The 288,358-nt window shown below is 43.0% G+C and overlaps 2 protein-coding genes across 4 annotated transcripts in view; one reads left to right on the top strand and one right to left on the bottom strand.

Annotated features, from left to right (window-relative positions):
• RPUSD1 (RNA pseudouridine synthase domain containing 1) overlaps nucleotides 1-58,085 on the top strand; it is a 59,849-nt gene extending 1,764 nt beyond the window's left edge. Inside the window, exons 1-6 of one of the 3 annotated variants that reach the window (XM_086940530.1) lie at nucleotides 31,759-31,813; nucleotides 37,175-37,365; nucleotides 41,653-41,776; nucleotides 46,799-46,901; nucleotides 52,373-52,474; nucleotides 57,090-58,072. In XM_086940530.1, the coding sequence (XP_086796656.1) occupies nucleotides 31,790-31,813; nucleotides 37,175-37,365; nucleotides 41,653-41,776; nucleotides 46,799-46,901; nucleotides 52,373-52,474; nucleotides 57,090-57,484 (939 nt within the window). In that variant the 5' untranslated portion in view covers nucleotides 31,759-31,789 and the 3' untranslated portion in view covers nucleotides 57,485-58,072. Of the gene's footprint in view, nucleotides 1-31,758; nucleotides 31,814-37,174; nucleotides 37,366-41,652; nucleotides 41,777-46,798; nucleotides 46,902-52,372; nucleotides 52,475-57,089 lie in introns of those variants that run through there. The other 2 variants (XM_086940531.1, XM_086940532.1) reach the window with 2 other exon arrangements.
• Nucleotides 58,086-79,924: 21,839 nt separating this feature from the next.
• LOC147684693 (uncharacterized) lies at nucleotides 79,925-287,264 on the bottom strand. The gene is made up of 33 exons (XM_086940529.1): nucleotides 287,042-287,264; nucleotides 225,775-225,859; nucleotides 223,042-223,085; nucleotides 215,529-215,550; nucleotides 211,303-211,330; nucleotides 191,521-191,605; nucleotides 188,559-188,720; nucleotides 181,161-181,363; nucleotides 179,495-179,598; nucleotides 177,260-177,375; nucleotides 175,868-176,029; nucleotides 172,089-172,291; nucleotides 159,965-160,059; nucleotides 156,583-156,713; nucleotides 152,335-152,456; nucleotides 142,389-142,560; nucleotides 140,287-140,499; nucleotides 138,436-138,597; nucleotides 137,919-138,065; nucleotides 137,415-137,464; nucleotides 136,916-137,036; nucleotides 136,727-136,812; nucleotides 136,325-136,454; nucleotides 134,204-134,394; nucleotides 131,998-132,088; nucleotides 124,848-124,962; nucleotides 115,272-115,456; nucleotides 107,408-107,554; nucleotides 103,906-104,039; nucleotides 98,381-98,514; nucleotides 95,350-95,444; nucleotides 90,064-90,355; nucleotides 79,925-83,167 (listed from the first exon to the last, which is right to left on the bottom strand). Exons 1-33 carry the CDS (start codon nucleotides 287,177-287,179, stop codon nucleotides 83,097-83,099), a joined length of 4,236 nt encoding a protein of 1,411 aa, XP_086796655.1. The 5' UTR covers nucleotides 287,180-287,264; the 3' UTR covers nucleotides 79,925-83,096.
• Between the last annotated feature and the right edge of the window lie 1,094 nt (nucleotides 287,265-288,358).

The raw sequence follows: 288,358 nt of genomic DNA, 5'->3' as shown, positions 1-288,358 counted from the left end.
CATATTCCGGCACAGCGGCCTCCACTCACGACTGGTCAGGGGAGAGTTTGGGGAAGGACACCTACTTGGTAAGTACACTTTGTCGACAATGTCACATTGCTATTAAGTAACTGCGCAGCACAGCCAATCACCATCTGCTCCTCTCATTCAGGTGACAGTGGCTACACCCTCCATGAATACCTCCTGACCCCTTACCTCAACCCTGCCACACCCCAGCAACGGCGCTACAATGTTGCACACATACGGACAAGGAATTGCATAGAAAGGACATTTGGCCTGCTCAAGAGCAGGTTCCGCATACTGCACAAGACAGGTGGGTCCATGTATTACAGTCCAGCAGTGTGCTGCCGCATTGTGGCTGTCTGCGCAATACTACATAACATGGCAACCAAGCGCCGGATACCTGTCGACATCTCTGGCAGTGAATCTGAAGGGGACGACCGGCCACCTCCACATGTACGTCATGCCCGCGGACAAGATCCTGCGGAAGGACACAGGCGCCGCAACAACATTGCTACAAACTGTTTCTAGTGCACACATACAACTATCACAACACTGCACCCATGCATGACGAATGAAATAATGACATGAGTGTGTATGAAGTTTGACCTTTCTTCTTTAATGTTACATCACAATAAATTGGCCTTCAAGTATCAAATTGTCTGATGGGGAGTGTATTGCTCCATACCTCCCCATGCTGGGGTAGGGGGTTTGTAGGGGTCGACTGCATGGCCTCCCTCATAGTTTTACAGTCCTCAGCGATGTTGACGACGAGACGCCCCAAGTCGTCTCTCCGCATCCTGAGGGACGGTGTTGGCCCTACTTCCTGAAGTTGGCCTGCTGCTGCGGCGAGGTGCAGGCAACGGTGGTAAGGAGGCACTGCTGTTGGTCGACGCAGCCTCACTTGCGTCGTCACCCCCCTCTGCTTCTTCCTGGCCAGTGGCCTGTCTGCCAAGCACAGCTGCAGTGAGTAGGTCGAGTGGCCTGGCCACATCCTGGCAACACTGCACCATTTGGCCCTGCATGGCAAGTGACCGTCGTGCCAGCTGAGATGTGGCGTGGCCAACAACATGATTTGATCTAGTGTAGGCCAATAGGCGGGCCAGTAGTTGGCGGTGGCGTCGACGGGTCATGTCCTGCTGGGTTACAAGCAGCTGGTTGTTTTGTCTCACAGCTGCTGTCATCTGGGCAATATGTTGTCCGTTTGCCTGCATCTGTGCAAGCATTGCTGCCATGTGGCGTGCCTGCGTGCGATGCACCGCCAGCATGCGGCGTTCAATGACCAGGCCTGGGTCTGGTGTTTCTAGTGCCCTGCCGGTGCCTGCTGGGCCCTGGCGCTGCTGGCGCCTCAGTGCGCTGGTCTGTGACCTGGCACCAGGTGTGTGCCTCGTCTGCCTCCGAGGCGCTGGTGGTGGAGCCTGTACCACTGCTGTGGCGGCACGGGGTGGTGGTTGTGTTGGTGGTGGTGGCTGCACTGCAGTGGCTGCAGGGGTGGCCCTGTCGGCACGGGGTGGTGGTTGTGTTGGTGGTGGTGGCGGTACTGCAGTGGCTGCAGGGGTGGCCCTGTCGGCACGGGGTGGTGGTGCTGTAGGTGGTGCTGGCTGCACTGCTGGTTGCTGTGATGTGCCAGGTTGTTGGGAGGACTGTCCCTCACCCTCAGTGTCCTCCTGGCTCTCAGCGATGTGTAGCGCATCGCTGTCCGTGCTGGCTTGATCACCTGCACCTGTAATGTGAAAGGGTAAATGATTAATGTGATGTGTCTAGCGCAGGCAATGTTGACACATGCACGCAGCCTTGCTTTCCCTGACTGGGTTTTGGTTAGACTTAGCAATGAGTGCTCTGGCACTGTTGGGCTGACTGCGGGCTCATGATTACACTACAAGTACCACAATGCAATTGGGCTTTTTTGGTGAGCTTCGTCTGCATTTTTGGGGATGTCATGTTGCTAGTTCAGGACTTAAGGGCATTGTTAGGGGACTGGGTCGCAGTCGCATGGCACTTACCTTCACTTCGTTGTTGGCTGGGTCGAGAGGAGTCCAGCTGAACGACCCCCACGCAGGCTGCTGGCGCTATGGTGTCCTCGATCAGGTTCTCCAATGGGGTGTTAGGTGTGGCTAAAGCTTCCCCTCCACCGGTGCCCAATTGGTCCCCAAGCCTCACAGCAATCCGCTCCTTGGAACGTCCTCTCAGGTCGTACCAGCGCTTTTTGATGTCGTCAATGGAGCGCTGGGTGACACCGACAGAATTGACCTTGGCGCGGATGCGCTAGCAGATCCTGCGCTTCTCGGGCTCTGGCACCCTCCGAGAGTCTTTCCCAAACAGCTTGCCATAGTCCTTGCACACCCCCTCAATTACGTGCTCCAATTCAGCTTCAGAAAATTTCATTTTCCTCTTCCTCTCCTGCCCACTGCTCCCTGCTGCATCCTGGGACATGTTTGTAAACTTTCCTTCAGGCTGGGGTGCTGCAGGGTCTTGCTTTTGGAACTCCTCACTTTCCTGCTGCCACTCCCTGGCTCTGTGTTCCGTTTGTGGGTGTGGTGAGCCTACTTCCTGATTGTGATGTCGTCAGTGGGCTCGATATGCGACTTCCCGTTTTTGCGATCTCGCAGTTAGCGAGATCGCAATTTGCGATATCGCAATTTGCGATATCGCAATTTCGGCATGGGAAAATGCCGAAAATGCGATTATTTAGCAATTGCGGCTAGATCGCAATCGCCAATTGCGATCGATTTGCGAATCGCTATTTTTCCTCGCATTTTATCATGAATGTCATTCTGCGACTCTCAAAAAGCAAATCACTATTTTTCGCTATTTGCTAATCGCAAAATGGTAGCTTCATGAATCTGGCTGATGGTCTAACTCAAGATAATTAGCATTGTGTGCTTAAGAAAATCCCCTCCAATTATCCTACCTTCGGAAAACACTCTCTTTAAAGGATTTTTCTTCCTCCTACAACACGGCTCACCTTGCATGAAGTCTCCACTTCTCAGTAGTGAGCAAAATGAGCATGCGCACATCGATGTGCATGCTATCACTGCAGTTAAAAAAAAAAACTGAAAACGGGCTACCTTTGCGAGGCCCGAAAACAGAGCCCGATAGAGACCCCTGAAAATAACTGCTGGTGCTCAGACCGACCCACTTAAAGCCCTGCATCCATCCATCCATCCTAAGCACTGCGCCATCCAACCATCTTTCAATCCATCCATACATTCCTACCTACATACATACATCTGTCCCAGCACCTATCCTAAGCATCTATCAGCCCACCGCCTATCCTAAGTAATGATCCATCCATCCATCCATCCATCCATCCATCCAGCCAGCAATTCATTCATTCATTCATTCATTCAGCCATTCATTCAGCCATCCATAAATCCATACAAGTGTCCCTGGACCTAGAGGGGCGCTAGAGGGCGCACAAGCTGAATGGCCGCACCTTCGTGAGGCTCCAGCAGCCTGGCATAAAAATCCGACATTGATCCTCTTTCCCCTGCTCCCACCCGCCCGAAAATCCCCACGGAGGGGCAACAAGTGCCACTGCACACTCGGTGCGACTTTGAGGGCTCTACCCCCTTGGGCTCAGAAGTTACAGCCAGCGGAGCCCCCCGGCCGACGTGTGTCCTGACGCGTCGGAGCCTGCACTCGGCTCCTGGGACTACGCGAGCCCGAGGCTCGCCACGAGGCCAGCAGGCCGGCCGAGCTGGACGGGCGGCGCAGCCAGTACTGGTAGAGGGAGCGACATTGGCACACCGTCCGAGAATCCGCGGAGGAGACCCGCAAGGCAAGTGCTGCATAAGACGCGGGGATAGAGGTGGTGCGGTGCTCCCGCTGGTTCGCCCTGTTAACCGCACCTCTGCTGTTGCAATAGGCGCGCTCTTCCAACGCCATATTAGACTGCCGGCGCGTACCTGCAGTGTGGCCGGGACTTACAACGGCTCGATCCTACCCTTGCTGCGCACAGACTGAATAACCTATTTTTGCCGCAACTCCAAATTGGCTGAACGCTCCAACAGCTTGGTGCTCCTAGATGTAATCTCGAGGCGCTACATTTTGGCTGGTGCTCTTGCGCCTTTGACCGCGATACCATCACACGCCCGAGCTGCGCTCCACCTCACAGTGGGCCGCCCTGAAGACACCCGCCACGCTTCCCCCTCTGCCTAGCGACACGTTTGGGGCAGGGGCACCACTGCACTACGCTGAGTCGAGGGGAGGTGTTATCCCTCAACTCACTCCTCTCCAGCTGAAGTGGGGATAGCGCCGAGACGCGGCAGCTCTGTACTTCCCATTGCCGACATGGGGAAGCCGGACAGTCGCCAACCCAGGCTACAGTTTGAACCCACGTCGCAGAAAAAGGCGACACGACACACGGGGGACGCAACACAACCCCGGAGCCCGGTAACGGAGGCCTCAACGTCAACCCCTCCGGCCCCAGATATAGCCACCATGCTGCAAGAGATGCGCCAGGGCTTTGCAACGGTGGTTGACAAAGTGGATAGACTTTCCTCTAGAATGGATGGTATAGTCCAGAAGATGGATATACACGAAGAGCGCATAACTGAGGTGGAGCGCCGGATATCAGAAAACGACGACACCACGGCGGCGCATAACTCCCGACTTGCTAGAATGGACAATGTGTTAAGGGTGATTGCCGCCAAAAATGAGGAGTTGGAAGCGAGGAGTCGGCGGAACAACATTCGCGTCACGGGCATTCCAGAATCGACCAACACGGGGAAGATGGAGTTGTACATAGAGAAGCTACTTACTGCAGCAGTGGGGGCAGAGGCTCTTTCGAACCAATTTATTGTGGAGCGCGCTCATCGCTCCGTTGGACCTCAGCCCAAACCTGGAGCCCCGCCACGACCCATAATTGCGCGCCTACTCAACTATCAAGACCGCGATGCGGCGCTGCGAGCAGCCCGGGCGAACCAAAACCTTACGTATGATGGAGTACCTTTCTCCATATACCCTGACTTTACCCCGGTGGTTCAAGAACAACGGCGTAAGTTCCTTGTGGTCAAGAGGAAGCTTCGGGACCTGAACATTGATTATGCCCTTTTGTACCCGGCCAAACTGCGAGTCACCCACCAGGGCACGCAACACTTCTTTCTCAACCCCCAACAGGTTGAGGACTACCTTAAGACTTTGCCTAAACGACATAGACGACCTGCGGAAGCTGAAGACTTACATGCATCTGGTCCCGAATAATCGACGGATGGCTTTGTGTTATTCTTGATCCCGCACTCGACTGGATCGTCCTCAATCCCTCACTGCACAGGGGGTCCCATCCTTCTCTGCAGTGGCTACGACTGCCCCTGGGATGCCATGGACGGGTGCTGGACTGCAGGTGGTAATGTATGCCAGGCCCCCACCCCCTTACTCCCTCTCTACTCGGGATGGAGACACTGAGGGTGGACTTGCACGGAGTGGGAGGACTGGGGGTGGTAGAATGTGCACCTCGGATGGCCCCTACTGGGTGTTCCCCAATAACATTGACTCTTGTTTACTTTTGTTGGTTGTTTCTTTGCTTTGTTTTGGTATATGGGTGGGGGGTGGGCCTGGGGTACTGGCGAGATGGGGAAGCTTCAGTGGGTGGGGGTGGTGGACTTGTGGCCTGGCGAGACGAGAATGCAATGGGCAGGATATGGCTCCCTTTAGCAGAGCCGGGAAGGTTTGTCCTACATGGTTGGTTGCTGGGGAATGTTTTTCTTTCTACAGGTCCTGTCCTTTTGTTGGGACTCTCTGGGGGGAGGCGGGTGAGGGGTCGAGTTGGGGGTACTGTTGGGGTTCAGTTTATAACATGTGCATTAGGTATCTTGAACTCACTGCTCCGCCTTGTGGGGGGCAACTTGGTTATGGCCGGGAGATGAGGGGGCGGGATGTGTGTGGTGTGCAGTGTCCGTGGCTGGGACGTGACACATGTAGTGAGGGTGCTCCCTCAGTGTTTAGACTCCTGCTCCCTCTAGGTGTCACCGGGCGGGTGCGATTTGGCGATGGCCTGTTTATCGCTGATGATGACGGGGCCGTTATACACACTTTAATCCTGCACACATTTATTCAAGACTATACATGGGTGACACACGCTTAAATGTGATTACTTGGAATGTGAGAGGGTTGGGGGATCATAGGAAAAGGAGACAAGTATTGAGCTACCTTGATCGCCACAAAATTCACATTGCTTTCCTACAGGAAACGCATTTTGCGCCCCACAGATCGAACGCCTTTGGACGTAGATTGGCTTCATACACGGTCTTCGCTAATTACTCCTCATATGCGCGGGGTACGGCCATTCTGATTAAGAAGACTACACCTTTTCAGCTGGCTGCCTCCAGGGCTGACCCTCAGGGGAGGTATTGCTTACTGTGGGGTAGGCTGGGGCGTATGGCAGTGACGCTAGCATGTTGTTATGGGCCTAACATAGATGACCCACAGTACTTTACTGCTTTATGGGCTGCGATAGTGGAGACGGGACCGCAACACCTCATATGGGGAGGAGATTTCAATACAACCTTGCACCCCCCCCTGGATAGGTCACACCCCGCCCCCCACCATTACACTAACGGGCGAGAGGTCCTTAAAGCAACTGTTGCCAGTAATAATCTTATAGACGCCTGGCGTTCACACTGCGGGACTAGGGTACACATTTCACAGCGCAGGCTAAGTCATGGGCACGGCTCGACTATTTCCTCCTGACCTCACACCTTTACACGACACTGGTTCACGTGTCACACCTCCCCAGAACATATTCCGACCACTCCCCCGTCTTTATTACATTGACCGGCTCTGAACTGGGGCCCCCAGTGACGGCGTGGCGTATGCAACCCTCTATGTTGTTAGACTCGGAATTCCAGGAGGGGCTCCGGGAGGAATGTTGGGATTTCTTTAAACATAATAAGGACTCTGTCCAGGACGTTGAGACCATATGGGACGCCTTTAAGGCCACGCTCCAAGGTCTCTGTATTTCGAAAGGCTCCGGGGTACTCAAGAGCATACTGAATAGATTACGCACTCTGGAGTCTGACCTGCAGAGTGCAGAGGAAAGCCTCAGAGCAAAGCCTGAAAATTCAACCCTCGCTGCCATACGGGAAAAGCTGTCGGAATACTCAGAGGAGGCTGCTCGAGAGGTGAAGTTTAGGAACAAGTACTGGGTGGCCAGACGATATGGGGAGGGTGAGAGACCTGGGAAGGCCCTGGCGGCAACGGTTAAGCTCATGCGCTCGCCAACCGTTATACTGGAACTGGAGATTGCTGAAGGGCTAGTACTCAGAGACACCACGCAAATCCTGAATGAGTTTGTGCGACACTATGGTGCGCTGTACTCCTCTAGCAGGACTAGTGAACTTACACTGGACGATTATCTGGCGGATGTGTCCTTGGGGTGGCTGAGCGACGCACAGAAAGCCTTTTTGAGCGCCCCGTTTGAACTAGATGAGGTCAGAGAGGCTATCATGCATATGAAGTCGGGTAAGGCCACCGGGCTGGATGGCATCCCTATTTTATTTTACAAAACGTATATTGACTTCATGGCGCCAGTGCTGCGGGAAGTCTATGAAGACGCGCTGGAGGTGGGCCACCTCCCTGCCTCCATGAGAATTGCACTTATCACGTCCCTACTCAAGCCAGGTAAATCCGCTACAAGCTGCGACTCCTATAGAACTTTATCCTTGTTAAATTGCGACGTGAAAATTCTTGCCAAATTGATTGCAGCGCGCATCAGCCTCCTACTTCCTGATCTGATACTTCCAGACCAGGCCGGATTTGTCCCTGGAAGGGCGACGTCGCACAATCTCCGTACCTTTTTCTCGGTCTATGACTCAGTCCACGAAGACCTCCCAATGGGAGCCATTTTTTTAGACGCCACCAAGGCGTTTGACTCGCTCGAGTGGGATTATGTGTTCAAAGTTCTTGAGCGAATGGGCTTTCCGCTTATATTTATCTCCTGGATTCGATTATTATACACACATCCAGTGGCCAGGGTCCTCATCAATGGAAAACTGTCTCCGGAATTCCCGATCTCCAGGGGGACTAGGCAGGGCTGCCCCCTTTCCCCACTCCTGTTTGCTATAGCCACTGAACACCTAGCTGCTAAACTACGTCAGCATCATCGAGATAGTGCACTACGCTGTTTTCAGAGACAGATACTTATCTCTATGTATGCTGATGACATCACTCTTTATGTTCGCCACCCAGGCGACAACCTGCATCCAATACTCAGGGAATTTATACGGTTTGGTGCCCTTTCGGGAGTCCAAATTAACTGGAATAAGTCGTGCATCTTCCTGCTTACTGCCTCGACACACCAGTTTCCGCTTGAGTTCCCGCTTGCTTGGTGTGAAGGTGATTTTAAGTACTTGGGTATACATGTGGAGAAAGATAGAGAGGCGTTGATTCGTGCCAATTATGGCACAGTGATGGATAAGATAAGTGACAATATCTCCAGGTGGATCACACTCCCCCTTTCCATGGCCGGGAGGGCCTCATTAGTTAAAATGGTAATACTCCCTCAGCTTTTGTATCTCTTCCTGAACATACAGTTTCATCCCGGACCCTATTTCTTTCCGCTGCTACGCTCGGAATTGCTCCGACTGGTGTGGGGTGGGAAGACACCCAGGCTCAAGTGGGAGGTCATGGTTCGACCATACTCACAAGGGGGCTTTGGTGTTCCGGATTTCGAACTTTATTATCGGACTGCTCAGGCCCACTATGCATACTTCTGGGTGCGTCAGCAGAGATATATGCCTCAACTGGCGGCTGAACACTGGTTGGCCCACCGACCCCCATTGAAGGCGCGTTCTATTCCCGGATTGAAGGCAGAGACAAGACTCCTAACACGGTGTCTAGTACTGTGACGGCGTGGAACTCCATCACTTTGCGTCTCGACCTACACTTCCTGTATGCTCCACTGTTACCACTGACCTACCACCCACAGCTCCCACTCCTACAGGAGGCTGGCTTTCAAAAATTGCTGAAAAAAATCCATGTCACTACATGGGGGGACCTGTATCGTAATGGCACCTTTCGTACCAAGGACCAGCTATATGAGGGCATACAACCGACACCTCTAGACCTGTTTTACTATATCAGGCTCAGGCACGGGCTGCAGGCCATCACACCTGCCTTCCCACACGAGCCCCCAGTGCTTTTTCCCCTACAGAACCTACTACTTCACAACAATCCCAATAAACTGGTGTCCACACTCTATAAATCTGTCCGTGCCAACATGACTTACGCTGCTCTACCTGCTAGGGACAAATGGGAACAAGATCTGGCCATGACCCTTACGGACAAACAATGGGAATTCTGCTTACAACAGACCGAGCGCATTTCCTCTAACAGCCGTTATAGGATAATTCACTATAAATTCCTACACAGACTATACCACACACCGGCGCGCCTACACAGATTCCAGCTGAGGCCAACAGACACATGCGACAAGTGTGGGGCTCCTGGGGCTGACTTCCTTCACCTTGCGTGGGGGTGTGCCGAGGTGAGCCACTACTGGATCCAGGTATTTCAAGCACTGTCCAAAATGATACACATGACGGTGGACCCGTCCCCATTGGTGGCTCTGCTGGGGTATGTTGAGCCTCTCCAGGCGGCTCACCGCAAATATGTGGCACTGGCTATGCTTCTGGCTAAACGCAGGATGGCCTGTAGGTGGGGGAGGGGAAGGGCACCCACGTTTAAAGATTAGATGAGTGATATGGTGTACTGTCAAGAACAATTGCATACTTATTCCGAACTGCTGCCACCTACTTCTAGGCCTACTGACATTTGGGCCCCATTGCAATGTTATTTGATAACTGACCCCCTGGAGGGTGACAGCGCTTGAGGTTAAGATGATGAAACGTTACAGTATTGTTTTTTGGTCCTGAGTTGAAGGTCCCGGGCTGACCTTATGCGGTCTGGAATGATGTATTTATTGTCTCCCCCCCCCCCCCCATTTCTATAATGTCTGTGGATTGCTCGTACTCCCACGATATTTCCCGGGCGTCTCCCGGCCTAATACCTTCGGTGATGGGACACACCATTACTACGTTTGTGGACTCATGGCTGTGCCGACTGCATGCCTCACACGGACTGTTGTGACTTCTCCAGCGCCTGGCTTGCGCGCCCCCCCCCCTGGGTTCACCGAGATACTGCACATGTTAATGTTGACCAAAAATAACAAAAAATGCAAGACACATTGATTTAGCTATGTTGACGCTGCACTTGTCACTTGGATGATACTGGTTTGCGCGATTCTGTTCGCACTGATATACTTCTGTCACTGCTTGTCCTGTATATATGCATTGATAGCGGCCTGCCTCCGGGTTGTTGGCGTGACGCTGTGTGATCCTGACAATGCTCAATAAATGTTTTGCACCAAAAAAAAAAAAAAAAGTGTCCCTGGACCTATCCTAAGCATCTATCAGCCCACATGCTTATCCTAAGCACTGTGCCATCCATCAATCCATACGCCCATACATCCATTTTCCCAGAACCTATCCTAAGCGTCTATCAGCCCACCCGCCTATCCTAAGTACTGGTCCATGCATCCATTCCTCCTTCCATCCAGCCATCCATTCATCCATCTGGCCATCCATCCACTTGACCTTTATTCACCTATCCGTCCTTCTTTCCGTGCACCCTCCGCCCCGATCCTAAACACCCCATATTATACTCATCCACCCACCCTCTTAATGGGCCGAAAAGGCTGGTGATAATCATGACAGGCAGATGTTTCTGATAAAGAACAAGAAAGCTTTCAAGTTGTTTTTTGTGGACCATAGTTCACCACCCTTCTCCATGGTGATTTAAACAAAGGTTGATCTCGCGAAAAAAATGTAAACCAGCATTTCAGTGCAAGAGCCTAATTCAGAAACATAACCTTTTGTCCATTTCTATATAGGAACATTGCTTTAAATTGTCCGTAACTGATAGATACTGAATGCCTGTAGTTCTTACATTTGAGAGAGTATACAAAAGCGCTAATTTGGGGAGGTGAGAACCTGCCCTTCTATATTTCCATGTGAAGCACAGTATAGGAATAGAAAGGTAATTCCAAAGCTACTATCTTCATATTAAATAGTGGGTGTGAGAACTAAGTGAGCCAGGCTAAGCGTGTGTTTTTGTAGCACTAAAACAAAACACTGTGAAAAGTCAGATCAGGGTCGTGCTGGAGTTGGCTGCCTGTGGTCGTCTCCAGAGGCACAACTAGATCCAAATTTCGGGGAGGCTAATTCTTCCAGGAATAGGCAGAGTGGGGATGCAGGGGCTCTAAAAAGGGGTGCAAAAGCACAGAGGCTCATTTACAAGCAAATTGTCTTTTAAAAACCTGTGAAGTACTCTGGTGCGGCTGTGTGTGTGCTCCCGGGAAGCTGTCTCAGCCCGGGGCAATGGGCGTTGCGCGCCTGGGGGTCTCTCTCCTAATCATCCCACGATGATATTGCTCCTGCGCTGCAAAAAGAGAAGGGAAATCCTAAGAGAAAATGGCTCTCTTTAAAGGATTTCCCTTCCCCTACAACGCGGTTCACCTAGCATGACTTCTCCACTTTTCAGTAGTGAGCGATGTGCATGTTCTCACTGCAGTCAAATAAAAAAAAGAAAACAGACTACCTTTGCGAGGCCTGAAAATAGAGCCTGATAGAGACCCGTGTTGAGGCCCCCTAAAAGTAACTGCCGATGCTCAGACCCGGACCACTTAAAGCCCTGACCTCCAGTTTTGTGGTTGTTTAAATTAATAGGAGTTTGGTTTCATTATTATTTGGGGAGGAGGGCGGCGTATGTCAATTCATGCAGATGGTAAGTAAGTCATTTTATTTCATATAGTTAATTAAAACTGTTACAAATTGTGATAAAAAAGCATTGATTTGTCAAAAACCATGAGAAAAGAAAAATAAAATTTGGGGAAAGCCCGTTTTACAAGATTCAACGTTGTTCAGCAATACTCTTTGAATAAATGAGTTCTCTGTTTAGTCCATCTTTTTACGTATGTCTTAAATCGTGTGCTAAAATCATAGGCAGTATTGTGACATCACAATGCAATACTGTCGCTCGTTTTGGCAGTCATCCACTTTCTTTGTAGAGACAGTGTGATAAAAGTGCCAATGCGCGGGGTTCCTCTATAGCGTTGCTAGAATCATGTATTTGTCAGAGGTGCTAAGTGTGCCGAAGTCATCAAATATTCAACTGAAATTATGTTCAAAAGGCAAATGTGGCCTGCATGTTACAACCTCCTGTTATTGGTCTTCTGTTACAGGGTTTGAAGGTTTTGTGCAAATAGCTGGTGTGGTTAAAGTCGTATACGAGTGACATGTATACTTGTCGTTACTTGTAGTTATGCTACTGCAGTGTACCTGTGAGCACTATGAGTTTGGTTTTAATAAAAGTTGGTTGACTTTCTGCAGAAATCTGGCTGCCCTGCATGAGATCTGCAATGACAGGCTGTTTAATAGTAGCATTAAGGCCGATCGACAAGCTCTAACTTGGGAGGAGCGGAGTGCATGAAGTAGGTAATGCCTTCTCGAATGGTTCACAACTGGGCAGATGCAAACCAGGTGTAAAAGGCATTACCTCCTCGTCCTGGTCTCCCCGTCCCATTCCTGATACATGAGCAGCTAGTCTGCTCCACAGAAACCCCTACCTAGCTGAGCTGTTTGCACTTCCCCCTAGGATGACGTCACCATCACGTGACTATAAAGGGGGAAGTGCATCCATTAATCATCCTGTTCTTTTTTTTCTGCGAACGCAGTTGCCTGTTACCTGGCTGTGCTGGAGGTTTGCCTTCTTGTGGGTAAGTTTCTTTTGGCTTTTCTGTTGTTTTTCGGTGGCCTGCTTTAGCGGCCGCCCTTTGTGTCTTTTATGCTATTCCCCCCCCACCCCCCCCCCCCCGCGCTGCCTGGTATTTCATTGCCAGTGGTCTGTGCTTTTGAATGCGCGGCTCGCGTTAGCGGCCGTTTCTGCCTCTCCTCGCTCACCTTGTTTGCTGGGCCTGCTTCAGCGGCTGTTTCCTTGGTGTTGGCAGTCCCCGATAGGCCCTGCTTTAGCGGGCGGGGGTTTCTGCTTGTGGAGGTTGTGGTGCACTGGATTTTCTGTGCTTTTGGGGGGGGACGGGTTTGGCGTTTGGCTGGGTTTTTATTATTCTGGCCTCCTTTTTCCTGCACTCGTGTGAGTCCAGGTCCTCGGGACTTTGCGTCCTTTGAATGAGGTCCTTCCTGGCTGCAATTTGGTCCTTGCTTCTGCCTGCTTTTAGTGTTTGAGCCTGGACTGGTTGCTGTCGTGGATTCAGGGGCTTCTTCCTCTGCTACCCCTCTTGTTGCCCTGCGCCTCCTTATTGATGTGGCTGTGGCTGCTGTTTTCCTGGCTTGGGTCGCGGCTGGACCTCCTCCCGGGGTGCCTCGTGTCTCTTTGATTCCGCAGGCTGCTGCTGAGGATGTCCATGGTCCTGTTGATGAGGGGGGTGTACGTGGTTTGTTCAGGGTGCTGAGCTCGCTGGACTGTTCACCCATGTGCGGTCCTATTTGGGCTTTTTCTCCTCCGGCGGAGACTGTCTTTTTTACGCAGTGTGTCCTGCCTGCTCCTGACTTTTTTCCTTTGCTCGAGGCGGTACGCTATGTGCTGTCTCGCGTTTGGAAGGAGGTGGTCATGCCTTCTTTTCCTCATTTCCTGTCCCGGCATTGCCTTCTTGGGGGTTTTTGCTACTGAGTTCCCTCAGGCTGTGCAGGTTGTGGATTTGATGGCTGGCCTTTCCTCTCAGGGTTTAGTAGTTTCTATGTACGCCCTTCCTGCGGATGCTATGGATATGCGTGTTGATGGGGCAAGGTGGCATTCCTATGCTGCTTCTATAGTTTCTGTCCGGGCGGATACGTATTCTTCCTATGTGGTTCAGTCGCTCCTTATGGATTTCCTGTCCCTGTCTGTTTTGCTGAAATGTCGGCGAGGTTACCGCGCCTCTTTTGTCTCTGATGGAGTTGCAGGTGCATTACCTGTGCATTACCTGTCGGACTGCTTCTGGCGCTTCCATCGTTGCCAGTCGTCGTATTTGGATGCATTCCTGGTAGGGGGATTCTTCCCTTGTGTCGGTCCTCCTTTTGTTTCCCTTTGTGGGCTCCAGGGTGTTCGGTCCTCAGCTGGAGGGTATGGTCGATCAGTCTGCTGGGATCCGCAGGCTCTTGGCTCCGGTCCGCCCTCCTTCTCGGGGTCGTGGGTTTGGTTACCATCACGTTTTGGGCGTCCTTTCGGGCTGGGATCGGGCCAGGGGGCCCCTGGAAGTGCCAAGCCCCGCTCCACTGCCGGTGTTGCCACCCCCGCTTCCTCCTCTTCTCGGTGACTGTCTGCCTTTGCCGGTTGGTGGTCGCCTCCAGTCCTTCCGCGCCCAGTGGTTATCGGTTCCGGTTGCCTGGGCGGTTCGGCCTGTTTTGGGGGTTGCCGGTTTGAGTTTTCCTCTCCTTCTCCTCCGGGTTTTGTACGGACTCCCCTGCCCCGTCTTCCTCTGCGTAGAGTTGTTTGTTGGCAGGTGTGCGACTCCTGTTGGTGAAGGGGGCTGTTGTGTGGGTTCCTCCGCTGGGGTGGGGCTTGGGTTACTACTCAATCCTCTTTCTGGTTTCCAGGAGGTGCACTTCGGTTCTTCGTCCTGTTCTGGATCTGAAGTGGGTCATTTGCTTCGTCTTCCGTCGTCCATTCTGGATGGTGTCCCTCCGGTCCGTCCTGCCTCTGGTCCTTCCGGGTGGCTTCCTGCTATCCCTGGTTCTGAGGGATGCATATCTGCACGTTCCTGTCCATCCGGTTGGCCAGCGTTTTCTGCATTTTGCTGTGGGGACCCTTCGCTCTCAGTTCTGTGTGCTGCCTTTCGGCCTGTCTTCGGCGCCCAGGGTTTTCGCCTTGCTCCTGGCCCCTCTGGCTCTGTCGGTTGTGGCCCGGGTGTGTCTTCTGCTGGGTTCATTCTCAGCCACCGGTAGTCCTCCCTGGCGCCCTCTCTGTCCCTGTTGTTCCTGGGGACTCTCTTCCGGATGGACCTGGGCATGGTGTTCCTCTCCCAGGGGCGCCGGTTGACTTTGTTTCATCTCCTTTCCTGGCTTCTTTCCCAGTCCCGGGTGTCTGCCCTTCTCTGGTTGCGGTGTCTGGGGGAGCTGGCGTCCGCTCTGCAACTCCCTCCTTGGGCCGGGCTGCGTCTGTACCCCCTGTTGCATCATGTCCTGTCCCATTGGGATCCCGCCTCCTTGGACTACGAGACTCTGATCCCTGTCACTCTGGGGATTCGGGCGGTTCTACAGTGGTGGTTGTCTCCTCTCTCCCTCTCTGGGGGGTTCGATCTCCTTCCCCCTCAGTCTGTGGTCGTGTTGTCCACGGATGCGAGTGCATTGGGTTGGGGGGCTGTTCTGGGTTCTTCCAAGGGTCAGGGTCGGTGGTCCCGATTCGAGTCCCTACAGTCCTCGAACTGGAAGTAGTTGCGAGCGGTCTGGCTTGCTCTCCTTTGGTTCGCTCCTCTCCTTCGGGGTCGGGCGGTCTCGGTGCAGACAGACAATCAGGTGGTTCGCTCCTATGTGAATCACCTGGGGGGCATGTGTCATTCTCTCTTTCTCCTGTCCCGGGAGATCGGCCTTTGGGCCGAGTCGAATCTGTTGTCTCTGACAGCCGTCTATCTTCCGGGGAAGGAGAATGGGCCTGCGGATGCTTTGAGCAGGGTGTTCCCCTCCTCGGTGTCCCTCTGTCTGTCCCCGGATCTGTTCGGGCAGATTGTCCTTCGGTTCCACCTTCCTTGGATGGATCTTTTTGCCTCGGGTGATTCCGCCCTTCTTCCTCTGTTTTGCAGCATCATTCCGTCTCCAATAGCTTGGGCGACCGATGCTTTATCGATTCCTTGGTCGGGGGGTCTGCTGTTTGCCTTCCCTCCCTTTGCCTTGATTCCGGGGGTCCTCCGGAAGATTCGTTTGGATCGGGCGGAGGTTCTCCTGGTGGTTCCGGAGTGGTCTCGGCGGTCTTGGTTTCCCCTGCTGCTGACTTTTGCCGTTTGCCCTCATTGGAGGTTTCCCCTGTCTCCCTCCCCCCTGCGGGCTCCTCTTCTCAGTCTTGCCTCCCTGCGTCGCCTCCGGCTGGGGGTTTGGCACTTGAGAGGTTGAGTTTGCTGGGTCTGGGTTGCTCATTGGAGGTTGCCCAGTGTCTTCAGCTTTCCCGGCGTCCGTCCACCTTGAAGTCTTATGCCCGTCACTGGAAGAATTTTTCCACCTGGTGTCATGGGAGGGATCTCTCTCCTGTCTCCTGTGAGGCAGTGCGGGTGGTGGACTTTTTACGGGATGGTTTTGTCTTGGGACTGGCTGTTTCTTCCCTGCGGGCGCAGTGGGCTGCCGTTCTTGCCTTTCGGGGTTCCTCTGTTTCATCTGTGTCCCCGTTGGTGGATCGCCTTCTGAGGAGTTTCTTGCTTCAACGTCCTGTCTCCCGTTCCCCTGTGCCTCCTTGGGATCTGCCCTTGGTTCTACGGGCTTTGACGGGTCCCCCGTTTGAGCCTTTGGACTCCGTGGCCCTGTAATTCCTTTCTGCCAAAGTTATCTTCCTGGTGGCCATTACCTCTGGGCGTAGGGTTGGTGAGATTGGTGCGCTGATGGCTTCCCCCCCCTTCTTGCGCTTCTGCGCTGACAAGGTCGTTCTCCGACCGAGTCAGTTTTTTCTCCCTAAAGTGATTTCCACTTTTCACTGTCTGGAGGATTTTGTTCTCCCTGTATTTTTTCCTGCTCCTGCCTCTCCTGAGGAGGAGCTCCTCCATTCTTTGGATGTGTTGAGGGCTCTCCACATCTACTTGGAGCGTACGGCTGGTTTCCGTAAGGTTGACTCCCTGTTCTTCCCCTACGGCCTGTCTGGTCTAGGGCTTCGTCCTTCTTTGTCCTCCTTGTCTCGTTGGGTCAAGGGCGCAGTGGTTTCTGCTTATGGTTCTGTCCAATGTCCCCTGCCTTCTACTGTTCAGGGTCGGTCGACTCGGAGCGTTTCGTCCTCCTGGGCCATGTTCAGGGGTGCCTCTTTGCGAGACATTTGCAATGCTGCTACGTGGGCTTCTCCCCACACTTTTGTTGCCCATTATCGTCTGGTGTTGGGGATGGCGGCCTCCGCTGCCTTTGGGACTAGTGTCCTGTCTGCAGTGCTTGATTTATGATTTGTACTGTTTGATTTGATTAAAATGGACCTGTTTTTCTGGCATACTTCTGGTCTGTTTTCTTCTTACAATCACCATGTGCTTGGGTATGGGCTCATGTATCAGGAATGGGACGGGGAGACCAGGACGAGGAGGTAATGCCCGGTTACTCACCGGTAATACCCATTACTCCGAGTCCTGGTCTCCCCGTCCCATTCCTGAGCCCTTCCCTCCCTCCCTGTTTTGGGTTTTCTGTGGGTGATTGTATGTGTTTCGTTCTGTTGTCTTTGGTATTTTCAGGATGATTAATGGATGCACTTCCCCCTTTATAGTCACGTGATGGTGACGTCATCCTAGGGGGAAGTGCAAACAGCTCAGCTAGGTAGGGGTTTCTGTGGAGCAGACTAGCTGCTCATGTATCAGGAATGGGACGGGGAGACCAGGACTCGGAGTAATGGGTATTACCGGTGAGTAACCGGGCATTCTTCCGCATGTCCACAAAGTCTGCAAAGCACGGTTGGCCATGATTGTTTCCACGTGGGAACCGGGTCTTTTGATGTAAATGCTCCCAGTCTGACCAAGAGTAGCTGATGTTGGATTGATGGGATTATATGATGGACAAGATCCGACTGGGGCGATTGAGTCTCATATGTCGATAAAATCAACCAGCCATGTTTTTTCTTTGTTAGAGCAGCTTTGTCCATTATCCAAGCCTTTTGTTTTGCGGCATTATTGGCTATTTTTTTTAATGCGGCGAAGCTGTAGTCCGTGTTCCAGGCGTCGTGCATGTCTAGTGTTGTTAGCAAGGAATCCTCTTCTGCTGCTTTTAATTTCCAGCACATGTTTATTATCGCTGCTTGTCTGACAGGATGTTGATTTAAAACCCGAATTCTAAGCAAACTTGGGCTTATGACGTGAACTGCGGCATCCGGAAAATTTGTTTGAATAAACCTGACTGTTGGTGATTCAGGAAGCTGGCATCTTGTCCTTTGAATAATTCTGAGCCATAAGTAACGGTCAGGAGAAACGTGGTTGCAATGACTTTTAATAGGTGGGAATTTGAAGGACATTGTAGTTTCTGTTTTAACATATTTAGTGCAAAACAAAGTTTGTTTGCTTGTGCTTGTCTGAGGTTTAGGTGTTCTTTGAGGGTGAACCTTTTGTCGACCACTACTCCCAGATAGTTATAGGAGTCACAGTGCTCTATTCTGTTTCCTGATGCATTCCAACGGTATTTTTTTCTAGTTGGCGCTGTCAAGGCCGAGAAACTCATAACCTTAGTTTTGTTCAGGTTCAAGGACAAACCATGGTCTTCGCGTATATTCGACCAGCTTGATGATGTCATCTGCATAGTGCAGGCTTCTTATTTTACAGTGAGCGATTTTCGGGGGGGGGGGGGTCACTTTGTACTTCTGAAAGTCTCTTGTCCAGCTATGAAGTGAAAACATTGAAAAGGTTGGGAGCCAGCACGCATCCCTGCTTTAGGCTAATGTGTGTGGGGATCCTTGCTGTAGTACATTCTCCGTTACCCAGTTTTATCTGTACCTATGTAGATGTATACAAGTTGACAATGGCCCATAGTAGTGGCGGTGGAACGCCCCAATTGGCCATCTTTTGCCACAGCTGTTGTCTAGGTACCATGTTAAAAGCTGCTTTTAGGTCAATAAAGCAGGTGCAGTTTGGCGGATTTTCGCTTAGCTTTTTCTACCAAAAGATTCAGTGCAAGCAGGTTACACATTGTGTTTGTGTAAGGTCTGAAGCCTTTTCGTGTGACTGGAATGATCTTGCTAGAACTGACCCAATCATCTAAAGCTGTGAAAAGGTTTGATGCATACAATTTTGCTTCTACATCTATCAAAGCAATTAATCCTAAATTCGCTGGGTCCGACCTTGCACCTGCTTTGAAAATTGGATGCAGAATGCTGCCTCTCCATGATTCTGGCACAGTGGTGGTTTGAAAGGCATGATTAAACAGAGGTGTAAAATAATATGCCAAGAATTATCTATTTTGTTTTAATAGTCCATTCGGTAGGCCGTTTGGACCTGGTGCTGCGTTTAAACTTAGGTTTTTTGTGGTCATTTCAATTTGGTTAGATCGAATCCAGTTTTCCTCAAACTGATTTTCTTTGTTGTCCTCTTTTGGTTGGTGTAACGTATTGTTATCTGTAGGATAGTCTTGGTAATTGGTGTTCTTGTTTATGTTGTTTTTGGTTAGGTGAGCTATCCAGTCTGCCTCTAAGATATTTGCGTTATGTTGGCAGAAGGATCCATTTACAATGCTGTTTATTTCAGCGCAATTATTTTTATTATTTGATTTGGGGAGGAGGGGGGCGTATGTGAATTCATGCAGATGGTTAACTGATGCGCTAGAAGAGATTATACATTGTTAAGTTTCAGGGACATGCCTTTTAAAGAAGGAGCAGTAGTTGTGATCAGTTTTGGGCAATAACAAAAAATACATTTAAAAAGATTGAAGCAACGTGCATGTGAGTCAGAGAAGGTTGCGCTCAGAGAGAGAGGAGGCATGAAAGAGATGGGGGTGGGGAGAAGGAGAAGAGTGCCATTTGAAAGACATAGGAAAGGTGGCAATCAGAATTTTGGAGTAGTTGCCCGATCTCATGAGTTTAGAAAATATAGACAATGCTTTTTGAGGTAGCATTCCTCCCAGGAGTGCAAATCCAGGACGCTCAGGCCAATCCTGATGCTGCTCTCATGCATGAAGGAAATTCTTAGCCACGTTAGAATTATGATGGGATACGCCTTGCAGCCCAACCCAGCGGCAGTGATCCTCAGCGTCAGACCATCTGAGAATAAATGCTTACCGAAACAGGACTAGACATTGATTTCGAACATGACTTTGCCAGCATAGCAAACTATAGCGCTCAAGTCAAAGTCTCCTTTTATTCCAACAATGCAAGAATGGGTGGGGAAACTTTGGATGTTGCTAGCTAGGAAGAAATTGCCCTGGGGTCTTCTAGAAATGAGGCATAAATATGAAGAGATGTAGGCAATCCTGGTGCACTACCTCTCAGAAAAAGACTTTGTATATGGTTGTCACGAGTCACTGCGATCTCTATGCCTTGCTTCTTGAATAAGGGAACATTGTGTTGCATGTACTAAGCTCAAGTAGTGATGCCATTGGTTTAGTCTTTAAAAAAAGTGAACTACTGAGGCCATATATGTTGGAATTTAACTCGAGAAGACTGTGGCGGTGGGGGAGGGGTGTGACCTGAATTGATGTTTTATGTACAGTTGGTGGTCACTTGCACTGTTTTTTCTTTATTTCTGAAAAGCAATAACCTTTCATTGAGAAAAAAATCGTCTGCTTCATGTCCATTAAAGCTAGGTGGGCTGTGAAAGTTTTTCATTCTAAAAATAGGGATGTGGTGCAAAAAATCTAGGAACCACTGAGTTAACTGATTCAATAAACATTAATTACGTTTCTAAACATTTATTAGACAGTAGAAGTCACCTTACATTAGGCAGATACAACTTTAATTTAATTTAGCAAAATATTAACATTAAAAGGCCAGTGAGGGTGGATTTATTTTGTTTACAAATTAATATTTATAAAATTAATGTACATATTTAAATTATTTAATAATCAATTGTTTTGAAGTTTATGTGCCCTAACATTTTATTTTTATTAATTATAGGGTACAAAAAAATTCATAAAAAAATGTTAAGATATTTATTTCAAAGAAAAACCAAAGGGGATGATGGACGGAGCGTTGACAATACAAACACTCACCCCCAGTCAACTGATCTGGGTTTAATCCAGTGGCAAAGTGAGCAAGGGACTCACGTCTGAGCATACCCTGCCAACTTAGGGCGAACAAAGAAAAACCAAAGGGGATGATGGACGGAGCGTTGACAATACAAACACTCGCCCCCAGTCAACTGATCTGGGTTTAATCCATCACCGTTCTTTAGCTCTCTCCGCCACCCCAGTTCAGACATGGCCATATGCAAATCAGTCTGACCCTGTGCCTCATGGGAACAGTCCAGCCCGAACTGCCAAGCCATGTCTTCCCTGGACCGGAATCAAGCTTCCCAGGACCGGTTTCTGGCATTATAGCCGTCTTCAGCCGGGCTAGCTTGAATCCAGTGGCAAAGTGAGCAAGGGACTCACGTCTGAGCATACCCTGCCAACTTAGGGCGAACAAAGAAAAACCAAAGGGGATGATGGACGGAGCGTTGACAATACAAACACTCACCCCCAGTCAACTGATCTGGGTTTAATCCATCACCGTTCTTTAGGTCACTCCGCCACCCCAGTTCAGACATGGCCATATGCAAGTCAGTCTGACCCTGTGCCTCATGGGAACAGTCCAGCCCGAACTGCCAAGCCATGTCTTCCCTGGACTGGAATCAAGCTTCCCAGGACCGGTTTCTGGCATTACAGCCGTCTTCAGCCGGGCTTGCTTGAATCGAGTGGCAAAGTGGGCAAGGGACTCACGTCTGAGCATACCCTGCCAACTTAGGGCGAACAAAGAAAAACCAAAGGGGATGATGGACGGAGCATTGACAATACAAACACTCACCCCCAGTCAACTGATCTGGGTTTAATCCATCACGTTCTTTAGCTCACTCCGCCACCCCAGTTCAGACATGGCCATATGCAAATCAGTTTGACCCTGTGCCTCATGGGAACAGTCCAGCCCGAACTGCCAAGCCATGTCTTCCCTGGACCGGAATCATGCAACAGTTATTCTACTACATTTGTCTGGAGCATCCGTAACAATTTTGGCGACGATCAGGGAACGGATCTACTATGTGTGCAGTTAAGGATTTATCCTGTGCTGTACATTGCTTTAACCTTGAGACCTTTATCTGTGAATTTTCGAGGACGTTTAAGTGGGGAACTGTGAGTACCCTCGGAGGAGCACGGGGGTAGGAACAATGATTTCTTTCTCTGGCAGAAATTAAACTGCGCAGAATACCCTTCGCCTGCAAACTCATGGGGCATTGATAACTATTGAGATAAAGACCACATCAGGTCGATTTTTTCTGCTTCGCCTGGGCCAACTCATGCCCTGAAGCCAAAACAGCCAACTTATTTTTGTTGGTTGTTTTTAGGACAGTAGGCACTACTTGTTAGAACTGAGTAAAAACAGTAGGGATCGTTTTCTGGTCCTGATGAGTAAGCAGTAGGGGACGGCTTACGAAACATGTCGACTAGGTAGTAGCTAATGCTCTACCACACAACCCCTTCTTAATGTTCCCAGCTAGAGAAGCTAATAAAATTGTTTTTTTCTACTAAGCCAGGGAATTTTTAAACCTTTTTCATTTTTCACTTTTTGCACACTCACTAGTGTTAGGTCCCTACACTTTCACTGACACCTATACACCTACACATAGCCTCTGTCACATCTTAGTGCTCCCGCGTATTTCGTTTGGTCGTAGCACGCCCCGTCCCGTTATAGGGGCGGGAAGACCCCTATGATGAAGCATGACTCTACCTGGTTTTTTAGAGTGTGAGGGGTATTTTAACAAGCACATTGTGCTCCCATCTTTCCATGTGTAAGAGAGAGCCTAGCACCCTGTTAGAAACGGTAAAAATTAAATTAAAAAATATCACTTGTTCACTTTTCTTGATAGAATCTCTGTGGTTAAAAAGAACTGTGAGTATCACCTTTGTTTGTCTTTTGAAAGGTCAGCACGTAGGGTTTTTGCCCTGTTCTATGTGCGCTTTGGATTGGATGTTTAAGCGCCTTCATAAGTCTGTGCGTGCAGTGCGGTAGAGTTTTCACTGTTAGTGGTACCATCCAAAGTGTGAAATTGTTCTTTCTTACTAATTTGGATGGATGGCAGTTCATGTGCATTTTAATTGAACTCTCTGTATAAGCTGTGTGCGCGAGGAACCCACGCGCGCTGAAGGTGGCAGTTGTTTATGTACTGTTCAAGACATCAGCGCTAGGCCCCCCCACATTACTGAACCTTCCTTCTGTTGTTTCCAGTGGCACACTAGGCTATGCCGGCACATTATATGTGCCTCCATTTTGAATTGGGAAGCGTGCACATTCTTGCATCGTATTCTCATCATATTCGTGAAATTTTGGTACGCATTTTAGTCAAGCTAGTAGCCTCTTCCTCTATTGATTTGGAAATCCATTTCTGCCTCGCGTGAGAAGTAGTTATGCCGCAGCGTGAGTTTAGTGAAGCGAATTCAAGACGGTGACAGGCACACCTCCAGAACACCTTCACCTTCAGAACACCCACCATCCACTGACACCAGCACCTGCTCCCACGAAGAAACTGGACCAAAATCACTGACGACCACCTCACCTCCTCACTCAGCAACTCCACCTCAACCATCGCAGAAGATGACGACCACAACCCGAACTCTGCACAGATAGATCTTCGACAGCGCCAACACCATAGCCCCCTTCAAGAAAAACAACAACACTCACACCAAGAAAACCAGATGGTTTACCACCGAACTTCAAGAGTCCAGACGCATGTGCCGCTGCCTTGAAAAGGCCTGGAGGAACTCCAAATCCACAGAGGCCCACAATGACTTCAGAGCCGCCACCAAGGCCTACCACCAACTCATCAGAAAAACAAGAGAAAAAAGCAATTGAAGACAGAATCTCAACACACGTGCACAACAGCAAAGAACTCTTCAGCATCATCAAGGAGTTCGCCCAACCCACCAGCGAGTCTACTGACATCCCTCCCTCACAAGACCTCTGCAACAAACTCCACCTTCCACCTCAAAATCAAAACAATTTACGACAACTTCAACGAAGACAGCCAACGCACTGAACCCTCACCAGCCACCCGACACCCTGAAGCCAACGATTGACAACTGGACAGCCCTCACCACCAAAGACACACTGAAGTCAATCCACTCTGGGGTCCCCACAGATCCCTACCCTCCCCACATCTTTAACAGAGGCGACGACACCATCGCACCCATGCTCTGCCACACCATCAACCGCTCCCTGACGAACGCTTCGTTCCCCGATGACTGGAAACACGCCAAGATTAACCCCCTCTTGAATAAGCCGTCAAACCCCACAGACCTCAAGAACTACAGACCCATCTCCCTGCTCCTGTTCCTAGCAAAAGTCATTGAGGAAGCCATCAACAGCCAACTCGCCACCTTCATCGAAGAGCACAACATCCTCGACTCCTCCCAGTCCTGCTTCAGAAAAAAACCACAGCACAGAAACCGCCCTCCTCTCCGCAACAGACAACATCCACTCCCTACTGGACAGAGGAGAAACAGTAACCCTCATCCTCCTCTACCTCTCAGCAGCGTTCAACACAGTCTCTCACCACACCCTAATATGCAGACTCCACGACGCAGGGATCCGGGACAAGGCCCTCGACTGGATCCACTCCTTCCTCTCCGTCAGAACGCAGCGGGTCAGACTCCTCCCCCCCTTTCCTCTCGACCCTACACCAACCACCTGCGGAGTCCCCCAGGGGTCCTCCCTAAGCATCGTGCTCTTCAACGTCTACATGGCTCAGCTCGCCCCCATCGTCAGAACCTACGGACTTAACATTGTGTCATACGCAGAGACGACACCCTACTCGTCCTCTCCTTATCCAACGAACCCAACACCGCCAGACGCAACTTTCAAGAAGGCATGGAAGCCGCGGCCAAATGGATGAAAAGCAGCTGCCTACTACTCAACACCGACAAAACAGAAGTACTCATTATGGGCCAAAACCCCGATGCCTGGAATGACACCTGGTGGCCCCCCGCACTAGGAAACCCACCCACCCGCACAGACCACATGCGCAACCATGAAATCTTCCTGGACGCGGAACTCAAAATGAACCGCCAGATCGACTCCGTCATATCCTCCTGCTACCACACCCTCCGCCTCCTACATAAGACCTTCAAATAGATCCCCTTCGAGCACAGAAAGTCCGTCACTCACACCCTCGTCACCAGCAGACTCAACTCCGTCAATGCACTCTACGCCAGAATAAACAAAAACCTCACCGCAAGCTACAAAACATCCAGAACACTGCCGAAAGACTGATCCTCAACCTGCCAAGACACTGCCACATCTCCCAGCACCTGCGCACACTCCACTAGCTCTGCATCGAGGCTAGAATCACCTTCAAGATTCTCACCCACGCACACAAGGCCCTCCACAACACCGGACCAGCATACCTGAACAGCTGACTCAAATTTCACGCACCCCAAAGGACCCTACGATCAGCCCAGCTCTCCTATTACCGTGGTTCCCCGCACCAGAAAGACCAGATCTGGAGGGGGCTCCTTCTCCTTCCTCGCGGCCAGAGCCTGGAACGCCCTTCCGCTCCACCTCAGACATACAATATAGCTCCCCATCTTTGCAAGAAACCTCAAAACCTGGCTCTTCGACAGACCACCTCCTTGATGGGCTGGAACCTGCACCGCCCCCCAGCGCCTTGAGACCCTTATGGGTGAGTAGTTGTGCTTAACAAACTGATGATTGATTGATTGATTGACACCTTGTGTCATGTGCAGTGTGGGTGTTCTGTTTATCGAGCCTAGTTGTCACAGTTTGCAGTGACAGTCACTACTTGCTTTATTGTACGTCAGCCTGTCATAGTTTATTGTGACAGGCACACCTTCAACAATAGTGTGGTGAGTGGTTTTACAGTGACAGGTACACCAAAGTACCTGCTTGTCATTCATTTCTTTGATTGGCACATCCCCTTTTTCTGCATGTTGAAGCTGTTACAATGTGTGCTTCTCAAACATTCTCCTTGACATCTCCTCAAACCTTCTTGGCTACCACTGGTGAACCTCTAATAAAATGGCAAAAATGAAGAGAGTATTTTTTAAATTATATTGATACTATAGAGGAAACGGATGAAGAATTGTCTCATGTACTTAAAAAGAAGGCCCTTTTAAATTCCTTGGAAAAAAAGATTTGACCAGCTAGAGATCCTGATGTGTTCCTTCATGGGTTAGAAGACTTGGATATTTATTATTCTACTTTAGTACGCATTGCCATTGACCGTCACAATTATTTTAGCATGAAGCAAGGAAAATATGAGCTTATTAAGGAGTTTGTATCTGACTTAAAAAGGTTAACGATCATGTGTAGTTTTGGGACACTGCATGATGAGTTGGTTCGCGACCAAATCATCATGCATGTCAACAATGAACATATATAGGAACGATTGTGGGTGCATAGGGAAGCACAATTATCTGAGGTGGTGGCGTTGGTTAAGAAGGCAGAGAATTCGAACAAGTGTGCAAGAGCGGTTGCAGGTGTTACTAAGGATGATGGGAATTATATTTTGAGCAAAGTAAAACATAGGGTGAAATATAATGTAAATGATCAGAAGGAATGCAAGAAAGAGGAGTATAAACTACGGAAAAAAAAATGTTATAGATGTGGGAGTAAGAATCACCTTGCTTATAGCAGATGGTATCCAGCTGAGAACCAAAAAGGTGGAGAAAGGGGTATAATTGGCCACTTTGCTAAAGTTCATAGAAGAGGCAAAAGTAATATTAAGAACATTTCCATGGTTACTTGTGAGAATGATGATTCGGACTCCGATACATATAATAGGCAAGGCACATCCAGGGTTGGGTGTGTGTTTTAGGTATTACTGATGATCAGGTTACTCATCGTAATGTACAATGTAGAAACAATAATCAAAAAAGAGGGAGGAAAGAGGCTAAGGCTAGGTTCCGCCTCTTAGTTCTTAACTATCACAAAGTAATCCATAGTTAATGGATTGTAAGAAGCTAGCCTGTCAGTATAACAGGTCTTCCCAATTTGGTATGCCTGTTTGGAAAAGAAAATTCCTAGGTACTGAGAAGCCGGAGGGATGCCGAGCCAATGGTCTACAGGCCCCTCCACCCAGGCGGACCATGGGTCACAATATTGCTAAAACTCAAATACTACAGATTCAACACTAAAGCGTATGTATATAAGATAGATACACACATTAGGTGTGTCTTTCAAATCAATTGTTAACCTCATTTCTAGGTTCACAACCGGAGTGGCAAACATGGGGCTGGTCCCCATGTGGTCCTGAATAAAAGGTGTAGGGGACACCTTGAAACATGTCGACAAGATAACTAGGCTTTTTGACCACATTCATGATCTAAATCCTATATCTAACCCCTTTCTGGCATACCAACTAAAGGCATGAATAAATGTGTTGGCTTACTAGCTATGTATTTTTAACTCGCACTAATCACCACTCCACCTCACACCGCACTACACATAGTTTCAAATAAAAGTTCTTCTACGTATTCTTCGCAACTCGCAGCATGCCCCAAGCAGTAGATGCTTGGGAAGCCCCCAATGATGAAGCATGTCACCTAAGGGCAACCTCTGGTGAGTGAGGGGATTAAAGAAAATAATTTTCTTTTCCAAACAGGCATACCAAATTGGGAAGACCTGTTATACTGACAGGCTAGCTTCTTACAATCCATTGACTATGGATTACTTTGCAATGTAGAAACAAACCTGTGTGTTCTATGCATTTGGGAGGAATTGAAATGCTCATTGAGGCAGATTCTAGTTCTCCCTATACAATTATTGACAAGGTTCAATTAGAAAGGAAATTTGTAGGAACTTTAGGTCCGTCTATTACCTCGAGATGTAGCACCTGAAAGCTTTACTGGAGAAAAAAATTCTCTTATGGGTTATAGAGAAAACATTTTTAATTTCAAAGGAAGATCAGATACTGTAAATTATATGTTGCAATTGAGAGACCATCAGTCTTCAGGATAGATAGACCAGGGAAAATTGAACATTATTCTGGACCCCAACAGTCTGGAGCAAGTCGTAGTGTTGAGGGATAGTGATCAGTATGGTCAACAGTTTAAAAGAGTTTCCTGAAGTCTTTTCTGGCAAAATTGGCAGTTTTGATGGGTATGTGCCCAAAATGTTTTTTGAAAAGAATGCCAAACCTAAAGCTCACAAGTCAAGAGACATACCATGGGTCCTAAGAGAGGAACATTAGAAGGGTCTAGCTAACTTACTAAAAGGAGGGATTATAGAAAAAGTAGATGCCTCTGAGTGGATTGCATCTTTGGTTATAGCACGTACGGCGAATGGCAAAATCCTCTTGCGCATGGATTTGAGAAGTTCGAATGGCAACATTGTAGTGGTGATATTTCCCCTTCCAAAGATTAATGAGTTGATGGCAACGACGAAAAACATGAAGTGGTTTTCGGTGATAGACTTGTCATCAGCTTATCAGCAAGTAAAGTTACATGAAGACAGCAAAAGCTTAACGACCTTTATGACACCTCAAGGTTGTTACCCCTTTCTGCATATGCCCATTGGCAGCAGTAGTTTTTCAGAAAGTTATACATAGACTTTTTGTGGGGTTACCTGGTGTAATTGTTTTCAAAAAGACATTGTAGTCATGGGTGAATCGAAAAATTATCGTGATAGTGTAGAGTGTAACATTCTTGAGAAGTTGAGGAAAAGTGGCTTGACTGCAGAGATTTTGAAGTGCCAGTTTGGTGTTCAATCGCTAGATTATCTAGGGCACGAAATCTCTGCTAAAGGGATAAAACTAAAAAAAGAAATTACTGAATGCCATAAAGAATTCTCCTGCTTTTCAGAACAAAGATGAGTTGAGATCATTTTTAACCTTAATAGAATTCTATAGCAAATTTCTACAGAGTTTCTCAGAAAACTTTTACCATTTGAGGCATTTACTAAAGAACGAATCCACATTTTTATGGACTGAATGCTTGTAAACTGAATTTGAACATGTGAAAGACGAACTGTGTGAGGCAAAAAAATGTTGTGGATCGACCCTACTCTTTTATGTATAATCACTACGGATGCAAGTAATAAGGGTTTAGGAGCTGTGTTGACTCAGAAAAATGGAGCTGGGAAAGAAGACACAGTTGCTTACGCCTCCAGAGAGCTTTGTCCAACAGAGGAACGTTATTTAGCTATTGAAAGGGAAGCTATTGCTGTTGTATCGGCGTTGGAACTCTGTAGAAGTTTCATTTGGAGACTTCATGTGCAGATAAGATGTGACAGTAAACCACTTGTCAAAGTGTTGTTGACTGCGGGTTTTTTGAAAGCTACACCAAGAATAGCGAGGATCTCCGTGAGGTTACTTGCTTACAGCTATTCTGTGTGTTTCATACCTGGTGTAAAAAATCAAGTATCCGATTGCCTGGGTAGGATGCCTCTACCCATAGAGGAAAATCCTGAAATGTGGGTTGATTTAAGTGTAGCTTGGTGGATGAAAAGTTAAGGAACAATGCTATTAATGCTAAAGAATATAATGAAGCCTGCACTAAGGATGCTATTTTAACTAGTATAAGAACTTTTGTTGTGCAAGGATGGCCAGAAAAAAGGACACTAAGAGGGAAACTCGAGCACTTTTGGGAGGTGCATAATTAATTACCTGTGTTGGAGGATGTGTTAAGAGGTGAGCGAGTTCCTCCCCCCCAAGGGTCTTGGAGAGAAGTTAATAAACGTATGTCGTGAGGGACACCTAGGCATAGTAAAAGCAAAAGGATAGTGAAAGATATGTATTGGTGTCCCAGGTTGGATGTTGAGGTAGAGAGGGTTGTGAAACATTGTAATTTGTGTTTGAATGCTGACAAATCACAGGCATCTGTTTATCTCCCTTTGTCACCCGTTCCGTGTCCTGATATGGCCTAGGAAACTTTGGGGTTTGTTTCAATGGGTCCCATTATTGATCCTCGTGAGAATTGGTTTATTACAGTAGCGTTTCCCTATTTTTCAAAATGGCCCGAAGTTAAATTTGTGGAGAAAGCTGACTCCGAAAGTGTGATTTTATTCAAGGAGGATTTGTGCCAAAGGAAAGGTTTACCTAAAAAGGTAATTACTGACAATGGTGTTCAGTTTAAGAGTAATAGTATGGAACACTTTTTAAAACGTAGTGGGATTGAACACAGGTGACATCAGTTTATCATCCCCGTGGCAATGTTGAAGTAGAACACTTTATTTGTGTGATTAAAGATTCATTACAGTTAGCTAAACGTAAAAATCCGGAATGGAGTTCTTTCATATCATTTGGGCATGCCCCTAAATTCAGCAATACTTGGCAGGAGTAGCTGGGGTAATGTCCGAGGTAGCTGGTTTACACATACAACTAGACGCGCGTTGGCAGCTGTTGTGAGTCATGGGAGAGGTCAAATGGCCTCACATACTAAAATCTGGCTCATGTTGCCCTCAGGGTTGGTGAAACGAAACGTAGCAGGGTCACGGGGGACACTGGCCCTGCAGAGACTTATCAACTGGAAACAGGATTAAGATTGCTACTGACAGGCAAAGAGAGTTGTGTATAAAAGTAGAGGCTGCCCCAAACTATTGGAAAAAATCTGGAGTCCTTTAGAGAAGTACAGGACCTGATTGGGTGTGGGAGGTGGGGGGGGCGCGGTGGTGAAGGAAGATCACAGAGAAAGTGATTCATGTTGCTTTGGATGTTGTATACGCAACCCGGACATATATTATGAAATATTGTATACGTTGCTCCTGTAAATGCCAAAGCAGGTTTGCTTGTCGTTTACTGACTGTAATGATGGACCAAATATATGTTTCAATAAAAGGAATTAAAATAAAAATCTAGATTGGAAACTGAGAATTAAAAAAAATGGTGGGAATGTATCCCACTGCACCTACTGTGACGGGTTACAGCCCCTTTACCATAATGAGGTGTAGAGTACCCTTTACCAAGGATAATCAGTGTTGGTTGAAAGATTTAAAACTTAGTCTGTGGTCTCCAGTTGAAGTGAAAAAAACCATTATGTTGTATCAGGAAAAGTATAAAGGTTATTGTGACCTAAAGCGTAATGCAAAGGAGATTGTCCTCAAGAAGGAGGACATAGTGTGCATAAAGTTACCTTTTCGTGTAACAAAAGGTGAGAGCAAGTTTTATGTACCGTTGGAAGTTGTGGAAGTATTTACTAACTCAAAGAAGTTGGGTGATGGAAAAGTGTGGCATATGAGGAAAGAGAAGTGGGTTTATAACCAAGAAGAAAAAAATGATCAGTGGCTTGGTTCGCAATAAAGTGACAGTCAAGTTCCAATTGATCAAGAATTGGGTGAGAGTTTGTGTGACACACATCAGTTTATTGAACAGGTTGGTAATGGTGTGTTGTTACCCAGTGTGAATCAGTCACAATGGGATACTATACCAATGAACTTAATTACGGAAAGGGCTTTTAGCAGTAAATTTGGAAGAGAAATTAGATGACCAAATTATCTTCAAGATTATGTCACATAATTGCCTTAAGCCCCTTGTTTTAACGTCTGGTATTTGACTTAAACTTGTATTTTTGTTTTTGTTATTTTGTAGGCTTTTATTCTGTTATCGATAGCTACTTTTACTTGTCCATGTATTTTCTTGTTTCTTGTTTAGCACTGAAGATGTGTTGTGTTTATGCTGAAGCCAGATGGAATGTTTGCAATGTCATTGGTGGGTCATACACTGATAGAATGTGGTGATTGGCAGTTGAAGATTCGCCTTCAGCTGTACCAGACGTATTGTTCTTCCAAGGATACATCTTGAGAATAAACTGAGTTATTCTACTTCATTTGTCTGGAGCATACTTAACAGTGCTATGCTCTATCTGCCCTTTCTTTTTAACCCTGTAACCACTGGCCAGCAATACAAGATTGTGATTTGCACATGGATTCACTCTGGAGTGCCCACAAACCTGCCGCAAGGGGCAGATTTGCTCCCATTTCAAATTACAGTATTGGCGGAATTCCCATGCGAGCAAATACATACATGAAGGTAAACTCTATATTGTTTGATTTGGAAGTCCTTTTTGATCTCGTAAATGCCTGCAGTTCGGCATCTATTCACTTAGGTGTCCAAGTGCCTTTCAGAACACGACCCGGATCTGATCAATCTGTAAACATATCAGATCAGCAGTTTCTTGAGACCCATGATCCTGTTTTGTGTAACTCCATTGACAGTATCTACATGATTACAAGTGACCATTGTCTTTGGATCTTATAACATTGTAACTTTTTTAGTACGGTTGCCATTTTTCTTACCATATACTTTTACAGAATGGCACTTCTCCCTGGCATGATAGTAATACATCTCTGTAAAGATCCCTTGAACCCTTCTGGGGGGGAGGGTAGTTGAGGGAATTCATGTTATTTATTATGTCTGTGCTATCCTACGCCGGTGGGACTGTTAGAATTAAAAATGCTAAGTTTATTTGTTTTATTATTAAAAACAGATTCTGTCATCTAACTTAATAAAGAAATTGAAACATAAAGATCATTTGAAGTGGTTTGTTGTGATTTCAGTGATGTGATGGACAGTTTTCCCGCATGTGTATGACAGGGCAGTCCTCTTTGGAGGAAGTCCTTTGGGTGATACCCAGTAGAAGGTACTACCAAGAAGTGTGGTGAGGAATTCAAGGAGGTGATTTCCCTTGCGCAAGTTGTCATCCTTGTATGTGGAGATTCTGAATTGTGTGTGATGCTGCAGAAGCGGCAACAGTTTTCTTGGTGCAGGGGATCTGAATGCAGGTATGACCCTTGCAAGCTTTGAGGAGTTGGCTGTACCAGAGTTGCAGAATATGTGGAGATTCTTTGTCATCACGTGTTTCTGCTGCAAGCAAGATCGTACTTTTTATGGTACATTGTACTCTGAATGGCAGGCCTAAACTTCTTTCAAGTGTGGTGGTAATGGAGGATACCAGTGTCTGAATGTTTAAAGATTTAGTTGGTTTGTGCCATTGCAGGGGGGGAGCTGTTTTTATGGAACACGGTCATGTGAGTACATAAACTGACCTGCCTAGATTTGAGGCATTGAAAGGGGATGCAAGTATTCTACTGGTGAAGCACTGTGGCTCAGAGGAAGGATTGCAAGCTTTGGCATTTGGGTCTCTCCTGATTTGGGAATAATGGAATGTGCTGTGGTCCTTTTGGTAGCTAATGATTAGACAACACTGGGGTTTCGTAGCAAAGAGACACGTGGACTAGAGCATATTGAGGAATCCGTAGTGTTTAGCTTGGTGCAGTATCCCTTTTCTGAGTTCAGTGTTGCTCTTAAGAGGGAGGTGACAATAAGTAAATACACAGAGGTTGTGTCCTTGTTTTCCAAGAGGGCTAAGCTATTAAGTGGGGCAGGACATTACTGGTGAAAAGATTGATATTCCAAATGAATGTTGCATGTTAGGAAGGCGTAAGAGGATATGTAGGAGAATTGTGTTTCCAGTCGAGCAATGGTGCCCTACATGCAGATGCACTGGTTTGAAGCTGCGGGTGACGGTTTTGAGCGAGGAAAGGACTCTCAGACAAGAGATGTGCTTGTGAAGAGGAGACATGTAAAATCATAGTATCTCTGACTGTAGACTGCTGAGCATGTGGGTGGTTGTGGCCTTACCATAGGTAGGCAGGTAAAGATTGTGTACAAAAGTATGTTTTTTACCCAACATGCTGCGAGGAGTAGTGAACTTCCATTGGTGACAGAGTTAGTCTGTGAACGGTTCTTTGGCGAAGTCTGATGGTCATGTCCTTTTTCTGGTGGTTGTATGATGTTATTCTGTGTATGAAATGCCTTGACTTTCAACTCTGTTTTATGCCTTACCTCTGTGGTTATGTGTCTGTGCCAGTTAAGGGTGGAAAGAGTGCATTTGTGCGCCATTCTGTTTCTGTTCCACCTGTCCCATCCATGTCTGATATGCGCCTTTATGTGACACCTACCCCCTTAACGGCTTTATGATATATTTTAAAGTATGGCATAAGGGAGTATCAGTTATAGACTGCAGCTGCCTGCTGCTAAACCATGGGGTTGCTCTATGTAGGGGCAAATAAAGCAGTGGGATTGAATGAACCATGGTTGAGGAATTTAAATTTAGCAGAAAACTGAATTTAAGACAACGTAGTCGAGTGTTGCTCTGTAAGGGCTCATCTAAAGAACATGTACACAGATCTGCATTATTTGATATTAGTGGGTTATTTGGTATATGAGTGGGTTATGCACAATTATCTGAAGTAGAGAATCAACCCCAGCATGCAATGTAACTTCCTTTACTTAACCAGTGGGTTGATTGATACACGAAAGTGACTCAGCAAGACAAGAAATCTCTCCCAAACAAGTGGAATGCTTACAGTAGAAGAAACACCGGTGCTTGAAAACATCCTATGGGCCGTCACGGACGAGTGTTTGCAAACATAAAAGAAATTAAGAGGTCCTATGCAGTTTCGAAATGTAATCTGCTAAGTCCTTTTTAAGCTTGTTTGAGTGACATAAACTTCTCAGGTAGTGCTTTTGTCTGTACCTATATTGGTTAAGTAAACAACCTAACTCCTTATTAAGCTTGGTTCAGTGACATAAACTTCTCAGGTAGTGCTTTTGTCTGTACCTATACTGGTTACTTAAAAAAACCTAACTCCTTATTAAGCTTGTTTCAGTGACCTAAACTTCTCAGGTAGTGCTTTTGTCTGTACCTATACTGGTTACTTAAAAAAACCTAACTCCTTATTAAGCTTGGTTCAGTGACATAAACTTCTCAGGTAGTGCTTTTGTATTTACCTATATTGGTTACTTAATAAAACCTTACTCCTTATTAAGGTTGTTTCAGTGACATAAACTTCTCAGGTAGTGCTTTTGTCTGTACCTATATTGGTTACGTAAAAAAACTAACTCCTTATTAAGCTTGTTTCAGAGACATTAACTTCTCAGGTCGTGCTTTTGTGTGTACCTATATTGGCTACTTAATAAAACCTTACTCCTTATTAAGCTTGTTTCAGTGACATAAACTTCTCAGGTAGTGCTTTTGTGTGTACCAGTATTGGTTACTTAAAAAACCTTACTCCTTATTAAGCTTGTTTCAGTGACATAAACGTCTCAGATAGTGCTTTTGTCTGTACCTATATTGGGTATTTAAAAAAAACTAACTCCTTATTAAGCTTGTTTCAGTGACATAAACGTCTCAGGTAGTGCTTTTGTCTGTACCTATATTGGGTATTTAAAAAACCTAACTCCTTATTAAGCTTGTTTCAGTGACATAAACTTCTCAGGTAGTGCTTTTGTCTGTACCTATATTGGGTATTTAAAAAACCGAACTCCTTATTAAGCTTGTTTCAGTGACATAAACGTCTCAGGTAGTGATTTTGTCTGTACCTATATTGATTAAGTAAAAATCCTTATTAAGCTTGTTTCAGTGACATAAACTTCTCAGGTAGTGCTTTTGTCTGTACCTATATTGGGTATTTAAAAAAACCTAACTCCTTATTAAGCTTGTCTCAGTGACATAAACTTCTCAGGTAGTGCTTTTGTCTGTACCTATATTGGTTAAGTAAAAATCCTTATTAAGCTTGGTTCAGTGACATAAACTTCTCAGGTAGTGTTTTTGTCTGTACCTATATTGGGTATTTAAAAAAACCTAACTCCTTATTAAGCTTGTTTCAGTGACATAAACTTCTCAGGTAGTGCTTTTTTCTGTACCTATATTGGTTAAGTAAAAAACCTAACTCCTTATTAGGCTTGTTTCAGTGACATAAACTTCTTAGGTAGTACTTTTGTCTGTGCCTGTATTGGTTACTCCAAAAACTTTTTGTAAGTTGTCCATGACCTGTCTAAACAAAGACATTAATCTTTAGTCAATTGTTAACATGAATTTACGCTTGTAAAGACATTATTTGCCTCTTATGTAAAAACCTTTGTGAACCAGGCCATCTGTGTGTTATTGAATAAGAAGAATAGGATTTGTGTCACATTTAAGAGTGTTTGGCTATATTGACTGAAATTCTTCTAAAAGTGGGAATGGAGGAGAGTTTTATTGAGAGGTCCTGCAAGTGTCTTCCCCAAGCAAAATCGAATCAAAAAAAAAATGAATTGAGTGTGCTGTTCCGCCAATCCGCAAGGTCCTTTTTACGATGTTTGTCGAATGAGCGTCCGACCGACAGTGTAGTGAAAACATACCACCCGACAAGAAGTCGGCAGTTCCGCTTCCACAATTAGGATGCAAACACCTTCATGGCGATCGCAAAGTGTATATTTTCTATTGAGACTTGTGCTGTGGGTTGCCGCACCAGCCTCAATAGAAAATAAACATTTTTATCTCTGACCGCCGATATTGTAATACGGCAGTCGGAGGGAAACCATTGATGTTGGGTGGAAAGCCTTCGACAAGCTATGAGATAGCTTTCCGCCCAACTTCGAAATCGGGCTCTGAGTCTCATCTTAAGACAGTGGGGTCAGAAAAGCGAGGTCAATAGGGGTATCCTTTGGGTATTGGAGCCACCACCCGCGATGAGCAATGCTAGATGATAAAGCGTTGCCACTGTTTTGGGTGAGAGCTGTTGCATCCTGGAAAGGATACCCCTCTTGACCTCACTTTTGCGATCCCACTCTCTTAAGTTGAGACTTGGTGGTTTGATGGAACAGCACACTCCTTTCACTTTTTTCATTTTATATTGACTCAACTATAGGACTCTCCGAAGAGTCAAAATGCCCTGATTTATCTGCTTCTGCTTTGACATACATCTCTTTTGACGGCTGCTATTAATCCAGACGACATCAGATCTCTGAGCATGAAATTGCATAGACTCACTCAGACCTCAGGTCTGATAATACTCAGAATCCTGCAGAGCTCTGCTCCTGATAATACACAGATTCACCCAGAGAGCTGCTCTTGATCACCTACAGACCTACTCTGAGCTCTTGTCCTGGTAACGCATAAATCCTAAAGAAAACACTCCACTCTGCTACTGGTGCTATGCAGACCTGCTTAGAGCTGTGCTCTGGAAAATAACCCACTCCATGCCAAACTCTGCTCTGCTCCTAATAATACTCATCTCTGCTCCCAATGATGCTCAGCTCTGTTCTTGATAATGCACAGATGTATGCAGGGCTCTACCCCGATAATGCTCATCTACACTCCTTAAAGCTCTCCGCTCTGTTCCTAGCAATACACAGACTTGCTCAGAGCTCTGTTCATTTTAGTGCTCCATGTTATTTTTGGGTGATTGGAAATGCAATAAAGACATGAAATAAGGTTTAAGATGCCCTCTGTCTTTCTCCCTTACTGATAATGCCCCTTCCTCTACTTTTGCAGTATTTCTAGTACACATCAGTAGGTTTAACAACCTGAATTCTTAGGTATTTGTTGTTCTTGCTTGGTTTCAGAGTAATTTAATGGAGCCATCCAGTGTGGAGAACCTCTCTGTCCTCTACCAGAGCTCCAATTTCATTGTGCTGGACAAGCACTGGGACATTCGAATCGACAGTAAGATGTGGTACGAGAAGGTGACGGTCCAGAGTCAGCTGAAGCACAGGTTCCCAGAACTGGCTGATCCCGAAACATACTATGGCTTTCGGTGAGTGCAGGAAAGGTCATTCTTCAGAATCCTAGCTGATCATCTTGAATTTAAAGTTCATCCACACCCGTTTTACTGTCTCTGTGATGTATAAATAGGTAATAAAGTTAGTTGAAATACATAGTCAGCCTGGCAGCGAAAAAGTTTTCAATCCTAAACGTACTTATTTTCTATAAAAGTGATGTCTTTTCTGCATGCTTCTGGGAATCCCGCATTATGAAGACAAAAAGTACTCCTCTTTTATAGCGTCTCTGTTTATTCATTTGAACAGAGCTAGGATTTCATATTTTGTGAAAATGCACCCCCTGCTTTAAACAGGTAGCACCTGAACTTAAAACCTGAAATAAAACACCACTGGGAAACTAAATCCTACAACGAAATACCTTAAAGCAAAGTTAATTTCATAATAAAGTATGTCAGAATTAAAATAAGTGGATACTTAAAACTAAAAAAGCCAAAATAAGTAAGATAAAGTAAATTAGTGCTACAAACCCAAGGGGACAAACGCAAAGAAACATACTGCCACATAGTAACTAACAAAGATTATTGCTTCCGCTAATTATGTTTTTAACAGTTCTTCCCTTGAGGTAATCCTCCTATAGGTTTCAAGTTAAGTAAAAACTCCTTTCAGATAGCTCCACAACTATCAAACTAGCACATGCATAGCTAATAGGTTTGAAAATTGTACAACATGCATATCTGATGTGTGCACACCATACATACTTCAAACTCACTGACTTTGCCAATGCTTGTTTGGTTGGGAGGGGTCAAGTGCAGACAAAAATGGATGTTACAGAAAAAAGTGCTAATTTCATTTGTGGCATAAATTATCTGATAGTTATGTAAGCATTCGGTGCTAGAGGGCCAGAAATCGACTGATTTCAGTTGAGTTTGAAATCCAATCCCAAACAGCCAATAGAAAAGCAAGGCAAATAAAACATTCATGTGAACTGATTCAAGATGTGGCTGATAATGTCTTTAGCCGATGACTGAAAGTTCTGGAGCAAAAAAAACAAAGGCTTGAGAAGCCCAACTCAAGACTCCTTAAAGTAAGCACCTAAATCCTAAAAAGAACAGATATAATGTGATAGAGATACCTCTAAAAAAAATCCATCTTCAATTCAAGTTTTTTTTAAATGAAAGGAGCGAAAAAACTGTGTAGGAAGAACTACTATTTGAGAAAATTGATGCCAACAATAATATCAGTTCGTTGGATTTGATATAAAAAAATGTAAGAAGCATACTTTCAGGATTATATTTTTAATATTTTTTATTGTTGTAATCTTGTTAATATTTTTAGCATTTTAGTTTAGCTAGTTAAATTACTTACTGGTTTATACATCCTCTATTATTATTCTTAAGAAGAACGGATTTTATTATTTTTTTTTTTATTCGACAGCCTCATTAGGTGACAAAATACCACAGAAAGTCATTAGTTTCATATGCCTACTCAGCTGGGTTATCTGGGCTTTTTCATTGAACATTGAAATTATTTGCCTGCTAAATCTAACCAGTCAAGAACAAGCATGGTCAGCTCGAAGAAATAGATCAGAATACAAACTAAGCAAGCCAAATGAGATGATTGCAAAGTTGGGGATTAAAGTACATAGAGCATCAGTCATAAGGTAACATCCACTCCAGCAGTGCTGAAATTCATCCAACATGGGCTAAAGTCAAGTAATATGGATAATCCATAAGAAAAATTGTATTATTAGTTGTATGTCTGGAGAAGGTAAAGAACAAACTGGCTCAAATGTGCACGTTCATGGGGAAGCCTTGCAAATTTGAGGCTGGCGTGACCTTTCTGGCTCCCTTGTGACCTGGATGCTTGTCATTTGCAGGGAAACCAGATTGAATGTGTGTAACTTTAAGCCTGTACTCAACAAATAGAAAAACTCAGTAGGGGGAAAGAAAGCAAAAGTCTCCACCCCAATGGAAAAGTTTAGAAAACATATTTTTTCTTAGAAAACCCTCACCCACTAGGGTCGCCCCTTGATGGCATGCTTCATCATTGGGGTTCATCCCAATCCGCTGCGGATCGAGGCGTGCTACAACCAAACGTATAAGCTGGAGCACTTAGAAATAACGTCTATGATAAAGACTGTAATTGGTGAGGGAAGTGGGAAGTTAGAGCAAACAGGTTAAAAATACCTGACTAGTAGGGCCCTTACTTTATTCCTGCCTCTAGCCAGTATGGTTAAAATCAGGGGGTTCTGTTTGAAGCGGTAGTCTACAATGATGTTAACTCATCAAAGTGGTCACCATGTTTCGAGCCTATCCCCTATTGGGTCTTCGTCAGCACCTATAGGAAACCAGTTCCTCCGCTGCGGATCGAGGCGTGCTACAACCAAACGTATAAGCGAGAGCACTTAGAAATAACGTCTATGATAAATACTGTAATTGGTGAGGTGGAGTGGGAAGTTAGAGCTAACAGGTTAAAAATACCTGACTTGTAGGACCCTTACTTTGTTCCTGCCTCTAGCCAGTATGGTTAAAATCAAGGGGTTCTGTTTGAAAAGGTAGTCTACAATGATGTTAACTCTTCAAAGTGGTCAACATGTTTCGAGCCCATCCCCTAATCGCTCTTCCTCAGCACCTATAGGAAACAAGTTCCTATTGGTACCACTCCGTTCTGTCCTGTAATAGGAACACAATAAATAGCATGCCATCCGCAATTCACATAACATACATATGATTTATAGAACCTGTAACGTCATTCCATATCCTTAACAAGAAAAAACTGTGGAGAGTTTAAAACAACTTGTCAGCCCTAGGCTGATATATCTTGATTTCCAAGTGAACACCAAGCTGTGAAGGTGCTTTAGAAATATGTAAATTAAGTGATCACACTGTGTGTAAAAACCATGCTTGGTCCACCGCTTATGATTTCATACCATGGCAGAGAAAAACGCCTATACTCAAATTGTGGCGGAACAATACATGACAAAACAAACACTGATACAAAATTATATACATTTAAGGCGCCATACTAGTGCATCATGGTCTTGCCGGGGAGGAGGTGGCCTGTATTTGCACACTACAACAGGGAGAATTGAAACATCTTGTCTTTAGTATTAGATCAAAAATGGGGCAAAGTCCATTTCCAATGTGACGAAAGGGGACCTTCCCGTTTAGCAGTAAACCAAAAAGGTGTAAAGCACCCGAACCGCTGACTTACTTTTTCAAGGCTGTCCTCGGCCTTTGTGCCTAATTCGATCCCCGGAGACCGCATGTTTCCGGTGTGTGTCATAGGCTTGCTATTTCAATGAGATATGTAGCAGATGACTTCCGCATTCGTCTCGCAAGCTGAACACTAGACCGCTCAGGTTTTCCAAAATGGCCGACCATTGTGGAACTCTAACTGGCCATAAGAGTATTCTTGTTTATATTTACACATAACTGGACAGTAATCTGTTGTCTCATCAGGAGTATTTTTAGAAACATATTTAGTAAGATATTTCAAAATAACGAACACGGGATTGTCCACTGAAAATAGACTATTATATCCATTGTAGCAGAGTTGTTCTTTTATGTCCATTCAGGAATAAATATATATTGTAAGCAAAAGGGATTTTACATTCATACCTATTTCAGTGTGGATAACAAGCATTGGTATTGTTAAAGAATCTCACTAGTGGGTTGATGGTTACCTCCAGTGTATTCATTTACTTAAGATGGTTATATTTTATAGGTCCATCAATCCATAGCTATCCTCAGAATTGAGGGCCTTCCAAAAAGGTATGTGGCGGTGTGAGTATAAAATAAAATAAAACAACACACACATGCCCCCATCTCAGAGAAAAAGACCCCACGGGATATTGTCATTGAGGCCCTGGGTGTCAGTTTTGAGGTTGAAAATCTTTATCTCTGCTCCTTCTCGAAAAGCCTTCCTTCTGAATTTTCTGTTTTGAAGTGTGGTTAAATTAAAAAAAATGGGATGAGAAGATTACAACATGACTGGAAGAAATCCAGGTTATAACACCGACAGGGACTGTTCAGACTCAGGATCAGATAGCTCAGATTCTCATACCAAGAGGAGACGCTACCAAAGAAACAGGAGGAACTACAACAAAAGAACAGGACTCTCACTCAGGCAAGGCAGAGGATGGCCCACATTTAATGTCCCACCACCAAATGCATTTTAAAGACATGCAAGCATAACCCAGCCTCGATAATGCAATGTACTACTGAATTAAAAACAAAACACAAGATAAACAATAGTACATGCATTCATTTAGGATTTTTTAATTACTAGGGTTTTCTTTCACCCTTTATTTCTCTTTCTAGATTTTGTCACCAGCTGGACTTCTCAACCAGTGGCGCTCTCTGTGCCGCTCTCAGTAAAGTGGCAGCTGCCAAGGCCTACGCCTGCTTCAAACAGCGGACTGTCACCAAGGCTTACTTGGCATTGGTAAGTTCAACCACCATTTTATTCCTTGGGGTGACTTATTAAATGCTGGTCTGCCTGGCCAAACAAGATAATTCACCTCATGGTTGTTGCTAGTAATGAATGATCTGGGGGTGAACCTCAAAAAGTCACTAATCGGTCAAACCATACCTGCAAAAACTCAAAAAAGGATCCTCTACAAGGAAGTGGTGTAATGGTGAACAGCTTGAAAAATGGTCTAACTTATCTCTATTTATGCTTGAAGTATAGTGACTCAATATACATTCTTACATCACTCTGTACTTAAAGGACCCTTCAAATCTAAACGAGCATTGTCAAGGCCAATAGATTTCGCCTACATGAGTATCTATTGACTTTGTCAATGTCCGATGGGTGGACAGTAAGACACAGAGGGGATCTGGAAAGAAAGATGCATGGGAGCAAGAGGCAGAAGTTTCGGGACCAGGGGCGAGGGTGCCAGGAAGTGGGAGGCAAAAGGTAAGAGACGGAGGAGTAGAGTAGGAAGCAAGAGACAGGAGTACTCAGTAAGAGACGGATGTAGGGAGCAAGAGACAGAAGGGCAGGAAACAGGAGGGATAGTGGGTGCCAAGAGTCAGGTTGGTAGGGAGGAAAAGAGAGCGGGATATAGAGCAAGAGAGAGAAGTGTGAGGAGCAAAGGATCAAGGGGGAAGAGGCAGAGGAGCAGAGAGCAAGGTAGAGTGCAAGAGACAGATGGGTACAGAACAGAAGAGGGAGGGACACGAATCAAGAGACAGTGGGGTAGGTCGCAAGAGACTGGGGTAGACAGCAGGAGACAGAGGGATATGGGGATAAGAGGCCGTCTTTGGATAAGAAGAGTTAGAAATCAAGAGACTGGGTACAAAGAAAGAAATGAGGGTAGAGAGCGTGAGACAGATGGGTAAGAATGGCTAGACTGAGTGTTGTTGAGCCAGAGACAGTGTGTTAGGGAACAGCAGTGAGACACTGAGGGATGGGCTGATGTCTGGAACCTAAGAGTAGATAGAGAGGAAGAGGGAGGAAGATGGGCAGGCAGCAAGAGACAGGCATGTCTTTCTAGCAAGAACTGTTGGTTACGGAACATTAGATATGTAGGGAGAGAGAGCGTAAGGATGTGGATCAAGGGACAGGTCTGTGGCGCAGGAGACAAGAAGGAAGACGCAGAGCATTAGAGAGCAAGTTATTAGGGTGGAGAGGCGCACGTACAGTGCAATAGGTCCCCAAGGCACACTGGCTGTGGCTTCATCACTCAACTCAGCCAGTGGTGGAGGAGGGGAGGGGGAAGAGAGGGAAAAGAAAAACATAATGTTTATGAAAACATTCAAGTCGTGCTGGAGCCACCCCAGTCTACTGCGCCATGCACCAAAGATTTTGGCTCCATTACTGACGAGGTCATTTGGGAGATATTTTATCATTTGATTTTTATCATGAACAGGGCAATCTTCAAGCGGTGGCTCTGCTTGATTAATTTTAACAATGATTTTCTTCCTGGAACATCAGAGACTAATTAACAGGGCCTTAGGATGCCTCGCTCGCAGGGCAATGTTTCACAAGGAGAGTAACGGGGGGCTACTCCTGTTCCCAGAATCTGGAGCGACTCTCACCTAGTCCTCCTCCGTCACATCAATAAAAGCTGGGACACTCATGACGCTGTCACTTCAGGGGCTGCTTAAAAGCATGCCTCCACTGCAAAGAGCAAAGCGGAAAAGATGGCAGACCGGCTCTACGGTATTTACTTCCGGGTCATAGCTCCAGTGCCTTACTCTGCTGTGTCAGGCACAGCATATAATATGCTTTCAATGTAGACTAGAATTGACTTCGACATAAACAATGGACTCATTTTTTATAAATGCAGTCCCACAAAGTAGTCAATTTACAAAGGCTTTGAACCCCGTGCACTGCCATGTACAAAAACAGGAACGCGCTCAAGAGAACTATTATAGGTTGTGGTAAAATATCGTACTTACATTTAAGTCTACCTGGATGGTGTCGCAAATCTTCGGGCTTCATGGGAGTCTTCAGGAGTCCGCTTTATAACAAGGGAGTGTTGGAAACAAATGTGGGAAGTGAGGAGGTGATATGGAGCAGTGGCAAGATGGAACACATGCATTCATATGGAGTGTGGGCATGGAATGAAAACAAGCGCAGTTGAAATGTGTGCAGGCAAAACGTAAAATAAAGTTCCACAAAAGCGAATGAAAAGGACTATTTGGGCCATGGGACACTGATAAGAAAAACACACGAAGAACAACGGGAAATAGTTTTCCACTACCAATAGAAACAGGGGAAAGGTAAGTGGCAAGCTCACAAACAAATGAAAAGTAAGGGTGGAATGTAAGCCCCTTTTAAGATTTATATTAAATACAATACATTTCACAAGCACAGTGCAAGCGATGTGCAGGCGAAACCTAAAAAGCACCCTACATGCTTTACAGCAATTGGTACATTATTACACTTGACATGGCAGTGTCCCAAAGTGCACTTGTCCTGGACCTGTAGTGTTCATCAAGCAAGCTAAACCCACAGACAAGCAAGATATACATTTTAATTAATAAACTCAAATCAGGTTAGTGTTTATGTGCAAGATCTCCTGGCATGTTATAAGAGATCATTAATCTCCTTTAAGCTTACCTAAATTATTGTAATTCTCTGACATCAGAAGACACCTTTATTAAGAAAGTGACTACTCTCTTGTAATGGTTTATTGCTAGTTAGCTATGCTATCATGTATGTTATGCTTACAGTGGTCCAGACCAGACATCAACCGACCTCTAGAAATTGTGGTGCTGGTCCATGGACACATTCATTCTGCATCTGAAACTGAGCAACGAAAACCACCCCTACATGTTCCCAGAGCACTTGTACACAGTCTCCCTCTCATAATCTTTATCTGCCCACTGCCTCTGATCAATGGCATTAACAGTAGCTGTGTTGACTTGAACATCATTCAAACATCAGGCACCTTGTCCAATGTTTCCCATATCTATACACCCTATACCTGCCAAACAGCACTTCCGCCCATGCTCACCAGTGGGTACACAGGGAGACAGTAAAGTCTCAGTCTTTCACAACTATCCTGGTGGTATGAATTGTTTATTTACATAACACAATTGGAGCATCCAAAAATGACTTTAGGCTTCACAAGGGTGTTTCCTCTGTCATAGCTGTTAGTCCTCATATTGTATGAGGTCTGCGGCACAGTTCTCGGAGGATACACAGCAGGTGCGTATGTGATGTGAAGGTATATGGTGTTTGACAGAGGCTCATTATAAGTGATGGCATGTCAGTGGGGTCTGTGAGTGCTGGTGGATGGCCCGTAGGGACTGGTTGGAGCAGTTTAATTCAGGTCACCTTAAAGACCCACTAGGTTTTTAGGTTTAATGAGGGAGTGTGCTGGGATTGCTGGGTTTCTTTTAGCAATTTCCCTTGGAGACTTTAAAGATTGGTCAAGAAATGATTGGTTTCTGTTGATTTTGGTGCATGAAGCTATTTGGACTTTGCGTACCTGTCTGGTGCCCGGCCTGCCTCCCTTCTCAGGTTCATTGTTGTCCCCCTTGTATTCACTAGCGCATTCTCCCATCAGGAAACCTAGATGCCACGTTACTCTTCATGAGTCTATGGCTCATTCACCTTGTTCAATTCGCCATGGTAATTGGTGATTTCCAGATGGTTAAGCAGCAGTGCACCCCGACTGAAAGGGCAACAGAGGCGCATACACGAGCTGTTATTGCCCCTTTAGGCAGCCACCAACTAACAGTAGGTCTGTGGATGCTTGCTGTGGGCCTGAGGTCAATTGAGAGTGGAATATGGGATGTTAGTGAAGCAAGGTAAAGTTGGTTGGGCACATGGTCTGAGAGGAAATCTGTTGAGAGAGGTTGAGTAAATTCAGTGGGATCATGCTAGGCCTACCTGTGCATTATTGCTACGATGAAACCTACATCATATGCCCTTTCCTCATGGACACATCACTTTTTATACCACCCGATTTCAATGGCTGTTCCTCATCCGGTCTCATGTAATCAGTCTCCTATCAAACTAAACAACCACTTACGCTTCTGAAACCTGGACTATTTTATAGTACTGGCCTTAACATATATAAGGAGCTCTGCACCATAGATTCTATAGCTTCCCTGCTCTGTACAGTTTCTATGCCACAAGGAGAACCCAACTTTCATTAGGCTTCACTCAACATAAATGCACCACATGCAATCAAGGCTGCTCCTGTTTGGCAAATTGCAGCTACCATTAAGAGGCAAACATTTGCCAAATCCAATTTCCAACTCCTAATCGGTTCAGCATAGAAAGATCTTACTACACAGACTACAAATGCGCCTTAATCTGTTATCATTGGTCACCCAGTAGCACTCTGGATACACTGATACCTACTACAGAACAAATCCCCAATTACATGTAGAATTTGCCTTATCCAAACAGCACCCAGAAGACTCCTGAAACCATCACATGCACAATATGTTCCCAACCCACATGGATGGCAAAGCGGAGGTAATTCAACAGCACTTTTCTGCACCACGCCAACGTACATTTTTACAAACTCAAATATTGTTAGCCTACACTTCTCACACCCTCACACATGTAACATTCCATTATTCCTATACAGTTGGCTATTAAAACCTGTCCAGTTAAAATTCTGGACAGGCCGGGCAGTAGATAGCTGACTACCCAGCTAACCAATAAACCGCAACATTCTTCTGCACTCCTATCCCTACGCATAATACACTGCTAACATATTTATTTAGAACAAACCCATTTACTTCCACATTGCATGATATCAACATTAGTAAGGTTTAGGTTTAACTATACATAATCATACGAAATTAATTGATAGGCACCCCTGACAAAGGGTACCCAAATCAGTGGTAGATAATGTGGATAGCATAGAAGTTGCATGAGAAGAGTACCCATGTTATTGTAGCGTAGTAGTCGCAGTTCTAGTTGTAGTAGTCCCATTGTAAGTTTCTCTGTGCTTTAAATTTGATCGGTGTTCATGGAACTTTCCTCTTCCTGCAGGTACGTGGCAATGTGATCAAAGAGCAGCTGACCATCACACATCCAATTGGGAAGAACACAGTAGAGGGAATGACCCACATGATGTGTACAGAACAAACTGAAGGTGAGCGGTCCAGAGTGTAACAAACCTAGGAGTCCGGTCAAGCGACGAGGCAGAGTGAGTAACAGAAAGTAGATAATTTATTTAATAGAGGGTACCCCAGTGAGCTTAATAAGCACACTTGGCTTATATCAGTATTTAGTTTTAAGTGACTCTGCTTAAACTCAGATAGGTATGGCACAAGCAGGAAGGAGTTCACCAGGGAACTGTGCTAAGTGTAAACCATACCATGCAGCATTAAAGGTAAGAACAACATGCAATTCTCAAACCAATGTATTCAAGTAATAAAAATGTAATCAGCAAAAAGACACAATATTGGAAAATGGGAATGGGAGATGCCGTTTTTTAAAGACTGAGGCAAAAGCATTGAGAAAACAAAAAGCACCATTTAAACTGATCCTGCCGCAATTTCAGGTCAACCTAATGGCACGAGGAAAGTGTAAGCCACTTCTACTTGCCATGTGTCACTGCAATGGTTCACTCTGCCGCTGTCTCTGAGAAGGAACACTAATCTGTTGGCCTTCAGGAAAGATCTTAAATCGTGGCTTTTTGTTCAGTAGTTCTGTCATCCACTGCCTTCACCTTTTCTGCCTTCGGTTTGAAGCGCCGGGACACTCCTAGGAGTAGCTGAGCGCTATATAAATCCTATTTTAACATAACATAACAAATCTGCTGAACAGCCAAAGCACAATGATGTTTCCTCCTGGAGCCATACACTTTAGCGAAATATGTTGGTAGTGTAAAGGTCTGCTACAGCCCACATAGGACGTATAACTTTCAGACTATTCGTTAATTTCTAACGCCATATTGTCCCAAATCAATTGAATTTACTTGGTGTCAAAGTGCATGTTTAGGGATGGAACACAAACACGGTGAGCCTGAAAACACAGTGACCCTGAACATCAGTGTCACCGTGAACAGGGAATATTACACTGGAAATGGTGAATTGGTCCTTTGAATTTATTTAAGCTCATGAGACTGCCCATGTCTTAGAATACAGTCAGCTCATCCTTTGCCTCAGAATATTTAGAACCTTTTAGAACACTAGGATATGAATGCCAGACTCACTGGGCCTTCCTCTGTTCCCACAGTACTTGGTTATATTTTCATATATGTATGTCAGATTGGAAAGCAGAGATACCCCTCTATTCACAGATGAGCCATACCATTCACTGAAAATACCAGCTCTCCATGTCTTGTTACTCAGTGAGCTACTGCTAGACGGTGATATCTTCTGATCACTGCCCTCAAGGTTCAGATTGAAACCTTCCATTTGGAGACATTGCAAGGGTTGTACCTTAAAATAGATCACAACAAGCCAAAATGTGAATCTATAATGTTGCTTTGAGATTCTTACTGGCAGGATCCTAAGTGATAATGTATTGTGCAGTGAGGCCTATCAGATGTTCATTGACTCCAGAATGTGACAAAGTGTCACTCCTCTGGAGAATTCAGAGTCCTTGACAGCTGGCCCCTAGACACCAGCCTGTACCCTATACGCCAGCCTGCACCCTATACGCCAGCCTGCACCCTATACCCTGAGATGAAATTCCACATGTGATCATTGTGATCCGATGCCTATGTGCCATCAGTATTCAAATAGCGTGAGTTCATGATACTCCCTGTAGTTATCAGTATATGTATTTATTTGAGTTGTCTATTGCACTAGGTGTCACCTCTTGGTTTCTATAGAGGATTCATGAAATTCCATCTGAAATGAAAATCTGTGTTCCCATTCAGCGTTCGAATCGCCATTACCTAAGCCTTAGCCAAGTTGCTTTGTGAGATGTACCAATAGGATTGAGGGTAGGTGCCTACTAAGCTAGAGCTGCAGTGGCCGTCTATAGACCTGCCAGCTACATAGACCCATAAGATTCTGTGCTAATCTCCAGACGCCCTTCATTCGAGTGGATAGCTTTTCTCTACAGCAGTCGGCTCACAGAAAGGGACTGAACCAAGGTGCAAAACTACCCGGATAGACCCGTGGAGTAGGCCCCTTTGCCATCCAATGTTCAAGTAGACCTAGACTTTAGCAGAGCTCGCTTACTAGTGAGCTAGGTTTCTTCTCCTGTGAAATGAGAAAATTTCCTCTCTGTAAGGTTCTCCCATCAGTACTGCTGAGCATGAGACTTCTATTCAGTTCTCATCCATGTCCAATCACATGGGTGTCTATCGGGCTGGCCCAAGAATACAACATAACAAAATAAATTGGAACCAATGACAAGCTGCATATTGGAGTGTTTATTTTTACTGAACGTATAACACATTTAGTATTCATATCTGCAACTAGAGTGTCTCATTCTTGAAAAGGAGCAATATGCCATGGATTATGAAGAACATTGGTGGCGATGGTGTGGCCATGTATTAAAAAGAATACAATGATGTGTGTAATTTCATTGATTCTTAGAATATTGCAAGTCACCTCGGAGTTCTGTGGCGTTATGAAGGAAACTCAACCTTCAACCTCTTCCTTATAGGGTCACAGAACTGACTCAAGACTGGCAGTAGTCTTATAATCAATGATAGTGCGTACTTTGTGCCATATATTAGTCAGCTTTCTGATTTGATGTCACTGTCGCATGTGTTGCCTCACATCCACTTCAGAGTTCTTTGTTCATGAATATATGCTGCTGTTTTAGACTTTACAGACAGATTTTTGCTTCTTGTAGTACAAGGTGTCACCATTGTGTGATCTAGAGTATAGGGTGTTGGGTGCCTATTTTTCTTGAATGTCACAGTATCTTGCAGAAGTGGTGAATGTCTTGATTTGGACAGCACATTTTTCAAAAATGTACAAAGTTCTGGCAGTGCAGTGGCTATGGTCTTAAGGATTTGGAGAACCTGAAAGTATGAGTTCTTGTACTTTCTTTTGGGCTTCAAATGAGCATTATAAAGCTCCAAAATTATCTATCTCGTCTTTGGCATGACTCAAAGCTAAACAAAATCCTCAAAAAGGGACCCCCTCTAGAAGACGTGTGAGATCAGGGAGTAAGAGGGTAATGAATATCAAAACAACTCGAATAAGAGTGCTCCCTCTGACCTAAATTTCTTTACCAATGATTAAATCTAGTATGGGTATAAATACATATACATAATTACATAGTTACAAGATACAATATACAATATACACATATTAACTTGTAATTTTTATTTGTATTATTTTTATCCTTTATTAACCAATGCGTTGAATGACAATTTTTTGATAAAAGTGAGAGAATCTTTTCCTTTATTATATAAACATCATTCCAGTTTTTCATACAAAAATATGTATAAACATTTTAACCCCCAATTAAATAATCAGTCTTATATCAAACTCATTCATTCATCACAATCGTTCACAGTCATACAAGACACATGTACACATCCGGGATTATGGGAAACGCAGAGATGTAAAACGTTTCCAAGTACACAATAAGTAACCAAAACAATAAGGTCTGGACACACGAGGTCGACGCGCGTTTCGGTGGCTTGACACACAACGTGAACCCCCTTCATCAGAACCTTGCCCAAATAGAATAAAGTGTCACACAGGTAAATGAAAGGGGGTACACATTTCCTGTGGGAATGTTCCCACTTCTCAAGCAATGCACAGGTTTGAATAGAGAAGATCAGGGGACTTTTGGACGAGGGGCAAACGGTTGCTCTTGTCTTACTTGATCTAAGTGCGGCCTTCGACACCATCTCACACAACAGACTGCTTGCTAGGCTGAGTGATGATGGTGTCGGAGGGAAAGCGCTGGACTGGATCGCGTCTTACTTGAGCAACCGGACGTTTCAGATCTCGTCCTCGCAAGCTCAGTCAGACACCTTTTTCTCACCCCATGGCGTGCCTCAGGGCTCAATTTTGAGTCCGTTATTTTTTAACCTGTATCTCCGCCCTCTCGCCGATTTAGCAGAGCGAGTAGGTCTAGAACTCATGACATATGCGGATGATTCGCAGATTATTTTTTCTATTACCAACTCAAAGCCTTCATCCCCCTCTGCGCTGAAATTAGGTCTTCACGAAGTCTTCAGCTGGATGTCAACAAATCAGCTGAAGCTCAACGGGGAGAAGACGGAGATTCTTCTCCTAGGTAAAAAGAGAGATCTGTGGCAGGATACCCATTGGCCGCCATCCTTGGGTGCTTTTCCCAGCCCGGCTACCCAGGTCAGAAACTTAGGGGTATGCATCGATGATTCTTTATCGATGAAACAGCAGGTCAATAAAGTAGCTGGTACGTGCTTCACTATCCTCAAATGGCTGCGGAAGATCATCTGGATGCTGCCTGTGGATACCCAGAAGACCGTAGTCAATGCACTGATTACATCTAGGCTTGACTACGGTAACATCTTATATCTGGGTTCCAATTTAGCTGTGATTAGGCGGCTTCAACTGGTCCAGAACTCCGCAGCCAGGCTGCTATGTAAGATCCCTAGGACAGCTAGGATCTCGAAGCACCTAAAGGACCTGCACTGGCTTAGAGTTGAGAACCGGGTTCGGTTCAAAGCGTTGACCTACATGTTTAAGATCAAGGCAGGAACCGCACCAAAGTACCTGCAAAAACTGGTTAGGCCCTACGTTCCTGCACGCAACCTCCGCTCTTTAAATGGAGCAAACTTTGTGGTTCCTAGATTTAAACTGGCCCGTATGGGGGGAAAGTCCTTTTCCCATCTGGGACCAGTCCTTTGGAACTCCCTTCCCTTAGCCCTGCGTAAGGAGGAAAATCTCGCCAGCTTTAAGAAAGGCGTTAAAACTTGGCTCTTTGATAAATAATCGCGGTCTTTGACCGGGTTGCTTTCTGCGCTTTCTGTGTTTTCAGCCTCCCAATCTTGGCGCCGGGAAACCCTTTTTGGGTATCTGCGCGCATTATAAGTGCAAAAAATAAATAAATAAATAAATAGAACTTATGGCAGCAGTGCCTATTTCACAAGTGGCTGTCAGTCCACTTCACCTTTGATATACATCTTATCCATATAGGTGCAGGACCATGGCAGAGAAATATTAATATATTATGAATGCATATACATAAGGGATTGCCTCTGTATACTAAACAAGCTTAAAAGTAGGGAGCGTTCTCAATCGCAGTTTAGAAATATGTTCCCACGCTGTTGCAAATCAACTGAGCATGCCTTCAATGGATGTGCCTATATTTGCAAGAGTGTCCCTCTGAAAGCTCTGCGTCCATCAAGTTCTAAAAGTAAAGAAATATAGGTCAAAGGGGAGCACTTTTATGCTAGTCAAAGCTAAGCAAATCCTTCCATGGATCGACTATACAAGGATGTTAGAAAAGAAAGGGTGCAACTGTCTTGAGATTGGTCAGTGTTCAGAACCTGGATCCGCTGGGATGTCGCAAGAAGAACCTGACTGTCTGACGTGATTGTTGCTGAGTGTGATGCTGGTGTTTTGGCAAAACTGCCCTTTTCAATTACATGGACTGCTTTGCCACCATTTTGTCTTTACTGTTTAGTCAGTTTCATGCTTTTGTTGTACACAGGCTGTGAAAATGCCAAACCCTGTCAGACAGCGCTAACGGTCCTGGAGCGTGGGGTGTACAATGGAGATCCGGTCACTAAAGTCCTTCTTCAGCCTCACACAGGTATGTCTTCTCTGACCACCTTTCTTTATTGCACTGTACCCAAAAGTACCCTCTATCATGGTTGTTATGGTAATTGAACAGTTATTGATCAATTTACGTATATTTCGGAGCACTTCCTGAAATTAGGGACATTAAATTTAGCTGTAGTAAGATTCATCATGCCAAGCACATTACCTCCATTTCTCCATGAGAAAATAATGTTTACTGGAGAAACCTGTACCACAAGACCATAACCCATTATCAAACAAATAATGCAGCCAACCAACCATTCAACTCCTAAGAGGTAAAACCTTCGCCATCACTAGTCGAAGAATCCTGACACTTTCCATCCCTCAAGACTGTCGCTTAGGTCTAAAGAATCCATCTCTTCAAGGAACATACACTAAAGAATAAATAAATCTTAAGGAAGATGGATGTGAAAAAATTAAAACGTCTATCAATGCAAACGCAATTGTAAAATCATACGATGGACTGAGAATGCAAATATACTTAAAAGATGCCTTAAATAGGGAATGCAGTAATTGAATTCTTTGAAGAACCTTCTGGTTCGCCCATTGTATGAGCTTAGAGGCGATAGGAAAGCCATGCCTTCTAGAAATAATTGCAGGTTTTGCGAATACAGACGAGAATCCCTGTTACATCTGCGTTGCTGCTCCCCAAATTTTCATCATGTGGCACTGTGTTAAAATCACAGTTTTTAAAAAAAGGTATCCCAACCTGCAAAGAAGCCATGGACTACTGTCTGAGAACCAGTGTTCCAATGGATTTTGCCCAATTTGGCAAATACCTAAACATAATATTTAACTCCATTAAAACATGAAAATTCCAGATGCTCAACAGGCCTTAAGTCTTAAAACAAATGTTTATACGGGACATTGTTAACAATGAAAATATATGTTTTTAAAAATGTAATCTTCTAATACCTTCTTTCTCTTGACTTTTGGATCTTAGACTTTTTTTGTTTTCAGAACTATTTTGATGTAAATTAACTTATTTTTCGGTGTTTATGTAATTGTATTCATTTCAAGTAATTGAAACAATAAACATATTTTCTCTTATTCACTAAATCAATCAATCAATCAATCCCTTCTCTGTTGTGCTGTATCCTAATTAATTCACTTTGTTTGTTGTAAAGTGTACAGTAGACTAATACCCTTTGGTTAGGTCTGCACTGTAAAATCTACTTGGGGCCCGATTACAAGTCTAGCGGTCCGAGGACCGCCAGGCTCGTGGTGGTGCAGCAATGACAGTCTTGTGACCGCCACATTAGGAACCTAGTGGTCATGCCGCCCTGGGACTGCCGACTCCACCAGGGAACCGCCGTTCCCTGGCAGTGGTGCGGCGGTCCAGAGGTATCTACATGCTTGGGGGGACCGCTGTGGTCACACCAAGCATATAACGACTTTCATCACTGCCACTGACTTCATGGAGATCTTTCCTGCATGAAAACAGTGGCGCCGAGGAAAGAAAGGGGGCCCTGCATGGGGCCTTGTGCCACACGCCTCGTGGAGGCACAAGGGGGGGGGGGGGCAAAACATGTGCCCCCCCTGTGTGCATGCACAGAATTTCCAGCACAGCAAGGACTTTTCAGCCTCTAGGATTCTGCCTTATCTAGTTTTGCATTTAAAAAAATATATGTATATATATATATATATATATATATATATATATATATATATATATATATATACAATCAAACACTCCGTTTTTTTCGCATTCACGAACGACAGAGAAACGGACACTTGCGTTTCTTCCAGAAGCAGGTATTTATTTTATAAATTTTCTTGTGAACTGCCATGTGCTATATCCAGAAGCGTTCCGGCGAGCACAGTCGCCTTGCTCACTGGCTATATATATATGTGTGTATATCATTTTAGACTTTCTTTTAAATTACATGGTAAAGTCCAGAACTATGGGGCCTCAAGTGGAAAACTGGACCGTCCGCGAGCTGTGCGGCGGTCCCGCACTGCATATTAGGATGCGCCCACCACAGTGGCGGGCGCATCCTGCACAAAATGCATCATGCTAAAAATGCATATATGCATTTGCATACACAAAGCGCAGGCACCGCGCGGTGCCTGCCGCATTGTGAATGCAAATGCAGGGGGGTACCACAGGTACCACCCATGTGCACCCCCCTTCACCATGAGGGCCGAAGTAAAGACCGCATGCCTTTCCGTGGCGGCATTGCCGCCACGGAAAGCATCTGTTTAAGCCCATTGTAATATGACTGGCGGTGTCTGATAGACACTGCCACCATATTAAACCTTTCCCGCCCCGGTCGCAAGGCGACGGGGCTGAAAAGCGTTTTTCTGCGGAAAAGCTTATATGCTTATTTTTATTTCCATTTAGACGTGTTATCTACTCACTTAATACTCTGTGCCAAGGACTGTGTATGTTGTTTCAATAGTATTCGTATTAAAAAGACCTTACCACTTACCTAGGTTTTATTTTGACATTTAACAACATATTTAATTGAGGTTATACAATTCTATAAACTTGACGGTAAAGGTTAACAATAACTGCACAAACACTTGAGCACAAGAAGTCCCCTGAATGCTATAGATGTTTTATTAATATTATTATTATTATTATTGACTCATTTTTAATTTGGGGATCTTATTTTAGGAATACTGTTTTGATCCTACTAGAAAGGAACGCTTGTCATGTCAACACATGAAAACCATGAAAATCAATATAAACAAGCACTAGCAAAGCCTGTGTTTCAGGTTTGAATATTAAGTCCTTACTAAAACATTAAAAAGCACAGTTAAGTAACAAAAGCAAAACAAAAAATGTGTGATGATTCAGTGTACTTTTGAGATCTGAAGTAGTTCCTCCAGCATTGCACTCCATATGAGACGAAAGCATACACCAAACAGGCAATAGCATGAGGTTAGAGAGGCATGCTTCTTTGAGTGAACTACGGCCCACTCGAAGTTTCAAGTGATAGGAATACAAAGTGTGTTTGGACTATTCATAATGTCCTTGTCAAACGTCCAATTCATCCACTTTCTCCAGGATTGCTGAAGGTCCATGTGGTCACATCCCACCGAAGAATCTGTCTCCTGACAAAATGTGCTTGAGAAGTTAGAATAATTAGCAAATCATCGGTTTAATAGTATTTGTTATTTTGAGGTTTCCTTTTCTATTCATCCATATTCATTTTTTGTTAATTTTATCTGTATTTATTCAGTTTTATTGTAGGGTTTGTGAAAAAATGAAGTTGAAATTAGTATATTTACACATTTGCTTGACCAATAAAGTACATTCATACTTGAAAGCCTGACATGTTTCAATTATATGAACACTTATGGATGAATAATGAATGCACTTGTAAGAAAACATGCACATTTTAGCCTCAACCTTGTGCACATCTTGAGCTGTTTTTAACTCCGTTTCAAGTCAGTCTGCACAGCTATTGGGCTGGCAGTCATGACAGGCAGAATTTAAAATCACTCAAAAAAAGACCCTCATTTCCTTTCGGATCCTTTTTAAAAATAAGACAGTAAAATAATTTATGTACTGCCTATATTTATCTGTATACTTCAGTAACATGGAAAACAGAAAGCCTTAATCATAATCCTCCACAACCTTATATCGTTTGGAAGTGGAACAATTAAATATATATCTGTATCTGTTGGTTTGACACTCAGTAAGGCGTAAATACAACAGATGTATGCGGATATCTTGTATTGTTCGTTATAAATGTCAATAAAGATATATTCTCTCCTAAAAAAAAAAAAAGTATATCCCTGTATCGCCCCTGTATTATCCATGCAACACCGTCTCTGCAAGATTGTAGTAGCCATGTCCTCCTGCCCTGGGCAGTGGCCATTGGGTTGTGGTTCACAAACAATTCACACTATATGCGTCCAGTAACAAAGTAGGCGTTTACTTTATATAGAACTAAAACAGAAATTATGAAGCACATTAAAGCATGTTGGGACCTGAACACCGTACAGTTAGGTGAAATTAAAAGGTATAGGAGAAAGACTGGTGCCATGATTACGGTGCTAATGTGAGAAATCACAGGATACAGCTAAAATTATTACAATTTGTACTTGTCATGATATGGTGTTTGAAAAATGTTTTGGATAATTATGAAGAAAGAGAGACCTTTACCATTGGCAAGAATCCAATTTTGGGTTCCATGGTGGATTTTGTGTATGTTTCAAAATACCCCTGCTCAACCCAAAACAATTTTGTCCCATCGTAGAAGTTGAATAAATGTTGGTGCTGTAAAAATAAGCCATAAACTCGTTAGACATTTAGTTCGAGAAGCCAGCATAAGAGCTCTGGTGGGTGTGTGACAAGATATAGGGTGTGGGGATGTTGTATTTTAGTATAATGTTGGCCTCTCTACACTGTGCTAGCGCACACTGTTTCGATATGAAGAGCAGAAATGTTTCGGCCTTTATGGGGTACTTTCACACACCAGACAATGCAAGCCTGTGACCCATGGGGCATCCTTTGAGGCGAGAATTCTTGGGAGTCAATCTTGAATTGGAAGTTCAAGTTTTTCCCTCTGGCGAACTATATGTAGAGTGGCTTTATTGGTCCATACGTGAATGCCTTCTAATATGTACTGTGTCCTTCACTGGTCTTCTTACAGGGCGAACACACCAGCTCCGGGTTCACTGTAGTGCCATTGGTCACCCCATTGTGGGAGACTTCACATACAGCTTGAAGAAAGACAGTGGTCCCTACAGGATGATGCTCCATTCCTACTACCTTCGAATACCTGTTGAGGGAGAGCTGGTTGAAGTTACAGCCCCCGACCCTTTCACTTCGACAATCGACAGCAACTGGGTACCTGTCAGCATCGTACACTCACTTGAGGAGACCATCCAAGGAATAAAAGATCGGGCAGTGCAGGAGGCACAAGAGCGCCAAAGGACACTCCTGGAGAGCCGGACAAATAGGGCAAAAAGTGCACCAAAGACCACAGAGACAGAAGAGCAAAGGGCAGTGTGTGAGCAGTGGCTAGCAGAATGGGCAGTAGACTAGTAAATATTTTACTGTCATAAATAGCTCCTCATTGATGAACTCTACTGGATCTCCAGTTTTTCTTGATGTTCAAGAAACTCTAAAAGTTTAAAGTAAGCTCTTATGCAGGCAAGTTGCACTAGAGCATTTCACCTCTTGATATGGTGAAGCATTCTCTAGACCACACAGAAAAAGCTATTTAGCGCGTGCCTGTTGCCCTGTTGTTTTATCAAAACAGGAATCCCTCTTAAGCTACATATCAAGGTATGTTTTATTTTTTAGCGTCAGTAAGTTTTGAAACTGATTGTTTGCAGTTTAGATAAGAAAGAGTTCCTAATATGTTTTTAATGTTTATCGTTATGATAAATTGTGGTAACTCAGTCAAGTCCACCTAAAACCCTCTGTTCAATTAAACCCATTAAGATGAAACTACAAAACAAACTAATTTGCAGGCTGCTTCTGTATAATATGCTCATTGTATATGTATATTACTATTTAAAATGCTCATGTGAAATATTAAGCTACTGGTCAAAATGGACCTTAGAAATGTATGTGTCATCACAATTAAGTTTTTTAAAGACGTCTTTTAAAAAAGTAAAGAAATTAGAATTGTTGAAACTTTTCTTTTGTATTGTTTTGTATTTTATCTACAAGTACTAATATGAGCTTTATATATTGAAAAAGTTCACAATGTTGGAATGGCTGTGAGAAAAGGAACTTCTTGTATGTGTTTTCGGTTAAGTGCAGTATTCTAAATCCCTGATACTTTCTTTTAAAAGTGTCCGAAGAGTGCCAAAACACATATTTCAGTTTGAGCAATTACTGCAGCACATTGCCTCAGAAAAAACTAGTCCCAGCCCTAGATTTGCACCATGCAATTAAACTCTAGTTGTTACTTTGCCCAAAGCACAGCTCTCCCTTGCTGCTGCACCGCTCAGCTTTCTCCCCATTTTCCTGAGTCGTCCTTCTTTTCCCTTTTGTTTTGCTACTTTCTCCCCCCAGTTGTCTGAGTGCTTTCTCCTGCTTTTGCCTAGTTTTTTTTACTGCTTTCTCCTTCTTCTCCCTCGTTTCTCTTAGTGCTTTCTCCTGATTTTGCCTAATTTTTTGCTGTTTTCTCCTTCATTTATCCTGTTTTTGTAAGTGATTTCTCATTTTTCCCCTCGTTTTTTGCTGCCTTGTCCTTCCTCCCCACCCCATTTTTCTGAGTGCTTTTTCCTGCATTTTCCGTATTTTTCACTGCTTCTCTGAGTTTTTTCCTCATTTACTGCTCCCACCTGTGGCCCGTTTTCCCGCCTCCCGTCTAGCCCCGCCCACCGCCTCCCAGTGCCCATCCCTCCTCCCAGGACCTACTTAATGGAGGCCACAGACCCAGCTCTCCCGTTCTGCTGTACCACTCTTCTTCCTCCCCGTTTTTCTGAGTGCTTTCTCCTGCTTTTTCCTCATTTATTACTGCCTTCTCCTTCCTTTCTCCAGTTTTCTGAGTGCTTTCTCCTGCTTTTGCCTTGTTTTTTCTACTTTATCCTTCCTTTCCCCTGTTTTTCTGAGTGTTTTATCCTGCTTTTGACTTTTTTTTAACTGCGTTCTGCTTCCTCTCCTCCGTTTGTTTTATGTAGTAAATGGACCCAAGAAGCCAAGTAGAAGTCTGTAGCTTTATTGGGACAGACAGCTTGAACAACCACCTTCAGCAGGAGCCCAGTAGAGAATGGCTCATCAGTGCATAGAATGTTACAGTGGAAATGTAAGATAACAATTCTAACAGAGAATGCAGAACATGAATTACATGGATTACTACAATTTCTCCTATCTAGACCTCTCCCTACTTCCGTGTGTTTCTGCCTTAATCTCTTAATGTTTCTACACTGTCCATTTTTGTCTTTCTACACTGCACACTCTACACTCCCCTTCTTTTTTCTCTAAATTCTGCCCTCTTCATTCCATTTTTTGGTTGAGTGTATTCTTTGGTCTTGCTCTCATGTGCTAGTATTTCTTCCTTTTTGAGTTTGCCAGAAAGCCTTCATGTTTATTAAATCCATATACATGCCTATTGCCTAATGGCCTTGTCCAGTAGCTTCATCAGAGCACGACTGGTTTTCTCAAGAAGATGCAACAAAAAAATAAACTGGGCTCCCCAAAAACCGAGCTAACCAATGCAACAACCTTTATACTTTCCTTTCATTGTCTACAAATAATGCCTTTTATTAGATTAAAATAATAAACCATTGTTTCCCGAACTATGCCTCACTACAAAACAGTACTCTGGGCTTAGAAGCCCTAACATTAATCAATCCAGTGTCTCACTAGTTACTTTTGATATTTGTTTTTGAAGATATCATCCGTTTGAAAAACATTATGGTATTCATTCCCTACTATATCACGGGAGAAGAGTCTCTGATTTACAACATAAAAACAAATCTTAAGACAGTGTTATTCTTTTAGCATACAACCAGCTAATAAAGGTGGGGATTTCATTGTCAGACTTGCTAACTAAAAAACAAATTTCTCATGTGAGGATTTGGCGGGGCCTTGGGGGCGGGGGTGGGGGAGGACGTCAGGACTTCTTGCAGAGAAGTACCTAAGAAACACTATTGCCTCTTTCCACTACACAAAATCCCCTCCCTCATCCAAAACAAAAAGCTTGCATAGGCTAATGCCAATGTTATGAGATTTTCCACACCCCTTAATGGGCATTGTCTGTTCAAAGCCTTGGAAAATGAGCTGAAAATCCACCATCTATATTTAAAGTATATATACATTGTGTACGGAAATGCCACTTTCCCACAATTGCTGAGTTGGAAATATTCCATTTAGCTGCTGCACTGCTTAACAGGAGGTCGCATATGAAGAATTTCTAATTGGCACGTAACCAAAAACTTCTGAACTTTTTAGATCACCTGGTAGTTTCATACAGCATTTGTGTCACTCATACAGCATTTGTGTCACTCATACAGCATTTGTGTCACTTCAAGAAAGGTATACTAACAAGTACAATTTGATATGCACTTTTCTCCTTCTAGTATTAGACACCAAACCTGATGGAGATAGTTGCGGATTTTCAGAAAAACTGTTATTCATCCATTGTTTATCTTGGAGAGATGTGGATTTTGACCAAAGTTTGGGTAACACCTAACCTCAGTCTCAGCCAGTTTTCATGGTGTTTGATTACTAGCATTTGTGTCACTACTTCTAAAAATGTAAATTGTTGAGATGAAGATGTGAATTTTGACCAAAACCTGCCCTCAGTCTGTTAGTTTTCATAGTGTTTGATTACTAGCATTTGTGTTGCTACTACTAAAAATGTGAATTTATTAAGATGAAGATGTGAATTTTGACCAAAACCTGGGTACCACCTGCCCTCAGTATGTCAGTTTTCATAGTGTTTGATTGTTAGCATTTGTGTTACTACTTCTAAAAATTGAAAATCACCCCTGAGTGAATTATCAATCTGTCCACCTATAACTTTATTAAGGACTTTACTTATAATGTTAAAGCCATTGTATACCCACACAAAGAAACTGTAACTTCAAGCATGATTTGTATGTTTGTATATTTATAGGTCACAAATACAACCATAAAGCACTGGTGCGCTGTGCGTACTGCAGTTGAAGGTGAAGCAGTACAGCATGCATATTTAAGATTGTATTGTCATTCTTCATGTTTTGTTCCAAAATGGTGCAGAAGATCTCATTACTTATGCACAAGAGTGTTTTTGAATAGTTGTATCTTATTTCATAAGTGCTGAAGATCAGGGTGCATAGCAGGGAAAATCTTGTGCTCTAATCAACTTCTTTTTGCACCTCATGGTGATGCATGGCCAGCATGACTGATAGGGTGATATACTAAATATTATTACACCATTGAAGTTGACAGAGCGGACCTTTAAAATGATGCTTGTCGAAGGAAGAGGTAGGGAAGGTCTTGAGAGCTGGGGTTATGTGGTCTGATTTATTTTTTCATATCCTCAATGGGTGATGCAAATGCATTACAAAGGTTCATCTGATGAATATTGGAGGGTCCTGGTGAGTAAGGCAATGCAGTGTCCTTAGACTGATGGTTCTATTGCTTTTACATCCCTTCATAAGTTGGGTTGCGGGAGATATGTTGTAATTCTGCAAAAGATTGCCTTGATGTAGCTGTTGTGTACTTAATGATATGTGTTTTGCATGTGAGGGCACTGCCATTGTGGAATCCAAGGGATGTGGAGTGCATTCTTATAAATTAATTTCCTAAAGCCAGTCTTGAACATGTGCTAATCTGCTGCATTGGGGATTTCTGTAAACTGTTTTGACTGGGTTACGCTTCATTTGCACCTCAACAGCCACAATTTAATTGTACAGAAGTAATCCTTCAGGTTGACAGCAGGTTACACATCAAACTGTAGAGTAGATTTTATTAGTTTTCATATATCAAATACCATAGTCAGTTCAGTCATCATTTGTTTATTCAAATATACATGGGCAATATAGCAATCAATTCCTACCCCCCACCCCCTCCTTGAGTCGATACAGCATTTTAGAAATTGAGTAATGGCTTGTGCTTTGGAGAGTCCATCTCATCCAATGAAGCATGCAAAGGGCATATTGTTAGGCTCAGAAGGCTAAAAAAATTTGAGGTGGGCACACAATACAAGGCAAAGAGGTCGGTATTCCACTAAACAATATACATCAGCCTAGTCTAGGAGGTGACCCCTCAAGCATAGTAAGTTCCGGATTGGCCATGCTATCCACCAAAGAGCCCTAGGCTCTGGTCTCTTCCAAGTTTCTCATGCCTCTCTGGGCTTCCCGTAGTAGGATCCTCCCCTCACAGCCTGCCCATTTAATCAGTTCTCTTCTCCACATAGTGATCCGAGGGCCCTTCTTGGAATTCCAATTCCTCGCTAGTTCCCGTTTGGCAAGGATGAGTGCGAGGTCTTGAAATCTACTGGTGACTTTCGATTTAGTTGTATGCGGAAACTATCCCAGCAGGCAATGCCCCAGAGTGTGGGGATCTCCCAGTCTAGGACCTCCCCAAGTGTATGAACGATCCCTTCCCAGTATGCATCCAGTATGGGACAAGCTCAGAACATATGTTGTGAGCTCCTTCCTTCCCACATCTAGGGCATGCTGCATCAGTTACATGAGAGTATCTGTTCACTCTCTCGTGGGTTAGGCACAATCTGTGCACAATATAGTAGTTGATGAGTTGAAAGCGTGTTTTGCGAGAAACCTTAGGTTTTCTATCTAGTATGCAGTCTCCATCCTTCTCAGGAATAGCAATATTCAATTCATCTTCCCACCTGGAACGCTGCCTTTTGAGGGGTTGTTGTATTGCTCTATAGAGGCAGGACACTGTCTTAATTGTGCCCGCCAATAGGGCTATTTATTGGCAACTTTGCAATGTGGGAGGCGTAGTAGTTCCTGTGGTCCAATGTGTGCACACTGCTGCAGTGAGTGCCCTCTGTAACAAGAAATGCCCCTGAGGAAAATCGAACTACACACGGATCTTCTCAAACGGGAGCAGTTCTTTAACGCTAAAGAGATCGCCTACCTTTGCCGCCCCATCTCAATCCAAAGGTCTTTATCTCGCCAGTTGCCCCCATGAGGTAGGACCCCCAGGAAATCTAGGGGATGTTCAGGGGAATATGGGGTTTCAGTACGCATCCACTGGAGACCCCTGCCCCAGAATTTTGTCATCACTCTATGTTCTTGTGAGTCATTCTTAGGTGACCTCCTCACTCGAAGGAACACCCCAAGGAGATCGACAAGAGGTGGTACAAAGGGGCAAGGGTCTGGCCAGGATTCGAAAGTCTAGAGTTGATATGCCACACGTCGTTGACAACTGGTTACACAATGAAACTCTAGAGGAGATAAACCAAACGTCATAGCCCTGTATTCTGGTCTAGAACATTTCGGCTGCACTGGTTGATGTCTGATCCTGAGGTATGATGAAAACCACTGCTTGATGGCATACTAACAATAGGTTCAGATTCTAAAGCGGCAGGGCGCTCGCTCAACCCACTTGATTGGTGCCCAGCCAATTCGGTATGTGGGGTAATATAACAAGATTTGTAGGGAGCGTAAATTAAACAGTCATCCAAAATGACTTTTTTACTTAAGGTGTTTGTTCTAACTCACTGGTAGCAAATATTAACAGACAATGTTTTTATACTCAGAATTTTACAAATCAACACAATGTGTTCACATAAATTGTCTTTAACGTATCATTCTTCCACAGTATCGTTTCCTTGAATACAATACACAATCAATTCTACAAGTTGTTTGCTCACAATAACTTTGACATTATAATAAGTTCAGCATATAATTTTCAGCCAAATCAGAATCTGTTCATGCATGTGGTTTTTCAGCCCATTCTAGTTTCTGGGTTGTACACGCAGCTTCTTCAAGGCCTTTTTGAATGTTAAATAAAGAACGGACCATGTTCAACCCTGAAAAGTTGTCTTAATCATAATAAAATATATCCCTGAAAATATCTTGTTGAGTCGTAGCTACATCCAATCAATTCCTTCAGTCAATTATTTATAGGCATGAAGCCTAACCCAGGTAAGTTGTGAGTAGTTGTATTGATGGCGAAAAAAGGTTTTCCTGATTGCACCGTATAATACCGTAGTTCCATCCAGCACCATTTCTGCTTGGGTTTATCCAGATAAAGTTAATGAACGGTTTTCATTGTAACAAAACGTGTTATGTTACTCCAAGTCAAGTCAAGTCAAGTCAAACATTTATATAGCGCGCTACATACCCAGAGGGTCTCAAGGCGCTTGAGGAGGGGAAGGGAGTTACTTGTCGAATATCCAGGTTTTAAGTTGCTTTCTGAATGCTAGGTGGTTCTGTGTGAGACGTAGGTGGGTGGGGAGAGAGTTCCAGGTTTTAGCTGCGAGGTAGGAGAAGGATCTACCTCCCATGGTGGATTTATTGATGCGAGGAATGGTAGCAAGGTCTTGGTTGGAAGATCGAAGCTGGCGAGGGGGGGTGTAGAAGGAAAGTCGTGTGTTGAGGCATTCGGGTCCAAGTTCGTAGAGTGCTTTGTGTGCGTGGGTTAGGAGTCGGAAAGTAATCCTCTTATTGACGGGGAGCCAGTGGAGGTTTTTCAGGTGGCTAGAGATATGGTCTTTGCGTGGGATGTCTAGTATGAGTCTGGCTGATGCATTCTGGATGCGTTGGAGCTTTTTCTGGAGTTTTGCGGTGATACCCGCGTATAGGGTGTTTCCGTAGTCCAGGCGACTTGTAACCAGTGCATGGGTGACTGTCTTTCTGGTTTCGGTGGGGATCCAGCGAAATGTTTTTTTGAGCATGCGGAGGATGTTGAAGCATGAAGATGAGATTGCGTTGACTTGCCTGTTCATCGAGAGAGAGGAGTCCAGGATGACGCCCAGGTTTCGTGCATGGTCCGTCGGGATGGGTGCTTTTCCAAGGGCCTCTGGCCACCAAGAGTCGTCCCAAGCGGAGAGAGAAGTGCCTAAGATAAGGACTTCTGTTTTGTCTGAGTTCAGTTTCAGACGGCTGTGCTTCATCCACTCTGCTACTTCTTTCATGCCTTCATGTAGGTTGGTTTTGGCGGTGTTGGGGTCTTTGGTGAGTGATAGGATCAGTTGGGTGTCGTCTGCATAGGAGATGATGTTGAGGTTGTGTTGGCGAGCGATTGTTGCGAGGGGGCTCATGTATACGTTGAAGAGGGTGGGGCTGAGTGAGGAACCTTGGGGTACGCCGCAGATGACTTCAGTGGCCTCGGACTTGAATGGCGGGAGGCGGACTCTCTGGGTTCTTCCGGTGAGGAATGAGGTGATCCATTCCAGTGCTTTTCCTTGGATCCCGATGTTATTGAGGCGCTGTAGGAGAGTGCTATGGCAGACTGTGTCGAAGGCTGCGGAGAGGTCGAGGAGGATGAGGGCGACTGTGTCTCCGTTGTCTAGTAGAGTTCGAATGTCGTCTGTTGCTGCGATGAGAGCGGTCTCCGTGCTGTGTTTGGCACGGAAGCCGGATTGTGAGGAGTCGAGGGATTTGTTGGTTTCGAGGAATGCGGCTAGCTGGTTGTTGACCGCTTTTTCGATGACTTTGGCCGGGAATGGAAGGAGTGAGATAGGGCGGTAGTTTTTGAGTTCGGTGGGGTCAGCTGTGGGTTTCTTCAGGAGGGCGCTGAGTTCGGCATGTTTCCAGCTTTCCGGGAAGGTTGCGGAGTTGAGGGAGCAGTTGATGACGTCTCGGAGGTGTGGTGCTATGATGGAGTCTGCTTTGTTGAAAATGTGGTGAGGACATGGGTCTGTGGGGGATCCTGACTGGATGGAGTTCATCAGGCGGATGGTGTCCTCGGTGGAGATTGGGTTCCAGTCGTTAAGGATGTTCGAGGAGGGTGCAGGTACGGCAGAAGATTGGGTGGGATAGTTTCCGGGTTGGATGTCGAAGCTGTTGTGGATGTCTGCAATTTTGTTGTGGAAGAATGAGGCTAGGGAGTCTCAGAGGGCTTGCGAGGGGGTGATGTCGTTGGAGTTGGCTGAGGGGTTGGTGAATTCTTTGACGATGTTGAATAGTTCCTTGCTGTTGTGGGCGTTGTTGTCTAGTCGGTCTTTGAATGCGGCTTTCTTGGCAGTTCGGATCAGTTGGTGGTGTATGCGGGTGGCGTTTTTGAAGGCGTCCCTGGTGCTGGTGTTTGGGTCTTTTTTCCAGGCCTTCTCCAGGGAGCGACAGAGTTTCTTGGATTTCTTAAGATCATCATTGAACCAGGAGGCGTTTTTGCTGCCAATTTTGATTTGACGTTTTTTCGGCGGTGCTAGGATGTCGGCGCTGTTGGATAGCCATTGGGTGAGGTTAAATGCTGCTTGGTCGGGGTTTGAGGAGTGGGTAGGTGGGTTTTGAAGAAGCGAAGAGGAGATCTGGTCGATGGTGATTTTGTTCCAGTTTCTTCGTAGAGTAGGTTGAGGTCGGTTGTGAGTGGTGGTTTTATTGTAGAAAAAGTGTACGCAGCTGTGGTCCGTCCACTGGAGGGTGGTGGTGTGACTGAAGGAGACATGTTTGCTGGAGGTGAAGATGGGGTTGAGTGTGTGACCTGCGATGTGGGTGGGCGTAGAGACAAGTTGTTTGAGTCCGAGGTTCGCGAGGTTGTCCCGAAGGGAGGTGGTGTTGCTGTCGTTGCTCTTTTCCAGGTGAAAGTTGAGGTCTCCCAGTAGGATGTATTCCTCGGAGGGGAGGGTGTGTGGGGTGATGAAGTTGGTGATAACGTCGCAGAATTTTGTACGGGGTCCTGGAGGCCTGTAGAGGAGAGTGCCTCTGAGTGTGGTCTTGGGGTCGGTGTGGATCTGGAAGTGAAGGTGTTCGGCGTTAGCTAGGTTGACGTCTGAGCTGGTTGAGATGCGGATGGAGTTCTTGTGGACGATAGCGATGCCTCCTCCTGTTTGGTCGATGCGATCCTTACGGATGATCTTGTATCCTTCCTGGATGGCAATGGTGATGTCAGGGGCTGATGAGGCGTTCATCCATGTTTCTGTCAGGAAGGCGACGTCGGGAGAGATGGTGTCTAGTAGATTCCAAAGTTCGATGGCGTGTCTGTGGACTGAGCGGGTGTTGAGCAGGATGCATTTTAGGTGGTTGGTGTCGGGTCTCTGCTTGGTGTCGGTGGGTGAGGAGTTGGTTTTGGTGCCGTCGAACTTGCAGGAGTAGCAAGAGAAGGGTCCATGGGTGTGTCCAGGAGCGGCTTGGACGCAGTTGGGGGAACGGCCGGGGTTAAGGGCTAGGAGGGTGGAGGCGTCGTAAGTAATGCGGGAGGGCTGGGCATTGCGAGGACCAGGGGCTCTGGCGCAGGGCGCGGTCCAGGCGCGGACGGGCGTAGACGGGCTTACCTTTGGCGCACCTTCGGCGTGGCCGTAGCGCGTGGACGCTGCGCGTGGGGACATTGGCCATAAATGAATGGTGGAGGGGGCGGAGCGTGGGAGGGGCAGCAGTTGGGAGGCGGTAGCAGGGAGGAGGGGCGGGCCAGGGAACAAGTCAACAAGATGGAGGGTCAAAGGGAGACTAAGGCAGGGGCAGCAGATGCACCACGGCACCGGGGGTGCAAATCAGTTCCCAGCGTGATGTTAAATTAAATAAATAAATGCCAGCGCGACTTAAAATAAATAATTATATCACAGCGCGAGTCGAGATAAATAATTAATACACAGCGCGAGTCGAAATAAATAATTAATACACAGCGCGAGTCAAGTAAAATAAATAAGCAACAGCGCGAGGTGAATTAAATAAATTAAAGCAGTTGCAAATAAGCAGTCTCGGTCTCACCAGCAAGCCAGAACGTGAGCAGGAGCTGGGATCAGGGAGCGTGGGGGGAGCGACCGTGCTGGATCAGGTCCAGGTGGTCACAGCGCGTCAGAGGAGGTAGGGAGCCCTCTATTCGTGGGTGGGAGGGGCAGCAGTTGGGAGGCGGTAGCAGGGAGGAGGGGCGGGCCAGGGAACAAGTCAACAAGATGGAGGGTCAAAGGGAGACTAAGGCAGGGGCAGCAGATGCACCACGGCACCGGGGGTGCAAATCAGTTCCCAGCGTGATGTTAAATTAAATAAATAAATGCCAGCGCGACTCAAAATAAATAATTAATACACAGCGCGAGTCGAGATAAATAATTAATACACAGCGCGAGTCGAAATAAATAATTAATACACAGCGCGAGTCAAGTAAAATAAATAAGCAACAGCGCGAGGTGAATTAAATAAATTAAAGCAGTTGCAAATAAGCAGTCTCGGTCTCACCAGCAAGCCAGAACGTGAGCAGGAGCTGGGATCAGGGAGCGTGGGGGGAGCGACCGTGCTGGATCAGGTCCAGGTGGTCCACAGCTTGATGGTGTCATTGAAGCCTGGATATGCATAATGTTGAGCAAGTCTAAGTGGCTGACCTTGGCAAACACTGCTGAGAATCCTAGGAGAATGAAGAGACAGGGTTTAGTGGTTTAGTGTATCATTAACCTGCTGGATGGGTGCTGTCTTCATGCTGAAGTAGGGCATGGAGTCTGACTAGCACTCCTGCAGAAAGGACTGTTTTGATACTTTTGTGTAACTGGTGGCAGCGATTGTGTTGATGGTTTTTCCCCAGCAAAGGCAAGTAAGTAGTTGGCAAGGTTGTCTGGCTCAAGATTGGTCTTTTTCATCAGCTGATCTGTCCTTTCTTGATGGAGGCCAGAATATACCTTGAATGTGGAATACATTAATGAAGATGAGCAGGAGTTTTGACAGCTTCACCGGTGATGGCATGATATCATCCTCATAGGACATGCCATTAAAGGGTCAAGGAATCTTAAGAGGCCTTCGATCAGGGCGTGAAGCATATCCACTTGGGTGTGGTGTTCAGTTGCATAGTAGGAAGTGTGGCTGCTGTTTTGGCATTATCAGTGTAATTTCTGATCTTAGCATTTAAAAAAATAATAAGTTGATGATTACATTGCACTTCTATGGAGGACTGGTGTGAGGTTGATGCCCTGCTTAAAGATGTTGGAAAGAGTGTACGTCTGCAAGCTGTTGATGGTATGATGTCATCTTTGTATGACCATATTAAATGGTGTTATGCAGTCTTTTGAAGAATTGTCTTTTGGGTGTGTTGCGTCGTTGTATGGCGGAATGGTTGCTGGTGGTTTGGCATCATCGTAATTCATGATCTTATTAATTTTTTCGACAAAGAATTTGTTCCCATTGCATTTCTTCGTGGAGTTCTCAGTGAAGGTTCAGGTGTGAAAATAATTAATTGCTTAACAATGTTGGGAACTGCTGAACACCTGCAGATTGCTGAGTTTATATCCGTTCAATAAGGTGCTTTGTTTTCTGCGAAGAATCTTCGCTAGTTTGAGCAAAATAGGTTCAGGATTACAAGTAATTCTTGGAGTTTTGAGCGATGACAGTTCTTGTCCGTACATGCTATGCTTCCTTTTTAACACATTATGTAGTTCTATTGTTTTGAAGGCCTCGAATTTGATAAATGGATCTTCATTAGTACATGGGTGTCTAAATTGGTGCAATGCATAGGGTTGTGAGCATTAAGTTGAACATTAACATCTGTGTTGAGTTCTGAGTTGGTCGCAAGTTTTCTCAATCTTGCCGTAGAGCACCCTTGAAAAATCTGAATAGCTTCTTAGTGAGCTTCGGTTGGTCGTGGTGGACTGGGTTGGCATTTTAAAGATGTCAGGGAATGTCACTAAAGTCAGATAAGTAGGTGCCGTGAGGGACACCATGGAAAAGTGTGGAGAGGCAAGATGTTGCCTTTGATGTGACTAGGCAGTAGGATTTGTTGCTTTATATTTGCACAGGCAGCAGCTAGAGGAGTGTCTGGTTAATGGTTTTGGTAGTAGAGTGTACTAGAAGACTGAAGTTGCAGAGAATGATGATGTTGGAGTAGTTGTTTGTCATGGGTAGAAGGTTTGAGATTTTTGAAGTGACTATGGGTAAAGTTTGACGGTATAAGTTGCTAACAGTGGGAAGTAATGAATTGATTAACTTGACTGGAGATGATGCTCCACCGTGCAGGGCAATTGTATTGTAGGATTTACATAGTGTTTCATTCCCCTGTCTAAGCACTAAAGTGTCTTCTGAATCAGTGGGTACGTTTCTTCCCCATAAGGTATTAGTTTTGCATGGTCTGTAGAGGTTGGGTTTAGTAATGCCTGTATGAGGAGCTTTGGATGTCGTGCGTGAGGTTATGAGGTGACTTCCAATGGTATCATGACAAGCTTCTAGATGTGTTAAGGCATGAGGTCAGGCAAAATGGTGCTAGACATTTAGAGTTGAGCTTACAGATGCAAACAATTTTCTTCTTGACATGACGGTGATGAGAAGGATTATATGTTTTTGGGAAAAAAAGGTCTTTATCATTCATCATTTGAGATGGTTGTCGAGTGTCATTCTTTCCAGAAGAGATCTCGGCCATCTGTGAAGACATAGAACTGTTGCTTACGCAAGTTTATATAAATTATAAGATAGTCTGTAGCAAAGGAAGTCAAGATTGGAGTGTCTGTCCTTGGCTGTTAGTGTGAAGTTTAAAAGTAACTAGTATCTGGCTGTGCCTTTGAAGGCTTGTTGTGCAATGCACAGAGCTCTGAATCAAATACTTCTTGCATCTGGCTCCTTGTAGAACAGATTGATGTAGTGATACATATGTAGGAGTAGCTATCTAGTGGTTGTGTTCTGAATTCACTGGTGCAAAATGGGAATGGGAGGCACCTGGCTACAGACTCTTGTTAAATCAAGACACCAAAAGAACACAGTGGTCTGCACCCTGTGAATGAACTACAAGTCTGGAAAGATGCAGTGTGCACTTCACATAGTATAAAGAGCACCCTAGTAACTTAATTTGAAGTTATTTGGGATAAGAACTATGTTGTTGCACATCCACAGAGAGTGGCCTATATTTGTTGGTATGTCAAAATAGGTTAGCAACTAAAAATAATGTGTTTGTAAACCCTCCGTTTACAAGAGATTTTAAGATCATAATAGGGGTGTGTTATAACCACTGACACACATTACTACCCATAAGTATTACTCGAACAACGAAAAATAATTGTTCACAAATATGACACAGTTTAATAGAAGCGGGCCAAATTGTTACACATCACAAAGTAGCTCTTGAAGTCCGATCTTATTATGAGAAGTATTCCAGATCTTGGAATGGGATAGGAACTTCGTTATTGACAAAAATACAATCACAGTGTTTTCATATGGACATCTGTAGTAATAGAACAGCCAACATACACTCAGTCTTGAACGAGGACTTTCCCAAGGCAATCATAGATAGCGGTAAGCTGCTGACGTAATGTAAAGGGTGAACATCTCTTGAAGGCAGTACATCTGAGGATAACTGTTGTTGATGATTCTGCAGTTGTATACAGGTTATCAATGTGTGGGTAGGTACAGCTGAAGATAAATGAACAAGCAAGATATTGTGAGATCAGTCATCGAGATATGAAGAGATCCAATCCAGGACTGTACCTTGAATTCCGATGTCCCTAAGTCTCCGTAGCAGTGTGGAGTGATGTACTGTGTCAAAGGCGGAAGTGAGGTCTGATAGAAGGAGCGCATTAACTCCCTTTGTTCTAATAGCGGTCTTGAGATCATCATAGGTGGCAAACATAGAAGATTCACTAATTCTGACCGAGGGAAACTCTGGTCCTGGTTGGTGGTGAAAAGAAGGTTTTTTTTTCTTATAGGAAGCGATGTTGGTCTATGATCACAATGGGTGATTGATTGATTGATTTATATAGCACTTGTACACCTCCGTTGTGGTTTCATGCCGCTTAATTGTAAGACCGAATTAGTAAAATTTGTAAGAAAACGACCTAATTCAAGAATCGCCTACACACAATTCCAGCCTCCTAGCAGAACAAATAGTTCTTTAGGGGTTTCCTAAAAACAGTATAATCCTGAGTGGACGGGAAAAAAAATTCTGAACTGAGACCAAGGAGTCAAAGAGTCCAACCTACACGTAGAGAACATCTTATTCTTAATGTTTAGAGCAGAACCTCACATCAATATGACTATTCCCGATGTAAGGAGTGAACGTTGAGTCATAATGAAGCAGCCGTTATAGTCCGTAATAAGGAAGGCTCCATTTTTGTAAACCGTTCTAGGTAAAAACACTGTATCTGCAGCACTGTTCGTTGTTTCATGGGAAGGCAATGTAGAGACCTCTAGGCTTCCAAAACAACATGACATTTCTTAAGCTTGGTCACCACCCAACCTGCTAAATTTTGAATGCAATGAAGAGTGGACAAAACCCAAGTTGGAAGACACAAATAATGGCTGTTGATTTGAGCAAAAAGTGCTAGATGCAACCACTGTGACACAGTGTTTTCTGATTAGAATGGATGGTACCTTTTTCAAAAAGAAGTGTTGGACTCAATATGGCGAATGGGTTATCCTTCATGTTTGTGACAGACTAACCTGGTATGCTAAACTCAAAATCAGGCCCCAAGTTTTAATGCTTTACAGGGCTATCCTAATCCAGACCATCACCTAAGGACGTAAACCTGGATGCCAGCACCCAGGAAGCACCTGCCTATGACAAAACTGTTACAGCAAACAAATGATGGACGGAATGCTGACAATGCAAACATTCTCCCACAGTCAAAAGAGCTGGGTTAAATCCATCGTTTTTTTGCCCACTACGCCACCCCAGTTTGGACCCAGCCATATGCAAATCAGTCTTGACCCTGTGCCCCATGGGAACATTCCAGACCGAACTGCCAGGCCAGGTCATTCCTGGGCGGGAAAAATCGCATCCTGGGACCGGTTTCAGGGTATGTCACCCTTCTTCAGCCAGGCTAGCTTGAATCCAGTGGCACAGGGAGCACGGGACCAACGTCTGGGCATACCCAGCTATGACAAAAGTAAGCCATCCCACAAAGATCTATTTTATCAAATCGAGAGGAGCGCAGGCTTGTTCGACTTTAGCTTTAGAAATGTATAGCTCATCCATTGTTGAATGGTGAAGAGGTAGTGACTATTATTTGCAGCTGTTCCTCCTGCTGAATAGTAATCTCTGTGTTGCCTGAGTGAGGGAAGCTCAAGAGCACATAGACATGTTGAAAAGAATCAGGGAGCAATATAATCCCTGTGGAACACTATAAAACCCATAAAGAGCTCCAAGAGTGGAAAGGTGGCAGAGAAGGTGGATTATGGCGAGCTTTTAAAAAAGGTACAAACCAAGGAAAGAAAGCCAACAGTGGTTAGCCTTTCAGTCAAAACTGACTGATCGGTATCAGCACACATAGAAGAGAAATCTGAAAGGATCAAGTTGAGAAATCCACAGGGTTGAACCCCACCGACTTTCCAGAGTCCTGGATCATTCTAGCTTTGTCAGGCACTGCAGCAAGACCATTCTCCAGGTCCTTGACAGAGTAGAATATGTTCTGGTAAAGGGTCCAAACACTGAAGTTTTCCAAGCAATAAGTGAGTAGATCAGTTTCAAATTCTTCATTACTTTTTCCTACTGCTTGAAAGTGGGTGATAGCATGCTAATTATTCAGATACCTAGAGCTGAACTTTCTTTCTTAACATTGAGCACATCTTTCAGGGCAAGTGGTGTGTCTGTGGGCGAGTGAGAATGCATTTGTAATACTGAAAGAGGTGGCTGGGATGCACATGTTGACTACTGTGGTCTGATGTGGATGTTCCCGTAGCCTTGCTTATTGGCTGTGGTACTACAGTGTAGGAAAGGTCAGTTATTGCTTATTCCCAGCTGTTGTCATGTTTTTTGGTGTGCTGGGGTGGGTGGCAAGCATTTCAGTTTATTGGCTCATCTTGGTGACAGAAGAAGGAGGAGGGCTCTGATTAGCTTTAGGGCAGCTGGGCGGGGATTGTCTTTCACATGACCTGTCCCATGTAATTGACACATTGTCTGTTGTATATTATTGTTCTTGCGCCTTCACATATACAGGTGTGACTGTGCACATAGCCCTTACTAGCATAGGTGATTAACAAACTATTAACCAACACAAAGACATTGTGAAACCAATTGGTCATACTAGTCGCACAACATAGCCATATTTGTAATAATTCAAAATTGTATTTGGTCAATTAATACGTTTGCTGAAGGATAGAGGTCATGAGTTGAATCTCCAGAGAAAGTAGCAGTGTTATTAACCTTGTGGGTACAAAAGAATGATTTCAATGATCAAATCCAATGTACAATACATACAGTCAGCAGATTGATATGTACTAACCTAGCATGTTGGGAAGCCATTCTTATGCAACTCCTAATTCATTGTTTTCTCCAGAATCCAGTTACTGTCACTTTGGTCATAGATGATGTTGTTCCACCTAAATGCCAACTTCATTCAGCTTTGCTATCTTGGTTAGGCCAGGAATAGATATTTATTGACAAGGTTAAAAAAAAAATGTCATCTAATTATAATGTTTGAAAGGAAATATATGGCTTGTTCTACTTGTGCCAAAATTCCCTATTGGCAGTTTTGTTGAACGTTTTGTGATGCTGAGCTGCATTAACCATTATTCCACTGCGAGTGAATGGGACCCCATTCTCATTATTCACTCACAATAGTAGAAAAATATGTTGAAACTTTAAAAGACTATACAGTACATTTCCCCTATTAATTCATCCTCCATCAGCACACACAAAGCACTGCCTTGATTCTAGCTGCTCCCCTTGAGATAAGTATACGTTTGAAGCATTTAATAATGGTATGTGACAAGTTCTAACTGTTTTAGAACAAGGTCCTTCATTATGCAAATAAACTGATCTAGATGAGATATGGGAGAGACATGTATGGACAGTGTATTTAAAAACATTTAAATGCAGCCATTTTTGCTGCCAATTGGGGTTGTGCTGTTTATGTACTTTTAAATGGCGTTAGAAGCCGCAATGGAAGAGAGACTATCTTGGAAGAGAGACTATCTTGGAAGAGAGACTATCTGAAATGTTTTAGCTACAGTTACCTCCTTTAAAGTTCATGGGTCCCCAAGTGTTATCAATCTATTCAATAAGACTTTCCAGAACTAACCATTTCATTATTTGGTGCAAATGTGTCGTACAATATTAAAAATAAAACATTTCCACAAAGAGTTTTATACATCTACTCTAATAGTGAACCCTAAATAGGGTAAAGATGTGTTAAATTGCAAAGATTAACACATTATAAATAAGGTTTTGTCAAACAGACTGCCATGTAGTAGAGGGCTTTATCCCAAATATCAACCAAGGCTCATACTAAAAACCTGTAGCAGTAATCATGGATGGTTAGTGTTTGATAGTGTAGATATCATGAAACAATATGATTCATAAAATGTTACTGACTTCTGAGGCAGAAACACATTTGGCAATAAACATTGAGTTTTCTTGTCAGAAGGGCTGATGGAAGTTGTCTTGTTTGCTTTTACCTTAAAACTGTTAGCAGCAGCATTCAGATCTAGCAGTTAGGTTAAAAAGAAGTATGCAATATACAGACAATACAACTAACTAGATAGAGCACGTGCATACGGTAAAGAATACAAAGCATAAAGTGTGTGTTTCTAGAATGGTTCAGAGACTATCCCTGGCCTTCTTTCTTAATAGATATTTCATGGCTAGGTCACATAAATGAATCTCTGAGATCTAGTTTGCTAGAATATCCCCTGGAGACTGCCTGTCTGGAAATGTATCTTAATATTCTACACTTATCTTGCGGATGCCATAGTTGACAGCGTGTACATGGTCGCAAACCATTGCTGGTGAGAAATGCTCCATGATTGTTCAAGCAGCATCATATGTGTGATGTTCGGGAGTACTGAATACATGCAAATACTTGGACTGAGTAAAAACTAATAAAATATGAAAATACAAAACTTGGGTGTTTGAGTTGTGTCTGTATTTGCAGCTGTGGCTACTCAAAGGCCGCCCTGCTTTCCATCACTTCTCTGGCATTCCTAGACTTGCAAGACTTTAGTCTGATGAAAAAAAACATCTGATCAAGAAATTACATTTTCTAGACCCACATCCAAAGTAGGAAAGTCTGACAACCATTAATCGACTAAGGTTGTGGGTATTCTCCAGGAATTTTCCTGCCAAGAAAATAGCCGGAGATGTACTCTTATCATAGGTACGATAACTCTCTTTTCTGGGTGGGGTGGGAGGGGAAGGAAAAACCCCAAAGAAGGTGAAGGTGTAGGGGAAGGCGTTTGTCTAAAAAAGTCAGCAAGTTCACTTTGTGTAGTCCATGAAAGCAAGATATTTATACAAATCATAGTCATAGTCTTGAATGCATACATTTCTGTCTTCCAAGGTAGAATCTTGTGCATCAGGCCTTCAGTGATCAGATAAATCTCCTGGAAGTATCTAAAGAACAAGTGAGTTGCAAAATGTTGCACTGCATTTCCATAAATGAATTGCAGGTTCCTAAAATATTTCATTCGTAATGAAAAACTGTTATTTCTACGCCATGAAATGACATGAAATGTGTGTCATAGACCTTCATTTCTTCCTGTTTCTAGAGGTTGTGATGATTTCACTGAATGAAGATTCTCGTGTTGCCCTGAATAAAAACAAGCGTTTGCAATGCAATAGGTCTCGCATTTTAGAAACTTTGACTTATTGGTATTGTAAACGACAATGTCTTTTATTATTGCAGGTTTTTTAAAACATAAATAAAAAGCATTGTAATTTACAATGCCAGTAGCTCAAAATCTCGCAATTGCGAGACCTATTGAATTGCAAATGCTTGTTTAGTTTAGTTTCTACCACGGCCCGCCCCTGTCATTTGACAAAACACTGGACCACGTCAGTAGTAATCTAAAGGTATTTGTCAATCGGGCCCTGGCGTTGTCACATCCACGAGGGCAGCCTGCACCCTATAAACTACTCTCCCACACCAGCTCAGTTCTGGTCCAAACTGCTCCAATGGATAACTTTTGCTGGATGAGCCGCTAAAATTAGTCGAGTCCCTCACAAAGCTAAACAAGTAACTGATAGTTGATGCGCTATGTTAACAACCAGTAACATAGCGTAATAAAACCTTGCAACTGCTTCCAGTGCATAGAACCTCTTTGAATGTTCCTATGATATACAGTGTGCAATTTTGGATTGTGTATGCTTAGCCTGACAATGACAAAAGCAAATATATACACAAGTATTCTTTCTTGCTGCATGACAGACACCGGCACTAAATGTCATGTCACGCACGCACCCATCGCTGCAGCCTGGGTCAGGAGCTGCAGTGGATGACGTTCCAATCGAAATGCCTTTACAATCCCAGCCGTGCTTCGTGGCCTACAACCATCTCAGACTAGCAACACATCCCTGCACAACATGCTGGTTGCCTCTGCCTCCCCCCAGATCAAACGGAGAAGGAAATGGTCAATACTGCTGGGGTCGCCACCGCAAACAAGGTACCATGCTAAAATACAAGCCCCTTTAATGGGACCTGTAGATTACGCTCTCATCTTGTGCAGTCCAGGATGGAGCACTAGGCTCCACGGATTACATAAAAAGAAAGAATAAGGCTAATGACGTAAAACCGCTACCAAAATGCGCATTCTTTGAAGCTGGGGAACCAGGTTCGAGCCTCAGAGTCGGCTCAACATGGGTAATTCTGGGAAAATAACGTAATCTCCCCGTGCCTATCCAAAAATGAATGTGTCCATCTGTAACATAATTGGTGCTCTTTTAAACCGCTCCAATACCTTTGGGTCGAGTTTGCCCTATTTAAAATGACATAAAAAACCAACGCCTGACCTGCAATAGCCAGATGGTAGGATGGAAGAGAGGCCATCACACGCTGTACTGTGTCATGGCCAATTAAAATGTTCTCAGAGTAAAATTGCCAGAAAGAGAACTAAAGACACTAAGGAGGGACTTTGAAAGAAATGGACCTATAAGAAGCCAGCATTTCTGAATGCTGCAGCTAACAGCCAATGGCAATGGATGGGTTTGCCAAAACCACACACAGAGATACAACAGGTCATCGCTAATGCTTGACCTAAAAAGAGTGTCTGCCCCTTAATCTACCCCACACATTTTAAAACATTCTGGCTGTATGTTGGTTACATACCTTTAATAGCTTCAGTTTCAAATCGGCTGTCATTCAGTATGTTCAATTCCAAGGTTTCATTCTTTACAAGAGACTCATCTAACACTCACACAAATAGCATGGGTATGATTGCACAATTTAATTGTGGAATAAATACAATGTCAAAGTAGGGGGGTTTGTCCAGGTTACTATGCAAAAATTGTGTATTCGATGGGCTACCGAAAGCCCCTGTGAAGCCTGTTCTACATGCTGAGGCACAAATAGTCTTTGGAATCAAACAATTTGATCTCACAACTCCCTATGCTAATCTCACACCAGTGGCTACCAATAGAAGCTACCTACACATCTACGGAGGGATTTGCTTGGTGCAAACCATTTTAAATTCTGGCTTTCCCCACTCTTTGGAGCAGGAACTAAAATCTTTAGTGGGACTGTTATCTCTTTGGGTCACTATGACTCCCCTAGTTGGAGCCTCTGGCATTTAAACAAAAAATATATAGCAGGAGTCAATATTTCTCTGCTGCTGCACTCTTGAAATCTGGAACCACTATCCCACATACTCTATGAACAAATCCCTCCCCTTCTATGTTCAGGAAAGATTTCGACCTTTCCATTTAACCAGCATTTATAGTAATTCAAACTATAACATTTTGTGTCAACTACTCACGAGTGTCTTATCTTTACACAGGAGTTTCCGACATGCTTTTACCTGCTTGTTTACTCGATCCATTTATGTAGTCTTACCTCCAAAGTTAACTCTCCAACTGCTGATATTTGTAAATATTGCATCTTACACCTATACGTGATAAATTATTTATTGATTTTATTTTCCATATGTTGTATTTTAGTAATATGGTGTGCCTTCTATATTTTCTTTTGTAACACCATGTTTTATGGGTTTGTTTGTTTATGAAGTGATCTGTGGTACCCTAAAACAATAAAAGCATGTTCTGAAATTGTATAAACCCATTTTGACAAAGGTCCATTTTTCAAAATCCAAAAAAGGGCAGGTTACTTACAGATAATTATAAATACGAAAAAAAGCAGAGCAGTTGAGACCTACTCCAGGTAAGAGAGATACTACCTAATCAGTTGATGCCTGTTGGTGTCTTGAGTCCATAGAGTCCTGTTTCGTAAATAGAGCAGTCATGCGTCAAATAGTTTCCCTGAAGTCAGACAGAGTCGTAGATTGTACCATGGAAATGGATGGAGTACCAGCCTCATGTTTTTCATTGGTTGTTCTTTTTTTTCCAAAAACTAACACCAAGATTTTATTAACGCAGGTTTGCAAATGAGAATACTTTAGAAATTTTGCAGTTTCACACTTCCAGATGTTATGCTGCACTAGAAGCAAAATGGTTACTGTTTATTTAAAGAAAAAAAGTTATGTTGCCTATGAGATATCTAGCTGGTGCTTGAGTATTTGTGATCCATGTTGAGAAGGTAAAATCTTAGTCACATCATACATGTACCTAACCATGTTAACTGTATAGTAGGCTAGCAACCATCTTCAAACTCTCCTTTTACAGCTGAAAAATACTTTGGTCACATAAGACTGGTAAGGGTCTTCTGTTGAATAGTGTACCTCAAATCATGGCACAAATCCCTATCTCGGGACCTATGTCAGTACAATGCAAACATATGACAAAATGTTCACATTAGTGAAACATTAATAATTCACACATTTTTATTTCTTTACTGATATTGCTGAAATAGTATGGTAACATACCATATCAGTGAAGGCTGGTTTACACAGTTCTTGTTAATATATGGTTCACATATTTGCATGCAAGTACTACAGCTCTGTCTCTGTATTTCTTGATAAAGCCATGGATACTTGATAAGCACACTGTGAGCTCACCATCAGTCCAGCCTTTTTAATATGCATGATAACAATGTTTTAAAGGGACATTTACTGGTATGGTGTTACCATGCAACAAACAAAAACACAGATAGCAGATCTTCTGCACAGTGAGCCAATTCTCATGGAAAAATCAAAAACCTTTTATTTGGCACAAAGCTTAGACAGAAGTGAACACCAATCAACAGTGCAAGTGTCTAAAGGTACATCTTTTTGATTTTCTTGGGCATTAATTAATTCTCTGAGTAATTGACAAATTACAAAACTGCCAAGGTCAACGTGGAACAGCCTACAAATGCTAATCATCTTTTAACCATTTGTTCTATATTATCCACCCCACATGCACACAATGAACAAAGTTGAGAAGGAATTAGCATTTCTGCTGAACCACCCCATATCACACTTAGTTAGCAGCAAGAACTGAGAAAATGAGTGTAGGCTAAGGATACGTATCAGTGTTGGAGCCTAAAGCTATCATATCGTGGCAACCGTCTTTCTCCCTCTTCTTTTTGCATTAAAGTCAGATGGTGCTAGAGCCCTCTTGGGGTTGGGTGGTCTGATGTCCTTCCTATCTAAGGTATGGTTCAAAATCAGTCTTACTATCACGAGACAGTAGTTGCTGCTGCTTAGTTTGGTCGGCCAACTCAATTTCTACAGAATCTAAGGAGACTCCTTGAGTAGTAGCATCCCCTGCACCTTGTCAAGAATTATTGGTTCTGCTTTAGATATCTTATGTGGCAATGGGTACTTCTTTTTCTACCACTCTTGAGACCAAACCCAATTCAGCTCTACTGTGTCTATGCATTTTTTAATGTATGGATATAAAGACTGAGGTAATTCAGAAAGTATCAGAGGATCTTATATCACGTAGGCTTAAACAGGTTTTTTTTGTGGGTTCTGTCTGTTAAGAGTTAAAGTTTATTTAAAAAAAATAGGAATTCTATAAACCAGAAGAGAATACAAATAAAGTATTTCATGTACAGAATAAAAGTTTATTTGAAGTTTAAAAAAAAAAATACTAATATCCCTTAGACATTTTGAATTTCTTTTTTAAATGGATGGAGGTGCACATTCAACCCAACCCCCTTCTCTAAATATGTTCATAGAAGGTGACATGGTTTAGTCTGTAATGGCATTCACAAGATTGAATCGACGGCGTTTTGGTTCTTCCATTAGTTTAAACATATCTACTCTACTAGTCTTTTTCTGCTTGGAGTAGATGCACTATATATGTCAGGGTGGATCCAGCCAATATTTCCCCAATAAACACACTCCACTGTCATGTTGGTGTGTTATAAAGCCAACATAACACAACTCAATAAAAATAATGTAACCTAACCTAACCAATCGTTAACTTTTCATTGCAATCCGCTTTAAAAACTTTACAAGTCCCGCTTCCCCATTTCCCCCAGCAATCCAGTGCCAACAAACATCTGTGTAGGGATGGGTAGGAAGTGCAAATGTCTTGTGACATATGGCAGTGTAAAGTAAGACACCCTTACACAGTGCTTAGCTTTTTCTAGTTCCATCTATAAATTAAAAGGTTGCCACCCCATACAAGAGAAATATAAAAAGTCAGATTCCATGATTTAAAAAATAAATTATAAAATTCATGACACTGTATGCTAACTACATTCAATAATGTTATACCACAGTTTAAACCCCAGTACAAGACAGTGTTGGTTCTGAAAGCTCAATGTTTACAGCATCTTACATTTTTCAAATACCAGGTATAAAATATCAAGGGATCTCTTATTTCATGACGCATGATGGGTTAAGTTTAGTTTGCTTGCAGAGCAGATTACATTTTTGATAGCCTTTTTAAGACATAATTTAGTATTTACAACTATAATGACTGAGTTGGGGAAATTACCTTAGATAGTATTTATACTGGAGTGTATGCCTTTCTGGAACATGGTATGCTTGCTATTAGATGCGTCAAAAGAAGGCATTTAGTCCTTGACTTCAACTTAATTTGATCTACAAGCATGTGACAATTCGGTACCAAAGATGCTCATTTAGCATTAGCTCATGCCCCCAAGTATTATCACATGATGATTTGCTTTTCAACTCTCTCATATATTTCTAGCATAAACCTAACTCACACTAGCATTTTTTCCTGAGACTAGACTATAAAACATGGGCGTATTGTCCAAGACCCATCATGACCTGGGGCTTACCCGCTCGTGTAAATAATCACAACGTAGAGGTCATGAGGCAAAGATCAAAAGATAATGAGATAGAAGAGTTGAACATGAAGAAGAAAAGAACAAAAATAGAAGATGGAAAATGAAATATTGGAAAAATAAACAAGTAGATGAACTGCTTTTTATGCTCTATGTGTGAGGTTGCATCACATTACCTCTTGCAAACAAAAGTCTGCTGGCGGAATTACTATTAAAACTGATTAAACTGATGCCAATATTAACAGACTCCTACTCCTGATGGCAAGTAACCCATATTGAGGGCAGCAAGTTGGATGGAGGTGCAGTTTCAAGCAACAGAGATCAGAGTTCAAAGGGATGAGAAGACCGTGAACCCCTAAGAAGAATTTACCATTCAGTTTATTAGAGGAAATGTGCAAGGAATGCCCTGCTGAGCACATGCCCCTGAGGGTATCCTTTCATTCATGGGTAAGACACCGCCAATGGAGGATGAATTCAGCCATTGATATAGCATTTCAAAAGCACTGAAGATGGTTAATTTCTGAGATCCAACAGTGCAATCTCAGATTGGTTGCATGGTAAGGCTGAGGTCCCCTGGTACCAAATCCCTACAGTATGATTGGGGGAGGTAGACCTGAAGCAAAAAGAAGTCTTTGAAAGGCTAAGTAAAATCAACTCAGTATCAAGCAATTCTACAACATACTGGCCTATTATTATTCCTTGACATACCCATGCAGTTGTACACATATTCATCATTACAGAAGACAAGGACAATCACAGGGCAGGAAGCCCAATAGACTACTCAATAAAAATGAATCGCATCCCACTAAGTATGGCAGTACTTGTTCTGGACACATTTCTGATTGTTTGGCGCAATAGTGGCATCTCTTTGGTTGTTCAAGGATAAGCATGTTGTCGAGCAGCATTCAATGAATTCTGAATCTATGCAGAGAACTAAGAAGTGAACTAGCATGCTGTATACTGTTCGGCAAATCATGATGGAATTCCTAAGACAAACGTCACTTCCTGCAGGTATTTCTTTGTCTCCTGCAATGGGAAACAGTTCCAATTGTTTTTTCTCGAAAGAAAGTCCATTAGTGCAGTAGGTCTTCCCCGTTACAGTCTCTGAGTTTTCTACATCAAGAACATCAGGAGAGAGCTGATGAGCAGAACGTGCAGGAGTTGGAGACAGCCAGAAATTGATCCTGTAAAACCAGAGCACAGAGTACAGAGATGAGAATGTATCAACTACTGGTACTGTTTGTAGGCATTACCAATCATTGCAAGGACGAGGATGCAGTCTTATAGTTACCCCTCATGATTTGGAATCACTAGTTTCTGTTCTCCTCCTAATCCTAGTCCTTTTTATTATCAACATGTTCCCCCATCACTCTTTCAACGACTCCGTGATAATGCAGTACCACCATACCATGGTCTTTGAGGCCTGTTAGGTGACTGAATTGACATGAGGGCATCTACATTCAATCGCTTAAGTGAAACTATACGGTAATCAGAATCTATCTGTAGATTCTTAGTTCACCACAGGTTGAGGAGTAGAGCTCTATAACAATAAAGGTTTCCGTGGTTTTGATGTCACCATTGTGCAGCACATTTACTCATTCAATATTTGACATTTATCTAAAAAATATGTATGCAGTGAACGCACTAGAATTAGATCTCACATAAACATACATATTTACTCACAGGCTTGCAAACACAGATGACTATGCGCATGGAGACACATAAAGTCATGAAACTGTGATCAGGCATGGATATCATGTAACGGTCTGGTAGTTTCAGTGATATCCATTAATCCTTTAGTCATTTGTGGATTAAGACATCTGAAATCACAGATGGCCATTGCAATCAACTTTAAGGCCGGCAAAAAAGAACACTACAATACAGTGATGCCAGAGGTTGCTGAGGAAATTGGTCCAATAAAACTAAAAGGACAGACTAATAATAATCATGGTTTTCTAGAAACTATATACAGAGCCGAATATTCTAAAAGTGATAGAATGTTTTTGGTGCCAAACCCCCTCATCAGGGAATCCTAAACTTCTTTCAGAGAAGCACACGACTACAAAAACACATCTTCAAGACTAAAATGACTTTCGTCAGTACGGTGACCAACCGAGCAACAATTGCCCCAGGAAGCTTTTGAAGATTGCTAAAAGTTTACTAACTCTCCTCCATTTCCAGAGACTATTAATAATGAAAAGAATTGTACGAGATTCAAATGTTATTTGGATACCAATAATGAAAATACAGAGGCTGTGCTAGCTACGACAAATAAGCACATATTAAGACAGAAATATTATGTACTTCAAACCTCTAGGGATTTGGTCCTGATCTGTAATTACACAGATATTAGATATTTTACTAATCTATTCCTACCAAGATTGTGAAAGATCTCAGATCTTACTGGACCAATACGAGTAAATATCTCCCAGCTACAAGGTATAGTAGTTCTAAACTGCTTCAAAATTGGTCAGATAACTCCAGTACTCAAAAATCAGATGATGACACTGAAGATCTAAATAACTTCTGCCCAGTCACTAACTTCCTTTTCCTAGCAAAATCTCTGAAAGTTGTGCTGCAAAGCAGGTAAAATACTTCATTGGAGAAAATATTTTGGTGATTTCCAATAAGACATTTGATCAAGTTGCAGCATAGATTCTGCAATGCCACAAATAGGGGCTGGCATGATGCATATCCTAGCCCAAGATGAATCCTGCATACTCCTCCTTAAATACTTGTCAACAATGTTTGACACCGCTGACAATTGCTCCCTGCTGCATATCCTGTCATTTGCCACTTAAACAAAGAGTTCCTCAAGGCTCCATACTTCCTTCAACATTTTTTAGTTTGTACAAGGAGCTCCTAAGTTCCCTCCTGAGACCGTCAAACACATCCTTTCGTCTCTACTTTGCTGAAACCTAGCTACACCGGACAGTCTCCTCTCTGGAAGATATTGAGGACCTTGCAGAGACTTTAAGGGATCTGGAGTCTTGGATGCCATTACATCACCTCAAAATGAAGCAGAACAAAAAAACGAACTTCTTCTACCATGTCCTCCTTAATGCTCGATTCTGGTGCAGTCATAGCCAGGTGCAACAGACCTGTTAAACTGCAAGCCTTTTTGTAAACATGCCACAGCGACCAGTTCCCATTTTCATTCTTTTTTGGCCCCAGATAGCGCATAATCTCCGTAGATGCCTGGGAACACAGGGAGGGAGTTTGCTAGCTCCTCCCTAGCTATGCCCACCAGCTTAAATCAACAGAAGAATTTAAGAGGGTGATGCAGATTGGAATGGATTGGACTGGTTCCCAGCCCCTCTCCTTCCAATCCCCAGTACCTAAGTCGATTTAACATAACTCCTTCATTCCATAATGCTTCTCTGTTGAATAGAAGCACTGTGAAACTGCATCCGGCTTCTTTCCCAGGCACAGATATATGTCTGTGCCCAAGAGAGGAACCAGTTGCTCTTTTGATTTTCTGCTTAGCATTAGAAAACATCCAAAGAAAGTCTCACTCCTTGCTTGCACACAGACACACAGCTGTGACTCAGCAAGGACATGAACCCTGTTTAGATTTTTGTTTCGCCTAGGTAAAAAATCCTAACATTGTCTGCCTCCATGCGGAGGTACGAACACACACTTTGGTGCAAAAGCCAGAAACCAGAAGCTGCAAAAAGGTTTCTAGCATTGCTCTGGAAAGAAGCCAGAAACTGTTTGACTTTGTTTCTTACGCTAATAAAAAAACAATAAGTACCTGAATCCTTGCTGTTGCACAGAAATGTGTATTGCACACGTGTATAGTATTTGGTGTTGGTTCAAAAGCCCACAATTCTCAGAGCCAACAATCCAGCGGTGTTTTACAAAGTTTTTCCACCGCATACTGACCACGTATACTTTGATACTGGAAACTCTATTGAATGCAAATTTTTTGTGGATAAAAAGTATATATTGTATAATTGTCCCCAAGAATCTGAGACTGGGGATTGGGTGTATTTGAGCTGTTTCAAATTCTGGATTATCCTAGTTATTCTGAGGAAATTTATTGAATTTTTGTGGACACTATTTTACAATGCGAAGCACAAATATAGTGAAACTAAATAGATAATGGTAAGGTCCTAGATTTCTGTGCTCCCACACGTCTCTTAATTAAAGCAATACACCACTAATGTGAGATGGTCTATCATTTTGTACAAAAAAGGTCCAGAAATACAAAAAAGTGATGGATGGAATGCTTGCATTAATCTCAGGCACTGATAATTACTTGGACCGCATCCCGATCCATCATTATTTTGCACACCATGTCACCTCAGTATGGGCCCAGCCATTTGCAAATCATTCTTGACCCTGTCCCAGTCGGAACAGTTCAGCCCAAACTGCCAAGCCAGGTGCTCCCTGAACCAGACCACAAGCAACCCAGGACCTATTTCGCCCTGGTTATGGACTCAGCACAATGGGGAACCTGTTGTCAAACCGATTTTCCAGGGGGTGTAGCCCCTTTAGCAACTACACTTCTGGGTTGGGTTAGGGTTCTCTGAATGCCGAGAGAGGGGTTCTGCCATCTTGCGACTGAAGAAGGACTGCCCTGCTTCACCGTGGAACCGGCAAAAAGAGGCTGCACCGGCATGGACTTGCATCTGCTGAACCTGGTGGCTAGCACAGAAGAGGGACTGTGGCTGCAGTGTCCCCCTTGTGTAGAAGTCATCTCTAGAAACCAGGGGTTGGAATCTTCTGTTTACAACAGCTCAGGATCCTCCTGGGGCAAGTTGGTAGGCCAGAATCTTCGACTGCCACCATGTGCACCAGAGATTAGGACCTGACACTCAAAGTTGCACCTGAGTTTGCTGAGCCCGGGAGAGTCATTGCAGCCTGGTCACCCGCAGACGAGTTATCGCCCAAGGAGGGGTTTGGCTGTGACTGTGATACTGGGTGACTGATAGCTCAGTGGCAACTGGACTTCTAACAAAACCAAGAGGACTTTTAGGGGCATTGACCCTTAGACCAGGAGCATCGAGGGGTAGCTGCAGAAGGATCCCCATCAACTGCAATGCATTCACAGCATCCTTGAGCATATTCAGCATCCTTCATCCCTTGCATCAGTGCCACTTCCATTGGAAACCACTGTACCATAACAGATACAAGTGCCTGGAACTGACTGAGGACTGCTTCACCTGCCGAGGGAACTGTCTCGGAGGACCCTGCTGGCTCTTTGAATGGTTCCCTACTGAAGTTGGTCACCTACCGTGACTCCAAATTACCGCAATACAACTAGCCCAATTTTTTTATGAAAAAGGTGTCTAAATATCAAATTCATTGAATTTGCCAATACTTGTTCATGATTGAGTGAAATGCTTTGATTTTCTATATGTTGTACATTCTAAACCAATAGACCCCTCTGATGGATCTTTTTCATTGTGGTGTCTAAAAATACAGTCTATTTTTATTAATTGGTGTCTGATTTCTTGAGTGTCTCATTTCTGCTTCAGTGGCTTAGGGGCTGTTTAAATGCTTTGCACTTCTTCCTCTGTGTAAGCCTTGCTGCCTAAAGCCACAGCTACCCAGGGTGCAGCTGAAGGTTTGATAAATGGAACCTACTGGTCTTTAAGGGGTTAGTAATTGTATTACATTGGTAAGGTTGCACAACCAAATCATATAATACATCCCATTTCCTCACACTGTTTATCTCTACACTCCATTTTCAGGTGTTATACACCCTTTTCCTTTCACCTCTGTATACCATATTTGTATGGTATAGTGCTCTTCTACTCTAGAAGGTCTTGTTTGTTTTATATAAACCTACATATTAGTATACATATAAAAACATCTACCTATTTGTCCCTTCTAGTTAAAACAATGGAGAGGAACATGTTGCTTTCTTTCTTTGACTCCTGAGAAGGTAAGGGAGACAGAACTGCTACAAGTAAACTCCAACAAAAATGGGGATATGTGATTGAGCAGTTCTGGGATGGATGCTGGGCAGGAAATACCAGGGAATGGCCCTGCATGTGGGTACAGCAGTGACAGGGAAAGGAAGAGGTCGGGCTAAACTCCCAAATGAAAAAGGTGGTATAATCCCCCAAATATAATGGTAATGTAATGTCACCCATATGTATCACTTCTATACAAGGATTCCATTTGTTGGAGCAATTGCTACTCACTTGTTACAGCATGTAGATGGCGGGACTTCTAATTATTCTGCTGTGTAATCTCTAGAAAATCTTAGGTAAAAATCAACTGATTCTCCCTAGAGAAGGATACTCCCTCGAGAAGGAAGGAGATTTTCCGTGAAGGTTGCGACCCTTTGGAACTCACTCCCTTTAAGTTTGGGTTCTGAGCCATGCCTCTTGCGTTTTCGTAAACATCTGAAAACATTTCTTTTCTGTTAACCGCTGTCCCTCAACTCACATAAGCATTATTCTGTTTGGATAAGCGCTGGGATGCTCCAGGGTAACCACGCGCTATACAAGACCGCCTTAATAATAATAATAACTGTCCTCTAATGTGTGAATATTGGGGCCAGCCTCATAGGTTCATCTCAATTTTGCTCCAATACACACTCGCACTTCCTAAATTAAAGGCGGGAAATGTCATTAATGAACATTCCTTTCCACAGTGACTTGGTGTTAATTTGTGCAGGATCACACCGTCTACAATCTTCATTCCTCATACAAAACAGTAAACAGTATGGCAAAAATCATCTCCATTTGTGGTATTCTGCAATAACCAATTGGTCCTTGCGGTGGTAAACTTGCTTACCGTCTTCCAAGACTTACACCTACATTTCTCTCAGCTACCCCATTTCCTTCTTTGGTTTCTAATAATCATTGCATGTTTTGAGCCAATCCTCTGTATGAGTTTAAGTGCGGATTGCACTATAGTAAATTGATTTGTTTCCTGGCACTTCTTTTTTTAATCTATAACTCCTAGGTCAAGCAAACCAGAAGTAGAAACTAATAAAACACTTTGATACGAAATTACCATGCCACAACGGCAGAGTGGGGTCATAGGTTGACAAAGAAGCCAAGAATAGTGACAAAGAGAAAGGTAAATTATACACATGACAGGTGAGAGGTAAATTAAGAGAGAGAGCGAAAAGGAAGGAGAGTAGGCAAAATGCAAATAAGGAAAAAAGAAAGAAACAAAAAGGTAGCAAGATGGGAGACGATACAAAAGAGGAATGGGTAAAAGGAAAATAAAGGATGAAAAGAAGGGCTGAAAGATAAAAGATGGTAGGACAAAAGAAATGAAAAATGAAAAACGGTAGATGGAAAGAAGGAAAGCAAGAACATAAAGTTAAATAATGAAAAGAAGAAATGATTGATGGGAAGTAGAAAAGTAAGAATGAAATCAATATAAAAAAAGTGTGGAAAAAAGAAAGGCAGGGCAAGAGGATCATAAGTAGAAAGGGAGGAACATGCAAGTAATCTGAGAATGGGAAGCCAGAAATTTAAAAAAAAGGCAGAAGAAATATATAGTGGGACAGCTAGAAAGAAATAGATGGGCTGAAAGAAAACCGGACAGAAGGAAAGAAAGAAGGAATGAAAGTAGAAGGGAAAGAAGTATGTAAATAATGGAAAGAAAGAAGACAACAAAGGAAAGAAGAATAAAAGAAAGTAGATGAAAAGAATACATGAAATATGTCAGCAATGCTAAATACGTATTATTTATTTTCAAGTGATGCTGTAAAAAGCACCATTTTGCACTATTTTTCGCAGATTTCCTTGGAGGGATCATTTCCCACTTGCCTTTTTAGGGAAGATCAGGATCGCCCGATTTGCTGCCGCATGACTCAAAGTGGGAGGTATTTTATTTTCTGGCTACTCCCTTGGTTCCGACCATGCTGATCATGCTCTTTCCCACCCCAGTGGTCTTTTGGAGATTCCACCTGGAGGGTTTGTGACTACCCACAAAGCAATCCAGCACAGACCAAGATTTGTGTGCCTACCCGTGTATCTAGACTTAATGAAATAGCTGGAAGAATATATGGCTTCTGCTCAAGTTGGGAAATATGAACAAAAACAAATGTGAATGTAGCTCCTACCTGGGTGTGGTGAGACAACGGAGAAACCACCGCTTGTATTACCTTGATTATTTGTGCTTGTATTTCCTGTTGCTTTGGTCACATTCATTGTAATAGAAGAATTAGTAGGGGTAATAGTAGAATTATTATTAGTGGTAGTTGTATTAGATGTAGCAGTAGGCGAAGTGCTGGTCACAGTGTCTGGTATGCCTCCGTGGAGTCCGATATTCAGCTTGTCTAGGTCTGACTGCTTCTGTGCCAATAGCCAGTTGCTCACAACTGGATTATTTTGTGCATCCTTCAAATCACCAACGTTTGGGCCAAGTAAACTTTTCACATCATCAACGGTAAGATTCTAGAGGATACAAAATTATGTTTCAGTTTGGGATATTATGGAGTCCGCATATTACCACACTTTTTTAGTACACTGTAACTACAGTAACATTCTCTCGGTTTTAGAAATATTGCTATAGGAGCCACAATGCATAAGCTAACTTGTGTTGTTGGTGATTTCAGTTTTCATTTCGGTAATATAAATGACCTCAATACAATTGAAATGTTGACACATCTTTCAGACTACCTACATATCCTATGTGAGATTTGCACCCTGCCCAACACTTTCCACTCCCCTGAAATTATTCCTCTGGCTTGGACTGATGAATCTTCCTGGATCTTTCAGCTAAAGGACTCATGAAGGTAAAGGATATCCCTATACCTTCCTAAAGTTAGGAGAACAATGAATAACATAAATTTACAGCTCCTCAAAGATGCTCTCTCAAATCCTCCTGATTTAGCATCTACTAGATGCAGTTCCGCTGAATACTTAAGTGAACCTTCAAAATTGCTGACTCTGCCGCCACTCTCCATCTTTTAAGAAACAGCAAGCACATGTAGCACATTCAATGGTTCAACAGGTGGAACGGAAGTGATATTTTTGCTATGATTCCTAGTGTAAAATTATTTATAAGGAAAAAATGTGAACCTTCAAGAAGGCCAATACCGAAATTCAAAAACACAAAAACACAACTAATAAGATTGCACTAAAATACAACTAACAACCAGAGACTATTTCTACCAATCTTTCTGTGATAAACTACCTGAATTTTTTGAACCAACATGTTCCCTAATTTGCACCGTCATCTCATAAACTAGGTCGGTATCAAGTGTCGTCTCCCAAAGAAGATGTTAATATACAACACAGTTCAGAATTTAATATGAACAATATACGCTCTCCACCAACTCCTTAATTCAATTGTTTTAAATGTCCAACCATCAGCGAATTAGCTTGATATGTAAAATCGTGTAAGCCAGGTTCCGCAAGAGATGCTAATCCTACTAATATTCACCATAACTATGTTCCAAAATCAGCAAAACAATTTACAAGATTATTATTTTGTCACTACAATTTGGAATGGACTAAAAACCTAAAGCAAGGGATTGCCAAACTGTTACTTGGAAGTCTAGTTTTGATCTACAGACCACCCACAAACTATCATTCTATAACGTTTCTCATGACTGTTGCAAAATCCTTGATTAAAATAGAGGCTAATCAGCTCTGCAACTAATTAGAGATCAACTCACTTCTGGATGACTCACATTTAGGAAGACTTGGCATTTAACTTTATTATAAAGTGAAAATGAACATACACATCTCTTCAAAAGTGTCAACATGCTCCTTGCTTTAATATAAGCTCATCCTGCTTCTCCCACCATTATCAATTGATACTAGAAAAATCATGATGGCCACCACAATATGTTCTATTGTAACATGCTCAACATTGTCATCTCTAAACAGCAAGTAAGGAGACTTCAGTACATTCAAAAGCAGGCTGCTAGAGCCATCATTCAAACCTCATGACACACCAGTCAACCTTGTCCTTTATAAACCTTTCCAGTCAAGCATATACATTACAAAAGTTGTTAGTGATGGCCCATTACAAAGTAGCTTGCTGCTACTCATGTTTTTAACACTTAAAACCAAACGTAATGCTTCTCTTGTCCAGAAACTTGTGACCCTCATGAGATCACTTAAGCCCCCCCCCAGGGGGGCCCACCTCCAAGTTTGAAGACCTCTGATCTATTTTGTGGCTATCCACATTTTATTACAACCTATTTCCCTTATTCTCAAAGAGTTTAAATTGGTATCTGACTCTAAGGTTAAATCTTCGCATTGTGAATTAATGCAAGCGAGAAGTTTACTTCAGATTTTACTTCAGGCCAACTTTCAAAAATTCAGTGTGAAATATTTGTGACGCGAGTTTGTAAATCACTGGTTGAGACAAAGGTATCACTCTTCGGTTCAGTGCTATCAGAAGTGGAAACTTGATTTATAAAGTGAAATACATCACACTTGACCTTAATTCAGGGGATACGTGCTGGGTGCTGTTAATATCTGAATTATGACCCTCCAGTATGTCCCCTTCAGTTTTATCCAATGCGCTGTACCATTTCATCCTCTCCTGAGCCATTCTGTAATTGTTCAGCTTTTTTCCTAACTTTGCCTGGCCAGATGTTGAGTTTTCATTCTGTTCTACGCCAAGTTATCACATTGCTCATAATTTAATGTGTCGCTCTTAAGCTCATTTAACCTAGATTTTTAATATAAACTCTTTCTGATCCCGATAATTGGTCATCTAGTTTTCTGACCTCCTCCCTCTTGATCTGGTACCAGCCCCTCAGCCTCAGTGTCGATCTAGACACTGATCTATAAACTTCATTCACCTCCGCTCTTATGACACCGCTCGCTGTTCGTTCTCATCTACTGTTTGGGGCATTGGTCACTACGTGCTTTATTAAGTCTCCACTGCCGTTGGGACAATGGTCACTACAGGCTTAATTATGCTCCAACCTTAGGACACTAGTCCCTGGGTACGTCATTCTTCTCCACAACTAGGACAATGGTCACTCTATGCTTAATTATTCTCCACCCACAGGACTCTACTCACTGCATGCATCATTTTCATCCATTCTTATGACAACTTGGGGATACTGGTTACCTCAATTCGTGGGCCAGTAGTCACTGCATTTGCCATTGTCCTCCGCACTTATGAAACCGGTAACCCCTGCTTTAGTCTCTGGCGCCTGTGGAACCCTAGCCACTGCATTCTTCTTCATACTTGGGAGAATTGCCACAGCACGCAGTATAGTCCTGTACTCACTGTATCCTTCTTGTGCCTCCATTATTAGGACAGTGGTCACTGCTTGCTCAATACACCTCCACTCTTAAGGAGATTTTTGCTGCATTCTTATTAGTATTACTTCTGCCTCAGCACAGCGGTGAAAGCTTGTTTCATTCTCCTCTGCCCTTACAATAATGGGGCACTGCATGCTTCATTCTCCTCCACTCTTAAGACACTTGTCACTGCATGCAGTATTACCTGCCTCCTCACAGCGGTGAAAGCTTGTTTCATTCTCCTCTGCCCTTAGAGAAACGAGGCACTGCAAGCTTCATTCTCCTCCACTCTTAGGAAACTTGTCACTGCATGCAGTATTACTTCTACCTCAGCACGGCGGTGAAAGCTTGTTTCATTCTCCTCTGCCCTTACAATAATGGGGCACTGCATGTTTCATTCTCCTGCAGACTTAGGAAACTTGTCACTGCATGCAGTATTACTTCTGCCTCAGCACGGCGGTAAAAGCTTGTTTCATTCTCCTCTGCCCTTAGAGAAACGGGGCACTGCAAGCTTCATTCTCCTCCACTCTTAGGAAACTTGTCACTGCATGCAGTATTACTTCTGACTCAGCACACCGATGAAAGCTTGTTTCATTCTCCTCTGCCCTTAGAGAAACGGGGCACTGCAAGCTTCATTCTCCTCCACTCTTAGGAAACTTGTCACTGCATGCAGTATTACTTCTAACTCCGCACACTGGTGAAGGCTTGTTTCATTCTCCTCTTCCCTTAGAGAAACGGGGCACTGCAAGCTTCATTCTCCTCCACTCTTAGGAAACTTGTCACTGCATGCAGTATTACTTCTGACTCAGCACGGCGGTGAAAGCTTGTTTCATTCTCCTCTGCCCTTAGAGAAACGGGGCACTGAAGGCTTCATTCTCCTCCACTCTTAGGAAACTTGTCACTGCATGCAGTATTACTTCTAACTCCGCACACTGGTGAAGGCTTGTTTTATCCTCCTCTGCCCTTAGAGAAACGGGGCACTGCAAGCTTCATTCTCCTCCACTCTTAGGAAACTTGTTACTGCATGCATTATTACTTCTGACTTGGCACACCGATGAAAGCTTGTTTCATTCTCCTCTGCCCTTAGAGAAACGGGGCACTGCATGCTTCATTCTCCTCCACTCTTAGGAAACCTGTCACTGCATGCAGTATTACTTTGGTCTCCGGACACTGGCTACAGCATACTTCCTCTTCCTCTGCCCTTAGGACATGGGGGACTGCATGCTTCATTTCACTGCAGACTTAGGACACTTGTCACTGCATGCGTTATTACATCTGCCTCAGGACACTTGCCACAGCTTGTTTCATTCTCCTCTGTCCTTAGAATAATGGGGCACTGCATATTTCATTCTCCTCCTCTCTTAGGAAACTTGTCACTGCATGCATTATTACTTCTGCCTCAGGACACTGATTGAAGCATGTTTCATCCTTCTCTGCCCTCAGCACACAGAGCACTGTATGCTTCATTCTCCTGCAGACTTAGGAAACTTGTCACTGCATGCATTATCACTTCTGCCTCAGGACACTGGACACAGCATGCTTCATTCTCATCTGACCTTAAAATAAAAGGGCACTGCATGCTTCATTCTCCTGCAGACTTAGGAAACTTGTCACTGCATGCATTATCACTTCTGCCTCAGGACACTGGACACAGCATGCTTCATTCTCATCTGACCTTAAAATAAAAGGGCACTGCATGCTTCATTCTCCTGCAGACTTAGGAAACTTGTCACTGCATGCATTATCACTTCTGCCTCAGGACACTGGTGAATGGATGTTTAATCCTTTGCTGCACTTAGGACATGGGACACTGCATTCCTCATTCTCCTGCAGAAATTTGCCACTGCATGCATTATTACTTTTGCCTCAGGACACTGGCCACAGCATGTTTCATCCTCATCCTCTTCTACCCTTAGAGCAATGGGGCACTGCATGCTTCATTGGTCTTGCATTGGCCTTAGTACATGGTTTACTGCATTACTTCACTGCTCGCCTATATATGCTTCCTCTCGCTTAGTCTCTCATCACTGTTCACTGCCTTGTCCTGTTGACACTAACTACTAAACACTCGCCTCTTAGCAGAACGCAAGCACTGCGTATTCAAAAGTTACCAACTGTGAACAAGTCATCACTCCCAAAGCACCCAGCAAACTATCACTGCAAACCCCCTCTCCTACCATCACTGTGACAGGATGTAACGTTGTGAAGGTGTATATGTCCATGTTCACGTTTTGTAGGGCCAGGGCCTTTATGTCACCAGCAGGAGCACCACCTAAAAGTAATTATAGACGAAAAACACATATTACACACCTTCAAACATGTTATTAACTGACATATAACAAAATAAAATAGGGTGGTACTTCTAGAGTGCACCGTAGAATTGCACCGTCTCTAGCAACAAGGTTGCAAATCTAACATAAAAGAAATGTCTTAGCCCAGTGGTTCCCAAACTTTTGACTCCTAAGGACCCCCATTGAGTCACCACTGGAAGCCGGGGGCCCCCAAGCAATTTGTATAATTTAAATTTCAAACATTAAAACAGTATTACGAAAAAAAACATGCGTGCACACAAAACAAATACTCTAATTACTAGGGATTTTAGTATTTTATATTGGAAGAATTTGCAAAAAACAAAACATTTTCATGGGAATGTTGGGGCAGCATCTCCTTTACTAACTTTTAAATGGTTGGTTTTATTTTGCAGTACGAGGCTCCTGCTCCTGCCAGGGCCATACTGGAAACCCAAAGCAGCCCTGAAAAATGTTTTCAGATCAGTCGCCATACGGTGCACACCTAGGGCCCTATTAGGATGGCGGACGGACCTGCGTCCGTCCGCAACCCCGAGGTGGAGGGACCGTTCGCAGGGGCAGCGGCGTTCCCTCCCTCGGAATTAGGATGTGACCACCACCCTGGCGGTCACATCCAGTATAGTTAACATTGCGGCGGGTGCTGCTTGAAGCAGCACCCTCCGCAATGTTATATACGCATGTTTTCCCTTTGCATGCACAAAGCAGCAGGCACCATAGGTACCCCCCATGTGCACACCCCAGCCCCAACACCCCTGGGGGCCCGCAACAGGCCCCCAAACACAAAAGACCACATGCTTTTCCACGGCGGAAAAGCCGCCGCGGAAAAGCATGTTTTCTGCCCCATCCTAAAATGGTTGGCGGTGTCTGATAGACACCGCCACCATAGTGGAGCTTTTCTGCCACGGTCGGAAGGCGACCGCGGCGGAAAAGTGCCGTCCGCCGATTACCCCCCAGCCATCCTAATGTGGCGGGGAGTCTTTTAAGGCACCACAGCGGTGAATCCGCATCCTCCGGGCCGGCGGTGGCTTCCTCCGGCCCGGAGAATGCGGATTCACCGCAATCCTAATCGGCCCCCAAGTGCGGATAGGGAGCCGGACCACTACAAAGGGGGCTTTGGGAGGCTCTTCCCCTCAAGAAATTTTAGGAAACAATGGTGCATTCTACAACACATTCATCATTACATATTTTGTTGTATTAGCTTTTAAAGAATAGTAAATGATGACCTTACTATGCACCAGGATACACCAATATTTGTTGGGGTTCTTCAATGATTCCCTTACTATCACCCTCCAACAGTGCCTCTCATCTCCCCATTGCCCCTCTGTCACATGTATTATAGCATCTCTCATACCATTGTAGGATGTCAGAGCACTTTACATCACGCACATATAGAGACAATGAATTATACATGTAAATCAGTGTATAGAAAATGTTACATAAGGCAAAGGGGACTACAAGGTGTAGAATTCACATGCCATTCATACTGGTAGACATTTATAAAGAGTGCTTGGTCTGGAGAAGCACAAACTCAGGATTATGAACATAATACAGTGGTTAGCATTGACTTTAACAATAAAATGTATTTCCACCCAAATAAACCTTTTTAGCAGCATCAGGATAATGAAAGACTGAAAAAAAACTTAAGTTACTAACTTGTACCATGCAGTTTGCAACCAGCACTTTGATGACAGTTTATAGACCACTGTGCTAGATAACGATTGTCACTTATGAACTGCACAGTAACAAAAGAATCTCTGTGACAAAAGCAGTCACCTCTGAAACTCTGATTGAATTGCAAATATACGTTTCTAGGTAGAAAAGCTCCAGCCCCCGGCAATGGCCCGGCGAAACGGCAGTAGCAACAGAGCAACAGAGCTTTAGTAGCAAAATCTTAAAACCTGAGTTTGTTGTGAAACAAACCCATATCATTATCTGAGTGGAGCCTGTGTTTAGGCCAAGGGCATTTTAAATATACCCTCCTGACTGATAACCAGGGCATGCATCAATCTATCTATCTATCTATCTATCTATCTATCTATCTATCTATCTATCTATCTTGAGAGCAGCTAAAACTTTGCACCACAATGTTTATGATTGTAAAGGCACAGGAACTGCTGATAGAACGAGCAACAGGGCAAATGTTACTTCTGTTTCAATGTTCGCACTTACGGCCTGATTTAAAACTTGGCGGACGGGTTACTCCATACAATGGTGACGGATATCCAGTCCACAGAAATAATAATCCTGTTATATCCTACAGGATTTATATTTCAGCAGACACGAAATCCGGAGTAACCCGTCGCCAAGATCAAAATCAGGCCCTTAACCCCTTCATGCGCCGTGAATTCCGCCGCGGCGCGGGGGCTAGGGGGTGAGCGTGGCGCTTCCGTGCTCATGACGGAACCACGCCGTTATGAGTCACAGGCAGCGTGTGCTCATGACGGCGTGGTTCTGTCATGACCACGACCGCTCATCAATTCGCCCACACAGGCGGGGAATCAGTGGTGCATGGGCGGAGCGGCCACAGCATGATGGAATCACGCCGTCATGAGCACACGCCGCCCGTGGCTTATGACGGCGTGGTTCCGTCATGAGCACACAAGGGGTTAATTCACTCTTCGTATTCTAAGGCTGTGGAGTGATATGCCTTTTCTACATCTAGATAAAGTAGTATTTTATATTTGTTTGTTTGTTTGTTTATGCCTTTTTTTTTTTATCCTTCTTTTTATATTGATAGGATCAATTTATCAAGAGGTGTATTCATAATGCCTTAAGAATCAGGATTTGTTCCTGCCACACAGAGGTTGGCAGGTGGTTCCAACTCCTAGGGCCTATGACCGCTAACATTTTATAACACCAGGGGGCTTGACCCACTGAGTAATTGATGGTTGGTACTTACTGATGCTTGGTTTTATAAGATTATAGTAAGCTGGGTTCTGGCCCTTTGCCTCTTGAAATGCGGCTGCCGCTTTATTGTAAAGCACCATCTTCACAGTCTCATTGCAGGCGGAAGTGTCCAGATCCATGGCATACCTGTAACAAGACATGAGGGGGCCATGAGAGAAGGAATGGCAGAGAAATAATATTTCAGACTTGCACCTCCCTTCCTCGACTTACATCACCAAACCTCACTTAGGAACACAACCTTCCAAGCTACTACTGGAGACAATGAATCACTTACTCTCTCACACAGGTGGGAGGTCAAGGCACTGCCACAAGACACCCCAAAACAGCTTTCTGGAGGGATTTTCAGCAGAGGGTTTGTTTGCCACTACTGGACTCTGAGGGTTAATAAATGATACTATCATAGGACACAATGTTTGGATTGTCTACTGAATATTACCAGAAAACACAGAATTTTGAATTTATGCCAGCCCACCCTTAGCAGACGCTAATCTGACCATGAGCATTGTTGTACTATGGGAAGGCTTGACATTCTAGGTTTGCTCTTTATTTTGACTTATATAAAATTATTCATATAAGTGGTATGAGGTGAGGAAGAAACTAGTGTTTCAGTGGAGAGTGTGGAAATTAAAAAAAAGAGTCAGATATCCTAATTAGAAACAGTTATAGGGAAAACAGGCAGTAGGGAAAGGGAGAACAGTAATAAATATAAAGGAAAAAATGCTTTCCAGTGAACAACTTTTTAAAAATAAATTTTCACTCAGTGTTAAAGGGAATTGAAGGCAAAACTCCAGGTGAATTCATTTATTAAAGAATTAGGGGCCTGATGTAAGTCCCTTTCATTTAGCGCCTCACAATTTGCGACTCATTGCGAGTCCCAAATTGTGAGGTGCTAAATGAAATGTACAACAGTGTTTTACACTGTTTTGCTGCTCCCAATGGGGTCGCGAATGGCTAGGCTCATTAAAATGAATGAGCCTCTCGCAATTTACGAGCCCATAGGGAATGCCAGCCCTCCCAGGGATAGGCCTGCTGGCAGTAGCGGTCGGCAGTAGGTGTTTCTATAGGGCGGTGACGTGGGCAGGAGGAGGGGCAGGGTGGGGGGAAATAATGTATGGATTACGGAGTTTTACAGGTAAGTAAACATTTAAATACATAAAACGAATTTCGTTGCGCGCACTGCATCACATTTGGCGATGCAGTGTGCGCAACGAAATTCGTTTTATGTATTTAAATGTTTACTTACCTGTAAAACTCCGTAATCCATACATTATTTCCCCCCACCCTGCCCCTCCTCCTGCCCACGTCACCGCCCTATAGAAACACCTACTGCCGACCGCTACTGACTGCTGGGCTCAGCAGACGACTGTGTCTGGGACTGCTTTTTAATAAAGCAGCTTTTTTTTTTTAAATGCAGCACATTTTCCTTAAAGGAAAACGGGATGCATTAAAATAAAAAAAGAAACATTTTAGCTTCATTTTTAAAGGGCAGGCAGTGCCCTTAAAAAATATTTTTAGAGACAGTCACAAAGTGGAAGGGGTCCCCTGGGGACCCCTTCCAAATTCCGACTGCATTACCACCCACTTGAAGAGGGTGGTAATTTGCAAGTGTTTTGCGACCGCAATTGCAGTCACAAAATATTCACACATAGCATTGCAGACGCAATTAGGAAGGGAACACCTCTTCCTAATTGCGACTCGCAATTCCTAAATAGTGAGTCGCAAATAAATTGCGACTTACTATTTAGGAATTGTACACGGCCAACAGTGATTTTGCATGTGCAAAGAGGTACGCAAACCCGTTTGCGCGTGCAAAATCACATTGTACATCTGGCCAGAGATGTTTTCTATTAAGCAAATGTATAACGCATAGTTTTATTTAATGGCAGGGGAAAACTCTGATTTTCTGAACTTGCCTGGTCTTAAGGGAATAGGCGAACCGATGTCCTTTCTTATCATATATCAATGCATGGCAAAGTATGGTGCCATATGACATGGTATGGAAGATTTAACAGAAAGGGGTAACCCTGTGTCCCTCAGAACCTGGGTATATGTGATTAAAAAAAAATTGGTTCTGTCGGGTGGCTTAGCAAATTACTTTAAGTAAAGGCTATGTTAGATCTTAAGATATCGACAAGAATGATAATCAATTACATTCCATTGCACCTCTCTGAGAACAGATTTAGTTCAAGGTTTTTATGTATGAAAAAGTCACAATTGTAATACACTGGAATTTCTTCATTCCATTTCCAATTCAATAACTTTTAAAACATGTGAAGAGTGACTGTTGGTGAACAAAGTGAATAGTGAAACAAATTCAGTGACACTTATTTACAAATGTATACAGTATTGTACATGGGTAAAGGGGGGGGGAATGCAAAGTTTTTTGGTTTTGTTGGTCAGAGTTCTGAATGAATATTCCAAGGACACAGATGGTTACTACGCCCGTTCCCGGAGGTTTCTTGACCAATGTTATGCGTCGACGTTTCGACCCTTAAGTGCCCCAGTGGGTGGTCACGGCGGGTCTTTATCAAGACCGGGAAGGGGGGGGGAACATGGGGTCTGGGATCACAGGACGGAAGTTATCGCACCCTGGAGGGAAGCCTGAGGTCAATCCCTTGATGTGGAAGAACGGCGCTTTCTGTTGTAGAGCCGAGTACCGTCTGAAGCTGTGTGCAATCACTCGAACAGCGCCTGTCAGACCCCATGTCCCCCCCCCCCCCCCCTTCCCTGTCTTGATAAAGACCCACCGTGGCCACCAACTGGGGCACTTAAGGGTCGAAACGTCGACGCATAACATTGGTCAAGAAACCTCCGGGAACAGGCGTAATAACCATCTGTGTCCTTGGAATATTCATTCAGAACTCTGACCACCAAAACCAAAAAACTTTGCATTCCCCCCCTTTACCCATGTACAATACTGTATGAATTTGTAAATAAGTGTCACTGAATTTGTTTCACTATTCACTTTGTTCACCAACAGTCACTCTTCACATGTTTTTAACAGTTATTGAATTGGAAATGGAATGAAGAAATTCCAGTGTATTACAATTGTGACTTTTTCATACATAAAAACCTTGAACTAAATCTGTTCTCAGAGAGGTGCAATGGAATGTAATTGATTATCATTCTTGTCAATATCTTAAGAGCTAACATAGCCTTTACTTCAAGTAATTTGCTAAGCCACCCGACAGAACCAATGTTTGTTTAATCATTATGGTATGGAAGATGGCAGCTACATATCAGAGTATCAGAGTATCAAGGACAAAAATATTGTGAAATATTGTGGGGACACAATATCGAGGCCTAATTATTGAGAACCAAAATATCATGAAGGTAAGTGCATATTGGTGATAATAGTCTTTACTCATATACAGCACGAACCATATTAAGAGCTTTACTCGAAGACAGAAATCGAAAAAGGTTTAGACTTTAAAAATGAAATGCAGAATAAACTGATCTCAGTGACAGGTTTTAGCTGAAAAATATTTTTATTTCAAATGGGAGTCAATACCAACCCACAGACCTTCATTTTGTCACATGGAGTGGATATATTACAGAATTTGTACAGAGCGCAAATACCCGGGGGTGTGTCCTCGAGCTAAATCAACAGAAAACATCCATGCAGCCAAAGGTAAAAGCATACCCTCCCATTTGGCCCCACCATCCCATGATCAGAGTGCTGGAAATCAGTAAATAAAAGATTTATAAAGCCCAGCAAATCACCTGTGAGGATTTCAAGGTGCGGGACTTGCTAATTGCTTCGTGGTGAACTGTTCGATCAATGAAAATGTGGGTAAAGCAAGGAGAAGGCGCTCATAAACTGGGGAAGAAGCAAGGAGAAACCAGCGAAAGCAAGGCAAAAGCAAAGAGAAGGCACTCAAAAACAGGAGGAAAAAAGCAAGGAGAAAGCAGTGAAAAATAAGGTAAAACCAAGGAGTAAACACTCAGAATACAGGGAAGAAGCAAGGGGAAGTCATACCCAAGAGCGATGCAGCAGCACAGGGAGAGCTGGTTATGGAACCTGCTCAATGGGGTCGTGCTGCGGCCTCCACTAAGTAGGTGTTGGGAGGAGGGAGTGGCCCTGGAACACTGGATGGAGCTAGCTGGGAGGGAGGGAAACCGACAGCAAGCGGCAATGAAGGATAAACAAGCAGAAAGGAATGAAAACACAGGGACTAAAGAAGAAGACATTAAAAACTGTGAAGAATCGAGGAGAAAACAGTGACAACGAGGGAAAAGCAAGGAGAAAGAGGTGAACAAACAAGAAGAAAGCATTTAGAATAAGGGAAAAGCAAGGAGAAATCACTCGAGTTACAGATCCCATAAAGTAGGTCCTAGGAGGAGGGAGAGGCACTGAGAGGCAGTGGGCGGGGATGTAGCTTTCCCAGCAGGCCTCGTCCAATTCCAAGAATGAAGAATTACAGTAATTTAGACGACTAATTATAGTCCCCTGGTTCACCACCCAATGGTGAGGTTTTGGAAGGAATGGTAAGATTTTTTCTTAGCACCTTTAACAAGTAAAAAGCAAGTGGTTACAGCATGCATAACCTGACCGCACAGGAAAGTAAAGGTTTGAGATGAGACCTCATATTTTTAACCAACTTGGCTGGCTCAAACAAGGTTGGCCAAGTATAGGACCAAGTAGAAGTGTTGTACTTTTTGTATTGTTTTAATTTACCAGTTCACGATTGACGTCCACCATTTTGGAACAATAAATTACATATTTTAAAATGGCCACTGCTACATGATGCACACATTCATGTGTGGTGACATTGTATCCGTCGTAGCATCAAAATGCATTTTCGCTCATGCCTAATGAGGCAAGAGCAAATATGCATCATCTGATTTTGTTTTTCAAGCAGATGTTGTTTCATCTTGGCAAATAAGCATTTTTTTCTTTTTGCTGTTGTAGGACAGCATACGCATAAAGCATTGGCCAAGTCACAATATTGGGTAACACTGTTGAAACGCTAGATCAACTAGCTTTACTAATTCTTGCTCTAAATGTTACTACTTTTGACCCCAAACTCAATAGTGCTCAAAAGAGACTTCAGTGTTTTCACTTTTTTGATTCTCCAAAAAGAAATTTTGACAAATAAAAAGAGCAACAGAAATAGTTAATCCGCCAAGTAGTGCTGTACATAGAACTGACTTTGAAAGGTGGGAAGCCACCATTTTGAGAAGAAAAAGATTTCTTAGAAAATGAACAAGTTAGTAGTTTAGTAGAAGGGAAATTGTCCACTGTGTTTTATAAAGCACTTGGCTACTTCAGCTTTCTATAACTTGCCTCAGATAGTTGCTCTCAGCTTACTGGATGTAGTCCATTCATCGCTCTCCAACCTGATTCAACTAAATGCCAGATATTATCTGAATCTCACTGGGTAACCTCAAACACAGATGATTTTTTAACACTCTGACTAAGAGGGGACACACAATTTCATGCTGGCCACCACACTGTGAAAGGATTTCTAAAAATCATAAGTTTGAAATATGGGTACATAATATGACGCAACATACCTGATGGCATTGGGATTGATGCTGTTGAGTTGCGCATCATTCAGAAGACAGACATAATCAGTGCCAATCGCGTTCAGCTGGGATGAGTTCAATGGGTTTCCAGAACTAGTGTATTGATTAATAATTGCTGAAGCCTAAAAAAAAAACAACAGTGTCATTCTTCAGTTCCTTACACTTTCATGTACTTTCGAACACTGGAGGGTATTGTATTAAGCACAGTGTAAAATTAAATATATATAACTTCTGCAACTCCTGACAGATCTCTAGTGAGAGCTGTATGGCCGTGAATGTGAGGTTCTAAAGGTCTGTTTGGGCTGAATCTATTGAACCACGCTGTCTAGCCCAGAAACATTTGCTCCCAATCATGGGCCCAAAAAGCATGAGCAACCTTGTGAACCCCTCATTGGAAGCCTTTGGACCTGCCTCGCTGGCGAATATTTTGACGCAGACAAGTAACTGCGTTTGAGGTTAAATTTCCTCACCTGCTCTACTCCTATGTGCAATGTCAATCCTTGTTCAGTTTCTCCACTGTTCCACAGAGCAGTCCAATAAATGCACTTATAGATGGATTTTAGCACAATTTCTGAATATCCCAGATGTCTGCATTGGTTCCCAAAGCTGTAATAACAGTTGTCCCATTTGTCCTATGTTAAAAACTCTCTACCTTTATTGCGCCGTGCTCTTGGTTCCATGGCTTCCAGCCCTATTCTTGTTTTTGTACTGTGCCCAAAGCATAGCTTCTTTACCACTCCTTTGATAGGATGAGCTGTGTAGTTCCACTGCTGACATGAGGGAACTAACTTTTAATTTTTTGCACTTCATGGATGGACATTTCCTTTCTTTTTCTCTAGTTCCACTCTTTTCTTCTGCTTCTACGAGCTCGCCTCTCTCTCTTCATTCATGAGCCCTAAAGTCCTACTCTGGCCACCACCACTTTTCTTGCTTTTGGTTTTACCTAACTTTTTTCATAGTACCTTTGGAGAGCCTGGCAGCGGCGCACTAACAAACGGGTGCTTCCCCCACACTCACTCATTGCTCCCTCACCCACTCACCCATTGTTCCCCTGCCAGTCAATTCCTACCCTGCTTTTCACCCGCCTGCATTTTATATTCCCCCCAACTTTTTTATTATGTTTGCAAGGGCCCTGCAACTGCACAGTGCTACCGACTCCTTCCACCCTTTAGTTTGAGCAGCATTTCATGCAAACCTTGTTTTCTATTTACCATTCAAAAATGTCTCTCCGTCATGTTAGAATGGTAAATTACAGTCATAAATGTCACTGGTGCTTCAGAATGCATGTGCATAAGCAGTGATCATGAAATGTTTTCTCTTTCTATTCCATTCCAAACTTCTCAATCCAAAATTGCCAGGTATGCTTGTGTGAGTGCACTCATGCAAGGGCGTCCATCTTGAAAAGGTTTTGTATCATAAAGATAAAGCAATTCAATATTTCCGCTGATGTGTACACATGAGTTCACATGCTTAGGCAGTGATGACTGCTTTGCAATTCTATTATACAATGCAAGCAAGTATTGGCAAAACCTGTAGCTCTTACCTTACTTATAAAATGTTAAACCTGTTGACTTTTCCAATGTTTGTTAATGTCCATTAGATAATATGGGTATCAATGTTTTTATCAACTTAGCTAGGAGATTCTATTTTGTATAGCTGTACAGTTGTTTGTGTTGCTTACCCCTGTACGTCTCTAACCTTGTCCCACGTTTGGCAAGGGATGCGTTTTTATGAAATCTTTGGATTACCTTTTAGTTTCCTCAAGGCCATGGTCAACCTTATCCATCAATCTAAAAACGCCACAACAAACTAGGATTGTGTCTCAAGTTGCGTCACATTTGTGACGCACCCCCAACAAAACATCCATTTTGGCATTTACTAAGACACTCAATGTTGATTTGCGTGGTTTAGGAAATACAAAGAAATGCAGCGCATAGCGCTATCATGCATTACTTGGCGTTGGGTAGGTGTTACATGGCATTCCTAGGCATCCTCCCATGTATTTTGGCACAAATCCAGATTTACAGAGATTTGTAAACCGGGGATTGCACCAGATTGGGTGCGCCTGCCCGACAGGGGCGCAACGAGGAAAAATATATTTTTGTCTTCTCATTGCTTTCCGTTTGTATGTGTGATTCATTCTGCATTATGCATAGCAAGAGGAAGTTGCCTCTAAGGATTTTTTTGCGTAGGAAGCTGCTCCTACCTGCACAAAAACAATACTGCCTGCGGCATAGGTACTGCTGCACTGAGCAAGATTGCCTGGCTGGCACTAGGCAGCACACAGGATGCCAGCGATAGGAGAGAACACAAGTGCTCCATATTTTGGTGCATTTCTGCTCTCTCCCTTTGCCTACAATGCAACACAGCAAGTTGTCTTGCTGCGTTGCGTGAAATATTGGTAAATCTCCCCCACAGTTATTACACTGTCCTTCTACGAGGCGGATCTCTACAATTCGAACATTAGGCATGCTCCTCTGTTCTTTTGGGAGAGAGGACAGAAGCTCTGATTTGTGGTTGCACTGGGGTTGCTCCTTATTTACAGATTATCTACCTAATTGATTGCTCTTCTGATGAACAAGACAACATTGTAATGGCATATTACACCACTTTTAAGGGCACGCCCGTTCCATCACAACACTTTCACAAAATATTTTAGAGTTCTCCCAATCACAACTCACCACTTTTAGCAGTCTGTGTAGAGATATTAGTATCAGCTGGTGTAGGGGAAAAGTGGGGAGGGAGTATGGGGGTGGGGGAGGAGCAGTAACAAACCAAATCTTACCTGCTGCTCTTCTGCTCCTCTGGTCACTGGCTAGGGCTCCCTTACGGCCAATCCTGATCCTGTTCTCATGGTAGTAATAACCATGAGAGCCGCATTGGGATTGGTTGGAGTGGGCTGGGTTTGCCCTCCATTGGGGGCTGGGAGCCTTTGCCTGGTGTTGTTCCCCACCCAGAAATGCAGCCGGGTTGGAGAGATGCCAGTACACATGTTGGTTTGTCCATCCTTAAATGGCCGGCCAAACCAACATGCTCACTGACAGCAGTGCCCACCACTCCTTCGCCTCCGCACCCCAGCTGCTGTCGTCATGACGGCCCCGTCCCTAAGACCGAAGAAAGATAAAATGATAATAAAACTGTTTTATTATCATTTTATATTTTGTTTTCATCTGCGGGCAGGGGGCGGCGCTCTTCCGCCATAGCTGAGTATCCACTGCTGGAGATTGTTTAGTAACGTCTTACTGTGCTTATTGCTCTTTTCACAGTCCCTGTACACTGTCCGGGCATACATATTCTTCTCTACTTTTCCTTTCTCAGTCCTGAAATACCATTCCTACATCTACCCTGATACCATTGTTTTCTTAGTTCTTGTAGGAACAATCCAGTCACATTTTTTCACATCTACACATCTGAGCACAGAGAGTCTCCTGGAGAAAGTCTCCTGTGTTCTGCACACCTATTGTACATTTACACATTGAATAAAACTTACTACATTATCAGGAAGTTGAGTACTCAATAAACCTTCAAGTGTTTGCACCGATGTGATGTTCCACTTTTTGATGTCATTTTCATTGCACTGAGAGGTGATGCCTCCTAGGCTGGGCAGCAGGCTTTCGGGATATCCAGCAGGAAATTTCTGGAGGAGCATTAAAATAACACTTAGCATGTGTCATTTTTGATTATGTCAAAAATGTAATTCTTTATCCTATGCATGGCCCCAACACTATGGAAGCATCATTGTTCTACATAAATGTTTGTGCTGTTGTGTAGTTCCTACAAATCTATATAGGATCTGCGCATTTAGACATCATAAACTAATGGATTGGTGTCCAGACTGATTCCAGACACCCCTAAAGGATATGTTAGTCTGTAAACCAGCAAGCTCACATTGCCACTATAAGCCCCACAACCTTATCAAGGAGCAAATAGTTTCTGGCAACTATTGAACATGACAACCCTGACCGCTCAGGGATCGTGGAAACAGTGTACTATTTTTCCCTCAGTCACTCATGCTCACTTGTTCTGAGAGAGATATACAGAATAAACAGAGGGGAAGTTTTCAATAAACATTTATTGAACCACAGTCATTCTATTATAAAATACGTGTGCTACAACAACCATTAGACAGAAACAGATAGATACGATTATAAGCACCAACAGAGTAAATAAAAGGTAGAACTGTCCCATGGTGCTAAAACAGTGAGTATATGCAGGCATATAGATACATGGTAGCAATCATGAGTTTGCCTAAGATGCAAACCCTAACTAAATGTACCTAAGTGTACCTAGCATGTATGTAGGTGTATATCCAAGAATTCCCCTAAGAAAGAGCCAACCCCATTACCTGATGGGAAAGAATTAAGGACCCTGTCTTGGTCTAAAGTAGACACTCTGCAAGGGATGTCAGACCACTGAAGGCTGGAGTGTCTGCGTGCAGGGACTTCTGTGTCTCTCGTGTCGGCATGAAAGCTTCTCCTCTGTTTTGCCCAGCGAAGATGTGGTACTTATATACCCGAAAGGTACCCTCAGGGGTTCTACCTAGATGTGTCATGGTACTGGTGCTCTGCCGTCCAAGGATGACGCTTGTGGTGACTTTTGTCAGGGTTATCATACAGAAGATGGTAATCCTGCTGTGATGCTATGAATCCTAATGCATAATAAATTAGGCTAGTTTTCAAAGAAAACCACACAACATTTATTAGGCACATAACTAGGTAAAAGGTCAACGCCATAACCGTTATGTAGAGCAATGGAGGACAAATGTTGGTAAAAGGTCGTGTATCTACCTAGGCCTGTGTTGGGGCATATTGGGGCTCGTTACAGGGCAAAGAAAGGAAATTAGACATTGGACCTAAAGACCCAAATGAACAGGACAGTAGATTTGCAATCAATTTTTGCACTTAAATAAGTACAAAGGATTAGAAAAATACATAAACAAGTACCCTTAATATGTACACAATTTCAATTTCTCTGAAACTAAAATCGCTTTTTATGGTCTGGCTCAACAGCACAACTGTTGCCAGATGATTAAATGATCTTCACTAGAGAGGGGCTTTAGCTCCGCCCATATGTTGGGAGCCAGGAGTACATGCTTTGATTGGGCAAATGTGAGCTCCCACAAAAAAGTGCTTACCCACTACAAAGGTGTGATCATTTTGTTTATTTATCCAGCTGCTTAAGTTTGAAGTTTTACAGACATGCACATGAGATTTTAATATTTTTAAAGTGTCTTAGATAAGTAGATAATTGTTGTTGCTTTTTTTTATAGCAGCACAGATGGTCATTAATCTACATGGTCTAGCAACTGCAACCTGGCCTTTTAACCTACACCAATACTAGTCTACCATTCTTTGCATCTTCACAAATAAATATTTATTCCCATGTTATTTGCTAGTAATTCTTCACATTGCCATGCAACATTCCTTTAAAGCCAGACCTGTTAACTGTGCCAATGCTTGTTTGCTATGGTATATCCATTTTACATTAAATTGGAGAATTGCATAAAAATCTACAATTTGTTATCAAACACTAAGTGGTGCTTTCTGATTGTTTGCTTATTAACTAATAGATGAAGCTTACCAGCTGAACGTCTTTTTAAATCAATTAACCCTAAGTGATGGGAGGGTCGAGTGCTACAATCTATCCCTTCCCTTTCTAGACGGTGTTCAATGACTCCATTGAATTGGTTCTACATACAGATAAAGGCTCCCTAAACACAGCTCCACTTCTGCCACCGTCTCCACTGTCACTAATGAAAGTGACATGGCTGTTCATTTACATGAATATGATATGTTCTTATGTAGCAGTACCTATTAGCTGAACCTTCCTTTATGTTCATGTATGTGAGTTGTTGCTTGGTGTTCATTAGCGCTGTACCTAAAAATAAGCTGAGGAAACCTGAAAAGTATAAGTTGGGGCTGAACACTCGTTATGGCCGTGATGGAGCGGGTTAATGAACAATATTTTGTTCAGGCTTGTGAAGTCCAACTTCCATAATGTTTAATACAACTAATAGGTTTGCTGCATGTTATTAAATCAACCTAGAATAAACTGTGCAACATGAACACATGGGACTAACATTATGCTTATTTGTGCAAAATGCAAAAGAAATAATACAATAATTATTGTCTATTGTCTTTGTCATATACTAACTGCTGCTGTCAAAAATAATAGCATGTGCTTTTAAATGTGCTTTTGTCTTGTCTTTTCTGTGACAAATGCAGTTCCAGATCGGATTGGTATATCAAAGGTAATATATGCTGCTTAAATGTGCTTTTGCTAGGTAACATAATTAATGGGTTAACATTTAGCAAAGGGGGTGGGTAACAGAACAAATGTTAATTCTTTAATTAATTGATGTTTTATGTTTGTTTAAATAATAGTTTTCCAAATGAAGCTTAGAGTTGGCTGCAGAAAAAAAATGCATTCTGAAAAAGTGACGCAAGCAAAAGTGGCACAGAAAATTGACGCTTTCTGAAAAGAGGCCTGCTGATGTAAAGCCACAAGAGAAAACTTATTTTGAAAAGATGAGAAGCCTATAAATTTTTATTGTGAGAAGTTTTGAAAAGAACTGCTAAAGGCGACCCTGTGGAGAGGTTTGCTATTGTGCCACAGAAAGCTCAGAACGGACAGGCTCAAGGCCGGGATGTGAGTCGTGGCATTTTTTGTGCATCACATGAAGGTCTTTGCTACAAAACGTCATGATTCAGCTGCTCTGTTATTTTAATGGGCCTGGTACTGATTGGTAAGTTTGGTGGTAGATGGTGACATAATTTATGTAGAATTTTGGTAGGAGCGCTGGATCAGCCGCTTGAAAGGAAGCTCTGGGTTGACTCATCTTTTGGGACAACACAGGTGATGCTCGTTGTGAGAAATTGAGTTGTTGGTTGACTGGAGCATGAGCCCTGGCCAAGTAGCAGCCACACCCCCTTACAGGATGAATCACAAAAAGTCACTAAATTAACCTGTGCTTAACTCTGTCATGTAGTTCCTAAAAATGCATAGGATCTGCGCCTTTAGACAACATAAACTAAGGGATTGGTGTCTAGACTGATTCTGGACACCCCCAAAGGATATGTTACCCTTTAGACTAGCTGGCTCACAGTGCCACCATAAGCCGCCTAACCTTACCAATGAGCGAATAGGTTCTAGAAAATATCAAACATGGCAACCCTTGATCCTTCGGGGACCGTGGAAACAGTGCAATACTTTTCGCTCAGTCAATCGTACTCACTTAGTCTCAGAGAGAAACAGAATAAACAATAGGGACGTTTTCAATAAGCATTTATCGAACCAGCGTCATTCTAGTACAAAACATGTTTGCTGCGACAATCATTAGACAGAAGCAAATGCAAAAGATTACAAGCACCGAAAGAGTAAATAAAAGGTAGAATTCTCCCGTGGTGCTAAACCAGAGAATATAAGCAGGCATATAGACTTGACTGTAATGAAGCTCACTCCTACGATGCAACAGTACCTAAGTGTACATCCGTGTAAAGCCAAGAATCCCCTAGGATACAGCCAATCCCATTACCTGATGGGAGAGAATGAAGGACCCCATCTTGGTCTCCAGTTGTACACCCCACAAGGGATTTCAGACTACTGCGTGCTGGAGCTACTGCATGTAGGGAGCTCAGTATCAGCGTGGAAGCATCTCCTCTCTCTTTCTAATGAAAGTATGGTTGTTTTATGCCATAAAGATAGCCTCTGGGTTCCTACCACAATCGATATGTTGTGTGTACGATTATGTAAATGAGCCTAAATCAATACCTGCAATTATGCACAGTAGCTCTTTTGCTCTAGGATGAAGATGCCCATGACTTTTATACAGAGTATGTTAATCCTGTTATGTACGTAATGCACAGGGGACTTTTCCAAGAATTCCCATGCTTAATAAATAAGGCTAGTTTCAAGGAAGCAAATCAACATTTATTCAGCACTTAACGGGGTATAAGGTCAGGGCTAGAACCGTTATGCAGAGCAAGGTAGGACAAATGTAGGTGAAAAGTTGATTGCTATTTAGGCCTAGGTTGGGGTACATAACTGGTAGCTTAGCACAAAAAGCAGTCAGGCTTAACTTAGAGGCAACGTGTAACGTATTTATGCGGCACACAAACAGTAATCTAATTAGTAGAACCAGAGTTATGGATTTTTAAAGTTTTTAGTAAAAACTAGTGTCTAAAAGATCAATGAGCCAACCACAGATATCAAGTTGCACGAGCCCGGATCAAGGTCGAAAAATATGTCTGACTGTGATGGAACGCAGTTCAGATACAAGAGGTAGATTGGGCACGGTCAGCGCTTACCTTCGGAATGTGAAGAAATTCTGAGAAAAGGTGTCTGAGAAGGTACAGTGCAGTTGGGAAAGTCTCCAGAGATGTCCGAGGAGGTATCTTCATCATCGGATGACCTTGGATCAAAGTCATAGTGAAGATTTCTACGTTCTGACTTAATCATTGAAAAGGAAGTCAAAAATATCCAGTGGGACAAGGCAGAGGGCTGTACCCGAAGACAATTTCACAAAGTGCTATAGCCCTTTTGCGAAGGACTGCTCAAAAGGATTTGCTGTAGCTGAGAAGAACGTAGCGGGAGAAGCTGAAAAGTCAATTCGACCGGCGATGCACCTCAGGCAGATACGTGAGAAGGTTGGTCCCAGTCTCCATCTGGCTCTCAGAGCAGATTTTACCCAAAACGTTTCTAAGCCCCCACTTTTGGATTTTGGCTATCCGGGCACGTTTAGCACCGCTTCGAAGGGTCCAGTACAGAAGCTGCCCCACTTGGAGGGTCAGGACTCACTCAGGCTGGGACCAGATGCAGGTTCAATATGGAGGAGTATAAAAAAGATTCTTCCCTAGTGAACCTATGCGAGACTATAACTTATACTTAATGTAATTAACAGACCTAATTAAAGGACAGCTAATTAGGTCTGTTAATTACATTAAGTATAAGTTGTAGTCTCGCATAGGTTCACTAGGGAAGAATCTTTTTTATACTGTTAAAGTACCCTATTCCCTTGGTGTTCAAGGGGTCTCTCTCAAATTTCTACACACTCAATATGGAGGAGGCCTTTTGTGGCCCGGTGGCTCTGAACAGGAGGCCAGCATACTAGCCCTTGTGAGTCACTTTAGATGTCCTTGGACAGTTGAAGATCCAGGTCTTGTCCCTAGGTGGAAGGTAGCAGGGTAGCAGGACAACCAGGGAAGCAATCCACGTAGGTCAGAAGTCTTTTAGACAAGCAGTCTAGCAGAGTGGAAATTCTTCCAGCAGCACAGAAATCCTTCTTCCTGGTAGAGTATCCATAAGTGCATAAGTGAACTGAAAAGTTGGCGTCTGAGGCCATACTTTTATAACCTGGTGCCCTAGTTCTGGAAGGTGGGATAAGCTTTTAGACAGTGGCATTGAAGGGCATTGAATTTCCTGCCTTTCTTGCTCTGGCTCCAAGCGGGCTACAGTAACAATGTAGGGTTGTTGGATCCTTTCTGTGAAGGCAGAGCACAGGCTATTCAGTTGTAAGTGGGGCTGTGCTCAGCTCTGCCCCCAATCCCGCCAGCACCTAATCCCTCTATTGTGTGACTCTCTGGTCGTAATTCACACATTCTAACAGTGGATTACATCCAGCCATGTGACCCAGGCCAAGCTACAAGCAGATACGTTGCATTTTTAAAATTATGATCAAAACCTGACTTTCCCATTAATTAGGGTTTGCCACCACAATTTAAAAAAACACTAAACATAACATACAAACGCCCAACTAGAAATATTACTGCTTATTAAATGTAATAAGGAATCCCCAATGTTATTCTATAGGAGGCGTAGGCCTCACAGAAGTGAAAAACGAATATAGGAGTTTTTCACTACCAGGACATGTAAAACTTAAAAGTACATTTCCAACCTTTTAATTACTTAGCACCCTGCCCAATTGGCTACCTAAGACCTAACTTAGGGGTGACTTATATGTAATAAAAGGGGAGTTTGAGGCTTAGCAAGGGGGTTTAAACGCCAAGTCAGCATGGCAGTTTAAAATTGCAGTCAGACTGCAATAGCAGATCTGGGGCATGTTTTAAAGGGCTAAGTAAGTGGTTGGCACAATAATTGCTTTAGGCCCACAGATAGCATTTAATTTACAGGCCTGGGTATATGGTATACCACTCTACAAAGAACTTACAAGTAAATTAAATATGCCCATTGTGTCATAGCCAATTAAACCAAGTTTAGGGAAACAGCACAAGCACTTTAGCACTGGTTAGCAATAGTAAAGTGCACAGAGGCCTAACACCAACAAACACAAATTTGCAAAAAGTGGAGGAAAAAGGCTAAATGTTTGGCGGTAACCCTGCAGAGCTGGCTAGATCCAACAATCATAATCAGAATTCTTTATTATATTTTTTCATCAGACAAGACGTAAACATTATCTGGAGGGAAATAAAGCACCTTGAACTATTACTTGCAATTGGTGATCTTACCTTTCAGATTTGTATGTATGCTCTCACATGCTTGTTTTGATATAGAAAGCTCTGCTGGCACCTGCAGCAGATAATAGGTATTTGGGATTTATTTGTACAGTATTCTCTTGAGGGATACTGTTTCTTGTTTGGTTTTACTACCACGTGTTTGGTTCTCCATTGCTGTTGGTTGTGCTGCTGGTAATTCCCTGACATAGATGGTATTATTGTATAGTGATCAGCGATTGATGCATATTTAATGTATTGACTAGTAATGATTACAATGGCATCAAGAACTCTGTAGTAAGTGGGAATACTGTATAGCTTAGATTTGACCTTAACAGTTCATCATATAATTGATGTATATCATCATCATCATCAAATGTCTTTGATATTGGTATGTTTCTTGAAATAGGAATGGAAATGAAAAACAGTTTTGCCTATATGACTATCGCCTTGCCAAAACCCACTGTATGCCTGGATGAAATATATATTGGCTGTTTGAGAATAACATGGAAGAAAGTAAATCAGTGGCATATGTGCAACTACTATTTGACTTTGATTAGGTCCACTACTAGGGTGTGCATTTGGTGTTCATGATAATGAGAGTTAATGTAAGGATTAGGGTTAGGGTTAAGAATAGTGTTGAAGCATTTGAGGTAATGGTGTAAGTTGAGGTGACTGGTCAGTTTAGTGTAATGTTTAAGGAGCTGATGAGCTAGTAATTCAAGTTGAAAATTTCAATGTGAGAGTTGGTCGATCTAGTGGAAGTCAATGTAGTGAGATATGTCCTTAGAAGCATTTTGCTTCCTTCTTCCTTGTGTAAGTTTTACCCTACATTTGTGGACTTCATCCCAATGTCCATAGTAAAGATTGCATTTGTGTGGTGTGTAGGGCGAGAGCTGAGCTTACCTTATCTAGCTTTCCTTTCACAACTGTCCGTTGTTCATCTGTAAAGCTCATTCCAGTAAGGTCCGACAAGTAATTCTGCAAATTTGTATTGTCTAGGCAGATATCAAACTCTTGAGAGGTGTAGTGCGCCGGCAGGAATGGATCCTTCACGTTGTCTGCCGTGATCTTCTTGTCCTCAGGACACACTGTTGAAAATATGCCGGGGAGATATATGGTGTTGTAATACTTTTAAAACAGTAAACATACGTAAAGAGGTTTTTCAGTGTGCAATATTTTTGCAATTTTTGACAGAGTAGTACACCCACAGAACCTTTTGAACAATATGCATGTAGATATATAATAGAAAACTTAACCTTCAGTCTGAAGAAAACAGAGGTGCCTTGGAAAAGAATAAAATCTGTGACCAATTTGTTTCACAGTCCTCTTGAAGAGTAGGTACGAAAGTTCCAGATTTTGCTGGTCGCTCTTTTAGTTTATACTTGATCTACATGTTAAGGTTCTAATCCCTTATGGGCCAACCTAACATTTCATGCTTCTGAGGTTAATAAAGGAATCCCACCTAATTGTGTACCAATGACACCCACCACTCAAGTATCAAGAACATATTCACTTTGTGTTATATGCTATATAATTGGTCAATTCGATTAGAGTCAACTTTGCCTATTCACTTACGGAGGAATTCAGAGATGGAAGATCGAAGCAAGCAAATAAACACTCGCATTGATGTATACCTAAATACCTTCGTGGTCATCTAACCTAGCAACAATTGTCAACCTCCTGTTCTCCCAAAGCAATATTCATCTAGCACTTGCCATCAAACATCACATTATCGCATGTCAGTCTCCTGGACAGCATGTATAGGGACTCTATGGAGCACATCAACCCTACACAGTCTCCACTGAAACAGAAATCCATGAAGGGAAAACCATTCACCCTCTGTTACATAAAGTATTCAAATGCTGCAAAAAGAAACTTTGCAACAATAAACACTCTTGTGCAAATCCCAAGTCATCTCAGACCGACAAGCAAAAAGAAAATCACTCCAGCTTCTGCAGAAATTATGCAACACAAGCCACCAACCAAAACAAAGAACTTTTCAAACCTGCCGTGACTATGCGCGAACCCAATACTAGATTCCTCCACCCAATTCGCCAGAAAAACCTAGAACATTGAGCCAAGATCAGCAAAATGATATGCACCATTGCAAGACTGCCCAGCTTGCCAATATTCCTTCCAATCCACCTTGAAAACTCCCTGAATAAAACAGCTTCAGTCTGAAAACCGTTGAAATCATGCCGGGTGCTCTGACCGCTAAAAGAAACCCCCTACAAAGGCAACATTATCCCCACGTCTAAAGCCATATCCATTGAGAACCACTCATCCCTACTATTCATAATCAACACCTGCTTAGCTGCAGAACCGTTACCCTCTGGCATAAAAACAGATCCACCAAATACTGCTGTATCTCTAAATAGCCTCAATTCAACAAGGCTGATCTAACTGTGTCATTTAGAGGCTGGAAGATTCTGAATCTACTTCAGCCAACCTCATGCCTCCCTGTTCTTTCTGACATTAGAGCCTCTGCTGGCTCTCCAATTGGAAACCCTTGACCTGACGGACAGTCCGCAGGCTAGACTGACAGATCACAGTGGCATTCACCATCGCAAGTGTGTGGCTTGGTGGACCACACCAGGGGAAACTTACAATCACTCCCAGGTACAGGAAGAACAATTTCATGCACCTCAGGGCCATTGTTTTTTTTAATATTACACAGACTCTTGTCTGAGTAAAATAAAAAAGGAATGCTTAGCAGGTGGAAATAACACCACACCCACTCAACATTCAGCCCTGTCTTCAGTGTATCTGGAGCAACAGCGGAATCCCCGGATACATAAAATTATCTTAGAAGCAGACAGGGATCTCTAATTATGGCGGGCAGTCATCCGCCGGGGGAGTTAAGGCCGTAAACTCTGGTGATCGAACTGGCGGGTGGATCACCAAACAAAGATTAAATGAGGCTCTGAGAAACTATCGCTGCATCCTTCACCTTCTCTTCCTTAGCACAATAAATGAAAGAGCAGCAGTCACCTAATTCCAGGCTCATGTATACAAACACATTTTTTTACGTGAACACAAATCTGGCTTTAGACCTCAATGCCACATGGAGACTGCCCCTATCCAAGTGGTAATGTGCTTGGCAGTTTGACAGTCCACTTGTCCTGCTCGCCCTATCAGTGACCTTTTTTGCTTGCCCAAGGTATTTTCATCCCTCTCAAAAGGTATAGGAACAAGCCTTTAACTGGCTCTTCTCATTTCACATTTTGCATAAATGTACACATTAAGACTCCTTACATCCCTCCAAAAAACATCTCTGTGTTGGGGTCCCATGCTCACTTCTATCAGTCATCATGTCCAACTTACAGAGACACTGGGTGTCCTGCAACAAAAGTAATAATTTGTAACAGACAAGTGCATGGAAAGCACACATTTATACTTAAAGATGTCTTTTGAGAAATAGCATCCCCTAAGTGAAAACCTGCCCAAGTTTCATGAGAATATACTCCCCATTATTGTCCTCAAAGTAAACTCAACAAAACAGAATTTGTCCTTCCCACTACTGGTGGCTTCAATCTAAAGATACAATCATGGCTTAGTAACATGCAGCTGGAGGTTTCTCATCTTCCTTCATAACCTGCAAAACATCCAACAGCTTCCACATTGTCTCCCAATGCAACTGAAAAACACCCACTATTAAAGTGTTAAACCCCTAGTTTTTAGATGGATCTCCTATGGCTATTGAAGCCTTTCTAGACACAATTCGATTTGCAGGCTGCAGTACTCTTAAATATGATGTTTACTGAGCTTTCCTCCACCTAAGCTGGATTGGCAGATTCTCAATGGGTATCCTATCCCAGTCCTTATGCAATCCTGCCTATGAGAAAAGTCCATTTAGTGTTCCTTTTACAAGAAGGGATTGTGTCTTTCTTCAAATAGTGATGCTAGTTTAAAAATAATGAAAGGAAGGCACCTACAAATTCCACATTGCAAAGCCCTTGTAATGCATCTTAAGTTTCCAATTATGTTAGAGAGAAAACTACATCTTGGGAGGTGCCATCTGTTAACTCCACACCCCTGACTTGATGTTGAAAAGTGTGATTCACATGAAACAACAGGAGGTGTCCGACACCCTCAAGAACAATTGGTCAGTCAGTATTCTAAACAACAGAGGTTTGCTGTAAGGCAATTGTATTGTCAGTTGAATACTATTACATGGATGAATGAAAAGATATTTATTAAGCACCGAGATACGTAAAAAAAATGTCCTGGTGCTGCTAGGCAAAATTATGTGACATCGCTAAGCACAGGCTATTAAATTGTGACATTAAACAGGGTGGTCTTCAATTGTTTTCTGAAGCTACTGTGATTTGGCTGGGCACAGAGAAGCAACAGCATAGCATTCCACACTTGAAACACCAGAACTAAAAGAGAGCAGCCTCCAAACCTGGTTTATTTCCATTTCCTATATCTCAAATGTATATATAAGATACATGAAAACGTGCTCAGTGCATATGTAGATCCCACAGAGCGAATTTACAAAGTGCAAACATATGCATCGTAAAGGCTGGTTTCACTTTATAAAAGTCACGAAAAACTGCAGGAAGGAATTCTTTATCTGATGTATGAAAGCTAGGAAATGGTTATTGTGATCACCAGTGCTGTTGACAGAGTTTCAACCCACCCATGATTTTGAGGTACTGTGAGCATTAGGTTGACAAAAAGAGGTTGGAAATCATGAACTCAAGCATGGTAACTGATTTGGCAGAAAACCAGTAAATAAAGGTATGCCATGGAGGCACAACAAATTCTGTTACCCTAGTTGAAGACAACCACTCAAGGTCACCTTGTCCTGATGATGACCCTGAAATCATGACCGGATCGAAACATCAGCAACAACACACTTGATATTATAATAATGCATATCTTGTGTATAAAACTGATACCTAATTTTACTGAATTGACAATACAAGCATCATTACAGCAAACCTCTTGCTATCTGGCCTTTTCCTGTTTTTGCTTTTCACTTATTATACAGTCAGTGCTTAACAGCGTGCAGATGGAGATTTCCCTCTTTCCTTCCTCCTTTGGGCATAATCTTCGCTCTTCCACACCAACTATAGACTCCACTTTAAAACACACATTGTAAAAAGCATTAAACCTCAATGTTTTAAGTCACCCTACTATTTAAGGTCCAGTTGTACCCACAAGATTCAGATTTTCAAGCCAAAGGTCATGCCAAAGTTATACTGCAGTGTTTAGTGGACCGCATTTACCATTATGGAAGTGAGCAGCAAAAGCAAAATGTATGTGGAAGGGTTTTTTGTTCTAAAATGCGAAAACCAGGATGGCAAGGTGTCTTACATTTGAGAATTCATTTCACCAAGCTTCTTGTAAGCTCCATCAGGGCCTGGGTGCTCCTCAGTGTGCACATTCCCACACAAGTCAAGTAACAACCATTCTCAGATCCACAAGCTGCTGGAATCCACCTTTGTGGCATCATAGAATTTCTGAAACTCTCTCTGCTGTCCATGTCTTGTCATGTCAGTTCCTCAAGAAGAGTAACTCTTGCATTTTCTCTGTGTTTGATTCCACAAAATAGCACTTTATATACAAGAGGACATTTTGAAGTTGATTGAAAACATGTTGGGAGCCAGGAGTACATGTTTTGATTGGGCAGTATTTGTGTGCTTGCACAAAAAAGTGCTTGCCCTCCACCAGCTATGATCATTTTGTTCATTTATCCAGCTTCCTAAGTTTGAACTTTCGGGGGAACACACATGACATTGCAATGCTAATAAAGTGTCTTAGATAACTAGATAATTTATGTCGTTTTTTTACGGCAATAACACAGATGGGATGATGACAGTCATAAACCTTTATGGATTTTTAGGTTTGGCTTCACAGTGCAACTGTTTGAACTTTTAACCTACACCAATATTATTTCATAGTTCTTTGCTTCCGCACAAATGCATATCTATTCCCATGCTATTTACTTCACATTACCAAACATCATTTCTTTAAAGCCAGACCTATTGGCATTGCCAATGTTTATTGCTAACTTGTAGTACACGGCAGAGTGAGATGCGTTTTACAGTAAGGTACCTTTGTGAGATATAATTCAGTAAATATTGGAGGAGAATATATCAAAAGCTTGACTGAATACACTAAGTGACTTTCACCAATTACTGATAAGTTTACATATAAAAAAGTGCTAAAACGTTACTTTAAGGTGGGGGTGAAAACTGAACACAAAGAATAAAAATAAAAATGCTGTCTTCTTGCTGTAAAGAAATGTGTATCCATCTTATCCCAGAAGAAATGTATAACCATCTTAACCCTGAATGTCGGGACCTGAGAGCTGTTAGAGGGCATGAATGAACTAAGGGCCCGATGTAGGTGGCCCATTACCGGTCGTAAACCCGAAAATCTGTAAATTTCAAGTTTACCGACCGGTATTGAGCCATTTGCTATGTAGGGGAGATTCGGTAATCGATATTTACCGATTCTGTATTTACCGACTCATCATTTACCAATTCGGTATTTACCGAATCGGTAAATGACATGTAGGAAGCACTTTGAAGAGTGCTTCTGTGCTTTAACCCCTTCCATGCTAATGACAAGGTCAACTCGCCATGGGTTTTACCTGGGCTGTGCTTATGACGAGTTGACCTTGTCATGATCCCTGCCATTCTTCATTTTCCAGCGCACAGCGGGAAAACCCCTTAGCAGCCAAGGTGTTAAGGATGCGTTATTTCCCACCAACTATTAGTTGGTGGTAAATAATGAATACCTCTGTAAATGCAAATCTGTGCATTTACACCAGTACCATGTGGCAGACATACATGCCCTTAGGGCATGTATGTGTGCCACATGTGCACACAAGCACTATTCAGGGGTGCAACAGGGTGTCAATGTGACACCCTGCCACCCTTGACTCTTTCCCTATTTTACCGAATCGGTATTTACCGATTCGGTAATTCACATTAATTCCTAAGGGCCTCCAGGCCCATAGGAATGAATGTGAATTACCGAATCGGTAAATACCGATTCAGTAAATACCGAATATTAACGATTCAGTAATACTTACCAAATTTTCCCTACATAGCATTTACCAATTCTAAAATACCGAATCGGTAGAATTCTGTATTTTAGAATCGGTAAATGTACTTTACCTACATCTAGCCCTTAGCTCTTGCTTACTTATTCTTTTTAAATGACAATATCTGTAAAAAATATTGTATTTTAAACAAATTTCCAGGAGCATTGCTTTATTTCATTTCCAACCAATGCACTGCTACCCATAACAAAGATCTTTCAGAACCTTAGTCAGCAGTGTTTCATTTTAATTCCAGAGACAGCTTTCTCCTTCTGCTTTGAATGAATGAATGAAGTGACATTTGTAAAGTACTCCAATACCCTGAGGTGTCTAGGTGCTGCACCACGAAGAGAGAAGAATGGGAGAAAGTGAAGATAAAGGAGGATTAATGCTGAAAGAGCCAGGTCTTTAAGGCCTTCCTGAATTGTAGCGGATCAGAGAAATTTTTCAGTTCAAGAGGAAGGGAGTTTCAAAGATGAGAAGTGGTGGTAATGAAGCTCCTTCTGCCCAATTGTGACTTTTTTGAATCTGGGCACCACCAAGTTATAGGCGGAAGTAGAGCTTTCTGTTTGCTTTCGCATTCCTTAACTGTAATGTTGTTTTGGTGTTGCTGTTCATGTACTACATGATCTTTTCTCAGATGAAGGACTCGCCGCTTGTGCTATGGTTACCATGCCTGGTAATGCCTCAGAAGACCTCTTTACCTCTTAAGACTCGGATTACTTAGACTTTGTAGGGGCTTTGCACATCTCATATTTAGACTGTGGCCTCCCTCCACATTCCAGCTGCTGCAGGTGCATTTTCACCTCCAAAATCCAGAGGTGTGACCCTGATCAATACATTGGAAAGATCTAACGAACTGTTGCCCTCATACAATCCATGTCAAAACCTGACCTGTCTCTGTTTATACCCTTTTTGTTCATTTGTATTCATCTATGTAGTTATTTATTTTTTATTTATTTATTTTTTAAATTTATATGGTGCACAGCTACCCAAAAAGGGTTTCCCGGCGCAGATGACAGATCGGACAAAAGAAGAAGAAAATTGATAAATGAAAGAATTATTTGTGGAAGAGCCAGGTCTTCAGGTTCTTTCTAAATCTGGCATAGTTGTCTTCTTTTATCATTTATCAAGAGCCAACCTACAGCCTTTCAGATACTCTGGAGCAGCGGCGGTGGGGCGTGGCTGGGTGCAGCAGGGGGGGGGGGGACCAAACAAGGAAAGCTACTGCCTAGGATTCAAAATAACAAGGGCCCTACACTAGAGTCCCAAAATTGTCTATCGTTGGCTGAAGCTGACCCTGACAAAAAGATTATGTCATATGACCACACACAAGATAAGCAAAAATAACACTTTTGTTATTATTTCCATATTGTCAAGATAGGATAAAAAATCGACACATATATCATAAATACACATCATTAATGTCCAGAAATGTCCCACACATCACTTGGTTCATACTACCAATCTCATTCATACAGACATTCATCAATCATTAAACGTCACACTTCACTCAGCGTGGTATCGGTGGCAGCTGATGATAAGATAACAAAGAAGTCCCGTGGGTTCTCCCGCTGGTCAGAGAACACAATCCTGTGAACACGGGACCAACTTCAAAAGCCAACGCGCATTTCGGTGTATGGCCCACAGGAGAGCCACACCTTCATCAGGGTGAATTGAGGATATGTGCCGGACAACTAACACACCTAATGATAATCTTGGCTAGGATTCCCTACTAGGAAGTCATAACAGAGCAGCAAAGGATCTTCGTTCACAGGGGCGGGCGAAAATCATTCAATATTCCTCATCCAATGCTAATTGGATCTTTCAGAGGCCTTAGCGACAGGAAAGGCTGGCCAGCACCAACGTGGAGGCTAGGGTTTCCAATCCCGGGGGGATTATATGCACATCCTAGATAGCTCGGCTGGTAAGGCCAGAAGTCCAGTAAAGCGTCTTGATAACGGATCAACCCCAAATGGGGAGCCGGGTTACATTCCCAGGTACAGCGCAAATAGCGATATCTACATTCTTGGAAGAATCCGTTCAGGCAGCAAGTTCCAGCTCCTCACAGCGTGGTGAAGGGTATATCAGATCGCAGCAGGGGGGGAAGCCGATGGACTACGGAATAGGTATTATTTATTTATTTAATTATACCTATTCAGGTTTCCGTCGGCTTTCCCCTCCCTGCTGCGCCCTGCACTGCCCCACTGCCCCACCGGCTCACCACGCTTACCTGAGCGCCATGCAGTAAATTAGAACATAGATGTGTGGCATACAGTGTGCTAGCCACAAGCATCTAGTGAGCTTTACTACTGTCAGATTAATATAGTCAGGGGATGCAGTTGAAGCGCCTTAGGTTTTTGTTGTCTCCCTTGAGCCAGGGACCGCTGTAATGTAGCTGTAATGAGCATCAGCTTGAATGAATATTTCCACCAACTGTTTCTTTAGAATTTGCTACAAAAGCTGCATAGTCCTTAAAAATCGATGGATTTAGGCCCAGATCTTTATACTGGGGTGAATGTAAGACATTGTTCTGCATTCTGTCCATCAACTGTGTTTTTTGCAATTTTCACCCCGAGTGGGCTGGGTATGCTCAGACGTGAGTCCCAGGCTCTCCATATCACTGGAGTCAAGCTATCCAGGCTGAAGAAGGCTGATAGCCAGAAACCGGTCCTTGGATGTTTGATTCCGGTCTAGGAAAGACATGGCTTGGTAGTTCGGGCTGGACTGTTCCCATGAGGCACAGGGTCAAGGCTGATTTGCATATAGCCATTGTCTGACCTAGGGTGGTGTGGAGTGCAAAAAACGATGGATTTAGGCCCAGATCTTTGTACTGGGGTGAATGTAAGACATTGTTCTGCATTCTGTCCATCAACTGGGTTTTTTGCAATAGTCCTTAATTATAGCACCTACAGATTCAATTCCCCAAAATGAGATGGACTGTAGTATTGACATCACATTACCTTTGACCTCCAATGACATCAAAGGCTGTGACATAAAAGGGCCTTTGACACCATGGGTGGCTACTGTACAAGTTAGAAAATTATTTTATTGAAGGTCCGGGATTCATTAGGGACACAAACATCCAGATGCTAAAACTAGCAAAAGCTGATGCATGCTTGCAAACCCTATAAAGACCCAATGTCTGCTTGCATTCAATAGACATCATGAAATAATAATTATCATCTAAAATGTATCTGCGTTTGTGTGCCAAACGTGTACAGTAAGATGTTCTATAATGTTAATCATTTGTATGCTGCATTCCAGGAGTCCTGCAATTCTCTAGACATCTTAATGTTCTTTGAAAACAAATACAAATATTCACATGACAAGTTCACACAATCTCATCATTATGAAGATACAGTTTGGTACTCTCCTAAAAAATTCCCACATCAAGATCATTCATCTCAGGCCACACTTACCAGTACTGCTGCCAGGGGTGTTTGCAGGCGCAAGGCCCTGTATAATTACGGCCACCTGATCCTCCGATAGGTCTGAACTCTCTGCTGGATTTTTTAACCAAGAAATCAAGGTTGTCTGAAAATCAAGAGACAAGGAAACTCGAACGTTGATGGTTGTTAGCTGATACAACATTCACTCACTTTATTAATGATATGAACTCATCACCAATTTTGGGGTTCGGCCATCTCTTGTAACCCAGAAGACTGTTACTTTTCTTCTACCCTCAAACAATATCTGCAGAATGTGCTGGTGGAATGATTAAAAAAACGTAGGGCCTGATTCACAAAGGTAAGCTTACACTTTTTTGTACATTTACATTTTGTTTGGTATTCACAAACTACGAGTTAATAGTAAGTTTACAACTGCAGACAGGTCTGTCTTTTTCCTTATGTAAGTTACACCTACGTCTGCAGACTGTCTTGCATTTCTGTCCTTACCTCTGATCTAAGAATTATCATTAGCAGTTTTCACAATCAAACACAAATAAATGCAACAAAAAAGTGTTAGAAAACATTTTTATTTGCTCAAGATGCTACGTCTGTAGTTAGCAATAACCTTGTAACAAGGGGAGTGAACCCACATTTGTGATGAAACTCAAAAGAAGCCTGCCAGTGGCCTGTGGCGGGCTCAATCACTCATTATGAGGGGCTTAGTTTTCATCATCAGACTTTGAGCCAGAGTAAGAGAGGGAAAGATAGAAAAGGGAAAAAGAAGGAAGAAGAGAAAGACTGAAAACTTTGACAGAAAAAACAATAATGAACAAGAACCTGCAAGACTGAGACAAAGAGATACGAAGTGCAGAGTGATGGAAGAAAGAGGCATGTGGTGGAATCAAGGCTAGACATACACTTTTTATTTTTACAAAATAATCATTGTAAATAATGAATCTGCCTCAAACCATTTATTCGCGAATAAGCATTTATGTGTTGTGCTTGGAAAATAAAGCTGGAACTGTCCTATCCGCATTTAAATTCAGCCTAATATTCTCACGATATTATAATTTAGCTAAGCATTGCCAAATTAATTGACAATGCATAAAGAAGCATTTAAGAAAACAAATATTTAATCTCTAACACCTCTTTGGATTTTATTTAAACTAATTAAAGCAGAACATAAATGTACACTGCTAGTTAGCACATTATATTATTTGTAAATCTGCAATCAGTAGTATACACTAACTAAAGCTTGATCATTTTAGAAACATGTGTGATGTTTTCATTCATTTAATGGGGCAAGCAGTTGTTGTGAATAACATATTTTTAATGTATTTAATGATGGGGTCTACATAGTTTGTTTGTACTGGAAGTGCTAATTGTAGATTTATTAACTGGTTATCACTATTTCAACACTATCTTCTATCAAACGTGTTAATAGCTATTGATAATAAGATTATGAGTGACTCCACTTCACTTTCTGTAATTGCAGTCAAGTATGGTTGTTTTAGTGATTAAAATAAAAATTCAAGAAATGTTTATCAATGTGTTGTTTTGGACATGCCAAATTACTGAAAACAATGAATCACTGACTTTGTGTTATTTGTTTGTAGTGAAATTTACTATCAAAAACAGTAATTTCAGGAAACAAATCAGTGTACCTGTATTCTTTCTTTTAAAACCATTAGGTTTAATTATTATTCCATTAATTATATAATAACTCACTAGGGATCTAAATCATAAAACATTACCCCCTCATAGGACCTCATCGTTCTAGTCCTACCATAGGGCGTTGGTCCCACCTCCCACACAGACACTTTACACTCTAGTCCATCTTCTCTGTCTTTATTCTTAAAAGATCCTCCCTCCGTGCTCTAGACCTGTTTTGTCTCCTGTGAGAGACGGGTAAGTTACCCGCATTGTGTGCATACTTTATTATAAATATTTTAAATGTTGTACTGTTTTCTATGGCTGAACTCCCTGTCTACGTTCAAGGCAGGGGCGGGGAGAGTACTGTGCAAAAGGCATCTTGCTTTTATTCCGTGCTCCGTTCCCGACCGTGTTCCCCGTCAATGTGCAAGCCTGGGGCGGGTATTCGGTCTGTGAGAGGGCTGTAAGGGAAAGTAAGGCTACACAAAAGAGGAAAAATGTTGAGGTATTGGAACAAGATGATGCTTTACAATTACCTAGATCTGACCTTCAACATATGACTGATCAGGATGTGGATGAGGATCTCAATGATCCTCAAGCCAAGCACCAGAAATGTGACCTGGAAAATGACCAGGCGGTTCTTCTAAAGAGAAGTATATACAGGGGAAGGTATTTGAGTACATATTAGTTTATGTCCAGGGTGTGCTGGGATTTACACCATACCTTGCTGATGAGCAAGGTTGTTATGCTCAGTACAGTACATCGTTTGGGGGATGATCTTCCTTTACATGGCGTTAAAAGCATATTCTCCTTAAAGAGTATAAGGAAATTGACAAGCAAAGATTTCTGAACAAACGATACCTTATAGAACATTTTGAAGAACAGGTTCCACAGATCCCAAAGGTGAGCTCTATTTTAGCCTCCTTGGCATCTTCTTCCTCTTTGTCATCTGAAGTATCCAATCTGTCAGATGATGTAGACAAAAAGGTAGAATCTGCTTTAAAGCAGTCCTATGGGGCATCACATTTTGATCTGTGAGCTATTACTTATGGTGCTTATACATCCCACGTTTTGTTGAAAGACTTTGAAAAATTGTTCGACTGTCTGCAAGAGAAGGATGATCTCACACCAATCCTAGCACATATGGAAATTCTGTCTCAGCTCCTTTCTGATGTGACATTTGATAATTTGTGGGTAGCAGGTACAGCAGTGGTGGGACTCAGAACCCTATGGATAAAACCATAGAAAAGGAGGCACATCAAAATCTCTGGTTCAAAAACTCCCATTCTCAGGTGCCAAACTCTTCGTGAAGAGTTAAATGAGATGGTGTAGAGATCAGTGGATGAAAAGAAAATGTTCAAGCCCTTCAAGTTCTTTGAAGGGAAAAAGTATTTTTTTCAGAAGCAGAATTTCAAAGCTCAACAGAATTTCAGTTGTCTCTTTAGTGGTCGGGCTCGAGGTAGGGGTTTGGCAACAAAACCCGACCATAGTGACAATCTACTCAGGAATCAGCCGAGAAATGACTATAGGTGAGAGACAGACTTTAATTCTTCAACCATGAATGGTAACTGCATGTCACAGACCAGTGGGTTCTGTCAGTTATCCATCAGGGTTATCAAATTCCTTTTCTTCATTCACCTAAGTGATGCATTCAGTCCTACACTGTTATCAAGGGACAATGTGAAAGCAGATGCCACGTGGCTGGACTAAAAAAATGACTCTTAGGGAAACAGTGGTTCAAGTGCCTCCTCATCAAGAAAAGAAAGGTTTTTATTAAATATGTGTTTGTTTCGAAAGCCACATAGATCTTTTTGTCCGGTTCTGAACCTAAAATCCCTAAACAAAAATGTCAAGGAGGAACCATTTGGCATGATCATTCTTCAATCTAGTATCCTGCTGACCAAGAAAGATAACTTTTTGGTGACATTGGATCTAGAGGATGCATACTTTCATATTCTTGTACACCAAATATGTCAATAAGTCCTAAGGTTTGTGGTCTGGGAACAACATTTTCAGTTTCAAGTCCTTCAGCTTGTCAATAGCTCGGAGGACCTTTACTAAGGTATTGGCCCCAGTGGTAGCTATATTGCAACTTGAAGGTATTTCCATCTTTCCATACTTGAATGATTGGTTAATTTCCGCTACTTCTCTCCATCAGGCTCAAGCAGCAGTGACATCAACCACCAGTCTCCTCCAACAGATGGGTTTCAAGTTGAACCTCCAGAAGTCTCACCTGAAGCCTGTTCAACAGATTCAGTTTATAGGAGCAATCCTAATTACCAGGAAAGTTTTTTCCATCCACAGGACAGAATAAAGATATTACAGTGAGCCCTGCAATCTCTGTTGTCTCAGGTGGAAGTCCGTTCCAGGTTCTGGTTGAGAGTACAGGGTATGTGTCAGCAACAACTGCAGTAGTCCTATGGCTTGTCTACACCGCAAGCCATTAGTAAATTACCTTTTGAGACACTGGAATCCAATTTTGAAATTGTAGTCCCTGTGTCTTCTACAATTGTCCAAGAAATGCAATGGAGGCTGCATCTGCCCAACTTGGAGAATGGTATTCTGTTTTAGACACCCTTGCCTGTCCAACTAACAATGGATGCCAGCTTGTGGGGTTGGGGTGAAACACTGAGGGAGTTTAAATGCAAAAGACAATGGTCCCAGTAGGACAGGGTTCATTCCTTCAATTGGAGACAACTAGCAGCAGTATGCAAGGCAGTCCAGATTTTTTATCCCCAGCTGAATGGCAAGAATCTGGTAGTTCGAACAGACAATCGGATAGCAAGACATTATGTGAATTGACAGGGGGTATAAAGAATCCTCATGTAAATTATTCAGTGAATCAGATTTGTGATTGAACAGAGGAAAATTGTATTTAACTATAAGCAGTGTACATTCAGGGGGTGTCGATTTTTCATGCAGACAGTCTGAGCCACAACCTTCCTTCATCAGAGGGGTACCTTTCCTTCTCAGTCACTGTTTCTCCAGATTTGCCAAATATTCAGGAACCCTTGGATAGATGTGTTTGCCAATGTTACCATTTTTTGCACAGAAGTAAGTTGTGAACACATGTGGACAGTGGATTTCCTGTCAGTTCCTTGGGTCGGGGGGCTCTTGTATACCTTGTATGCTTCAGAAGATTCAGGAGGATTGGAGATCAATAATCTTAATAGTTTTTTCTGACTACTGTGCCAATGGTTTGCAGTTCTGTTGAGTCTACCTGAAGGCAGGTTTCTCAGACTTCCAACATGTCTCTCTTCTCCTGGTTCCCTCTTTTGCCATTGGCACAATTTCAGAATCTAAACCTGATGGCCTGGAATATGAAAGATTAGTCTTGAAGTATAAAGGGTGCTCTTCCCAGGTGGCAGAAGACATTCAACTTCCTAGGAAGCTAATCTACACTTTCTTCACCCAAAAAGAGATGGGATAGATTTTGATCCAGTGTTGGTGGATCCTTTTCAGATTCTTGAGTTTTTAGGAGAGGCTTTCCTCAAGAATATGTCTCCATCAACACTAGCAGCCCAGTGGCTGACTCTTAGCGCTATTAGAGGTTCTAAAGGGGGTTAGACACGATAACTCCATTAGCTTTTTCGATTACTGAAGAGGTTTTGTTTGCGCAAGCCAGTTACCCAACCCATACTTGCCACTTGGAATGGAACTACAGTACTAAGAGGTTTACAGCTTCCTCATTCTGATTCTTTAGAAGAAGCAGATATTGTTTTGGGTGTCAGTAAAAACTTTTTTTTTAATGGCAATAACATCAGCCAGACGCCCAGGTGAAATGTGCTCCCTGGTGGTCTCACATCAATATTTGCAAATTCTTCCGTATAAACTGGTGCTTAGACCTGATCCAAGATTTACTCCAAAAGTGCGATAAAATTTTTATTTGCAACAGGAGATAATTCTGCCCGTTTTTTAAATAGGAGATGATGAACTTCCTTCTTTACAGGATGTGAACTGATCCTTATTGATTTACTTACAACACACAAAGGAGTTCAGGTTGCCCAACTAAATATTTATTTATTTTGGAAGGTTAAATAAAGATAATAAGGTTACTCCTGCTACTCGAAGCAGATGAGTGCATCAGGCAATTTGCCAAGCTTACAAATCTCTTGGTGAGTCCCCCCTTCCAGTCTTCAAGGTTGCTCGACAAGATCAGTTTCCACTTCTTGGACAGAAGCAGGTGGGGTTCCTACTCAGGAGATATGTAAAGCAGCCATGTGGGTATCCCATCACATATTTGTTAATCACTATCTACTGGATAGGTTCTACCATGGAAATGTTTGGTTCTGTTGTAGTTAAGGCAGCAATGACGTGATAGTTGTGATTAATAAAAGATACACGAGCATATCATAAACAGTGGAAAATGTTGTCTTATTTCCTCAGTATACTAGGACTGGGACGAGGTTGTCCTTTGATGGGGTAATGAGATCATTACTTACCGGTAAACTCCCTCCCTTCCACTTTTAACACCTCTCTTGACTTGGTACTTAAGGTCTGGAGGAGGGAGGGAGGAGCCTTTAAAGGGACAGATAGAGAACTGGGACAAGCATGTAAAATGCCTAATCTTACTATGTTAGAACTGGAAAAAGAAGGACCTTAATCGGGGTAATGATATTTACCGGTAAGTAATGATCTTATTTTCAATCACTAGGTATGACATCCTCATGAAAATCCAGGAGTAAGTTAGGTGTAATAAAACCCTACTCACAGAAATATATTTGTGAATCATAACTACGATTTGTTCTTTTAGTTTCTAATGATTTTGTGTTCCTTTTTGGGGCATGATTACCCCAATGAGGCTATTTGCATCTTGGATGCAAACTCTTGTTTGCAGAATTCCAAATTCGGTGGTATTTGTTATTTGCCCATGTGAAAATTGTTGATTGTGGACCATGTCGAGTTTCCCCACTCTAAAGCATCCAAATTGCGATTTCTTGCCATTTGCCACCTTGATCCTCACCGGATGGCTAAATATTACCCAACATAAAATCTCGATTTAGGCACAAAGAGGAGTTAGTAACAAAAACCGATTAAGCATCATAGTTGTAATCAAGGTCATTTGTCTCTAATACAGCCAAGATATTATGGCTGATATGTGTTACTGTTAATCTAAAATGAATGTGACTATGTCCAAAATGTCTTAATCTGTTAAACCTCTGGTTTTAAAACACTGCTCTTAATATGCATATGCATGTGTGTACGATCAAACTAATATTATTATATTATCATAATGTAAGAGGGCATTTTGATAGATTTAGCAGCACATGTTTGTGCCAGCTTCTACTGCCAACATATATTATTTGCAATTAAAGAAAATCTAAAATCAAGACTTTTGACAATGCTTGCTAATAGTTACCTTTTAGAATGCCACACAGACAGCTTTACCAACCAACTGAGCTACTAGCCTAGTAGTAGACATGGCATACCCCAACAGCAAGTCATTAGTTCATAATCCTTCCCATCCAAAACTTTACAACATCCTCCACCAGGTGCAATGCAATGGTTAAAAGAGTAAGCGTTGTACCTTTGGGATTTGTTTGAGGGTATCCGGGCTGAGCAAGCTTACAAGACGCCCCAAATTCTGAAGCGTGGACGTCGACCATTGTGAAGGGGATCTGAAAGATAAAAGTAAAATCAGTGAACATGTCATCCAACAGATCCTACCACCTACAACATTTAACTAATTCAAATTTACATTTCTCAAATTCAGGGGACATTTTGTAAATTTTAAGGGGATTGTTCTTTTCACTGCTGTATTTAGAACCTATGTCCATCTCTAATCAAGAACCACCTAACTGAATGTAGTTTTAAATAGTGAATTTGAACATGCAAGATAAAGTAAAACAACCTTCTAATATAAAACGTATATTCATTAAATAATTTTTTCATTAAATGGGATACAACCTACCTTCCAAGAGTTATTCTGCCTGATTTCAAATCAAAGGGCCTGATTAAGAGTTTGTCAGACGGGTTACTCTGCGCAAACGTGTCAGACATCCCAATTGCTTTTTTCCAAGTGTATCATATCCAATGGCACTTGTAAAAAGGCAGACCCATTCATCAACTTCTAAATCAGGCCAAAGTTGTTTTATAATTTAACCCATTGTAAAATGAGATTATGCACACCTTTCAAGTGTTTCCGTCTGGTATTTTTTCTTGAATGGTTAACCATCATAAACGAAGTTCCCAACTTATGTGAATATATTGTTTCTTAATTCACCCTTAGCCCTTTAAAGTGAGCTTTGTCATACTTTCTGATAAGACTTTCCTGCATAGATAGTAATGTCCTCAATTCAAAATGGTGCAACATTTGTGGATGTCCTTTCCAGCAGTTAAAGCTGAGAAAATTCTATTTTTCAAGTGAAAGCAAGTTCTTGGCATTCCAGCCAATATGTTGCTTGTGCTATTAAACCAAGACATTGAAATTAGTCTATATCATGGGTAGACATGCAATTGTCCTAACTATATGCATTTATTAAGAAGGCGAGTAAGTATAAACTATATGAAATTGAGGAAAGCTAATAAGGTTAAAAAATCTACCTTTTATAATCTTCAGTAAGAAAAGTTCCCAAGATTAAAGGCATACCATAATACCCCATCCTATTATATCTAAGGCTCAAGTAGGAAGGTGTGAGTAAGCAATTTTTCCCCCAGATAATTGCATGTAACACAGCAATGGCTTATGCCTTTAGCTGTGGAGTGAACATCCGCAGTAAAGCATGGCATAGGGTTTAGCTAGAATGACCAAAAGCAATGTTTCTTTTTCTTTGTTTAATTTGAGAAACAGATGGTTGATATGTATTGTTCCAGGTGTCGGGATGAGACTGAATGAGAAGTATTGTTGAGTGCTAGAGTGACCTCAAAGTCATATCCAGGTGCTCGAGATGCAAAGCTCAACAACTTATGGAATAAGCGGCTGCAGAAAGCCAGGCCTCAACTTCTTCTGGGAACTGCAAATGTCAATGGGTGGTGTCATGTCAAAAAGGAGACCATTACAAGCTTTAGCAGTCAGAAATAGGAAAGATCTGCTAAAAAGTCTTCCTGATTTGATATAGGTTAGTCAAATTAGGTAGGCAAAGTGTGATCTTCACTTCTGAAAAGGGGTGTATTTAAAGATTCAAGAGGAACAGTGACATACAACGAGTATGAGTGACAGGTAAATGACAAATGAAGAGATAAAGAGTGAGTGATGCACAGAGAGAAAGTGAGTTTTTAAGAATGGTATCTATTATGTTAAAAGGATACATTTGTTTCCATAAAATGAAAGAGAAAATTAGCGAAATACAAATTTGTTGCATGGAAGTAGGTAAAATATAAAAATAAAAAGACATGAACAAACTAGGGTGATATAATGTGTGGAAATTGAACAATACAAATGATTATTCTACAGCTTTTTCTCGACTTCCTAATTTAAATATATAAAACTCATGAATATATCTCAACAGATAGGCAGCGAAATAAATAGAGCTCCTGTGAGTGAGAGTGAGAGCAGAGAGGAAAGGGGAGACAGTAGGTGAGACAAAGAGAAAGAAAGTACACACGTGAATGCACAAGCAGATATAACTACTCAACATTAGTGGTGCCAGAGACTATGTAAGTGTTATAGGTGGAATGAAACAAAGCATGAAGGAAGGAACCTCTTCCCACTTAGAATCTGGCATGTCTTCAGAAGAAGAGGAATGGTAATAAAGAATGTGCAATGAGTTCAATAAAGAAAGTACAATACCAACCCAAACTGTGTATTTCCTGAGCTGATCACTTGCTGAATAGCCATGCCTTGATCCTCTGTAAGGGATTTGCAGTTCTTTAACTCTGGCAGCAAACTCTGGCCAGAAGCTTCAATGTAGGATGCGTTGAGGCCACACACCAAACGACCAAGAACTTGAGCATTTTCCATTGTCACATTTGTGCTAGAGATGTTCTACAGTGAGGAGGGAATGCAGTTAGGGATAGGATAAGGAAATCATCTCTGTCCAATTTGCAACATTGTTCCCAGAGAGCATTAGACCCAACCCCTGATCCCTGACCTTGCAAGTGCAGGTTTTGACACACCTCTGCATTTTGCTACAGTAAAACAGGTGAAATGTCTCTCCCCCAACCCAGCAGAGCATCGGGAAATTCACAGAACACAGAGAACATGTTCCCATTCCAGATCTGGAGTAGAGTTACCATCTCCTTAATGGAAAGACTTGTTTTCTGTTCAAGTTTCTGGCTTGGGGGATGCCAGTTAGTGTGCCATAGGCAGCATATACATATTCTTGCTCCAAAACATTAGAAAGCTGTAATACTCTCAGAAAATCTCCCCCACTTTATTTTTTGGGGGGGGGGAGTTTTATATAGCGTGAACCATATCCGAAGGTATCAGAGCGCTTTACATGAGCACCAGTTGCTTACAGATGGACACATTCATTTCTTTGTTAGGCACTTGTAGTTTATATAGTCATTCATTTGAAATAGCAAATAAAGTGACTTTTACTGATGACCAGTGACCACCCCCCTTCGCATTGACCTTCTTGTAGGAAATACAGGCAGTACTTGTCTAACACGTTAAAGACTCAAAACGTACACATTACATAAAAATTCTATCCATTGGAAAATGTTATTCGAAAACCATTTCAAAGGAAATGTCAGCTTTTGATATACTTTGCCTTGAAATGCACATTTGATTGAAACCTATTTACCTGAGAAATTACTTTTTGATTGAGAAATTATGTTGTTATTCAATGAATCTATCCTAAGTTTGCAGTGATATTTTTTATGTGACCTTGACCTTAATCATTAGCTTCATCCTAACTCTCACCTTAACTTAGAGCCTTATTTAATAGCATTTACCAGATGTAAAAGTGCCCATCAGGATGACAGAGGACATTACCTCTGCCATCTGCCAAATTTAGAGATGACTACCAGCTTAGCTGTCATCTCTGTACATTAAAGGGAACCGCGGTCACGGCGGTTCTTTTCAGCATGCTAAAAATTGGAGGTTTTGACAGCCGTCCATCAAACTTCTAACTTTATTTTGTTTTCCAGAACCAAAAACCCCCAAACTAATGACCTCCACAAACTCAGAATTTTCTTCCAGAGTTTGGAGGTCACTATTGTTTTCCTCTCATTGCCAGGTTTTTCCAAGTGATAAAGTACAGGACAAAAGTCATTACATCACCCAATCTAAATAGAGCAGACGGTGTAATGTCTTTCCTCTGCCGGTCCCTACTCTGTTGGTCCATTGATGGAAGTTTCCAGCGATGGAGCCAATGGGGGGCTCCGTCAGGTGGACCAAGGGTTTGGTAGCAGGGCACTCCGTTACGTTTGCAACAGACTACCATGTCTGCCAAACTCTAAATTATGCCCTGTATCTCTTATTTTTAACCTTATCTAACATTAACCTGTTCCTAACCTTACCATGACCTGTCCCCTGACTCTAAAGTTTACACTAACCCTGCCACTAACTTTAATTGTGGGCCTATTATTCTATTTATTAATCTAGATTATATAGATTATTCCTGGGAGATTTTGCCAATAAAGTTGTTTTTCAGTGAAATGTTTTCATTGAAATGTGTATTCAATAAAACAAAATGTGATTAAATAACAAGAAACTAGGACATCACCTCCACATAGAGCAGTATGCCGTCATTTGACGCCATGTTAGAATTGTTCCTAACTAATGATGGTATTCTGATGGAATAAGAATTTGCCATCTTACCTTACATTTTAATAATACGTATGAAAAAGTCTTTCAATTCAGGTAAGTACAATTTCTCTGCTGGTCCTGCCATCCACTCTATATGGTGGTTGAGGTTGCGCTATAAACCCAAATCGTCCTGCTAAACACTGGATGACCGTCTTCTACTTACTAGGCACGTTAAGGCTTCAGACAGGAGGCGCTTGCGCTGATAAGACTCAGGACGCAGGATCTCAAAGTCGGCGGCACCAACTCTTTTGAAGTACTCTTTGCAGCCTCCAAATGCTGAATAATTTGAGGAGCTGCAGGCAGAAGACACAAAACCTTAAAGTGGCAATGAAGGATCACCAACTCCACAACTGATTGCTAATTTGGCTGTGTTATCTGAACACCTGCGTCCATAGGCCAAGAATGGGAAAGTCTGCTAAAATTAAATCAAGCCTAATTGCTGGAACCATGAGATGGTCATTAGTGGCTATGGACCTCTGAGGATTCAGTTGCCATTGTAATGCATGCCTTTTAAAACAAGCCACTTCTGGCTTAATATGCTTTAGCATAAACATGTGACTTTTACCTGAGAAAGAACAACATCTCTGGTGGATAATTTTCAAAATCATTGAGGTTTCCATTGCTGGCCAACTTTTTTGTTAAGCAAGACAGCTGAAATGAAATGAGGCAGGGCATTTTTATTGTCACCATTAAAGATGATCTAGTGGGTTGTGTGTGAGGTTGGAAAGAAAAAGCTATCTGTGACAAGACCAACCTGATCTTCATCTAATTGTGCCTTCGTATCCCTCATGGCTTTTGCCAGTTGCTGGCAGGTACTCAGGTTCATATCGTTGGATGCTGCGCAGGTGAAGCCTTGCAGGATATAAGGGGATAAACTGAAAATCAGAAGAGAATATTTTAGTTGAACGAAGTAAGACCTCATGTTTAAAATGTGGCAAGAGACAAACATAGAGAGCAATTGTTTCTTTCTATGCATTTATTAGGTCCTCTAGTCCTACCAAAGAACACTGGTATGATTTCCAGGAAAGGAACTAATTTGCATTAGAGAACATAAAAAATGTCATTGTTCTACTAATATGTTCACAGTTGTGGAAGCAACAGAATAGAACTTGTAGCCTATGATGTCCCACTCCGGGGGCTAGTCAATGTGCCAAAAAGAACCGCAGAAGAGTGGCCGTTGCTACATTTGAAGTGTTCTTGTTGGCCCACCCAGGTACTGATTTTGTAAGTGAACAGAAAGAGCAGTTCCTTACCTTTGAGGGTTAGCTCCTGATTTCATCACATCTGGAAAAAACATGGAAGCCTGAAGAAGAAAGCAAAGTAAAAACCAATAAATGTCACCTCCAGGGGTGACTTTGCCTGTTGCAGTGACTTTGACTTCTTGAGGTCTACAGATAAACCTCCTCGGCAGACTCAAGCTACCACTAAAGTCAGTTCATATCTTTCTTGAAATACTGTTGCCCATGCTGCACAAGCTCTCCCCCACACACAAAGTCCTAAAACCGTTCAATCTATGATCTAATCCAGAGACTCATCTATCAGTGTCATCTAGTCAAAACAAAATGTCTTATCCCATTGAGTCAAAATTATTTGCAACCATCATAAAGCTATCCATGTAGACAAAAGTTAGAAGCAGTGAATGATCTACAGCGACAAGCTTTGAGAGAACTACCCGTTCAGCTGTCCACTGATTCCCTCTTTGAGTTCTGATCTTATAGTCATGTACTCCTTTCTACACTCATGGTGATTGCACTTACTTGATCTTTACACCATTGTTTAGTGTTGAGATCCCCGACATTTGGTATTTCAGTTTTGAAGATTAAGCTCCCTTTCGGAATTATGCAAACAAGACTATTGTCGATTTTTCTGATCAAATCCCCCGGGCCGGAAGCAACAGATGCAATCTAAAATGGAAAGTGGTACACAAACATTGAAAACTATAATTCTGCCATTATTACCAAACACATTGAAGCACTGTTGAAAAATGTAGTTCAAGAATCAAATTTTGTGATATTTACATTTGGGGTTTATTGAGGGATTAAATTTAAGGTGAAGGAAAAATATTGATTTTAAAATGTTATCAAGAGATGGCTACCTTCAGATTAGAACTATTTAAAGAATGGACTTAAAGATGATTAACCCCCACAGCAAAACCTGGATTGCTTCTTGGTCCTAGGCTGAATTGGAATTACTGCCCAAATCAGACTGGAGCCATGACATCTTATTATTGCATTAAACATCATTATCTTTACTATGCCGAAAACCATATTTTACCTTTTGAACTATTGCATCCTGTACAGAGGGCGGTGCATAGGGCAACTGGCTTGTAACCAAAGGATTCTTCAAGTCCTCCACGAGGATGGCCGCAGGCAGTTCTTGCAGCTGGCTTATGGAAACACCACTCACAAGACTGCCCATTTCTCCCAGGTTGTTGAACTGAAATAGGAAATACAAGTAAAAGAAGACCGAGAGAGACAGAGAGAGTTCATGTATGAGTGTTTGTATGTGTTCAGAATGCATGCGTGTTTTTGGCGGTTGAGTGGGTGTCATTCCTTATGAACTACCTGCAGTAAGGAATGAAGACGTGTCAGAGCACGGAGCTCCTAGTAACACAGAAGTAAGAAGCATGACCGTCTACCGAACACTGAGGGCCGATTTACAAAGGGAAACTTACACTTTTGTGTAAGTTTACAATTGTTTGCTATTCACAAAGGTATTTTATGAGTAGTATCTTTACAACTGTGGAGTTTCCGCACATAAAAAGATAGGACTGTCCTATCTTTTTATGTGAGCAGACTCCATCTCATTACTGAGTCTTTAAAATGGACTGTCATCAGAAAATACCATAGTTTTGTTGTATCAGAAAATTATGTAATGAGCCTGGGAGACCCAAACTTTTTTATACATAAACTGCATATTAATAAAGATGTACCATGGTTTAAGAATGTATTCTTAACACGTCAGCGTTTTACCAGGGAGCCGTCGAACCTGACAAGCCAATGATCAACGTGCATTTATATTAAGGAACAAACTGAATATAGAACCGTATCTTTCGTATGTTTCGGTCTTGCTTAGTTCCTCTGTTAATAAAGAGGATTCATGAATTGTCAAAGAGTTTAGACATACCATAATGTTTCAACAGATTGAATCAGATCAGCTGACATGTTATGTGGTTGGCAGCTATCGTAGAGTCACTATTAATGGCTGTGATTCTTTATTGTTTTAAATCCATAATAGGTGTTTTATTGTTTTACATTTTTATGTATTTATGATACTTATTGTTTTTTTATTTAAAATCTATTTTAAAAATGGTATCCTTATTCGGTTTTGTTGTTAAACAAATAAAGAAATTCTTTGACTGATTGACTGTCATGCTTTGTGTGACCGCCATCATTAAAAAAAAAATTTTTTCAAAAGCATAAATTCTGAAAATAAGGTTTATCAGCGTTTTGGTATATTTTTGCCAAAAGGACCGATCCACAGAATCGGTGGTGCTGTTAGTATATCAGAATGGCACGCATATGCTGATGGACGGTTCCTCTTTGAACAATGAATGGATTTGTTCACTTTGGGTCTCACAGATCCATGGCCCAATAAAAAATGTATCTTCCGCGAGCAGCTGTGACTTACTCCTGGATATGCAAGACTAAGTTAAGATTAAGGCATACATAGTCACTGTAAATTGACCACCAAATGTATTTATTCATCATAAACTTGGAAGGAAAGTGTCTGCAAAAAAAGAGAAGCAGAACTTTGGGGCTCACAATAGCAACATTTCACATACAGAATGGAAGTTTGCAGAAAGAATGGGAGGGTCACAATAACACTAAAAGGGTGCTAAATTGAGAACAAAAATATGCTTTATTATTTTCCCGTAAAGCGTTGGGTAATAATGTGTTTTACATACCCAAAACATTCATATGATCATGGCCTAACTCTGATAAATTCTACTGGTACCCAGGAAAATAAGTTGTGTCTTCATATAAGCAGCGTATATGCAGTCTCAACATTACATTTTGAGAAACAGAGCTAAGTGCTAACAGAAACCGGGAGATGCCAATAGAATCAGGGTGTATATGTTTTTGAATGGGATACCAAAGGAAGAACATCTGCACGTCTTGTTACCTTGTGCCCAGCGTTGGCTAGTTTGCTCATAATCTCAGTTGATTGTCTGAGGCTCCAGCCTTGCACTTTGCTGAGGGTTGGTAGGCAAGCCTCCAGGTCTTTATTGCTGATGCCATCGATTTGGGATGGAGAGAGTCCCACAGCCACTGGCCCCAAAGCTGTGATGGTGTCTACGGAAATGTTGTTGAGTTTGTTCACCAGTGAAATGGCAATCTGAGAAGGGCCAGGCAAAAGAAGAAGACAGGTTATTGATGGTTAGCACCGGAGTTCCACATTTCAAAAATCAGAAGAAACCTCTGAAAGGTTTAGCAGCGTAGACAAGAAATATTTTGCATAGTTACTGCTTTTGACATCTCATACCTAACATAAATGTGTCTGAAGCAGTCCAATGAGATAACTCTTAGGCTGGCTTTGGAAGCATTCATGGCATTTGAACCAATTTCAGGAAAAAAAAATAAACAGTTTCCAATATCTTGGGCCATGTAATGCAAAACAAAGTAGCTTCTTTGGAGATGCCGCTATAGCTTAATTAGCCACACATCCTCATTTTTGTCATCCAGAGAAAAAAGCAAAATCTATGGGGCCGATTCACAGAACTAAGCTACGACAAAATCCTAACACAGAAGGCATTTATTAGTCCTAAATTAGGATTTTGTCTTAAATTAGGATTTTGTCTTAAATTAGGATTTTGTCTTTAATTAGGATTTTGTCCTAAATTAGGATTTTGTTTTAAATTAGGATTTTTTCTTAAATTAGGATTTTGTCCTAAATTAGGATTTTGTCTTAAATTAGGATTTTGTCTTAAATTAAACTTAAGACAAACTTAAGTTAAGCTTACGTTTAATTTAAGCCAAAATCCTAACTTAAGCCAAAATCCTAATTTAGGACAAAATCCTAATTTAAGACAAAATCCTAATTTAGGACAAAATCTTAATTTAAGACAAAATCCTAATTTAAGACAAAATCCTAGTTTAAAACAAAATCCTAATTTAGGACAAAATCCTAAATTAAGACGAAATCCTAATTTAACACAAAATCCTAATTTAAGACTACTAAATGCCTTCTGTGAATACCAAAAGTAGTACGTCTAGGATTTTGTTGTAAGTTAGTTCTGTGAATTGGGCCCACTGATATTAAATCAGTCCTCTATGTGACTTTTCTTGGTTCCACTCTCCTAGTTATCGATTCTTATCAGCTGTCCCACTTGTTCAGTCTCGTAACAGTTGGGTGTTCATAATCTCTGCTCTAGTGCCCTCTCTACTCCTTACTTACTGTTCCAGTAGCTCCTCTGCAATTGGAATCACTTTCCTTGTGGATGGAAATATGGACTTGTCCAGTCAACGGCCACTAATATCTCCCTTCAAACTATTGATTCTGATCCCTACTTCCTGAGATACAGCAAGCATCCTTAGAGCAAACCAATGAATAGATGTCAGGAAAAGCCACAGCAAATGGGGAGAGCAGCCTGCAAGAGGGAAAAATACTGGGACTGCAAACATCGCTTCTCTAGTGATGACTCTTTGGAGGAAGAGATAGTCACAAATATCACCTGGAATAACAGCTCATGTTAGCATGTATATCCCAAGACGGGTGAAAGATGCTCGTAGTAGAAGTATAGCAGAAGAACCACTGTTGCAGGAGGGGGAGGTCTTTCAAGGCTGATGGGAGATCCTTTTATCTAAATAGATTCCAATTCCAGGTTTTGTGATAGGATAAGCATTTACTTGACTTTAATGATTTTGATTCATTTTGATTCTTACTTACATTTCCTCATGCTTTAGATCTGATAACTTCATGTAATTTTTCTCCTTCTGAAGTGAATCAAACAAGAATCTGATATCCTTTTAATCTGAAGTCAATTGCATTCGTTTTTCTCTATATATTGATGAATCAAAATAATCAAAACACCATGCCTTATTGGCACAAAAGGCTGCAATAATAATGTAGGGTTTGTAGCAGATGACTTCACATCTCGAATGCTCCAACCAAACATTTATCAGTTTTGGGAATGGTACTCATCATCACTCTAAAATGTCTGCGATCTTTGAACATCTCAACCCAATCCCGCCTTCTGGAGCATGTTAGCACCACAAAAGAATTACCTGCATCACTTCTGGTGTCGGCAATGGTGCTGGTCCAGTCATGTTGGTGCTGGTGTTTCTCTGGCTTGACAGGCAGTTCTCACTCAGTCGCTGGGCCAGAAGTAGAGCTTCTTGTGCACTGACGTTCTTTAAGCTTGAGGGGCTGAGGAAGCACATGAACTTGCCAGGAACACTAGCATGTGGGAAGTATGCAAGGGGAATGGGTTAAGATTTATCTGCATACTCCACCTTTCTGTCAACATGCAAAAAATACAACAAATCACAGCTCATAACCATTGTCCTCAATTTAAGGCTGTTTATTGACCTATTCTTCAACAATAAAAATGGTAACACCAACACTAGTAATCCAAAAAAAGGGGGAGAGAATAAAAATGTGAGTAAAACTTTTAAAGCACTCACAACTGGTGACCCTAGGGCAGCACCGGTCCCCTTAGTACGCACAAAACCTGTACCATTAGCTCGTACTAAACCTGCAGTGGCGGTCACTGTGGGGCCCCCTAGTAAAAATATGGGTAGTGCAACACCAACACCAACACCAGAAGCTACTATTGCTAAACAGGGAACTACCCAAGGGCCCAAACAAACATGTTCACAGGGGCCTGCAGTAAGTAACGACAACGAGAGAGCACACAAAAGGAAACTACCAACTGTAAACTTGCCCCCAGACTCAGCCCCTTTTATGGTAATACTCACTGGAGTACCCCCAGTTTTGCCCAATAAAACGGAATCAATTCAGGAACTAAAAAACAAAATAATATACTGGCTTAACATTAACAGACCACTCCCTCCTGATTCCAAAACAAAAATACTTAGTGTGCGCAGAGTCCCCTGGGTGGGCCCAAGCGAGAAGGACCTAGAGGGGGACTGTATCCTGATCAACTTCAGTGATACCTGGGTAAAAAATATTATCTGCTGTAAACCGAGATTTGCTAGAGTTGGGGATATTCAATGTATAGGTCTAGAATACTTTTACCCAAATTTGAATTTTGCTCCCCCGACTTTGCTTTACAAGAACACTGGGCAGGCATTCAACAGTGAAACACACCCTGGGTGGGCCCGGAGAAATAGGGCTGTATGGCCAAATCAAAACAACTGGGGACCTCCGCAACAGAGTGATGGCTTCCATTGGGGATCAATTTATAACAATAATAACCCCTTGCAAACTTGGCACAACGACCTAAGACCAAGATATCAGGGGGAAGATTACCTAGGATGGTTCCCAAGCAATATCCCCTTAAGAAACCGTTTTGATCCACTTGCAGGTATGGAAGAGATAGATTGACCATCACAAAATCCTCCCTGTATTACTAATACCTTAACAATAGGTGAGCCCAGCCAGAGGGAGAAGGGAGAAAGTTGTAACGATAACTCACGGGAGAATGTTTCCGTTGGTGACGATCGTACTTCTAACGCCCAAGCCCCTGAGGCAGACCTTACTAAAGAAAGTGAACCAAGTTCAATCATCTTAAGGTATAATCTGGAAGTATTACCCGAACCAGTCAGAAAGAACCAAAATGAACTAAGGATGCGTCTAATTTCTTGGAACATTGCTGGGCTCGCCTCAAGGTTGGAGGATGAGGCATGGTTAGACTTTGTGGGTGACTCTGACATCTTGTGCCTTCAGGAAACATGGAGCCGATCCACCCAGAACATCGAGGGCTTCCAAGCCTTTAATACCCTAGCGATACCTTCACAAGTGGGTAGGGCAAAAGGTGGCCTAATGACAGCAACCTCCTTAAAACTATGTAAACTTGTAACTTCTATGATAGTTGACTCCCCATGGTTTCAAGTGTTGATGTTGGTTAATTTGTTTCCTGAACCATTGTTGCTGATTAACTGGTATTATAACATCTTTGACAACAATGAGACATTCGTAATGTCGAAATTGGAGGAGGCCATAGCCAGGGCAAGCCAAGAGCAACCCCTATTATTTGTCATCTGGGTGGGAGATTTCAACTGTTCATTATGCACCTATGGGGACTTGAAGGTGTGTGGCTTGAGAGACTCCCATGATCAACCCCTGTTACACTTCAAACATACACCCCAGGGGGACGTCTTAAACAACATCATTATTCTAAATGATTTATGCATAGCGGAGCCCTGGGTTGGCCTAAATTCTACTCCAATACCGACGTTTCAGGGTACCAGAGGTACGATGAGTTTTATTGACTTTGTAATTGTCTCCAGTGGGCACTTTTACTATGTTGATAAGTTGGAAGTAATTGCTAATGCTGCCAGTGACCATAACCCTCTAATCCTATCCCTGCTTTGTCCTATTAAACCCACACACCCTGTTTGGGAGCAACCTGTAAAGTATAGCAGGAACCAAGGCATTACTATTAAATGGGGTAAAATAGATGCAGTGGGTCTTGAGGCAGAGATCCTAAATGGATATAGCTCTGAATACGAGGCATGTCTAACACCTACAACTAACCCAGAAAAGGTCATAGGAAACTTTGAATCTTTATGTAGGCATGTAGCCGAACGCCTCACAAAACCAATTGGTAAAAACAAAAGGCTAGGCCCAAGATGGTTTGATGCTGCATGTTCGGCAACAAACAGATCCCTGAAAGCGGCATTAAAACAAAAACCTAGGGATATAGAACTGGTTAGAGCATCCAGATTGGCCTATAAAGAAGCCATAAAAACAAGAAAGTCGGATTTAAAAAATCAAGCCTGGGAAGATCTAGAAAAGGCCTCGGAACTGAAGGATAGCTGGCTTTTCTGGGAAGTCATCAATCGCCCCCTTTTTACAAATAATGGCAAGGACAATATTGTGATGCAGATAGCATGTGAAACATGGGAATCACATTTCTGGAACATTTTTAATCCCCATGGAACTTTACCCAACGAACTATCACCAGGAGATGCAAAGGAAACGGTGGTCTCTCAATCCTCCCTGTCCTTGAGCTCATCGCTCACCCTGCAAGAAGTGGAAGATGCTCTGTCGAAAGGCATACCATTAAAAGCACCTGGCCCTGATCTAGTGCCTTTGGACTTTTTTAAGCACAATGTTAAGGCTTGGGCCCCCGTGCTGTTAAACGTTTTTAGAGCAGTTGTCATTAGCTGCATTCCGGCATCATGGAAGGAGGCAGTAGTGGTGCCAATTTTTAAGAAGGGCGACAGATCAGACCCCCGATGCTATCGCCCAATCTCATTAATTGAGGCATCATGTAAGATTCTGGGTAGGGTCATTTTAGCCAGACTAGAATCATGGGCAGACTCTGTGGGCCTTATTGTGAATTCCCAATATGCATTCAGAAAAGGCAAAGGTACTGTCGAACAGTGCCTGAATCTGGCCCTGATCATAGGGAAATACATGAAGGCAAGGAAATCTTCAATTCATCTTGCCTTCATGGACCTCTCAAGTGCATTCGACACTGTGAGTCGGAGCAAGCTGTGGCAAATGATGGAGGTCATGGGTTTCGAGGAACCCTTGGTCACTTTGCTCCGTAGACTCCATGAATCTACTACTGTAGCCATAAGGTTTGGGCCAGGGGGAGAGAAAACTAAGTCTATCCTCTCAACTGAGGGTGTCCGACAAGGATGCATATTAGCTCCTTTTTTGTTTCTTGTATACACCAATGGTCTAGAAAAATATCTGTTGGACCACTGTCATGATTTCCCAAAGGTCAACGGCAGGAGCATTCCAATGCTTTCTTATGCCGACGACACGGTACTCATGACACTCACAGCAAATAGTATGCAGCATTGTCTTGATGCCTTCCACAAATTTATGTTGGACCTAGACCTCAAGGTAAACTTTGCCAAATCCTTTGTTATGGTCTGTGGCCCAAAGGGCACCAAAAGTAGAAAGTTTGTAGTAAGTAACTCCATTATTGAAAAGGTTTAAAATTTTAATTATCTGGGAAACCTTTTCAACAACAAACTAAGCTGGGCCCCGTTAATGAAGACACGAGTTCAGAGTGCTAGTCGCTCAATAGAGGGTCTGTTTCGTTTCTGTGGCAAATTAGGCCAAAAACCTGTCATACACCTAAAAACCTTGTACAAAGCTAAATGTTTGTCGGTTGCTACCTATGGGGCAGGGGTTTGGGGGACCGATAGCCCTGACACGATACAGATTATGGAGAATAAATTTTTAAAACGTGTATTGGCTATTCCATCAGGCTCTTAAAACAGATTTGCCCATAACGAAATAGGTCTAACCTATGTGAGGGACATCATTCGCCTTTCCCCTTTATTGTTATGGGGCAAAATATGGCTATCAGAGGACTTACAGCTTACCAGAGATATCCTCCGGGACTGCTTAGAACTGGCAAATATGAATCAGATCCCCTGGCTATCTTATGTAAAAGAAATGCTCCATAGAATAGGCTTGGGAGATATATTTGACAATCCCGAAAATATACAGGGAGATATCAAAACTGTAATTAAAACAAATTATTGGAAATCACCGCTTGCGAACTCCCTGGTTAGCCCTTATGTTCCTAAGGCCACTTTGCAGCACCAGTTTTATCTAACCTTCACAAATCATGTGCAATGGCGATTTTATTTGACAAGGTTTAGGTTACACACCCTGCACTTCCTTTATGCGTTTCCTAAACAGGGGGGCTGGTGCGAGAAACTGCCCCCCTGTCCTTGTAATAACAAAGACAGCCAAAGCACGATGCATATTGTTCTTTTCTGTTCTCTATACAAGGACCCGAGAATCAGGTTTATTAAGCCGATCCTCAAGGAAAAACAACCATGCCATTACAAAGAGGGTTATGATTATTTATTATCTTTGCCATCATCTGGTGTTTGTTGTGCAATGTTAAACTTTATACAAGTGTCACTCTTGATTAGAAAACGGTATGGCTAAATATGGCTCCAAGAAGCTGACCCTTTGATTATGTATATCGTATACTGTTGCATTGTGATTTTCTATTACTTATCTTACCTGCCCTCTAATATATACCCCGGTACGAAGAATTCATGAACCATCTGAATTAATTGAAAGTAAAACTATGGGCTTTATTTGTGACTATATTAACTAATGAATTTTTATAGTGTTATAACTGTAAGACTCTCTTTAAAAATGAATTTTAAATTATGTTTGTAAATGTAATTGTCAACTTTTATGATTCTTTTGTTTTGAATCGAATAAAGTTTTTGAAACTGAACTGACCTATTCTTCAGAGAGACACACTGCCGTAACCCAGTGCTTAATTTGAGCTGGTGGTTGCCAGTTGGGGATACCAGCACTTATTTTTGGGGAACAGGACTCATTTCCTGCATCAAATGTTTACTGAGTGCAAGAGAGGGAAAAACAGGCAGGTCAGAAAGACAGATGAAAAGAAAGACGGCTAACCGTCATGAAAGGAGAAAGCAGGAACATGCAAGAGCCAGAGAAAGGGGCAGGGAGTGTCTGAAGTGAATTAAAGGTTACCACCCTTGAGATTCCGCGTGCCAACGCTTAATTGCACTGGTCGCCGATCTCTGAGCAAAGCCTTGGGCATCAGCACTCTTTCTTTCACCAATTAAGCACTGCCCTAGTCCTATAGCAACACATTGATTCATGAGATAACACATGCATTCATAGGGTTACTCCAACATTTTCCACTAATACATCAATTCCGAAACAAAACATCTATGATGCCACTGAATCATCGAAAGAAAAAGAAACATTTCAAGGTAAAGGGATGTGGAAATCCAAAGAAGATGTTTTTTAACTGTAGGTGGAAAAAGAAAATGTGGCTGATGGACAAATAAGGCAACGAGTGGCATCGGCGGCACTTTGAAGCTGCTGAACCATTGTGTGAAAATAATAATAATGATGACAATAATTGTTGGACGCAAGGTCAACCCCAAACGTTTTGCCTTCTTCCTCCCCTTTAAACTGAATTCGTTTTTGTTAGCTTTTGGTCTCTGGGCACTTTACCACTGCTAACCAGTGCTCGAGTGTATGTGCTTGCTGCATAAAACATGGTAATATTGACTTATTCTCAAATGGCATATTTAATTTACCAATAAGTCCGTAGTAAAGTGCACTACACGTGCCCAGGGCCTTTAAATTAACTCACTTCAGTAGCCCTTTAAACATGTCTCAGGCCTGCCATTGCAGAGCCTTTGGGAGCAGTTTTAAATTGCAATGTCTACCTGGAAAGTTAACCCTTTTGCCAGGCCCATCCCTTTCTTTTTAATACATATAAATCAGTCGTAAGGCAGGCCCTTGACAGCCCCAAGGGCAGTGTGCAGTATACTTAAAAAGTTGGACAGTTACTTTTAAGTTTCACATGTGCTGTGTGACCAAATACCCACAGTTGGCGCTTTGCGGTTTTATGCGCTAGTTTCACCTAAATCTTTCAAATTGCATATCTCAGGATCTACTTTTTAAATGTTTGTCATTTTGGTCTTGTTTTAATCATACAATAATTGGCTTTTTTCTACACTGGCGTGGAGTCTTTGTGATGTATTCACTGTGTTTCTATAATTTAAGTGTTGCACAAATACTTTACACGTTGCCTCTTAAATTAAGCCTGACTGCTCTGTACCACGCTTCCAGGGGGTGAGCCCAGGTAAATTTAGGGTGTGCATCTGACATACCCTGACTAGGATTAGGGTCCCTACTCAGACAGAGTGCATGCTTCTGCCAATTAGAGACCCAATTTCTAATAATAATATTAAAATAATTTTGAATCAGGAGCAGGACGAGGAGCAGGGCAAGGAGCATTGGGGGCATGGATGTCATTTAGGGGACATCATTTAGGGGTCAGCAGTGGCCGCAGCTGTAACCCCAGGCGTTCCCTTTCCGACCCTTGGTGCCAGCATTGCGACCTCTGGCTCAAATATTGCATGGATGCATTGGGAAGGCAGTGTAACAGGGCTTACAAAGAGCCCTGTTTACTTTATACGGTTAAAGCAAACACAAGGAGATGATGGACGGAGCACTGAAACATTTCAGACACTCACCCCCAGTCACAGATCTGGGTTGAATCCATCATTGTTCTTTAGCCCACTTCGTCACCCCAGTTCATACCCAACCATATGAAAACCAGTCTTGTCTCTGTTCTCTGACACCATAAGTGACTGTTTAAAAATCTTGGAATTATTAAAAGGTCTTGAGATGTTGCCTTTAGTTATCTTGCAAGTACAAATGCAAAAGAGTATTTTGCATGACAATAGAATCCAAAGAGCAAATTGTCCCATGTTTCAGAATTGACATTTTGCATCTTATCCTCTAAACAATGAAATTGAGTGCAGTCTTGGAAGAGTATGGGCAAGATATGCAATACTCAGCAGCTTGGCTTCCATCCTTATAAATTAACTAGCATCCCGTCCCGACGTTGTCCGGGAGCAATCAGGCTTCAGGGCCCCCGCCCGCCCAGTCATTGTCCGTGGGAGCAATCAGGCTTCAGGGCCCCCGCCCGCCCCGACGTTGTCAGTGGGTCCCGCGGAGCGCACCCGCGGCTGCTTCACCTACCTCAGCTGCCGCTCCTCCCCGCGCTCCTGAGTTCACCGCTCCTCCCCGCCTGTCCGCCGCTCCTCGCCGCTCCTCGCCGCTCCTCACCGCTCCTCCCCGCCTGCCCGCCGCTCCTCACCACTCCTCCCCGCCTGTCCGCCGCTCCTCACCCCTCCTCCCCGCCTGTCCGCCGCTCCTCCCCGCGCTCATGTCCGCCGCTCCTCCTCGCGCTCCTTTACGTGGCTCCTCCCCGCGCTCCTGATGTCAGCACGCACGTCGCGGCCGGCGCTACTTCCAAGGGACTACTTTTTTTATCGTAAATTTTTTAAAGAACGTATATTTTTTTATTTTATATAGCCTATGTCCATCTGCAGACCCTGACAATTACAATGATGTATCGGGTATTTGGATTGGGGCTGTGGTTCCCGAGTTTACCCGCCTCAAAGGTTCCCAGTTCTCTCTTTATAATAGTAGTATAGATATAGATTTGGACTTTCCTTCAGGCTGTTCAGAAGATTACATGCCAACCCTACTCACGAAGCATTGCAATCCTCTTGGTGGGCTCCAATGATGACTTTTACTGCCTTTGCTCTATGTTCCTCCTCCAACAGAGCTTGGAATCTGTCTAATAATGTCAGATACTGATTATAGTTTCTGGGTGCATTATTTGTGTATTGTTTTATTGTTAATTGAGGGCCAACAGCCACTACCAACACTTTAGCCTTCTTGGTGGCAAGTACTGGACGTCTTTTCCTCAAAGAGGACTTTATTTGCTCATGAATTATGATATATGCTTATAGTTCCTGTTACCATCAACACTGTCTTAGTTAGGTTTAGCCAGATCCAGGCAGTTCTCATCCATCCTATCTGGTATTCCACTGTAAAGCTCAGCGAGGGTCTGGATAGCGAAGACACCGTTCCTACTAAGCAGAAACAAAGTTGAGCATCCCCTGCAATATTTCAGGTAAGGGCTATAAATAGCCCTGCCATTCACCACACAAGGAAATGCCACATTAGTGAGGAATTTAATGGATACTTTGAGTTTGAATGGGATGAACATCAATCCTACCTAGAAAGCACCCCTTAAGGAGCAGAAGGCATATTCTGTATAAGCATGTACCTGATTAACTGTTGCAAATAAATAAAGGTCCCTGGAACAACATTAGAACCTTCTGACTTAATTTTTAAGCACAATTTTTAGATCTGACTGCAGGCAGCTTTATCTATCTGGCATACCTCTTCTCATTAATACACAACACACACGCCACACAACACAACACACACACCACATAAACATACATGTAGCAAAAGAAGCTTTGGGTCAGCCCACTTCAGCTATTGGTTTATTTATGTGAGCCCTCTTAAGGCACTCAGTGGCCCTGCTGTTCATGATGTTTTGGGACAGGCTGTGGCATATTACAGATGTTTACATTTTGGAGATATAGATTTTTTAATGTGCTTTTCAAGAAGTGCCTCTACAGAAACCCCCTCCTTCATACCATTGGTCCTGCCTCCCTCCTCACCACTGTGACCATCAAGCAATCTCTGATGACAGATGTAAAGCCCCTGGCTGCTAGACTCAGCCACTTTTCTGACCATTACAACAAGGATCCCAAACATGTTTGCTTTGTGAATGTGAATGTCTGGCAGCCAAGGTGGAACGCGTCGACCAATATTAAAATCTAAATTGGACTCAGTAGCAGTTGAGTTTGTTCTCTGTGCCTGCAACTCTCCATTTGCCTCAGAGGTAGTGATAAAGCTGTGGTGATTTCCGACAATGAATAGCCCACACGCACCTTTTCCCAGCTCGGCCTCCACCACCACCCTTTAGTGTCGTGTCTAACCACATTGCTGCATGAATAAGCCATTGGCATGTGTTGCCATAGGGGCAGTTGGCATAGCCCTTCTGGTATTGTATTTTATGCAGACTTGTAGAGGGCACTATTACCCTGGAGGGTATCCTGGCTTTAGTGTAACTTTTCAACTTATGCCATTTATATTGCAGACTGAAGAGTACAGGATTCTTGAGTGCTATGAAGAATTGTGTGATACGTGAATGTACCTGTAAAAAAACCACGCAAGTTGCAGGCGGGGCCTTAAGAGTTATGGTAAGGTGATATGGTCCTGTTGGCATCATTCTTAGAAAAGTAATCTGATGTAATAGCATATGTGCATATATCAGCATGCATAAAACTCCACACAATTAAACTGAAAAAATAGCATTTTCTGAAAAGCAAAACAAGAGGCGGCTAAGGGGATTATGAATGATAATTATTTGCAAACACTATTCACCCTAGTACTTTTTTAGGTCTGTGGGTCTGTGTTCACTCATGTGGAATAATTATTGCTTTGACTGTGCAAATGGTAAATGCTTCTGTTCATATTATAAAATTAACATGATATTGCATTTTAGTAACTGTTTCCTAAACAAACTTGAACAACTCCATTTCAAATATTTTTTAGATCACCCACGACAATTCATGGACCATCTACTACCCTACTAGGAGTAGGCGTTAGGGTCATAGATGCGATCATATGTGGTACCTGGAGAGGTTGGCGCCGGGAGCAGAGGTGAGCAGTTTGGTGTAGTAGGAGTTCATTTCCTTGGATAGGTTGAGGCTGCTGAAGAGCTGCATGTTGGCGGGATCTCTAGCCAGAACTTGAAGCTGGAGGAGAAACACAAGGAGTAATGAATGCACTTTCAACAAATATCGGTCCGGCTAATTGCACTAGGCTGAGCGTACTCCACGGGGCCATTCTACAGCTGAGGACTGAAGGGAATGAGGAACTGCTTCTGCCCCCAGTAACAGCCACCCACTTCAGTGTTGTGAAGGTGCCTGATCTGGCCAAGCAAGGACTTATTCTTTAGTTGTAGCTGAAGTTACAACTCAGGTATAGATTCAGGACCTTTCCACAGCGCCTTGTGCTAATCCTTAGTCCTGCAGGTTGGTCTCTCTTTCATTTTCCTTGGTGCTAAGTTGTTGAGCTATCTTCCCATTGATTTAAAGCAAACGGTACCCTTTCTTACTTTTATGTGAGCCAACAAGATCTATTTGTTTCTGTTCTTGTTCCTTTTTAGGTCGAGCATTCAAGATCTGTTGTATAAACTTTAGTTTACACTTATATACTTTAGTATATACTTATATGTCTATGTACTTTGTGGACTCTGGAGATCAGCCCTAGGACTTGTCTGCTTCCGCTTAGGGACTGTTTATTCTGTTCAACTTCCTCTTTTTTAACTGTCTTGATAGAAAACGACTAGCAGAGCTCAATAAAGTACCAGAATTGCTTTCAACTGAGGGACTTTCTTCTCTTGATTTTTCTGGCAATTGCCTTTATGTAACTTTCTTGAAAGAAAACGACCAGTAGAGGTCAGTAAAATACCAGAATTACAATTTTCACATCTTGCATTTTCAGTGATATGACCACTGAAGGCCCTGATTTTGTATTAAAACAGAGCTTTGGACTATACCAATTCCCGCTAAAAGTCAATATTTTTTTCCATGCGTTCCCATACCTGGCTTGTCACACAGTTTGGTGCTTACTTTCCCTCCATGTTAAAGAACAGTAGATGTTTCAGCACCCAGGCTAATGTGCTGCACAGCTAAATACATATAAGGTCCCAAAGGCGAGACTGATTGCATTGCAAATGCTTGTTCTTGTTGATGACCCTTCCGATTGGATAGGTGTTACGCATCGTTCAGCACCAAGAAACCCACATGAAGATAGTGTACTTTACCAATATTATAAATAAAATGTAATCAATCATAGGTTGTCAAGAGAATCTGGTTGATACATGCGTCGGCAAATCATGCGATGGAGGAGCCAGATTTCTGGGGAGGTAAGCACCAGATAGGTTGCTCTGAAGACCATACAATGTACACCCTCACTATAATGTATGCAAAATACTGCATGACAAAAACATTGCACTCAGTACATAAACCTACCACCACAACATAAGGTAAGTCCTGGTAATTGGATGTGGAGTTATTAATAGTAATTATATACTACCCTTGATAATATAGACATAGGCCATGTAATGGATGGAAATGTTTGTTGGTTGATATTGTGAATCTGGATATAGTGTGATAAAACTCCATACAAAGTTCAGGATCTAGTGCAGTGCACATCTTCCCAGTGACGCCTTGCACAGCTAGAAACAGGGTGAGGATTCTTAGAACAGCAAATTATATTGTTATTGTAGTGAGTGGTATTTCTCAGTAGATTGTTGTACTCCTGATTCGTAGTAAATTCTCATGCGAGCTGGACACTAATTCAGTTTTAGTCTCAAGTGAATGTAGCTACTAATAAGGCGTGAACTCTCATGGCAGATCTTTGGGATTTCCATTTACACTATTTCACCTGTTGGCTTTAGACTGGTGTATGGAATGTTGATCCTACCCATAGAAACGTGTTCTGGTTTCTATTCATTGTTACCAAAACCTTGTTACTGTTTTAATGAAAATTTGGCTTCAACGCTGCGTTGTAGTAATGTGGATCTCTTTATCATGACTGTAAATAATGCATGTTTGGCTTCAGCCCTTGGAAATATTTGTGACATTGAGATGTTTTTAGAAAGTTGCTTTTAGACTTACTGCTGTTAGTTTGTGCTGACTGTTTACAAGAAATAGAACAGAAAAATATAACCTGATCTTTTATATATCCTCATTCTCGCTTCTGACCCCTTATCCCAACAACCAGATTGGACACCCTCAGTTATCAATCCGCCACTCTAAACGCAGCTCTTCAGATTGGCGGACCCATCATCAACTGCCACAGATGCACATTTCACATTATCCAGGTAGCAAGCCATGTTCAATTTACTGGTGTGCCAACTAATATCATATCCTGTCCACACTACATCAATGGCAGGACCACGTCAGATACCAAGTGCTTGTAATTTTGTAAGAGACAAAGTGGTATTTTATCCTTGTTCTAAGCTTGATACATTTTTGGCTTTCTATGTCTTTCTAAATATGCACTCACCTCTTTGAGGAATCTTATAAGTCCTTCTTTATGCCTTCCTATATAAAAAGGGGGAGTTAATTGCCTCCTGCAATGTGCAATGGTTCTGCACTACTATATGCTCCGAACGACATTTATGCACATGATGTGAGCATCAGACTCTTAGAGTTGCATTATATACTGGGGATGTGAGTAGAGAGTGTCAACCACATTCTCAAATTAGTGTCATGCATGGTATTATACAAAGCACAACCCTAGTAGGTGCACAAGAGGACTGTCTTGAAGTCTGCACCTACATTTCTGAATACAGGTTCATCCCCAGCCGCATTCAATGTACTGTGAGCTTCTGACTACACACCCACAAGCTTTGGAAGAGGTATGAGAGGTCTCACAAGTGTGAAAATGCCCCATGATGCAAGATCATTCATTTGTGCTCAAAGATCCTTCTGCAAAGGCCAGCGTTGAGGTGCACCAACCAGGCCATTCTGTGTGGGCAGCAGTCTGCTCCTTCCCCAGCAGATGATTGAGTTGGCCTCACTTGCACACCCTTCAGTGAATGTGCTGTATGGCCACTCTTTCATCTCAGACAACACAAATAGTTCTCTATCTTGGCGAAAAAACACTGCAAAAAAGTAATTTTTATGGACAGCACAGTTTACGTAAAATGGCCTCAGATTTCAGGAGTTTTACAGCTACACTGCACCTAAGCTACTGGATAGGCTAGTCATTGCTTAAAAATGGAGCTCACATGGTTCAAAAACAATGGATGGCAAATATGAAACATTATGACTGAGTGGTCTTCTCTGGTTGAGGTCTGCTTACAGGAAAGTGAAAGTAAAAGTATCCAATGATATCTTACTTTCACTAAATCAGTACTGCGGCATATCTCAGCCCCCTAAGCACTATCAGGTAGATTCATCAAAGACCCACTTTGCGAGTCTTTAATAGCGATTCATAAGGAATCGCTATTACAGACTCGCAAAACGGGATTCATGTAGGAATCGCAAAATATATTGCGGTTCCTACACATTCGTTATTTGCGATTAGCAATTAGCTAATCACAAATAAGATAGCGATTTCAAGGGTGCCAGGGGTGTCCAAAGGACACCCTGTAGCACCCCTGAAATGCAAATTTAAACAGGTGTTGCGCACACACATGTCCAAAGGACATGTGTGTGTGTAACATGCAACAGAAGAAAATGCACTAAAGTGCTTTTTACTATTTTTTCGCTATTTACCACGAAGTCAGACTTCGTGGTAAATAGCGACCAAATATTGCAAATTCGCAATTTCCAATTGGTTAATGAATTGCATTTAAGGAATCTCTAATACAGATTCCTTAAATCCAATTCCTTGCAAATATGCGATTTCGCTAATAGCGATTTTAGCATTTGGGATGATGAATCCCAAATGCAAAAATCGCACCCGCAAAGGGCCAGATTCTCAGAATCTGGCCCTTTGCGAGCGCAATTTAGATTCATGAATCGGGCTGGTATTCTTTTGGGAGAGGTACTCTTGGAAAGGGGAGACTAACTAAAGGTTCGCCTCACACTGAACAAGGTGGGCGGACCGCTGTGTCTGAGTGCCCTCTTCGCCAAACTCTAAATCGGGCACTAAGTCTGTCATTAAGTGTAGGTTTTTTCTATTTTGTTCTCCTCTACTTCCTCATACTTCATCAGTTATCTGCAGAAGAAAACAATGATTAATGTCCCTTTTACTTTTCAACGCTGTGATTTCTTGCAGAGATGTTAATGTCCCTCAGATGAAGCCAAATTACTCTATTGACTCACTGAGTACAATTATTTTTCTACTGCGGGCTGCACTTACATCAGTCTCGTTGGCAAACAGAGCCAAGTCGTCCACGCTGGCGCATGTCAGGAACGATCCCATGGACGTCACGAACCAGTCGGAGGGGTTTTGGGAAGGGCCCGACATGTTGAGGCACCTTGGCTTGAAACCTGCAAAACCACCGCGCCAGAGCGTGGGCAAAGACAAGAGTCAACGATTGTCCTGGTGCTACAGAACTTAGATCGGTTTGACGTTCATGGCATGGGTTCACAATGCTTTTGTTTTACATTTGAAGACCAATTTTTGAAATTATTTACCTTACATTATACATATTTCTGGTTTTGATTTTGTATTGCAAGAAGGAAACCCCACAAAACCCCCAGAACTTTCCAGCCACCCACCACTTTGGCTAACTGTGATTGGCTCTTGAGTGATCATGTGATTGGGGCGTCATGTGGTCTTATATGTGAATAAAGGATATCTTTTTGAAAGGCATTCTCAAAGAGCAAGGATAAAGTAACTTTTTAAGCCTGTTGGATGCTAGGAGGGAGCAATATTGGAGTAATTCATTTTGACTATTGTAGCGGCATGTGGGAAAAGAGTACTAACACTCCTAGACTGTGGTACATTTTTGATGCACACAGCGGCGACAGCAGTTCAAACTGGTGAAGAGGTTACTCAAGTGAAATCAGTGGGAGCACGGCAAGTAAAGTTAAAATTCCACCCAATGGGAGCAGGGCTTTTGAGCATTTTTACCAGGGCGGCTTTTGGTTCCCCATTGCGGCACTGGTTGACTTCAGCACTCAAGTTTATGAAATGAAATGAATGACTTCAGCACTCAAGAATAGTAAACCCATGTATGCTAAAAGAAGAGGATTTGCAATATGTGGCTTTTACCTCGAATACCTATCTGTCAATAAAACATATCTGGCTGTTATCGGCTGTGAAACAAGTATTGTGCTTCTCTTTATATATTATTGTATGTAATAAGTGGGATTGACCATTGATTTGTGACTTAATGTAGCACACTTGTTTTCCCCTTGCTGCTACAATTCTCAAATCGTTACACTACAGGTTAACTGTGTAGGGTGGTATACCTTAAAAATATGTAAATGAAAAAAAAGAATGTTCTCTGACAGACGTTTCACCCATTCACATTACAACACAAAGGAAGGGACGATAGAAAAAAATACGGAAGAAAGAAAGAGTGGAAGGAAGGGGGGTGAAACGTTCAAATGAAGGTAGGTGTCATGGAAGACGGAAGAAAGGATGGATGGACAGGAGAATCTAAGGATGCTTGAAAGTATGGATGGACAGGAGAATCTAAGGATGCTTGAAAGTATGGATGGACAGAAGGGTCCAAGGAGGCTTGACAGGATGGATGGACAGAAGGGCCCAAGGATGCTTGAAAGGATGGATGGACAGAAGGTCCCAAGGATGCTCAAAAGGATGGGTGAAAGGAAGACTGGATGAAAGAATGAAAGGATAGACATGGGCGGGTGAAGGGATTCATATGTGAACAGAATGGTTATTAGATGATGGAATGGTGAAAAAATGGATAGACAGAATAATCAAGCATGGACGGATGGAAAGAAATGGTGGCTGAGTGGCTGAAGGGATGAATGTATGAACGGGTGGATGGATGGAATGGTGAAAGGATGGGCTGCTGAATGAATGGATGGAAAATGGGTGAATGGATGGGTTAAGCGAGTGGTTCCCAAACTTTTTCGGCCCGCTGCTCCCTTGACCCATTGGCCATTGACCGTGGCTCCCCACTGTTACTTTTTTTGGAGAGCGGGGGCGTGGGGGGGGGAAGCCGAGCCTCAAGAGTACTTGCATTTTTCTCCCTGAAAATAATTGGGATGAAGCTGATGAATGTATTATATTCATATATGCAGGGTGTTTTGTATTACTAAGGCGGTGCCTCTAATAAAATATTCTAGTTACACTTCTTTGCCCATGCTGTTTTTTAGAGTACCCTCTTACACTTTTTTATCCCTCCTACAGTGCTAGATAGCACCCCTATGCATGTAGGCCCAATTGCCAAAGTGTTTCTGCGCTTGAAGAATATTTGCATGCACTTCCATTTCTACCCATGTCATATGTGCCAACACACCTGTCTTAGCAGAGTGACTCACAATAAACCACATACAGCTTTATTTTTGCTCTCTTCTCCTTAAAATTGCCTCCAAATCAATGCAAATAAAATAAATTCCTCAGATTTGTTTTTAACGTTCCTCTTTTTTGTTTCAAATGCTGCCATTATGCCATATATGGCGTTTTACTTCCCTGTGTCAAGGAGAGAGCCGGCCTGTCTGGAAGTGTGTGTACCGAAAGAAATGTGTACTGGAAGTACCTATGATTCAAGTACAAATGTCAATATTTAATAATACTTAGTGCGTTTCATAGACAGGCAACTGTACTTTCCTGATAACTTGCATTGGTGTAAAATGTATTTGGAAAAAATGAAACTATTAACAAGTCTAACAAAATAAATCACGCATCTTCTGCCTACTTTGGGAGTGTTGGAATGTGGGGATCCAGTGAAATATGAAGTTCATCTCCCTCGAGATGCCATCAATTAAGCACTACGTTTTCAGCTTTAGGCATGTCACATGCAAATCATCAACATCATATGTTTAAGTCTGAAGCCAACAACCCCTTCAACGTTAAATGCGTTAAAGTGCTTGGTGCGCGGCTCCCCTGGCTAGACTTGACGGCTCCCCAGGGAGCCACAGTGCACAGTTTGGGAACCACTGGGTTAAGCGCAGGTGTGAGGAAGACTAGCCAGATAGATAGATAGAAGGGTGCACAAAACTGTTCTAGGATGGGTCGGACTTAATAGTATCACCCACTTGGTGTTATTCGAGGTTTAGTTTAACGTGGGGGGCAGTTGAATTTTTCTGTCTACTCCCTTGATCATACATATGTAAATACACATATGATTATTCTTGTCATGCTTCAACTATCGCAACCTCCCACGGGAACTCCCAGAATTGTTTGAGAATTTGAAAACATTTGCAACTTAACTACGGATGTAGGTTTCAATATTTCTTTTGTAAACCTGGCCTCCCTCCAGCATTTCATTGAGCCCTCTAACAATCATTAAATTCTGCACATTTCTGTATTACAGCACATTCCTTAATTTGTGCCAGTGTTTTCCGGTGCTCAGCACCAGCATTTAACTGTCAGCACCAGCTCTAGAGACAGTTCATCACACAGTGGTGCTGTCTTTTCTTAATTTTGAGATGAGCACAGTAACTGTGCTTATTGAGTCAATCTACATTGAAAATGAATAATTCTAGACTTTGATACAATTATTATAGGTGTGTATGTCCTGACCTTCTGAGAAGGGCCCTGCACTTCATTGTTTTACAAATTAAGCACAGTCACAGCAGCAAATGTCTTGCATCATACTTACCATCCTGCGAGAGGTAGGGTTTGATTACAGCTTTATAAAACGTGGTCCGTTTCTCAGAGGTAAGATTAGCATAATCGGCATTCACAACTTTGACTCTGTCAGACAAACATGAAAATAAAGTTAGTTAGTTGAGGTCCTAGTTCTCAAACATAGCAGAGGGAGCAGAGCAGACATGTAAGTAGACGTTCCCAGCTCAAAAGGTAAGGACGGGAAATATCCACTGTCCTCATTCAGGGGTGCAATATTATTTGCAGGGGAGGATTCTTAGTCAATACCCTAGAGTTATGTGGATTTAAATCTGATATATGTTTGGGGCTATATAATTATCTTTTAGGTTTACCCTGCTTCCTTGTTTTATTTTACTGACAAACAAACAACTGGAGCATTCCAGCACACCCTATAACGTGTTAAAAAGTATAATTATCCTGTACATCGTGCTTCAAGTAATAATGTCTTTCTTTTTATTCTTCCTATTAAGTTAACCATTCAGCTGACACGTGTTTCGCTCTGACCAGTAACCTGTAAAGCTTTATTAAGGCAGTTGGAAAAACAAAGAGGATGCATAATGATAAGCTGTTTTGAATAATAAAACTGATGAGGCGCCAGCATCAACACACCTATAGTGTGAATGTCACTTGTTTCACATTTAAAACATTTCATTTAGATTCACAGACAAAGCAGGGAACAGGATCTCATCTTATGAAGTGGTGAGAAAGTAGTGGAGTGCAGGTTAGAAGAGCTGCTGTTTATCTGTTTATCGGGGGGCCGCAGTGCTGCTCGTGGACCGCCCCCTGGAGGACTCTATGAGATAGTTTGGTAGTTATTGGTATTATAAGATGTAATGTATTATATAGGTGATGCGATTTGTGGCTAAGATTATTATAATGAACAAATTGTAAGCCACAGGGAACACAATGATGTGATGACAATACTTCGTAAAACATGTAAAAATCGCATCCTTAATCCCAGTTGTTCTTTAGGGATGTATTGCATTGGAAGGTAACTGTAGCATGCAATAGAGGCTAATAAAGCCTTGGAGCCTGACGAAGTTGGCTATACAAGCAATTAAAGGCCTGCTCCAGTGTTAGAAGCCAGAGCTTAAGGCGAGGTCATTTAACAAGGAAGAGGGCCTTGAATGGCCAGTAGTGTCCACTGTGGACGGCTCTAAGGCTATTAGAACATTCCAATACTAGAGGGCAGAATATTCTACCAAATAAAGCAAAGGCGTTGAAGAGTTGAAAACCCCACAGGTTCCATGAGGCATTGGTTCTCAGCAACAGCTGTTAAGAAACATTGGAATGTTAGAGCTCCGGGCTTCTACCAGCCATTAGAAGCCCAGAGCACTCCATTGTCGTCAATGGAGCGCTCAACATTCCAATGTTCTAAATTCATTTAATGGCCATCTATAGCACTCAACATATGCACAATATTTGTTAAAACAATAAAACAAGATTTGTAAAAGGCGCTGTGCCGTGATAGGCGGGCGAGCCAAGCAAGTGTTTCATGGTGAGACTTGTTGAACTCTTGATCTCTACACACTGCAGGATTTACTCTTCTCTACTTATGCGCCTATTCAATTAGTGGTAGAACATCTATTTTATGACTTTATGATTCCAGGCAGTACACCTGCCTTTTATGCACTGGATTCTTTCCTGCCCCAATGACATTGGACTATAGAAATATTGAGCTTTGTCTATTGCATTACTTGGTTACTATTTTCTCTTTGCTTCATAAAATATCTTGCTGACTCTGCTCTTTCCTATTACTAGCTCGGTGAACTCTTGACATTACTGTAGTAAAGACACACTACACGATGATAGAGTTAAGTAGGATTTAATAAGTGATTATCATCAGGTGCTCCCAGCTGGGCGGCATATCGTTTCACAACATTCCAAAGCTGCCTCCAGGCTGACAGCTCGGGCAGAACCATCATGGGGAAAAGGGGAGGGGGAAACGACCGGGAGGGAGAAACCATTACCAAGTTACAACACATCTTCCTCCCTAAGGAAACAGGAGAGGAGGGGAAAGAGACGGACGGGGGGGAACAGTGAAATACCATAACCTTTGGTCCGCAAAGCGGACTTTTTCCTAGGTCCAAGCCTAGGTAACTGATGCAAGGCTAACCTTCTCTAACAAGGGGGCTCACCTCATGCTATACTGCCTGTGCCAGGGCGGGGTGGTCCTTTTCCTGTGACTTTCTCTTCGCTGCCCCTGTTCCACCCCTCTGTCGCCAGGCTCTGCTATATCCTCCCCTAACAAATCTCTCTTGGTAGTGACAGGGACCACCCTATCTTGACTCCACACTCTTCCATCCTGCATCACTACAACATTGCTCTTGACCTCCCTTATCCTCTCTGGGGCGTAGAACCTGTCCTCACTTTTCCCCACTCTGTCTGGCCTCCTGATGTACACCATCTGTCCTCTACTGAGGTTCTTTTCTTTTGCACCCCACTTCCTGTCGTACCACTCTTTGTACTTGTCTTGCTTGTCTTCAATTCTCCTCTTCATGTCCTCCGGATCTACTTCTAGATGACTTTCTCTCCCCATCCACTGTGGGGACAGCTTTGATCCTGCCTTTCTTCCTCTCATTAGCTCGAAAGGTGAGTGTCCTGTGGTGGAGTTGGGGTGGTATGGTAGGCCCATAAAGTTTCCATTACAGCATCTTCCATATTTTTCCCCGACTTTCCTGCCAGCTTGATGCTCTCCTTCAGTAAGTGGTTCGCCCTTTCCACTTTTCCGTTAGCCTTGGGACAGTACAACGGCGTGCGGATATGGGGAATAGAACAGTCTTTTAAGAATTCCTTCATTTCCTCCGAGATCAGCTGGACCCCATTGTCCGTTATTAACGTTGCGGGGATCCCCTCTCTTGAGAACACCTCTTTCAAGAAACGTATCAAGGACTTTGTGTTGATGTTCACTACAATTTTGTGAGTTATCCAGTTGGAATAGTAGTCTATCAGTACCAATAGATACAAATCTTGTGAGCCTCTTCCATGAATGGGTCCCGTGATATCAAATCCCAGTTTTTTCCACGGAGCCAAAGGTACTTCCACTGGAATCAAAGGAGAATGCTTGGTTACTTTGGACTTGTCACTGATGCTGCATGCGTAACAATCTCGTACCTTCTCCTCCATTTCTCGGTCCATCTCCGGGAACCAATAGTCTGCTCTTAATCTAGATTTGCACAAGCTTCTGCCCAGATGACCTTCATGGGCTAAGGTGATGACTTGCTGCCTCACTCCCTCAGGCGGAACCAGTTTTCCCGACTTCATGACAAGGTTCGCCTCTACTGAGAGATCATCTTTTACATTCCAATACGGTTGGATTTCCCTTTCCAACTCTTTGCACTTCTGTGGCCACCCCGTGACAATGTACTTCTTCACCTTCCTCAATGTCTCATCTTTTTCCATATGATTTTCCCAATCTTCCTTCATCACAGCTGCTACACTTATCTCCAAGATGGTGTCCTCCACCTTTTCCTCATCTGTTTCGCTGTGAACCGGAGCTTTTGAGAGGAAATCCGCTACTCTGTTCTGTTGTCCTGGTATGTATACTGCTCGAAAATTATATCCCTGTAGGCCCAAGACCTACTTAGCAATGCGCTGGGTCATTTCCTCCATATTCTTCTTGGTGAACAGAGGAACCAACGGCTTGTGGTCCGTGTGCACCTCTAATGGTACTCCCCACACGTAGAATTTGAAGTGTTTGATGGCCCAGTATACAGCAAGTGCCTCCTTTCCCACCGTAGAATAGTTTGCTTCCGGGGAAGTAAGAGTTCTTGATGCGAAAGCAATTACCTTTACTTGCTTCTCTTCTCTCTGCGATAGGGTTGCTCCTATTCCCCTGTTGCTGGCATTGGTGGTTATTATTATTTCTTTTTCCTGATCAAATTTGCCAATGAAGGATGCCTGAATAATGGCATTTTTTATGTCTCTGAACGCCTTTTTTTGCTTCTCACCCCATTCGAAAATGCTGTCTTTCTTCACCAATTCTCTCATAGCATGAGTTCTGATAGCAAAGTCTTTAATGAACTTCGCCATGTATTCTGCCAGACCCAGAAATGACAACAAATCCTCTTTGTTAGTGGGCGTAGGTGCATCTCTGACGGCATTGACCAAATCACATTTTGGTTTGATCCCTTCTTCGGATATGGTATGGCCCAAGTAATCCACTGAGCTCACACCCAATTTACATTTGCTCACCCTGGTGGTGAATCCTACTTCCTTCAGCCTCCTTAGCACTCCTTTTAAGTTCTCGCTATGTTCCTCCTCATTTGAGCCATAGATAAGTATGTCATCCTGGAAGCACATTGTTTTTCTGCATTCCCTGAGGATGTGCTGCATCACACGCTGGAAGGCCGCTGCCGCCGACGCCAAGCCGAAATGCATCCGTAGAAATTTGAAATTACCAAACGGAGTAGTGAAGGCTGTCAGCGACTGTGACTCGGGATGTAGCTCTATCTGGTAGTAGGCCGAGGACAAATCCAGCACACTAAAGAACCTGGCCCCCTGTATGGTGCTCAACATCTCTCCAATTCTCGGGAGGGGGTACCGGTCTATCAGGATGTTAGCATTCAAGTCTCTCAGGTCTACACACAACCTTATGTTCTTTCCTCCATCCTTGGTCGTGAGAACGACCGGAGCCAACCAAGAAGAGGTCTCTATTTCCTTGATCACCCCTTGGCTGACCAATTTGTCCAACTCGATTTTCAAAGGCTCTTTCATTCGTAAGGGAATGGAACGTGTTTTGTGTATAGCTGGCACTGCCCCCTCCTTGAGTGTTATTCTGTGCATATAGTTCTTTAGCACCCCCACCTTTTCACTAAACACCTCCTTGAACTCCTGGGTGAGATCTTCTGCTACACTGGGGGGTTCTACTAAAAGCACTTGTTCACTGTTGTTAGGGTCTAGCTTGATGCCTAATTCCTTCTGATGTTTCCAACCCAAAAGATTAGAACCTCTCATGGAGACATACACTTTTCCTACCGTGTGCCTATCTTTAAAGGTTATTCTCATCTTTGTCATGCCCTCTAGCGGTATACGCTCCTTGAAATATCCTACTGGATTTATGTCAGCTTCCTCTAGCACTACTCCTCGTCCTGCAAACTTCTCATCAAACTCCCTCTTGTCTATAAGTGTGTATGGAGAGCATGAATCAGCAAAAACAACAATTCTTTCCCCATCCAAAGTAATTTCACATTTTGTATAATCATTACATTTATTTTCCTCATCATCCCCCACCTGGAATATATACGTTTTCTCTCTACCCTCCTCAATTTCTACATTCTCCACCATATGTACTTTTGTGTTGAAATTCTTACACACTTTTGAAAAATGCCCCCTTTTGTTGCACTTCCTACACAGAGTATCCCAGGCAGGACACTTCCAGTTGTTTGCTAGGTGACTTGGGCTACCACATTTGTAACAAAATAATCCCTGAGGGTTGTTGCGCTGACTAACCTTAGCCTTCTCTCCTACTTTACAAACAGTCTCCCCATCGTGTGCCCCTTTGCTCTCAACTTTTTCCCTTATGGCTCCCTCATGTATTTTCATCTCTTTCATACACATGGCAGTGTGCTCTAACCCTTTAGCTATACTCAGTGCCTCTTCCAGGTCAGGATTCCTAGTAAGGATTTCCTCTTGTATCCTTGAGTCATTCGTGCACCTCACAATCTGGTCTCTTATCATAGAGTCAGTCAACACCCCAAATTCACACGTAGCAGATAAACCCTTCAGAACCGCTACATAATTTGTGACCTTTTCATCTTTCTTTTGTGCCCTTTTGTAGAATTTGTGCCTCTCCAACACAACATTTAGTTTAATTTTAAAATGTTCCTCCAGTTTCATTAAAGTATACTCATAGACATTTACCCCTTCAACCTCCTCTTGTTCATCATCTACTTGCCTTCCAGTTATGTCCTCGAACACTTTTCTCCCATGTATGCCCAAATTATGTAACAAAATATGTTGTTTCCTCACATTGTTATAATTACCTCCTCCTATCGCTATGAGATAGGACTTGAAAATCCCTTCCCATCTTTTCCATGGTATTTCCGGCTCCCCCAGCTCATTTAGGAAAGGTGGGGGCTGGCTCATTCCTGCACCTGCCATGGCCATCCACTAGATAAACCTCAGATACTGTACTAAAGAATAAATTAAACTAAACCTGAGGCTGGAGGAAGGGAGGAAATTAGCTTCACTACTTTAGATCAATTGGTAAAATTTTATATGGCCCTTAACCAACAATATAAATGAATGTGTGTTACCACCTCCCCGACAAACAAGAATACCAAAGTAAGAACTTAATACTAGCTTTCCTATCACTTTTCTGAGAAAACAACATGAGTCCTCTTTCTGTCTCTTCGTTTCCCACTGTCCTTCGTTCTGGGCGGGAACTTCCTGTGGTGAACGTCGTCGACTCCCAGAGCCTCGCCGAGATGGACACAGATCTGCTGCGCTTAGATGCTCCTTGCGCTGTGCCCCCCCCCGAACCGCCGTGAGGATACAGAGATAGGGGGTACACTGCTTCTGACAAATCCTGTCTTCGACGAAACGGAGACTGAGGTGAAGACGCGCCACTCTGGCACTGCTCACACAGCCACGCTCAGCTCCACCTCACTAGCGCTGGCTGCTGCCGTTTCTCCTCACAAGCTCAACCCCGGCCTCTCCTCACATAAGCTGTAACGGATCCACTGCCACTGCAAGTTGCACTGCTCACACGGCCATGCTCTGCTCCACCTCACTGGCGCTGGCTGCTGCAGTTTCTCCTCACAAACTCACCGCCGGCTTCTCCTCACATAAGCGGTAACGGATCCCCTGCCATTGCCAGCCTGAACGCCTCTCAGCACACCGCAGCTCACCTTATGCAAGTCCCTTCAGGAGCGAAAGTCGAACCTCCTTATAGGTGAAGTAGAACCACTCGTGGCACACCACGCTGCCGACACCGGCTCTCCGCTCAGCTAGCGGCCCACACTGTGGTCTTGCCCGGGTTTCCGCTTACTTCTTCAAATCTCCAGTTTCCTGTAAGTAAGCCAGACGGTGGTGTCGTGACGCGATGCTGCGTTGAAACACTGCTGTGATGCCGGGCAAGGTTTCTCACATGGAGTAAGTTGATCTTCGTTGTCAGCTCTGCCGTCCCAGTAAAATTGCTCCAGGGGGGTGCACCACGCTGACCCTGGCTCAGCTCCTTGACCCTCGTCGCCAAAAAGTGTAGTAAAGACACACTACACGATGATAGAGTTAAGTAGGATTTAATAAGTGATTATCATCAGGTGCTCCCAGCTGGGCGGCATATCGTTTCACAACATTCCAAAGCTGCCTCCTGGCTGACAGCTCGGGCAGAACCATCATGGGGAAAAGGGGAGGGGGAAATGACCGGGAGGGAGAAACCATTACCAAGTTACAACAATTACTTTATCCATTATTTACCCAAACCATGCCTTTTTCTTAGTAGCTTTTTAGTAGTAAAATTATTAGCTATTGCATATTGGATTGCTTTAAGTACATTAGCTCTTTAGCCTCACATGTGCCACCCTGCCTGGTCTCCGCAGGTCAAGTGCAGGGCTCTAACTCTCAGCAAAGATGGCAAAATGTTCGAACATTTTTATTTAATTGTGGGTCACTCAATTTAGTTCAACCTGATGTTGCATTTGAATTTTATGTTATTATGAGGTGAGGGTATCAGAGTAGTCTGTTGAGGAAAGAAACATTTTAGCATAAAATAAATATCTTTTAATAAATAATAATTCATAAATTAATAAACTATCTTTTGATCCTTGCAGCATATTTTTAACCTATGATAGGTTTCATTTTCCGATGCCCCACCCATTTCCTTTTTCATATATGAGTTAGCATGATGTGTCTAACTAATGATGTACTCATTTATGCATTCATGTTTGTATTCTCCATTTCATGATTCATTTATGCATGTAATGATATCTAGTCTTCTTAGCTTAGCCTGTGTGCCACCATTTTGGGTGTTTCTCTCTGTGTGCGAGTCGCACTCGCTCATCTCCCCTCCCGTAGGAATAGAAAAAACCCTGAACGTTGCAGTTTTCGTTTCTTAGCTAATTGTGACCGAAACTGGCAACAAACCCTAATCAGTAATATTCGCATGCTCTGGAGACGCTGAGGCCCGGCTCTGTGGCCTTGGGCAGAGATAACCAAATGTTGCTATTGCAGGTGCAGATGCCTCCTGTATGAGGCCATTGTTCACCCTCTCTAGGGTTCAGTACTTTTCCAGGATGGGCATGTTCTACTCTGCTGTACCATGTTATAATGTATTGCTGTGGTGAGATGAGGCAGTCCTCTCGGCGCACTCTTAGGGGTGAGGTCGGACAGGGCCCTCTCATATGGGAGTTTGTGGCCTAATAAAATACTTTGTCATTTCTTCTCCACTGTCCGGCTGACTTTTTTCTCAGTAATTATAGGTGAGTGCGGTAAGTTACTCGGGTGGATTTGAGCCACGATTATCACCTACATTAATGTATCTACCAACCTATCCAGCTCAAGACTCTATGTTTTCCCAGAGGAGGGCTTCCTTGGGATGCTCTGGCCCTGGAAAGGGGGGTACTTGTCATAACAAAATCTAAATTTCTTTTACTCATCTCGTTTGCTGGTTGGGATCCATCAAGGGTCCTGAAACGTGAGAGAGCATGTTCAACTAATACATTCTAATAAATAAAAAGTAAATAAATAACCCTGTTACTTAGAGGAAGGATTGGGAATTCCATAATAAACTTTGGTACTTTTCATTCTGTGTGTCAGATCATCGTCACGTCTTCCAGTGAACTACTGGCTCCATTCTGTGTGATGGTGATGTTTGGTATCTAATTGCAAATCATTATGCCATAAAATAGATACAAATTAATCATTAATAGTAGAACTGATCTATAGGCAGGCACAATACTATGGCATCATTTGGAGTTTCACAAGCAGCCTACCGTCCTTCAGGGTGATGGATGTCATTACCTCCAACACCCTGGTGGACCACTGCAACCCTATTTAGAGAACCCCACCACTCTGGCAGGGATTTCTGTGCCCTCAAAGAAGTCATTGCAACAGCTGCTCATCTGAAGACACTAGCAGTCTGCTGAGCTGTTGCCACGTTTCATGCAGCCTCTCAGCAAATATTTGGTTTTACCAAAAAAAACTACCAAAGTGGTGAAACAAAATACTAAGGACCTAGGGAGTTTTCTCCCAGGGTGTGGGACAATTTTTCTTTTTTTACTGTTCTAGACCACCGGGTTCCCCCTGGCGGTCATGAACAAGAAAGTAGTCCATGAGATCGTCTACTCTAAATAAGGCAGACGGTCTAAAGTATTTTTACTCCAATGGCCACAAGTCCATTGGGCCATCAGTGTAAGGTTTCAGTGGGCGGAGCCAGTGGATGAACAATCAACAGAAATATGACAGTCCATCTGACTGTAACAGAGCAGACAGACTATCAGTCTGTCCAACAGGATACTATGACGCATTTGTGGGGGGGAGTAGACTATACGCCAAATTCCAAACGAGGCCCAGTATGGTCTAAGTTTATGGGCCTTGTTTAGGCTACCGATCAATCCGTGAAAATAGCAAATGTAAATAGTTTAATTTAATATTGATGAAAGTGAATTAGAATAAAGACTAAAATAAAAACACAAAAGGAAACAATGGGGAGTACATGATGTCATCCATATCCCATCATAGCTCCTCGTGATTTGAAGTCATGGTGGTGTTCACCATGAAATTCTGGCATTGTGATACATGCAAATAGTGTACCAATGCTGTCATGATATCATCAGGGAAGTGTGGCTAATGCACTGTTTAAGGAAAAACTTTGTGAGCATCTAATCTTATCCCAGTACAATGCTTTGGGCTCAGCATGGCCCTTGTTATGAGTGGCCCAGATTAGGTTGAGGGGATTATCGCATCAGGTTAAATCCGATATCTAAAGGTTCGTAATTTACTAGGTGCAACAATTACCTGTAATTGATTTGAGGTCCCCCACTGAAAACAGGGAATTACGGGTGCAATCTATGCTTTTTGCACCAAATTCTGCATGTATAGGAATTTAAAAGGCATATTTTCCTGGTAAATACCGGCAGATTTAACCTGATAAAATTTAGCTGTAGACAAATACGGTAATTCCAACAAAATGTATCATTTTGATGCCTGTGCATAGAGTTTTCAGAAGGGACAAGTATTAACCAGTCACTTTTAACAGGGCATGAGAAGCATACAACCACACATCTTTACAACCAAGTTTAAAACAAAGTTATTATTTCTAAAGTACCCGACCAATGACATTGCCAACTTTTTCATTGTCCTCTTATACCAGCTGGTAACATATTTGGAAATCTTTCAACAAGGAGCTTAGGGCCACATGTATCAAAATATTTTGCATTCGCAAATGGTACGAATCGCTAAATTTGCCCGTTTGCGAATGCAAAATGGCCTTTCTGAATGTATGAAAGGCTTTAGGATTCGCCATTCAGGTAATCACAATCTTTAGCGATTACCTAAATTGCAAATGCAAACAGGGAATCACAATTTGCGAATCCCAAATGCACATGTAAGAAGCCTTTCCAAAATGTGAACTGTGCATTTAGAAAATGCTATTAACATCAACTTCAAGTTGATCTTAACCATGTACAAATGGCATTTTTCAAAGTGCTATGTATCGCACACATGCCCTACGGCATGTGTGTGCTTTAAATGTGCACATTTTCTTTTTTTGGGGTGCTTCAGGGAGGCGTTAGGCCCCAAGTACCCTTGGCTTTGGATTAGCTAAGTGGTGATTACCAATTAGGTAATCGCAAACTAGCGAATGCAAAACCATTCACATCTATGGGCCTTTAGGTCCATAGGAACGAATGGAGTATTATTATCTAATAACGATTTGCTATTTACTGAATCGCTATGAGGTAATATTAAGGAATCACAAAATCTTAGACGATTCCTACGTACATAGCATTTTGAGATAACCAAATAGCAATTCAGTAAATATCGTTATTTGGTAATCGCAAAAAGCCTATTTAATACATGTGGTCCTTAGAGCAGTCTCAAAATCAAACAGAATCCAAAGAACTGAGCTCTTAAGGAACCTTTGACCATTAAAACTGAAAAATGTATTGCATGAAGAGCTGAGAATGAATAATTAATAGTAATGGCTCTAAATTGCTGTGCACATATTCACATGCCCTCCTTTGCATCACATTCCACTAACCCACCAAGTATTTTGCTCACTCATTTTCTCACATGTTCATTTAAAACCTTGTGTATGGCTCACAGAGCAAAATAAAACATTGTGTATGGCTCACAGAGCATAATAATAAAAACCACCACAGTAGCAAAGATTCACCATTTCATATTTAGATGGAGATCTTCTGTATTGGAAGAGAAAATGTATTTATCTTCAAAGGTCTTCAACAAGGGTGTTGAAGGCTAAGGTACATCTCAGGGTGCTCCCAAGGTCTCCTAAGATACCTTTGAGAATCAACAGAATGTGCCAAAACTCTTAAACAAACTTTTAACTCATGGCTATCTAACCATGTTCACTTGTGGAAGATGACTGCTGGTTACAAGTAGGAACATTGAAAGCTCTATTCACAAAGCCATTTGTGCTACTCAGTTCAACATAGGCGGGCAAAGGGCAAGACTGACAAGTGAAATGTTGTGTTTTGTGCCTGTTTACTCAGTAGTAATATCACACCCCTATGGTGTAATATTATGTGGGAGTTAAACTGCTTCAAGAGTGAGGGAGAAGGCATTCGAGGCTAGAATGGCAGGTTAAGTTTGTGAATACCTACAGACCAGTGAGTATATATAAATATGAGAAAAAATACACGAGTACATTGGATCACATGGTTTTCACAAACATGAGTGAATATACATTGGTATAATTAGTAATGTAAAATTAATAAAATTAAAAACCATTCCAGGAGCACTCCTGAAATACAGCAACAGCCATGGTTCCACAAAAGTATTCCTGGAAGGCTTTGCGAATTCCAATAAAGTCAGAAATATATTCCAGAAAATTAGTTTAAAGCTTCAATAGCGAATATCCAACAGAACATCTGTTTTAATACATTTACTTGAGCTCACAAATCTAAATTTAAATTTAAATTCGAACAGGAACTTACATTGCTTGATATGATTCACAGGTGATATTTCTGGGAATCAAGGAGAGATGTGATGCACTGACATTGTTGGTCGCCATATTCCATTGGCCGCGGAACAGATCGGTCCAGTTTGAAGGACCATAGAAAGGAAACTGAGTGGAAAGAATCTGGGCGCCTCTGTCATTCAGCAAGGCCTCAACCTCCGGGCTGAGTGTGCGGTTGGTCTGCAAAAAGTGACAACAACAAAAAATAGGATAAAGAGTAAAATGAGTGTTTGGCCTCTGGTTAAAGACAATGCAATGATCTACTGTGGACAATACTTTGAATGATGTTACTTCAGGTGGATAGTGGTAAGGACTTCGAATGTATTACCCTTTTAAAATAACAAAAGCTGGCTATGTCAAATGGAAGTCTCAGATAGGTTACACACATCTAAACAAACAGTATTATAACAAGCATTTACAATGCAATAGGTCTCGCAGCATTAAAGTTTGAGTTATTGGCATTGTGTATGACAATGCCAATAGCTATAACATTTGCAAATGTGACACCTATAGCATTTGTAATGCAATATGAGTTGTATTTACATGACACGTGTGAATGGCTGGATGACCCGAGCGCCCCCTCCCCTGGGGAGGCGGTAATCGCTTTATAACACCATGACATAATGTTTCTGGGCTCGGATTCAGCGGCAGCAGGCCATCAGGCTCCGTGTCCGCAGTCTGTAAGAGCGCAGGCTTATGTCAATGATACCCCCGCTCACGGCGCCCGTGCCCTCTCTTTACCCGTGCCTCAGCGCTGAATCTCCGCTCGTTCCCTGCCCCCACCAGCACCCCCACCCCCCTCCCCAACAATACATAGGGAGGGTGGGAATTGGCGGCTGAGGCTCCGACTGAGTCTCAGCACAGCCCGTGTCTAGGCTGCAGTCATGGCTGTTAAATGGCCCCACGTCACGAGTAATGGGGATGAATTTCAGTCTTCCTTATTTCAAGTAACTGTAATGAACATTCCGAGACTCGCGGGCTGATAGCGTGGTATACATAGAGTAAAACTACTAGTCCCAGCATGCTTAGTGTCGTAGGCTGCAAAAACAGGACTGGCCGAAAGTCGCAGCGATGACATGGATGCTGTTTGACACTTTGTTGGGTAGCGCCTCTACTGCCACAGATACCCCTACTTTACTACACAATCGGATATGTGACCCTTGTCATCGTGTCCATTAATTCAATGTAATGTAAATGGTGCAGCGTTTAAGTGCACGTGTGCTTACTGCACTCCTCAACACCCAGTTCCTCTTGGAAGTTGACCACGCGCTGCCGGCAGTAACTGGTTGGTTTAGCCCCAACAATACGTATTATCCACATACGCCAGGCCCCGCATATACAGTCACGTGCTGGCATGGATTCGCATGTTTGAATTGTATTGTGTGTGAACATGTTTCTAATAAGCATCTTGTGTTCCGCTCCCCTGGGGGTTCCTCACAGAGCGAGGAGGCGCTCACGCTGCATCTCACAGCTGAACAAAGCCAAGGCGACCGCTGTGCCGGCGGCAGCCCCCGTGCCCGGACTCAGCCGGCACTGCCAGTGGTCAGATCCACGCCCGCGCACATATGCAAAAAAACGTGCTGTCCCGGAACAGAACGTGCCAACAATGACTGCTATTAAAATGCCCCCGGAATCCCGCCGCGGCCGCCCCGGAAGTCAGGCACGGTCGCCTGTGATGGGGGCGGGGCCACGTCCAGACCGGAAGAGGAGGCAGGCAGAGTCAATGCGTCTCGCGGCTCGGGGCTCCTGTTGGGCGCCGCGTGCTGAGAGCAGAGTCCCCGACATTGGCCAGGTAAGTTCCAAAAGGCTGGGGGGGCTTGGTGCACTTGTGTGTGTGTGTGTGTATGCTCGTGTGTGTATGTATGTGTGCAACGGTGGCGGCGGGGGAGGGGGGGCCTCGGTGCACTTGTGTGTGTGTGCGCGCGTGTGTGTATGTGTGAGGGGGGTGTCTCTGTATGTATGTATGTGCGTGCGTGCGTGCATGGGCGCTTGTGTGTGTGTCTGTGTGTATGCGCATGCGTGTGTGGTGCTTGAGCTTCCCAGGAGACAGCGCCTGGCCACATCGCGCGTTCCAGTTTCAAATCGCCTCCGAGGCGATGCGCGCAGGCGGCACTGTCTCCTGGGAAGCACAGTCAACAACAAAAGATCTCTGGCGAGACCTAAAAAGGAACTTGGAGATGACTCACTGTCGGGCATTTATTGATTCGTGAATACATTTTTTGTTCTGATCTAGGAATTATTTTTCCCCAATAGTAAATAAATTATATCTCGATGAATTTGGATGAGTGTGGCATTTTCTGCTTTTGCACTTAAAAGTAAACACAATCACTTTACATAAGTTAACAACCATTCAGTGTAAATGTTATCATAAATATTCATGGTAGATATTCTAAAATCCTCAGTTGTTTGTGACGCATGATGACTTGACCTGGCCATAGTTCATTTATTTTGTATTTTACTATCCACATTGGTAGGATGTTCTGCCATTTTGGGTAAACCAAATGAACCTCGTAACTCATTGTATTATGTGGTGAAAAACCATGCATGTCTTCTATTTTGGAACTCGATAACTAAAAATGGCAATAAGTAATTTTAACCCTCCTAAGGTTAATGCTTGACAATTTCAGGAACATTTAATTCGAAGAAAGCTGAATTAAATAACATTTTGTTGACTTTCAAGTCTGTTATATTTGTACCAACAACAGAAAGAGTAAGTACATTTTTTCACCTTACAAAACTTTTTAAAATGTTGTTAATTATATTGTCAAAAACTTAAGTCAAGAGCAATGTTTATTAGGTATCTGAGAATTCTAGATGCAATTCTGAGTTGGTGCCTATGCCTTTCAAGGAAGAACCTTCAGGTTTTGTGGTATATTAACCAGCTTAATCTCAGTTTTGTTAGAGTTATCAGCAAATAAGACAGGAAGACTTGTTTGAAAAGAGAAATTAGCATTATTTTAAGTAGACAAGAAGTCTCTGTTTCTAGAGACAGGTAGCCTGATTCATCAAGCCGAAATCGGCTCGCAAAGGGCCAGAATCTGAGAATCTGGCCCTTTGCAAGCGCTATTTTTGCATTTGGGATTTATCATCCCAAATGCAAAAATCGGTAATAGCGATTTCGCTATTTTGCGATGAATTACATTTAAGGAATCTCTATTTGAGATTCCTTAAATACAATTCATCATCCATTTAAAATTTGCGAATTCGCAATTTCGGCCCGCTATTTACCGCGAGGTCAAACCTCGTGGTAAATAGCGAAAACTCAGAAACATGCTTTTAAAAGCATTTTTCTGAGTTGCATGTTGCACACACACATGTCCTTTGGACATGTGTGTGCGCAACACCTGTTTAAATTAGCATTTAAGGGGTGCTACAGGGTGTCCTCTGGACACCCCTGGCACCCTTTAAATCGCTATCTTATTTGCGATTAGCTAATTGCTAATCGCAAATAAGGAATACTCCCCATTCATTCCTATGGGCCTTTTGACCCATAGGAATGAATGGGGAGTTATTCCTTATTTGCGATTAGCAATTTGCTAATCGCAAATAAGGAATCAGTAGGAATCGCAAAAAATGTTGCTATTCCTACATGAATCCCGTTTTGCAAGTCTGGAATAGCGATTCCTTATGATTCGCTATTTCAGACTCGCAAAACCTCCCAATGATGAATCAGGCTGAGGGTGCCTTTCTCTTTGAATCTCCACTTCAGCGACTTCTAGAAGGCCTGCTAAGGATCTGTACGTATTACTAGCTTACCCCCATCAAGGCAGCCTGCAGTCCAGCCCGGTATTGCTCCATATCCATCGGGGTCTGAAGCTGGCTGCAGATACTACCCATAAGCTTTGTGTCATTCAAGGCGCCCGAGTCCACGGTGAAGATTACCAGCTGTGGTACTGAGAGGTAAGGCAAGATGTCATCCTGAAAAGACAATAGTAGAAAATGTCACAGGTTGTTAACGGGTATAGATGCTACCCCAGTCCTTGCATTTCTTTGTTAACTACAGCCCTCATGTCTCATGCCGTTTAATGGTGGGTAAATCTCTGATTCGTAAAATCAGAGCCTTTCAACCACAAAACGTCATTTTTAAATTGACCAAATCCAATTAGCAATTTGGTAATATGTTACTAAATCTTACGTAATTGCTAATTGGGTTACTGAATCGATATTTGGAAGGGGTTGTTAAGGGCGTCCTTTCCAAATACCGATTCCTTTAGGGATGTATTTATGTTTTGCGACTGAAATCCGGCTGCAAAACATGAATATGCTAACCTCTTCCATGCTCATGACGGCTCCCGGCCGTCATGAGTCACGGTGGGCGTGTGCTTATGACGGCCGGGAGCCGTCATGACCATGCCCGCGATTGGAATGTCTAGCACTGCAGGGGAATAACCGCCGCAGTGAAGAGGCTAAGACCTCCTCAAAGGATGTGGTAAGCTATTCGCTAATGGGAGGGGGTTCCAGGGGACCCCTTACCCTCTGTGAATGTTCCCAAAAACATTTTTCTATGGTTCATGAGAACACTGCCTGCTCATAAAAAAGGTTTGTGTCATTTTTCTTTTTTAAACACATTCCCTTTTAAAGAAAACAGGCTGCATTAAAAAAAATGATTTATTTAAAAGCAATCCCAGATATGCCTGTGAATACAGCCAACCGTAGTAGGTCAGAATGTACATCCTACATGCATATTATTGAGGTAGGTCGAATTGCGACCCACTACAAATCGTTATTTTGAGAAGAAACCTATTAATACTTAGGTCGGTTCTCAAAATACCTATAGATTTGTTAGAAGTCGATGCACAAATTGCCACCACTTCTAATAAATCCTCTTTGTACATTCCATTTAAGGAATCGCTAATTGCGACTATTATTTGTCGCAATTTGCAATTCCATAAATGGAATCATTGTATATGGTGTCCTTAATTTCTTCAGTGGTACAAGCTCTTTCTATGGACCTCTGATCAGATGAAATAAAAATCACACATAAAAACTGATGCCATGACACCTCCAAGGCGGAGTGAATATTGTTTTCTGTCCCATACCCTTTTTCTCCATACCTTACATAAAAAAATAAAACTACCTCTCCTGTGTGGACCGCATGGCCTCCCCTAGTTCATTCCAGTCCAGAAAAGTGTTCATTTATTTACTCACCACGGTCAAGTTCATGTTGAGAGCCAATAAATCTTGTATACGGACACAACTTGAGAATTGCCCAAAACTTTCGTTTAGCCAAACACTGCCGCTGACTCCCTCAGAGCAGGCAGAACCTAAACACAAATGGAAAAGGTCTTATTTTGTGATCCAGATGTTTTTCAATAGAAAGCAACGCAAGCAGACTTTTGCGGACGAAGCAGAACATTGGAGAGTCTCGTGATAGAGGCGTTACAACGACCCGTAGTGTGGTCAGTTTGCCCATTTCGCTATAAAGAAGCATTATAGTAAGACAAACATAGATGCAAAAGGTCACAAAGACACTTTTGTGCAGAATCATATATTTTATGTCCAGCATAAAGGTCCTAAAATAATCATGGCCTATAAAAGGAGGAAATAAAATAGTGTGTCACAATTCGATGTTTTACTATTGGATACAATCAATTAATTTCTAATTGAACCATTTTAAAATAATAACTGCATATAAAGAAATGTATTAATATCATCTATCATTCATGGTTGGCAACAGTTTTAGGCCAGATTTTTGTAGAGTAGAAACTCCAACTTGACATACTGAGCCAAGTGTTGCACTGTTGAAGCGAGAGTAGAATTGATAACGCAACAAGAACTTTTTTGAGGGTAATTAGAAAATCATTATTTATTCATGTATTATGTATAATGCACAACATGTACCAGAGATGTAGCGTCTAAGTGCAATAAACATCAATAATTTAATAAAGACACAACATTCAAAGGCAGTCATGAAAATCCAGCGTATTGGATAGGAGACTGCATTGAGGGATATAACAAACAGAAGCGTCAAACGTATTAAAAAACCAATGAAAAGGATAGGGAAACAGGAGGGACAACAATAGTTCATATTTCAAAAACATTAGAATCAGATTAAGAAGTAACAGTGCAGAGGGAGTTCAAAGGGCAGAAAATGTGAAGTGTCAAATGAAGAATCTGATGGTAGGAGGCTGTGGAAAGGAAGATAGACTTGGAGTCGATCATGTATAGAGGACATTGGCAAGATAAAGTTCTTATTTTACTGAGCTGTTACCATTTAAGTGGATCCAATTGAATTTCATATCAGTTTATTCTGAAATAATTCTATATACTAATATATTTGTGCAGACCGGCTTATAATTGGTGGACATATCATCTCACTAGATCCTGAAATTGGATTAATGCTCTCTATTGTTTGATATACAAATGGTCATCAAACAAAGACTCTTCTGGCCCCCCTCTCACCCTCCCACTGTTATGTTATGTTATATATATTTGTAACGCGTGCGGCTACACATGAGTATCCCGGCGCGAAGCCTAGCGGGGTATAACCAGAATCTTCAGGAAAATAGATGTGCTTTCAACTTCCTCTTAAACACAGCTAGGTCTTGGATGGTACGCAGGGCCAGAGGAAGAGAATTCCACGCAACAGCAGCTTTCACTGCAAATGAGCTGCCCCCTACCCTCTGAAGCTTGAAACGGTGAACCTAAGCATAGCATAAGTACGAGGATCGCAGGGAGAGCACAGGAACATAAAAGGAGGGACACCTCTCGAAGTAGAGAGGATTACAACCGTGAAGAGCACGGTGGGCTAAAGCTAGAAGTTTAAATTTGACTCTATTGGCCATGGGGAGCCAGTGGAGCGAGCGCAACTGTTGGCTATTGGGCATGTCCTAGCAGACATGCCCAATAGGAGTCTGGCTGCCGTATTTTGAACCACTTGTAACTTCTTCAACAGGTAGCTCGGGATACCAGCATAAAGGTCATTGACAGTGACAAAATCAGTGCACAGGTGACCGTTTTCCTGGCCGTCTGAGGTAAGAAGGGGAAAAATCTTCTGAGAGTTTTAAGCAGGCCGAAACAACAGCCAGACAGCTTTTGGATGTGTGTGGAGAAAGAAAGACATTCTACAAACCAAACCCCCAGATTTTTGGCCGGCTTCCCTGACGAGGTGGGGATTGGACATTCAGGAGGCCAGAGCTGCTCTCTGAAGTTAAGCGGCAATTTGCCAAATAGCAGAATTTCTGACTTTTCTTCATTGCACTTAAGCTGAGCTTCCACCAGCCATTTAAAGATGGAATATAGCCAGTGAGGAACCAAAAGTACAGAGTCTGCATCTTTGTCCCAAGTAAAAAGCAGCTGGGTGTCGTCAGCGTAAGCCATCACCTTAGCCCCCAGCCCCACTCTGTGCAGATCTTAGAAGCAGACGGGGGAAGCCCTTCTCACCTGTGGTATTCAGCTTCAACCTTAGGAAGGAGACGATATTGGTGCAAATATCGTACTGTGTTTGGTTGGCCATCTGATCATGCTTCATATTTAATCCTTTCAAACTATTTAGAGTTGGAAAAAACAGCAAAAACAAAAGTACATGTGAGAACAACACATTTCCTTCAGATTATACATACAGTAAACTACTGTACAGAAAACAGGGAAACCAACAGAGTATATACTTGAAGGACAATTTTATATTTTTTGCAAAGCCCATGTGGATGCACACTTTTAACATGTCACTTAATGATCAATGCAAACATACTCAGCATAACTTCTTAAATAATGTTACCTATTGAGAAATATTGAAGTGATTTTAAGCCTTTTTTTCTATGAGGTCAGTTGATTTTGCGTGATTAAGGCCAGCAAATTTAAAACCATGCAGAATTTAAGACTATCAATATTCTCCCATATGATTCCATTGCCTAAATTTCACAAACAATACTTTTTGTTGTATATATTACATTGCATGATATTTCTTCTAAAATGTTCTCTTAACATGGCATGTTTAATTGTGTACTATACTTTCCATATGATTCAAAATCATTTAACATTTTCACTGGAAAGTATACATGCCAACTTTAATTAGTTTCATCACTCATCCTTTTCAGATCAACACAGTGGTCCTCATTTAATTTACATAACTGTTAGCAAAACGTTTTAACTCATGTAATGACTTTCTGAAATACCAGTCTAATTTTCATTCATGTTTACATACAATGTCCTCGGTCAAATTTAGGGCAATCTATAATTCCTCCACTTTCTAGATTATTTTGTTTGCCTGTGCCTAACACTGGGTTCATATAAGAAATAAAAAATATTTAGTAATTGTATAAAGCTTTTCAATATTCAGAATTGTCCTTCCCTAAATACATCCTTGTTCTACATTGGGGAAGAACTTATGTTATAACCAGTTTTTATAACTTGTAACAGGTTTCTTCTATTTGTGCTATACTCTGCACTAATTATCATAACAATGCATGTACCTGTTTTACATAATTTAGCTTTTGAGATGAATTTGCAACAATGAATTTGCATTTAGATATTTTTTTTATTTTATTTATGCTATCAGTAGTCTTGCACCCGATTTTTGTAAGTGCCTGGGAGGGGAGAAAATTAAACATATCTTTTTAAGCTTCTGATATATAACACAATCAACAAAAACACATAGGCTCACACACACACACACACACACAACACACACATGCACACGCACGCACATGTCAAACACATGCTACACACAGAGACACATACATGTTTCTTGTGGTCTATGCAGTAAGCCCTATTACCACACATTTCACAATTAGGATCTGTGCAGTAAGATCCAGACCCCATATTTCTTCACCTGGCACATTTCAGCAGGTAAAACCTGCTATAATTTACGGGGAAAAATGCCTGGTAAATAACGAGCCACTGAGTTTGGGTCAGCAAGCATCAAACTCTGCACGACTTGCCCCACATTTAAGGCAATAATTGTAATTGGGTGCTATTTATGACACCCTAAAAATTCCAAACAAGGCTTTGTCGGAATATTTCAGATTTGATAAATATCACATCCTTTTCTAGTCCAACTGCAATTCAGGGCTTTAACTATCAGACTCCCTGATTTCCCTCCAATACTCACACTTCGCGAAATCCCTGACAGGTCACGTTGTTTTGCAGAAGGCACTTCAAGCTGGTTGTGTTGATGGCAGAGAGAAATGGCTGTAGTCTTGTTTGAAAGAGAGTCCCCAGGGCTGAGCTGCTTGTGACATCTGTTCTCTGGACCTCCCTTGCCCACACTCCATTGAGTAGAAATTGGTTCCATTGTGGCATGTGTTTGGAAAACTGTTCAGAATATAAGAAACACACATTTAGACACTGGAATATCCATTAAATAGTCAAGTAGGCAGTGACTCACTGGATAAAAAACAAACTAACTGGGTCACTTCTCCCTTGCTCTTAAAGGCATCTTTATGAAGTGACACCCTGGCGTGAGTAAAGTTATGCCTTGATACACATCTCTCCATAGGATTTATACTAACAAGGGGCTGAAGCAGGGCTGTGTCCTTGTCCTTTATTTATTCTGTTTAAATACCAGTGATGTGGACCAGATACTAAGCAAAGTAAGATACTCCAATTTAGGCTAACTTCCTGTAAAAGTAATGTTATATATAGACTATATATTTATTGATTTTGCAGTAGGAGGTTTAGAGTGCTTGTAAAATAAATCTTTCTCCACTTGTGACACCATCACATATAATTAAGTCATAGGCTAGCACACCATAATTTGCCAGGGTGCGGGGTAGGTTGCAATATCAGAATATCGATAACAAAAATATCGTCTGGCATATTGTGATCTAAATACCACTTACTAAGATATGGCTGCATTGGTGGTACATTTTCTATTGTTAACGAAAATGGGGTAATTTTTTTGTGGACGATATTCATGATGTTCATCTTTTGCATTTGATATTAGGGAGGCAATATTTTTGTAAGATGGTATTTAGTCCACAATATTCTGGTACCACAATATTCTGGTACCCCACTGAGGGGGGGAAACTTGCTACTCCATCAATCACTCCATTGCGTAAAGTGATTTCAATTACATTTCTTACTTCATGAACGTATAGTTCATAGGTGTTCACAGATAGATTTTGCTCTGTTCTCTTTCATGCAGATTTCTTCAAATTATCCAGGAAGTTCTTACCCCAACTCTGTATAGAATTTAAGATAATGTCGCTGGTCGCTGAACCAATTACACCCTGTTTGAAATACACAGCCTGACTGTGATCTGCACTGAATTCCACATTTACGATACTCATTTGGAAAGAGATCGAAAATCATACTAACTTGATTCAAATAATTTGTATGACAATTTGACACATTATCTATTATTGAGATAACTACTTTTTGGTTTTCTGATATTGGGTATGAACACTTTAATACGGCACTAAAGGAGAAGACATTATTTCCAGTTAAAACCGATTGTGAGCAGGTCTCTAACATTAATCTTTCCTTAAACCTTTGTCACACATATGATGAATTTAGACCCTCCAAGCAAGCTTGGGGCGATTGATGGAAAAATACAATTATTGGTGGAGAAGGGCGGATGTTCCATTGACCTCTTCTCCCTGTGGCCCATTGTAAGATGAATAATGCCACAGTGATTCTTGAGGGCTCTAGGTTGCCCAGATAGCGCCTCCTTCAGGAGAAGCTTTTCAGGAATAAGGCTAATTGCAGGGGGGGCATGCCTCTTGGTGGCTCACCATTTTGATGCTGGCAGGGTATGCTCAGACGTGAGTCCATTGCTCACTTTGCCACTGGATTCAAGCAAGCCAGGCTGAAGACGGCTGGAATGCCAGAAACCGGTCCTCGGAAGCTTGTTTCCGGTCCAGGGAAGACATGGCTTGGCAGTTCGGGCTGGACTGTTCCCATGAGGCACAGGGTCAGACTGATTTGCATATAGCCATGTCTGAACTGGGGTGGCAGAGTGGGCTAAAGAACGGTGATGGATTAAACCCAGATCTTTTGACTGGGTGTGAGTGTTTGATTGATTCAGATGCTCCGTCCATCACCACCCCCTTTTGTACTGCTTTTGGCCGCCATAAGTGTGGCAGGGTATGCTCAGATATGAGTCCCTTGCTCACTTTGCCACTGGATTCAAGCAAGCCGGGCTGAAGACGGCTGGAATGCCAGAAACTGGTCCTCGGAAGCTTGTTTCCGGTCCAGGGAAGACATGGCTTGGCAGTTCGGGCTTGACTGTTCCCATGAGGCACAGGGTCAGTCTGATTTGCATATAGCCATGTCTGAACTGGGGTGGCAGAGTGGGCTAAAGAACGGTGATGGATTAAACCCAGATCTTTTGACTGGGTATGAGTGTTTGATTGATTCAGATGCTCCGTCCATCACCACCCCCTTTTGTACCGCGTTTGGCCGCCATAAGTGTGGAAGGGTATGCTCAGACGTGAGTCCCTTGCTCACTTTGCCACTGGATTCAAGCAAGCCGGGCTGAAGACGGCTGGAATGCCAGAAACCGGTCCTCGGAAGCTTGTTTCCGGTCCAGGGAAGACATGGCTTGGCAGTTCGTGCTGGACTGTTCCCATGAGGCACAGGGTCAGACTGATTTGCATATAGCCATGTCTGAACTGGGGTGGCAGAGTGGGCTAAAGAACGGTGATGGATTAAACCCAGATCCTTTGACTGGGTGTGAGTGTTTGATTGATTCAGATGCTCTGTCCATCACCACCCCATTTTGTACCGCTTTTGGCCGTCATAAGTGTGGCAGGGTATGCTCAGACGTGAGTCCCTTGCTCACCTTGCCACTGGATTCAAGTAAGCCGGGCTGAAGACGGCTGGAATGCCATAAACCGGTCCTCGGAAGCTTGTTTCCGGTCCAGGGAAGACATGGCTTGGCAGTTCGGGCTGGACTGTTCACATGAGGCACAGGGTCAGACTGATTTGCATATAGCCATGTCTGAACTGGGGTGGCAGAGTGGGCTAAAGAACGGTGATGGATTAAACCCAGATCCTTTGACTGGGTGTGAGTGTTTGATTGATTCAGATGCTCTGTCCAGCACCACCCCATTTTGTACCGCTTTTGGCCGTCATAAGTGTGGCAGGGTATGCTCAGACGTGAGTCCCTTGCTCACCTTGCCACTGGATTCAAGCAAGCCGGGCTGAAGACGGCTGGAATGCCGTAAACCGGTCCTCGGAAGCTTGTTTCCGGTCCAGGGAAGACATGGCTTGGCAGTTCGGGCTGGACTGTTCACATGAGGCACAGGGTCAGACTGATTTGCATATAGCCATGTCTGAACTGGGGTGGCAAAGTGGGCTAAAGAATGGCGATGGATTAAACCCAGATCTTTTGACTGGGTGTGAGTGTTTGATTGATTCAGATGCTCCGTCCATCACCACCCCCTTTTGTACCGCATTAAGTAACAACAGGGCATGTAGGGTTTCTCGATCTATATCTCGTTCCGTAAATCGTATCTCTTGTAAGTTACGTCCAGCGGTCCAAAAGGACAGTCATTGTTATTGGCATGCGTAGTAATACGGTCTCAGGTCAGGTACACCCAGTCCTCCTCTACGTGATCGAAGCTGCAGTTTTTTAAGACTGTACGCCATCCTCAGATCCCCATATGAGGTCAGTTAGTAAGGTATTCATTAGTTTGAATGTAGTATGTGATATTATAATAGGCAACTTGGTGAAATAATAAATAACTCGTGGAAGGAGCACCATTTTCACCCAAAACCGCTCTTCCCATGACTGACAGTGGTAATGTAGTCAAAAAGGCAATACTGGAGCGTAAGGCTCTAAGCGCTCTATGTAAGTTACCATCTAACATATCTGTATGTGTCCGGTAGACCTGGATACCCAAGTATTTAAATGTATGTTGTGCAACCTGAAGCCTTGTATCTCCAAACTCAAAGTCAGTAGGGCTTGCATGTTCTGTAAAGAAAAATACATGTGACTTCGCTGCATTTATGGCAAGCCCCGAGATTAATTCAAAGTGATGGAATACCTCGTAAAGTGGGTCTAGGGGCAATCAGAGATCACGAAGATACAGAATGATATCATCTGCGTATGCAGAAAATAGGCGCATTGTGTTCCCTATCTTTATGCCCATATCAGTTAGTTCCATACGCACTTTAAGTGCCAGGGGCTCCAGGGCCAGTATGAATATGAGTGGAGATAAGGGGCATCCCTGCCTCGTTCCACTATATATAACCTTTGTCACACATATGATGAACTTAGACCCTCCAAGCAAGCTTGCACGCGCCGTAGGAGCATCATATAAGAGACATAACCAGTCAATGTATCCTGCTGGTATCCCAAATTTCTCCAGTGCTTGGAACATATAGTCCCAGTTAATAGTGTCAAACGCTTGACGCAAATCCAAGGATCTGCAGCCTGCGGCTTCATACTGACTCGGGGCTTCCGTTAGGAGATAGTGAAGCTTCCTGTTGTTTAATGACGTGCTGCGGGCAGGTAGAAAACCAGTTTGGTCTATATGGATCAGTTTATTCAGGGAGGGCAATAATCTGTTAGCTAACACCTTACTATGTATTTGGTACTCTGTGGCCAATAATGATAATGGGCGATAGCTGGCCATATCTGTGGGGTTCCTTCCTGATTTCGGGAGTGATACCATTAACGCTTGTGCTGTAGTGAGGCGTAAGGAACCCGTATCTAGCGCTGTGTTATATAATAACTCCAATTGGGGTACCAGGGAATCGGCATATGTAACATAAAATTCGACTGGTAGGCCATCCAATCCAGGGGTTTTATTACGCGGGAGTCCCCTCATAGCAAACTTAATTTCAGATTGAGTAATGGGCCCTAATAATTCCTTCTGGGCCTCTGCAGTGAGCTGTGGGTATGGGAGGTGCATGGTGCAATGTTAATGTTCTGCCGTGGTTATTATGCCACCTTGTTTGATGTGAAGTAAATTTGCTTAGTCCTAACCCAAGAAGGGGAGTCCATTGTCTTTATGGTGGAAGGTGGGGCAAAGGAGTTTGAACACTGTAATGGTGGGCCCCATGAGCATTTTACAAGTGAGCACACCATGGCATGACCCCATTGCCATTTGCTGGTGGGCGTAATTAATCGCTCAAATGGAGGGTGGTGGCTGGAAACAATTCATGGGGTACCAGATGCAGGCTCCAAAGGCTTTAAATGTGGGTTGGCTCCTGGAGGCCCACTCTTTGTCCCTGAGGTGCTGTGTCATGGAGGTCACCGAGGGATTTTGCCATCCACCCACTTCTACTTTGCTACTTTAGGCAGCCCATAGTAAGCCAAATAACAAGTTTGAGGGCGATTGACGGAAAAAAAAGAAAATTCTTGGGGGTGGGATGGGAATGCCCCAATAGCCTCCCCTCCATGTGACCCACTGTAAGCCAAATAATTACACTGCGACCCTGAGGGCTCTAGGTTCCCCAGATGTTACCCTGGAGATTAAATGGGACATGACCAAGAGTTATAGGATGCCCTTGCAGTGACCAGTGCTCCATGAGCTCTCTGGAGGTGTTAGGGATGTTTGACATGTATCTTCATCATCTGGTATTTCTGCACAATGCTGGCCCAAAAGGGGGATGTAAGTAGTATATGTGCAATTTTCATTCATCATGTTCGTGTTTGAAGTGTATTTTAGCATATTGTGCATGGTGCAATGTTAATGCTGTGCAGTGGTTGTTATGTCACCTTATTTGATGTGGAGGGATTTTGCTTCATCCCAGAAGTGGTCTGTTGCCTTTGTGAGTGGAGGTGGGGGGAGCACTTTGAGCAGTCTGTTGGGGTGGGTCTCATCAACAGTTTACGAGTGAACAAACTAGCAGATCTCTAATTTGGAACTTTATTTGTACCTTCTTCACACAGACTATGATCTGAGGCCTCAATCCTCCTTGATGAAACTTCTAAGTTCTTCAGAAGTCTTGCATCATCAGTTTCTTTGCCTTTCTCTGGACCCTTTGAGATTGCTGACAGCTTTTATGGAGCCTTGTTTGCAATAGTGAACAGGTGCCCCTGCATGCTGTTTGAAATTGTGAATAGAATTTTGTGGCGGCTATTAGCTGTATTGCTTCACCGACAATCATGAGCTAATTCCCACCAAAATTTATAAGTAAGTTGGCCTCATTGATATCCATTGCGGATGTAATGGAAACCTCATTGGATTTTACTATTTGGGTGGCTCGACAATCCCAGAGGGTTTAACTGATGTCTTTACCATCCTTTCCTTAAAAACACCTGTGCTGGAATTACTATAGAGCAGTTTCAGTGTATCAGATGTCATATTGTGGCATACCAGGCATCATAAAACCATCAACCCTGCATGATGGTTAAATGGGATTTAGGAAAGCATGTTCCTGATCTATCTCAGGAAGGGAAATCTCATCCCTGAGTTGATAAACTCTTTAAGATTTCTGGCTGTGAAATTTACTTGCAGTGTGGATTTTCCTCTGAAGTTGAACCTCTCTTATTGCACACAGCCATTAGCATACTGAACATGAGATTTCATTTGAAAAGAAATGAGGTGTCCACTACACCGAGATAGAAGCTCAGAGATGTTTCCTTTTGTTTATGGGACAGAATAAGTAATAAAGTTGTCATCGGTTCAGTAACTCCTATAACTGGTACAATATATTTCTGTGTGCATTATCAATTTCTTTCACCAACTCCTATAAAAGACATCTTAATCCTCTCTGAGACTGTTCAGATATATTAGCATTTTTTGGTGAGCATTTTTTCATGTATCACTCAACTCTTTTCTGAACCTCCAAATGTGGCACCAGGTCAGACTATTTCCTGTAAGGTTGATTAGAACCTGTTTTCAAGGAATAAGTCTCTTTATAACTTTAGTTGTTACATCGCGTGCTTTTACAATGCGGTTTTACAACAACCACGTTGTTATAATGCAGTACCATTACAACGCAAGTCGTTACAACGACTTGCTCTAGATGGCCTGCTCAACTTAGGAATAGTATAATTTACTATTCCAACTCCAGTGTGTGCAACAGTAGGGAAGGTGTTGGAATAGTCAATTATAATATTCCTTAGTTTAGAGCGCCATCTATAGCAAGTCGTTGTAATGACCGCGTTGTAAAGGTATTGCGGTGTACTGACCTCGTTGTAGAGGTTGTTTCCCGTTTTCAAGCATTCCTTCTATTTGACATACGTCCGTCTTCTGAGTTGGAGTCATTATCTACAAGTCTTTTCACAGGGAGAGAGTCTTAGACATACCAGTCTCACAGAATATGATAAGGTCCCACTTGTTGCATGGCAATCTCACTCACATCCAGTCGTAAAGCATTCCTTATCCACAGTAGTGCTCCACTCTCTGGAAACTAGTCTCAGGCTTTGCAAATCTTAAGAGCCTCACAGACTTTAAAATAGTTTTAGTCGCTATAAAGCATTCTCACACAAAACCAGCCACAGTGACATTGTAAACTGCTACAGAGTCTCTATCATGGCAATCAGTTTCTTTCCCTAAAATATTTACTAGCTGCCCACATTTCCATTAAGTCCTTTGAGATTGAGGCCTACCTGTGATTTGAAGATGTCTAGAGTTTGGTTTAAGTGTGAATTGGAAAATCTTGAAAACATCAGGACTGACATCTGGGGGTCCAATTGCAGCACTGTCACATTGTTGTAACAAGATTCTAGTTCAATCAAGAATCGTCCACGCAAAGTGGCATGCACAGCAGTCTGGAAAAACAAAAATAAATGTCCTGTAAACAAATTGGAGTTTGTAAATGGTGATCAACTCTTAGGCTTGTTTCAAACTGGGCAATCATGTGTGAACAACTTCCAAGGTTTCTGGCCAATGATAATGAATTGTCGCAGGTCCTGCATCAACCAGCAAACAAGTTGCTGATATTAATAAAGATATTTGTATCAAGAATGCTGAAACCTGTGAATAGAGTGACATCTGAAGATGTATATAAATAACTAAATCTTAGAGCTGAAGTATACGTGTTTGGTTAAACACACTGTGCAATGATGTTATGGTGTGAGAATATCATAACTCAATATAATGTTTGACAAAATATCACCCCATTAATATTGTTTGAAAAAATATAGGCCCATTGGAATGAGTAATTGATAATCTTCATCCAATAGAGCAATATATAAAGCTCTAATATGGTGGCGGTGTCTATCAGACACCGCCAGCCATATTAGGATGCCGGCGGAGACATGCTTTTCCACGGCGGGTTTTCTGCTGTAGAAAAGCATGTGGAGTTTGAGTATGGGGGCCCATTGCAGGCCCCCAGCGGTGTTGGGGGGAGGGGGTGCACATGGGGGGTACCTATGGTACCCCCCTGCCTTTGCACGCGGTGCCTGCCTGTTCGTGCATGCAAAGGAAAACATGCACATTTAACCTTGCGGCGGGTGCTGCTTGAAGCAGCATCCGCCGCAATGTTAAATATAGGGGATGTGACCGCCAGGGTGGGGGTCACATCCTAATTCCGAGGGAGGGAATGCCGCAGCCCCTGCGGACGGTCCCTCCACCTCGGGGGTGGCGGACGGACGCTGGTCCGTCCGCCATCCTAATCAGGCCCTTATTTAGGACACAAAATGTCTGTCATGTGATATATTTGCTATTGTGCAAAAAATACTGAAGGTCCAAATATTGAAAGGTAAGTGCTTATAGAGAGAGAATAGATGTATTATACCTAACTCCACATATATATACCTTTAAGATATATATAAATTTTCAAGGTACATATATACAGAGTTAGGTATGGAAATTCTATACTTACCTTTCAATAATTCAGTTTTGATGGTTTGACCTCAATATTTCTACACCTTGATTGGAGGAGTGTGGCTCAATGGTTAGAGCGGCAGACCCTGATGCAGACTTCTGGCCAGGGACCAGGGTTCGATTCCTGCCTCGGCATGGTCTTGGGCTCAATTTCATCAGACCTGTTAATTCTCGCCTCGGTGCCTATTCTAATCACGGGCCCCTCGCTGCAACTCTGGGCAATAGCTTGCTTAACCTCCACACCAGCCCCAACAGCGCTAAGGATGCCTGGCTTCACCCTGGGGGTGCCCAGGAGTGGACACTTCACAGGGAAAGCCAGGAGGGGTTCCACAGCGGTATGAGTATCAGCGCCAGGAAGCCGTATAGGCGACACCGCAAGGTGACGTCTGGTGACAGTGCGCTCTATAAGTACCATGACATTTACATTTGATTATGTGAAAGACATTGGACAAGATGAAAGACGAAGTACCAATGCCCCATATTTCAGGCTGGGACAATACACTGGTAGAAAAAGTGTCAAGACAATAATTGGCACAAAGATGTAGGAGCCGGTTCACTGTGGTTTTGCATCAGGGTTGTGTCACATTTTTGGCACACCTTGGACGCAAATCGTTTTGGTAATTTATTAAAGCCACTAAGCAAAGCCACTGTGCTGCCCTGGATTGGGAAGTCATTTCATGGGTGGAGAATGGGCGTTGCCATGCATTAACCCATGGATGTTGCACTTTGGTGGATTCCCAGATTTACTGAAGCTAGTCTACAGCAATTCCTCCTCTGTGCTGCAGATCCATGATTCCCATTGTTCATGACGAGCTCAGCTCGTCATGAGCACACAAGCAGTGTTCTGCATGACGAGCTGAGCTCATCATGAGCATGGACGGGGTTAACTTGGGAATGTGTCAAAATGCTAACATTCCCCAGTGAGGAGAAATATATTTATTTCCCCTCGTTACATCCTCTTTCTATGTCTTCTGTATTCTCCAGCACACATACAAAGAGGAATATGCCTCAGGGGATTGTTGTTCTGCATGAAGGTGTCCTTTTCTGCACAAACATAAACCTCTCACTTGCACCATGGTGAAAGGCGGCCTGTCTTGGTGCTAGGCAGCCTCATGTGCACAGTGCAGGAAGAGAACTGAAGAGGGTCATCTCTTAGTAGCTATGGTGACTTTCAGCTCTCTGTTTCCCAATAGCACTACTCCTAAACTAAGATAGTGACTCCCCTTTGGCACCACCTGTTGTCCCCAATGGGTTTCTTAAGTCAATCCTTGAATCCAAACACCTTCATCTTGATGTACTCCTGCTCAGAAAAAAGGCTAATGTCAGACGCAAGATACCTGGTCTGTCTCGCCTGAATGTGTAGAGAATGTAATTCAGCTGAACCCAAGGCAGCATCTAGAGTTATTGGCGATGAATGCAAGGGGAGTGCAGAAGCAGTTGGTGTACAGCACGGAAGACACACTGGCTTAATACACAGGGCCACTCTAGGCATCTCCTGCTCCCTGTGCCTTACTAGGAGCATGCAGCGAAACAGGTGAGAATTATGCCTCTGCTCTCGGATGAAGAATAAAAAGATTTTATAAACTTTTAAAAAGTCTTATAAAAATATTGACAAATGTAATCATGCGATAAGTTGCCCTGCTAAAGAATTCTGCACCTGTTAATGCATGTAGCTCGTAAGTAGGCATTTGAATCATCAATCAGCCATTTTTCTTACACATACAGTTAGATGGTTAAACTCACGTCTGAGCAGGCATATTCAGCAAAACTAAACGTGCAGGGAGACCCCCCACTGAGAAGCACCTCCAAAAGCTCTGATGTTGTTAATCTGGAAAAAGAAAGCATGTAAATCAGAAACTCATAGGTCAACATGTCTGTAAGTAATAGAACAGTGTTTCCTTAAGATCTCATAAGTCTCAGATCACTCATTTATGCTCAATGCAGTTAACATCTTTGGTGCTGTTGGAAAATGCCCATCTGCAGACAAATCCTAATAGAAAGTGTATGGATAACAGAAATCAAGGTCAAACATGACCACACAAACATTGTTCGTCCTGGAACAAATACTCAAAATATAAAGCCATTCACAAGCACCCAGCTCCCCAAAATACATACAGAGTTTAATAGTCCAATTAGATTTAGGGCAACTCCTGAGCATCTAGTACAAAGACTATGGTTTCCATTGGTCACATCTTGCAAATCTGCAAGGCTGGCTCTTTGAAAGTCACATCTAACTAAATTCACCAAGAGTTAAGCTATATAACTGTTAAGCTATACCTTGTTGTCCACAAAAAATATTTCTTCGGCAAGATCTGGTAGCTGGGGAACCATATATTTGGCCTGCTCTTGATTGGTGATTGTAGATTACTGCATCATTTTGTCACTATTAGACATATCAAACATTTTTACACTCAGCATAAGTCATTCTACTAAGACTCATCTGTAGCCTTTGCAAAATGAGCCACTGATCTCAGCGGACCACTGATACAATATGGTGGTAAAAATATTGTTGAGAAAAATATCGTTTTAAAAATATTGTATGCCACAATATCGTGCTCCTATGCTTATAATGGTAAGTACCAACATTTCGTAAAAAAATATTGTCAACACTAATATATCGTACAAAAATATACAAAAATATAGATTTTTTAAATATAAATTGGGTTTAAAGTAGTGAATGTTAAATTTAGTTTAATGTAAATGAAGAATAATCTCACAAATATCTAATACTATATGTAAATATTTGCTTACATAAACACACAATATACACACACACACATATATATATATATATATATACAGTGTTTATATAAATCTATATGAATAAAAATGTAACTGTTCGTTTGTTCAAAATCGCAAATCTCCGAAAGTTCTTCACCGATTGCTTTGAAATTTTGACACAACATTGCATTCGAATACGCGCGTGTTTTTATATACACAACGTTGGATTAGAATATGCGTGTGTCGAATACGCGTGTGTTTTTAATCGAAAGGCCGAACAGACCCTATTGATTTGGTTGCTGCGCAACAAATACAAGGGACACTTAGAGACAATAGTCTACATATATAAGATGGACAGTTGGTGTCAGGATGGCAGACCGGGAAGTGGGTGGAGGGAGGGGGGAGGAGTTGGTTCACTTTGCAACCCGAACAGACCCTATCGATTTGGTTGCTGCGCAACAAATACAAGGGACGCATATAGACAATAGTCTACATATATTAGGATTGACAGTTGGTGTCAGGATGGTAGACCGGGAAGTGGGTGGAGGGAGGGGGGAGGAGTTGGTTCACTTTGCAACATTAAGAAAAGACGAATAGAGACAATAGTCTAAGTAGATTAGGATGGACAGTTGGTGTCAGAATGGCAGACCAGGTAGTGGGTGGAGGGAGGGGGGAGGAGTTTGTTCACTTTGCAACATTAGCGCGTCAGACCGGAAAGTGGGTGGAGGGAGGGGGGAGGAGTTGGTTCACTTAGCCAACTTAAGAAAGGACGCATAGAGACATATATTAGGATGGACAGTTTGGTGTCAGGATGGCAGACCGGGAAGTGGGTGGATGGAGGGGGGAGGAGTTGGTTCACTTTGCAACTTTAGTGCGTGTTTATATATACACATCATTGGATTTGAATACACGCGTGTCCAATACGCGCGTTTTTTTAATCGAAAGGCCGAACAGACCCTATCGATTTGGTTGCTGCGCAACAAACACAAGGGACGCATATAGACAATAGTCTACATATATTAGGATGGACAAAAACATATTGTATACCCACAAGCATTGTGAAATTAAACATATTAGAAACGTGCGCATACTCTTTTCTATCTCTTTTATTTAACCAGACTGATCCACAGCAACGCGTGGCTGGGTACAGCTAGTGTATATATAAATATAGGGTAATCAAATTAATAAAAATATTTATTATACATCATATTTTTTTAATATTTTTACGTATTGCTATGGAATATATATATATATATATATATATATATATATATATATATATATATATATATATATATATATATATATATATATATATTTAAATGATATAATATATACTAAATACACAATAAAATAACCACTTCAATAGGAAACACTTTATTAATTATTGTAGACAATAAAAATATTACAAATTTAAAACCCTAAAATGTCATTTACTAAAAATCTATAGACATTAACATAAATTTTGAAATAACAACAAATAACATACAATATAAAAAACAATCAATGAATGCTATGAAATCTATTTTACCAATATTATGAAAACTATTGGAGTCAAGAATATTAAATATACTATTCCTACTCCAGTCTCTGAAAAAGCAGTGAAAACGTTGGATTTCGGAGGCCTTAAATTTACTTTTTCCAATACAAACAGTGCAGCAGTTGAAAAACTGTGTGGCTTCGGAGGGGGAGCATTTTGTATTCCCACTCCAGTCAGTGAAACAGTAGGGAAAGCATTGGACTTGGAGGGGTTATATTTACTATTCCAACTCCAGTCTGTGCAACAGTAGGGAAAGTGTTGAACTTCGGTGAGGTAAGATTTACTATTACCACTCCAAACAGTGCCACAGAGGGGAAGTGTGGGACATAGGAGGATTCAAATTTACTATTATTACTTCAGTGTGTGCAACAGTAGGAAAAGCTTTGAACTTTGGATGGGTTAAATGTACTAGTTCCAATATAAACAGCAAAAAAGAAGGGAAAGTGTCGGACTTCAGTGAGGTAAAATGTACTATTAGCACTCCAGTCTGTGCAACAGTAGGGAAAGGATAGGACATCGGATGGGTTAAATGTATTATTCCCATTCCAAACAGAGCAACAGCAGGAAATGTGCTGGACTTCAGAGGGCTTAATTTTACTATTTCTATGACAGTCTAAGCAAGAATAGGAAAAGTACTTCACTGTCAACACATTACATATAATAGTAATCCCAGGAATGTAGAAAAAATATGAAACTGTTAATATAAAAATGATTAGTTAACAGGAAAAATATGTATATATATTTATTTAAAAAATAAAAACAATAATCCATTTAAATAATTGCAATTCAATAATTACCAATATTAAATAATTGTTATTCAGTTATTAATTAAGTTCAAACTCTATACAGCTACAAACTCAACAGTCTACACCTAAAATATAACTAAAAAAATAAGAATTAATGAATTAACATATTAAAAATCTGGTAAATAATTAACTAATAATTGATTGATTTTTAATTATTACTTAATTACCTTCTCACCCTCGCCCCTCTACAAACCTAGCAAACCTCAACTAAAATATAATAAAAATAAATCAATATTCAATAATTTACATATTTAACAATCAATAAACATTTTTATTCACAAATACATTTTAATAATTATTAGTAATTATTTAATTAACTTCTTGCAGTATACTCCTACAAACCTAGCATCTAGCAACTAGCAACTAAAATATAAGTAAGATAAATCATTATTCAATTTTTTCATAAATAAAAGTAATCAAAAAATGTATTAACAATAGTACATTTTTAATTACTTATTACTTAAAAAACTTCCCACCCTAGACCCCTACAAACCTAGCACCCGCAACTAAAATATAAGTAAAATATATAGGTATTTCATACATTACATAATGCAATATCAGTTAAATAATTAAGAATTAAGAATTAATTGTTAATGAATTATTACTACTTCCCACCGTATACCCTACAAACCTAACAGCCCATCAATAATATATACCAAAAATAAATCAGTAGTGCATAATTTACATAATCAATATCAATAATATCATTAAATAAAATGTATAAAATAATGTATATTTAAATATTACCTAATTAACGTTCCACCCTATCCCCCTACAAACCTACCAACCTGCTACAATACTACAAATTCCTATTAAAAATTAAAAACAAAAATTCTAACTCACTTAAAATGACAAGCTATATTTTAAACAAATGACTAACATTTATATAAATAATTGTAACACATGAAATGAATATACCAATTAAAACACATTAAAATAATTTTAAAATGATATTTTTAAACCACCATATTACTGAAAAAGATATGAAATCATTGATTTTATTTAAAATTATATTCATTACCTCAAAAAACGATATTCTTGTCATTGATATTCTTGCAACACGATATGTCTGTATCATGATATTGTATTTCCGATATTTCTGCTTCTTGATTTACCACTCAATATTTTGTCCTAATACCATCTCAGCTCAATTGCCAATGACAAAGTGCCATATTATCATGTAATGATGTTATGTTACTCAATTTTCATTTAGTGCAATGTTTCTCCAATTCCTTCAACTTAGTTTCTAGCAGAAAGTTTAAATACATTGTAGAATCCATCGGCTGAGTTTCCTCCATTATAATATCCCTGTGGAAGAGGAAATGCTGCCAGTGGATTCTACTTCATATTTAGAGTTTCCTTCAAAATGTGGGCATGTTCAGTCCCTTCAGCTATAAATAAGGCCCTTAGGTCTTCCAAAAGGTACAATTGAACAATCACAACCATTGTAGGGTGAACCTTCCATATCACTACACTAACTGGGGCTCCACCCCCTGGAAGCTATGGCACAGAGCAGACAGGCTTGACTTAGAGCAATATATAAAGTATTTATAAAGTAACAAACAATAATAAAGTTGAAATGCGAAACAATACAAATCTCAAACCAAATTAGATTAGAATAGAATTTAAGAAACAAAATGTCATGAAAATGACAAAAATTCCAAAAGGAGACCCAGAGATATGATTTTTTAAATGTTTTAAGTAGGAATAGCGCCAAGAAGCATATAGTTACAATGATAGTCAATGGCTGCAATAGTCCAGGACTTAGGCGCAATTGGGCATGTCTTGTGTATGGGTTTCGCCTTTGCACTGTGTTAGGTTGGCATGTGTTAGTTAGAGTTTTAAACGCCATTTTTCCTTTCCTACTGCCTCTGCACACGACACATTTTGTTATTAATGCTTTTCGCCTAGTTAGGTATTTTGCTTTACACCGGAATAACATGTTTGCTTATAATATCAGTCTTGCTTGGTAAGCTATGTCTGTACAGTGGGTGCCGAGGCCTTCAAGGTTATCTCAACACAGCGCTTATTGTCTGTATTGATCAGCGCACAGAGTAGACCTAATATGGATGCAGCTGTGGCCAACTTTGGTTTTAGGCGCAAATTATATTGCACTGCGGAAGGCAGGAGACACACACTTGATGAATATCCGTATGCAAAGTGTTGGTGTAGGAGATGATGTGATGCATTTCCACTGAACATAAAGGTATGGGCCTGCCCTTCTAAACCCAAAGAGACCTTCTGTAGATATAATATAATATACTAGCTAGGGAGGGTAAGCTAAGGTTCTATTTAGACCTGTTTAATTTAGCATTTTTAACATGCTTTCTCCCTTTGTATTTTATGGAATAGTAACTATGTTGTTAACCTTGATCTTAATAATATGTTTGCTTGTATTAGCGAAGATACTGCGTTTGAGAACACTGCATTAGAAATAAACATTTCAAACTCGCACGTGTCCTCATTGACTCCTCGTTCTGGATTGATATGCTAGGATAACGAAAGAGTGTTCATGTGTTCCACGTTACCTGAGGTGTTCTAAGTCCATGTTCTGGGTTGTCTAAATCATTGGGGTTATGTTAGTACCAATGAGACACTGATTGCTAGTCTGGTAGGGGATTTTGTATACTAAGGTGAGATTTGGCACACCCTAATTCACTGAGGTTCTAAGTCTCTATGCACAGTCCAGTGTAGGAGCAGAATCCCTGCGACATGGTGCCCAACCGTTGGTGGTCTTATTACGTGACACTTGAGTAGTACTTATATCGGTCCTTAACACCCTTCGCTATTGTTTCCGGAAAACCATGGTGTCGGACAAGCCTACCTATATTAATATAGGTCCTTTCAAGCTTGATTCTTTCTAAACGGTTTCCTTGAATTACTACCCAGTTGTGCTACGTACTTTTTGTTGTACCTTTCTCTTTCTGTGTCGCTATGGCCGCGCTGGACATTCCGCAATATAGTCGCATTGCGGTGCGCAATCACTTGCAGAATTATCATGTCCCCGTGGATGGCATGGCCGTGATTATGGTGGTGAGTGCAGAGGTGGCTTACCCATACGAAATATTTTATTTGTGGGTGACCTTCCCGGCTGTGAACGCTAATACCAATGTGTTCGACACATACACTCACACCGCTGTGCCGCAGGTATTTGCTCCATATAGTACACAGGAAGTTCTGATTGATGCTTGGCAGCACCAAGTTTGGTTTGATGGAGCCCTACCCCACTCCTTGACGGCACAGAGGTTAGGTCCTTTGTCCATTCCAGGCGCTACATGGCCTGTTTTGGCTGGATTTACACCGCATCCTCGACATGGAACGGTTGCCATTGCTGATTTGCGGCAGTTACATACTGTCACAATTAATGTAATTAGGTCGTTAGTGCAGTAAATTAACCGCAATCTACCGGGCGGGGGCCCAGAAGGTGCGGCACTTCCTGCTGGACAGGGAGGAATGAAACTTAGCCCTGTAATGGTCAATACAGTGATGGGCAAGCGCCCCCAGGATAAGGATGAATTTCCTTTCTGGCTTGCCGAGAAGTTTGACCAGCTGGAAGCATTATTTCCTAACACGACTCCTGGTGAAAAACACAGGATTCTGACAATTAGCATGCCTAAGGACTTGACCCCAGAAATTGGTGACTGTGAGTCATGAGGGAAGATCTTTGCGGCAGGTTATGCGAGGTGCTTTGGCACTTCGTCTATGACTGTCCTTCCGATGGTCATTAAGCGAGTTCAAGATGAGCACGGACCTGAGGCAGCGGTTGAATTGGGTATGCGCCTATGCAGCTCCATTGATGTAGTTTCCGATCTCATACTTGCGAATGTCAAGGGGGATGCGGTGAACTTTCAGGTGTCCAATGCATTGCAGGCACGTTCCCGATGCCGACAAACCCCGACAGTTAGCGAGGATTATTGTGGCGGCTTATAAAACCGTGGGCCGCAATAGCGTGGGTCTCAAGCCTTTTTCCACTAAGGAGAAAAAGCAACCCCAAGGACCGAAATCAGAAAATGACAATCAGCCCAAGTCCAAAAAACTAAATGGCCGAAAAAACAAAAACAGGGTAAACAACAGCAGAAACAGGAGTTTCGTCCTGCATCACCAGTGCCTGCGCCTACAGAACGTATTCATGACTTGCGCGATCGCGCGACGATAAAATCACCTGATCTTTTTCAGATTTCTGAACAACGCTCTCCTCGTTCTTTTCAGGACTCATCGGCCTCATCGACCGGTGGTGGAGGAGGCGCCTGAGGTCGGGGTGGCCAGCAAGGACGCGCCCAGCCACGCCCAAAAGACGGTAAAGGCAAGCAGGACGATTCAACACGGAAGAGACCCCAGTTTCAGAATAAGAAAGTTGCCGCTTTAACAGCGAGATATGCCACAGATAGTGAGAACGCAGCTTTGGAATCAGACATGGGCTCTGACCTTGCTGGACAGCGCGGCGGAGATTACCGTAGTGCGAGAGGCCCTGCGTCCGCTACTGAAGGAGACAGCGACTGATCGATATGTTGTTGTGGAGACGGCTGATACCAGAGTAGCTCCCCCTGATAGACTTTATGAAATAGTCCTTTTAATTGAAGGTGACATACAACGTACAATCAAAGGGGTGTTTTGGGAAAATCTTACGACTACATATGATATTTTGTTAGCAGAGGCTGACTGGTCCCCACCTTTAGTGCTCACAGCTCAGAGAGGGGAGGAGGTAATCCTCCCTAGTTTCGCGCACACGGTCTCGAAAGAGCATGTGCTGAATTTTGCAGAAGAGTGGGCTAAAGCTCTTGTGCCGGCTTTGTACCGTATACAATGTGGTTGGGATAAATTTTCCCCACACCACGAGATTCCTTTACGGTCTATGCCACAGCCTCAACCTCAATATCCCATCCGGCGTGGAGCTAAGGCTTTCGTCGCGGAAATCCTTGAACAATTGGAATATCAAGGTGTGATTGAAACTTGTTTGTCACCGATGAATAACCCTCTTTTTACTGTGACCAAGCCTGATGGTTCGTACCGTTTGGTATTGGATTACCGGCAATTGAACTCGCATTGCCGTACCTGTGCAGTCCAGAATATGCACGGCTCTGCTTTAGTTGATAGTCTTGTGCGGAAATGTTTTAAAACCACACTTGACATTTCTGTTTTTTTTGCCCACAATTTAGACGGACTGAGTTCCCAGTGGACTAGTTTTACCTGTGGCGGCAAATAGCGCCAGTATCGACGTTTACCTATGGGCTATAAGAATAGTTCAGGCGTGTTTGCTGCTCGTATTGTCTCTCTCTTGGAGAGGATAGACACGGATGTGTGTTCGTGTGTGGATGACATATATCAGACTGACGACGAACTTTGGGCGCATCTGTGTCGCGTTGACCACATAATTTGTAACTTTGTGGACTTCGGTTACAAGTTTAACTTTGCAAAGTCCCACATTGCGGAGTAAACAGTGTTGTTCCTGGGCTACGCTCAACAATGAAGGTCGAGGACTGGCTTCTCACTTCTTGGAGAAATGTTCAAGTTCAAGTTCAAGTTAAACATTTGTATAGCGCACTACTCACCCAGAGGGTCTCAAGGCCCTTGAGGGAAGGGGGTATTTTATTTGTCGAATATCCAAGTTTTTAGTTGTTTTCTGAAGGAGAGGTGGTTTTGTGTGAGGCGAAGGTGGGTGGGGAGAGAATTCCAGGATTTGGCCGCTAAGTAGGAGAAGGATCTTCCCCCCATGGTGGATTTATGGATGCGTGGGATTGCGGCGATGGCTTGATTGGACGATCGTAGTTGGCGGGTGGGGGTGTAAAAGGACAGGCGTGTGTTGAGGCATTCGGGTCCTAAGTCGTAGAGGGCTTTGTGTGCGCGGGTGAGGAGACGGAACGTTATTCTCTTATTGACGGGAAGCCAGTGGAGGTCTTTCAGGTGACTGGAAATGTGAGCTTGACGGGGGATGTCTAGTATGAGTCTGGCTGAGGCGTTTTGGATGCGTTGGAGTTTTTTCTGAAGTTTGGCTTAAAAAATTACAGTCCTTGCTGGGATTTTAGAATTTTGGGCGTACTTATATTCCCGAATATGCCCAGCGTATCAAGCCTTTGTATGCTCTGATACAACCTACTTTTACCAAATCTTGCTGGCTGCCGGAACATTCAGCTATTTTGCAATCTTTGCAAGCTGATCTTCTAGAATCTAAATTCTTACTGACCCGTGATAACCACACCAACCTGGTGATAAGAATCATCCCTGGGGTGGTGGGTTTCACGTACCTTACTTTTAGCGAAGGAGACACAGTACCTATTGCTAACAAGTCACACTTGTACACTTCGGCTGAAATGCGGTTTTCCTCTGTGGAAAAAGTTTTGACAGCAGTGCAAATGGCGATTCTCAAGGAACGTGCACTGTCGCAGGAAAAACGGATGTTGGTTGTAACCCCGTTTCCTGCATTAGAGGCAGTGACGAAAGCCAGTGTACCAAATTCAAAAGCTTTGCACCCTCGGTGGATTCAATGGGCAGCATCTTTGACGTCTCCGGATGTCACGTTTATTTTTGATGCCTCCTTACAGTCACATGAGTTTTTGCAGTATGAATTTGTTCATCCCGCACCTTTGGCTATGCGGCCTTTGGAGGACTTCCATTGCATCATATACACTGATGGTTCAGCGCAGGTTGCACATGGGTCTAAGCACGCATACGTTTCCGTTTGCGCTATTGTGGTGGGTGCCATGGTGAATGACAAGTTCAAGTCCAGGGTTGTGCACACGCAGACTCTAGGGGACTGCACCGCACAATTGGCAGAGGTACATACTCTGATGCTTGCATTGGAGTACGCTGATCCTGGTGTGTCAACTCTTATTGTGAGTGATTCCTACTACTGTGTCCAGTCTTACAATGATTGGATTCAGAATGATTTTCGTGATTCCAAGGGTAGCACAATAAAACATAAAATGATCTGGGTCCGAGTGGCTGAGCTTAAAGAGCAGTTGCCACTCGTTTTTGTGATTCATACTCTCGATCATCAGCGCGTGGGAGTCCACGCTGTTGTCAATTCGCTTGCCGATGAGGCAGCAAAATCAGCAGTATCGACATATTTGGTTGCAGCAGTTACACTATCCAAAAGTAAGATTGATGATGATTTCTTGGCAGCTGTTGCTGCAACTGAGAAGGGAGATAAATATCCAAAAGGATTCCCTTCAAAGTATTCATACCACTTAAGTCCTGATAAAGTTCCTTATGTGAAAATTCCTGACGTTGGTGAGAGATTGCTTCCCAACGCGGACCGCAGGCCTACTCTGATTACCACAGCCCATGAAGGTGTTGCGTCTGCGCATGCGGGCGCTTCGGCTACTGTAGCTCAGTTACAACAACGTTTCTGGTGGCGGGGACTGTACAAACAGACGTGTGATTATGTCCTTCAATGTGACATATGCCAGCAGATTAAGCCTTCAACTGTTGCGCGTCCGCCTCAGACTCAGTTGTACATTTCTAATAAACCCCTTGGGTGTGTTTATTTAGATCACTGCGGTCCCTTTTCTTCTGATATTGCGTATAAGTACATCTTAGTAGCAGTTGATTCATGGACACGCTTTGTGTGGGTCTGGCCGCACCGCAGAGCTGATTCACGGACTGTCATAAGAGACTTGCGTATCTTTGTAGGGATTTTTGCCTGTGGTACCTTCCATTCGGATCAGGGTCCGGCTTTCGCCTCTAAGGCGTATAAGGATGCCATGACTTTGGGGGTACAAGTCAAGTTTTCGTCTCCATACAGACCTGAGGGTAATAGTGTTGTGGAACGAATGAACCGAGAATTAAAGCAGTCTTTGATGCCCGAGTTATAGGTACTGGCAGGAACTGGCTGGCTCATCTCAATGGTGTACAGCGTACTCTTAATAATCTCCCTAGAAGGTCTCTGGGTGCGCGGACCCCATACAAAATGCTCTTTGGTATCAAGATGTATGTACCGGACCTTGACGGTCTAGACTCGGTGGCTCAGGCGTAGATGAACATTGCAATGTTTTACAGGATCTACAAAAGACAAGAGACAGTCTTGCAAAGGAACATTTGCCCTCCACCTCGGATGATGCGTTGCAGATCCCAGTAGTTGGCTGGCTACCCCAAGTTGGAGAATTAGTTTGTGAGAAGATCGATAACAAGAAAGAATTTGGTCCCTCTTATCCAGCTCCGGTTCCAGTGCTTGGTGTGAAGGGCACAAGAAGAGTCAATTTACCACCACTTCCAGGTCGTAAGGAGAACAGGTACATCTCCATTGACAATGTCAAAATACACAGAGTGTCCGATTCTTCTTAGTATGACACCGGCAGTCTTGTGTTCTTCGATCTTGAAAAATTCTGTTTTGGCCCCGGTTTCCAATCCTGCGCCTGATGTTGCTCTCGAGTTGCCTGTAATTTCCAATCCTTTATTGAGTGTACTGCCTGGTACTCAACATGATGAAACTGACTATACTTATCCTACTGACTTATCGATGCCTGATTTGCAAACTCGCTTGGCTACAGATTACAGATTTTCATTTGGCACTGTATCACACACTTCTAATAAGCCCTCGAAAATTTCTGATTTGGTAAGACTGTTTAAAAATTTTTTTTTGATTCTCCCTTGGACTTATGTTTGGATGGTGCTTTTTTCGATTTACCTTTTTATGACAATTGGTTTTGTGTTTTATCTTTTCCGTCTGGTCAATGGACACTATGTCTAGGAGAGAACTGACATTCGACATGTCAATGGAACTTTGGATCCCCATTCCTCATCGCACAGAGTGCAAACTTAGTTTTTGTTAACATCACATCTTGGCCTGTCCTAGATGGGATTGTGTGGGATGCGGTTCGATTTCAAATTCATGGGCCCACTGAGGTTATAAATGTCCCCAATGTGCTTAGAGTGTCAATGGGGGAGGTGGTTAAACAAAATATACGTTCTGATGATTGGGATGTTCAGGCCGTTGAATCATTGTTCTCTGATTTGAAATATTATGCTGCCTTTGATGCTGAAGATTTGTACTTGGAGTCTGCAAATTAGGGTGATTTGTATTGTTATCAAAATTTGGCAATCACTACCTGCATAAAGCTAATACCAGGAGACTCACTGTAAATTACACCCAGGGGGAACACTGTCCAGCCCCTAAACAAGGCAATTATGCTTTTTGAAAAGGTTCACTTACTTTACAGATTTTAATCAGTCTAATCCTAAAGCCTTTTATTTTAAAATGGCTGAAAAGTCAATTTCCAAAGTTAGACTTACCGATACTAAATGACTGTATTCGAAGTCCTTTCTAGACCAGTTGGCTGTTGGGGGCTACAAGTTGTAGAAGGATACAATTGACCTTAAATCAGTTTGGGGTTCTAAAAGTTGGCAAGTGCAAGGCACAGAGGCTTTGCACCGAGCATGCCTCATCCCGAACCATATGTTGTTTTTGAATTCCACTATTTCACAAACAACATGCTTTGGATTGGCTACTCCTAAAAGATTGAATGCTCCTTCCTTTCCTGACTTAGAGGAATATTCCGGTTGGGGTAATTTTACTAAATATTCCAATAGAGAGTTACAAACTCTGTTAATGAATTCCTTCTTTAACATATCCAGTTTGGATCCTGAAGGCTGGTTGCTCTGGCACAGAAGTGCTGAATCATGCCAGCATCGTTTTCTGGGTTTAGCTCCCGGCTATACACAGGTCAGGGTAGATCCCTGTTTTTAAAGTGGCCATTCTGTTACTACCTACTCTGTGGGAAAATTGTGTCAGAACTGGCTCAGACATTCTACCTTGGCGTCAGTTAATCTGCATTTATCTCAACTGACTGATGATGTTGATCTGAATGATTTTATTAAAGGCCCAGCTAAAGGTAGACCAAAAAGATGGATATATGCTGTTTATAATGAAATTTGGAAAGCTTCCCAGATTGAGGCGGCTACCCGCCTTAGGGCTATTGATCAAGCTAATTTAGAAAAAGTGCTAGCAGTTGTAGACAACAGCATTAACACACTCTCTTCTCGCATTTACACGTTAGATAATATTGTGTCATCAGTTGTAGATATTGTGCAAGATGAGGTATCTACCCTGTACCATGGTCAAAATCAATTACTTTCCATTATGCAGTTTGCATGGACCTTGCAGACACTTAAAGCCTCTAAGGTGCCATGCCACGTCTGCCTTGTTTGCCCACTTTAATTTGACTGACAAGCAACGCTTACTATCAATGAAGGATGCTTCTTTTTCCATGTTGCACATTGAGAAGTTAGAACCTTTACCATTTTCTGTGGCTGAAGCAAAGGCTGCTACTTGGCTTATTCATGGTTTGATTACTCTTCCTTTTCCTTTATTTGCATTTATGAATTGTGTAAAGTACTTTGACATTGGCAGATATGAGCCTCTAGGAAGTTCTTATCTCCATGAAGCCTGGTCGCTTTCTTTTACATACAGATGTCTTAGGGAAGGAAGACAAGTTTATTTAAATGGTGAGGAATGCACTGAAGCAGCAGATAATTCCTTAATGTGTCGACATATCCAAATACATGGCTCTTGCAACCAAGACGACCCTAATTTAGCCTGTGTTTTGAAAGGTACACCCGTGCCTGCAATAGTTCCCACATTCACATTGCTGGCTAACAGGAGTTCTTTACTTTTAAACAATGAGGATTGCTGTGGGTTTATTAAAGAGATTGCTTATGTTGTTACAGTCAGTGAACGTGTAATTTGTTGCAAGAAAGTAATGTATCCTCCCCCACATGGGAAACTTGATGTTTCCATCTGGCCTAGGATTCCGACCTTGAAGGCGGAGTTCAATAAAAAGAGTCGCATAAGAGCTCTATTGTCCCAGAAAGAAGTTGCCCTCACATCTGCGCGTGAAACATTTGTCCTTCACGTGGCTAACACCCGCACAGAAGTACATGCCTTGTTAAACACTGATCTGCCCTTGCACTTCGGTGAATTAATTCATACAATCTTCAATGTGTCCTCCACTTCGGGGCTGGCTCACTTTTTTAAAGTTGTAAGCAGTGACTTATTGACTTCCGTCCAAAATATTTTCGGACTCATTCCAGCTTTCTTCCATTCTATTTTCTCCAGCCTGTTTGGTGGATTTCCCTTGCTACTGGCTCTTGCAGCTGGCGTACTATTGCTGTTCTGTCTATTTCAAAATGGATGCACATCCTGTGTTGCAAGACGGGCTGTCTCGGCTAGGGCTTCTTCGCGCCCGGATGCTTGAGTACTATGGTGCGCTGCCGCTTGCCACACTGAGTGCAGCATATGGATTATCGTTTCGATTTTCCTACTTTACATGCATTCAGCCTGTTTTCCATTGCCTGAGTGGCGATTTTGAATGGGCCCTGGATTTGTGTCTCTGCAATACGGTATCTCCCGAAGTGGATTATAATTAAGGCTCCCGGTTTTATGCTATTTAGTTTTTGACCATTTCCGTCTGTATTTATCCATATTTATTTTTGGGGCATTTTTTCTGTATTTATCCACATTTATTTTTGCCACACGCAAAAGACGCCACTACAGCTAGTATTTTTCCTCATTTATTTAAATTGACAATGCACGCCAGCGTCGGGTTGTTATTGGTCAACACAATACATTCATCTGAAAACTTTGCCATTGTAGTACAAGCACATGTGCATTTCAAGAGACTTTGCAGACATTGAGGCTCTTTCTGGTTTGTTAATGAAATGAAGATCACTGAAAACCCGTTCAATATTTGCTGATGACACTAGAATGGCCAAGAGATTCAAAACTGTTGTTACTTGCACAATTGTCACTTTTTCCTCATGTAACGTAACGTTTGCTCTTGTAATGTTACTGTTCCTATTGTGAAGCGCTCTGACACCCTCGGGTAAAGTCTGCGCAATATAAAAATGCATAAATAAATAAATGCCTTGACAGGGGGCCTAAACGCAACGGTCTGGCCCTGATGACAGCAAGGCACCTGGCATGTGCATAGCGTTCCCATGGGACAGAACTGCAGGCTGCAATTACCATCTCCTGAAATGGGAATTGTAGCCTGCAGTTCTGTTTCTAGAGAGGCCTAAGCCTGAGGTAGTACTTCCTCTCCCTGAGCCCACGCTGCCAGTCAACTGCCTGCATTTAATGGCTTTGGAGAAATGTTTACCATATACACTTGTACCCAACCAAAATGGGCTCTCTGCAAGATGACTAGAGCTGTAGATATGCCAGTTGATGCAATGGGATAATTTAATGCGGGTCAGGAAGTCTCTCTTTGGCACGTGTTCAGGGCTATATTCTCTGCTGTGAAACGTGCTTACATAAGTAATATGGATACTGTGGCTATTCGTTGTGACATACACTTCATTACGTTGTGGCAGTACATACGCACATTAAAAGAAATTAGAATAAAATTGTAAAGCACATTTCTCGGGGAATGGATGCAGATGAAGCATAAGGTCACAAAGGGGGATCAGTTCCAGCTTCCGGCGATTAATGGAGCAATGAGGCATTAATTGAAGAAACTTGAAAAAAAGAAAGCTAAAGTGTGTCATTTGCCTACGATCTGTGAGGTGGATGGCAACAGATCTTCTTATAACAGGCTGATACATCAAGTGGTCCAAGTGTTTAATTAAAATGTGAATCTGAGCTCTAAGTTAAGAATTAAATCAGTGTCCGTAGACCGTAGGACTGCCCTCTGCGCACTCTGAAATGGCCATATTATCTGAGGTCGTCACGGCTCATGGGCATGACCTGAGAGGAGCAGTAATCACCTCCGATGAAGTACAAGAACTCCACTAAACATGTTACAGATGTGTATGAGCTTGAATCCATGTAACTTGGTGTTTTGTTTGCAGTGGACTTGTTTGTGCTCGATATCGCGTCTGTGCAGGCTTGGTTTCCAAGCGCTGTTAATATATCTCGCAAACGTGTTTTTGAAAAGCATTTCTGGAATCGATTGGTGTGCTTTCGCCTTGCAGCCGTAGAGAATTAATTGGCAAATCTGCAATAGAATTGTAATGGGATGCTCAACTCAGGAAGGCAACAAGTTTGGGAAGGTTCATTCCACAATCGCAATGAAAGCATATGTCGATGGCGACCTTTAACGGGATGCCCTTACAAAGAGAAGAGTGAACCGAAAGAATAGCTCTGTAGGGGATGCGAACAGCTGGTGCTGCGTGGGTGGGGGCGGGAGGGCAGGAGCCCGAGGCTGCAAAGGGGAAGAGAGAGGCAGGAGCGACTTTTAATGGAAGGAGCTGGAGCTGGCGCAGGCTAATGGCGGCGGAGTTCTGGATCTCTGGAAGGAGCTGGCACAGGGTAACAGCGGCGGAGTCCTGGATCCCTGGAGGCGTCTTCTAACGTGGTGGTCCGTAGTGCAGGAAATAGGGAAAACAGGCAGGTGAGCCCCCAAAATATAGGACAGATGTTACCAAGTGGGGCTGGAGGTATTAGCACGTCCACACTGTGATGCTTGTAAACAACCGGGATTGGCTCAGTTGAAGACCCTGAGCCAATAGGTCAACAGAACGTCACTGGAAGGAATCCACGTCACTGGAAAGAATCCCCAGAATCTGAGCAAGGCACGGCAACTCTGAACAAAGGCAGCAGCGCCAAATGTACTCATTTACTCGTATTTTTCCGCTTTTACATATAAATATAGACAAAGGAAAAAAACTTTTCCGTCTATATTTATATGTAAAAATCCGTAAATACGGAAAACCGGGAGTCCTAATTATAATCAGTTTATGAGTCCCTTAGTTGCTCATGAATTGCTTTGTTCTGATGGAGGGATTATGGCCTTTGCAGCGATGCATGTTGTTCTGGGCCGTTGGAATGTGTTCGCAGCGGCGCAAGATTTCTTGGCTCGCAGTTTCCTCGAGAACCCACCGAGTTGTCCTCTGATGGTGGAAGAGGCTCCGGTAATCGAAGAGCATGTATGTTCTTTCCCTTTGTTAAATTGGATGGCTGATCTGTTTTCATATGATAACAGTGACTTCCTGTTGGAGGCTGTTGCTGCTTATTTTGCCTATTCATTATTAGGATGAACTGGGTTTGCAGTTTCAAGTTTTTGACCTGAACATCTCGTTTGATTAAACAAAAAAAATTGAACCCTCTAAAGGATTTTTTCATTTTTTCAAAAAAGATTGCCTATTGACTTTATCAATGTCCAATGCTGAGTTTCTTCAGGAATATTGCATTTTTTTTCTCTCCTTCGATTTTTTAAGTGCCAAATTGGAGACTTGTGTTTGAACTATCGAACTTGAACTCTGCGTTCCTAAATTGCCCCTTTATACTTGTCCTATCAGTGCTTGGATCGAAGGGAAGGTGTCTTGTGTAGGGGTTTCGCCTTTGCACTGTGTTAAGTTGGCATGTGTTAGTTAGAGTTTTAAACGCCATTTTTCCGTTTCTACTGCCTCTGCACACAAAACATTTTGTTATTAATGCTTTTCGCCTAGTTAGGTATTTTGCTTTACACGAGAATAACATGTTTGCTTATAATATCAGTCTTGCTTGGTAAGCTATGTCTGTACAGTGGGTGCCGAGGCCTTCAAGGTTATCTCAACACAGCGCTTATTATTTGGATTGATCAGTGCACAGAGTAGACATAATATGGATGCAGCTGTGACCATCTTTGGTTTTAGGCGCAAATGATATTGCACTGCGGAAGGCAGGAGACACACACTTGATGAATATCCGTATGCAGAGTGTTGGTGTAGGAGATTATGTGATCCATTTCCACTGAACCTAAAGGTATGGGCCCGCCCTTCTAAACCCAAAGAGACCTTCTGTAGATATAATATAATATACTAGCTAGGGAGGGTAAACTAAGGTTCTATTTAGACCTGTTTCCTTTAGCATTTTTAACATGCTTTCTCCCTTTGTATTTTATGGAATAGTAACTATGTTGTTAACCTTGATCTTAATAATATGTTTGCTTGTATTAGCGAAGATACTGCCTTTGAGAACACAGCATTAGAAATAAACATTTCAAACTCGCAAGTGTCCTCATTGACTCCTCGTTCTGGATTGATATGCTAGGATAACGAAAGAGTGTTCATGTGTTCCACGTTACCTGAGGTGTTCTAAGTCCATGTTCTGGGTTGTCTAAATCATTGGGGTTATGTTAGTACCAATGAGACACTGATTGCTAGTCTGGTAGAGGATTTTGGATACTAAGGTGAGTTTTGGCACACCCTAATTCACGGAGGTTCTAAGTCTCTATGTACAGTTCTGTATAGGCGCAGAATCCCTGCGACAGGCAGAGATCACAATGAAACACAAGTAGAATACACCAACCAGGAATGTCCTGGTTAAAGACATTACCTGCTGATTTTGGGTTTTTGTGTAACCAATCCACTGTAGGAGTACACTACTAAAGCACCCCAGGACCTTACTAGAGGCACTTAGAGACTTGAAGGATGTTAGGCAAAAGCAAAACATCAGGGTCCAGTCCCAGTCCTGTGGCCACTGGTCAGCTCGGCAGTTGTAGGAAAAGGACTCATGTAGCTTTTTGTGTCCTTTTAGCTTAAATAGGATGTCAACCCTATGATTCTTGGAGTCCATTTCTTGGTCCTGGGTACAAGAAAGAACAGGTCTACTCTTTTCAAGGCTCATCTCAGGTCATAGATAGCAGGTTCAGTCCTCTTCTAATCTTCCTCAGGTTCAGGTGTTGTGAAAAGGGGTGCCTGGTGGTGCAACGTTTATGCCAGGCATGAGCAAGTAGCTGGGAATGACTCCTGGACACGCCCTAAACAATGGGCTAAAAGTTCCCGGTGCTAACCCTACCCACGTTGAACATTTTCAAGATGGTTTAACTCAGTTTTTGAGGAGTTTTCTGAATTGTAGGGAATTGGATTCAAGTGTAGGAGAGGCCTGAGTATCTAACACACCATCTGTTATCTTACAGAAGATGCAATCTTTTGTATCAATTTCAGTTCATAGTTCTAATACTATTATTAGTTCAGCTGCTACTTCCTATATGTGAATGCATACTCCAGGCAACTGAGCGATAGGAAGAGTAAAATATGCAGTTATGCAATCTGTTTGTTAATATAAACTAATTTTATTTTAAAAAATGAAGTAGGCCTTCTTTCTGCCTCTAGCAATATCAGTGGCAGATTAGCTTTTCCAAAATGCCATGTCTCTCCCATACACTCAGCACAGACTTTTTTCTACTATAAATGTGTAAGGGCAGCATTGTAATATGATATAACTCAAACCCTTGGTGAGATCAGAACTGCGTTGGTCAATATCCACAACACCAACATTAGCTCTGTGATACGTCCCAGCTAATATTTAAGTCTCTGTCTGTAGCCTCTAAGGGTCTGTAGCCTCTATGGGTCCCGGAATATCGTGCTACTCGTGGAAAAAGCACTTCAACGCCTCGTCAGCGATATATAAATGCAATTACAATACAATAACACACCATTCATTTGGGACTATTTCATACTATCTAGGGGATAAGCATATATTGCATACTTTTAGGTACATCAACATGTTCCATCAAAAGCATAGTCCACGTCCACACTTACCGTGTTATGTTTGCACACATGGAGGTTTCTGTCAGTGACAAAGAAGTACACAGTTACAAAACAGTTAAAAATTGTACTTAAGCATTTATTTCAGATTATTTTGTAGGTATCATAGTTATTTTCTAGAGCACTAAACACCTCACCTCTCTAGTGAATGTTGTATGTTAGAATGAGTGTATATTGAGTTACTCAAACACCACAGATACAGTTTAAATAGTAGGTCCCCTTCTATGATATTGAACATTTGGGTTGGTTAAGCTTTGATACCATTTATTATCCATGCAGGCTGTTTGGGTGATCTTGGAGCATTTCCATACACCCTGGTGAGGTTTTGCAGCCTTACTGCAGAAGAGTTCTCACTCCAACCCCACCCCAACACCCCCCTCCACCAACTGCAGTCCAGTCACTCTCCTAGTTGCTCAAAGATCCCTCCAAGTCTCATCCCAGCATCCTCTCCCTTCATGATAAACCTTCAACCTGATGTAGTATCTCCCTTCGCCACAGCTCCCTACTCCTTGTAGAGTTGCCTTCATATACAATGATGATGGGTTTTGCACTTATAAGTCACAAACGTACATACATATAGACATGCTATTTCATGTTGAATGTGTACTAAGTCATCTGAACCATGGATCGGCATTCCTCTCGGTGTTCTATCAAAATGTTGAGTTTTAATATTGACCCGTACTTACATCGACTCCACAGTATCGACTACCACTATATTGTCGTGGTAAGTAGATCTGGAGTTAAGAATAGTTCATCTGTACTCCCCTATGTATGCTTACATTGACAGTCTGTCTGTAGTTGGTATTTTTGAGTTGATATATGTGCCAGTGTACAGTGTTCAATAGTTTGCCATACAACCTTCCCATCTTTGTACTGTTTGTTACAAATCAACCATATTCATGCACTTCTGTTCCTTCCCACTTCCTTCTAGGCCTTCCCTAGATTGAGTTGAAAGAAATATTTCCTACCAGAACAATCCCCTCAACTAATTTTTCCAACTCTAAGAGTCAAGCAAGTGCTAAAGTATTAACGTATAAAAAGCAACATTTTGGAATTACGAACAGGTATAAATACAGAAAAAGCAAAGAGTTGATAAAAGGGAATAGATAAAACTATTAGTGGCATGCATTCAAAACCTGGAAAATTCAAGAAGTTGCTACAAGATAGCCAGAGATCTTGAAAAGAATGAGGACAGCTTTCAGCGAAAGCCCTGGCACGTATTATTATTATTATGGTAACTTGTATGGCGCACAGCTACCTCCGACGGAAGTGTCCCGGCGCCGTTCCTGGTCATATAAACAACAGAGAGTAAAACCAAAGACCGGCAGCAAGAGATTAGTTCAGTCGAAATAGCCAGGTCTTCAGTGCCCTTCTAAAGGCCGGTTCCTGTACCGTTTTCCTAAGTTACTCTGGCATTGAGTTCCAGGCCATGGGGGCACGTACTGAGAAGGCGCGACCACCCATCCTTGTCTTATTCAATCTAGGTATCTTGAGTAAATTTTGACTGTTAGATCTTAAAGTCCTAGTCTGTGAATACCTCTGGATCCTGTCTCTCGGATACTTAGGGCCAGCATCATGCAGGGCTCGATGGACCAGGATCATCGTCTTGAAAATAACACATACTCAGGGTCAATTTGGTTTAGCCCCTTGGAATGAGGCCGCTAGGCTCCACCAAACAAGTGTGAACATGTAGGCACATGGTAGTAGTGTGAGACTATCTTAGATGAGAAAATGCCTTCATCTATTTGTGATTTATGAGATTGTCCAAGTGAACAATGCATGGCGTCAACCATAGGAAGATATCATATTGTTTGCTGAATTACTACTACTCTTTTCCTTTCACGCTGTAGGGAGTAAGGGGAATTGCTGAGAGAGCACAGCAGCTTTACCTCCTCTCTGGCCAGCAGGAAGACCCAACATTCCATGAAGCTGTGATTTTTTCTGTTCATGTTAGTAGGAGGAGACCACAACCCTGGCAATGAGTTCTAATGTTATATATTTAATGGCACTGCACAGTCACAAGAGATAAACAAACTTTATCATATGTGGAATGGGATGGTCCTGCTTGATTTGGAAGAGAAAAGATGTTTAGTCCCTGTCTGTCAAAGGGCATTAGCCCTTTTCTAGATATAACCTGTCTAGTTCCTTCCATTAGCAGAACAATGCATCATTGGAAGAGCACAATAACAGCAATGTTTGTGTATGAGGCAACACAACCTTATGACGCAGATAATGAGTCCCTTGTTGTCTGCGAAATGGCACCTTCCCATGAGATGTTCAACTTTGTTCTACTTTCTGGAGGTCAATACATCTTATGGAGATGCAAGTTGTCAAGTTGTTGAATGTAGGAGGGAGCCTCACTAGTCCAAAGCAGTGATCAATTTAGTTTTTGTGTTTAGGATCTCATCAATGGTTTTGGTCTTGTCTGTAATAATACTAATAACCTACATTTATTTAGCAGTAAATACAGCAATTTTTTTTAAGTTCTCTCGAATCAACCTGTTAAAACTGTTAGGCAGAGTTGGCCTTAATGAGGTTCAAACATTTGAACCTCAGACCATACCTGTTAGACGTGGTGAGCATCACATTCAAAGGACCATTCCCCGGCCAAGGAGAATGAGTCAAGAACATATGGATGAGGCATCAGGCTAGTGTTCTTTGTAAGTGAGCACAATCTGATTCCGAGATTTAACTAGGAAAGAGGAGACAGTGTCAACTGACAATGTACGACTGACACAGGTGTCATGCCTTCTGCAGGTTGTGCAATATTTAATATGTTGATACTGAAGTGTGGCCAGTGGAATGAGGCTGGGCAGTTTCTTATCATTTTTGTGCCTCAAATGGAGATCAAGGAGGCCTTAATGGAAGCTCAGGATTTATTTTCTGAAATCCTTGATAGAAGTGAGAAAAATGTTTGGAAACAAAATTGCAGAAACATAGTTTCATTTGTCTGGAACACGGTGTTACTTGTACCTAACCCACCTATTCACACTGAAAACGAGGTGCACTCACCCGGGCGCCTCTTACTCAAGAGGAGCACTCAGATGTTGCTAATTTTGCAAAGTGTAACAGAAAATGAGACACAACCAAACCTGCAAGGAAACTTCAAATTTTCCCACCTTCTTTTTGTCACCCTTCCTTTGAAAGTCTACAATTGTAGTGATATCACAAAAATGTATATGTGGGGGTAGCAAGATGCATTCGGCAAATGTTTAGGTTCTCCCTCAATGGGAAGCATTTAAACCAATTAAACCAAACCATCCTAAAGCAGATCTCTTCATTCAGAAGACCAAAATGTCATGATGAAGCTTTGCTATGAACATACCTGAAAGTGCAGACAATCAATCCTAAAACACAATCTAAAGTTCCAGTAGCAAGCATAACTACGAGGTCCTACCACCACCTGCCTCTCTAGTACCCTGCAGCCTCCAGTACAAATGATGTAGCAGAGGAACCCAGAACATCAAACAAAGTGCCAAAGGCTCCTGTACCTCTGTTTCATGCATCCCTCAATCTATGTGCATTCACAAAATCCTTTTTACTAATGTTCAAAGAACACACGGACCCAAACTCAGAAACTGCCCATGGAAAAACATATTTGACTAAGAGACTAGATGAACCTGGACTGATAGTGTTAGATGACTTAAAGAGGGTCAGAAAAAGGCACGCACATGAGGAAGACCAAACCCACGATTGTAGAATTATTGGATCTGGAGCAGGAAATTTGCAGGAAAGAAGCTCTTCAGAGAAGCAGGAGATCAAGACAACAATGTTCTAATTAGAATTTAGTTATGAAAAAATCAACCCCGTTTTACCCTTAGTGGTATTTCCACTTTCATCTGTAGTACAAATGCCACTTTATTCCCTTACCCTCTCTTAATTCCATTTTTCATTGGCAGAGTTTCATCCAGATCTCTCCCTGCATATCATTTTCATTTTCTTGTCTTCCCCATCCAATATCATCTAAGTCCATCCCAAATAATCATCTACACCCTTTTACTGTTTTTAATGCTTTAAAAATGTCTCTCACTTTTCTCTGTACAAAGTGTGACCACAGTTTCTTTTTCTGATGTCCTATAGACCATTAAGATCAAATGGTTTTAAATTAAAATAACTTGGACATGTCAATTTAAAAGTTGGTAAAAAGTACATCATAGACATTTCATGTTCCAAGGGCGAAGTGTTATTGAAGATATTGTAACAGAGAATCGGAAACCTACCATTCACAGGTACCACAGTGCACTAAATGGAGAGAAAAGGCAAAACATTAGTAAACCGACAATTTACCACTGACTTTTTAGGAAAGACATCAGCACATGTTAAGAGTGACCAAGCTTTACCATTTAGATATATTGTAGTGGGATGCTGAAATATTAAAACATGGGGATGTTTTGTACTTGCACAGCTAACAATGTATTTGGAGATACATGCACCATGGGTGCGGGCATATGATCTATCTCAGTCCAATCCAGATTACCATCTAGCCATTACTTCACTCATCATGATGTTCACCCTCCATGTCCATCCATCAGGATCAGGTATGTGTCCTGTCTGATACGAATGTATCCACTTAGCAATGCACCTAGTATAAACCTTCCAGCTTTTCAAATATATTCCACCCAGATTGACATCTATTCATCCAGTTTGTCGTCCATGCAGCCATCTTGGATCCCATTAATTTGTTAGTTTGTCATCCACTCAACTAAATTGACATCTTTTTATCCCAATTGATATAATCTACCTTATTTATCACCCATCAATCCATTTATCAGCATGTGTATTTGAAATCCACCAATCCATACATGCAGTTTGTCTTCCATTGAATGATCCAGTTTAGTATTTATCCACAAAGTCTAAAATCCATTGATCCACGTCATATACATATATTTATATACATACACACATAAATTTATTAACACCTTACGCATATAGTAGCAATGTATTGGTACTCAGATTGAATTCCATGTGATGTAATTGGCTACACCTGCAACTCCACCTTCATTAAGTTACCTGTACATACAGAGAAGCTCTACTTTAGCTAAGTCACAGAGAGCCGCCAGATGACATTGAAATCAATGTGCTGGTTAGTTTTGTTCATTCTTCCAAACATCATCATGTAGTTGTAAAGCCTCTTGCCACATTTACCTAAGTGTGGTTGGATTAGGCCTTAAATACTTCCTGTTCATGTCTACATACATCTAATGTGGTTGCATTTGTATAACTAATTGTGGCCCCTCAAAAGCAAATGGCACCACAGGACTTACAATTACACCTCTAGATTGTGAATAATGGCTGCCACCTGTTGGAGTTTGTTGTCTGGGATGGACTCTGATAAATGCCGTTAGACCCGACATCGTGGGTGTGATATTCCCCAACACTTTTTGCCTTCTCCCCTCCTGTTTTCTGAATTTCTTTTTGCTCGCATTAGGACTCTGTGTACCTTGCCACAGCAAACCAGTGCTAAAGTGGTTGTGCTCTCACCGTTAAAACATGGTGAAAGTGGCCTGCATCTGATAGGCACATTTAATTTACTTGTAAATCCCTAGTATATGGTCCTACCTGTAACCAGGGCCTGTAAACTAAACGCTACAAGTGGGCCTGCAGCACTCATTGTCTCACTCACTAAAGTAGATAATTGAAACATGTCTCAGGCCTGTCATTACAGCGTGTAGTGCAGTTTAACACTGCTATTATTTCGACCCCTAAGGTAGACTCTAAAAGCTCACAGGGCAGTGTGCATGGTTTTGAAAAGTAGGATATGTGGTTTAAGTTTTACATTTCTTAGTAGTGAAAAAATCCTAAAGACATTTTTTCCTACTGTAAGAAATATTTCTCCCATTGAATAACACTGGGTTATCTTATTATATTTAATAAGTGGTAACTTTGGTTTGGGAGCAGATAGAGATATGCCGCTTAGACTCAAAAGAATTATAATTCAAAATCCTCTTTAATGTTAAAGTTAGATTTTTAAGTCATAATCCTGAAAATCCCATGTTTATGAAGTTAGCATTTTCTTGTCCCAACCATTTGTGCCTTCTGCCAGTGTCCAGGGGTCACATGACAGTGAATGGCTCTGCTGTTGGGGTTTGTGTATTCCTCCTAGACAGTGACACAAAGGGGGCTAGGTGAGGCAGGATGAGCCTTCCTGAGAGAATGGCAGGGGGCAGACCTGTGCCCGCCTCATTTCAAAGAGAGGGCCTTCATCACATACAAAGGAACCTGACACCAGCCTGTTATCATCCCAGCCAGTTTGGAGCTTTGACAGGGTAAGGGAAGAGCTTTCCAGAACAAGAAGTGAGAGTAGGACATGTTGCTCCCCCTACACACAGAAATGATGTTACTAGGCACAAATTTGGACCCTCAGAACAACTCTTCTGTACACTCTTGGGCCTGTGGAAAATTTAAAAGGACTGCACTGCTGCCAGAAGGATTTATTTGCTGCTTGAAGGAATGCCTTGGTGCTTGAACAACTGCCCTGCTGGCTGCAGGAGAAGCGGACCTGCTCCTTGAACCCAAGACCACCATATTGACTCCAAGAGGTAGTTAACTGGCCTCCTGTGTGAGCCATAGGGACATAATACGCTTCTGATGCTTGCACTCTGCTACTGGCCTCTGCTGGAGTGAGTCCTAACCCTCCCAAGTTGTGCCCCACAGGTCCTGGACCCTTGGAAGTGGGGTTGGTGGTACTGCTGCTGCCTAACCATAGAAGCTTGGACTTGGAAATGTTTCCAAGAAAACCTTCTGGGAGGACCGACAGAAGATCAAGACCTACCTACCTGCCAACTGATCCACCTGAGGTGCATTTACCGGCGGCCTCACTCCATGGTAGCTGCTTCTACCTTCTTCTCCCGGTGAAGGTATCTGGCCTCATGGAACCCACTTCGACTACAGCCTGCAGGTTTGTCCCACTGGAGGAATTCGACTTCCAAAAAATCATCTAAGTTCAAAGGTAAAAATCTTCAACACAACCTTGTCCAGTGGCTCCCCGATGACAACGCACCCTCCTTGGACACAGCCTGCTGCATGGCACCACTGAATACCTTCTCCAAGATGTTTGAAGACTTTTTTCTAAGTACGAGGGTAAGCCGAGACGGGCCCAGTACATCCTTTGTATCTGACCCACCCTCCATTGGGGTTGGCCTTACCGTTTCCCTTCAGTGTTCTGTCTTTTTTCCATCTGTCCTTCCTTGCTTCTCTCCATCTTTCATTGTTGTTTCCTTCCTTTTGCCCTTCTCTCAATCATTCTTTTTTTCTGTCTGTCTTTTCTCGCCACATTCTAACACTCTCTGTATTCAACTATCATCCGTCCTTTCTGTCTTTTCTACATCGATCCATCCATCTCTGTCCTTTCTTCCAACTTCTCTCCATCCAAACTTCTCTATGTCCATCCTTTTCTTCAACATCCATCCTTTTCTCCATCAATACAATCATCTCTGCATCTATCCACCCATCAATACTTTTATCCATCCATCCATCCATCCCTCCATTCGTCAATACATCCATCCGTCCCTCCATCCATCTATCTGTCCATCCGTACATCCACACATCCATCCATAGAGCGTACTTAACCAAAAGGTGTCGAAATGCTTTACAATAGAACCAGGTACATTACATAAGGACTTCATAGTACATGAATTACATATAAGATACGAAACAGATACATGCGTCTAAACACAAAAAGAAAACATTACAATGGTGTCTACAAAAGATGTGCAATTTAAACTAATAGTGTGGATATAATCTACTAGTGTTGGCAGGAAGTGAACGCAAAGAATATAGACATAACATAATGATATTATATAGCATAGCATTATGATCTTGACTGGTTGGTTAGCTGGAAAATACGTCCACATAGCATCCAATGGCCCAAGCCGCTAGCCCTGTCCCCACGATCACGCTACATAGCATGGGTGGAGGGGGCAAACCAAGCTGTAGTCAACGTGTCCCAGGTGGGACAACTTTCCCGGTAGTATCCCGGCACTGCACTGTAGTAGTGGTAGCAGTAGTAGTAGTTGTAATATTGTTGTGGATATTTTCTGGAATGTCAGGTGGAGGTGCCTCTGGTGGGTGGTCCTACATTCAATGCATTCTTCCTTGTGCGTCCCCAGCGATGGATGTGGTAGGTGCCTCCAGTCCACTGCGGCTTTTCTACGGAAATTGGCTCTGGACAGAATGAATCTTCCTCTCTCTGCTTTACTTTTGATAAATTTCAGGAACTGACCGAAAAGGAGGATTTTTGGTCAATGTGTGGCTCAATGATTAGAGCGGCAGACCCTGATGCAGAGGTCTAGCCCGGGACCAGGGTTCAATTCCCGCCTCAGCGGGTCTTGGGCTCAAAAATTCCACGGACCTGATAATTCTCGCCTCAGTGCCTATTCCTATCATGGAGTTCCACTCTGCAACTCTGGGCAATAGCTTGCTTAATCTCCACAACAGCCCCCACAACGCTAAGGATGCCTGGCCTCCACCTTGGGGGTGCCCAGGAGTGGACGCCTCACAGGGAAAGCCAGGATGGGTTCCACAGCGGTATTCGTACAAGCGCCTTGAGACCCTTGCGGGTGAGTAGTGCGCTATACAAGTATCAATTTACATTTTACATTTTTGGTCCGCAGAGAGTCAGGGTTGAGGGCAGTTTTCACGCTCAAATCTTCTTTCCCATTAGAACCGTGAAACTTTGGTATGCTGAATGAATGATAATTTTAACCCTAACAGAATGCCTCAACTCCTACAAAACAAGCTGATGCCAAGACCCACAGCACCACACCTATGCTAAAATACACAGTGATAAGATCACCATGAAACTGATCTCAGTTTATTTGGTAAATCTTTAAAGACAGCCATTTAAACAAGTCTACTGTACCCTGTGTACCCTCAGACCTGAACCCCATCAGCAGTTATGTGTTATCAAAAGCACCCAGAAAGGGCTGGCTGTATAATCTTAAATAACATACTATAACAATGCAGCAAAAAGAATGTAACACTCTATACACACTGCCTCCATCATTCATGTAGAACATTAAAAAAACATAGAAATTACATCATTTTGCTAACCAGCAGCTGTAAACACAAAAACCATGCAATGCTCAGGCAGCCCAACACTCTGTCACTCAAGCATCACAAAACACACCAACCTACACAGCAACAAAGGCTATTGTCAAGGCAACATGGCACTGGCGATCAGTAGCACACGCAGAGTGCAGTATGACATATTATCATCCAATGCCGCCAACAAAACCACTCAGACGATGACTTCTCACGTTATCCAAGCCATCCAAGCACACTAGAAACAATCATTCACTTACACAACTACACAATATCCCCTGGCAAACCATGGCTATATCTGGTACCATGCACACCGAATCGACTACACCCTGCGTTTGTCAGCAATCACCCTAAGGAAGGCAAAACCAAAAAATTAAGTTGTCCACATCTCACTCTTACTACACATTAACACAGATGCAAGCACAAACACCACACTCATAGACATTAAAGGCATCAAGCACACCAAAATATTGAAAATATGCTGAAGCTGCCCATTGAACTATGAGCATGCCCATGGAGTACTCGGATAGCAGTCTCCGCTGATGGCGGACCACCCTAAGTTACAACAACCAGCACACCCAGGGACAAGCAACCTCTCACAGCATATTATGTACAATAAACCTCTGCAAAAGTAGAGAGCTAGCTGTCAGGACAAAATCCTTAAGACATTCAAAACAACACATTCCTGTTTACCAAGTGATGAGAGGGGCTGTCAATAGTAGATGTGCAATAACATAATCTCTGCTCCTAAGATCACTACAACTGAAAGGAGATATTTTTGGATTCAGAGGTGTGTCAGCTATGATATGCAGGTGCTGCTCTTGCAACAGTTAACCCTGTCATTGCAAGAGAGAGCTTCTACTGCTCTGGCGTACAGGGATGACTTGCCCAACAAGCAATCTGAGGAGTGCCCTGAGTCTGGAGATGTCCTCACGAGCAAATCCTGTCCGGCAACTTGTGTCTTCTTGTTGCAAGATACAAGGGCAGGGTACAGTTGTGCAACTTGCTAATGGGTGGGACGACCAATGCATTTACCTGATTTTTAGATTTTGTTTGACAATATACAGGCACCAATTATCCTGTGGCAGTAGTCACACCCTGCTATTCAGTTGGCATTAATAGAAACACTTGGGCGTGTGGATCCTTGTCGGCAACCAATTGTTATTTACTTTACAGCAGAGAGGAGTGTCAGTGATTCACTAACCAAAGTTTCTACATGTTTCTTGTTCGTAGTGTCACACCGGGGTAGACCAGGACACATGATAACTCTTTAGCATGGGGCAGTGATAGACAAAGAAAAGACAATGTGAAGGGTCAGGATCCAGTCCATGGTCAGGTGAAATGGCCAAAGGAGATAGAACTGATAGTCCCTAGCGAACTGCTTTTAAGGACAGAAGGGCCACACCCTTACATCTTTTGAAATATAAAGGGTGTCTATCAGGCAGAGCAAACATCTGCCTAACAGACACACTTCATTTTGAGGTCAGGCAGCAAGGAGCTAGACATGCGCTAAATGCACAGGATCCAGGTTTCCTGAGCTGAACTTTGCTGGGCTGAGGATGTCACAGCTCTTGTGGGTGTAACCTCCTGAGCTCTGCAAAGCGCCTCGAGGCCCTCCCCCTTGTGATGAGGGGAAGCGACATTGACAGTTTTAAGCCCTGAAGTGCCCAGGGCCGAGTGTCAATCAGTGACTGCTCGTCCCAGAGTGGGGCGAGGTCAGCAGTCGCCCTGCAGAAAATTCACAGCCTGGCAAATGTTCTTCTTTTAGTAAGTAGAGGGTTGTGAAAGGGAAAAGGGTGTTTCCTAGTTAAGGTTGAAGCCTGGGTATTCACAAAGAGGTGAACAACTGTAAAGGTATAATCAAGTCGGCACTAACAGACAATGTATATGCCTTTACCCATCCATTTTGAGCACTTAACAGTTGTGCTAGAAATGGCGGAGTAATTAAAACAATCGGGGTGAAAAAGGTCCATATACTCTAATTTCTTAAGATGCTTAGCGGAGGTTTTTTCTCTGCATACTTACTACATGTAGAAAGAGGTGAAAAACATACAAAGTGATCATGCACATCCCCTCCACACATCTTCCTGGAGGAATATGCGAATTGCAGTCATTCCTCACGGGTCAGTGTGGAGGAGGAATAGGACACCTGTACATTTAGAATTTTACATAGATTTCCGAGCCCTACTTCTTTGGATATCGCGAATCCCTGTAGGTTTGGACATTTTGGAAATCTACACAAATCATAAGAATAAACATACAATGCAAGATGCCCACATTTCTTTGACAAATGGCTCCTCTGCTTTAACTTTCTCTCCTACCCTCTCTGTGGTTCCTAGTAGACTTCCACTTTAGTGAACACTGCACCACTATTTACAAAATAACCAACTAGTGTAAGAAGTTATTGTCGGTTATTTCAACTGTCAATCTTGGACTTAAAAATTGACAGATCACCATTGCACAAGTGCTCATCAGAGTTATTCATGTAATCAGGGCTCAAATAGTAACTGAGTGCCCCAGGAAGAAACTGAGTGACGCAGAACCTTCAGGTTCATAAGGACGCTGAAGTTACTCAGTCCTCTAAGGTGACTAAATATACTTTCGATGAATTTCAAATGAACAAATTATTTTTTCAAGCTTGGCAATTAGAGCAAAAGTAACATTAATTAAAAACAAAATAGGCAACCTTACTATGTCATTGGTGGTTGCTGCGTAAGAAAAGGGCAGGGATATTCCTATAAACAAAAAAACCAAGAGTCAGGTTAAAATGATAGTTCTCATATGGAGCAAAACATATGTGTAAAGCATTCTAGGCATAGAAGGATTCGATTCATTGTAAACGTACATACTTGTATAGCGCATGACTACCCTCCTGGGGCATCCCAGAGCAGTAAAGCGCCAGAGCACTATTCGGTCTTAATCAACAAATGACAGACAGAAGATACAATGACAGACACAAGTTACAAATGCTATTGTAAATGCACTGGCAATCATAACTGATACCTGTCATAAGTTGCTTCTACGTATGTTCCCAACTTGCATGGGAATTTTCCAAACTTTCCAACCAAATAGGTGTACCTTACCACGGTTATAATAAACAAGCATAATAAACAAGCGTAAGTGTGTGAGATTTCCTAAAATGCACTAATGCCTGAGTTTGAAGACATACCGTTGCGTATTTTATGCACTCTGTAAAATTCACCAGTTTATAGTTAGGAAATATGACACATCTTTAAGTAACTTTAGAAATCCCTTCTTTTCTCAGTTAATATATTTTTCTCAAATATGATATTTCTTCCTCCGCCACTGTGTTAAAATTAGGATAGTTGTCTTTTCTTTCTGTATTTTCAATGCACTTACACCTGGACCTTTTAGATATAACCTATTTGTACTGATACATTTGAGAAAACCTCTTACGAATGCCTAAGAATATTCCCTAACTTAAAGGAGTGTGTTTTTACCAACATTTTTATGCTATTTCCCATACAACTTCGCTAGGAGATCCTACAAGTTGGACTTATCCTAGACTCCGTTACACAGCCTAGGGGCAAAGAAATCAGAACATATCACCCCCATCCTGCGAGGCCCCCAACGCCTCTCCTTGGAGGATAGAATAAAATCTAAGATAGCATGCTTAAATCATAAAGATTTTCAACTAAACTGACACCTAATTTCAAGAGAAAAAATTGCTGACTTGAGGAGAAAGAAGCACCAGGAACGATGGGGTTGATTCACAGAACTAATCTGAGACAAAATCCTAAATTTACTACTTTTGGTATTCCTAGAAGGCATTTAGTAGTAGTAAAGTTAGTATGTTGTCTTAAATTAGGATTTTGTCTTAAATTAGTATTTTGTCTTAAGTTAGGATTTTGTCTTAAATTTGGATTTTGTCTTAAGTTAGGATTTTGTTTTAAATTAGGGTTTTGGTCTTAAAACAACATCCTAATTTAAGACAAAGATTGATTGATGTTGGAAATCGCAAAATTAAGGACAATTGAAACACTGGGCCAAGTATGTTGTTCATGTGTGTTGCCTAGAGTCTAAAACAACCTCCCAGAAGATACAAGATTGAAAGCATCTCTGCCTTGTTTCAGAAGAACGTTTTATGGGTTATCTTTCTTTCATTTCAATGGAATTTTGTCAATATGGAGCACTCTGTGGTCATGACCGAATGCTCAGACTCAAGAGTGGTCAGCTGCTGGAGAAGATCACCACCAGTTTTTCTACTTGGGGGTGTTCCTGTTACTGGATGAAACTTCATTTATCTTTCTTTCCTGTGTCAAAGATTTTTTTTGTAACGGGGATTTACATTGGCGAGGAGTGGCCTGCAGGGGGTGGGGGCTTCAGGGGGACGGGGGGGGGGCTAAGGCTAATGCTTTCACCATCAACCCCTCATGATTTTAGAAGATCCAAATAGAATGAAACAGAATGGAGTACAAGGAGAAATTCTTGTCAACATGAACCCTTACCTATTGACAATGGGTAGTAAATGGATTTTGTTTTTGGTACCTTAAAAGCTGCCTCAATCTGATTATTTCTATGTCACTGCTTTTACGATGGTCGCTTATGTGTGTATCAACTGGCACCATACCAATATCCAAATGTGGAAGCCAGCCTTCATGGGGACAGAGGAACTTCTGAGATAGCCCCCAGTCATGTGTTGCTGCAGTTATGCCTCAAAAGTACTAATGATTGTACCAGAAATGAAATGCTTAATTCCTCTGTCTAATACTAGTCTAATACTGGGTGCCTTTGGCTTATGTGTACTGGTAGATTCAGATTCTTGCCACCTTAGATTCTGGGGACCTTGCAGAGTCACCAAGGACACATAATCAAACATGTTGAGAGTGTCAAGAAATGTTTGTCCTGGAATGGGGCACTGATAAGGAGATAATGAAAGATTCTATTATAAGAGGAGTGATTGGTCAACAACAAGTGTCAGTAAATGTCCTTTGAGAATTCTGCCTTCGAAGCTCCAGGAAGTGCTTTTAGAGAAGGTGTGCAAGTCCAAGATGAATATACTTCTGACTCTGAAATAATAGTCCTTTTTTATTTCATCAGAGTCAGCAGACAAAGTGGTGTCTCCATATAATACATCTAACACTGTTGGAATGAAAAGAGGGTATTGGTTCGAAACCAATATCAGGCACCATGATGACTTAAAGCATCCTTAATTTGAAGACATACAAAGGGCATCCACACCAATCCTTGACAGCGCTGAGAAAATCATTTGCACTGTTTTGCTGATTAATGCTATACATCAACTTTAGTAGCATGGACAAGGTGCATGGTGAGTTGAAACTAACTTTCTGAGATATAATTCCATGACTTTTTGTTCAGCACTTTTATTGCACTTGTCGAAATTAACTTTAACCTGTAGACAATCAATGTCAAGCAATTGTTACCATCTCAGACTTCGCTTACCTAGTGCTAGAAGGAGTCCCACTAGCCTCCAGGAAGGCGACATCGGCTGACACCGCTGGTTCATCATCTCTTTCTTTTGATTGCACTGAAAAAAAGCAATACATTCAAGTTATGATTGTAATTGTAGTAAAGCATTGGCACCAGGTTAGCTACCATATGGTATCATAGTGAATGTGCAATCTTGCAATTATCTATAGTGATATGAAGTCAGAATGAGCTTCTGTGCCCTTACTCTTTCGCCTAAACATCCTTCAGAAGCATTATAGTTTGAGTTCAGTTGGACTTAGAAGGAAAGTAGGGTATATAAACAATTCAAGGGTTACGCCTGTATTGCAAGAGAAAGACCCACGTTTTGCACCACTGTTATTCCCCAGAATCTATGATGGTTCTGAGAGCGGTGTTGCCTCTCAGGCTCCTCTTGTATCGAAAAACACAAGTGCTATGGTCCATCACAGCTGTTTGTATCAGCCATTGATTATGAATTAAAATAAAAAGTAACAAATGCAAATGCTCACTAAATTGACTGTGATCTTATTCTGAGTATATACTGTAGAGGATGAATTTTCGATCAAAAAGGGAAAAGGGAAACACTGTACAGAGAGGAGAACAAATGTTTAGTTGATAAGGCAGATGATTACCCTTGTAACTAATTATGTGTAGTGTTATGTAAATAGTAAATTAATAGTCTTATTTTTTTTGTCTTTTCACAGAAATATTCGTGGCTCCTGAAGAAGGCGTTTTGTTTGACGCCGAAACGCACGTAGAGACCCATTAATGCCACTAGTTGATTTTGATTTTGATTTTAGATTTACTGTCTTGTTTACTGTCTTGTTTAAAACTGTTTTTGAATTTTTATATGACCAATTATTTACTATTGATTTTGATTACATTTGTATGATATGAATTGCCTTTTTTATATATATGTGTAGATTAAAAATAATTTAATTTTTAATGAATGTTGTGCCTTGATTGTTCTCCCTTATTGCGATCCCATTTTTCCTTTATGTTATTATTGAATGCCTAGTGTTATACACATAATTTGTTTTCCCTGTCCTAGGAATTGTATTTACCTTCACAGGGGGTCCTTGTTATTTCCACATTGTATCAGCCATTGAACCATACAGGTATTTTGGGGTCATTGGCAGAGGTTTGTCGTACAGGATAGCGAAGGTCCCTGAAGCATCCATGGGCAAAGATTCATAGACCACAAGCTATGTACCGATGACGTGTTTGCGGCCTCTCCCCAGGTACCCCCGTCAGCACATCACACACCAATGACGTACTGTAGTCTCTTAAGCTAAAGAGAATCTGCTAACTACATTAAAGAAGGGAAAGTCAGAAGAGCAAACTAACGGCACCACTAATTCGCTTCACTTCGTGTCACAAAAGGGACGTACAGTGACATTATGTTGCGGCTTATTATCCATACGTGTCTGCAGACGTACAGAAATGTCTTGGTCAGAAATAGAGGACCATGTTAGACCCTTTTTCAGTCCGTTTTTTTGCTTCGCCCTGGAAGGCACTGGCCCACTGAAAGCACTGCAAATATAGATAGACCAGACAGGGTGATGCACAGGAAAGAGGATATATACACATCAACACAAAGGGGCACACATAAATAAAAACACACGAAGACACACACACATGCAGACAAACACACAAGCGCAGACAGGAATACACTCAATAAAATACGGGCAAACAGACAGGCACACACAAACACCCTCTGACATGCACATTAGCGCACACGAGCAAGGACAGAGCTGCCTATGAACACACACACAAGCGTGCATAAAACACGCAGAGATACATGTGTCACACAGATGTAGCATGTGAAAGAAGGAAAGATGGAGATGAGCAAAACTCCCTTGGAGATCCTGAACAGGGCACTTAGCATTCACATGCCAGATAACCGCAGACAGCCACGCGCATGCAGCAAAGGAAACACACACACATGCCCTCACGCGAACACACACGTGTTTAGCCATGCACATGCGGCCACACATACATGAACGCATTCAGCCACATGGGCAAGCAAACACAGAAAGTCACGCACGCACAGCAAAACACGTGCACAAAAAAGGATAGGCAGACAAACGTGTGCACAAACGTACTTACACATACAAGTAATCTCACACATAGATTTGAATGAAAATACAAATGTACATGATGAAGACGCAAAAGCACATCAGACAGAAAGACATGCAAATGCAGAGATGCGCACATAAAATAATATATCCACACATGCCCACGCATGAACACACACACACTTATTTCCTCGGTTGTAATGGTACAGGTGCATGTGGGCGTTGTAATTTAATTTCATGCAGTTTCTCCATTGTTTCCCTTAATGGTGTTTACTCTTTCATTGACAAAGAGTTTCTTATTCAGTGCCATTAAGTATGGTTGGGTTTTCCTGCCGTGAAGGCAATGGAAATTTAGAGAATACGTTTCACGTGTCCGGTTCTTTTCTAGTTCTCCCCGTTTGATGCGTCATAGTCTTATTTTATTGTTTTGGTGCAATTGCCAGTGGCTCTTTACTTCTCAAACAGCAGAACAGGTGCTCCTCACTAGACCCATTGTCCATTTCCTTTCACCGGTCGCCTGTTGCAGGTAGTGCAAAGGAACCTTATGGAATGTATTATCTGCTTGTCTGCATGTTTGCTGACTTTAACAAGGAGCACATCAAAATCTGGCTTTTATTGAAATCTATACAATGGCAAATTCCACAACGTGGGCCCGATTCCAATCCTGGATTTTTTTTCCCATACAAATAGGATTTGTATTTTTTTCCATACAAATTGTACAAGTCCCTTCCAACCCGTGTAGTACGATTCGTACGGGCAAAATACATACAGATCGGCCCGATCCTTACAAATCGGATCGGGAAAAGCTGTACGACACGGACTTGTAAAAAAAGACCATACAAATTGTAAAAAGGCTGTCCAACCCGTCAAGTACGATTCGTACCGGGTTGTCAGCATACGATTTGTATGGAAAATGGCCTGTATACGGGGAATGACTCGTACCGGGCAACGAAGCGAACCCCTATACGCCTCGTACCCTGGTATGACTCATTCTGGGGGTACGACTCATACCGGGGTACGGGTCATATAGGGGTATGAGGCATACAGGGGTCCCCCCACATGTGAGGCGTGTGTATGGTGCGTACCCCAAAATCGGGTATGTACGCACTGTACCCCAAAATCACCTGTGTACGCACCGTACCCCAGAATCGCGTATGTACGCACCGTACCCCAAAATCGCCCGTGTACGCACCGTACCCCAAAATCGCCTGTGTACGCACCGTACCCCAACATCGCGCATTTACGCACATACATATGCGATTTTGGGGTACGGTACGTACACAGGCGATTTTGGGGTACAGTGCGTACATACGCGATTGGGGTATGGTGCGTACACAGACGATTTTGGGGTACAATGCGTACATATGCGATTTTGGGGTACGGTACGTACACGGGCGATTTTGGGGTACAGTGCGTACATACGCGATTGGGGTATGGTGCGTACACAGGCGATTTTGGGGTACGGTGCGTACATATGCGATTTTGGGGTACGGTGCGTACACAGGCGATTTTGGGGTACGGTGCGTACATACGTGATTTTGGGGTACGGTGCGTACACAGGCAATTTTGGGGTACGGTGCGTACACAGGTGATTTTGGGGTACGGTGCGTACATATGCGATTTTGGGGTACGGTGCGTACAGGGGCGATTTTGGGGTACGGTGCGTACATACGCGATTTTGGGGTACGGTGCGTACACAGGCGATTTTGGGGTACGGTTCGTACACAGGCGATTTTGGGGTACGATGATTGTACGGTGCGTACACGACCAGTACCCCTTCATCGCGTATGTACGCACCGTACCCCACTTTCCGTGTCATCCGTACGCACTGTACATACGCACCATACCCCTGTATTCATGGGGTGTACGACGCGTAAATGGGGGGGGTCTGTCTCATACTGTTTTCGGGGCGTACAAGACTTTTCCAGCACTTTTTGGCTCTTGTAAAAATAGAGCCGTACCGAGTGCCGTTTGTACGAATCGTACTTGCCGGGTTGTAAACTGCTGCCGGGAATACATGGGAACGTCGCGTAAAGAGCAATCCAAATCGGAATCGCTTGTATATACGAGTTGTATGGTCTTTTATACAATTTGTATGGAGTGCGTCTATTTGTACGGATCGTACTTCCTAGGTTGTAGGGGCCTCCTTACAAGTACGAGTTGTATGGAGAAAACGCTCCATACCACGGTTTGTACAGCGTTTTTCCAGGATCGGAATCGGCCCCCAACTGTGGAGTAAATTCTGGGATGTTACAGACTAATTTGCAACTTCCTGGGGCACAAAATTCACCTCTGGGCTCTGGGCCTACATAGTCCCCCTCTGCTTTGCCCACATCTGGAGTGCATCACTGCCAGCCTTAAAAGCAGTGGAAGGCTCAGTAAAGTGTGTGGCGGTGTGTTGTGATGACTGTCTTTCCTTGATTTCTAAGTCCTTTGCCCACCCAAAACATAGCAGAGCAATCGCATTTCCAAACTTGACCTTTCTGTACAGATAACTGAGTCCATTTATCCTACCCGGCGCCCTTTGAACAATGGTGGAAATATAGAGGGAGATTATGTGGCGTTATGGCCAGAGCTGCAACCAGGGTTAAGTCTGAAACAAAATGAATGTGACTTTGTACAATGCAACTGATGCTCATGCAAAGCATTCCAGTACCTTTGGGTTGACATCATGCTATGTAAAATGGCAGCAACAATAAAATGCTGTCTACTGACCACTCACTTTACAAATGTCTTGATCGACCCTGCTTACTTGGCTGAACCAAGAATATTCTCTCACTCTCTCTTAGAGGGGTCTTTGAGTTTGACATTTTTTGTTTTTTTCTATTTTTTTTTAACTTCCGCATCATTTTTGATATCTCACTGTTTACACTCAGTTTGTTTTCGGAGCAATAAGAGTGTACTACTTTGAGAGTCTCTGCAGGGTATGTCATAATTTTTCTGATCAACAAGGAGTCAATGGCTTAAAGAAAATGAGGACTTGTGTGGAATTTTTTCATCTTTTGACGTTTTTAAGTTATTTGTTTATGTGTAAACCGAAAATGTGTGGCTCAGTTCTTGTCTAAAGGTGTTATTGGTTTGTCAACAGCATGGGTTCTTGGAGGTCCTTCCGCTCACCTAGAGTTGCATTTTTTTTAGTATTCTACTTTCAAATTCTGCAGTCAGTTCCTTCCTCCCAAGGGCCAGTTTTATCGCGTGGCACCGCCTTCCTTTGCTGCAATAGCTGTCTCTAAAGACTCCTTTTTTAAAAATAATAATTTTGAATTACTAAAGCTTTCAGTTTACAGCTAAAACCTAAATATTAAAATTCATGTTTTATGAATGAGTAGGTGTACATTTTTGACCGCTTGATGCATCCCCAAATAAGTCATACTTTTGCTTACTTACCTAATAATAAATCAGATGACCTAGAAATACATTAACATAAAAAGGACAAGTACAATTTCTATTTCTTTGAAAAGGTTGACCATATTACCTAATGTTAAACTATCTTTAACAAACATTGAGGTTCCGTGAATTCTGAACCCGTTTCATAAAGGTCGTCGTATTGTGACGATTTTGGTATCAGCGAACCGCAAATGACGAGTGCGGTATGTATGAGTGTTTTCGTAATGTTACTCTGATGGATTCACTGTGTATTTGACGATTTCGTTCTGAAACCCTTGGGTACCATTTTGTGCATGGCAGCCATTTTAGTGATTGCCCTCACATAGGCTGATGACTGTGGCCAAACGAGTCTTTAGGACACATACACCTTAGCTTGAGTTTGTGCTGACTCCTGTTTGACCTGAGTGAACTGACCCTGTTGCCTGAAGCTGACCTTGCCGAACCAGTTCTTGCCCTTTAGCTGATCAACATTAAGGATCAGAGCACAGGACATCGTAAAGATTTATCACACACAAACATGCCTTATCCTACTCCTATCTGTTTCTGTTTTCCATCTTTATGGTCTGTTTATGATGTGGGCTGCGGGCCTTTTTATTATGGGTTTTGTCCGGCTTGTCTAAAGAAGAATGTTTATCTTGGGTTTGTTTGATGATTAATTATGGGCTGGACAAACTGAAAAATGGGTTTGTCATCATGCAATGCTTTGGTCGTGTATACATGGGATTGGTCAACTGTAAATAAGAAATGTTTGCCTGAAGCACAATTTGTGGCATAAAAAGGGACGACCTGCTTTGTAAAGTTGAGCAGTCTCCTGAGAACATACACCGTGTTGTACTTCTAGGACCTCTGTTACTGGCTGCAGCTAATAAATCTGATCTTTGACGCCACCAAGAAGTATCCCTTGTTTCTGTATTCTAAGACAGGTGAACCCGAAGACTTTGGGCATGCCCCTGACGCCGCTGAGTTTAAATCCCGGTTCTTCAACATGGGTGTAGATACAGTCCGAAAACTCATTTCCATGTTTTCCTGTCAAGAAGTAGTTATTCTCCAAGATTTATGAATCATCATTCTTAGCATTGCTTTTCTTTTGCAGTTTGTGCTCAAATTAGTGCAGCATTATTTGGCTTTCATACGGATTTTCTTGGAAGAAAAAATATTGATGCACTTAAAGCACTTTACAACATTTGTTTCTACAAAGCTTTTTCCGGTAAGGAGGGTTTGGGTGTATTGGTGACCCACCCCCTTCACCACCTTTTTTGGTCTCAGCTACAGGGTTAGCTGCTTGGTGTCACACCTATTGTTTCTATAATATAAATGCACTTGGATTGGGCTGTGGGTTAGCCTCTTTCTCATGACTACATGTCTTTGTGGTCTATCTAAGGTGTCTGCTCATGATTTGAAAGTTGTCTTCACTCTTCCTTTATTTATCCCACTTAGGGACACTTTGATATAATTGTGAAACAATGAGTTGTATTCTTCCACTACTGACTTAGTTAAAGGACCACTTTTAGGTCTCACTTACTTATTTCTCTATTGCAGCATAAGTTCTCATATACTTTTGTAAGCAAATTATGATGTTAAACTGCTGAGGTTCTATTTGTTTTGGGTGGATTCAAGTTACCTAAAACTTTTACTTTCATTTTTTATTTCCTCTGTGTATTTGGAAAAAAGGTGTCTAAAAGAGACACAAAAAAAGATACAATCAGCACAAATTAAACTAACTATTTGAAATTAGGAAGCCAGGTTAAACTAGCTGCTTCTCTGTGCTCGTTTTAATTGCATCATGGTGTCTGAGGCCGTGTGATATCTAAGACTAGATTTTCATAATCGCACTGAACCAGTTATGGTATCCGTTGGCATTCTAAAAAATAGAATTTATACTCATTGTCTTCTTTATGTACTGCATAGCTAAAAACGTATAAAGTCACAAAGGTGAGACCGATTGCATTGCAAATGCTTGCTTGGTTAGCACTGTGATCTATGTGGAGTATGTACAATCACTCTGCTGGGTTAAGAAGAGCCTGGACACTGCTCCTAAGTGCATGATTCCTGGCCAATTGATGTGTAATTCTGAGGGAGGTGTGAAGTTGTAACAAGATGCAAGCAGCAGTGTCTTTGTTTATATAATAAAGGGAAGTGCTGCTGCTGTGGTATGGGTGATGCTACCCATACATGTTCTGTCTGCTAGGACCTTTTGCCGCAATTAAGTCGGGCAGGCATGCATCCTATGCAGGCATGCATCCTGTGGAGAAGTGTGGCTCACTGGTTAGAAGCGGCAGACCCTGAAGCAGAGGTCGGCCCGGGACCATTTCCCGATGCGCAGGGTCTTGGGTCAATGTCCGCAGACTCGATAATTCTCACCTAGGTGCCTACGCTAACCATGGGCCCCGCTCTGCAACTCTGGGCAATTGCTTGCTTAATCTTCACAACGGCCCTATCAGCGCCGGGGATGCCTGGCTTCACCTTGGGGGTGCCCAGGAGGGACCATCTCACAGGGAAACCCAGGACGGGTTCCACAGCGGTATACAGCGGCAGGATGTCCCGAGTGATGGGGTAACAATGCGCTTTACAAGTATACATACATTTACATCAGGGCAGCCTGGATGTGTAGAGAGTCAATCATCGCTTAAATTAGCTCCTCGAAGCCCTCGGAGTGCTGCTACTAGGTTAGAGCAATACCGGAGTGAGTCCCCGGTGGAACCTAAAATGAGTACCTTATGTGGGATGTGAATCAATGGCCAATAAATGGGCTAAAATAAGTAACGGTCAGTCCAGCTATCACAACCCAAGTTGATCAATCTTTACAAAGATGTGACCTTTGGAAATAGGTGGCTGGGACATTCAAAGTGAGTCTCCTGCTTGACAAGGTCATTTTGCAACTGAGCACACATAGGCACCTTCTAGTAATCAGGCCTGTCTAATGCATTGTGGGGCTAAGTGTAAAACCGACAGGGCCTCATGATTTTGCACAACAAACTAGGCAGGATATACTTGGAGCCTGATCATGACTTTTGACAGTGTGTTGGCGGGAGGCCCGCCACTGCCACGCCCCCGCACCACCAAGAGTCTCTGCTGCCAGATTGCAAATAATTTTTGTGGTTAGGCGGGTGGGCGGCGAGGCGGTTCCGACAGCGGTGCCTTTGAAAAAGGCACCGTAATGGGAACGCCACACAGCCTCCTATACGGCATGTACTGTAAAGCCCATGTCGTGCAGGAACTGTGGTGCATGAGCACAGGGGGGCACATGTTGTGCCCCCCTGCATGCATCTCCAGGCTGAGGGCCCCCTTTGTTTCATCACCGCTAGCTGTTTCAGTGAGGAAAGACCTCCATGAAAAAGCTGGCAGTCCTAAACTTGAAATATGTATGGTGGTGCCGCAGCAGCACCACCTGCATCGCACAATGGCCCTGAACGTTGCACCACTGCCAGGGAACTGCGGTTCGCTGGCAGAGTCAGTGGTCCAATTCCGGTCCGACTGCCCAACTCGCAATAGGGCAGTCAGACCGCCAGTGCAGCGGTGGCTGGACCGCCACCGCCGCGCCACCACAAGTCGGGTGGTCCTTGGACTGACAGACTCATACTTAGGCCCTAAGTGTTTCAGAGTTTTATTTAATACCCTAGATCTTACCTTACCTCCAAGCTCTTCTAAGCGCTGGCCATCTCCTGCACCTTTACCTCTCAACCTTGCATATCTACCATACACATTCATTTCCATACTTGGCAAGCTGCCCTAAGCCATGTGTGATAACTTCAGGAAACTCCACTTCTTATCTGAGAGCTATGTGCATTCTGGGATTTGTAGTTTTCTTATTTCATCACACGAGCTCACAAATCCTGCCTTGAAAGGTGCTGGTGGCTAAAAAGCCAGACATGGTAGATGAAAAAGGCAGCCATGGCTCTTTCATCTGCCGCTCTCTCTTCTGTGCCCATGCCCCTGCCCCTGCTTCACCCAGGGCTGACTGATCCTGGATCCACTATGCCTTCTGCTGCCCTGGTCCCTCTATCCTATGACACTGCTCAGAAGCTTATTTCTGGTCCAGTGAGGACCTGGCCTGGCAGTTCGGGCTGGACTGTTACCCAGAAGGCACAAGGTCACGACTGATTTGCAAATGGCTGGGTCTAAACTGGGGTGGTGTGGTGAGCAAAAGAACGATGGATTTATTCAGATCTTTTGACTGGGGGTCAATGTTTTGATTTGTTCTGCATTCCGTCCATCCTCTGTGTGTCTAGTGCTTAGAAGCAAGCACGCTGCCGCTGCAAGACTGTGCTCAATAAGGCATGAGGCATGCACCGATTTCACAGCAGCAGAGAAAGTGACACAATTAACTGTACTTGTGAAAGAGATGAGGCCTAACGGACTGATCTGCCAACATTGGCACTGGGGCTCTACATCTTGTGATCCTGGACAAATCACTTACTCTCCCCGTTCCAAAATAATGGCCGTGTGTAATCTAATCTGGTGCTCACGTAAATCTGCATAAAACAAAGCACAGCTCTGTCCTCAGTAAATAACGTCTCATTCCCAAGTGCTTTACGTCAAAACTCAAACAAAGGTCACATCCTGGCCCCGTTCCCTTGTTTTAAAGATTCCTCCATGCTCACCTCATGGAAGCTGTTTTGAGCTTCTGTGTGGGGCCTGGGTAAGTGAACCCCAGCTGCCTCACCCGGTCGTGTTAGTAATCACTTTCTGTGCAAACCACCCTCACAATGAGTCTGTGGAGTAATTTGTCGAGGTTGGATTTCTTGCAGGTGTCTGTTGTTCCAATTCCTGTCGCTGTCTATAACTCCTGCATCTGCAACGGCAGTGAAACACGTTGAAGATCACACGTGTCGGGCTTGTGCCAACAGGATCAGTTAATTTGCAAAGCAAATATACAAACTATTCCTGAAGGAAGGGCAAACCCGGTGATCGCCTTCTTCCTGGGTAAAATAATTTCACAACAATGCACTTCCATAAGACTGTGCACCTCGCTGAGTGTGGTGCAGATTCAGATTTTTGTGGGGGTGGTGGGGGGGCAGAGGTGGGCAGAGGGCATACCTGGGCACATCCTGTGTGGCTGTTATTTGTACTACAAATAAACCTGCAACTTCTTCATCCCAATATACTTGTCTGTGTGTCATTTGGGTTTTGGGGAGGCTGTGGGCCGAGGCGTACCGATGGAACTACTATGCAGGATGTCCGCGGTCCCTGCAGGGGACCCCATAGGAGGGCAGACCCCGTAGTAGGTCCGTGGGCAGCCGGCCGCCCATTCCGGGCGTGGGGCGGGGAGGTGGGGGCGTCAACGGATAAGGGGGGGGCGGGATGAGGGGCGGGCCCCGGGTCAGGATATAAGGGTAGGCCCTCCTACCACGCGCCCTCTTTGCATCTGCCCCCACACTAGTTAGTCACTCCCCTGGCTGCTCCTCGCCAGCCGTAGGGTCGTAGGCTGCCCCTCCCCCTCCCCTTCCCCGCCGGACGCGAGGCCCGCGCTTTTCAGCTCCCCTCCCTGCCGCTCACCCGCTGAAAAGGGGGGAAGTGGGGAGGGGGGACAGTAATAATGTATTAATGTTTTCTCTTGTTGCAGGAGGAGTTACAAGGCAATCCCCATACAGGACAGGCGCAGGGACAGGACCTGAAGCCCCAGTGCGAAACGCACCGTGCTGAGTCATACATAATCCAAGGGGCCCTTCTTGGGGACTTGGTTTCGACGGCGCCCCGTTAGTCCTTAGGGCGGTTGTAAGCTTGAGCAACCGGGGGCTTGCCGATAGCGCCCTGCCCGGATGGGGAAGGTGTGAGTTAACTCTCCCTTGTCCGGAGGGTGGGGTGGGTGGACGATAGGTCCGCCGGTGGGAGGAGTTTCCTCCCAGGTACCACACCGGGCTATGGCCGCTGATGTTTGTTTCTTTGGCTCAACTTCAGGCTCCCTGCAACATGGGGTTGCAGGGTGTAGGGGGTCGCCTGTCAGTTAACCCATCCTGTTATTTGTACTATAAATAAACCTGCAACTTCTTCATCCCAATATACTTGCCTGTGTGTCATTTGGGTTTTGGGGAGGCTGTGGGCAGAGGCGTACCGATGGAACTACTATGTTTGGAGCAGGGCAGCAGAGGTACAGAAACATGGGAGGGTCAGGCAGTTTATCAGGACAGTGCACACCATAAACAAAGGCATTGCTTGTGGTTGTTCTACACCCAGGGCTTTAAGTGGGATGAAAAAACTGGGGGTCTCTCAAAGGGGCGTGGTCAATGTAATTAAGGGCGTGGCTTAAAGACACGTAAGCTAAAAATCTGTGCTTGGCATAGTGTGCCGCCCGACTGGTATTTTGCTGTTTCTGTCTTTGCATCCAGATATATGACACGACAAGTAACATCATACCTACAACAAGTCAGGACTATTGGCTTTGTCAATGGTTGCTAGTTGCATATGATAAATAAGCAGTAAGTATGGCATGTATATAATATTGAAAAAGCTTCCTCTTGAAGCCCTGGTGACACAACGACGATGTTGTTGCTGCTGAGTTTCAAACAGAGAAGGGAAATCCAGAGAGAAAATGACTTTCTTTAAGGATTTCTCTTCCTCTACAACGGTCACCTGGCATGACGTCATGCCATAACTTCTCCACTACTGAGAAGTGAGCAGTGTGAGCAGCGCACATCGATGTGCCTGCTGTCACTGCAGACCGGAAAGAGTCTGCCTGTGCCAGGGCTCAAAACAGAGCCTGATAGAGACCCGTTTCGCGGCCTCCTCAAAAAAACTGCCCGTGCTCCGACCCGGTGAGACCCGGCCCACTTACAGCCCTGCGTACACCAGATAATTTGTGAATTGGGACACCTGGGGTTTTCCATACATCACACACAGCACACCTACGAACCTGCAGGCATCAATTAACTTTGATTGCAATTCCAAGTTGCGCAGGATTCTGTAGACTCTTGTGTAGGAGCAGAAGGGACCCGAAAGGCCACTGACTCACCTGTCGATCTGCAGTCCGGTAAAAGGTAATGGTTCCTAATTATATCAATCGGTAATTTTCCAAAGAATTTAACCTACATCTTAAGTGTTTTAAACTAAAAGGCTGAGTGCTAATATCAACTCAAAAATCGGAGTTTTTCCTCTTGGTTTAGCCCCTAAGATAGTTCAGTGTCTGAAGGGCAGTCTAATGTGTGTTCAGAAATAAATACGAAGTGTGGCCTCTTCTTGAAATTGGAAAACTTTGAGGCAAGAGGGGTTAAATGTGATCGATTCTGCCCAAAGGGAACACATATTCATTTGTATTCAAAAAGTGCTTCTTGCAAAAGGGAACAAAGTATAAACGATATTTTTCAACAACCAATTCCAGGTTATAGCCATTTTTATTTAAATATTTATAAATTTAAATAATCGAGCTTGGCTTTATTAAAATGCCTAAGAAATGTAAACCTTTCAAAATTGTTAGGCGCATTGGTTAAAAAAAATTAGAAACGTTATATGGATTTCTTATGGTTTTTTTATAAAAAGAACTGCCAGTTACCGAGTGAAAAGCACCTTTTACAACATATACGTTCTCTAAAGTCTGGCTTGACATCAATTATTGTCATCATGTCTCTATGTGGATTTTTCTTATTTTCTTTCTCTATTCCTTTAGTCTTGCTTCAGACAGCCAACACGTGTTTCGTCACTTACAAAGGGAAATCGTCCGACGTCCCGCGACTTTCTCAAGGCTATGTTGTTTTTGATAAAGACCTTACTTTTGTGGTGATATTTCCAACCCACAAAGGGATTCAGTATCTTGTGTATAACTGAAATAACTTGTGTATAATTTGTGCTTACATCGTGCACTGAACAAATTGTTGATACACCTATGACGTGTGCTGAGGATTTCTTTGTAGATAGGACCCTAAGGTTGAATATGGAGACAGAACTCAATACCCTTAGTATACAGGAGACGTAGACAACAGTACATGGGACAATATGGTGAAGACCTAGCAAAAAATATTAGTTAAAGCCAGTTTCAGACTAATCCAACTAAAACTCCTGCACAGGATTTACTACACATGGGTACACCTACACAGACCTGCGCCCAGTCACTTCATTGCCCTGCATTTGGTCAGACCATTACCTCTTACAGGGTAGCTTAGCTTTTCCGAAACAAGAAAGCATCTCAGCCGACAAATGGCGGGTAGTGAGAAGATGGAACTCCATTAATCCGGATACTTTGCTATCTACTTTACTGCAACCCTCCCACCTAAACAGACTACCTGAAGATGACTTAGAGAAGGCCAGTCAAAAGCTATCGCAAAAACTAGAATCTGCAATTGAGGTGGTAGCCCCAGCTCGTAAGATAAAAATCAGGGAAAAAGGCAAAGGCGCCCCTTGGTTTAATGACCATTTGAGACTCCTAAAACGGGCCCTGCGTCAGTGCGAGAGAGCCTGGCGAAAGGGGCATGATCTTAACTGCCAGACTCTATATAAGGAAAAGCTCGCCTTGTATAAACAAGCCATCAGAACTAGAAAAAGTGAGTTCTACGAGAGCAGAATTGCCACAGCACCTAACCCCCAGAAGGAAATCTTCCAAGTACTTACTGAACTGAGGAAAAAGAAGGAACAACCGCCTTCTTTTACGCAAGAGGATTGCCATAAATTTCAATCCTTCTTTACCTCAAAGATATCCGACCTTTTGATAGAAATCGAAAGCACCCCCAGATTCGACTGCCCGGAAACTCCGCTAACTCTCCCGCCCACAATCACAGAGCCTTTAACCTCCCTACCCCTACTTACCAAGGACTCCCTGACAAAAGCGATGAACCAAGTTAAATCAGGTTCCCCGGCGGACCCTTGCCCCCCACAGATATTTAAACAAGCATGGCCAGGCCTTGAGGAGGATATTTTATCGCTCCTAAATAGCTCCCTAACCTCGGGACTAGTCCCCTCTATTCTTAAAGAAGCGAGACTGATCCCCCTGCTAAAAAAGGCTGGTGCCGACACCAAGATTCTAAAGAATTACAGGCCCATTTCTCAACTGCCTTTTTTAGCAAAAATACACAGAACATCATGTGCTGTCCGCCCTCTCGCACCACCTCGAGAGTAACGCACTACTCGAACCCAACCAAGCTGGGTTTAGAGCCCACAACAGCACGGAACTAGTCATGTTATCAGTACTAGATGACCTACGTCTTAAAACAGATAATAAAGATCCCTGTGCCCTGGTGCTACTCGACCTCTCCGCGGCATTTGATACGGTCAATCATGACCTTCTTTTGTCGCGGTTGGGGGAGTTTGGCATCAAGGGCACGGCCCACGCCTGGCTGACCTCGTTCCTCGGTGGACGGGTTCAGAAAGTACAACTGGATGACATGGTGTCAGAGGCTGCTAAAATCACATGCGGCGTCCCGCAGGGCTCTGCCTTGTCCCCCTTGATGTTTAACATGTATCTGCAGCCCCTCATTTCATCTCTGAATCAGATGGACTGTAACATATATAATTATGCCGACGACACCCAGATCATCATTCAGATAGGCGATTCCCCTATGGCTGACCAAAAATTGAAGAATATTCTAAAATTTACCGTCAACTGGATGACGGCAAATTTTTTAAAGATCAACCCGGACAAGACGGAGGTTCTTCCTATCACAACTTCATCTAGCCCCTGGTGCGACCTCCTTTGGCCATACGAATTAGGGAACCCCCCAATACCGGCAACAGCAGTAAAAAGCCTGGGCATAATCATCGACACAAATCTCTCTATGTCAGCCCAGGTCTCGGCGGTGGTGGGCACCTGTGTAGGCCTCCTGAGACAACTGCGCAAGCTAGCTCCCATCCTAAAGGCAGACACTCTCAGACGAGCAGTGTCAGCCATAATTCTGGCCCGACTGGCTTATGGCAATGCCATGTATTTCGGCATTCCGAAAAAACTCACCAAGAGACTCCAGATCGTCATGAATGACGCGGCCAGACTTATATATAATAAACCAAGAAGGACACCGGCCACCCCCCTCCTCCGGGAGCTACACTGGCTGCCAGCGAATCAACTAGCCAAGTTCAAGGGCCTATGCATTACGAAGAAAGCCTTATATGGGCAAGCCCCGAAATACATCAAAAAACGCCTTGTCCCATATGCCCCTAACAGGAACCTACGCTCAGCCAACGCCGCCCTATTGATCTGCCCTAGGATCAAACGATCCACCATCGGTGGTCGGACATTTTCCCACACAATGCCCAAAGCCTGGAACCAACTGCCTGAAAATCTGCGCAAAGAAACCAGACTCCTGCCTTTTAGGAAAAAGCTAAAAACCGTGCTCTTTCAAGAGGCATGGGGTAACATCTAGTCGGTTTTCTTCCTGCCAGTACTCACTCGCCTGCTAAGCGCTTAGAGACCCTGGGGTGATAAGGCGCTCTACAAGTCTAAAATACAAATACAACGACAATAGGTGTGCCTGTGGATGTGGATATGAAAGGGACTTTCTTTCATATTATTTGGGAGTGCCCCAAAGATCTAACAATACTGGATGAAAATTAGAACCAGAATGGAAGGAATGATGGACACAGCACTATAGATGTCCCCATGTGCTGCCCTACTGGGAGCATGAGGAGATGTACATCTAACAAGATATCAGAAACTATTGAGTAACCAATAGCTTGCAATTGCTAAAAAGAGACATAGTGAGGTACTGGGGTGTGGCAGAAATCCTTGTGGTTCTCCAAAGGGAGAAGAGTTTGGATTATTGAAGAGCTGCTGAAAAAGTGGTGTACGAAGCTAAGTGATGTCCGCAGAAATATTGTGAAATATTGGAAGGGAGGGGAGATTAACTTAATGGTAATAAACACGTGATTATGGCCTTACAGTCAACAGGTGGGAGACATCACACTGAATAAGGCTGGAGAGACTGTGTAACGCACCCAAAGGAGTAAGTAAAGAAGGTGACTTTGCATTGTTTTTATGACTTGACTGGTGAAGTGAGTAGTATGTAGTGAAATCCTAAATCCAGTAAAAAGGTTTTGTTATATTAAAGTTAAAATTCTTGCAAAATGCAATAAAGTTTTTTAAAAACATGCTATAAATGTTTTTATGATTTTTTAACAATCAATAAAAAAAAATCTAAATACCTACATACGATTTATAACTCATGAATTCCAAGGGAGGGTTTTGTGGGAAGTTATGTCTTTTCTCACTGGGGCCAAGGCTTTCTCAATACATTCCAGCGCAGGATACCACTGACGGTGGCAGATTTTATGCTTGGTAGCTATGTTACAAGAATTGGGACTTTACCTATAGTGCCCTGTGAAAGGTATATCCATAGGATTTATGGTACAAAGCCAAATTTTATTAAGCTATTCTCTCACTTTACTTCTTTTTAGGTTTTGGCTACAGCTAACCGTGTGCTGGCAGACATTTTCTTTCCTAAACATAACATACATAATTAGAGTGGGCTTTGGGTCAGCCCCTTTCTAATGGCTGGAGTAGTTTGTTATCTATCTCAGTTGGATAACCTGTATCCTTCCACTGCAGACTTGAGGAAACTATTTTTTTATTTTGTATTTAATTTAATTTAATTGCGGGTTTCTAACGTGCTAGAATCGACTCCCGAAGGAGTATCGCTGCGCAATAGACCGCTGGGGAACCCGTCATGGCTTTCCCTGTGAGATGGTCCCTACTGGGTATCTCCGAGGTGAAACCAGGCATCCCCGGCGTTTGTGGGGGGCCGTTGTGGAGATGAGGCAAGCTAATGCCCAGAGATGCCGAGTGTGATCTCTGGTTAGAGTAGGCACCGAGGTGAGAATTATCGATTCTGCTGACCCTGGTCCACGACCCTGCTGAGTCAAGAATTGAACCCTGGTCCCGGGCCGTCCTCTGCTCCCGGGTCTGCCGCCTCTAACCAGTGAGCCACACCACTCCACTTAGTACACCACTCCATTTAGTACTCCGTGGGAGGGCAAATGTTTTCTTGCACTCTCCTCCTGCTTTATCCCTTGCACACCCCCTCGCTTACTCTCTTCACTCCCTCCAACCCCACTCTCAGATGTTCCCATCCCTGTCCCCGTCCCTGTCCCACTTCCAGTGGTAAATCTTTAGTTAAAAAAAAAAAACAATCTTTACGTGAGCTTGGCAGCCGCAAAGTCCTGCCAGGACAGTGGCTTCCTTTTACCAATTTGGGTGAACTTTTTTTTTAAGTTTAAAAATGTTTTTACTGTACTATTCTAACATGTCCATCCTAATGTTAGAATGGTAAATTAAAAATGGCTCCCAATGCATCGCGATACATGCACGCGCATTGGAAGCCATCTTGGACTGTTTTTTTAGTAGAAAACCCATTACCGTTTGCCCGCCAGGGGTGCACATGCATCTTAACCCCTGCGTTCTCATGTGTTTAGCAGAAAGCAGAGTAAAGTCAACAGCTTGGCCTGTTAGTACAGAGAACTAGTGGCTTTGCAATCGCTTGGTTAAAACGCTCAATATTGTATGACAATACTCATGTGAACCCTTTTGGGCTAATTTCTCTTTTAGGTCATGAGAAATATCTACTTGGGTTTCCGAAAGAGCACAAAATCAAAAAATGACCCTAATGGCGTGACATCAAATTACCCATAGGTGCTGGATCCTAAGATGCATATGTAGGACAGTACTTGTCTATCAAAAACCTAGAAGGGAAGAGGCAGAGCATTGATCCAAGATGGCTGTATGAATGCTTCTGAAATGGTCTCACACATTGCACTGTTCACCACTGCTGAGGTCCAGCCATATAACCCTTATGATGATGGTGAGCCGGAAGTCGTGGCAACACAGTGTTGGGACTCAGGGGGTGCAGGTGTCTGCATAGTCGTGTGAAACCACCGCCAAAGAAACAGAGGAAGGAAGACTGGGTCCTGGGGACATTGTATGGTGGAGATGAAGACCAGGGGACTCCATATCACCCTGGAACCACAACTGCTGTTACCTTCTTCTCTGTCACTGGGGAGTGTGGCAGTCAAAAGGCATCCATCTTCCTGAAGAAGGTGACAATGCCTTGTTTGATTATAAGACACCCATCAATCAACTGTTTATTTTATATATATAATTTGTGATTGACATATGCAGCCAAGAAGGACCCTGTCCTGTTTTTTCTTCTCTGCTTTGTTCTTTGTTTGCAAATGTTCAACCACCAATGGGATTTTAGATTTTGGACTGTGCACGCGTCCCATGTTTGATTTCAGTACCCCAAAGCGTGCAGGGCGTCACCAGTATTTGACACTCATTACCTGTCCACGTATGTGCAAATAATAATGTTTGAAATAAAGTTTTTACTTAAATACTGCAATCATTTACATGCATATGTGAGCTGTAATAGTTGATGCCCTCAGATATTGGTTTTGTTCAATGTGTTATCAGTGTTTGACTATCAGAGGAAGGACATCCTGTCCCAGCAATGCTTCACTGCCCTGCAAACATAGAGAGATTTACACCTTGCTATTGTTTGAGAAGAGCAAACAAAAGAATAACAGAGGGTGCTCTACCCTTCTTCTTTCTCAGAGTTTACGTGAAGCAGCCAGGGGTTTACAGGACACTCTGTGAAGCAAGAGGGACAGAATGTACAACAGCAGGTGAAGTGTTGTCCTTACTAACAAGCTGCCATGGTGAGTCAGGAGTACTGCAGATGGGCCACTGGGCCCCCTCGCCCCACCACGAGCACCCCCACTCAAAATCTTAGCGAGTAGATAGAACCCAACTTTACTTATGAATCAACAAGGGGGTTGTAATATTTCTAGTGCACACTAGAAAAAGAGGGGCACAGCATCTGGTTGGTACACGCGGCGACGTGTTGCGAAATCGCCTGGCACAGTAACTCACATCGACCCATGGGCACTATGTGCAACTTCCTTCCTTGTGGTTAGCAGAACAAGCATTTAGTCATCGAGTGCTGTCTGACAGTCACAGCGGGAAGAGGGGAGGTGGGACCAGTTTTTGAGACCCTTTGAGACTCGCGCGAGCCCTAGAATGGTCCAATCACTGGCGAGCACATTAGAAGCCGCTCAGATTTTCAAGTGTTAGTGCCTGGGTATGTACTATTGTTCTTATTACACATCACTTCATAACACAGCCTTGCAGTGTCATACTATCATGTATAAGGGATTCCGCAATCGATACAGTTACGGATTGCGCCATGGTGCTGATGTCCTTCTGTCCATGTGTTGACACTGGTAGATCCTGAAGAGAATTAACTCTTTCAAGCTCGTTCGCTTGGACTGGTGCTGAGACTTCCTCCAGGGGAGGATGCTGAGACTTGCACCCATGGATGTCAAAAAGCTTTCAAAGGGGTACCTTCCTCAATCGGCTCTATTTAAATGGACTACTGAACGAATATTTAAAGTTCTCTCTGTTTTATGCATTCAGTTTTAACTGTGTAAAGAGTATAAGTTATGTTTCTTTGTGATTGTATGTGTCGTGTTTTGTACAGTACTTTTTTATCTAAAGTAATTGAAATAAAATCTGTCTGAACTGAACTGGATGTCAATAAAGTACCCAGGGGGTAGCAACTGGGACCCCTGACTTGCTCGTTGGTAACTCAGACTACCCTTACTACCTTGGGTGCTGGGGTTAAGACAGGGTCAGGAACAGAAAGTAAAGAGGCCTTGGCGGGTCTTGGGCTCAAAAATTCCACAGACCTGATAATTCTCGCCTCGATGCCTATTCCAATCATGGAGTCCCACTCTGCAACTCTGGGCAATAGCTTGCTTAATCTCCACAATAGCCCCCACAACGCTAAGGATGCCTGGCCTCCACCTTGGGGGTGCCCAGGAGTGGACACCTCACAGGGAAAGCCAGGATGGGTTCCACAGCGGTATTCGTACAAGCGCCTTGAGACCCTTGCGGTGAGTAGTGCGCTATACAAGTATCAATTTACATTTACATTTACTTATTAAACTTCCTTTAGACCCTCAGAGGCAAAGAAGATGCTGAGGGTCTAAGGATAGTGCAAGTGGTCAATCCTTTGAAATAATCAGGGGGTCAAAGGGTGCCTAGTGTTGCTTCTGCTATCCTGGGATTCTGGCGAATCGAATTCCATGCTCATGTCTCACTTCAAACTGATGAAGAGTATTAGATGGATATAGGATTTAGGTCTAAACTGCTCTCTTTGGAAGTTGATGATCTAGATTCAAATTCTGGTTTTATCAATAGAAAACATAACTTATTATTGTGAAAATCAAGTTCTCGCATGGTGCTGCACTAGCCACTCCTGCCAAAGTTTGAACCTCTTGCATGCCAAAGTTTGAACCTCTTAGAAACAGAATATCCCAGGTATTAACTGGTCCATAAAACTGGGCATAGCATTGTCCCTGGGATTAGATTTAGAGGAGCTTGCACACCAAGATTAGGCCACTAATATGTGTGCATTGGGCCTAGTCATTGATCTCCTCAGAACTTTCTGAGGTTTCCTTGGGCTAATTCTAATTAGTGAGTTTCATCCTCAGGCTTCAGCCTTCAGTTTACCCTCACTTTGGATTCCTTATTTTGCTCAAGCATCATGAACGCTTACGTCTTCAATGTCATAAGACGCACTTTTTCTCAATGACTTGTCACCATCTGCATTTTATTGTAAAGTTTATTGTAGGCTTCGTTCCGGCTTCAATTATATGTGTCATGATGCACATTTAAGTAAGGTGACCTTGTTTATATTAAAGATATAATGACAGACATTAAACTGTAATTACAATGGAAATCAAGGATGGATCAAAGATGACTACCCTACATCAAACTAGGTAATTAAATTGGGTCTGGCTAATAAATTAAATTACAACCTTTAATGGTGATGTTGGCTGTGCCTTTTTCAAGTATGTATGTATGTGTGTGTTCTTATATAGTGCTCGACTTACCCTATGGCATCTCGGTGCTTGCATTGGGAACCCGTCCTGGCTTTTCCCTGTGAGATAACCCGTACTGGGCATCCCCAAGGTGAAAGCCAAGCATCCCGCCGCGGGGGGGCCGTTGTGGAGATTAAGCAAGCTTAATGCCCAGAGCTGCATAGTGTGAACCCGTGCTTAGAGTGGGCACCGAAGGGAGAATTATCGAGTTTGTGGACAATTGGGCTCAAGACCCTGCCGCGTCTGGAATTGAACCCTGGTACCGGGTCTGACCTCTGCTTCAGGGTATGCCTCCTCTAACCAGTGAGCCACACTTCTCCACAAGTGTAGACACCGGGACCCCTGTTGCATATAGTGTGCCTTGTCCCTGTTTGCATTGTGGCACCCTTTTAACCAGGTGCACTGGCTGCAAACAGGGGCAGTGCATCCTATTACACATAATGAGCTGCCCCTAGGGTTGAATCAAATCTGTGGCTGCTGATTTCGACTGCAATTCATGACTTTGTAACCATGCAATATTTACACATTCAGTTTAGTGATCCCCATGTAGCTTGTTAATATCTAGACTCATTATTTTGTGAACCTGAAGCCTGTGAGAAGCAGTTGTAGTTATTGGGTCACAAACTTCTGTGGAGCCCCTCTCTGGTTTACCGTGTTCATAATATAAATAATAGATAGTGGCAGCCCCAGCATATACAATAATGCAATACAAGTAATTGATAAAGCGCACAGCTGCCTCCGAAGAGGCGTCCCAGCGCTAGCGGCACATAGGAAAGCAAGAAGTTGAATTCAACAAGTAAGGTACCCTATAAGCAAGAATCAACAAATAGGTTTTAAGATTTGATCTGAAAATAGATTCTGAAGGGCAGCGGTGCAAGTGAAGGGGAAGAGCGTTCCACAGCTTGGAGGCAAGGAAGACCGAGGATCTACCCCTCTTCCAGCCCTGTGAAGGTGAGGAGGCGGAAAAGCTTCAAATTATTAGACCTCAAGGATCTGACTTGCCAATGTGGCTTGAGCCTCTTACGGAGATAGACAGGACCCTTTTGCATCTGGCCATGAAAGCAAAAACAGGAGCAGTAAATTTGATTCTTTTGGTGACTGGGTGCCATTGGGGTAGACGAAGATATTTCGACATCGATGCTCGCGAGGGATTCTTTAAGATTAAGTGCGCTGCAGAGTTCTGTACAGTTTGAAGACGCTGTATTAGATAGGCAGGGAGGCCTAAGCGCAAACTGTTCGTATAGTCAAGTTTGACTGTGACCAGTGAATGGACAATTGTCTTATGAGGGTCTACCGGGGTAAGGTGGAGCATTCTCCGAAGTGACTTCAGTGTAGCAAAACATGAGGCAGAAATTGTGGTTCAAATGAAAGGTAAGAGTCGAATTTCACTCCAGGGTTTCTAACCTGTAGGAGCCCGGTGAGAGGGAACACCCATTTCTGACGGCCACCAGTTTCTTGGATCCGGAGATATCTTAGCGCCAAAGAAGAGGATTTCCTTTTTTTCTCAGTTAAGCTTGAAGCAGCTTCATTTATCCATTGGACTACTGCCTGCAGACACAATTTAAAAGTACTCAACTTCGCAGGTGAGTGCTCCTGGAAGGCAAGGAGGAGGTGAATGTCATCCACATAGGAGACAATTCAAACACCCCCCCATGCCTCTACGAGTCTCACCAGTGGTTCAAGATGAATATTAAAACGTGTACAGCTAAGTGCAGACCCCTGAGGTACAGCACACACAAGGTATGCACATATGATGGCACGTAGAGGCGGCAGTGGCTGCCTCAGGGTGTTATAGAAGTATGTCTTGCAGTGGCAGGGAAGATCCTGAAAACTGCAGGTCACTGGGAAAAAAGCCTCAGCCGTCCCCGGGTTTACCCTCTGAAAATTGGGTTTTAATATTGTGCTTCCAAAATATCATAAGGATATCAACTACCAAAATATCACGAAGGTAGATACCCATAGGTAAGTGTGAATCAACTATACACAACTCCACACATGCTTCTTATGTCTTCAAAGTATGTAGCTGTTGAGTCAGGAATGCTAAATCTATACTTGATTATATATACTTACCTTCATAACATTATTGATAGTGAATATTCTGGCTATGAATTATTTGCAAAAACAACAGTTGATGGACAGAATGCACAACAATGTCAAACATTCACCCCAGCGCAGAGATCTGGGCCTAAATCCATCATTTTTTTGCTCATCATGCCATTCCAATTTGAACCCAGCCATATGCAAATCAGTCTTGACCCTTTGCCCCATGGGAACAGTCCAGCCCAAACTGCAAAGCCAGGTCTTACCTGGACTGGAAATAAGCATCCTAGGACCGGTTACGGCCTTTCAGCCGTCATCAGCCAGGATAGCTTGATTCCAGTGGCATGGAGAGCACAGGACTCACGTCTGAGCATACCCGTCCCACTCGGGGTGACAAATACAAAAACAACAGTTGATGGACAAAATGCAGAACAATGTCATACGTTCACCCCAGTACAGAGATCTGGGCCTAAATCTATTGTTTGTTTGCTGTAACATTTTTCGCCCTAAGTGGGATGGGTATGCCCAGACGTGGGTCCCTTGCTCCCTGTGCCACTGAATTCAAGCTAGCCTGGCTCAAGAAGGGTAACATACCCTGAAACCGGTCCCAGGATGCTTGTTTCCCGTCCAGGGAGGACCTGGCCTGGCAGTTCAGTGTGGAGTGCTCCCATGAGGCGCAGGGTCAAGACTGATTTGCATATGGCTGGTTCCAAACTGGGGTGACGTATTGGGCAAAAGAATGATGGATGTAACCCAGATCTTTTAACTGGGGGAGAAGGTTTGCATTGTCAGCATTCCGTCCATCCTTTGTTTGCTGTAACACATGAATTATTTGCAGCATAAGTTTATGGTGCTCGATATATCATGATGTGCAACCCATAACAGACGGCACCCCCTCCCAACCCGCCACTTGTGACAGTTCCAGCAATCCCCGCCTTTTTGCTAGGCTTATTGCCATGCTGTTTGTCTTTCTAATTGAAATAAAGAGTAAACACAGACTTAGAGAAGTGCAGAAGGCATGTGAAATTCCGACATAGCAAAGAAGTGATGAATGGGAGGCAGAAAAATTCCATTGATTTCGAATTCCGATTCCCCTAGGCGCCATTCACAACAATAAACGGGCTACATATGCATTTATCAATTTATTTCTAATATTTTACTACACTGTGAACATTAGAGTCACTCACTGAAATGTACACTCCAGGTAGTGTTGAAGTGAGTTACATAGGCTAATTAGGGGCTCCTGCATCATCTACTATCATAACCTTTGGCAGATGTAAATGTTCACCACACCTAAATTAGCATGCATAGTATATACCTAATACACTATGCAATGCAATTGCTTATTATCAGGATCCAATGTGGTCTTAGGCTTTCATCTTGCTTGTCCCTCCCATTATAAAAGTGTACCAAGACATCAAAGGTGAAATTGATTATAGAATTCAGACTTGCGACGTATGACCGCACTGCCACTCAAATCTGACTCCAGGTGTGTTCAGCACAATTTTTACCTCAACAGTAGTGTTATATGTCTTAAGATATAAGGACTTAATACCATCAACTTTACAAAGAGTAGTCTTTAGCATACTAATTATTTGTGATATCTTTATTTACATTCTTTAGACACCATTACTATTACCTCATCACCGCTCTACTAGCCCCTTCACCTCTTTTGTACATAAAAAAACTTTAAAGCTAGAACATAATTATTATATAGATTAGAATGTCATTATATGATTAATAGTGTAGTCTCTTTAGACACAACCAGCCAGATTAATCAAAACGAAATCGGCTCGCAAAGGGCCAGATTCTGAGAATCTGGCCTTTTGCGAGCGCTATTTTTGCATTTGGGATTCATCATCCCAAATGCAAAAATCGCAATTCTAGAAATCGCTAAATTTCGATTAATTGCATTTAAGGAATCTCAATTTGAGATTCCTTGAATGCAATTCATGAACTATTTTGAAATTGCGAATTCGCAATCTGGGGCCGCTATTTACCTCGAAGTCTAACTACGTGGTAAATAGCAAAAACTTAGAAAAATGCACTTTAGTGCATTTTTCAAAGTTGCATGTTACACACACACATGTCCTTTGGACATGTGTGTGCGCAACACCAGTGTACATTACCATTTCAGGGGTGCTACAGGGTGTCCTTCGGACACCCTGGCACCCTTGAAATTGCTTCCTTATTTGCGATTCGCTAATTGCTAATCGCAAATAAGGAATGACTCCCCATTCATTAGGCCCACAGGAATGAATGGGAAAGCCATTCCTTATTTGCGATTAGCAATTAGCGAATCGCAAATAAGGAAGCAGTAGAAATCGCATAAAATATTGCGATTTCTACATGCATCCCGTTTTGCGAGTCTTTAATAGCGAATCCTTAAAATTCGCTATTAAGGACTCACAAAACATGACCATGATGAATCTGGGGGATAGTTCTTAATATATTGATTGCATACATATATTTTTATTGATAGTTTATCAATTGTTTTGTCAAAAATATGAAAAAAGCTTACAAATCTCAAAATCAATTCTGACCCTATGCAGCAGGGCCAACAAGTTTCAGGGAGGCCTGTAGGCTGGTTGGAGTATTATGGGAATAACATTCCATTCTGGCAGAGGAATCATCCCCCAGAGGAACACCACATGCCTTAGGCAAACATAAAGATGAACAAGCATCCACAATGCCAAGAGGTCTGACTTATAAATGAAATTAAATCACTGATGTTACTAGCCCTGGCACTGAGGCACACTTGTTTTCAGGTGTCTGTGCAAATGTTATCATACAAATGATGTCACTCACACACCAAGAGAAACAATGGCTAAAGTAGGCTGACCCATTACCCCATGCTTTCATGCTCTATCCTATAATAGATAGACCAGCGGCCAAAGATGGCAGGCCCAAAGTCCTGATATATATATATATATATGTATATGGTGCCATAAAGCTGCTGGTGCCATAAAGCTGCTGGATTACGGCGGACCTAGACAACTAGGTGAGACGCTGACAACTCTTTCAGTGTCTCCCATCTTGTGCACTAGGAAAGCTCGTGGCAAGAGAGAACGGGGGTAGAGGCAGGTAATGCAAGATCAACACAGCGGCTTCCCTAAGCACCGGACTGTTGACATGCAGCATTGTGGGACTGGTAGTCCCCGAAATTAGCGCAAGTGGGCGAAAACGGAAGCAGGCGGGGCCTCTAAACCACCTGGAGAAGGAGCCCATCAAACACCGAGACATGGGGAGCACGCATTTTGGGACACGAGCATCTGACGAAGGCACACGCCGAAACCGGTTATGCTGAATCCAAAATAAAGCAAGCCTCTACATATCCCGCAGTGTCCTTTGCTTTCTTTTACCACCAGGAAGGAGAAGCTGACTAGTATAACAATGCTCTCCCTGTGGAGCGTACCAAGGACCCTCTCGAGACAAGTGGACACGGACACATACACAATTTCTTAATTTAATCAAGGTATTGGACTAAAGCTGTGACAAGCCACGAACACTCACCTGGTGCCATAAAGCTGATGGATTACGGCGGACCTAGACAACTAGGTGAGACGCTGACAACTCTTTCAGTGTCTCCCATCTTGTGAACTAGGAAAGCTCGTGGCAAGAGAGAACGGGGGTAGAGGCAGGTAATGCAAGATCAACACAGCGGCTTCCCTAAGCACCGGACTGTTGACATGCAGCATTGTGGGACTGGTAGTCCCCGTAATCAGCGCAAGTGGGCAAAAACGGAAGCAGGCGGGGCCTCTAAACCACCTGGAGAAGGAGCCCATCAAACACCGAGACATGGGGAGCACGCATTTCGGGACACAAGCATCTGACGAAAGCACACGCTGAAACCGGTTTTGCTGAATCCAAAATAAAGCAAGATTCTACATATCCCGCAGGGGAAACAACCTTTACAACGCAACTTTTACAATGCACTACCATTACAACAAAACTTTTCCAACGCAACATCCATTACGACGCATGCATTTACAACGCAACCATTACAATGAATGACACTACAACGCACACCACGACAATGCATGTCATTACAACGCAGTCATTACAATGCATACCATTACAACGCATAGCATTACAACACATAGTACCCTTACACTATCCAACACTTACCCTACTGTTGCACACTCTGGAGTTAGAATAGTAATTTTTACTCCTACACTATCCAACACTTACCCTACTGTTGCACCACCTGGAGTTAGAATAGTAATTTTTACCCCTACACTATCCAATACTTACCTTACATGCAATGTAATGTTATGCGTTGTAATGGTATGCGTTGTAAATGTAGTATGCGTTGTAGTGGAATGCGTTGTAAAGGTAGTTTCAAAGAATTCTTTGTTATGGCATGCGTTGTAATGGTTTGCGTTATAATAGATGTTGCGGTATAAAAAATGCGTTGTAAAGGTAGGCGTTGTAAAAGTATGCGTTGTAACGTCATCCATCCATCCCGCAGTATCCTTTGCTTTCTTTTACTGCCAGGAAGGAGAAGCTGACTAGTATATTTATTTATATATATATATATATATATATCCACTGAAGAAATAAAGGTCAAAGTGACTTTATATTTAGGTGTAAAACAATTAGAACTAATGTTCAAAAAACGAAAAAAGACTCAAATTACTTACCAGTTATAGTTTAGTGAACTAACCATAACTTGCACCCCTGTCATGCACTGTTTATCACTTCTCATCCTGTGGGAACAACCATCCAGATATACCTGACTTTAACCCCTTAATGCCCAACCTTACCACCTCTTTAACACGAATTTCTCTAAAATCACATTTGGTGCAATTCCGTTCAGTTGTTTTTTCGGTATCAGAGCAGAAAGTTTCTTAAGGAATTTACATGGGAAATTACAGTTTTTGGGCCCCCACTTGACCAATCAATGCAAAACGTTTCACAAAGGAGTCCAAGTGGATTCACTTTTTACCGGAAAGTTTCATGTAGATTCGTCAAATTTCACTTAAGTTATTAGCCTAAAAAAATCATTTTCTGTGGAAACTTTCGCCTAACTATAACTGCACAGTGGTGGTTATAACTGAGCAGTGTGTGTGTGTATGTGTGTGTGTGTGTGTGTGTGCGTGCATTCGTGTGTGTGTGTGTATGTATATATATATATTTTCCCTCTGCCCACGCCTGACAAATCACCCCAAAACTTTCCACATAGCAGCTGAAGTGACCAGAACACTACTTTTGAAAATTTCGTGAAGATTCGTAAAAAAAAAGGTGACAAATACCAAAACAAAAAAAACGCTTTGTCTGTGGAAACTAGGCTTTAACTATAACTACCTACTGGTAACCGCCATTACATATTATAGAGAGAGAGATATTTTTAATCCTTGACTACAAAGGTAATCTTGAGATTTCATGTTACAAGATACATGTCTACAAGCTTTAAAACGGTGTAGTAACATTTCACTTTTATTGGCCTATTGACTTTAACAGGTGCATTTCGCAATAAATAAATCAGGCCTGCTGCCTTTGTAATAACCTTTAATAATAAAAACATCTGAAATAATGCTTGCCAATGACAGTGGAACTAACAGGCATATAGCTTTCATCACTGACTTATCACCATAACCTACTACCTACTGTAGTGAACATAAGCTTTTCCACAAGGCAAATATTAGGTTTACAGTAATAAAATGACACATATGTTTAAAAGTACAGTAGTCAAAATAATGAAAAAGGACGTCTAAGAGGGTCTTCTAAGGACTGCCATAGTGCAAATCTTCTCTCAGTCGGTTTGCTCGAGTGGATCACAACTCCGAAGATCTAACCTAGCACTATAATCTGTGAGATTTCATTTAACGGAATACCTGCCCGCAGGCTTTGGCACACTCCTAAAGTCATATTCCCTTGAGCCCATGCTTTTCACAATAGTAAGTCAGGCTTATTGGCTTTGCCATAACATTTCATAATAAACAGATCAGATCCTGGGAATCTGAAATAACTTTTCTCAATGAGCCAATAAGGGCCAAACCCTTAATCACCAATTGCTTGACACCCTAACCAACCCGGCCCTACTGAAGCATGCAGACGCTAGGAACCATCATGCATACTGTAATAAAATTACAAAGATTGTGAAAATTACAGTGGGCAAAACAAAATAAAAACCCTTGCAAGGCTTAATAGGGATTATCACACTAAAAATGTTCTACCACACAGGAATTTGTCTCAGTAAGTAACAACACCAAAACTCTTTCTTAGTATGGTAATATGTGCCATTTCATGTAACAAAATACCTGTCTACAGCCTATAACACAGTGTGATAACAATCCACAGTTAAAGACCTATTGACTTTAACATGAGTTTTTTACAATAAATATGTCAGGCTTATTGACTTTATCCTAACTTTATAATAAACAGATCAGGCCTACAGTCGTGATCATTGCCTTGCAACTATTACCAACTCAGTCCTGCGTTATTGAGCATGCGCTTTGCCACAAGGAAAAAAGGGCTATACAAGCATTCTTTCCAGTAGAAGCACACAATGTCTGCTCAATCAATCGAAATAACAATGATGGCCTGGGGAACATACTATTGCACTGAATCATGTAGTTTCGAGCTTCAGGAAAATACAGGAAATGGATTGAAGTTGTCCACCTCAGAAAATGGTTTGCCAACAATAAACCACAAATAATTAAACATCTAACAAAAAACTCTAAGAGGCAGCATAAACAGACAGCCAAATATAAACAGCACAGATGCCGGACACAAGCAAATAGAACGAGACAGGTTCTTTGGACTTTTTTTGATCCTTTATTTTAGAAAGTATGGAATCGAAAGTCAATACAGCCAACGCGTTTCACCCGTGGCGGGCTTCTTCAGGCCATCCGAGGAGGAGAAGGACTCCTCTAGAAAATGGAGTTCTATTGCCGCACAGGAAGAGGGAGCAAACGAACCACCCACTTAAGACGCCTAGAGAAATCTTAAATGTAGTCCAGCCCTGGCAGAGCCGTTTTCAAACCGACTCTGCCACGCCGTGCTGCCCGAAAACGACACGGGTGTGTTCTAAGATGTAAAGGACATTTCCACATCTCTTAAGCTGTCTGTGCTTCACTTCAGCCAGAACATGCTCTACGCTCTTCATACCGTACCTCGGTGACACTATCCTGAAGACTGAAATTGGTCATACATACCTCCTTCATGCTGTGCCGCCAGGACTGGACTACATTTAAGATTTCTCTAGGCGCCTCAGAGTTTTTTTTTGTTAGAAATTCTGTACTCAAGGTTACCAGAAAGTTGGTTAAACACCTCTCTCAGCTGAAAACTAGTTTTCAATTGATCATAGAGGTTTGATGTTAGCTGTGCTGTCACGCCACGACTAAATACAATTCACCAGCAGCGGCTCCTCTGCTAAGGCGGAGGAGTGTTGCCCCACTATATTTTGAGCAGTGGATAGATAAAAAATAAAATGATAACACTATGCTATCATTTTATGTTTCCGGTTTATGGGGCGGGTCTTGGCTGTGTCACGGCCAGCAAGGGAAGGAGTGGTGGACACTTATGTGCGCATGATAGTTCGACCGGCTGTCTTGGGCAGCCAAACCGTCATGCACACTTTGCATGTTCCCCACCAGGTTGTAATACACAGCTTCGTGGGGCACACGCACAGGCTCCCACTGCATGTCTTAGCGCTGAACCACGGCGCACAGACCAATCACAATGCGCATTGCAATGTTGTGATTGGCTAGGGGAGCCTGTTTGTGCTTCCTGCTTCAATCAGGCAGCGGTCCGGAAGCAAGGTAAGGACATTTTTTTATTTATTTTTCTGTGCCCCCTCCCCACCCGTGCTACTTGGTGGCAACCACCACTCCAATTTCCTCAACCCAGGCGGAAATGTATTACATTGTGCAATCCCTTTCTGAGAGTACATTCTTACATGGGGGGGACAAAATTAGCATCTCCTCAGAGAAAAAGTTATCAATCACTGATAGATTTGCAAAATCGGTTCATATTCCCAGTGGGACCCTGGTTAAGAACAGGTCCTGCTGCTATTTGCATTTTATTCTCATGAGCCCATGCAAAAAAGGCAGCGAAATGCTGCAGTGGTTTGTTGAAAAGTTTGCCTACCACGTAAAAAGAAACCAGAATGCCCCATACCAGTTCCAAGGCTTTAGTTATTCAAAGGATGTAGATGTGAACTTTACAGTTCCATGTATCAGACGAAAAACACAACTGAAAACTTCATGGCCACAACTTGAGATCTCTTTAGTCAGAAGAAGCTGGAATTGGCAGCATGCAGAGATCTGGGGCCCTATTACAGAAGTGCCCCGGGGGCACAACTGGCTTTGGCGCCCGCTTTGTGCATCCCAGGGCACTTTGATGTTATACAAGGGGCAACAGATTCTTGAGCGCCCCCTTCTGTAATACTGATAGCACTGGCACACATGTAACACCAGTGCTATCTTGCAGGGGTGTTCCCTCATTTGCATGGGGGTGTGGCCTCAAGCAAATGAGGGAATCTTTTTTGTTTGCGCTCACACCACATTAACACCTTCTATGCTCATGACGAGCTCAGCTCGTCATGAGGCACGGTGCTCGTGTGCTCACGACGAGCTCAGCTCGTCATGAGCCGTGGAACGCTCACGCGCAGGGATAATTCCCCTGCTGTGCTGAACGTTCCATGGGAACAGGTGTGGTCATGACAAGCTCAGCTCGTCATGAGCACCGGAGCGCCGTGGCTCATGACGAGCTGAGCTCGTCATGAGCACGGGGCGCTGTGCGTGCCCCTCGCCCCCCAGCACAGCGAAGGGGTTATGGCTGTTGGAGCAAAGGTAAAGCAACCATCAGGAGGCACACTGATGGTGCACCACAAAAATGAGGAGCACTATTGGTGCGCCCCCTGAAGGCAGCCTTCTGGAGGGAACAAAGGGTGTTCCATGGCCCACCAGACACTACCCTGAAGGCGGGTCCAGTTACTCATTACACCCGCATGCTGAAAATACAGAGCGGCTTATTGAAGCAGTTGCTCTGTATTTCACTGAATAAATTGTTCCCAGGGCAACCCCGAGTTTGTGGGAAGTGCATTCATTGTAATCCGGCGCACTGTTCATGTTTTTCGTGGTGCACCAGTTTAACCCGTTGGCTGCTGCCATCGGCCAATGGCCGATGCGACCGTGCCCATTTTTTAAAATGGCCGCACTGCCGCAAAAATGCAGAAGCAGCCAACAGGTTAAAGGTGCGCCATGGCGTAAACATGAATAGTGCGTCTGATATATAATATGGGCCCTGAAGTGCTATGGATAGCCTTCTGCAAAATGTATACTTAAAATTTACTTCTGACTATTCCCATCTTTCAAAAGAATGACCTTCCCCTTCACTTTTAGTTCTTCTCAGTTTGATTTGCCACAGAATGCACAGATATCAAATTTTACCCCGCGCGGTGCTTTGCTCCCTCATTTGCTAGGGATCCCACTGACAATGTTCAAATGGTCGAGTCGCAGAGAGAAAATATGGTGGTGATGCCCAATCAGTAAAATAAATAAGGACCAGAGACAACTCTTTCATAGGAGCCCACCTCCGTCACGTGGTTGCTAAATATAAGTCCAGCCTGGTTTACATGAGACAATGTGCATTTGATGTATGTTATCAAAGTTGTCAAGTTGTCCCGCTTCATTCAGGTCCCCTACTTTGCTTACACTTGATCTGAACCACATTTCCAATGTTGTCCTACCATTTGGCGTTTCTGGTCCTCTCAAAGTCTCCAATGGAAGGTCAGGTGACTATGCGGACCCAGTCTTCGCCCATCTGTAGCAGTAGCTGGACTCATGCAGAAAATTTAAGGCTTTGCCCTGTGGGGCAGCGCACCCTGGGGAGCTGTCGCCACTGGAGACCAATGCTGTTTAGTTTTGATTCCAACCCATGCCTCTTTCTTCTACACTTCTTGTCTCTCAAACTCTTGCAGCTTCTTTTTATTGCTGCTTCTGCCTTGGTCACTGGTTTCCTATTTTTCTCTTACAGAATCTATCTATTTTTTCCCTCCCTTTCCTTTTCTGAATCAGAATTGGATGGTGCAAAATAAGTTGCAGTCTTCGAAAAAAGAGTGCAGGTGCCCGCTGCAACCACTGAGAGAGAGGAAGCACTTCCTGGTGCTATCACTATTCAAAGAGGCAAGTAATAAAACCTTCTTGAAGAAATAACCCCACTGCCTTGATGCTGCCTGGAAGCAAGTTGCCAAGAGCAGGGGGATGTAATTTTTCTCCATCCCACTTCACATGTTACTAGCAGTGGTCCTCCCACATTGATAACAGTTGAGTAATTGCCGTCTGCCGCTGATCCTACCGCCATCCTGATCTGGCGGGTGGTGTTTACAGGGACCGCGGCGGTGAATCCATATCCTCCGGGCCGGTGGTGGCTTCCACCAGACCGGAGGATGCGGATTCACCGCCATCCTAATTGAGCCCTAAGTTGTGCTAAAAAATATAGGTCATGCAGTTCAAAGACAAGCAGAACTAATCACTCGTTGCTGTCTCATCCCTTCCCGTAATCTCCCTCCTTTCCCCTCCCCCTCCCTTCCTTCAACCTCTTGCCCTCGCAGCCTCTCACCTCCATTTTAGAAGCAGATGCATAAAAACAAAAGCATCACTCCAGGACCCCATGAACACTCCCATCCTTCTCCCCGTTGGGCGTTTTGTTAGCAGAGTCTGCATCCCTACCTGTATTATCCCTGCTGTGAGAGAGCCTTTTGTGTTCTTGTTGGCGTGTTTTTTTTTAGAGTTGTAACACGATGACGGTTACATAGCCTATGAACACCAACTTTGTGGTAAAACTTTATAAAACATCAACATAGACAAAGAGCCTATTGCTCAGAGATGGCAAAAGACAATGCATTTGTCATGGATGTCATTTAGTGGTCGCCAGAGGTCGCAGCTGTGACCCCTGGCTTGCCCCTTACCACTGTATTTACGACCCCTGGCCTCAGAGGTAGCAAGAGCACAGGGGTAGCTCCTCCTGGACATAGGTTGGGGCTGCAATCTCCTTGTTTTTATCATTTTTTTTATTACACTAATAGTGAATAATAATAATATATTGTTCACTACTATTGTAATAAACAATGGAGTACAATTATGATCCTTCCTGACAGCAAAGGTAAGTAAAAAATGCTTTCAAATGCAAGTTGTGTGCATGAGCGCAGGTGAGAGTGTGTTCGTGCGAGAGACAGTGTCTGCAGGGCTTTCAGTGGGATGAAAAAACTGGGGGGTCTCTCAAAGGGGTGTGGTCAATGTAATTAAGGGCGTGGCTTAAAAACACGTAAGCTAAAAATCTGTGTCTAGCACAGTGTGCCGCCCGACTTGTATTTTGCTGTTCCTGTCATTGCGTCCAGATATATGATAAAAACAAGTCACATCATACCTACAAGTCAGGACTATTGGCTTTATCAATGGTTGTTAGTTGCATAAGATAAATAAACAGCAACTATGCTTGTATATAATATTGAAAACACTTCCACTTAAAGCCCTGTTCACACCACTACAATGCTGCTGCTTCTGAGATTCAAAAAGAGAAGGGAAATCCAGAGAGAAAATTATTCTCTTTAAAGGATTTCCCTTCACCTAGAATGCTCACCTGGCATGATGTCATGCTGTGCCTTCCCCATAGTGAGAAGTGAGCAATGTGTGCACCCACACATCGATGTGCCCAGTGTCACTGCAGTCCGGAAAAAACGGACCGCCTGTGCCAGGACATAAAACAGAGCCCAATAGAGATCCGTTTCGAGGCCTCCTTAAAAATACTGCCGGTGCGCAGCACCGGTGAGACCCGGCCCACTTAAAGCCACGAGTGTCTGTATATGTGAATGTATGTGTATGCATCAGTGTGTGAGTGAACGCAAAGGTCAAGTGGCATGTGATGTCCCTTCCGCTACCCCACGCCTTTTGGTGAATTGACATTTATGGCATTTGTGTTTGTGTTTTTTAGAGTTCTAACACAATGCAGGTATTCACAACCTGTGACAACCAACATTGTGTTGACGCTCCATGAAGCACTAACACGGGCGCCTATTGCTCAGGGATGCGAAAAGACAACGCGTCCGTGTTAACAGAATGTTGGCTTTCACCGTCTCTGGCAGCCGACCCCCCCTAAGAGGGAGTGGTTGGGCTCGGCTCCTGTTCAGCTGGAGAGACCAGGAAGACCACGAGCTGAGCCAGGGGTCCGGGCATCTGGCTCGAGCCAGGCTCAGCTTTCAAGGGTTCCTCTACCAACATGACGCCATTAACACAAGTGCAATTTTGAAAACTTCTGTCAGCTAACAGGTCTTTGACCCATCTCAAAACCAGACCCCTATCCACAGAGTGGTTTATCCCGAGAGCTCACCAGAACAATACTCACTAAGGGGAACTGACAAAAATAACATGGTAATAAAAGAGGTATAATGAATTTAGCTTGGTTCCATCATAAGTTAATGGTAAAGTGGGGAATAACAATGTCTCACTTTAGAGCCACAGGTTGTCCCTCGATACTGAGAGAAATGGGCCACCCATGACATAAAAAGGTTACGCTGCAATTCAGAAGCACCTTAAATTCAACTCTTATACATTCCAGTGGCGTAGCTGGGCCTAATAACTCCTTCATGAACAAAATCCTAGTGCACGCTCTTCCAGAAGAGAAGAGATGGAATGAAATAGAAAAATACTTATAAAGCGTAACGAGCACCCAATGGGCATCTTGGCGCTAATAGAGAAAAACAGATTCTGGATAAGGCACAGCAAGATGTGAACGTAACCAGTTTACATAATAGATGTCTTTTTAATGAGGACATCTATGAGCTGATTTATTTGACCCCCAATGGTAGTCGATTCCTCCATGGGGTCCAAGACAGGGGTCCAAAAAGATCTACTATCAGGCGGCCTAATTACATTTATTTCTGCTCACCAGGATCTCATGATCATTCCAGTCAACATTGAATGCGATTGTATCGAATTCAAGATAAAATGACACCAAAGAGAAGCCAATACCTTGCAACATATGCATTCTTCCAGACGAAATGTGGAAAATAGTGACCCAAAATATCCTTTGGGATGTAATCAATAATTAACTTATACAAAACCCAAATATGAATGTCCTGCTGACAGGTGACTTCCACAACATATCTGAACCTTCCAATGACTTCCACAACATATCTGACCCTTCCAATGACTTCCACAACATATCTGAACCTTCCAATGACTTCCACAACATATCTGAACATTCCAATGACTTTCACAAGATATATGAACCTTCCAATGACTTCCACAACATATCTGAACCTTCCAATGCCTTCCACAAAATATCTGACCCTTCCAATGACTTCCACAACATATCTGAAACTTCCAATGACTTCCACAACATATCTGACCCTTCCAATGACTTCCACAACATATCTGAACCTTCCAATGACTTCCACAACATATCTGAACATTCCAATGACTTTCACAAGATATATGAACCTTCCAATGACTTCCACAACATATCTGAACCTTCCAATGCCTTCCACAAAATATCTGAACCTTCCAATGACTTCCACAACATATCTGAACATTCCAATGACTTTCACAAGATATATGAACCTTCCAATGACTTCCACAACATATCTGAACCTTCCAATGCCTTCCACAACATATCTGAACCTCCCAATGACTTCCACAACATATCTGAACCTTCCAATGACTTTCACAAGATATCTGAACCTTCCAATGACTTCCACAACATATCTGAATCTTCCAATGACTTCCACAACATATCTGAACCTTCCAATGCCTTCCACAACATATCTGAACCTTCTAATGACTTTCACAAGATATCGGAACCTTCCAATGACTTCCACAACATATCTGAACCTACCAATGACTTCCACAACATATCTGAACCTTCCAATGCCTTCCACAACATATCTGAACCTTCTAATGACTTTCACAAGATATCGGAACCTTCCAATGACTTCCACAACATATCTGAACCTTCCAATGACTTCCACAACATATCTGAACCTTCCAATGACTTTCACAAGATATGGGAACCTTCCAATGACTTCCACAACATATCTGAACCTTCCAATGACTTCCACAACATATCTGAACCTTCCAATGACTTCCACAACATATCTGAACCTTCCAATGACTTCCACAACATATCTGAACCTTCCAATGACTTCGACAACATATCTGAACTTTCCAATACCTTCCACAAAATACCCCAACCTTCCAATACAACACTTGCTTTAACTGAGTAAAGTAATGAATTCTAAGGTGTAACTGAAATAACCTCCATGTTCAACAGTGGAAACAAGTACAGTAACCTCTTTCTACTCTCAACTCACCTCCTCCACACTAAGAAGTCTTAGCGGAAGGATCCATTCCAGCAGCATACTCCTCAGTCAATAGGGAGAATCTTCTGGTGTGTACTACTCTCGTACTGCTCCTATTTTTAACCAAGTTATCTCATGTGCAATAATTGATTGATTCAATAGTGACCGTTTGCCACAGGCTGCAGTGTTTGATTGGCATATCAGTCCGCATCCAGCTCGCGTACCCCGAGGGCTAATAGAGACCATCACGGTCCTGAAACATCTAAATTGCTCACAGAAAATGGTGAAATGCCACAAAAGAATAAAAATCAAAGTGAGGGAATGCTCTACATGACCACATAATTCATCATTATCTCTGGAAAGGGAGACTTTACCATCTTAGAGTGATCTCCTAGAAGATCTACTGAAGGTCCCCAAGAATACCAGTGCTTCTCTCAGAAATACTGTAATATGTCCATCAACACCAACAAATAAATAACTGGTACATGAGACACTTGAGGGATTTGCAGTGCAATGTTAATTAATTGATCAGAAAAGCAATAAGATTTCCCGAAAATGAGAAGCCGAGGATGTCCCTAAAGGAAAAGAGGAAGGCCTATAAAACAAGCATTTTCAATGCAATAGGTCTCGCATTACCCACATTTTGAGCAATTGGCGTTGCTAATAGTAATGCAACGCCAAATAGTCCAAACTTACAATAATGCGAGACAATGTTACATTGCAAAGGCTTGCTTGAAGTGGGGTTATTATTAAAGGAAAAAGTGCGTTGTCTTGTGGTGTTCATGAAGTGATGTTGTAACGTCATCGTGTCAGCTTTGCGCTGTAAAAAAGACGACCCCAATAGCGTTGCGCTCCTGGTCAGCAGCAAAGTGCTTCTATATATTTGTTATAGCGCCTCTACATAATTCTCCTGGGAGCAGTTAAAGGTAAAAAAGAGTAAACAAGCAGAAGAAGGTGCAAGAAAAAATCTGGCGCCATCAGAGGCATCAGTAGCTCGGACTGGCATGGGGACGCGTACCTCGCGGACTTTAATCGTGGCCATCTCCATTGTTGTCTACGTTATGCCGGCGCCAAACAAACAAACAGTGATGACAAGGGGAGATAAACCCCTGGCAAGAGCCCCTTATCTTCCAAAATAGGTGATGTCATGTATAATGCTCTCACATGAATAAGTTTGACACACACAAAGTTTTAGATAGCGGTTGATGCATTCCAATGCTGATTTGAAGCGCTGTGAATAACAGGTGTGCCAGTTCCATACAGCTTGTACCAGAGACACTTTAAGGCATGGGCAAAGTGGGCTCTGGCCCAGGGCCCCAACTTTTCAGGGGCCCCCTGATAGAGCCAGCTCTGTTCTGCAGAGTCTTGCCCTGGTGACCCTGAATAATAATTCTTACACAGATTGTAATAGACTCTCACACATCACCCATTTTCAAAATAAATTATGGTATTTAAAACAGACATTTTACAGAGAAATGTTTTATTCTTTCAGATCAAAGCAGGACCTCACATATTCATATGTCACAGATCTTGCAGTAATATTAGGGATCTGCTGCAGGGTTACAATGTTGAAAACACACCTTATTATCCCTAAATATTAGATGTAAACACATTTAGAATATGGACCTGTGTCCCTGTCCACTGTCAGTGACCTGGCCAAAGAGGGCATGAAAGAGCTGAAAAGGGATCATAAATGTAAAGCAGTTCCAAACACAAGCCCCGTGAGCCCAATGGGTGTTGCATGCCTGCCCCTGAGCAGGATGAAAACCAGAGCCCGAGAAACCACAGTGCTTAATTTGAGCAGGTGCTTTCCGGTGGTCAGCACCTGCACCCAATCCTCAGCACCGGCGCTTATAGCAAAAGTTAAAGACACACTCATTTGGAAGGCACTTGATTTTCCACAACATCGCGGTATGTTGAGCCACGTTGAGACTTGAACCCGGTTCCACAGCACCAAAATCGTCAACTTTAACCATTAGGCCTAGTCCTCCCCAGAATAATAAGTGTGAGGTCTCTAGTCAGGAAGCAGTTTGTACCAGCACATTTCTCCTGTTAGCGCTGCCTTCTCAGGAGAGCCCCGGCACGTTTTATTTTACAAATTAACCACTGCACTAGAGAAACCTGAGCCTCAAGGCCATTCTGCCATTCGGATCTTACAACTTTGCGAGCTCTGTCAGTCAGTCTACAAGTCTCCTAAACCATGTCTGAAATTGAATGATCCAAATGATATTAGTGAACAGTGCATTTGTCTTCCAGCAAACAACATAACCTTGCCTCTTTCCCTACTTCGGTAAGGTGTCCTGGGGTCACACGAATAACGCGATACATAGAGTGACACTCTCAGCAGGTGAGATAGTACTGTGCATTGAGTGCCTGTTGTAAATGTCTGTATTGAACCTACAGGAGCAAGCCCCAGTAGGGCCAGCTCGGACCTTTATCTCTCCATGGTGGATGTGAGGGGTCCACTGAAGTGTGGGGCTGGTCAAGCGTTTATTCAATTGACAGCGGGCAGTTCAACTTGCAGTATGTGCTATATAAAAATGACCAATATCGTTTGCGTTATTTTAATAAAAATTTACCGAATATTTTAAGCTCCTGTTACCAAATTTACTGAAGAAAAAAATACATGGTTAAATGCTAAACAAAGGATCAACTCTGACTTGTGTGCTCACTTACCTTCACCTCATACAAGAAAGCGCTGTGCAGGTCATGAAACATCTGTTTGTCCGCTTTTCAGAAAGGGGAAAAGGCAGCAGTTAGGTGTTAGGGGGGAGAAGAACCAGAAGAAAGTAAAGGGAAAGGCAAAGTGAGGACTGGCGGAATACTGCATGCAATGCTGGGAGGGAAATAGGCAAGTGGTTCGCCATAATGATGAGCCATATAAACCAGCATTGAGTGCAGCGCACAGCTGATGGGGATAGGCGCGGCAACCGGAGATGGTGGTGGAGTGCACCATAGGGAAAAGGGGTAGCAACAAACAGGGGCACGAAGACATGCAGCTTCAGCCATATGGATAGGAGCAGCAACGGCGCACGGAGAGATTAGGTGCTAATGAGCAGGGGCACTGCACACCCGAGATAGGCTTGTAGTGCAGGGAAGAGCAGCAGTACAAAACAAGGAAGTAGTCCCTAAATAAAAAGATAACATCCCATCAGCGGAACTAAACTGTGGTTGGTCGGTGCTGCTTCCTGCAAAACGGAAGCAAAAAGGAAGTGACGTAGCGGACCACCAGCCCATCAATGAGCGAGATAAGAAGAGCAATGCCAGATTTAAACAATGGCAAGCGATGGGAAGCGTAGAAAAACAAAGAGATGCGTCAATTTCTGAGACCTTCGTTGATGCGATGCTAGGGGAACAGTGCTTCGGGTCCGGTCTGTAGGGGGAAGCAATGCGTCGATTCTGAGACGACTCCGATCCTCGGGTGATGCGGCGGGGAAAACTTGCAGCACCGGAATGATGCGTGGAAATCCAGGATGCGTCAGCGAACAAAGCAGAGGCGTCAAGCGGCGCTGCATCGATTTCTTCAGCCGCGACCCCTCGATGCGTTGATTCTCGTGGCAGTGACAGGTGCAGAGTCAGTTTCATCAGCAGCATGGCGGTGCGGGGAGATTCTTCTCGCATCACAGCGTTGCGTCGGAAAAACTGTTGCAAGAAGAGCGATGCGTCAATTTTCTTGTTGCGTTGCTTGCCAGCTCCCTGTAGCAGAAACAACACCCAGAGGCCACATACAGCCACAGGCACTCCTGGCAGGTCAGAACTCCCAGCAAGGAAGTTCAGTGGAGCTGGGGGTGATGTCTTGTGTTCCTGAAACTTCAAAACAGGAGGCAAGCTCTACTCAAGCCCTTGGAGACTTGGGGACACAGCACACAGCAAAGTTCTTCTCCTTTCCTTGGTAGAAACAGCAACTGCAGGCCATCCCCAGAAAGACAGCAAGGGCAGTACTTATCCTCAGTTTCTCCAGCTCTTCTCCTTGGCAAAGGTTCCTCTTGATTCCAGAAGTAATCTAAAAGTCTGGGGTCTGGGCCCCTCTTTTTATAGAGTAAATCTCTTTGATCTCTAATGGCCCAGAGCTCTGAGCCCAGTCCAAACCTGTTTTTGGGATACTTTGCAAGTGCACAACAACCTCCATTGTCAGTGTGAGCCCTGGCTCCAAACACATCACAGGGGGGGGGGGGGGCAGAGCCAGCACTGTGGAAGGCAGGCACAGCCCTATTCAGGTACAGGTGCTACTCCTCCCAGCACTCCAAATGCAGATCAGGCCTATTCAACCCAGTGCTGGCTGACTATTTCAGAAAAGGCAGGACACACATCACCCCCCCCAGTGTCTGTCTGAGAGAATGCACCTCCCCAGCCCCTGTCACTAAAAAAACAGACAGTCAATACACAAACAGGCAGAGGCACACAGAATGGTTAAACAAGAAAATGCCTACATTCTAAAATTGCCATTTTCAAACACCAATTTAAAAACCATATTTAGTAAAAGATGTGTTAATAAATTCTGAGTTCAAAGAGCCTAAACTTTATTTTTCTATCTTATCCCTATCGGAAGATATGCTTGTAAAATGTTACAAAGCATTCCCCATTCTGTCATTAGTGAAAAAACGAAATTGGCTGTATTTCACTATCAGGACACGTCATACACACCAGTACATGTCCTACCTTTCATATACACTGCACCCTGCCCACAGTGGTACCTTGGGCCACCCTTAGGGGTGACTGACATGTAAGAAAAGGGAAGGTTAAGGCCTGGCAAATGGGTGCACTTGCCAAGTCGACATGTAATTAACAACTGCACACAGACACTGCAGTGGCAGGTCTGAGTTACCTTTTCAGATCTACTCATGTGGGTGGCATAATCAGTGCTGCAGGCCCACTAGTAGTATTTGATTTACTAGCCCCAGCACACTCAGTGCACTTTACTAGGGACTGTCCAGTAAATCATATATGCCAATCAGGGAGAATCAATCATAATAACAATTTACACAGAGAGCATATCCACTTTAGCACTGATTAGCAGTGGTAAAGTGCCCATAGTCCGAAAACCAACAAACACAGGTCAGGAAAAAATAGGAGGAAGAAGCAAAAAGTTTGGGGATAACCCTGGAAAAAGGGCCTAGTACAACAGGATGAGATACAAAACTCAGTTTCCATCTGAGCAATGGGAAGCTATAATCAGTGGAGAGAGGCCCTACACAGTGCCAATAATGTTCTCTCAGAATTAGAAGCCAAGAATACACCACTGCTCCAACACGCCAACTAAACAGTCATCCTACATGTAAGTCCAATAGGGCCACATCACTCCCTGAAAACACTGAATACGCAGAACCACAAGAATTACCTGGTGCTGGAGATCAGTAAAACAAAGAATATAGTATGAAGAGATGCAACATGCGCATTCTTTGTGGCAAGATAGAAGTGCGGGTCCCAAAACCCAACTGCAGAAAGTAAAAACAACCTTTCTATAGCACATACCGAGCGGGCTGTACATAAGCAGGGTAGGCCCTAGGGCATCTCCAACCATAGCTGAATACAGCAACATGTATCCCTACAATTACATATGGTGCATAACATTTGGGAGCAAACTGAACTTTGGGCTTCAAAAGACAATGAACAAAGCCCTCAGACACATCATTTTCTACCAAACTCATGAACAACTAAAGCTAGAACTGGTTGTTAGACATGTCTCATACCATCAATACACAATTTGAAAATTATCGTGACTTTCTCAGGGGAGCTCTCGAAGAGTCACAGAAATCTTAAATATGGAAAGAGATTAGTAAAATATTCCCCAATCAATCTTTCATGTGGTTGAAAGCATAAATAGAATCATAGCACAGCTGAATATGGCGGATGAATGGAATAATGCATTGCCATGTGCCGAATTTCAAAAAAGAGATACAAATAAACATAAGCTACTCTCCTGTGTGGACAATGTAGAAAGATTTTTATAATACAAAAGGATCCATCTCACACTAGAATCATATGGTGGACCATTGCTATAACAGGTCCTTCAAACTAATATAGGGACAAAATGTATGAGGTTGTAACTCTTGCTTCTTGCTACAGCAGATGCAAGTACTGGGTGGCTAATGACGCAAGACTTCCATACAGATGCTGTAGTCTGAGGAAAGAAATGAGAAACCTGCAGCGTCTTTGGATTACGGAGAAATGTAAGACCACACCCCATTCGATGGCTACAGGTTTTTTTTATGGTCCATAAAATAAGCCATGAAGCAATGTGTTTGACAATTTCATTGACAAAATTCTTCATTTGCCCACACCACTGCACCTATCATTCACTGAGCAGTTTGTGAAGCTTGAAGGAGATGACCCTGCAAGCACCCCAATAGAAACAGGATCAATAAAAATTGAATATCCGTTTTGTGAAAACAAAATTTTTTAGAACCAGGTATCAAATTTTAATACTGACCTGGGTGAGTGTCAGAATTTGGAGAAGAAATAGCCGCTGATGATGACCTAAAGACTGACAGTCTTTTGAACGATGTAGCAAATTTTTAACAATGCTCCCAATGAGACTCTGAATGATTACTTAATAAGATCCGAACACTGTCAATCACAGGCTTTAACTTTTTTTAAACTTTTGATTCGATATATGCATTTATATTGTTATGATTTCAATGAACCTACAATATACATGAACTGAATGAGATAAATATTTACTATCTTTAAGAGCTCTTTCCATAAGAATTTGAGTTTATCAAGTAGAAGGTTCTATTAAGTATAAATTATAAGGGTTAGTAATGCGCCTCACAGTGTTTACAATCAGTAGCATCTGAGGAGGCGCCAAGTTTGAAAGAATGCCCTAGTGAATTAAATGGCACTAGCAGGCTTATTTCAATCTATTTTCAGAGAACAAGGCAATCACATAGTCCCAAAAACAGAGTGTGCACGTGTTCCCATCCTCACACCTGGATACAGAGAGTGTTCTGCCACACTCTTCTGAAATATTACACTCAATCAAAACAGATCAGTACAATGTTTGAAATTAAAAGGGGAAAATTGATCCTCCAAGTTTATCTTAATCCTTCTGTGTGAGGGTGCCACAACTGTCTTTATTGGAAGAAAATAAAGAAAGCCTTTTCCTTATCATAAGATTCATTTTCAATGCCTTAAAAACCCTGTTTCTATGTACTTTAAAGAGATGTGTCCTCCTTCTTCTAAATCCCACACCGGTACTTATCCTAGATAAGCCGCAGGAAATTAAGTCGATGACGTTTTTGGACCGAACTGATCCGTATTAACTAACACAAGACAATGAATTCTCTCTTACAGCCATTGCTGGTCAACAGCCTAAGAAGAGAGAAGAGAGAAGAGAGAAGAGAGCAGCCCGTACAGGCGAGCAAAACATTTATTCCAAATAAAACAAAGCAGGTAGATTAGAGCGGAGTCATCTTGAAATAACAAGCATTGGCAAAACCAATAGGTTTCGCCAGGAAATCTCCATTACAATGCAGGCATTACAACGCAATGCTTTTACCTCGCGGTCAATACAACGCAGGATCCATTACAACGCATGTCATTACACACATGCCATTACAATGCATATCCCTCGATGACCAGCACCTGTGTTAGAATAGTACATTTCGTTGCAATGGAATATGTATTGCAATGACTTGCGTTGTAATCGCATGTGTTGTAATGGAAGCTGCATTGTAAAGGTATGTGTTGTAATAGTTTGTGTTGTAATTTCATACATGCATGCTTTAAAAAAATATGAAAAAAGATGATGCAATCACCATGTCATTTTGTCGGGACTCACATGCGCGTGCTACAAAAGGGCACAGTCTTTTAATTCATTTTCCAAACTGAGATGGATTGGTAGATTAAAAAAAGTAGCACGAGGCGCTTTAAAAAGATTTTGTGTAAAAGCACTTTAAAAAAAAATCCATAGATGAGATGGTTGGGGAGGTCATGGCTGGTGAAGAAACACTGATGAAGGGGGAGATGCAGCATGCGGGAGAGAACACTGGTGAAAAAGTGCAATATGGAGCGAGTAAGAAGAAGCATATGGTTTGAGGAGAACAACAGAAGTGTGGTTGGGGTGAGAGAGGCGCAGGGGCGAAAGAGAGTGATATGTGTGGGGGAGAAAAGCACACGAGGGAGGCAGTTAGAAAACACATTCAACTCTCATGGACAGCATAAACAGAAATAAAAAAGTAGTTCCCTATATGCAAGCAGAGGATAGCACAGCTCGCTCCGTCTGAAAGGGTTCACATAAAACAAAAACACAACAAGCTCTCAGAATAAAATTCAATCATATGTGGTAGAAAATGTGCAAAATGTGCTTGTAGACGAACACATTTTGCACATTTTCAACCACATCTGATTTTTGAAATGTTAATGTATATAAATAATTGATCCTATGATGTATTAAGAAAAGTGCTGCAATAAACATTGATGCAATTTGTATATTGAATTTTGTAATGGAAGATGTTGATGTATTGTTTTGTCTTTTATTTTTTATGAATTATATATGTCTATAAATAATAAAGATAAGATTTTTTTTGTTGTGGTTTGGGGCTTTGATTTCATCCAGCTTGTTCCTTGCACTTTTATCCAACTGGTTTCCTTTTTAGGGGAGCTTCTTTTGTTTTTGCCATCTTGTCCCCTTGGCTTGTTGAGGGGTCTCTCTCCTTTTATTTTATGAAAGCTTCACCTAAAAACCAGGGCAGTGGTGTTCATGGGTAAAAGTGGCGTTGCCATGTCACCCTCGGGGAAGAGACAAGAAAAGGGAAAATAAACAGAGAGCAGCTGAAAAGAAATGACTGCTCTCAGGAGGTGTGCTGAACCTCTTCGGTGAACTCTAGTGATCTTTGCAGATGTTCACCTGCGTGAGCGCCATCAGGGCGAGGTTTTCTTCGACCTGCAGGCACACGCTACAGCAGTGACATCACACGAGAGGGAGTGCTGAATTAAAGGGCCATGGATACAGATGCTTTTTGGGGCTCATGAACAGTGGCCCTTGGAGGAGCTGCAAAACTCCATGTACTACAATGGCTGGGGGTGGGGCAGACCGCTGAGGTCAAGGAGGGAGTGAATGGCAACAATGTTTTGATGATTGGGCAGGCTGTACGGGGAGTGCAGGGGGCTGCTCTCCTGGTTTTAACACCTTTGCTGCGGCGGCTATTCCGCTGCAGAGCTAAGGGGGTGGGGGGCCGCGCGGCACGCACATGCAGGTGACGGAACTGCTCCGTCACCAGCCGCGGTTGAGCTGTGCTCATGACGGAGCAGTTCCGTCATGGCCCCGCCGGCTCAGTGGAACGCCCAGCGCAGACGCGGAATCCGCCCCGCGCAGGCGCGTCGGGCGGGACATGACGGAACCGCTCCGTCATCAGCACAGCGCCATCATGGCTGATGACGGAGCGGTTCCGTCATCAGAACGGAAAGAGTTAACATGTGATTAGTACTGCATTTAGTTTCACTTAAAAAAAACTTTATGGAGCAGAGCAGGACAGAGCGCTCCTTATCTCAACCATAGAGGCCCAAGAGAAGGAAGGAACCAGCTATGGACAACAATTGCACAGTGGGCTAAGAGGTGAGTGTGCAGTTAAACCTCTGCATCAGGCACAGACCTCTCAATCATAGCTATGAAGGGACGCAATGCCACCTTGCGTGCCTTTGCATGGCCTCATAGATATGGAGTAAGACAACGCAGTGGAAATCCCTGCTTGACTCACTCTGTGCCAAGGAGGCGTGCCATGGGTGTTGCAGTGGGAGTTCCCACGCAACACCCATGAATTTTGATGCTGGCCTAGATTTACAAAGTCACGTAAACCTCCTAGTTTTTTCCTCTTTACATGTGTGCTGCATTCTGCAGCACACATAGAATGAGGACAACGCCTCCATGGATTGTTTTTGTGCAGGAAGTTATCCCTTCCTGCACAAAAACAATCCTGCCAACAATGCAGAACAAGGGCTCCTGTGTTGTCGCTAGGCACCAACTTGCGTGCAGGCTCTGGCTGAAAGGACAGGAATGCACCTTATCTCTTGGATACGGTACATTGCTGTCCTTTCGGTTCGGCGTAGGGCAGTGCACCAAAAAAACTTGTGGCCCTGCCCTACACCAAATCTCTGTAAATTAGGTCGTTAGTGCAAGAAAGTGTGAGAGAGACCTTCAAGTCGAAGCTCGTTATAATTCGAACCAAGGATTAGCCCCACCACATTTAAAGTTCACCAGCTGCCACTGCTAAAAACCATTCACTTAGAAGAAGGGATGTTTTATAAGTGAATAGATATATTTACAATCTGCCAGATAATATTGAGTTTTCTTGAAACCTGGAACTTATGCACAGAGGTTCATTGGTATAGAGGTGCTCTTGATAATGATGGCTAGGCCCTCTGCACTGTCTTTCCTTCCTATTTCTGGATAAAGAAGCAGAAATAATGAAATGAAGCAACATAATGGCAAAAGGAAGTAAATTTGTAAGTGACAAGGTAGCAACCAGAAAGGCCAGTGACTGTGTGCATTAGACAGTAACGTGGCACACTGCATCAACCACAAAACTCAGGCAGCGAAGGATTCAATGGAAGACAAAGACAGGCAGATACACAGGCGGTCTTCGAATAACTCGCTTGATGAGTACCGTTCAGGCATTGCATAGACCTGGATCCTGAACACCATAGGAAGATAGTACATGTTCTCAGAGGTTTTACTTGGACTGAAATGAACAATGGCAAGATATCTGCACACAATGCTATTCAGAGATGGCTGCTGCACTGGCATCCACCGGTTCCAGAGACCAGCAGGTATATTGCATCTTGAGCCGTGAGATGGCGGGAATGCTTGGAAATTATGATCGGTGCTGATTAAGTGACGAGGAGATGAGACTATCCCTTTATCAACAACAGTACAAGGGATGAGTTCTCAGCTACACTTTCACTGGTTCTCCTGGTGTCACTGCTTCTGATAAAGCTTCTACATCCACGGATACAGACTCGCCTACTTTGAGTGCACAGGTACATTTCATCCTTCTCCTATGCTTGTGCAGCTGACGAAGGGTTAAATTCCATAAACACAGTGTAAGTGGAAAAGGAGCATAGGACATTGACACTAATGTTGACACAAATCAACAACTTGGACTAAAGCAGCAAAACCAGCTCTTCTGGCTCCTCCACCATTGAAAGGGATTGACATTATTCTTGGCTTTGATGGTGCATCAGGCTCGTCCTCCAATAACCAGAGCAGAAACCTGAGCCGCCAACTCAGGCCTGACACCCCTGGAATCAAGAATTCACCTACTCTACCTGTTAATTGTAAAGACTTAGCATACAACAAATCTTGCTGAAATGCAGTATTGGTAATATTTATATCTGGCCGGTTGGGCATGATCGCCTCTGCATCCACTTTTACATATAAGGATTTCCAGCCACATGCATCAAAGGAAATTGCATTCGCAAACGGTGCGAATCGCAAAGTTCGGCCGTTAGTGAATGCAATTCCCATTTTTGGGATGCATTAACATTTTTGTTATTTTCGCAATTTAAGAAATCACAAAATTGCAATTTCTTAAATTGCGATTGCATTTAAGGCATCTCAAATTGAGATTCCTTAAATTCAATGCATCAAACTTTAAAAATTTGCGAATTCGCAAATAAGGGGAGCAAATTACCATGAAGTTGACCTTCATGGTAATTTGCGAAAACTTTGAAAAATGCACTAAAGTGCATTTTTCAAAGTTCCATTTTACACACACACATGCCCTTGGGGCATGTGAGTGTGCAAAATGTACTCCTAAGCAGATTTCAGGGGTGCAACAGGGTGTCCTTTGGACAGCCCTGCACCCTTGAAATTGCATTCTTAATTTGCGAATTTTCAATGGTAAATTGCAAATTAAGAATGTCTTTCCATTCATTCCTATGGGCCTCTAGGCCCATAGGAATGGATGGGGAAGTATTCCTTAATTGCGATTCTCAATTAGAGAATCGCAATTAAGGAATTTTAAGAAATCGCTATTTTTATAGCGATTTCTTGATGCACTGCAGTTTGCAATTCCTTAATTGCGATTCCTTATTTTTCGCAATTAAGGAATCGCAAAATGCAATATTGATGCATGTGCCGATTAGTGACCAGATGTTCGAAATTTCCATTTGCAAAAAGTGGTCATAAATTTTGCTGGACTTTTTGTGAATTCAAAGGAATTTTGCTATCCAACCCATGTATAATATGTAGCTTCTGAATCACAGGGGGCCACACCCCGACCTACCCTATCCATGTTCACGAGACGGGTCGTAAATGGCAGCTCCCTACGGTTGACAGCCATCACAGGGATGGTGGCCTGCTGGGGTCAGCAGACCACCATTTCTCTGACTGCATTTTTTAAAACGTCAGCTTTTGTTTTAAATGCAGCCTTTTTCCCCCAAAGGAAATGGGTTGCATTTGAAAATAAAAGATTTCTGTTTGTTTGGTTGAGAGTTGGCAATAGTACCATTCATCACTGCCTAGCCCCCAACACACTTTCTTTTAACACTCACAAATGGGAAGAGATTCTAAAGGTTGCCACCTCCTTTGAGATTTCAATGTCTTGCAACCAGATTTTGGTCAGGAAACTCAAAGGGCCCATCAAATCCCTGTCACGATAAGACCAACAAGCCACAAAGCCATGCGATCCTACTCCCTTGAAGTAAAAGAAACTAAAAACTCCAAACCTAACTATCATAGGCCCAGATGCATCAAGCTTAAAACCGCTCGCAAAGGGGCAGATTCTCAGAATCTGCCCCTTTGCGACCGGTATTTTTGCATTGGGGATGCATCATCCCCAATGCAAAAATCGCAATTTAAGAAATCGCAAAATTGCGATTACTTAAATTGCTCTTGCATTTAAGGAATCTCAAATTGAGATTCCTTAAATGCAATGCCTAAAACTTAAAAAAATTAGCGATTTCGCTAATAAGGGGCGCATATTACCATGAAGTTGAACTTCATGGTAATTTGCAAAAACTTTGAAAAATGCACTAAAGTGCATTTTTCAAAGTTCCATTTTACACACAAACATGCCCTTAGGGCATGTGTGTGTGCAAGATGTACCATATGCAGATTTCAGGGGTGCAACAGGGTGTCCTTTTGACACCCTGGCACCCTTGAAATTGCAATCTCAATTTGCGATTCTCTAATTAGAAATCGCAAATTGAGATTGTCTTCCCATTCATTCCTATGGGCCTCTAGGCCCATAGGAATGAATGGGGAGGTATTCCTTAATTGCGAGTCGCAATTAAGGAATTTTAAGAAATCGCAATTTTTTACGTGAGAACTTCATGCATAGCATTTTGCTATTCCTTATTAGTGAAGCCTTATTTTTCGCTAATAAGGAATCGCTAAATGGGTGCTTGATGCATCTGGGGGATAGTGTCTATCCAGAAAGGTACGAAATCTGAGATCTTAATATCTTGGCAAAATGGAATACCCTTTAATTATAAATCAACACAGGTTGCTCAGTCAAAATCATTGCTTCTTTACATCGATAAAAAGAAATATTATTCAAAGATTTTAAAATGATATTGTCAACCACAATCATATTAATCTATCTATATAAATATACAAAGTAAGATACTAGATCTAAGGACTCAGCTATTTGTATGGGTGCAGAATTCATGGCCCGCATAAAAGAGGATTTCAACGCACGCCAGTTCCATAAAAGTGAATTTACAATGCCTATACTTATTGGAGTATCTTTAGAGCATGCATTAGATTCTAAATCAACAAGGTACTTCATTGGTAGGTGAGTTGCAATATATAAATTTGAAGCTGAGGTAAGGGCCAAGGAAAAAGGCATTATTCTATTAAATGAGACAGAACATTAACATACTAGGAGAGGATCCAGCAAAGATTATTTGAAAGTATAGCAAAACAAAAACTGTCCATCAATTGTTCTTTTTGCATTTGTCACTCCGAGAGGGATGAGTATGCCCAGACGTGGGTCCCGTGCTCTCCATGCCACTGGAGTCAAACTATCCTGGCTGATGAGGGGTGAAACCCCAGAACCGGTCCCAGGGTGTTTGTTTCCAGTCTGGGGAGGACCTGGCCTGGCAATTCAAGCTGGACTGTTCCCATTGGGCGCTGGGTCAAGACTGATTTGCATATGGCTGGTTTCAAACTGGAATGGCATGATGAGCAAAATAACAATGGGTTTATTCCCAGATCTCTGTACTAGGGTGACTGTATGACATTGTTCTGCATTCTGTCCATCAATTGTTCTTTTTGCGCCTAGCATTGTGGCACCAGAGATAGCTGGATCTGGGTGGATGTTCCGGTGTTCAGGAGACCGCAGCACAAAGCCAGATAAGGGCTCCCTCAGTTTTCGGTCTTACTTGTGGCAGTTCTGACTAAGGGGATTCTGCTTAGTGCCAGAGAAATCGGTCCACCATGAGTATTGTGCTTGCTATCCAAGGCTGAACTCTAATTTGTGGGTGATCTGCCAGACCCCAGCATTGCTCTGTCCTGAACTTGGCGTTGTGCTATCCAAACCATTGTGTGTATGAATTTTGCACATATCAATGTCTGACTTCTAGGCGCTCTTTGGGCCAAGTGTACGACACATTTACCGGTTGCAAGCAGCCCATTAGGCATTTGCAACCGGTTTTCCTATGTACCAAGCATATTTTGCAAGTCAGTAACCTATTACTGACTCATAAAAAAGGGTTGACAAGTCGCTATTAGGAAGGGACGTGTAAATGGTGTCCCTTCCTAATAGTGAGTTGCACTGGTATGTATGAATGTTTTGTGACCAGGAGTGCATTCACAGATTACCACCATTTTCAAATTGGTAGTAAGCCATTCGCAAATGGGAAGGGCTCCCTCATTGAAACCACCTCTGCGTGACGCATCCTTGACAAGAAATCTTGCAACACTCCGCATCCAGGATTTAAGGTACTTGTTCAGAGGGCCTAACAGGGTCGCTGTATCCTCCCGCAGTCCATTGTGATCAGCCTGTACTTGTGACTTTGTCCGGGTCTGGCGCGACCAGATAACCACGGCTGGAGCTTTGTGCTTTTAGGCACTATTTTCACTTCATTCTTTATAACTACATATCTATGGTTCTGCTGATTGGATTTTAGTTGTTTTAGTCTAAAATCATTTATTGAATGAGACTCTTTTTCTAAATTGATGTGGGATTCTTCTTGTGCCGTGTTTTCACTTTAATGCTGTTTTAAGTGCTGCATACATACTTTACTTGTTGCCTCCAAGTTGAGCCTGACTGCTTTTGGGCAAAGCTACCTCAGGCTTAAACATGGTTAATTTGGGGTTTGCTTGTGGTTCACCCTGACAAGAATTATGGTTGCTGCTTGAGTAGAGCTTCAACCTCTCAACCATTAACCCAAATTCCTACAGCTATAGGCTGATATCTAATCCTGTTGTTTAATGTTCACATTGAGAAACTTTAAATTAACTTGGATATTTGTCTTTGAGCTAATATTTTTGGCCAACCAAAATTTGGGAGAAGTTACATAACTATGACAGTGAGAGCGAAGGAAATGTAGCATTTTTATTAAATGCACTAAAATAGTCTATTATGAGTTTTAAATGTCTTGAATGTAATTGGGCACAATTGGTAACATTAAATTTTATTTGAAATTAATAACTAGGTTAATGTGTACCTTAAGAGGTTAAACCACGCAGTACACACAAACTACAACACACAAACTACACTCATCCCTGAAGCCTAAAAGCCCTTTCTGCCTCAAAAATCCCCCCTCCCCGAATCTTAAAATCACTCACTACCCCTAACTCAATTGATTACTGAACCCTAAAAACCTCTTTCTATCCCTAAACCACAGTTATCCCATGCTCCTTAAAACACTTCAGCACACCCAAACTCCATCAGCCATGAACGCTAAATCCTCACTGCCCCTACACACCAGCCATCCATGGCCCAAAATAACTCCTCACCCCGAATTACTCATCCCTGAACCCTAAAAACCCCTTTCTACATCAAAACTTCACCCATCAGTGTATCCTTAAAACCCCTCACTACCCTAAACCCCACACAATCCTGAACCCTAAATTCTCTTCATCAGCCCAGTCGATATCCATCATTAAACATTAAAAACCCTCACTAGCCCTAAACTCCAAGCTTACATGAACCTTAAATTCCACCCATCCCTGAAATCTAAAAACACCTTGCACACCTAAACACCACTCATCCGTAAACCCTAAAAAATCCTCACTTACCTTACACTCCACCCATCTCTGAACCCTACAAACCCTATCTATGTCTGATCTTCAATTATTACTGGCCTGTAAAACACCCTCATATTGAGGCCCAGCAGGCAGGTTTCTCACCAGTCACAGACAACTCAGGATAAATGATCAGTCTTGACATCCCCTATCCGGAAGAGCTTCATAACCTCTTCCTGCAAAGCGAGTCGTCTCTCCTCTAGATCCTGCCCCGCCTAGAATTATTTGCCTTGGCTCAGCAGTTATTCTCCCTCACCTTAAAAAACGGATTACTATTAAGCATGGGCGAATTTTGCGAATCTGGCGTTCGCGAATATGCGTGTTTGTGAACTCGCAATTAGCAAAATCCGTGAATTCTCGTGAATTTGCGGGGTTTTTTGTGTTCGCAAGGGTTTCTGCCAGTTCGCTAGGGTTTTGTACCAGTTCGCAATTGCGAACTTACTTGTCGGCTCGCAACGGTCGTGACTATGTTGTTTCTACGTCTGGTTCATCATCACAGGTTCCCAGCACCCTCTGTTTCACCACTGCCACCCTCTGTTTCACCCATGCCACCCTCTGGTACATCAATGCCACCCTCTGGTTCATCATCACTGTAGATTATGGGGGGAAAAGCAAGCACACCTGCCGTGCTTCAACTGACATGAATTAATTTGGGGTTGATTTATTAATGTGTCACTGTTTTAAAATTCCAGTCTGGCACCTGCTTCCTTATCTGTAATTTGCTTTCTGTTGCAGTGCAATTTTTTTTCCAGGACCTTTGTGGCCTACTTGTAGCTATTTTATGAGCCTGCTGTGAGGGTCAGAGCAGGGTCATACAATTGTTGCAACTAGCAACTGAACTCTGGAGGGGCCCCAATCAGGAAGCACTACAGGGAATGGTTGCTAATGATGAGTTTGAACTTTTGCACCTGCTGAGTGCTTTCAGTTTTGCAAAACTCGTTTTTCTGCAGAACTGCAACTGTAATGCCCCAAACAAACATAGGCAACTGAACTCTGGAGGGGCCCCTCAGGAAGTACTACAGGGAATGGTTACTAATGATGAGTGAACTTTTGCACCTGCTGAGTACTTTCAGTTTTGCAAAACTCGTTTTTCTGCAGAACAGCAACTGTAATGCCCCAAACAAACTTACTTGTGAAAGTTGATTTCTAATCCAAAAGTGATCCAAAGAAAGTCAAAAGGCCTCAAATCCAAAAAAGTGCAGGCAAATGTCAACCTGAGGAGTTATTCTGATAAAAATCTTCATTTTCAGAAGGTCTATGCTGCTTGCTAGTGGATTTCTCGTGCAGAATTGCAAATTTTGTAATTTTGCGAGTGCGAGATTGTTGCTGCCCGCCGCACCTACATGTTCGCAATTGCCAACTCTCGCGATGCGTCGCCAAACTCCCGCAGGATCCCGCAGCAAGATCCAAAATGGCGCAGCACTCGCAAAATATCGAGAAAAACAACTCGGCAAACGCTGAATGACGGTAAGTGAACGCCACACGCCGCAAAATTGTATCACCAAGAAAAAAAATCCGCTGCGTGCGAATTTGCGGATTTTGCGGGAAATTTGCGAATCTCGCGGATTGCGAATTTACCGAAAATCCACAAAATCCGCGAGCGGAACGGATTTTCCGCCCATGCTTAATTACTATGTCTAATAACTCAGGCCTAGTTCCCAAGAAATAGAAACACGCTATGGTGCTCCCCATATGCAAAACGCTCTCACTAGACCTCTCCATCCTGGAGAACCTTAGACCCATATCTTTTCTGCCTTTCTGTGCCAAAATTCTCAAAAAACTTGTGAAAAATGAGCTAACCAGTTTCATTGAATCCAACTAGGTGCTCCACTCTTCCCAATCCGGGTTCAGGGCTAATCACTCTACTGAGTCCGCTCTACTACTTTCAGGGGAAACTCTCAGACAGAATGCTGACAAAGGTCAGACCTGCCTTGATAATGCTGGACCTGAGCGCAGCTTTCAACACCATCTCCCACGGCCTCCTGATACAGGCTATGGCAGTGCAGGGTCAGTGGTAAGGCTTCCTTTTGTATTATGGAAAGCTCAAAAATAAATGTGAACGAAAAAGGGTACAAGCACTGAGTAAACAATAGCTTTCTGAGTGCGGAGAAGCCTTGTGCAACAATATGCACTGCAGCCCTAATTATCCAAAGCGGATTTTGCTGTGTACTATTATGCTGCGGTAGGTTATGTTATGTTCATTCAAGACGTGCCTTGGTGTTGACAGGGCCAGTTCTAGGATTTTCAAGAGCGAATGTGCGAGGCCCCTCTGATTTACATAAGTGACACATTCAGGGCTCCCAAAGCAGCTTTGTGTACACTCCTCCTGGGTCGCACCTCCTCCTCTCAGCCACACCTCTTTTATAGCTAATTTTGGGCTGAAGTTGTGAGAATTGCTTGGGGGCTAAGAGTTAAAACTGTGGGGATGCTAAAGTACTGACAATGGGCGTACCGGAGTGTTTCTGAATGGACAGCCGGGCTCCTCCTTGCAACTGGTACAAGAGGAAGTGTCCCCCTCTCGTAGACCTCCCCATACCATCCATGAGAGGGGATGGGAGGAAGGGGCCCCTCCTGTAAGCCCAATGTCAAAGACACACCTTTTTTTTCAGTTGGATCATCAGAGGCACAAGAGGATCGGCGGTGTGCTGCACTGGTGCGGGCCCCATGCTGGTAGGCTGAGTGCGAGGCCCTGGGCAGCTGCCCACACTGCCCATGCCTAGCGTTGGTCCAGGGTGTAGACTTACTGCCCCCTTAGCACTTTAACAGGAATAGTCTGGGCTAAAATTGGGATAAAAAAGTGGGGTTCTCTAAAAGGGGCGTGGCCTGTGCAATTAAAGGTGTGGCTTAAACATGCAAGTTTCATTTCTTTGATTCCCATAATGTGCCACCCGACCGGTATTTTGGTTCCTTACAGCGCTTTCTGTTACTGCATCCAGATATATAATACAACAACTGACATACACCTAAAACCAGTCAGGGCTATTGGCTTTGTCAATGGATGTTAGCCGATTGAGGTAAAAAAGTAATAATGATTTTCTAAAAATAATTATTAGTAAAAAAAATGTAAATTGTGAAATTATGAGCCTATGACTTAAACATTACTGAGAGCTGTGGAAGGGGGAGTGGTCGACAGAATGCCTCAGTCTCTCCTGTTAGGTTCACTCCATGTTCGGCCTGTGCACCTTGTTCTCTTCACATCTTGTCCATCGCATTAACTTACACCTCACCTCTGTCCTCTCCAGCACTCTGGTTTCTCCCTCTCCTCTTGAATGCACGTCCGCACGTCTCCTTCATTTGACCAGTACCCAAACGCACAACGCAGCCACTCACTTACAAGCACTGCGTTTTCTTTTAGTGTTGCCTTGCCCATGGTTTGACAGCTGTGTGCCTCTTTCACACACATTTGTACACAATTGCAACTGAAATACGCGACCATTGCTCTCTGCTTTCTGCAGAGAGGCCAAAGATTGGATGACCATGTATTCTGAACATCTTTTTTCCCCCACTACAGGCCCTGTGAGAAACGTGCGCTTCCCTCAGCATCAACTCCAGAGCACCTAGTACTGGGCCGCAATGAATACCTGGAGGCGACTCCGTTGAAAGTGCACTACACACGTATGACATGCTAAACAAACAAAAAACAGAAACACAACATTTGGAAATAGCTAACGCTCCTAGGGAATCAACATTAAGTAAAACGTGAAATATAAACAGAAACCAAATCGTTGACTTGTATTGCCATTGTAGTTAAGTGTGCGAAGGCAGGGTCCAAAAGGGACCCTTTTCATTGTCCGTTCTTAATTACTACCGGGTCCGGAGCCCGGAGGGACCCGGCCCAATTAAATCCCCGGGAAAAGTAGTCTGAGCAACCCAAAGTTGCTAATTGTGATCTGACCTTCCAACGAACTGATACTTCTTGAATATAGAGACGGAAGCCTATTCCAGAAGGAAGGAGACAAAATGGAGGTTGACCTGTCTCCTTTCTGTTCCCTAATGCACTTCTGTGCGTCGCCATCCTGGGTATGAAGCCCTATAACATACCCAAGATAGCGACGCACAGAATGAAATGATCATATAGTGATATATCCCGCCTCTCCGTGGACGGTGCTGACATCTTGAGGCAATAGGAGTAGAGACTGTCTGTTAAATGAGGAGACCGTGAGAGTGACGTCACTGGACCAGGTGCATGAGGATCCATCGACCTTCTCTTAGTGGATTATGATCAGATTGGAACTTTTGTACAGGCCCCGGTCAAGGACTGACTGTCCAGGACTCAGTCTAGAACAAGTTGGAGCCCTCCGGCAGTGATCCTGCTAGGAGGTGCTTTAAACATGGATGAAAAGGTCCATGTAGGACAAGGATTGTCCGCACCAGTCCTTGCTTATGAAGAGATATGGCTTTATTCACAGTTTATGTGTAGCGCTCATGCTGCTTATTGATGTTTCAAAGCACTTCAATGGGAGGAGCGCGGGGCAAAGGTAAAGAATACCGATGATCATTGATTCACCATCCTGGTTTCCGGCGGCAGGGTAGGTCGCAGACGGAGCATTCTTGGACGCTGGACCTAAATTGGTGTCCATTTTTTGACCACCGGATACTGTTGTAGTCACCACTAGACAACAGTAGAGGTTATTAACCTGAGAACGTGGTATGTAGTTTTTCACGTATCGCGTTGTGTAGATATCGTTCACTCTGTTCCTGAAGAAGTGCCCAGATCCTCCTGACACTCATGGCACGAAACATGTTGACCAACCCAGAGTAGGGCACACACAGCTAGATGCATTGCCTCTAGTTTACTGCCACTCTCTATACTTTTAATCAAGCAGTTTACCTTGTGAATAAATAACAGTTAGGACTAACTGACCTGCTTTAACTCACTTCCCTCCCACATCTACACACACTAGGCCCCTCACCCCCACTGCACCCAATGGCAGGAACAAAAGACCCATGACAAAGAGCCCCGTACTGGGTGCCGGTCAGGTATTTTAGCGCCGACCTGGCGAGGGGCAGGCTCATATGATGAAGCATGACACCAAGCTTGCTACGTGTGTGAGAGCCCTAGTTCCGAAAAGGGGAATTCCCCTTCCACTATCACCAGTGTGGGTTCGGCTTACCCCCACCTTTAGTATCTCCCAGCTCTTTCACTTGGACTCAGAGGAACTCCATTCCCTTCTTTCATACAGCTTTGTTGGGGCTCGTATGTTGGACCTCTTTAACTTGCCCGTTGTCCCTCTCTTTGGAATCATTGATTCATGGTCCCAGTGGGGCATAATGCCCTAAGGACAAGGTCTTCAGTGAGCCAGGGGTGCAAGTGAAGGAGCACCTAGAGGAACGTGACTAGTATGGGAACTACAACCACCCACCTTTTCTACTTGCTCCGGGGACCAGCACTTGGGTGTTTTAATTAGGGTCTATTTTGGGCCCTGGAGGGCTGATTGGAAAGTTTGGCCCTTCTAATCACTGTCATGCGCCCAGCTGCAATCGCCTAGGTGAAAACTGGCCGATGTACAACACCCCCTTGGACGTAGATATCAATCGCGCAGCAGGTGCAGTTGCACCCGGACCAAGCAGTGTGATGGGCCATTACGCCCCAATTAATAATTTTTGCTGTCAAGCGAGGCGGCGGGGGTGGGGATGTGTGTGCTTTGCTTGCATTCGGGAGCATGACGCCCTTGCAACACCACTGAACCGCCTGGGACCTTAAGTCCGGATTGGATTGAGAAAAGCCATTAGGCAAATTCACTATTGTTAATCATCGACGTCGCCATCCCATAAAGAATCAATAAATTCGATCTTGCTGAACTTCCTTCTTTCGGGGTTCAAAACTGCACCAATATTTATTTTATTCATTTAATGTAATTTTATGTAGCGCAGACTTTACCCAAAGGTGTCAGAGCGCTTCACAATAGAGCCAGGACCGTTACATGAGGAAATGTACATACTTACACGTTATAAATTCAAACGAGATAGAAGAATAAGTAAAGTAAAACAATAGATGGCAGTCACAGAAAAATCAAAAACACAATAGGATTTGGATCGTACAGGCATAAAATACATATTTACAACATTGTAAGAACTTCCTTGAGGGGTATTAAAAGGGATGCATTAATTCTGGCAGTGTCTTTGGAAGAGAAGAGATTTGAGGTCAGTTTTAAAAGTCTGGGTAGAGGGGGTGGTATGGAGAACTGGAGGAAGCGAGTTCCAGATTCTGACCGCATTGCCTGAGAAGGATTGAGCCATCGAGCAGTCACTTTTCTCCATTACATGAAGATCTAGAGCCTCCAGAGATTTTAAGTTTATTTGACAGGTATCGAGGGGAGGAAGTGTGCAGGGCTTTGTGGGTGATAGAGGCAAGCTTGTAGATTGATCTTGCTTCAATGGGAAGCCATCGAAGAGAAAAAAGTATGGGCGTGATGTGGTCACTTCTTTTGACCTAAATGACAAAAGAAGCCGCTGAATGGAGTACCGATTTGAGAGGGGCGAGGTGAGATTTGGGAAGGCCAGCGAGCAGAAATTTGCAATAGTCCAATCTAGAGAGAACCAGAGATTGGACCAAGGTTTTTAGGTCTTGCTCCGGAAGGAAACATCGAATCCCCCAGAGAGGGTGCAGTTGGTAACGTGCATTCTTTGCATATGAACTTGCCAACACTTTTTAGAGTAAACATTTCAGTGCTCACGGCAACATTTTGGGACTAGCAGGTACTCATCTTGACCCCCAGTTGGTTTAGTGGTGGCTGGGAATGGAATACCCTCTTACGTCTGTGTAAAGTGCAGAATTGGCAGAAGAATCTGCTCGCGGGATTTCTCCCACCGAAGGCATGGCGTGGTGGTGGGGAATTCCGCTTGGTATGGGGATTCCACCGGAGGAACGGCGTGGTGGTGTGGATTTTACCGGAGGCATGGTGTGGATTCCACCGGAGGCATGGCGTGGCAGTGGGGATTCCACCTGTGAATTCGCCTTCAGATTCGTCACCTGCTCCAGAAATAGGACGATTTTCATTGCGATCAGAGGGGGACTGCAAACATGAGTCCCATGTGGAGTGTGTGAAGGGGCGCCTGAGACTCCCATGTGTCACAGATAGTCACAGTCCTGGGTATGAATGGAGGGGGGAGGAGGGCTCTGCCTACACCCCCTACCCGTGCACCGCAGGGGCTGCTGGGCATGCGTCACGCTCTTAGTTAAGACTCACCTGCAAGTAAGTCCCGCCTCATTAACAGGGGCTAGGTGTGAAAAGTGCCACAACTGGTGCAAAACACAATGCATATTTCCCATACATGTAATTCGCCCTTTTGTGCGCAAGTGCCAATCTACAGTCCTTCGTCAGACTTCTGATATGAAACAGAATCCATGCATCTATGCACGGCCGGGAGCCGAGTGCATATGGTTACATATGCTCTTAAAAGTCCCTGGAGTACCACAGCTTTAGAATCATGCCCCCCTCCCCTGCACACCGCACACCCGGCACTTACCTCTGTCCCGGGGAGCTTCTGCCTCTGAGACTGTCCTGAGAAGGGCGCAGTGCAGCACTGCCAGCGGCGGCGCCCAGATGTTATAACAATACAAGAGTCATCGGGTGGGGCCCGGGACCGCTGCAGACGGGCTCGCATCACCGACACGCCCAGCTGTTCCAGCTTCTGCAACCAGTCAGGGGTGCGTGGGGTCAGGGGTGACGCGGTGCCAATGCGGGGACTGGGCACGGGGAGGGGGTGCACTGGGGTACTAGACCCTGGTGGCAGAAGGGGTCACGAGAAAGGGCGGGGTCAGCGAAATGGGGGCGCAGCCTCGACCTCTCGAAACTGGGCACGAAGATGGTGATGTTTCGAAATAAACTGGATTCCAGTCAGAAACCTCGGAGCAGGTAATTCCTGGCACCGCGCGGTTCTTCCCGCCCTCACCCCTGCCTGCCAGAAAGCTCGTGGCATCGGGAAGTGCCTGCACTTCCAGGGCAGAATGACAGGTGCTGAAAGCACAGAACTGTAGAGTTGGTATCGCCCAAAATCCAATGCTTGAAATGGAAAAATAAAAGTGCAGGTACTCTGTACCAGAGCACCGGCTTGTTTCTGAGAAGTGCCGGTACTCTCCAACTAAATATAGGGCTTTAAGTGGAATCCAACAATCTGGTGGTCTCTCAAAGGGACAGGGAGAATGTAATTAAGGGTGTGGCTTAAATTCAAATTCAATTTGAATTTGAAAATTTGCGTGGCTTATAAATACTACTAAGGTAAAAATCTGTGGTTAGCATAGTGTGCTACCCGACTGGTATTTTACTGCTTCTGTCTTTGCATACAGATATACAATACAGCAAGTAACATTACACCTACAACAAGTCAGGGCTATTGGCTTTGCCAATGGTTGTTAGTTGTGTAAGATCAATGAGCAACAACTATGGCTTCGTTCTTTATAATATTGAAAATGCTTCAGTTCTGAAATTATGAGACTGAAAGAACTATAACTAGTCTCTTTGAAATTACCTCAAAGCCTGTTAGGGTGGTATTTCTGCAGAGTTTAATTTATTTTTTTCACCGAGGACAAAAATGGAGAGCCCCATAAGGACCCGTCTCAGAACCTGGTTTTTAGAACTGCTGGTGCTGAGCACAGGCTGGACCTGGCCCAATTAAAGCTCTGTATATCGCATGGAAGGAAACGGTGGGGAAAAATATCTAATTATATTCCAAATGGCAGAGCCTTTATTGCCAATTACACATCCATCCATCCATTCATGTTTCCTTACTTACTTCCATCCATCCATCACTATCCATTCATCCATCGCTATCATAATCCATCCA

This window comes from Lissotriton vulgaris, chromosome 10, assembly GCF_964263255.1.
Source record: "Lissotriton vulgaris chromosome 10, aLisVul1.2, whole genome shotgun sequence".
Classification (NCBI taxonomy): Eukaryota; Metazoa; Chordata; class Amphibia; order Caudata; family Salamandridae; genus Lissotriton; species Lissotriton vulgaris.
This window is presented reverse-complemented; position numbering and strand designations above follow the sequence as displayed.

Coding starts and splice junctions, on each gene's coding strand:
- LOC147684693 (XM_086940529.1), bottom strand. CDS start 287,179: ATGCGAGCCCGTCTGCAGCGGTCCCGGGCCCCACCCGATGACTCTTGT. Junction 136,455..136,726: donor GAGATGTTGTTCTTTCTCAG/GTAAAAGTCACA, acceptor TTCTGCCTGCAG/CTCCTCAAATTATTCAGCAT. Junction 134,395..136,324: donor CTGAAGCCTTAACGTGCCTA/GTAAGTAGAAGA, acceptor TCCTCACTGTAG/AACATCTCTAGCACAAATGT.